Source organism: Plasmodium relictum, assembly GCF_900005765.1.
Source record: "Plasmodium relictum strain SGS1 genome assembly, chromosome: 11".
Lineage (NCBI taxonomy): Eukaryota > Apicomplexa > Aconoidasida > Haemosporida > Plasmodiidae > Plasmodium > Plasmodium relictum.
This window is the reverse complement of record NC_041689.1, coordinates 1008393-1236012: the sequence shown is the minus strand read 5'-3', so window position 1 is coordinate 1236012 and position 227620 is coordinate 1008393. Positions and strand designations below refer to the sequence as shown.

The 227620-nt window shown below is 18.0% G+C and overlaps 66 protein-coding genes and 3 non-coding genes across 69 annotated transcripts; 36 read left to right on the top strand and 33 right to left on the bottom strand.

Annotated features, from left to right (window-relative positions):
- Positions 1–970: 970 nt before the first annotated feature.
- Positions 971–5593, bottom strand: PRELSG_1132200 (conserved Plasmodium protein, unknown function; the record flags this gene model as incomplete). Its single annotated transcript, XM_028677603.1, has 1 exon — positions 971–5593. One exon carries the CDS (start codon positions 5591–5593, stop codon positions 971–973), a length of 4623 nt encoding a protein of 1540 aa, XP_028533975.1.
- Positions 5594–7281: 1688 nt separating this feature from the next.
- Positions 7282–8564, top strand: PDXK (pyridoxine kinase, putative; the record flags this gene model as incomplete). The annotated part of the gene is made up of 3 exons (XM_028677602.1): positions 7282–8100; positions 8309–8354; positions 8491–8564. 3 exons carry the CDS (start codon positions 7282–7284, stop codon positions 8562–8564), a joined length of 939 nt encoding a protein of 312 aa, XP_028533974.1.
- Positions 8565–8975: 411 nt separating this feature from the next.
- Positions 8976–9665, top strand: PRELSG_1132000 (conserved Plasmodium protein, unknown function; the record flags this gene model as incomplete). The annotated part of the gene is made up of 2 exons (XM_028677600.1): positions 8976–9173; positions 9426–9665. 2 exons carry the CDS (start codon positions 8976–8978, stop codon positions 9663–9665), a joined length of 438 nt encoding a protein of 145 aa, XP_028533973.1.
- A 1897-nt stretch (positions 9666–11562) lies between these two features.
- Positions 11563–14145, top strand: NDC80 (kinetochore protein NDC80, putative; the record flags this gene model as incomplete). The annotated part of the gene is made up of 5 exons (XM_028677599.1): positions 11563–13065; positions 13352–13381; positions 13584–13706; positions 13920–13972; positions 14079–14145. 5 exons carry the CDS (start codon positions 11563–11565, stop codon positions 14143–14145), a joined length of 1776 nt encoding a protein of 591 aa, XP_028533972.1.
- Positions 14146–14311: 166 nt separating this feature from the next.
- On the bottom strand, positions 14312–15094 carry PRELSG_1131800 (conserved Plasmodium protein, unknown function; the record flags this gene model as incomplete). The annotated part of the gene is made up of 1 exon (XM_028677598.1): positions 14312–15094. The coding sequence occupies one exon, from the start codon at positions 15092–15094 to the stop codon at positions 14312–14314; it is 783 nt and encodes a 260-aa protein (XP_028533971.1).
- Positions 15095–16101: 1007 nt separating this feature from the next.
- On the top strand, positions 16102–19800 carry PRELSG_1131700 (conserved Plasmodium protein, unknown function; the record flags this gene model as incomplete). The annotated part of the gene is made up of 1 exon (XM_028677597.1): positions 16102–19800. One exon carries the CDS (start codon positions 16102–16104, stop codon positions 19798–19800), a length of 3699 nt encoding a protein of 1232 aa, XP_028533970.1.
- A 1517-nt stretch (positions 19801–21317) lies between these two features.
- On the bottom strand, positions 21318–23331 carry PRELSG_1131600 (hypothetical protein; the record flags this gene model as incomplete). Its single annotated transcript, XM_028677596.1, has 4 exons — positions 21318–21431; positions 21519–21928; positions 22252–22350; positions 22500–23331. 4 exons carry the CDS (start codon positions 23329–23331, stop codon positions 21318–21320), a joined length of 1455 nt encoding a protein of 484 aa, XP_028533969.1.
- Positions 23332–25226: 1895 nt separating this feature from the next.
- On the top strand, positions 25227–28781 carry TLP (TRAP-like protein, putative; the record flags this gene model as incomplete). The annotated part of the gene is made up of 1 exon (XM_028677595.1): positions 25227–28781. One exon carries the CDS (start codon positions 25227–25229, stop codon positions 28779–28781), a length of 3555 nt encoding a protein of 1184 aa, XP_028533968.1.
- A 462-nt stretch (positions 28782–29243) lies between these two features.
- On the bottom strand, positions 29244–30905 carry PRELSG_1131400 (conserved Plasmodium protein, unknown function; the record flags this gene model as incomplete). The annotated part of the gene is made up of 1 exon (XM_028677594.1): positions 29244–30905. The coding sequence occupies one exon, from the start codon at positions 30903–30905 to the stop codon at positions 29244–29246; it is 1662 nt and encodes a 553-aa protein (XP_028533967.1).
- A 459-nt stretch (positions 30906–31364) lies between these two features.
- Positions 31365–32534, bottom strand: PRELSG_1131300 (ras GTPAse, putative; the record flags this gene model as incomplete). Its single annotated transcript, XM_028677593.1, has 1 exon — positions 31365–32534. The coding sequence occupies one exon, from the start codon at positions 32532–32534 to the stop codon at positions 31365–31367; it is 1170 nt and encodes a 389-aa protein (XP_028533966.1).
- Positions 32535–34563: 2029 nt separating this feature from the next.
- PRELSG_1131200 (malate:quinone oxidoreductase, putative) lies at positions 34564–36102 on the top strand (the record flags this gene model as incomplete). Its single annotated transcript, XM_028677592.1, has 1 exon — positions 34564–36102. The coding sequence occupies one exon, from the start codon at positions 34564–34566 to the stop codon at positions 36100–36102; it is 1539 nt and encodes a 512-aa protein (XP_028533965.1).
- Positions 36103–37393: 1291 nt separating this feature from the next.
- Positions 37394–41269, top strand: PRELSG_1131100 (conserved Plasmodium protein, unknown function; the record flags this gene model as incomplete). Its single annotated transcript, XM_028677591.1, has 1 exon — positions 37394–41269. The coding sequence occupies one exon, from the start codon at positions 37394–37396 to the stop codon at positions 41267–41269; it is 3876 nt and encodes a 1291-aa protein (XP_028533964.1).
- A 903-nt stretch (positions 41270–42172) lies between these two features.
- Positions 42173–43297, bottom strand: TOM40 (mitochondrial import receptor subunit TOM40, putative; the record flags this gene model as incomplete). Its single annotated transcript, XM_028677589.1, has 1 exon — positions 42173–43297. The coding sequence occupies one exon, from the start codon at positions 43295–43297 to the stop codon at positions 42173–42175; it is 1125 nt and encodes a 374-aa protein (XP_028533963.1).
- A 2737-nt stretch (positions 43298–46034) lies between these two features.
- On the top strand, positions 46035–50248 carry PRELSG_1130900 (AP-2 complex subunit alpha, putative; the record flags this gene model as incomplete). Its single annotated transcript, XM_028677588.1, has 7 exons — positions 46035–48376; positions 48581–49078; positions 49191–49359; positions 49541–49741; positions 49834–49875; positions 50017–50075; positions 50161–50248. The coding sequence occupies 7 exons, from the start codon at positions 46035–46037 to the stop codon at positions 50246–50248; spliced, it is 3399 nt and encodes a 1132-aa protein (XP_028533962.1).
- Positions 50249–52429: 2181 nt separating this feature from the next.
- Positions 52430–54258, top strand: PRELSG_1130800 (conserved Plasmodium protein, unknown function; the record flags this gene model as incomplete). The annotated part of the gene is made up of 4 exons (XM_028677587.1): positions 52430–52537; positions 52737–53139; positions 53250–54008; positions 54182–54258. 4 exons carry the CDS (start codon positions 52430–52432, stop codon positions 54256–54258), a joined length of 1347 nt encoding a protein of 448 aa, XP_028533961.1.
- Positions 54259–55545: 1287 nt separating this feature from the next.
- On the top strand, positions 55546–56505 carry PRELSG_1130700 (conserved Plasmodium protein, unknown function; the record flags this gene model as incomplete). Its single annotated transcript, XM_028677586.1, has 3 exons — positions 55546–55656; positions 55792–55971; positions 56377–56505. 3 exons carry the CDS (start codon positions 55546–55548, stop codon positions 56503–56505), a joined length of 420 nt encoding a protein of 139 aa, XP_028533960.1.
- Positions 56506–59428: 2923 nt separating this feature from the next.
- H2A (histone H2A, putative) lies at positions 59429–59830 on the bottom strand (the record flags this gene model as incomplete). Its single annotated transcript, XM_028677585.1, has 1 exon — positions 59429–59830. The coding sequence occupies one exon, from the start codon at positions 59828–59830 to the stop codon at positions 59429–59431; it is 402 nt and encodes a 133-aa protein (XP_028533959.1).
- A 3772-nt stretch (positions 59831–63602) lies between these two features.
- H3.3 (histone H3 variant, putative) lies at positions 63603–64013 on the top strand (the record flags this gene model as incomplete). The annotated part of the gene is made up of 1 exon (XM_028677584.1): positions 63603–64013. One exon carries the CDS (start codon positions 63603–63605, stop codon positions 64011–64013), a length of 411 nt encoding a protein of 136 aa, XP_028533958.1.
- A 3016-nt stretch (positions 64014–67029) lies between these two features.
- Positions 67030–69351, top strand: PRELSG_1130400 (conserved Plasmodium protein, unknown function; the record flags this gene model as incomplete). Its single annotated transcript, XM_028677583.1, has 1 exon — positions 67030–69351. One exon carries the CDS (start codon positions 67030–67032, stop codon positions 69349–69351), a length of 2322 nt encoding a protein of 773 aa, XP_028533957.1.
- Positions 69352–70202: 851 nt separating this feature from the next.
- Positions 70203–72095, top strand: PRELSG_1130300 (conserved Plasmodium protein, unknown function; the record flags this gene model as incomplete). Its single annotated transcript, XM_028677582.1, has 1 exon — positions 70203–72095. One exon carries the CDS (start codon positions 70203–70205, stop codon positions 72093–72095), a length of 1893 nt encoding a protein of 630 aa, XP_028533956.1.
- Positions 72096–72610: 515 nt separating this feature from the next.
- On the bottom strand, positions 72611–73361 carry PRELSG_1130200 (conserved Plasmodium protein, unknown function; the record flags this gene model as incomplete). The annotated part of the gene is made up of 2 exons (XM_028677581.1): positions 72611–73212; positions 73358–73361. The coding sequence occupies 2 exons, from the start codon at positions 73359–73361 to the stop codon at positions 72611–72613; spliced, it is 606 nt and encodes a 201-aa protein (XP_028533955.1).
- Positions 73362–76354: 2993 nt separating this feature from the next.
- On the top strand, positions 76355–76904 carry PRELSG_1130100 (60S ribosomal protein L27a, putative; the record flags this gene model as incomplete). The annotated part of the gene is made up of 2 exons (XM_028677580.1): positions 76355–76519; positions 76623–76904. The coding sequence occupies 2 exons, from the start codon at positions 76355–76357 to the stop codon at positions 76902–76904; spliced, it is 447 nt and encodes a 148-aa protein (XP_028533954.1).
- A 697-nt stretch (positions 76905–77601) lies between these two features.
- Positions 77602–79878, bottom strand: PRELSG_1130000 (conserved Plasmodium membrane protein, unknown function; the record flags this gene model as incomplete). Its single annotated transcript, XM_028677578.1, has 5 exons — positions 77602–77812; positions 77930–78009; positions 78196–78309; positions 78413–78520; positions 78712–79878. The coding sequence occupies 5 exons, from the start codon at positions 79876–79878 to the stop codon at positions 77602–77604; spliced, it is 1680 nt and encodes a 559-aa protein (XP_028533953.1).
- A 1945-nt stretch (positions 79879–81823) lies between these two features.
- Positions 81824–82765, top strand: MDH (malate dehydrogenase, putative; the record flags this gene model as incomplete). Its single annotated transcript, XM_028677577.1, has 1 exon — positions 81824–82765. One exon carries the CDS (start codon positions 81824–81826, stop codon positions 82763–82765), a length of 942 nt encoding a protein of 313 aa, XP_028533952.1.
- Positions 82766–83091: 326 nt separating this feature from the next.
- ROM10 (rhomboid protease ROM10, putative) lies at positions 83092–84628 on the bottom strand (the record flags this gene model as incomplete). Its single annotated transcript, XM_028677576.1, has 8 exons — positions 83092–83182; positions 83286–83364; positions 83477–83526; positions 83604–83716; positions 83821–83908; positions 84012–84058; positions 84148–84256; positions 84381–84628. The coding sequence occupies 8 exons, from the start codon at positions 84626–84628 to the stop codon at positions 83092–83094; spliced, it is 825 nt and encodes a 274-aa protein (XP_028533951.1).
- Positions 84629–85489: 861 nt separating this feature from the next.
- PRELSG_1129700 (trafficking protein particle complex subunit 6A, putative) lies at positions 85490–86283 on the top strand (the record flags this gene model as incomplete). The annotated part of the gene is made up of 2 exons (XM_028677575.1): positions 85490–86123; positions 86252–86283. The coding sequence occupies 2 exons, from the start codon at positions 85490–85492 to the stop codon at positions 86281–86283; spliced, it is 666 nt and encodes a 221-aa protein (XP_028533950.1).
- Positions 86284–86570: 287 nt separating this feature from the next.
- On the bottom strand, positions 86571–89593 carry PRELSG_1129600 (conserved Plasmodium protein, unknown function; the record flags this gene model as incomplete). Its single annotated transcript, XM_028677574.1, has 2 exons — positions 86571–87870; positions 88062–89593. 2 exons carry the CDS (start codon positions 89591–89593, stop codon positions 86571–86573), a joined length of 2832 nt encoding a protein of 943 aa, XP_028533949.1.
- A 730-nt stretch (positions 89594–90323) lies between these two features.
- Positions 90324–93509, top strand: GPI1 (phosphatidylinositol N-acetylglucosaminyltransferase subunit GPI1, putative; the record flags this gene model as incomplete). The annotated part of the gene is made up of 10 exons (XM_028677573.1): positions 90324–90473; positions 90815–92025; positions 92125–92226; positions 92304–92433; positions 92508–92587; positions 92704–92774; positions 92852–92941; positions 93010–93126; positions 93235–93245; positions 93384–93509. 10 exons carry the CDS (start codon positions 90324–90326, stop codon positions 93507–93509), a joined length of 2088 nt encoding a protein of 695 aa, XP_028533948.1.
- Positions 93510–94161: 652 nt separating this feature from the next.
- Positions 94162–99706, bottom strand: PRELSG_1129400 (conserved Plasmodium protein, unknown function; the record flags this gene model as incomplete). The annotated part of the gene is made up of 14 exons (XM_028677572.1): positions 94162–94239; positions 94348–94450; positions 94659–95038; positions 95147–95258; positions 95324–95385; positions 95505–95572; positions 95655–95745; positions 95816–95890; positions 96024–98563; positions 98669–98774; positions 98847–98995; positions 99135–99268; positions 99393–99518; positions 99618–99706. The coding sequence occupies 14 exons, from the start codon at positions 99704–99706 to the stop codon at positions 94162–94164; spliced, it is 4113 nt and encodes a 1370-aa protein (XP_028533947.1).
- Positions 99707–100403: 697 nt separating this feature from the next.
- Positions 100404–101633, top strand: PRELSG_1129300 (conserved Plasmodium protein, unknown function; the record flags this gene model as incomplete). The annotated part of the gene is made up of 3 exons (XM_028677571.1): positions 100404–100713; positions 100785–101007; positions 101204–101633. The coding sequence occupies 3 exons, from the start codon at positions 100404–100406 to the stop codon at positions 101631–101633; spliced, it is 963 nt and encodes a 320-aa protein (XP_028533946.1).
- Positions 101634–102245: 612 nt separating this feature from the next.
- PRELSG_1129200 (conserved Plasmodium protein, unknown function) lies at positions 102246–105239 on the top strand (the record flags this gene model as incomplete). Its single annotated transcript, XM_028677570.1, has 2 exons — positions 102246–102672; positions 102847–105239. 2 exons carry the CDS (start codon positions 102246–102248, stop codon positions 105237–105239), a joined length of 2820 nt encoding a protein of 939 aa, XP_028533945.1.
- Positions 105240–105681: 442 nt separating this feature from the next.
- On the bottom strand, positions 105682–115132 carry PRELSG_1129100 (conserved Plasmodium protein, unknown function; the record flags this gene model as incomplete). Its single annotated transcript, XM_028677569.1, has 3 exons — positions 105682–105909; positions 106062–106148; positions 106235–115132. 3 exons carry the CDS (start codon positions 115130–115132, stop codon positions 105682–105684), a joined length of 9213 nt encoding a protein of 3070 aa, XP_028533944.1.
- Positions 115133–117517: 2385 nt separating this feature from the next.
- On the bottom strand, positions 117518–120173 carry PRELSG_1129000 (cell division cycle protein 48 homologue, putative; the record flags this gene model as incomplete). The annotated part of the gene is made up of 2 exons (XM_028677567.1): positions 117518–119658; positions 119873–120173. 2 exons carry the CDS (start codon positions 120171–120173, stop codon positions 117518–117520), a joined length of 2442 nt encoding a protein of 813 aa, XP_028533943.1.
- Positions 120174–121898: 1725 nt separating this feature from the next.
- Positions 121899–125846, bottom strand: ACS12 (acyl-CoA synthetase, putative; the record flags this gene model as incomplete). Its single annotated transcript, XM_028677566.1, has 1 exon — positions 121899–125846. One exon carries the CDS (start codon positions 125844–125846, stop codon positions 121899–121901), a length of 3948 nt encoding a protein of 1315 aa, XP_028533942.1.
- Positions 125847–126594: 748 nt separating this feature from the next.
- PRELSG_1128800 (conserved Plasmodium protein, unknown function) lies at positions 126595–128763 on the top strand (the record flags this gene model as incomplete). The annotated part of the gene is made up of 1 exon (XM_028677565.1): positions 126595–128763. The coding sequence occupies one exon, from the start codon at positions 126595–126597 to the stop codon at positions 128761–128763; it is 2169 nt and encodes a 722-aa protein (XP_028533941.1).
- A 205-nt stretch (positions 128764–128968) lies between these two features.
- On the bottom strand, positions 128969–131002 carry PRELSG_1128700 (conserved Plasmodium protein, unknown function; the record flags this gene model as incomplete). The annotated part of the gene is made up of 3 exons (XM_028677564.1): positions 128969–129153; positions 129236–129725; positions 129842–131002. The coding sequence occupies 3 exons, from the start codon at positions 131000–131002 to the stop codon at positions 128969–128971; spliced, it is 1836 nt and encodes a 611-aa protein (XP_028533940.1).
- A 389-nt stretch (positions 131003–131391) lies between these two features.
- PRELSG_1128600 (conserved Plasmodium membrane protein, unknown function) lies at positions 131392–138111 on the bottom strand (the record flags this gene model as incomplete). Its single annotated transcript, XM_028677563.1, has 2 exons — positions 131392–137778; positions 137899–138111. The coding sequence occupies 2 exons, from the start codon at positions 138109–138111 to the stop codon at positions 131392–131394; spliced, it is 6600 nt and encodes a 2199-aa protein (XP_028533939.1).
- A 1031-nt stretch (positions 138112–139142) lies between these two features.
- Positions 139143–139838, top strand: SF3A2 (splicing factor 3A subunit 2, putative; the record flags this gene model as incomplete). The annotated part of the gene is made up of 1 exon (XM_028677562.1): positions 139143–139838. One exon carries the CDS (start codon positions 139143–139145, stop codon positions 139836–139838), a length of 696 nt encoding a protein of 231 aa, XP_028533938.1.
- Positions 139839–140203: 365 nt separating this feature from the next.
- PRELSG_1128400 (conserved Plasmodium protein, unknown function) lies at positions 140204–141472 on the bottom strand (the record flags this gene model as incomplete). Its single annotated transcript, XM_028677561.1, has 1 exon — positions 140204–141472. The coding sequence occupies one exon, from the start codon at positions 141470–141472 to the stop codon at positions 140204–140206; it is 1269 nt and encodes a 422-aa protein (XP_028533937.1).
- Positions 141473–143093: 1621 nt separating this feature from the next.
- On the top strand, positions 143094–143551 carry PRELSG_1128300 (conserved Plasmodium protein, unknown function; the record flags this gene model as incomplete). Its single annotated transcript, XM_028677560.1, has 2 exons — positions 143094–143172; positions 143247–143551. 2 exons carry the CDS (start codon positions 143094–143096, stop codon positions 143549–143551), a joined length of 384 nt encoding a protein of 127 aa, XP_028533936.1.
- Positions 143552–143816: 265 nt separating this feature from the next.
- Positions 143817–144626, bottom strand: PRELSG_1128200 (conserved Plasmodium protein, unknown function; the record flags this gene model as incomplete). The annotated part of the gene is made up of 1 exon (XM_028677559.1): positions 143817–144626. The coding sequence occupies one exon, from the start codon at positions 144624–144626 to the stop codon at positions 143817–143819; it is 810 nt and encodes a 269-aa protein (XP_028533935.1).
- Positions 144627–145838: 1212 nt separating this feature from the next.
- On the bottom strand, positions 145839–148097 carry PRELSG_1128100 (conserved Plasmodium protein, unknown function; the record flags this gene model as incomplete). Its single annotated transcript, XM_028677558.1, has 1 exon — positions 145839–148097. The coding sequence occupies one exon, from the start codon at positions 148095–148097 to the stop codon at positions 145839–145841; it is 2259 nt and encodes a 752-aa protein (XP_028533934.1).
- A 311-nt stretch (positions 148098–148408) lies between these two features.
- On the bottom strand, positions 148409–149487 carry MSP10 (merozoite surface protein 10, putative; the record flags this gene model as incomplete). Its single annotated transcript, XM_028677555.1, has 2 exons — positions 148409–149148; positions 149217–149487. The coding sequence occupies 2 exons, from the start codon at positions 149485–149487 to the stop codon at positions 148409–148411; spliced, it is 1011 nt and encodes a 336-aa protein (XP_028533933.1).
- Positions 149488–151569: 2082 nt separating this feature from the next.
- Positions 151570–153054, top strand: PRELSG_1127900 (cleavage stimulation factor subunit 1, putative; the record flags this gene model as incomplete). Its single annotated transcript, XM_028677554.1, has 1 exon — positions 151570–153054. One exon carries the CDS (start codon positions 151570–151572, stop codon positions 153052–153054), a length of 1485 nt encoding a protein of 494 aa, XP_028533932.1.
- Positions 153055–153751: 697 nt separating this feature from the next.
- PRELSG_1127800 (conserved Plasmodium protein, unknown function) lies at positions 153752–154633 on the top strand (the record flags this gene model as incomplete). Its single annotated transcript, XM_028677553.1, has 1 exon — positions 153752–154633. One exon carries the CDS (start codon positions 153752–153754, stop codon positions 154631–154633), a length of 882 nt encoding a protein of 293 aa, XP_028533931.1.
- Positions 154634–154901: 268 nt separating this feature from the next.
- On the bottom strand, positions 154902–155972 carry PRELSG_1127700 (DnaJ protein, putative; the record flags this gene model as incomplete). Its single annotated transcript, XM_028677552.1, has 1 exon — positions 154902–155972. One exon carries the CDS (start codon positions 155970–155972, stop codon positions 154902–154904), a length of 1071 nt encoding a protein of 356 aa, XP_028533930.1.
- Positions 155973–156750: 778 nt separating this feature from the next.
- PRELSG_1127600 lies at positions 156751–156822 on the top strand. Its single transcript has one exon. It is a non-coding gene; the product is annotated as a tRNA-Ala (tRNA).
- Positions 156823–159255: 2433 nt separating this feature from the next.
- Positions 159256–159336, bottom strand: PRELSG_1127500. The gene has a single exon. It is a non-coding gene; the product is annotated as a tRNA-Leu (tRNA).
- Positions 159337–160510: 1174 nt separating this feature from the next.
- Positions 160511–162946, top strand: PRELSG_1127400 (conserved Plasmodium protein, unknown function; the record flags this gene model as incomplete). Its single annotated transcript, XM_028677551.1, has 1 exon — positions 160511–162946. One exon carries the CDS (start codon positions 160511–160513, stop codon positions 162944–162946), a length of 2436 nt encoding a protein of 811 aa, XP_028533929.1.
- A 573-nt stretch (positions 162947–163519) lies between these two features.
- Positions 163520–167293, bottom strand: PRELSG_1127300 (conserved Plasmodium protein, unknown function; the record flags this gene model as incomplete). Its single annotated transcript, XM_028677550.1, has 1 exon — positions 163520–167293. The coding sequence occupies one exon, from the start codon at positions 167291–167293 to the stop codon at positions 163520–163522; it is 3774 nt and encodes a 1257-aa protein (XP_028533928.1).
- Positions 167294–168715: 1422 nt separating this feature from the next.
- PDX1 (pyridoxine biosynthesis protein PDX1, putative) lies at positions 168716–169642 on the bottom strand (the record flags this gene model as incomplete). Its single annotated transcript, XM_028677549.1, has 1 exon — positions 168716–169642. The coding sequence occupies one exon, from the start codon at positions 169640–169642 to the stop codon at positions 168716–168718; it is 927 nt and encodes a 308-aa protein (XP_028533927.1).
- A 923-nt stretch (positions 169643–170565) lies between these two features.
- PRELSG_1127100 (mRNA binding Pumilio-homology domain protein, putative) lies at positions 170566–172506 on the top strand (the record flags this gene model as incomplete). The annotated part of the gene is made up of 1 exon (XM_028677548.1): positions 170566–172506. The coding sequence occupies one exon, from the start codon at positions 170566–170568 to the stop codon at positions 172504–172506; it is 1941 nt and encodes a 646-aa protein (XP_028533926.1).
- Positions 172507–173738: 1232 nt separating this feature from the next.
- Positions 173739–174534, bottom strand: PRELSG_1127000 (protein SYS1, putative; the record flags this gene model as incomplete). The annotated part of the gene is made up of 3 exons (XM_028677547.1): positions 173739–173851; positions 174028–174143; positions 174272–174534. 3 exons carry the CDS (start codon positions 174532–174534, stop codon positions 173739–173741), a joined length of 492 nt encoding a protein of 163 aa, XP_028533925.1.
- Positions 174535–177260: 2726 nt separating this feature from the next.
- ALV7 (inner membrane complex protein 1j, putative) lies at positions 177261–178856 on the top strand (the record flags this gene model as incomplete). Its single annotated transcript, XM_028677546.1, has 1 exon — positions 177261–178856. The coding sequence occupies one exon, from the start codon at positions 177261–177263 to the stop codon at positions 178854–178856; it is 1596 nt and encodes a 531-aa protein (XP_028533924.1).
- A 1042-nt stretch (positions 178857–179898) lies between these two features.
- Positions 179899–180879, top strand: RPP1 (ribonuclease P/MRP protein subunit RPP1, putative; the record flags this gene model as incomplete). Its single annotated transcript, XM_028677544.1, has 1 exon — positions 179899–180879. One exon carries the CDS (start codon positions 179899–179901, stop codon positions 180877–180879), a length of 981 nt encoding a protein of 326 aa, XP_028533923.1.
- A 1166-nt stretch (positions 180880–182045) lies between these two features.
- PRELSG_1126700 lies at positions 182046–182127 on the bottom strand. Its single transcript has one exon. It is a non-coding gene; the product is annotated as a tRNA-Ser (tRNA).
- Positions 182128–182794: 667 nt separating this feature from the next.
- On the top strand, positions 182795–187649 carry PRELSG_1126600 (conserved Plasmodium protein, unknown function; the record flags this gene model as incomplete). The annotated part of the gene is made up of 4 exons (XM_028677543.1): positions 182795–187018; positions 187134–187235; positions 187317–187386; positions 187468–187649. The coding sequence occupies 4 exons, from the start codon at positions 182795–182797 to the stop codon at positions 187647–187649; spliced, it is 4578 nt and encodes a 1525-aa protein (XP_028533922.1).
- Positions 187650–188899: 1250 nt separating this feature from the next.
- PRELSG_1126500 (nascent polypeptide associated complex alpha chain, putative) lies at positions 188900–189694 on the top strand (the record flags this gene model as incomplete). Its single annotated transcript, XM_028677542.1, has 3 exons — positions 188900–189206; positions 189334–189441; positions 189558–189694. The coding sequence occupies 3 exons, from the start codon at positions 188900–188902 to the stop codon at positions 189692–189694; spliced, it is 552 nt and encodes a 183-aa protein (XP_028533921.1).
- Positions 189695–190137: 443 nt separating this feature from the next.
- Positions 190138–192165, bottom strand: SRP68 (signal recognition particle subunit SRP68, putative; the record flags this gene model as incomplete). Its single annotated transcript, XM_028677541.1, has 1 exon — positions 190138–192165. One exon carries the CDS (start codon positions 192163–192165, stop codon positions 190138–190140), a length of 2028 nt encoding a protein of 675 aa, XP_028533920.1.
- A 735-nt stretch (positions 192166–192900) lies between these two features.
- PRELSG_1126300 (conserved Plasmodium protein, unknown function) lies at positions 192901–193741 on the top strand (the record flags this gene model as incomplete). Its single annotated transcript, XM_028677540.1, has 3 exons — positions 192901–193108; positions 193227–193380; positions 193477–193741. 3 exons carry the CDS (start codon positions 192901–192903, stop codon positions 193739–193741), a joined length of 627 nt encoding a protein of 208 aa, XP_028533919.1.
- Positions 193742–194341: 600 nt separating this feature from the next.
- PRELSG_1126200 (conserved Plasmodium protein, unknown function) lies at positions 194342–198454 on the bottom strand (the record flags this gene model as incomplete). The annotated part of the gene is made up of 1 exon (XM_028677539.1): positions 194342–198454. One exon carries the CDS (start codon positions 198452–198454, stop codon positions 194342–194344), a length of 4113 nt encoding a protein of 1370 aa, XP_028533918.1.
- Positions 198455–200166: 1712 nt separating this feature from the next.
- PRELSG_1126100 (radical SAM protein, putative) lies at positions 200167–202326 on the bottom strand (the record flags this gene model as incomplete). Its single annotated transcript, XM_028677538.1, has 1 exon — positions 200167–202326. The coding sequence occupies one exon, from the start codon at positions 202324–202326 to the stop codon at positions 200167–200169; it is 2160 nt and encodes a 719-aa protein (XP_028533917.1).
- Positions 202327–203584: 1258 nt separating this feature from the next.
- Positions 203585–206468, top strand: PRELSG_1126000 (conserved Plasmodium protein, unknown function; the record flags this gene model as incomplete). The annotated part of the gene is made up of 4 exons (XM_028677537.1): positions 203585–203680; positions 203838–203886; positions 204061–205981; positions 206327–206468. The coding sequence occupies 4 exons, from the start codon at positions 203585–203587 to the stop codon at positions 206466–206468; spliced, it is 2208 nt and encodes a 735-aa protein (XP_028533916.1).
- A 404-nt stretch (positions 206469–206872) lies between these two features.
- PRELSG_1125900 (conserved Plasmodium protein, unknown function) lies at positions 206873–207247 on the top strand (the record flags this gene model as incomplete). The annotated part of the gene is made up of 1 exon (XM_028677536.1): positions 206873–207247. The coding sequence occupies one exon, from the start codon at positions 206873–206875 to the stop codon at positions 207245–207247; it is 375 nt and encodes a 124-aa protein (XP_028533915.1).
- Positions 207248–207649: 402 nt separating this feature from the next.
- PRELSG_1125800 (RNA methyltransferase, putative) lies at positions 207650–208918 on the bottom strand (the record flags this gene model as incomplete). Its single annotated transcript, XM_028677535.1, has 1 exon — positions 207650–208918. The coding sequence occupies one exon, from the start codon at positions 208916–208918 to the stop codon at positions 207650–207652; it is 1269 nt and encodes a 422-aa protein (XP_028533914.1).
- Positions 208919–209581: 663 nt separating this feature from the next.
- On the top strand, positions 209582–210131 carry PRELSG_1125700 (conserved Plasmodium protein, unknown function; the record flags this gene model as incomplete). Its single annotated transcript, XM_028677533.1, has 4 exons — position 209582; positions 209658–209775; positions 209874–209997; positions 210087–210131. Coding segments are annotated over 4 exons (288 nt in total).
- A 730-nt stretch (positions 210132–210861) lies between these two features.
- On the bottom strand, positions 210862–212273 carry PRELSG_1125600 (conserved Plasmodium membrane protein, unknown function; the record flags this gene model as incomplete). Its single annotated transcript, XM_028677532.1, has 2 exons — positions 210862–211845; positions 212166–212273. The coding sequence occupies 2 exons, from the start codon at positions 212271–212273 to the stop codon at positions 210862–210864; spliced, it is 1092 nt and encodes a 363-aa protein (XP_028533912.1).
- Positions 212274–213538: 1265 nt separating this feature from the next.
- PRELSG_1125500 (leucine--tRNA ligase, putative) lies at positions 213539–217393 on the top strand (the record flags this gene model as incomplete). The annotated part of the gene is made up of 1 exon (XM_028677531.1): positions 213539–217393. The coding sequence occupies one exon, from the start codon at positions 213539–213541 to the stop codon at positions 217391–217393; it is 3855 nt and encodes a 1284-aa protein (XP_028533911.1).
- A 1431-nt stretch (positions 217394–218824) lies between these two features.
- Positions 218825–225673, bottom strand: ApiAP2 (transcription factor with AP2 domain(s), putative; the record flags this gene model as incomplete). Its single annotated transcript, XM_028677530.1, has 1 exon — positions 218825–225673. The coding sequence occupies one exon, from the start codon at positions 225671–225673 to the stop codon at positions 218825–218827; it is 6849 nt and encodes a 2282-aa protein (XP_028533910.1).
- Between the last annotated feature and the right edge of the window lie 1947 nt (positions 225674–227620).

The following is a 227620-nucleotide window of genomic DNA, read 5'->3' as shown; positions in this document are numbered from 1 at the left end:
AATTTTTTTTTTTTTTTTTTTTTTTTTTTTTTTTTTTTTTGTATATTATATACTTATATATGAAAAATGCATTTAAAAAAAATACGATGTTTAAAAAAAAAAACTGAAGAAAAAAAAATTTTATGAAAATTTTATCTAAATTTTTACAAACTCTATAAGTTTTAAAAATAAAGAAACATTTTCCTTAAAATATAAGTTGATAAAAATTATAAAATAATAAAAATTTATAATGATACAAAAAAAAAAAAAAAAAAGTAAAAAGTAAAAAATAAAAAATAAAAAATAAAAAATTAAAAAAGGTAAATGGGAAAAAAAAAGCACAAAAAAAAAAAAAAAAATATAATGAAAAAAATAGTTATTTTTAAATAAAAAATCAACTGGAAAAGCGTTAAAGCATTAAAAAAAAATAAACTATTTTCTACTTAATAACAATATATTTAAAAATGAAAATAAAATTATAGGTGTAATAATAATTGCTAGGAATTATTATATTTTTGTAATCTTTAAAATACAAAATATTTGGAAAAAATTGAATTATTAAACAAAAAAAATGAATACACATATATATAATTTATGTATTCTAAAACACTATGTGTATTAAAAAAAGTAGCTCCTTTTTCTACCAACAGAATTATAAATTTTAATTTTTTTTTTTTTTTTTTTTTTAAATAAGCGGATAAGAAATAAAAAAACTAATAGATGTATAAAAATAATTAAACAAATATGAATAAATAAATATATATATATATATATTTATTTATTCATATTTGTTTAATTATTTTTAAAAGCATATCATAGCATATTTTATGATAAATAAAAATATGCACAAAAAGCTCATAATGTTATCAGGTTTACATAAATTTTATCATATATTAGGAATTAATAATATTTTTGTTTCTTTTGTTTTTTCCTCTTTGTAAAAAAAGAAAAAGGGAAAAATATGAGAAATAAAATTATATTTTTAAAAAGTTTAAAGTGGATAAAACAATGTAGGAAATAAAAAGATGCAAAAGCATGTGCTATCATCAAAATTTCCTTTAGTTATAGTACTTTTAACTATATCTTTTGCCAATTTAATAGATTCTTTTTTTGTTATCATGTATTTATGCAATAATAAATTTATATCATTCTTGGAGTTTAAATCAGGTGTAAAAGTATTATATATTTTGTAAATTTTTTGAATTTTTTTATAAATAGATTTATTTTTTATTAATATATTTAATATGAATTGAGGATTAATAAATTCAAATACTCCGTCAGAGGCAATAATTAGCAAATGAAAAAAATTTTTTTTATCAATTCTATATATGTAATTTTTATTTAAATTCGAGTTTTTAATATTTATATAAGGAACGAATTGTTCATTCAAATATAAATTTAATTTTTCTTTTTTATTTTGAGATCCTATAGTATTATCAGTGCTGACATTTTCTCTATGAACTTTGAAAAATTGTTGAATGGATTCTTTATTTTTATATTTTTCTGTATGGTTATCATTTCCTTTTAATTTTTTTGATGAATTCAGATTTTTATCAAAGGTTTTATAATTATGGGAATTCATATTATCATAAGAATTTGTTGAATTTAGTAAATGCCTCATATTAGAAATTTTTATTTTATTATTATGAAATTTTTTTTTCTTATTATTTAAAAGAACAATATTATTGATAGAGTTTATCTTACCATAGCTACTTAAAACATAATTTTTATTACATGTATTACAATTTATACTTTTGTAAATGTAATGAATATTATTAAAGTAATTAATATTATTCATATTATATTTGTATATATTAGGAACATTTGATAAAATATTTAATCCATTATATTTCTTTTTGACATCATAATCACCAATAACTCTTGAAGGATGTAAGCATCCATCTAATCTATTAAATTTTATTAGATCAGATGAAAAGTTTCCTATATTTATCTGTTTTTCTTCATTTAAAATAAAATTATTAATTTTTATTATTTTTTTGTTTAACTCTTTATCTAGTTTGATATACTTTTTTTCTTTTTTTTTTTTTATTCCTTTTTTGTTTTTTATATTATTATCATCACTACTTTCGCTTTGTTTGTTATCACTATCACCACTTTCATTTTTTTTGTTATTACCATTACCATTATTATATATTTCATTATTATTATTATAACTTCTTGTGTTTATGTGGCTACTATTATAATTGCGATCATGTTTAAAATTATTATAATAATATAATTTATACATTCTTAAATATTCTAAATAGTTATTGCAGTTATGTTCAGCATTTAATTCATTATATGATAATGAATTTAAATTAATTACATAAGAATCATAATATGATTTATTTTCTATTTCACTATTAGAATTATCTTTATTCGAACTATTTTTCTCATTAATTGTATTACATTTTTTTTTTTTTTTTTTCTTTATTGGATTCCTTTTATTTTCTTTGTATTCAAATTTATCTAAATCGAAGGTTAACAAAGCACATTTACTATCTCCAATATTACTTACGTAAATATAATTATTTTTTATAAGTATATTTATAATGCAAGAACCACAGCATTTATTTAAATTAAGTTCAACACAAGTTTTGTAATATAACAAGTCTAATAATGGATATAATAATTTAAAAGTAAAATGAATATTAAAAAAAGTATGAATTAAAAGAAAATAAAATATTTTGTGAACATTATGAATTAAAAAAAGAGACGTATGTGAATCACTATGGCCATCGCATATCGTAAATAAATGCATATCAAACTCATTATGTAAATGTTTGATATTTAAGTTTACATTTCTTGGATTGTTAACTTCTAAGTTTTTATTGTTTTCTAAATTTTTTCCATTTTTAGTTTTATTCAAATTTTCATAATACTCTTGAAAAAGTTGTCTTTTCGTATAAACTATATATTTTTTGATTATCGGTTTTATTTTCTCTCTTAAATAAATAAAATTATTTTCTCTCTTTAAATTTAAAAAAAAATTTTCTGTACATGATTTACTCCTATATTTAGTATTAACATATTTTTTCTTTTTTGTTTTTTTCTTTTCATCTTCTATATTTATTGTCTTTTTGTCATTTTCATAACTCTCCAAATCTGAATATGATAATAAGTAATTTTTTGAGGCATTTTCTTTACTTTTTACTCCTTTTTCATAGTTATTTATTTGCAGTTGATTTATAATATAACTTTTCAAATGTTCATTATTTTTTTCCTCATAATTATCGAAGATTTTATGTGCATTTTTTTTCGATAAATTAAGAAGAAATGGATATTTTAAATCATAATTATCCCTACAAAAATTAAATAAATAATCATTGGGTAAATTATCATATTTGTGAAGGTATCTACAAGTTTTACAGTTAATTAAATAATCATTTAAAGTAGATTTTTCTATTATTTTTTCACTTAAAAAAAAATTATTTTTTTTCTTGTTTTTTGTTTGATTTATATACTCGAAATAACTTCCTTTATCTTTATTTATGATTAAAGGATTAATATTATTATTCACACCATCATCATTATTATTAAATTTATTAATGCTACTATTATTATAATTAATATGATTATAACTTCTATTAATATTATTAATAGTACAGTGTTTTTCTTGATGATTTTTATATAAATATTTATTCGAATAATTTAAATAATTATACTCAGCTGAATCACTAGAGTTATTAGTATCATTTAAAAAGTAAAACATTTCATTAATTTTTTTTTTTTTTTTTATATTATCAGAAACATTAAATAAATAATTGAAATATGATATTTCAAATTTTTTTTCTTTATTTATACCTTGACTTTTTTTACACAATTTGCATATAAAATTGAAATCTTGCAATACCTTAATATTTTGATGAGTATAATAAACTTTTTCCTCATTGTTTTCCATTAAGTTGTTATCTTTCCTTATGTTATAATTTACATTATCTAATTCATATTGTATATTCATATCATTAGATTTTCTTTTATTTTCCTTATTTCTTTTATTATTATTATTGAAGTTTTTTTTTGCGAAATTATTATTCTTTTCAGGAAAGAAACAATTATAAATAATATGATAACTGCTTTTTGAATCTTCTTTTAAATTTTCATTTACAGAATATGAAGGTAACGAAAATTTTACATAAACTTTGGGAATTTCTTCATTATAATTATTAATTAAATCATGTTTTATGTTTTTCATATTATTTTCTTTATTCATATATGAATTCATTATATTATAATCACTTTTGTTTTTGTTGGCAAATGATGAGTTTAAGTTAAATATCTCATACAATTCTTCAAAAAAATTATATTTTTTTTTCTTACTCACATAATTAAAAAGATTTTTTATTTCATTTAAAATTTGATATGAACTAAATAATGCATGTGAAGCAGTCTCTTCATTTTCATGATATTTTCCTTTTTTACAATAAAAACCATATGTAAAAGTAAAAGAGTTATTAATGTATTCATTATTTTCTTTTTTGTTTTTTATAAGTTTCATGTATTTATCAATAAACATATATCTACTAGAATTATTAAAATGTTCTTTATTTTTTGAAATAAAACAATTATAGCATAATTTTTTTTCTACTACGTATTCATAATTTGTGTAATTTTTTATATCATTTATTAAAGAGTTCATTATTAAAGATTTATTCATATTTAAACAGCTATTATTATTATTTTTTATATTAATTTGTTGATTACTATTTAAAGATTCTTTATTTTGTATATAGTTATTATTGTTGTTTATTTTATTTGGTAGATAAGACAAAAAATAATGTTCTATATTTTTTTCATTACTCATAGAATACTTATTATCTAAATTTTTATTATATTCAAAATTAAGGAATATGTCAGTTCTCTTAATATTTTCAACATTTAGATTTTCATTGTTTCCTGATTTTTCTGTATTTTTTTTTTTTCTGTTTTCATAAAAAGATTCATATTTATATTCTTCAAAATTATTGTTTTTCATATTTTTATAGAAACTATTTCCAAGTTTTATTTCGTTTTTTATCGTATTTTTTCTATATTTATCAGTTTTATCATTTTTTAACTCTTGTTTACTATTTTCATATTTATCTTTTTGTATATTATTTTTGTTTTTTTTCTTTGTTTCATATTGATTTCTTTCATCCACTGTCTCTTTTTTAATTATTGTGTATTTATCTTTTTCTTTTCGTATGTTATATATAACATTCCCTTCCCATACATTTTGCGAAATATTTCTTGATTTATTTTTTGCTTTATTGAGGGAAGAATAATTTTTAGAAATATTATTTGTGCAATTTTTTATTTCTTCATTTTTAATGTTATTCTCTTTAAATTTTTTCGTTACAATGCCAATATTCTTATCATTTTTTTTTGATTGTCTTTGTATTGAACAGGAAGCATTTCCTTTATCATTTTTCTTTTCTTTTATTTTTACTGTTTCAAATTTTTTATTATCGAAATATTTATCATCCTTTAAAAAATGAATGTAGGAATTATCTTTATTTACTTTTGATGAAAAATCGACATTTTTTATATCATTTTTTTTTAACAAGATATCGAAGCAATTTTCGTATTCACTGTGCAAATCATTTTTCTTATTAGTTAACACTTTTGAAGTCATATCGTTTTTTTATATTTATCTTTTTTTTTTTTAACACATCGATTTTTATAATTTTTTTCTTTATATCTTTTTTTTTTTTATATACTCTTTCTTTATATAATATATACAAAAAAAAAAAAAAAAAAAAAAAGACATTAAATTCATAATTTAGCTTTATTAACCGTATAAATTTTTAATTTATTCTTATACAATTGAGAATATATATATATATATATATAAATTTTGTTAGCTAAAATAATTTAAGCTAAAATTAAAAAAAAAAAAGAAAAAATTTCATGATAGCAAAACACATATTAAAAAATTAATGCTATACTTTTTAAAATTTCATTACTTTTAATTAAATAAAAATGAAATAAAAGAGTAAATATATCAGAATAATTTAAAGTGTTATCGTTATATAAATTGAACTTGATTTTACATTGAAAATAAAAAAAATAAAAAAATTTAATTAAAAATTATATTATGATAATAATTACATGTACTGTAATCTTATATTTTGCTATATTATATATATATATATATATATATATTATATGTCAAAAATAAAATTTAAATGAATTATTTTTATGGAGAATATATAGTTGTAATTAATAATTAAATAAAAATTCAAAGTAAAAAGTTTCTTTTTTACTCAAAAAGTTCAATGCTTTTATTTAAATTAATAATAAAAATTATGTATATTTATAAAAGTAATAAATAAAAAAACTTATAAAAGAATATTTATTATATAAAAAACTATTCTCCATAAGAGTTTAGAAAAAAAAAATCTTAAGTTTTTATTTCATAATATATAAAGAAAACAATTACCACATAAACAAACTAAAAAATTCATATAAATATATAAGAATTAAGTTCACTTGAAAAAAAAAGAATATTAATTTATATAAATTATTATACTTGTAGATAAAGAAAAAAAACTTTTCAAAATTGAAAACTTAAATCATAATAAAACGTTAAAAATATTTCTAAAGAATTTTAACTAAAGACATATACTTTTTATTCTATGCAAAAAAAAGAAAAAAAAAAGAATAACATTCATTCTTTTATAATATTTTATATTATTATGAATTTAAAAATTAATTTTCAATGAAATAATATGTTACCTTTTAAATGCTATCTAATTAATAATAATTTACATGTGTATATATATATAATATAAATCTTGTTCTTAAAATAACTCTTTTTATAAATATATATTGAACTTTTATTTGTTTGATGTTGAATATGTGATTGCATAATTGCAGTTTTGTTTTTCTTTATATTGATAGTGATCAAAGTAATTCACGTACTCATTTCTAAATTAAAAAGTAAAATTAAGTTCAAGAAAAGAACATATATAATTTAATGTTAAATTATGATTTTTTTACTTTTTTTTTCGGTTAATATTAATTTTGTTTAATTCGTTTTATGAAAATTCTCGGGGTATTTATAAAGATTATAGGTATAAAATTTTAAAAATTATGAAAAACGAACAACGAAAAAAAAAAGGATTATAAAAATTTTATGAGTCTTTTTAACTCTTTTTCATTTTAAACAATTTATATCAATGTATTTTAAATAGATTTTTTTATATATTATAAAAAAAAATTTTCTCTGTCATAAATCTTATTTTTTATTTTATTTTGCTTTTTTTTTTTTTTTTATTATTTCCCTTTTTTCCTTCACTTTTTCTTAAAATTGTTACTCAGATGAATGAAGAAAATATTGTTTCAATTCAATCACAAGTATTTGATGGTTTTTGTGGAAATAACGTTGCTAGTTTTGTTCTAAGAAGAAGAGGGCATGTTCCTAAGATATTGAATACTGTTCAATATTATTCTAAATTTAGGCATATTGGTGTAGAAATAAGAAATGAAGAATTAAAAGCTATTTTAAATGAATATACTAAGAGTATAGGAAATTTAGATAATAATAATATATATTTTCTAACAGGATATATTAGGACAAAAGAATGTGCTGAAATAGTTATCAATAATATTTTAGAGTTGAAAAAAAAAAAAAATATATGTGTAAATGAAAAAGCAATAAAAAAGGATAACTATTTAATTGAAAACTTAATAGACTTAAATTTTTTTTGGCTCTGTGATCCTGTAATGGGAGACAATGGAAAATTATATGTTGATAATAATGTAGTTAATGCTTATAAAAGTTTTATTTCCTTTGCTGATATAATAACACCAAACCAATATGAGTTAGAATTATTATGCAATACGAAAATATCTGATGAAAATGATGTTATTAATTCTTTAAAATATTTGTTATATAAAGGAGTAAAAATAGTCATAGTAACTTCTATTAATTATGCTTTTGATAAAGATAATTTATATTTATATATTGGATTTTTAAATGATGAAAATAAACCAGTTTGCTTTAAATATAAGTTTTTAAGATTTGATTTTAATATATGTGGGACTGGTGATTTGTTTTCCTCTTTATTATTATCTTTTATAATCAGGCAAAAAGGAAATATTCTTTTAATTATTTCACAAGTTTTAAATATATTACACGTTAGAATAAAAAAAAAAAATCCAAATGATAAAAATTTATTTTTTATAAAAATAAATACATATATATATATATATATATATTTAATCGTCATCATAAATTAATATATGTCTTAATTTCTTCATAATTTCACTTTAATTAAATATATTACATATATAAAATGTGCTGATTTCTAATTTAACAATAAAATTTTCTTTTAATCTTTTATAGAAAGTTGTAAAAGGCAGTTTAAATTCGGTAGAATTACTTATAATAGGTATAAAAAAAAAATAAAATAAAATAATTTTTTTTTTTCTATGATTTTTGTTATATTTTTTTGTTGCACATTCAGTTGATATATCTTGATTTATTTTATTTTGTTTTATTCGTTTATTATTTTTTTCACTTTATAGAAAATCAAGATATAATAGCGAGTAATGGGCTAAATGGAACTGTAATTAAGGAAGAATGTGTTTTTATTCCTTAATTTTTTTTCTCATTTTTTTTTTTTTTTTTTTGTATAATTACATATATTAAAAATTATGATACAATAATAATAAAATGTGTATACATATTTACATATATAAAATTTAAAAAAAAATCTCAAAAATTATCAATTTTTTTTAATTTTTTAATTAAATTAGTTGAATTATTATATATGATCACATTCATTTTATAACATTTTTTTTTTATTGTAATATATAATTTTTTTTTTCTACTTTAAACGTTTAAATTAATGTATATGAATTATTTTTATAAAAAAAATGAAAAAGAATTTCATTTTATATTTTAAAAAAAAAATATATTTTGAATTTGAAGGCTCCATTAAATATTTTTTTAATATTTTTATTTATTTTTTTTTTTATAAAATACACAAAAAAAAATTATAAGCAAAAAAATGTCATATGGTTGGCTTACAGAAAGCACAATTTTCAAGAAAAAAGAAGAAATAATTGAATTAAGCAAAGATAAATTGTCTGATGAAAATAAAGATAACAAAAAAAATGAAAATAGTATTGATAAATTAAATAATATTGTTAATTCTTATCTTCAAAATATAAAAGAAAAAAAAAAAAATCCTATTGGAAAAAAAAAAGTATTAATAAAATGAATACAAAATAAAAATAATTTAAGATAATTCTATGCCAAATAATATATATATATTAATTTTAAGAGATCAAATACATAGATTAATAATGTATTCATATTTATATTTATATATATAATTATTAAATAAAATAAGTTGCTAATAAATAACAAAAAAAAAAAAAAAAGATATAATTACATATTATCATGTTATATATATATATGTTCCTATTAAATTAATATTTTTTTTTTTTTTGTATAGTTAAGCTATTATGAAAATTTGTATAATGCTAAAAATGATGGAATAGAAAAAAGAAACGAACGAGATAAGAATAATTTAGCCTTGAAAAAGAAAATAAATAAAAAAGAAAAGTACGAGCAACTTAAAAAAAAAGGCTTAAATAACGATAATTGCTTAGTAAACTTTGAATCAAAAAAAGAATTAGAACACGAGTTAGAAGAAATAAGGAAATTAAGAGAAAAAAAGATTAAAAATTTATAACTAATCAAAAAAAAAATTATTTTTTAAAATATATAAATATGTATATATTCAATTTTTCATAATATTATTATTGTTTAGAATATTTGAAAAGTAATAACACAAGTTACTAAAAGAGAATGAGAAAAATATTGAAAAAAATATAGATAATTTTTATGTTTTGTGTGAAATAGAAATATAGCGTTCAATAAAAAATTTTGATCAAGAAAGTAGGAAATAATTATAAAGGAAAATATTAGTAAAATTTTTCTAATGAGAATTATCGTAAAAACTTATTTTCTTAGTTTCCAGGAATCATTTAAAAATGATATAACTAATATTAAAAGAAAAACGAAAAAAATGAAAAAAAAGAAGGATTAATTAATACATATTTTTAGTCATTTTTATTTATATAATGCAAATATATATTTTTTTAAAAGATAAGAAATTTAAATTGTAAAAATATATTTTCTTTTTTAAATTTTCACGTGTACTTTTTTTTTCCTCCCCTCCCCAGTAAATAAGGAAAATTTATAGATGCCTTTAATATTTATTAGTATATATCCAAAGTATAACAAACATAAAAAAGCCATATTTAAAAGTATATGAAATACTAAAGAATATTTCACAAAGAAGTAATTTTTATGGTTGAAAATTATGATACATTTATTTTTTTTTGTAGATGGAGATATAATTAGATGTAATTAATGTACATATTTTTTTATTACTTAATGAGAAAATTAACACATTCTTTAATATTTTTAATTTTTTTTTTTTTTTTGATTCAAAAATTAGATAAGTATATCCGTAAAAGTAGAAAATAGAAGTTCTTAAATTTTCAAAAAAAAGAAGAAAAATAAATAATAAAATAAAATTTTACTCAAAGTCAAAAATTAAAATACTTATTTTTATTTAATTTTAAATGATTTGAATTAGAAAATACTATTTTTGAATGTTGAAAAAAAAAAAAAAAAAGTCTTTTTAATGATAATAATCTTATTACAGATCTCTTTGTTTTACATATATAGTAATAACACTTTCTTTTTTCTATTATTCATTAATTATTATTCTTTTTTTTTTCTTTTTACATTAAAAATTAAATTCAAAAAAAAAAAAAAATAATAATATAAAGGTGCTTTTTTGATTCTTTTAAAAAAAATTTATGTTAAATAAATTTTTTATTCAGTTTTTTTTTATTTAATAAAAAGACAAAAACATTCGTAATACACTATTCATACATTAGTTAAAACATACAAATATATTAAAATAATCAAAATTATAAGTGAACAAAATAAAATATTTAATAAAAATAAAAATCGATAAATAAATTATATAAAGTATTCAATAAAAGTAAATCTTATGTTGTTATTCTTTTTTTTTATAATTTACATACTAAAATGCAATACAAAAAAATTTTATTTAAAGTATTCCATTGAAAATTAAAAAAAATATTATAATAAGTATATTATTCATAATAATTATTTCAATTTTTCGATTTAGTAAATATAATTTTTATTTTCCAAAATATCATATAAATTTAAAAATATTTTATAAACTTAAAAATTAAGAAAAATAATTTTTAAACTCAATTTAAATATGCACATAAAATCAATAAAAAAAAAAGTTTATTCTGAACAGTTCATTTTTTTTTTTTTAAATTGGCTATATAAATATATTTTTTGTATTTTTTAATTAAAATAAAAAATATAATATATAATAAATACAACACTTTTTAAATTAAATTAGAAAACATATTTTTTTGTAATATATATATTTCAATTTTGAATTTGAATTTTTATTTTTAAATATTACTTTATTTTATTTTTTTTTAATAAAAATTAGAATAATATACATATCCGAATAAAGTGTTTAAAAATTTTTTTTTCTTTTTTTTTTCTTATGAAATTATTTTTTTTGCAGAATGAATAATCATTCTGTGTATAATAAGTTTAATTCAACACTTTCTGTGTTTAATAATAATAGTAATTTAAATAACAGTGTGTATGTTTCTGCTGAAAAAAAATCCAAGTCAAGAACATCTTTGAATGCTTTATCATTTTATAAATCCAATGCATCAGTATATATAAAAAAGTCTGATAAAAGTGATAAAAAAGAAAATGTAAAAACATTAATTCGATATCTGGGATGGAAAAATTATGGCGGTAGTATATCTCCAAATTTATTTAAAAACCCAAGTATGACCGATTTAATAAATATATGGAACTTTATATTTAAACATGTTGATCCTTTAATTGAAGTTAATAAGGATAATTATGGAGAAGTAGTATTAAGTTTTTATAAGGATATTGGCTATCCATACACCATATCTAAATCAACTTTAGTAGCACCAACCACTGGTCTTCAATACAACACTCATTTATCTGCTTTGGCGTGGCTGTGTCAATTACTAATATTTGAAGCAGAATGCTTTAATGATATAAATGAAGAAAAAGAAATGAACTTTTCTGATGATATGAATGATGACAGTGAAATAAAAATGGATGAGTTTATTTTACACAGTTATAAATCATATATTAATAGAGAAGAAAGAAATTTGAATGACATGATGAATTCTAAATTAGACAAAGAAATAAATAGACTGGAAAGCAGTATAAATAAAAAAAACGAAGATATTACAGAAAAGAAAAAAAAGATTGAAGAAATAAAAAATCATATGAAAGAAAACGAAGAATTAATTAAGAGAAATAAAGTTTTATGTGAAGAAAATAAAAAAATAAAGTTGTTATATACCAATAGCTTAGAAGAAACCAAAAAATTAGAAAAAGAAATTGAAATGTGTAAAAAATCATATCAAGAAGAAAAAATAAAAACAGAAAAGATATTAGAGGAAATAAATAAAGTTAAAGAAATACTACAAAAACAAACTCTAAATAAGGCTCAATTTTTGCAAATGAACGAAAATATAGATAAAAATAAAGAAAAAATAGAACATATAAAAAATGAAATAAAATGCCTAAATAATGAACATCCTAATTTAAGTGAAAAATTAAATAATAGAAATAATGATTTAAAGAAATTAGCGAAAAATATTAACGAAAAATTAATAGAAATAACGGAAAATATAAATTTATATAAAAATATTTCTATTTCTGAATGGAATAAAATAAATAATATTAACATAAATATCGATTCCTTTACAGTAGATAATATGTTAAATATGAATTGGAAAGATAGAAAAAGTGATATAAAAATATTTATTGAACAAGATGAACAAGAATTAAAAAATTCATTGGATTTAATTGAAGAACATGAAAAACAAATTAAAATTGTTGAAGAAGAAATAGAATATTTAAAAGAATATATTATAGAACAGGAAAATCTAGTAAAAAAATTAAATGAAGATACTAATAATTTTTTAAATGCATCAACAAATAAATATAATCAAATTGTATCTCAAAATCAAGTAATATAATTAACAAAAAAAAAAGAAAAAAAATTTTAAAATGTATATATATATTATAGATTTAATATATTTATTTGTACCTTTATTTTTATGTATTCAATTATTATTATTATCATTTTATATTTTCGATAAGATATAAATTATATAGCTGCTGAAGTTTTTATATTTTTGTACTTATCCCTATATATATATTATTTTATTTTATATATCATGAATTATATATATCACTTATTATAAAACTATAACTGTAATAAATATATGGTTCTAATTTTTATTTTATTTATAGAAAATGTTAGAAGAAGCAAAGGAGAAAAAAGTAAAGCAATATTTTAATATACTTACAATCATGAATTATTTTTTTATGTTATGACATTATAATAATATAGTGTCCTAATATATATATATATATTTTTAATAATAAATTTTTTTTTATATATATATGTATGCTAATTAATATTAATGTAAATTAATAATTATAGAAACATAGTTACATTATGTTCATTTCAATTTTTTATTAGAATGAGGCAAATGAAATACTTAAAGAAGTGTTGGCATCGAAAGAAGAAAAAGAAAATGAACTTAACAAAATCAAAATGGAAAATGAAAAAGTTTTTAAAGAAAAATTAATGATACTTCAAAAAGTAAAAAAATATATTTTTACCTTTTTTAATATTTTTCATTAATTTCAATTTTTCTTTTTATTAATGATTTTAATTATAATATATAATAATTTATTTAGTAGAATATTAAAATATTACAAATATTTATATACTATTATAAAAAAAAAAAAAAAAAAACCTATTAAAAAATATATATTTTTATGTTATTTATGTATTTTTTATTTTTTATAATAGGCATGTGCAATTTTGGTAGAATTAAAGAATTATAGCAAAGCATATATCACAATGTAATTTTAATAATTCTTATATATATATATATATATATGAAAGTTTGATAATTTTTATTTCTTATATATTTATTTAAAATTACGTTATATATTTTTTATTATGTAGTGTTTTAGATGAAAAAAAAAAAGAATTAGAATTATACAAAGATCTTCATAAAAGTATAACTGAATAGAATACAAATGGACAAAAAAAAAAAAAAAAAAAAGGAAAAATTGAATTCATATTAATACTACAAGGTGTTTTTTTTATTTATTACATTTTTTGTAAAAATCAAATTAGTAAAAATTTTATATCTTATTTTTTATTTTTTTATTTATTTATTTTTTTTTTTGATAAAATTATTTAATGTCTATTTGTAAATTTGTTGATATAATTTCATTAATTTGTTCAATAGTTTTAAGAACATTGTTATTATTAGAACTGATTGTGCTTTCTATATTTTTTATTTTTTTTTCAAAATTTTCAATTGAATATTTTTCTGCTTTTTGTTTTTTTTGAACTTTTCTAACATCATCTAACTTTTTAATTTCTATACTCAATTTTTCATACAATTCTTTTCTTTTCCTATCCTCCTTTACTTCTTCAAGCAAACCTTTATATATTATATTTTTTTTTTTAATATTTTTCAATTTTTTTACTTTTACTCTTGTTTGTTTACTTAAAAAAAGGAAGTCTTTTTTTATTGATGATAATTCGGTGTGTAATAAATTTATATTATGCCCAATTCTACTAAAGTAAGAGTAACCATTTAAAAGAGATACATTTTCTTCTAATATTTTATTAATGTTTTCTTCTATTGTGCATATATTATTATCATTATTTGTTTCCTCTCCATTATTACTATTTAATGCATCTTTATTATCAATATTTAATATGTTTTTATCATCATCTTTTGAAATGCTCTTATTTTCTTGATTTTTATTATCATTATTATTTTGTTCGTTTTTATTATTACTATTATTTAAGTTGTTTTCATTGCTATTATCTATTACATTTCTAGGATAATTCAAATTATTTAAATCTTTTAAAAACAATTTAATAGATTTATTTGTACAAATAGAAAAATCTACTTTTGGTTCAAAGAAACTTTGAACACATGATCCAGCATATGCTTCTTCCATCTTATTTTAAAAAAGTATATTTTTTTAATATATACATCAATTTATATATATAAATGAAGAAGTTAATATATTAACAATAAATAATTTAAAAAAATCAATACACAATAAAAAAAATTATTATTTAAATAATTAACATATATATTCTAATTTTTTTCTTTTTTTTTTTTTTGGCTTAAATTATAACTTCAGTAGCATCTAATTTTTACTCAAAATGTTTTATATATTTATAAAAAAGAAAAATGTAAGCACATTACATAAGGTCATTATAATATAATATTAATGGAATTTCTATAAAAAATAAAATAAAAATTTTTATAAATATAAATAAGTTTATTTCTTTTTTTCTTTTCCAATAATTTAAAAAAAAAAATTTTTTGATAATTACAATAAATTATTAAGTTTAAAAACAAAATAAATATTAATTTTAATATGAATATAAAATATATAACTTCACATTATTAAAAACGGAAAATGAAGCACTACTTTTAAATCTACTATTAAGAATCCCAAATGAAAAATTAAAAAAGAACGATATAAAAAAAATTAAAAAATTATATAGAGATCTTAAGAATCACATTTTGTTTTTTTTAAAAAGATTTATAAATCTTTTATTTAATAAAGTGTACATATTTTTATATTTTTTCTTTTTTTTTTTTTTCAATGGCAAAGAATAGATAAATTTAAAAAATATAAAAAGAAAAATTATGTAAATGAAATGAAACAAATGAACAGAAGATAAAATAAAATAAATAAATAAAATAAATAAATAAATAAATAAATAAATAAATAAATAAATAAATAAATAAATAAATAAATAAATAAATAAAATAAACATGTATTGTGCAAACAATAAACATAAATTCATATTTTAAAAAAGAGTTGAAATAATATGAAATACAAAATAGAATTTGTTCTTTAATAATGTAAAAATGAAAAAAAAAACAATGCAAAAAAATATAAAAATTAGAAAAATACAAAAAGAGGAATGAATTGACACATATATAGATATGTATTTTTATTTTTTTTACCTAGTACTTATATATAATGTAATCATTTATTATTTATGCCTAAAACATTGCAAGAAATTATATAAAAAAACACATTTATTTATAAACTATTCTTTAAATAAATATAAGAAACGAGAGGAATTTGTAAAGTATAAAAAATGTAAAGATTCAACATTTATAAGTTCATTAGAGTCTCCCATAGTTGGATTAAAAATTGACGAAAATATAAATAGAAAGATAATAGAAGAAAGGAAAATATCTTTTTTTCATTTCAATTTAAATAATAAAATAAAATTTACATTGAAAAGGGACCTTCTATATAAAAATAAAAATAAACTGAATAATTTTTTGTGTTTGTACTATCTACCTAATGTATCTAAAAGATATTTAAAAATCTTGTTAGAAAATTTTAGTTTAAATGATTTTTATATAAAAGAAAATATCTTATATCATCTAATTTTGAAATACCTATATATAAATTATAGTAAATGCAACGGAAAATTATTAAATCTAATTGATAATAGTAATTACAAATTTATTCTAAATCATGCAAGAAATTTAAAAAAAAATGTAAAAAAAAAAAAAAAAAAAGATAATATTTGCGACAACAAATTAATAGATATTTACTTAAAAACAAGAAAGAAACAAAACATAACATTTTTTGGCATAAACAATTGCAGAAATATAAATAAAGTATATACAAAAATTAAAAGAAATATTACCTATTATGATGTGTTTGATAGATTAATAATTTTAAATTATTTTTATCTCCATTCGCAATATAGATTAATATTACTGTTTTTCAAAAATTATATTTATAAAATTTTAAATAAAAACAATTTATTTATAATAAATTTTGTTAATAAATTAAATGAAAATAATTTCTTAAATAAATATATAATGTGCCAAAATTTAACACGCAATAATTTGTATAGTACTTCATTAAGTAGTAACAAAAAAAAATTCAAATTAAATTTTTTATCGGTTAATACATTTAATTTTATTGACAACTATATTACAGATAATATTTATTTCAATAACAAACATTTTATTAATAATAATATTACTAATAAAAATTATGATATAGATAAAAAGGAATATAATCAATCGAATACTAATTTTTTAGTATATTTAAATATTTTAGATACCTTATTAAAAAAAAGAAACTATTATTTCATAGAACAATTTCTTCAACAGTTTTATACGTATTATTCAAATAATGACATTTTTTACGATTATAAATGGTGTTATTTTTTTTTAACATTATCTCATGCATTGAAAATTTTTTATTTAAAAAAAAAGTATCATGTTGAAAATAACACAAATAAATCTACTAAAGAAAATTATTTTATTAATCACATTAATATATACAACGAAGATCTGTTTAGTAATAAAATTTGTTTTTTCAAATATTTAAAAGAATTAAATGATAAAATAATATCCTATGTAAAACAATTCATTATATGTAATATGCCATACAATGAGAAAGATACATTTAAATTATATTCTGTTTTAATATTATTGCAGTATGTTTTCTTACTTGATTTAAATTTAAGCAATGTTGATTTTATCAATAAGAAATCTATTAATTATTTTACAAATAATTTTTTTGAAAACAATGGGGAAAAGAACAACAATATCGATCTCAAAAAAAAAAAAAAAATAATAAATAAAATCAATGAAAAAAAAAACATATCAGGTGAAGAAGCAATGTTAATGGAAATGGGAAAAGAAACAAAAAATAAATTAACTATAAGCATAAAAAAAAATGATACATTAAATAACGAATTAGTTGATAATAATAGAATTGCTTTTTTAAAAAGGCTTTTAAAAAAAAAAAAATTATTTTCATTTATCATAAAAGGATATAAAGGATTATTAAGAAGATTTTTTGAAACAATTAATGAGACAGTTCTTATTTATAATAACACCTTTGACGAATTATATCTTTTTATATATAACTATATCACTGATTTAGTGGATGCATCATTTAAGGATGGTGAAATACTATTTCAGTTGATAATTAATAAAAGACAAATATTATCCTTATGTAAGATAAATATATGTTTTTTATTTATATTAATTTCAGCATTTGATATGTGTAATTATACTAAAATTGCTGTTGATATTATAGAAAAAAATCAAAAGATCTTAAAAAATGTACGATATAATATAATTAATCTATTATTAGAAAGATTAAAAAATAGAGAAATTTTGCAAAAAGATGAGCACTCCTTTTTATTTGAAAAAATATTATTAGAATATAATAGAATTTATACTATTTATAAACAAATAATTAATTGTTATAATAGAAAAAAAATAAAAATTTTAATTAATAAATTAATGGATAATAAGAAAAATGCAGGAACGTTAAACATTTTTAAAAAAAAAATATTAGTACTAAATTTAAAACAAATATTTTTTATTTTTTATTATTTAAATAATTTGAAATTACATAAAGAAATAATTATATTGTTTAAGCACATTATGAAATCTAAATATTTCAAGAAAAAATTTTTTAGAATATTGAAAAATGGCAAAAAAAATGCATTAAAAAGAAAAAAGGAAAATTATAATTTATCTAAAAAGATTCTTTTTATCTATTATAAATCCAACATGTGCTTAAATAACTTATTTTATTTTTCAGAAGAAACAAAATATATTAAAAATTATCTAAAGTATTTATTTTTTTATTATAATCCTTTATATATATATGATTATTTAATTAAAAAATATTCAAAAAAAAAAACATATAATAAAAATAAAAAGGATACTAACGATAGCATGAAATTTATTGAAATGGAATTAAAAAAAAAAGAAAATATAGAATTTTTTAATTTGAAAAACATTAGAAAAATTAAAAAAAGTAAAATTTTGAAACACTTTTTCATTGAAAAAATATATACTTTAATAAATAAAAAAGAATATACTTTAATTTTTAATGGACTTATGAAATATTTGTACAAAAAAAGAACGAAATTAAATTACAATATGACTAATAAAAATAGTAAAATATCTCAGAATAAAAAAAAATTTTTACATTTGCAATATATATATTTATATTTTTATCTTACTGTACTATGTTATTTAAAATCTTATAAATTGTCGAATATAAACTTTTTAATATTAATGAGAACATTTTTAATTATGAAAGATATTGACATGTTTCATAATTTCTTTATATTGAATAAAAAAAAAGTATGTAAAAGTTATATTTTTATTAATTCTATGTTAAATAATCATCTTTATAATTATAAAAACAGTTTGGATATTTTGGAAAATTTTTTAGGAGTACCTGTGGATGCATGTATTCTGCACAAAAGCGAAATTATTATTTTTAATTTTAATTATAATGAAGTTGTCAAATCATTTGATATGTTTGTTAAAAATAGAAATAATAAAACTAAAATAATTTTCTTTATTGATTATAGAAAAATTTCTTTTTGCTTAATAAATTTGCAATCTTTCTTTAATCTTAACTTTTTAAAAAATGACAAGTTATTAAATTTTTTAAATAAAAAAAAAATAATGTTAAATCGTGATAATATTTTTGAAATTTCTGAATTTGCCATATTTTATGGAAATTGTTTAAAAAAAAAAAAAAAAATTCATGACTTTTTTTCTGATAATTTTAAAATTTTTGAAGTAAACATAAACAAGAATATTAAAGATGCTTTAATTGTTTCTTTGAAAAATTAAAATATATTATATATATATATATATATGTTTGTATATAAAATATTCATTTAATAAATCTTGAAACTCGGAATTTTCCACAAGTTAATAAAATTCCAAAAAATATTATGATTTATATTTTGAATAATTTTTTTCATTTTTTTTTTTTTTTTTCATAAATTATTAGACATATATTAAAAAGGGAAATAATTTTTTATCCAATGTAGAAAATTATTATTTTTAAGAAATTTTTTGTAAAATTTATCTATATCTCTAAAGAAAAGAAAATAATAATATATAAAAATTTATATTTCATATAATATTATACATATAAATATATTTTTTGTAATTTTACTTTTCATATATATTGGAAAGATGTCGAAAATAATTGTAGGAAATATTCTTTTTAAAACTGCAAAATTCAATATTTCTAAAATTGTTATTACATTTAACTGATAAAATAATCGGTTTTAATATTTCATTCATAATTTCATCTAGGTATAATTCAATTTTTTTATTTCCTATATCTTCTAAATCACTTAAGTAATTTTTTATGTTATGGTATTCTTTTAATGAATTATTAAAATTTGGTATATAAGTGGAAAATTTTTCATTTTCATAATATCTTTTTTCTTCATTTTTTTCTATATTATCATTTGAAAAAAAAATATCTTCATTTAAACTTAACGTTTTGTTAAATGGTAAATAGGAAGCTGACTTCACAGAATGATCAAAGCTATAATCACTTAATTCATTTTCTATTATTTTATTAAATGATTTTATTCTTTCTCCATTTTTATGGTTATTAAAAAGCTTTTTTTTTTCATTTTTTTTTATTTCCTTAAAATATTCATATTCCTTACTATGAGGAAAAATATTTTTAACATCTATCAAATTTAATATAGGATTACTACATAAATATATAAAAGAAAAATTTTTCCTGTCTTTTCTTATAATCTTACATTTTTTAATTATATTTTTTGGTATTTCTTTTTTCTTTAATTTTATTCCTATAATATTCATATTTTTCTTTTTCATGTAAAAATAAAAAGAAAAATACTCTATTAAAACAATATTATTTATGTAATAAAAATTATTTTTTTTTCTATAATTTTATTTTGAATAATACCATATTATAAACTAAAAAAGAAGGATATAAACCTAAAATTATGTTTTTCACTTTTTTTTTTTTCTTTTTATTTAGTCTATATAAATATATAAAATCTTTTTCATGTATGCTAATATAAGGTCTAATAAAAAAAAAAAAAAAAGTAAAAATAAATATATGAATAAATATAAGAATAAATAATTAATTGATTTATTAATGATACGTAATAAATAAATATATATCTTTTCTTTAAACCTATAATCACCGTAATAATTTATTGGAGATATTAATGAAATTAAAGCTATAACGAAATTGCTAACTCTATAGAAAAAAAAATTTTAATAAAAAAAATTTAAATATATTATAAGGCTTAGATAAAAATATCTAATAAAAAAACATATAATTTTTTTTATTTCCTTATTTATTCAATATTTTAACTTTGAATATTCTTAGATAGTACACAAATAGGATACCCAAGTAAAATCATTTCAAAAAAAATTAATAAATACTCCTTAAAATAAAATAAATTTTTATAAATATTTGTATTCTATAAAAAAAAAGAAAAAACAATTAATATATATATATATATATATATATATATATATATATATATATATATATATATATTAATTACTTTGAAAGAATTAAAATTATGATCATAATAATTTTCTATATTTAATTTTGTATTTGTCCTTATTATGTTAATATATTTGTCTTTTTTTTCATTATTCAAAGATTTAATTTCAAAAATATTTTCTTGATATTTCTTATTTTTTGAATATATATTATGATTATAATTGGAATTAATAGATTTAATTTCAATGTTCTCATAAAAATTATGATTTTTATAATTTAATTTTATTTCTAATATTTCTTTTGTACTACTACATTTCTTCATGCTTTCATAAAAATTTATTAATATATTGAAGCCAATGTCAAAGTAAGCAGTGCTAAAAAATTTTATAACTTTTTTAAAAAATTCAATATTTAATAATTCGGTTGTTATAATTATACTTTCGTTTTTTAATTCTTTCGTATTTTTATCTATATATTTTCTGAGACAATAAATATACATATAAAAATAATTCATAAAAATATATGAAAAAAAAAAAATTTATAAATAATCTGCATTCTTCATATTTATTTTAATAAAGAACCTATTAAATACATGAACAAATTCGTAATAATATTTATTTACATTATTATACTTAGAAAGTTTATTAAATTGTCTTCTTAATCGAAATAATAATACACATTCTTTATCTTTAATATAAAAAAAAAAAAAATTAAGAAATAAATAAATTGAATTAAAGTAACCATTTAGTTTTTTTTTCTAAAATTGTGAAATTTTTTTTTTTTTTATATACCATTAAATTTAATTAACTTTTTCTTTTTTATATATGGAATAGAATACATCATAATTATTTTCATTTCGTATTTTGAATACTCATCCATCTTTATAAACTCTATTGAAATTTTTTAAAGTTCAAAATTTTTATTATAATTAGTCAAATATTTTAAAAAAAATTGGAAAATTCTGAACTTTGAAAATTTTCATGTTGACTATATATCTATTTTTTTTAATTTAAAAAAAATTTTTTTTTTTTTTTTGTACTATTACCATTAGAACGGGTATTCTCACCTGATAATAAATCAGCATAACCCTTGTTGAAAGTTTCACATTTTGATTTTTCTGAAAAACATAACGAATTTTTTGGCATACTACATTTATCCTCACTTAAATTCGAACTACAGTATATAATTTCTTTTTTATATTTTGTCGATTTTTTCAAATCAATGAATGTATTAGAACTTTGTTTTGCAAACTCATTTTCTTTTTTTTCAAAAATTTTTTCACTTGCATTTTTATTGCCAAATTTCTTCAAAGAATTATCTAAATAGTTATTTGTTAATTTTTTTTTATAAAAAGGGAAAATTTTGTAGCTCTTTTTTGTATAGATTTTATTTGAATCACTAGAAACTTTAGGATTATTTGAATTAAATGAACTTGTAATAATACTTGAATTTTTTAAATTATCTGTCTTGCTTGAATTCTTTGAGTTTGAAAAATTAAAATCTATATTTAGATTATTTTCATTATATAATAATTCACAATCACTTATTAAATTTTGTTTATTGCAAAAATCATAAATATTATCATTTATCTTATTTGATACTTTTTCTTTTTTTTTTTCATATATATCATAAGAGAATGATGAACTAAAATATTTCTTACATTTATTCTTTTTTCTTTTTTTCTTAACCTTATTCAAGTAAACTAGTCTAGTGATATTATAGTTTTTTAAACATTTGAAAGAAAAAAAATAATTTAAATTATGAAAATTTGGATAAATATTTTTCAGTGAATATCCATTAATATCATCAAAATTAACAATCATAATTTTTTTTATTATTCTTTTATTTATTTCATTTACATTTTTATTCATCATTTTTTTTTTATAATATACACTATTAATTTTTTTTTTAATCTCTTTAATATATAAGTAAAAACATTTTAAAAAATATATATATAGGAAAATTGGAAATTTTTATTATATGACAACAAAAAAAAAAAAAATAATAGAAAATGAAGTTTATTTTTAATTTATTATGTTTCCTTTATATTTATACTTAATGAAAAAAATAATTTTTTTTTATATTATTATTTTTATTATGTTGATACTATCTATGATTTTATTAAAAAAAAGAATTAAAATATAAAATTTTATAATACTAGACAAGGTGTTTTATTAACGCACTTTTTTTTTTTAATTCAAAAAAAAAAAAGGAAATAAGGGACATTAATTTTTTTTCCTTTATTTGAAATAATTTAAATTTTCTTTTAATTATTATATTGCATTTATTTTCTTTTATTTAAAAAATAGTTATTTTAAAATAAAAGACATTTTATAATTTAAGTAAAAATAAAAAATGAATAATTTATATCAATGAAAAAAAAGAAAAATTTTAGTGAGATATAGAAATGACACATGTAGATGCATGCATAATCACTAAAAGGAAATCAATTTTTAAATATAATGTATAAAATAAAAATAAAAGACTGATACATCTATTTTCTTTTTTTTTTTTTTGTATTTTGTTGCATGAAGTATGGGGGTATTTATTTGAATCTATGCATGTATTAAAAGAAAAAGATGTGTTGAAGACAATCAGCTAGTTTTAAAAGATTTGATAAATAAAACAAACATTTTTTGTAAAAAATAAAACGTAAAAAAAAAAAATTAAATAATTTAAATAATTTTTTTAAAAACATTTTTAATACTTCTTTTAAAAAAATATTCATTCAAATATTTTAATTATTTTGTAAAATATTAAAATTTTTATAAAAAAAATGTGAATATTTATTTTTTTGAAATCTTATAGTAAGGATTTTAATTTTTAATTTATGAGAAAGTTTTATCATGGAAATTTATAGGTTAGTTCTGTTTTAAATGATATTAAATTCTGATTATTCAAAATTATTAAAATAACTTTTTCTATAATTTTTTTTCCTTTATTTTTTTTGTAATTATTTTTCTTTTCTTTTTTTTTTTTTTAATTGTTTATACTCTCAAATTTTTATTATTTTAAAATTTTTTATTTTATTGTTCCAATTTCTTTTAAATTATGACCTTGGACAAATGTATAATTATGACTTGAAGTAGAGAATTGTATTTCCTCCTTTTTATATTAAACATATTATACTTGTATTTACCTACATATATTTAACTAAATAATGAAAAAAATAAAGAATAATTAGAACAAATATAGATCAATTAAATTTAATTATATTTTTGAATAATTATTATTTATTTTTTACGTACTCATAATTTAAGTATATATCTTTTTATATACTATTGATAGAATATTTAATTATACCATTATATATACATTTATGTTCTTTTCATTTTTTGATGACAATATAAAAAATATCTTAAACATTCATTTATTATTGACATATATTTTTATATAAGCATACATATATATATATATATATATATATATATATATATATATATATATACATATATTTTTTTTTTTTTCTTTTTTTTTTTTTTTAAACCATATAAATGAATTAATTAAAAAAAAAAAAAAATAAGACAATTTATTTAAATATATTCAAATAACTTAATTCAAAATTTCCTATCACTAATTAGTATATTTCATTGTTCATATATATTTTTATTTTTTTGTTCCCTAGTTTTTTGTAATTTTTTAGGACATTTTCTTTTAGATTTTTTGTTAATTTAGTATTTCTTATTATTTTTTCTTTGTTAATTTTTTTTTTGTTAATTTTTTTTTTTTAAATTTTTATTTATATTTTTGTTTTTAAAAGAACAAAATGAAAAATATAAAATTTTTTAATTTTTTATTTTTATTTTTAATTTTTTTTGTTAAAAGTGAAAACTTAATTAGAAAGATAACAAAAAGGGGAGATTTAGATCTAGTATTATTATATGATGTAGGAATAATGCCTAATAGTGAAATCAATCATAGTTTACTTGAAAACATTGTAGAATTAGGAAATAATATTTTAGTTAAAAATGAAAAAAAAATTCGTATTTCTTATGTAACTTACGATCATATTAATGTTAAAACAAGAATAACAACAGATAATAGTGATGCAAATGCTTCTGAAAAATTTAAAGAAGAAGTATTAAGTACGAAAGGGGAATATGCTGAAAGAGGATCTAAACATTTAAAAGCACTCAACTATATAGGCATAAAACATTTTTTTAATTCAAACGAAAATCTAACAAAAATGGTTATCATGTTTTTAAATTCAGATGGAGATATATTAAACGATGACACTGATTTAAATACGATTCATTATTTATTTGATAGAAAAAATATTATATTAAATATAATTACGAATGCCAAATTTAAAGATTATTGTAATTACATCCAAAAAAATGGATCAAATACAAATGAATTATTAAAATGTGTATATAAAAATTCATATTTTCATAATTTCATATTAATACATACATTTGAAAAATTTTATGATGATATTTCCTTAAATGCGGTATGTAGCGAGTGGTCTGAATGGTCTCAATGCTCCAGCTCTTGTAATGTTGGTTCCCATTTTATGAAAAGAAAATCCTTAAAAAATGAGAAAAATCCAGAAGAAGGATTATATAAAAGAAAGGGAAAGAGTTGTTTAGAACAAAGAAATTATATTTTTCAAGAATGTTTCAATGTTAGTTGTGATCATTCATTAGATAAATGTGATACAGAATTAGATCTTTCTATTTTATTAGATGATTCAACAAAAATTACTTTAGAAACTTGGAAAAAACATACTATTCCTTCTATAAGAAAAATGATATCACACTTAAATGTAAATGAAAAACTAGTTAATATTTCATTAACAACATTTTCTAATGAAGTATATAACTGGTTTGATTTTTCTAGTATACTATCGAAAGATAGAGATGAATTACTTATATTTTTAGGATACATGGGATATAATTTTGGTGGCAATTCAAAAGATATAAATAATGCATTGCAATTTGTTCATAACAATGTTTTAAATACTAATACTACAAGACCAGATGCAAAAAAAGTTTTATTAATAATTAATAGTGGCGATATAGAAGAAAACTCAATTAGAGAGGTAGGAGAATCTATTAAAAAAATTAAAGAAACCTACAATGCTGAAATTTATTCTGTTTGTATTAATAATAGTTATGAAGATCAATGCAAAAAATTAACTATTTCTTCAAATGAAAATCCAAATGATAGATTTTCTTATTCACTATTAAACCATTATGATTTGCACAATGAAATATTGGAAATACAGAAAAATATTTGTTCACATATTAATTATAATCCTTTCAATGATAAAAAGGAAGATGAAATAAGAATAGACCAAAACAATGATAATAAACAAAAAAATGAAGAAAAATCATCTTATTTAGATGAAGAAAATGATAACCATAATGAAATGTTAAACTTAGAATTTGATGTTAAAGAAAGAACAAATGATCCTTATACTTTAGTAGGAGAAAGTACAAGATCATACGAAGACGATTATTTAAATGATGATTTATCAAGAAAAAAAAAAATATATTTTAGAAGTGAATTAAATTTAAATCCATATAAAAACATAAATGATAAAAATTTAAATAAAAATATAATGGTATTTAGATCATCAAATAATTTGAATGAAGAATACGAAAATGAGAAAATTCCTAATTCATTAAATACATATAGTTCTGAATATAAAAAAAAAGGATATAAAAAACTATTAAATAAATTATTACTAAATATGTTTAAAAAAAAAAAAAAGTACAACATAAAAAATTTTGATGATGAAGCAAAAAACAAGCTTAAAATATTTATACAAAAAGTAGAAATTAGAGATGAAAAATTTGAAGATGAGGATGAAAAAGAAAAAGAGATAGAACAAGAATTTGATATTTTGTTAGATGATTTATTTAAAAATAAAACTGATTCTAGTGATAAGAACATTGATGATTACTCTTCTAATGAAAAAGAAGATTATGATAAATTGGAAGGAGTATTACAAGCTGATATGTCTTTTTCTGATATATATGAAATAAATAGAAAACTACTGCAAAAAGTAAAAGAAGCTCAAGACAAAATACCTGAATATAAATATGAAATACGTAGAAAAAAGATGAAAATTCCTGCAGATGAAAAAAATAGTGAAATGAACAAATATAAAAAATTAGAAGAAAAGCAAGATGATTACGTACCTGATGTGGAAGATTCAACAAACAATGAAAAATATATGCATAGAAACAAAAGATCTGTCAACTTTGAAAATGGTTTTGATAAAATAAACAATAGCAATAGTTACCCTAGTAATGAAGAAAACGGTTTTAATGATGGTGTTAATGTAGAAAAAGAAGTATTACGAGTTAATGAAGATAATAATAATTCGAACAAATTTGGAGATACAAATAATTCTTCAAGTAATATATTTAATGAGTCTAGTACAAATAATGAATTCACTAATATTTTAAATTCTAAGAAAAAACAGGAAGAAAATAAAAATGATAATTATTCAAATGATGCACGAGGTATACATTCATTTAATAAAAATAAAAGTAATTGCAAAAAAAGAATATTGACTAAAAATGATTATTTGCGTACTAAAATATGTGATATGAATAAAAGTGAATATCCGAAAACGTTAAATTCAAGAGAACTGAGACCTAATATTATGCAGGAACATATATTAGATGCATTGAAAGAGAAAGAATCAAATAATATTGAAGGGATTAAGCTGATAAATAATGAAAAAGAAAATGCAACAGGTACTAAAAAATTAATAAGATCCAATAATTCAGAATTAGACACAGTATATAGTAAGTTAAAAATATTAAATACTGACGAATCATATAATAGCAGTAATGAAAAATCTGATAATATCAGTACTGGAGAATCAAAGACACTAAATAATTTAGAATCATTGCAGACTAATATTGGAGAATCAAGACCAATTAATGCTGAAAAATCACAATCAATCAGCAATGAAAATCCCAAGTCAGTATCTATTCAAGAACCTAAAATAAGAAATTCTAAAAATACAAATTCAATTAACATTAAAGATATAGAGCAACTGGATACTGAAGATACTAAAAAAAATTATGACAATGAGAACATCAAACAAAATAATGAAGAGGGGGGAAAAGATAATCATAACCATGATCATAAATCATCTGCACATGTATATAAATATGCTGCTGCATTTGCAGTAGTAGCATTTGTATCAATAGGAGCTTCAATGTATTATTTATATTATAGAAAACATAAAGGGATAGTAAGATCTTTAGATTCTAACGAATTCTCAGTATCATCGGATATAAAAGAATTAAAATGCAAAGAACAAAATGTTAATTTAAATGAAGAGCACTCTTGGAATTAAAAAATCACGATTAAAAATTCATATGTAAACATAATTAAATATATATATATATTTTTTTTTTTAATTAAAAAATAAGAATAATGATATATTTTTAGTAATTCATTTAGTTATTTTATAAATTTAATTGAACCTTTATTTTGTTATTTATTATCTTTGATTATAAAAAGATTATAATAAAAAATTAAGAACAAAAACATGTGTTTGTGCTTAAAAATTTTTATTGAACGTTTTATTTTAAGAAACAAAAACGTCGGAGATAATTTTTCTTATTTTATTATATTCAAAAAATAGCTTATGGTATTTTTTTATATCACTCTTCACAAAAAAAAAAAAAAGAGGATATATAAATTCTTCATTTTTAAAGATTAGATGAAGACATCAAATTTTTTTAATCTTAAAATCTAAATTGTTCTTTAATTATTAAATAAATATTTTAATTAATAGATAATGTGGCTTGTTATTTTATAAGTGTAGTTGATTATATATTTTTTCTTTAGTTATGTAATCTGTTTCTTCAGCTTTAATAACTCTTACAAGGCTTCTTAGTGTAATTATTAAATATGGAAAGTTATCTATTGTGTCAAAAATTGTTACATTTCTTAATAATAGAGTACATCCAACATCAATATTTTTTTTATATTCACTTTCTACTTCTTTATGTAGAGAAGCTGGCATTTGGCCCGAGGGATCCATTACAAGTAAAAAGTATCCATGACTCCGACAAACAATTGTTTTTACTAAAACTATCATTCTTTCAATTCTATAATTGGAAAATTTTTTATTATTTAGAATGTTATGTATATTATATTTATATAAAAAAGATTCATTAGATGGATTATTATTTATATATTTATGACTATTTATACTTAAGTGAAAAGGATCTAGTGGTAAATTTAATATCTGTAATCCTTTGATCCATGACTTATATTTTATAAATGAAAAGCAATAAATTAATTGCTTACTTTTTTTATTGCTGTACTTTTTAATTTTATGTTGCAAACCAGCTGGTCCCATTAGAGAATTCGATTTAGTTGAGTTACTATTTAGGATTGTTATATTATTTTTATTTCCATCATTTGTGATGAATTCAATACTATTAAAAGAATTATATGATTTATTGTTTATAAGAGACATTTCATTTAAATTGAAATGAGAATTATATGTATTATCTTTTATTACTTTGTTATTTTTTATGGGATATTTGCTTTCATTATTAGTTTTAACTAAAACAGAAGTACGATCTGATAAATATGTATTATTACTTTCAAAACTTTCATAATAATTTTTTTTTATATTATTACTTAAATGCTTCTCTTTTAGTGTGTCAGTATCTCTTATTTCACCCATTTTAAAATGTTCTTTATATAAATTTGTTTCTGAGAAATTATTTCTTTCACAAATAATATTATCTATCATTTTTTCTTTATTTTTTTTTTCTAAGTAATTCTCTTCATTAAAAAAAGAACCCTTTTTCTTTTGAAAGTCCTGATATTTTTTTTTATATTCTGATTCATTATGACTTTTATTTAGTTTACAACTAGCATTTATTTTATCATTATGGAAATTATTTAATCTATTGGATAAGACACTGCCTTCATTTTGTGATTCATTTTCAAAGTTTTTTTTTTTTTTTTCATTTTGAGAAAAAGATGAGAAAGAATCATCAGGACATTTACTAATTTCATCATATATCACATTTTTATTATTTAGAGATTTGTCTGATGAATACGCTTTCAATTGTGCATGCTTCTCTTTTAACTCAGTATTCATAGTATTTTTTTCATTTTCATTTATATAATTTGTTTTCAAAATATCTGAATTATTTTCATCTTTTTGTTTTGTTGAATTATAGAATAGTGTATTATCATTTAAGTTACTATTTATTTTATCATTATTGCTCTGCTTTGAATTTTTATTTTCATTAGATTTTTTAAAGAAATTATCTAGATTTCCAAGATTACGAATATTAAAGTTCAATATAGAACTTGAAGAATTTTTATATTTCTCATTCCTTATATTTTTTTCAGTGGAATAATTCTCGTTATTTTTATATGTAGTATCATTTGCAATAGTAATTTCATCTTCACTTTCGTCCAACAAGCATGATAATTTTTCATCAAGCATAATTAGTAATAGTAAATAAAAGTAAAAAAAAAAAATTATTAAATTATTAATTTAGATTAAAAAGCATAACAAGTAAGTAGCTATTTTTTTTATCCATATTTCTTATGAAGAAAAATGAAAAAAAAAAAAAAAATATTAGTTTTGATATATTAAAAAATATGTATACTTAAAAAAAAATAAAAGAAAAAATATAATATAAAAAATTAAATACTGTAAGTGTACATAAATATAAACATTTTGTTTATATACACACAAAAAAAAAAAAAAAAATAAAATAAAAAAATTATATATATTTGAAAAGAAAAATTTATTTGTTCATATAAAAAAGAAAATATCTAAAATTAAATGAAATTAATAAAAAAAAAAAAAAAAGGATATAGCATAAATTATATATATATATATATATATATATATATATATATATATATATATATTGTGAAAAAAGTTATATAACAAAAACTAAAGTTTTGGAAACTTATACTTTTTATTATAAACTGTTTTTAAAAAATTTAAAAAATTATCAATGTCAACAACACAGTCGATAGAACTAGCTTTAATTTCTGTTGCTTCACTAATATGATGTTCTAATTTTTTTAAAATTTCTTTTTTAATTTTTAAATTATTTCTATTTTCATAAATAGATTCTTTAGAGAAAAAGTCAGAGAAAAACATATTGTAAAAATATGATTTTTTCGGTGTTTTAACAAATGCAGGTTTTTCTTTTGAGTTCTTCTTATCAATTTTTGTTGCAACACAAGCTATCGGTATTTCTCCTTTTAAAATTCCATCACTATTTTTATAGTAACCCTTTTCCATATCAGAATTTTCATCAGATAAAAAATCGTCATCGTTATATTTTATATTTTTGAATTCATTAGAATTATTTTTAGTATAATTGGCATCAATATTTTTTTTGTTGCAAGAAGTATCATTTGTTTTTTTTTTTTGAAAAAAATTCCATAAAGTATTTTCTTTTTTTTTTACTACACAGAAAATATCAGAAGGTGGTTTGGTATTTATATATAGTTCATAAAGCCACTTTACTAAGTTGTGATATGATTTATTATTAGATGAATCATAAACTAATAAAATACCATCATGTTTTTCATAAAAAATATTTCTAATGTAGGAATAAGTTTGTACTCCTCCAATTTCAAAAAATTCAATTAGTAATACTTTATTATCATTGGAATTTAATAAATTATTATTACTCAATCCTTCATCATTTTTTATCATATTCATAGGAATATTCTTTATAAATTTATTATTATATTCATTATTTCTATTCCATAAAAATGTGAAAATCTCGAAACCATAAGTATACTTATGCCTTTCTTCAAAAAAAAAACTTTTTGTATTCATTTTACTTTCAATAAATTCAAGGAAGTTTTTTTTAGCTTGAAAAAACATTGATTCAATAATTGTTTCCACATTTTTTTGTGAACAATTATTATTAGCTAAATCTTTTTCTCTCATAATTTGTTTATTTTCTTCTTTTTCATCAGTATAAATAAAATAGTCAAAGAAATTAATTGGGTATATTTCATAGAATTTTTCACTTATTAGTTTTAAAAAGGAACTTTTTCCCACACCAAGATCTCCTAGCACAAGTATTTTTAAAGTCTCCATTATATTATATGTCCTTTATTTTTATTTATTTATTTACTATTTTTTTTTTTTTAATTATTTTTTTTTTTATAACTTTCTTTTTGGTAATTAATAAATATTTATTTATTTATTACATATTTTTTGTGTGTAAAAATACAATAAGAGATTATAAATAAAAAGATTTTTGTTAAAGTTACAATTACATTATTTAAAAAAGAAAATGCTAATAAAAAGTGAAAAATTGAAATATGTTTCCTTTTTGTATTTTTTTTTTTTTAATAAGTATATATATGTACTTTGCTATCCTTTTTATTTATTCATATGTTTTTGTTTTTACATTCTCCTAAGTATAATATCTAGCTTTTGAAGACAATTATTCTCTTTTTATTTTATTTTTTTTCTTTACTATACATAGTTTCTTATGATTAACAAATATGCTACATAAATTAATAATTATACACAATTATGTTAAATATACATTTACAATAATATTATATATTCCAATTTATTAATAATAAACTCATTTATTCTTAGTATTTTTTTTTATAAGACTATTATATTTCAAAGGTTTTTCATTTTTACTGTACTTATAAAAAGCGTTAATTTTTCCTTTTTACATAATATCATATTAAATTTTAAATGTGTTATATTTTTTTAAAATTATATTACATATATATTAAAAAATATAAAAAAGAAATACTTTTTTCTAATTATTATTATTATAATAATTTAAATTATTAGTCATAATGAATTAATTGGACAAAATATATTTTTTATTTTTTTTTTTTATTTTCTATTTAATATATATTTATGTTTTTTTTTATTTTTTTTTTAATTATATATTTAAGAAAAAGAAATACAATATAAAATTTATAAATATATATATATATATATATTTTATGAAAAATAAGCTTGTAAGGTAAATAAAAGTAACATTGCTATGTTAATAAAATTTTTTAATTTAAAAAAAAAAAAAAAAACATGAAATTTCTAAATTTTTTTCCTAGCGAATTAAGTTAAAGTATTTCATTATAAATAAGTGAAAAAGGTTTTAGAAGGAATAAAAAGTGTTAATTATAGAAAAATAAATTGAAGCTTTCAAATAGTAACAAAAATTTCATATTTTTCTCCTTTTCATAAATTTCACATAAATGCTTAATGAATTATTCTTTTAATTAAAAAATAAAAATAAAAATGTGCGTAAAAATATTTTAATTTTTATTTAAAAAAAAATAAAATAAAATAAAATAAAAAATAAAATATATAATAAAGTTTATATTCGTTGAGGATCTTACAACTTATTGTTATTTAAAAAATAAAATAAAATAAAGATATGCAGCAAATTACATTTCAACATAACATTAAAAAATATATTTGAATATGAATGATTTTTCTTTTAAATATATATTTATTTGAATTTTTGATTTTGATATATTTAAGAGAATAGTATAAAACTAGTTCCTATTTTTTTTATATATACATGATTGCAAAATAGAACATATATAAGAAAGAAAGTAATTAAAAATACATATATATTTTTTCTTAAATTTTAAAATTTTTTTCCACTTTTTTTCATGAATCTTTTAGAAATTGTGCAATAATATTTTTACTAGATTAAATTTTTTAATAATGAAAAATTAAATGAAATTATATATTTTTTTTTTTTACATCTAAGAAGTTTTTATAATTTCTATTTACTTTTAATATTATCTATATAGAATGCATATATTATTATTTATCATAGTTATAAATAAAAAATGCTATTATTAACAATATTTATTAATTATTTTTTAATTTTACATACCATATAAATCATTAATAATTATAGAAATAGAAAAAACAGTAATTTTTTAATGAATCATTTATAAATTTTTTTTTTTTGATAATTTGGATATTTGTTTATACATATACATATAAATTATCTACCCCTTTTAAATATTTGTTTATACATTTATATACTATTTTATTCTTCTATTTATTTCCTTTTTTTTTAGTATACTTATTGTATTTAATAAAAAATTATATTCATGATAATTTATAATAATTTAAAATGCTAAGATTTAAAAACATTTTAAAAGTATATAAAACTAGCCCCTTTAAAGAGGCTAGTAATGGTAGTAATGTAGAGTTTCTAAGAGGAAGAAGAAAATTTAGTGGTACAGGAAATTCTGAATTTAATATAAAAGAAAAAGTTTCCATCAATATTAACAAGGAAAGAGAATTGCAAAATGATGAAATTTATGATACAGTAGTAATAGGAGGCGGAGTAACAGGGACCGCTTTATTATTTTTATTATCTAAATTTACTAATTTAAAAAAATTGGCAATAATTGAAAGAAGAGATAATTTTGCTTTAGTTGCATCTCATGGAAAAAATAATAGCCAGACAATACACTGTGGTGATATAGAAACAAATTATACTTATGAAAAAGCAAAATTTATAAAAAGGTATGCTGATATGTTAAGAAATTATTTAACAAAATTACCAAAAGAAAAGAGAGATGATATATCAAGTGTAACACAAAAAATGGTATTAGGTGTAGGTGAAAAGGAGTGTCAATTTTTACAAGAGAGATACCCAATTTTTAGTCAATTGTATAAATCAATGAAATTATATAATATAGAAGAAATACATGAAGTAGAACCACGAGTAGCGTTAAAAGATGCGTATACTCTAAGAGAAGAAAAGTTATCTGCTTTATATATGCCACCTGAATTAACTACATGTGATTATCAAAAATTGTCTCAAAGTTTTATAGAATTATCTCAAAATTCTGATAAAAAGATCTCTATAAATTTATTAACAGAAGTAATAAATATAGAAGAAATAAATGATTCTCTTTATAAAATTTATACAAATAAGGGAACAATAAAATCTCGTTTTGTCGTAGTATGTGCTTGTGGTCATTCATTAATGATAGCTCAAAAAATGAATTATGGATTAGAATACAGTTGTATGCCAGTAGCGGGAAGTTTTTATTTTACTGATTACATTTTAAATGGTAAAGTTTATACAATTCAAAATCCAGCTCTTCCTTTTGCTGCTGTACATGGTGATCCTGATATAATTGAAAAAGGAAGAACAAGATTCGGACCAACAGCATTACCCTTGCCTTTACTTGAAAGAGATAATATGAAAACAATAAAAGACTTTTTAAAAGTTTGGAATCCTGATCTAAGTTTGTTTCATGTGTATTATAATTTATTCAAAGATATGACTATGTTGAAATATGTGGCTCGTAACTTTTTATTTGAAATTCCTATTTTAAATAAATATTTATTTTTAAAAGATGTAAGAAAAATTATTCCTACGTTAACTATACAAGATTTGACTTATTGTGTTGGATATGGAGGAGTCAGACCACAACTTATAAATAAAAAAAACAAGAAACTATTATTAGGTGAAGGTAAAATAGATTCAGGAAAAAATATTATTTTTAACATTACTCCTTCTCCAGGTGCTACCACTTGTTTAGGTAATGGAGAATTTGATATGAACACAATTTGTGAAAGATTAAATGCTGAAGTTAAAAAAGATGAGGTACGAAAATTTTTATATCAAGGAGAGTACCCAGTAAACTATTTATAAAACAATATACTGCAACCAAAAAAATACTAGCGAAAAATTTTGGGGGAATATAAATTGTTAAATTAAAAAAAAAAAAAAAAAAATGAAGATTAAGAATTAAAAGTAAAAATATATTCAAAGAAAAGTTCTTTGTAAGTTTACAAAGAATTATTAGTGTTCAAAATAAAATGAAATGTAGAAAAAGTTATATAAAAAATATATTTTTAGAAAAGAAATATTTGTATTAATGTAGTACTTAAATTATTAAATTTTATATTAAATATTTTCTATTATTAATTTTTTTTTTTCTTCTTTAATTCATTAATTTTAAATTATATTTTTTCTTTTATTATACTATATATTTTTTTTTTTTTTCATTGGATTATAAAAATTTTATATTATTCAAAAATTAATTATGAATATAAAAAAAAAAAAATGTTTTTTCATTATTTTATTTTATAAAGATAAAAATTTCTATTTTTTGGAAAAGTAGAAATTTTTGCAAAAAAAAAAAAAAAAAAAGAAAAAAATACTTTTAAAAAGTATTAAAAATAAATCAGAAATATTTAAGGGAATGATTTTTTTTCTTATTTGTCTTAGAGAAAATTACATATTTAGATAAATCAAAAAAAAAAAAAAAGGTATACATATGTGAATTAACCTTATATATATCATGTTTTTTTTAAAAAAAATTTTTTTTTGTCTGTATTTTTCTTAAAGTTCTATTAATAAATAGCTTTGTATGTTTCTTACTAGTATTCGGTTTTTGGTATTTTTATTATTATTATTATTTCAATTTTAAATGAAAGAATAATACAAAAAAGAAATAAAAAGTGTGTAATTGTACAACTTTATTCGATTTAAATATAAATATTAAATATCTTTAAAAAAAAAATATAAAAAATGTATTCGTGTTGTAACAAATTATTTTTTAAAATATTTTTTTATGCAAAAATTATAAGCTAATTTTTTATTTATTTTTAAATTTTTGGAAAAATTGTTTTAAAAAAAAAGTATTTATATATATATACATATATATTTTTTTTTTATAATTAATATTAAAATGTAAAAAGCAAATGTATAAAAAAAAAAGGTATATATATTTATTAAATATTATGTAAAAAATCAAGATGAGAAAAAATTATAAAATGATATTGTTATTGATAAATAATAATGTTACTTAAATAACAAAAATATAATTTTTTTTATAAATTGTGTATTAATAACAAAAGAAATTAATATTTTTTACAAATGCATTTTATTATCTTATAATTTGTTTTATTCATATTATAAAAATATATAGCCTTTTAATATGTTTACAAAAAGAAAAATAATAAAAAAAAACATAAAAAAGAATTTAGAAGATAATTTTAATTGTGATAATAATAAAAATTCTGATTTAGGATGTAATGAAGAAGATGGAGAATCAGAAAATGTACGAGTAAACTATAAAGAAAAGTATGCGTTAAGCAAAAAGAACGACTTTGATTGTGAAGTTAATAACAATATAGGAATAGAGAAAAAAGAAAAAGTAAAAGAAAATGAAAAAAAGGAAGTACTTATTAATCATAACAAAACTATGATAGAGGAAGAATCATTTAATAAAAAGAATGAAAAAAATGTATCTAATTTTTTAGATAATAAGAATAACGAAAAAAAAGAAAAAAAAAAGTTAAGTAGTATAGAAAGAAAAAAAAAAGAAGAAATAAGTAGGGTAAATAAAATGAATACTAGCTTTCATATATACAGTGAAGATGATTCTGATAGCTACATAACGATTAAAAGGAAAAAAAAAATTAGAAATAGTATTCAAAATTCCCTAATTTCATTGAATAATACTGATGAAAAAAAAAACTTAATAGAACCCCATAAAAATTATTCAATAGGAAATAATGATTCAAGTAAATCATTCAATGAAGAAGGTGAATCGAGGTATGCATATGTAAGTAGAGAAAAACACTTATATAATAAAGATTATGTCAAACATAACAAGGAAATCAGTTCACACTCATATAAAAAATGTAATATGAAAAATAAAATAAGCATAAATAACGATAATTATATATATGAAATTGACAATAATAATAGCAGTAATAATAATATTTGTGCTAGTTATACTCTTGGTAACAATTTAAAATTGAATGATAATAGTAGCGATGATATTAATTATAAAAGAAATATTTTTGATTTGACTGATAATTATATTAACAATATTTATGCAAAAAATAGCAGTGATTCTTTAACATACGAGTTAATGGAAGATGATTCATATTTTAGTGAAATAAATAAAAATGATTTTAAGAAAGATACTGAATCAAATAGTTTAATTTATAATTTATCATATATGCCAAATTCAAAGAAAGAAGAAATGAATGATGATAATAGAATAGGGAATATATTTATGAATGAGGAAAATTTCAATTGCGAAAATGTAATGATAAATTTTGAAGATGAAAAAGATGATATGGAAAATGAAGAAGAAAGGAAATTAATTGAAGAAATAAAATTAAAAAAGAAAATATTAAGAAAAAAGCAAGAGATTAATGATAACGGTAATATATTTAATGATGATTACATTTCTAATTTCTCAAATAAAAAAAAAAATAATATTAATGTGAATGAAATAGGAAATATTTTATTAGAAGATGATCTAGAAGTGGAAGATATATATAATTATGAAACAGTGAATGAAATGAAAAACAGACTTTTAATAAAAAAGAATAAAAATGACGAAATAAAAAATTTATATGAAGAAATAAATACTGAAAAAGATTATAAATTTTTAACATTAAAAAAAGATGAAATCAAAATCAATGAGTCTTATGAAAATTATGATATATATGAAGAAGAAAGAATTAATAAAATTGTTGATAATAAATTTCTTACAGAATTAAAAAAAAATTCTGAATTTTCTTATGAATTACAAAAAAATGGGATTAGCACAGAGTTTAATTCATATAATTCATCAAATGTAAATTCTTTTCATATTTCTTCATATAAAAATGATAATTCCACTATTCAGAATAAAATATTAGATTATAAATATAATGGAAAAAACGATTTGAATATAAAAAACATGAAAAAAGAACCAAATGAAGATAGTATGTCTTTTTCTTGTGTTGAAGATAAGGAAGATTTTGTAAATAGTGATATATACAATAACCAAAATAAAATTTTATTTGAAAAAATTAAAAACGCATTTGAAGAAAAAGCGGTTTGTAATTTAGAAATTATTAAAATGAATGATTATATACGAGAACTATTTGATGAATATAAAAGCAAAACAGAAGAATATAATAGAATAAGAGATTTGGAAAATAGAAATAAAAGCGAATTCGACGTACTTAAAAGTATATGTAAAAAGAGAAAAAAAGAAATAATTATATGCACTATTTTTGGTGAATTTTTACAAATTATAATTAATCTTATTTTTGAAAAATCTAAATGTGTTGATTCTGCTTTAAACGCTTTATATAAATTAGAACAATGCTTTCACCTAGTTTATCATAATTTAAAATTGTACTTATATAAAGAATATTATGAAAAGTCTAAGCTAACATTTATAAATGAATATATCTTTAATTCAAAATATTATAGAAATAAAAAAGAAAAAACAAAATGCAATCAATTAAAGAATCTAATAGAAGGGAGAATGATTAAAAATTGTGTAAAATATAATAATATTTCATCTTTTGATGAATCTATAGTGGACAAAATAAACGATCATCAAAATTTTAATGACCTTTCAGTTCTTTATATGTTTGATGGATTTTCAAGTAATTATTCAACTGATTCTTCTTTGAGTGAATATGATGAAATAGAAAAAGTAAAAAAAGAGATAGAAGAAAACAATAATGAAAAAACTGAAGATATGAAAAAAATAGAAAGAGACAAATTAGAAAAACAAAAATATTTTCAAACTTTAAAAATGAGGCAATTAAAAGAAAAATTTTTAATAAAGATTAATAGCATATTCGAAAATGTGAACAATTTTTTTTTAAATTTTAAAAATGTTATAAAATATTTCTATTTATTAAAACTTTACAACTGTGAATTTTATAAAAATTACAATTGTTCGAATTGTTTTGATAGTATTTTTTTTTTTTTTGTAAAATGTGAATTATTGTATTGGGATCCACTTTATCAATTTTCATTGAAAAAAAAAAAAAAAATGAAAATCCTAAATTATTACGAAAAAGAAATAAAAGAAAATATATGTAAAAAAAGCAATATAAATAATTATGAAGGTAAAACTTACATAAATGAACATTTTGGAAATATATGTGACGAACAAAATGATTTCAATTTATATTCTACACATACTTCTGATAATAGTAATAGTAACAATAGTGGCATAAATGAAGGTGATAATGAAAATAGCAAGTCTCCAAATTCAGAAAGTGATTTTTCCTTAAGTAGTTCTATATATAGTAATGAAGAAGATTTTTGTGAAGAAAATAATCAGAAAGAAAAGAAGGAAAATAATATAAATGATAAAAAAATGTTTTCTTCCTTTTTTAAAAATGAGAAATTTCAAAGAACAAAATATAAACTTAAGAAAAAATTTTTTCATAATCCTAATGTAAAATCATTTGCTTGGTACAAACTCATAGATCAATTGATAATGATTTACGATAGTCTTAGTGAAAAAGAAATTATGGAAAAACTATATTACCATATTTATAATAAAAAGGTGTATGAACTGATAGAAGTATGGAATCCTTTTTCATTGAAACAAAGTTTTAATTTACACGTAATTATTAAGGATTTTATTTTATATAATTCTGATAGAAAAATATTGATTGATAAAATAAAAGATAAAATCAATATATATATAACTACATTTTTACAATGCTATAAAAATATATGTAATTTAAAAAAGAAAAATATTTTTTTAATGAGGTGTTTAAAAATTTTAAAGTCTATAAAAAATGTTGTTTCACTATTATGTGATAAAGAGTTATTTGATCTAGTTAAGAAAATATATTATGATTTTGTTTTACCCAATTATGAACATTCTAATAAATTTCATAATTTAATACTATCTACTATAGTTCATATAATACACTCTTTAAATAGTCTAACGGATGACCAATTTAATAATGAGATCTCTAATATTTTAGATAAGGATAGTAAAAGATTAAATTCAGGTTATTTTGATTATGAAAAATTAAATATGTATAATTAATGTGCAATGGAGGTAATATTTTAAGATAAGTATACATATATTTGTGTTTTTTTTTTTTTTTTTCTTATTTCCATAATAATTAATACTAGCTAAAAGGATCCACACACATATAAAAGATTAAAAACAATGTATTAATATCAATAAACAGTACCGCTTATGAATTAATTTATTTGAATTTTTTTTTTATTTTTTATAAGATTGATTAAATTAAAATTTCTATATATATATATATATATATATATTTTTTAGTGTTTTAAAAAAATTTATATATTTGTTAAAATTTTTCTATGAGAGCTTCAATACTCTATTTAGTTAAAAAGTAAACAAATATTATTAATGAAAAACATAAAAAAAATTAAAATTTTGTCTTCTTTTTACTTTTTCAAAAAATATATGTTTCCTTAAAATTAAGGATTTAAATAACTTTCATTTTCATAAAACTAATAGTATATATTATTTTTAAAAGTAATATTTCTTTTATGTAATAATATAATATTTTAATAACTTTATCTTCATCATTAATATATTTCTTAAATAGTAATTAAAAATAAATAAACTTGTCTGGAATTAAAGAGTCATCTCTTTTTTATATTATATGTCAAAGTATTTGCTGTTCATGTATAAAAAAAAAAAAAAAAATATTAAAAGCTTAAAATAAATAAAGTATTAAAAAGAACTAAATATATATATATATATATGTATATATTTTAAAAATTACAAATATATATATTTAGCATCAATGCATTATATAAAAAATTTATATATATATATCTATTTTTATATATTCAAATAAAATATTATAAATTATAAATACATATTTAATGATACATAACTTTAAAATTCTAAAAATTTATTTCTGTATGACTTTGTTCATAATTTTTTTTTTTTTTCCATTAAGTCTTTTTATGAAGGTTGTTGCTGAGGTTGCTCTTGTGAAGGTGAAATGTGCATCATAAATCCAAATTTGTATTCATTATTTAAATAATCAATATATCCACTAACCCCGAAACCAGAATAATCTTGAGTAAATACTGAAATTTTGCCACTTGTATCAATTGTACCTTGAACTTTTGCATGTCTAAAAGAATAATCCCAGCCAAGTCTCATAGCTGATTCTTTCGTCTGTGGTGTTAGTTCAAGCTCTGTTCCTAATGATAAACGATCTGATACTTTTTTAGCATACTGAATTTTATATAAATGGGTTTGATTTAACATAAATTCTGGTGATTTAAAATTTGGTTGTCTTATCATTTGAAATGTTATAACATTATTTTTATGATTATATCGCAATCCAAAAGATCCAATAGAAGCACAATTTGATGCTATATATGTTAAATCAACACCTGCTTGAAATTTTTTTGTTAATAACTGCGTATAAGATGCATTAAATATCCATGCTCCTTGCCATATTGTTTTGAAATTATATGTGTATACTGGTTTATTTACTTCTAATGACATTTCATACATATTTCTTGTATCATTTTTTGCATATGTATTAAAGTTTAATTTGCAATCTATATTAGAATTAATTTTTTTACAAAATCTACCATTTACGCTACCATCTATATTTATTCTACTTATCATTAATAAACTATTATCACTATTTGTAAAATTAGCTCCAAATTGATATAAATAACCAATATCTCTTAAACTAGTTCCCAAAAATAATGTATGTGTTGACTGCAAATATTTATTTACGTTTTTATCAACTTCAAAACGAAATCCATCAAAATTATCTTGTGTTGTTATAAATTTATATTCTTTATTTAAATTTTCAAATAGCAGTGCATTAGATGAATCAAAATTATTTGCGTAAGGTAGAAAATTCTGCTCTTTTAATTTTTCTTCTTCTGTTTTTTTTAATGAATCATTTTTTAGTTCGCTCAACGATTCTATGTTTGGAGTTTCTTCCGTTTTTTCTTTTAAAGTTTCTTCATTTTGCTTTTTAAATATACCAAATAAAGAATTACTCTCTGTATATGCTACATTTTGTCTTAGCAGTTTTTTAAAAATATTCGTTATCTCCATAATATTTTTTATAATTCTATTCTTATTACATACAGAAAAAGAAAATATAATTATATATATACATATACGTATGAATTTTTGAATATTCTTATAAATGAAAGAATATTTAAATGGCTTCTATTATGCCTATCAAATGATATATAATAAATTAATTAAAAAACGAAATTTCTCTTTATATGAAAGTATCTTTATATTTATTAAAAATTTAAATTACAATTAATAAAAATAGTATAAAAAAAAAAAAAAAAAGTTAAAGAATTTTAAAAGTGTTTAATTTTTTTTTTTTTTTTAAATTTATATTCATACATACTTATGAAAATAGAATTTTTATTTGATAATATATTTTATTATGAATTTATTTATTTTATATCATCATTCTGTTGTACAAAAATATGATGTGGGAATATTTTTTCATCAAAAAATATAAATTTAAAAACATATAAAATTGAAATGTATATCAAGAGTAAATAATTTTTAAAAATTTTAAATATTTAAAAAGTGCAAATAAATAAATATATATATGTATAATTTTTTTTTTTAAATTTATTTATAGAAATTAATATATTTTTTTGAAGTATGCTCAAATCAACGGCTATGAAAAAAAAATATATAAACTTACGTATACTAATATATGTATTTATATATATGAATATTCATATACTTTATTTTTCATTATTTTGTATATATTTTTCTAATTCTTCTCTTTTCTTTTTTTTTTTTTTTTTATATTCAAATTTGATTTATAGCATTTAAAATTACTAATAGTTTATTTATTTATTTTTTTCTTATATATTCAGAAAAAAAAATTTATTTTAAATATTTAAAAATTTACAGAATTGTAACTACGGAGTGTTATTCTATATCAAAATTTAATTATTCGTATACTTTATTCTAAAAATAATATAAAATTCTTTTTAAGGAAAGCTCATTTGATATAAACATTTATAATAGAGCACCTCTTATTTTTTAATTATATTCTTATTATATATATACAACCTATTTAGAAGATATATTTCTTTTTTTTGATTCCATTTGATTTCTTTTAAAGTAAATATATAAATGATTTACTTACTAATGTATGCGTCATTCATTTTTTTTAATAAATTATTAATACATTTTATTATTCTCATATAATTCTCAAAAACAAAAAAAGTAATTAAAAAGAGGAATGCTTTCCAAAAAGCAGGTTGCTGATGTTTTTTATTTTACACATATTTTCAATCACATTTTATAAATAATATATAATTTTTTTTTTTTGTTAATTAAAAAATAATGTATAATTAATTATTAAAATGCAAAATTTTTGTTCAGATAAATACAAGTTAGGCCATTCTTAATAAAAATAATATCAAACTAAAGACAAATAAAAAAATTAGTTCTAAATAATAAAAAAAAGAAATGTTTTTTTAATTATTAAATTTTTATGTTGTAAATATATAAATTTTTTATATTAATTTCTTCTTTTTTTAGTTTTTTTAATTTTTGTTTTTTAATATTATATTTTTAGTTATCTGTTTATAACATACATAAAATTTAGAGGATTCATTAAAAAATAAAAAATAGAATAATAAACAGGAAATTTAAGTTATTTTTTCTTTATTCTATTTTATTTTATTATATATATATTTTTACTTTTTTTTCTAAAAAAAAAATTATGTTGGTGCAAAATTCTCAGCTGTGTAAATGTACATTTTTTTTTTTCTCAATGAAATTAAATTTCATAAATTTTAATTTCATGTACAAAAAAATATAAATATATAACGCCTAGATATTACTAAAATAAGTAATTTAAATAAAGTGCATATAAATAAAATTATATAAAATATTTTGTATATATCTGTAAAAAATCTAAAAATAAAAAATTTTGCAATTTTTCATTTCTTTTTTCATATCTAATAGAATATTGTTTTAAATAATATTTATATATAAATATTTATATTTTCTTTATATCTAAGAACATTGAAATTTCTCCTTTTTCTTTTAATATAATTTAAAACTATTGGAAATATAGAATTAAACCAATTTATAAAAAAATTGAAATATTTTTGAATTTTTTTTAATACTCAAAATTTTTCCTTCAAGGAATTTTTTTTGTTTATAACTGTTATTGATAAATACAATATATATTGTTTATAATATATACGAATATTTTCCCTATATCTTTTATTCGTTTTATATCTATATTATTTTTTTAATTTCTATTTAATTTAGAAAAATTCAATAGTACATATAATTTTTGTGTGCATAAAATAAAATTGTGGTAAAATATAATAAGTATGCATATATGTTGATATAAGAGAAAAGAAAAAAAAAGATAACTCGTATAGAGATATGAAAATTTCATCCCATTTAAAAAAAAGAGCATGTATATATATACATGGAAACAAATGCTAAGTGTATTTTTATAATTTTGTTATATATATATATATATATATATATATATATATATATATATATATATTTAATTTTTAATTGTTGCATTGATGTTAAATTTAAAATAGTTTTATAAAAATAGTAAGAATAGTAATTAAAAAAAAAAAGAGTTGTATCTATAATCATATTTTACAGATATGTTTATATTAATATCCCAAATGAAATAATTTTTTTTTTAAGTTAAATAAATGATTTTTATATGTAACGAAAAAAAATTTTTTTTTTTGTCTATTATGCATATATATTTATAAAAATTAAATATACTTAATAATAATGCTTTAATAAAAAAAAAAAATTATCCAAAATGATTAAGCATAGTATAAAAGGTTTGTACTATTTTATTGATGAAGTAAGAAATTGTAAAAGCAAAGAAGATGAAGAAAGAAAAGTATTGCAAGAAATAGTGAAAATAAAAAAAAAATTTAATGAAAAGAATATAACTAATTATAAGAGAAAGAAGTATATATGGAAGTTGATTTATTGTCATATATTAGGATATGGTATTTCCTTATCATATTTAGATATAATAAAATTAATAAGTAGTAACAATTTTAGTGACAAATATTGTGGTTACACAGCTTTATCATTATTAATTGATGAAAATAATGAAATGCTTAATATGATGGTAAGCACAATCAAATCGGACATTAAAAATAGTGACGAAAAGATAAATTTTCTAGCCTTACATTTTATATGTCATAAAATTAATAGTCTTATTGTAGAAAATTTATATGAAGATATATTACATATAGTAACTTCTAATTATATTTATAAACCTCATATAAGAAGAAAAGCTTTTTTATGTTTAGCAAATATTTATAAAAAGAGACATGATTTGCTACTAAAAAAAAAAACTGATTTAGAGATTTTTAAGTTTCTTGATCAAAATTTAAATGAAGTAAATTTTTATAATGTGTATGCTTATTTAAATCTAATTTATGTTATTATATTAGTCTTTCAAAAATACGAATCGTTATATTATTATAAAAAGAAAGAAGAAGAAAAAAAAAGAAACAATATTGATGGAGATGATGATTTTTGTAAAAGAGAAGAATTCAAAATAGATAATCATTCAAGTAGCTTAAGTAAACGTATATCTTTAAATATAAAAAATGATCTGAAAAAAAAAAGCAAGTCAAATTCATATTTAAATGAACAAAATTTTTTTTATAATGATTTAAAAAAGGTTGATAAAATTTTAGAGATAGAATCAGAGTGTACATTTAATATTGAGGATATAGATTTTTATGAGATAAAAAAATATATAAATAAATATATTCACTTTATATTAAGTATAATATATTTAATTTTAGATGAAAATTTAAAAATAGATGAGGGTTTTTATTACAATAAAGTTAGATACCCTTTTTTATTAATAAAATGTTTGCAAATGTTACAATTATACGATGTTCAAAAATTATCACAAGCTACTATTAATAATATAAATGATATATTATATAAAATTATATCCAAACCATATAGAAAATTACAAGGAAAAATAAATAGTGAAAATGATGTTCTGAATAGTAGTAGTAAAAATATATTCAGAAAAGGATTTTCAAAAAATAATCCGTATGTAAATAATAAAAAAAGTAAAGAAGCTTTAAGAAATGAAAAAAGTACTTTGTATATTGAATATGGAGTAATATATGAGTGTTCTAACTTATTTAATTTTTTAGATGATAAAATAGAAGATAGAAATAAAGACATAATTATATGTTTAATAACATCTTTTGATACAAAAAAGTCCAATATCAATTATGTAATTTTAAATAGCTTATCAAAGTTAAAAATAAATTTAAAAATATATACTATGTTAGAAACTCATATAATGCATCTAATTAATTTATTAAATAGTGATGATATTACAATTAAATTACAAACATTTAATATCCTATTTAATATGTGTAACCATAATAATTGGAAATTATTAATTAATGTATTTCTAAAACATTTGCCTTTTATTGATCCATATATACAAAATGAAATAATTATAAAAATCTCTATATTAGCAGAAAGGTTTTCACCAGACCTATCATGGTATATTGATGTTATATTTAAAATTATTGAAATTACACATAAATCAATATTTCAAGAAGTATGGTTTAGATTAGTTCAAATTATAACTGGTTTTGTAGAAAATGAGAAGAATAGTAAGTTTCCTAAGAAAGAAAGTAATTTAGATAAAAATAAAGAAGAACAAAAAATTCAATCCTATGCAGCTATGAAATGTTATAAATATTTATCTGATAATATTACAAAAATAGAATTGCTTATTGACTTATGTTCGTATATCATCGGATCTTTTGGTTATTTAATTAAAGATAAAGTTCCAATTAAAGATCAACTAAAAATTTTAAAAAAATATTTCTCTTTCACATCACCAAATACAAAATGTGTTATTTTAATGGCTATCATGAAATTAGTTTTTTATGATAATAGACTTATGACAAGTGTTAAAAAAATTTTAAATAATTGTATTAATCATTCAGATTTGGAATTGCAAACTAGAGCTTGTGAATTTTTAAATTTATGTAATTTAAATAATTTAAATATGCTAAATTATTTATTGAAAAATATGCCTTTATATAATATTAAAAAAATTCATGAAAATTTTCTTATTAAACGATTACTGGAAACCAACAAGTAATATTCAATAAAAATTTTTTATTTATTCCAAATTATATTAATGGAATATACTTTTGATAAATAAAATATATATATATGTATTCCATTTTTAATTTCATATATGAAATATTATATAATTATTATATTATTTTATATAGTAATCTTTAACTGGTTAATAATATAATTTATGTTTTTATTTTTTTCCCTTTTTTTTTTTTGTAGACATGCAGTTATTGATTTTAATGAAAAAGACAATTTTCTTAAATTTGAAAAATACAATGATAAAAAACAATCAGGAAAATATGATAAAGTGTATAGTAATAGTAATAATGAAAGTTCTAGTGATCATTCAAATAGTAAACTAACATCTAATTCATCAGAGGAAAATTATGATAAAAAAAAAACTCGGAATTCTACAAATACGTCTTCAGAAAATACTAAAAAAACATCAAGTATATCAAGCTTATCAAGTTTGTCAAGTAATAAATCAGAAAATTCTAATAAAAGTGCAGATGATAACGAAAAATTATTTAAGATTTTATGTTTACAAAAGGCAACCAATGTAAATGACCTATGGTTTAACTCATGTTTATTAGAAAAATCCTTATTTTTTAAAAACAATACTATATCTATTTTGGTTAAACAAAAATATCAAGAAAATAAGGGAATAATTATTTTTTATATAAAAAACATTTCTAAAGATGTTATTAACTTGAGTAGGTATATCACTACACAGTATTGATATAAAGAAATTAAAAAAATTTTATCCATATAAAATGTTTATTTTGAAATAAATATATATATATATGTATTTTTTTTTTTTTTTTCTTAGTATTAATATAGAAAAATGTGAACAAATAAGTATAAGAGAACAAAAAGATGTAAATAATGAAAAAATAGATAGTGACGACATATATATTTATAAAATTATTATTACAATATCTAATATTTTTTACAATATTCCCAATATTTATTTTAATATTATTGTACCTAATTCACCGGTAAGAAAAAAATTATATGCATATATATATATATGTGTATGACGAAGAAAATTAAAATAATAGTAACAATAAAAGATTTGTAGTGATATAGGAAATTCCAATAGAAATAATAGATAAAAAAATATTTTAAATAATTATACATAAACAGTTAATTTTCTATATTTTATTTTATTTTTTATAGGCGTTAAGTTTTACTTCTAAGCTTCCCATTTTAATTACAAGGTTTATTAAGGAAAATAAAATGAATGAAGTTACTTTTAAAAATTATTGGAAAGCACTTACACAAGTTAATAATGAAGATATTATAACGGGCGTACCAAAATTCTCAAAAAAAATTTTTTTAAATTATTTAATTAATGCTTTTAATTTCTACATTTTAAAAGTAATGAAAAAAAAAGAAGAAAATGCACATAAAAAAGTTGTTTAAAAAAAAAAACCATATATATATAATATATATATATTTTTTTTTTATAGATTGGAATGCTTATGTGCGCATCAGGATACATACACTTTCCCGTAATTTTATAATAATAAAAATATACAAAAAAAAAAAAAAAAATACAAATAAAAACAAATCATTATACTTTCTTATGATTATAAATATTTTAAAATTTTATATTAAAAAAATATTTTTGCAAATATTTTTTTTTCAATTAGGGTGTTGAAAGAGAAAACAAAATCTTAATCTTAGTAAAGATACGATATGAAATAAAAGGGTAATTTTGTAAAATTTATTAATGTTCAAATTTTTTTTTTAGTATTTCCCTTAAAATTATAAATATATATATTAATTTTGTTCAGGTGCCAAATATCAGTTGTAACGAGTGTGAAGCATTTAAATAATTATCTTAACAAAATATTTGAAATTTATCTTATAAAAAATAAATAAAATTTTTTTGTTTCTTAGAAATTAAACTTTTAAGTTTTTTAAATTATTTTAAATTGATAATTAAAATTCTTATTTTATTATTATTGTTGGTTTACTTATTTTTTGTCATTCTTTTTAAGAATAATTTTTTAATGCAACTTTTAAATGCTATCTATTTTTATAAAAGTATAATAATATATATTTCTACTTTTTAGTTCTATTTTTATCAATCTTGAATATGTATCTACTTTTTTTTTTTATTTAAAAAAAAAAAGAAAAAACAATGCATAAAGAATATTATTTCTATTATATTTTGTTCGTCGTTATTTAATTTTTTTTCACCACCTACACAACAATGTTCCTTTTTTTTTTTAATTCATTTGTAATATTTTATTAAGAATTAAAAAAAAATTGTAATTTATAAAATTTTAATCTATTGTATTTTACACATGTAATATTTTGAATTATTAATATACTTAAAAAAAAAAATATTAAATAACGTAAATTGTGAATTAACAGAGTATTTTCATTAGTTTTTAAAGTAGAACAATATTACTTTTTAAAGTCTCTTATTATTTTAAATAATTCTTCCGTATTCTTATATAAGTTAAGGAATATTTAGCTAAATAGAACTTATAGAAAGTAAATTTATTTGCTTGCAAGTTTAAACTAAATAATTCAATAAATGATCATACATATATTTAAAAAAGAATATTTAAAATTACAATTTAATTTTCCTCTCAATATTTAAAAAAAAAAAAAATATAAACGTGCAATTAAAAATAAACATAAATGCACAAAAAATATTTTCGTACTAATACAAATTGATTTATAAATAGGAATTTTCTGATAAAATAAAGAAAAAATATATTTTATTAAAAAATGTAATTAGTAGTACCTATTTTTAAAATAAAAAATTATCAATGAAAAGTAGGACATACAAGTTCAGTAGTTAAAAAAAAAAAAAAATATACATAAATATAAATAAATATATGCACGATTATTATTTTTGTGTGAATTACATGTTACAGTTTTTTTTTTTTTTTTTTTTTTTTTCAGTTCAAAAGAGTTACTAATTTATATATTTTATTTTATTTTTTTTTTTTTTTATATTATTTTATCTCAATTTATCTTATATTTTAAATTATTGTATATCCATTTTTATTCTTATCTTTATTTTATTTTTATATTTTTTTTTCTTATTCCATATATATTCTTACAAATTATTTTTAATACATAAAATTTTTGAATTTTATAAAAATAAATTTTTTTTTTTCTTTAAAACTATAAATTAAAATATGATCGCAAAATACGTATATTTCTGCTTTCTATGAATTTTGTTTTATTGAGCACTTATTTATATAGTAAAATAAAAAAATATATAGAAAATTGTTTTTTATTGGCAATCATAAAAATATTTTTAATCGTTTTCATGTGATCTATATGTTTAATGTAGAATTTTTTGTTTTTCTTGTTAAATATCTTTTTTTTTTTTTTTTTTTTTGAAGGACTATAAATATTGCAATATAAAATAGTGAGGTTATTTTTTGAAGTATTTTGTGAAATGACAAAAACATGTTTATGTAATATTTTTTTTTTTCTAAATATTAATTTTTTATTTATATGTACATCTAATTATTTTATATTATTTTATTTTTTTTGTGTTATATTAAACAAATATAGAAAATAAATTTATATTTATATGTTTATGCTTATATAATATGTTTCTATATTCTTCTATTACATATTTCTTTTTTCTTAATATAATTTTTTATATTTTGTTAATTATAGTAAATTTTTTTTCATTAGTAAAAAGATTAAATGTAAAAATATCTATGAAATTAATTTAATATTATGTTACAAATAATAAAAGAAATATACATATATATTAATGCATATGCATGTATGCTTGTATTCATATAAATAACTACAAATATTTATTCATCATAAATTAAATAATTAATATTACAATTTGAAATTATAAAATATATTTATGTATTTTTTTTTTTTTCTTCTTAACAGATGAATTTTTTCATGAACAATATTAATATCTCTATATATTTTGCATTTAGTTCATGCTCATAACTTCTCATTAAAATTATCCATGCATTTCAGACATTTAGAATTATTTCAGTGAAATATCGACATTTTAGATAAAGAAGGTTTTTCTTATTATTTTTGAACTCTTATTTTTAATAGAAAATGACTGAAGCCGAAAAAATCAAAGAAGTAGAGAAGCCAGATTTTGATGCCTACAACGAAAAATTAGCGAGTATATCTGAATCAATTGATGAAATTAAAAAAAAAATTGTAAGATATAAAAAGAAAAAAAAAAATATAAAAGTATATATGCTATGTGAATATTAAGTATAGTTTTTGCATTTAAAGAAAAATAATTATTTTATAAATATTTCTTAACTATTCCCCATAAAAAAAAGTATAAGTAGTGATATTTATGTAAATTACATTCATTTTTATTATTTTTCTTCTTTTTTTTTTTTTTTTTTAGGACAATTTGCAGAAGGAAATTAAAGTAGCCAGTAAAGCAAAGGAGGAATTTAATAAAAAGAAAAAAGATATAATAACCAAAATTGATTCTTTCCAAAATGAAATAGACAAATTAGAAAATGAGCGTAGAAATATATTAGATGATATTGAAAAAAAGCAAAAACATAAAAAGGAGTTAAAATTTAATGCCCAGAATATAAAAAAACAAATAGGATTTGAAAATGAAGAAGATATAGAGAAAAAAATTAAGGAAATAGAAAATAAGTTAATGACTTCAACTATTTCAATTAAAGAAGAAAAATTATTAATTAATCAAATTCAAGCATTAAATAAAAACAAGCCTCTTTTATCATCATATAGTAAAATAGAAAGTGAAGCTAACAAATATGATGATGAAGCTATTTGTATGAAAATAAAAATGAAAATTATTGTTTTTTTTTTTTTTTTAATATATTTTAATTCATTATATTCAATGCTATTCAATTATATGCTTTTTATAATTTTTTTTTTTTAGTACCACTAAAGAGTAGGATGGATTCCATTAGAGAACAGATAAATAAATTAAGAAATGAAAAAAAGGTTGAAAGAAATAAATTAAAAGAATTACAAAACAGTTTTCAAGAAAAAAATAACAAATTAAACGAACTTAACAATTTACGAGATAACTATTCAAAAAAAATGAATCACTATTTTATGGAAAGGAGAAATATTACTGTAGAAATGGAGAAAAAAAGGCAACAGTATAGAAATTATAAGTTAAATTTGTTACAAGCTAAGCAACAAAAACTTAAAGAAGAAAGAGAAAGAAAAAACCTAGAATTAGAAAAACAATCATTAGAAAAGGAAATGGAAGATATTGATCTCTTACCATACAGAGAAGAATTAGCATTAATAGAAAATATGCTAGTATACTTAAAAAAAATTCAAGAAGAAGTGAAAATTGAAGAATCAAAAAAACAGAATAATTTATTAAAAAAAGTTAATGGAGAAATTGAATCAATAGATAATAAGGAAGAGAACAATATAAACACTAAGGGAAAAAATGAAAACAAAAAGACAAAAAACAAAAAGGATAAACAAAAATTATTTAAATTAGACATGAACATTTTATGTTACTTTGTAACTGCTGGAATAAATCCACCTGTCAGCTTTGAAGAGGTTGATTCATGCATTGAGAAATTAAATGAGAAAAAAGAAATGTATGAAAAAAAAAGAGATGAAAGTGTAAAAAATGTTGAATCTAGAAGAACAGATTTATCAAATAAAATAAAAGGTTAGTATTAATATCTACATAAACATATATATTTATAAAATATTTTTTATAAAAATAATTTATTTATTTTGAACTTAATATTTAATTTACCCATAAGTATATGTTGCATTTCATTAAAAAAAATTATTATATTTTTATTTTAATTTATAATTTTTTCTTTTTTTACCTTATAGAAATTGATGAAAAATTATCTTCATATAAGCCACAGGAGAATTCAAAAGGTAGCAAGGCAAATAAAATTAAGGCTTGAGTTTTATTTTGAAAATAAATTTTTTATTTATGAGAGTTATTTATAATTATATATATATTTTTTTTGTTTTTTAATATAAAATTTTCTCTTTTTTTTTTGAAAAAAATGTTTTGTTCATTAAGTGTTTAATAATAATTATTATAAAGCATTAAAAATAAAAGTTATTTATAATTCTATTTAACACATTCCATTTATATTTTAACATATCTCCAGTTATTTAAACAACAAATATTATGTTTATAAAAATATATCATTTTATAAATTATTCTTTTATTATTTTATTCTCCTTTTTCATTTTAAAAAATGTATTTTTCTTTTTTTTTATAAATAGATCAGTATTGTATATATATATATATATATATTTATACAAAAAAATTAATATGTACTCATAATTAAAAAATAGCATTTTTTTATTAGGATGTAACTTTAAAAATATTTATAATATGAAAAAAAATTAAGTAAAATATTATTTTAAATAGTATATATTTTTTTAAAAAATAATGTATTTTGACAATTTTTCTTATTTTTTAAAATGATAAATATACCTTAATCACAATTTTATAAAATTATGTAAATTGTAACTTGAAAAGACAACCTTTTTTATATGAAGACTTGTATATGGTGCATTTTATTTCTTCTTTATGTACAGAAAACTAAAAATTAAGTAACGTTTTATTAATAATAGTTTAATAAATATGTGCAATAATAATTTGTTCTACTATTTAAAACAGTTTTTTTTTCATAAGCAACGCAAAAAAAAAAAAAAAATAGAAAAAACAGAAAAATATAAATAGTCACATTCAGATAATTTTTAATATTTTTGTTCATAAAATCATCAATGTTTTATTTTTTAAAGATAATGCTTAAATGAGCTAAATTTATAAATTTTATGATTTTTAATTTTCAGTATAAGGGCAATTTTTTTTTAAATTTAAATAAAAAAGAAATTAAACTTAAATAAAAAAAGAATATTTATAATAGGATATTTTCTTTAATTATTATAAAAAGTATGAAAATTTTATTTAGAAACTTTTTATGTAAATGAAAAAAAAAATTTTTTTTTTGTGTGTGCTAAAGAAAAAAATATACATATACATAAAAAATTGTCAATATATTAAATTTTTTTTATTTTAATATTAATATGGAAATTTTCAGAAAAATTTCTAATGAAGGAACAAAATATAAAGAAAAAATACAAATCATAGAGAAGAAAAAATGAATCAATAAATCCTTCACTTTGACACAATTATTGGTATATTTTTTTTTTATAATTTTTTTTTATTTAAAATGGATCAATCTTATAGAAAATTAAGAACAGTTGAACTACAGAAAAGGAAAGTAACTCAATCGAAAAACGTATCTAATTTAACAGAAAGAAAATTAGGAAATGTTTATGCAGTATGTAAAAAAAAAAAATTAAATAAATATATATACACATAAGTACATTTGCATAAATTACTCAAATCTGTTTGAAAATATTTTTTTTTTTTAAATTTTTGTATGTTTATTTTATTAATCTTCCTTTTTTTAAAGCCAAAAGACTTTGATGAAGATTCGACAATAGTTGTTTGTAATTTTCCACAAAATACTACAATAAATGAATGTAAAAATTTTATGCAATGGATAGGTCCAGTAATAAAAGTTGAGAAAATATCCTCTTTTATGCAAGAAAATAATTATCTTGTTGTTTTTTGTAACCCTTATTATGCAAAAGTAATATGATTATGAAATGCTTCGATAAAGAAATCAATGAATTAACAATTATTTTTTTATGTTATTTAATATTTGGTCTTTTATCTTAAAAATATTTTAAGTTTTATCTCTTTTCATATATATATTATTCATTAAATTTTTTTTAAATTAATTTTTTTAAATTTTTATGTTATGTTTACAAAAATATGCACAAATTACTTCAGTACATATTTTTATATTTTTTTAATCAAAAAAAGCATTAATAACATATTTTTTTGACAAAATTGTAATTTTATTATCATTTCTATTAAATAATTTATTTATTATAATTATATGAAAGAATGTTTATTACATTTTTTATTATGAAGCACTAATTTTTGATCATAGTAACTGTTATTATCTCCTTATATCTTTTTTTTTTCCTAGGTTGCTTTAGAAATTCCACTATTATATGAAAATAAGGTAAAACTTTTTACAAGAGCAGTTGAAAAAAGAGAAACAATTTGGAAAAATATTAATGATATGATTTCAACAAATATAAATTTTTTTTCATAATAAATAAAAAATAAACATAACTTGCTTTTTAAAATTTCTTTGTAAAGAAAAAACATTTTTTCAAAAATACAATTATTCGGAATTCATATATATATATATATATTTTAACACTTCCTAATATATATATTTAAACATTTCTCCATATATATATATATATTTTATCACTTCCTAATTATATACATATTTTTTATTTTTTACTTAAAAATTTTGCAATATTTTTTTAAGTTAATGTCCTTTTTGTTTTTGTACACTTTAAATCTTATAATATATTTTTAATTGAGAATTAAATACATTCTCATATTAATTTAATCATTCTATATATAACAGAATAAAAGCCATATTTTTAATTTTTTCTTTTAGCCATTTTTCTTATAATTTTTTTTTATTTCCACTATTTTATATTATTTCTTTATTCTTTTATATATATGTTCTGTATTTTTTATTTTTTTTTTATTTTATGTAGTTTTAATAATAATGTTTTAACTTAAATGTTCCATTTAGGAAATTATTTGGAAGTGTTAGTTTAAAATTTTTTTTAATAACTGATAAAATTTTAAGGCTCAGTTAAAAAAAAATTACTGAATAAAGATTTCTAATAAAATAACTTTACAACTATGTAATTTTATCAATCTTCTATTTTTATTGTTATATAAAATTTTTTTACATTGACTTTTAACCTTTACTGTATTTGTATTTTGAATTTAGCCTTTTTCTAACGGATAATAAATTACAATATGGTTCTCATTTTATATTAGTGTGAATTTTTATTATACATATTAAATTACTTTTTAATAAATAGATATATAAATTACAAAAGTTAAAGAATAAGAAAAAAGAAAGATGCTAATTTATTTTTGTTATATATAATTAATATTCTTTCGTATAAATTAAAATAAAATAAAGATTAATTATTTACATTTAAGGATTTTATTATTCACTTAATTTAATCTTTTTATCTTTCTATATGAACTTAATATATTACAAAAACAAAGAAATTTTTTTGTGCTCCTTTACGTTTATACAATTAAACTCAAATTAGACAAAAAAAAAAAAAAATTAATATAGTAGTTATTTGTAAATATAACGAATTAAATCCATAAATATATCTTCTATTTTTAATTTTCTATTATATAATATTTAAAAAAAATAAGAAATAAGTAAATTAAAAGTAATTCGAATATTTTATATGGACAGTATCAAATGTGTTCTTAATATGTAAAAAAAAAAAAATTTTGAACTTCATAATGTATTTAGCTGTAGATATATATATATATAACTTTTTAGTGAATATATTTTATTAATTTTATGGTTAAAAGTTTATTTACAACAAGCAATGTAACTTGTTTTCTTTAATTCATTTATTTAGAAATTATGTTTCAATAATTTTAATCAGAAACATTTAACATTCCCATTTTATTATACAAATGTATGCTATTTATATTTTTATTAATGCTTTCATTTTGTGATTGTTTTTTTCGTAATATATTGTAAATATATAAAAAAAATGAACAAATATTTTGAAAAATAAAAAAATTAGGAACTTTTACAACATTAATTTATATGTTAAACACTAAAAATTTATAATATTACATTCATTTTTTATAAAATTACGAACTATTTACTCTCATTAAGTATAAATTTATTTACTTCATAGGCATTTTATAAATAAATGTATATTATCTTTTTTTTTAATTTATATTTTTTTGTTTGGATCACAGAAGGGGCTTAAGCAATTATGAAATGTTCATTAAATTTTGATAAGTTTTTGTTTTATTAATAAAAGATAAAGGAAAAGCCCACATAAATATATGATATAACGAATTTCTAAGTGACTTTATATGAAAAATATGAAATAGAAATTTTTTAATTGATACTTTATGTGATTCTTGGTTTATACGTAAAGGTGATTTATTAAATATTTAATTATTTTGGGTTAAAACTTTATAAAATCTTATGCTTTAAAAAAAATGAAAAATCTTATTATTTTTTCTTTTTTTATTAAAAAGTAACGAAAAATAATAAAAAATATTTTTTGCCAAAAAAAGCTGTCTGATTGCAGAATATTTTACTAATGTTTCATATTGAATAATAAATATACATAAATATTTGCTTCCATCTTAATTCATAAGAAAATAAAACACAATAGTATATATAGAGAGAAAAAGAAGATATGAATAGTTTCATTTTATATATTTAAATTACAGAAATTTTTTTTGTATTCCTTAATTTATGTATGCCATTGAGGATACTACCATTAATACTTTAATATTTCATATGTTAAGAATATATTAAGAGATGGTAATATTTTAATATAATAGAATACCTTATAACTATGAATATACGCTCATTGTTTCTACTTGGCATATTTAAAAATGAAATATGAATCACGTAAGTTATATATATTTATTTATAAGCAGATAAATTGATCAAAATGAAAAAATGACATTGTTTTAAGAAACATGTTTTTAAAAAAAAAAAATTGAAATAACTAAAAAGAAATCAATTTATTTTTAATGGCTTCTAGTGAAACCTTATGTATTTAGTTTACAGTTAATAAAAAATATGTAATTAATAAATTATTTCATATTTTCTATTTTTAATAATCTCATTTTCTTCTCATTTTGAGAAAAAAAAAAAAAGAAAAATAGAAAATAAAAAATAATTAAACATTAATAAAGCGAATAGGGAAAAAACTTATAAAAAAAATAAACAAAAAAAAATGATTTTTTTTAAATCCTTCATTTTTTTTTTTTTCTTATACTTTTCACATAAATAAAAATGATTATACATTTTTTTTTAATATGAAGTCATTTCATTTTTTTTTTGTCATCTTTTTTATATTTTTATATTTTTTTTTTTTTTATCTTATATATATATGTATAAATTTATATATATCAGCAAAATGCATTAAATATTATAAAATTTAATATTCTTGATTAGCTGTACCACCAGTTTTAACTTGTGTTTTCTTTGGTAATAAAACATTGTGAATATTTGGCAAAACACCTCCAGAAGCAAATGTAACACCTGCTAAAAATTTGTTCAATTCTTCATCATTTCTTACAGCCAATTGTATGTGCCTTGGTGTTATTCTTGACTTTTTATTATCTCTTGCTGCATTGCCTGCTAATTCTAAAATTTCTGCGCATAAGTATTCTAGAACTGCTGCTAAATAAACAGGCGCTCCTGCTCCTACTCTTTTTGCATATTTGCCCTTTTTAAGATATCTTCCAATTCTTCCAACTGGGAATTGAAGTCCTGCTTTAGCAGAATTTGAAGTTCCCTTTACAGCTTTTTTTCTACCAGTTTTTCCTTTTGCTGACATTTTTAAATATTAATTTTTAATTTAAATAAAAAATTGCTTTTTCAAAATGATATAAAATGAATTCGTTATTTTTATAAAATATATTTAAAATTTATTACAATTTTTTATAATGTTTAAAATATTTAAAAAAAAAAAAAAAATCGAAAAAATAATAATAATAAAAAAAAAAAAAAAAAAATTTTTTTAATCAATTTAAATGCTGCATGAAATAATTTTGTCTTCACAAAAAAAAAAAAAAAAATATATGTGCAACAAAATTACATTCATGTGAGCAAGAAAAAAAAAAAAAAAAAAAAATATTGCGAATTAGTATATATTTTTAGATTTTAAATAAATTTATATATAAAAATACATATTTTTACAAAAATCATGCAATTTTATTAAACATAAAAATGGTTGATTACCGTGTATTTTTCTTTTATATATTCCATTAATTGACTCAAAATTGATGTAATGCAAATATATATAAAAAGATGTGTGCATAATTTTTTTTAAAATACTACATAGTTTAATAAAAATAATTATTCACGTGTATATAAATATTTGCAATTATATATATAATTATATATTATTATACATATGTTCATATATAATACATTTTTAGTGCACAATTTACATAGAATTTACTCATTAAAAAAAAAAAAAGAGTTAAATATAAAATATTAGAAATACGATATATATTTATTTATATTTATTAAAATAATGGGTTATCACTCATATAAGAATATGCACTAAATATTTTTTATATAAAATAATTTGAAATACTAAAAATGCTTTATACATATATATATATATTATATATAATATATATATATATACTTATGAATTTTGCGTATTTGTATATTAAGAATTATAAGATTTTATGTGAATTTTTTAATTTAATTTTTTATTTTTTCTTCATTTTACTTTTTCATTGCCTTATTATATCTTATTATTCATTTATTAATATTATTTTTTATTTTTTTCAATGGATTTATTTTTTTTTTTCAATGTATTATTTTTTTATTATTATTTACAATTATGTAACTTATTTAAACATTGAATAACTTTTAATTTTTTTCTTTTTCTTAAAGTATGTTCTATATTTATCTATTGAATAGGTTTAGTATATGGAAAAAGCATTACTGTTTAAACATTTAAAATCTTTAATTTTATCTTTCCTTTTTTAATTTAAAACATTTTGTTATTACTATTAATAAATATAAACGCTTTAAAACTGATTTTTTTGTGATTAATATATTTTTTAATTCATATTTTATTTTGTATAATTAAGCATTAATTAATTTAGCACTCCTTTGTAGTTTCATTTACTCATAGTGATAAAATTTTTCATATATTGTTAATATAAAAAAAAGTTAAATATTGCAATTTTTATTCAAATATACTGAAATATTTAAGTTATAATAAACGTATAAAATTGAACAAATGAAGTTGTTAATATTTAAAAAAATACATGACAATTTAATTAGCTAACTTCGAACAAATTATTATTATATTTATAAATGTAATTAATTTGCATATGACAAAAAGAGATTTAAATTTAATAAGTTATTTTTTAATGCTTTTTTTTATTCAACTCGTTTTAATAACATTAAGTTATACTTATTTTATAAAATAAAATCAAGATTTAACTAAAATTTTCACTCTGCTACATTTCCACTATAAGAAAAAAAAAACATCTCATTTGAAGGAGATAATATATATACAGTCTCAGGATAACTGAAATAAAAACTTCTAAATAAAGAAAGTAAAAAATAAGGGTAAATGAATAAATGATTAATATTATTAATATTTTGTAGTGAAATATGAGAAAATTTGTAAAAAATATATATTATATTGCATTTTTATATTACTGTATATGTGTATTTACTATATAGAATCGTTCTTTTAAAAAACAAATAAATAAATAAGAATAACTTTTGAACTTCACAAAAAGAATAAGATATCTACTATAAGTAGTGTGAGCAAAATTGTATCAATTTTGTTTCTATGCCAGTTATAATCACTGATAACGAAATTAAAGTGCATTATATAGTTTATTTTTTTATCCTGTGCGATACTTAAAAAAAAAAGCATATTAAAAAAAAATAAACATTTAATGAATACATAGAAAATTTTTCACTGAAAGCATTAAAAAAAAAATTAAAATATGTTTTTTTTCCTATTTCTCCATTACATCAAGAGTAATGCATTGTAATATTCTTAATTTTAAAGTATTTTACGTAGGCAATATATAAATGAATTTCGCATATATTTTTCTGCAATATTTGTCTTTTTTTTTAAATATATAAAAGTGCAATTTAAAAGAAACATTAAAAATAATAAAATTTATATCACTATTTTTTAATAACTTATTATTCGATATATATAAATATTGACATAAAATTCAAATATAATAATTAAAAAATATATTAAAATAGAATTAAATTGAAATTATATATTATAGATAAATGATAAGATCCCAATTACAATATAACTTTCTATTAAACTCTTGTAATAAAAATGATATAAAATTTTCATTGTAAATTTATAGTTAATTATGCGAAAATATTAAAATAATAAGAAAACAATTTATGTGCAAATTATCTCTTAAAGAATACTATATAAAATATATAACATAAAATAAAAAAGTTTAAAATGAAACACTATTTTGTAATAAAATACTCGATCTGCATTTAAGTATAAAACTATAATAAAAATATATATGTGTCATTTTTTAATTTTATGCATAACAACAAATATCTTAATAAAATGAAAGAACAAAGCTTACAATTTTGCTATCTTTAACTTTTTTTTTCTTTTATGATTGATCATACTAATTATTGGTATCTTTTTGTTACTGGAATTATAAAATAATATTTATATTGCTGTGATTAGCGTCAATAACAAAAAAAAAGATAAATATAAAAAATTCATTTTTAACTAATAAAAATTAAACTTATTAAAAACAGAGATTAAAAATTATAAATTTGCAATATTTAAAAAAATATATATTTTTACTGACATTAATAGAAAACTTCCATTAATGTTATCTATAATGATAAATTTATTTAATTAAAAATGTAAAACAACTGAGCTGAGTTGATATTTTTTTTCAAAATGAGTTGAAACAAAAATTCAATAAGATAAATAAGTAGTGCTGATAGATAATATTTGTTTTAATCTCTATTGTAATAATGATTAATAATATGGTTTTAATAGTTACTCCATTAATATACATAAAAAAAAAAAAAATTAATTTCTCGCACATTTGTTGCTTTTAATCTGTAATTATATAAAGGAAAACAAAAAAAAAAAAAAATATACAAATGAATAAATAGGTATAAAAAAATTTTATACAAAATATTAGCATTTTTATAAATAAAAAATTTTACATGCTTTTATCCATAAAATACACTTGCTAACTTATTGTACATTTTCATAAAAAAATAAAAAAAAAAAATTGAAAAAAATAAATACATGCACTTGTAAAAAAAAAAAAATATATATATATAAATATATATTGAATATAAAATATTTATAATATATACATATGTACAAATTTGCATATGCGTATATAAAAAAATATCCTATGATTTATGTAAAATTAAATTTTTTTTTTTTTTATAAATTTTTTTTTATTTAGTACGACAAAAATATAAAAAAATTTAATTTAAAAAAAAAAGATTATATTATAATTTAACATAACTTTTCGAAAAATATACATTTTTATATTTTTTTTATCCCGCGCAAAACATTAAAATTTTTTTTTTTTTTTTGAAAAAAAACTAAAATGGCCAGAACTAAGCAAACAGCAAGAAAATCCACAGGAGGAAAGGCCCCAAGAAAACAATTAGCATCAAAGGCCGCAAGAAAATCAGCTCCAGTTTCAACAGGTATTAAAAAGCCCCATAGATATCGTCCAGGAACTGTTGCTTTGAGAGAAATAAGAAAATTCCAAAAATCTACTGATTTGTTAATAAGAAAGTTGCCTTTTCAAAGGTTAGTAAGAGAAATTGCACAGGAGTATAAAACAGATTTGAGATTTCAATCTCAAGCAGTATTAGCATTACAAGAAGCAGCTGAAGCTTATTTAGTTGGACTTTTTGAAGATACAAATTTGTGTGCAATCCATGCAAAAAGAGTTACAATTATGCCAAAAGATATTCAATTAGCCAGACGTATTCGTGGAGAAAGATCATAAACTGGGTATAATTATTGGTTAATGAGAAAAATTATTTAAAAAAAAAAATAAATAAAAAAATAAAAAAAAAAAAAAATAATAAATGACTAGAAACATAAGCTTATAAGTACAAACACAAATATAAACATGCTTCTTTTTTGTTATTTTATTATTTATGCTTTTATTGAATTACATGTTTAAAAGAAATAAGTAGTAGGATGATATATATAGCTTTCTAAGATAAAGAAGAAAAATTAAAATCATAAATTTAAAATGGTTTTATTTGTATAATAATTAGCTATCAAAGAACAAATAATATTAATTCCTGTATGTATATGTGTAAATTTGTATAATTTGTCTGAACAAATATACAAATATATTCAATGAAATACGCATTTAAAAGAGTAATAGTTAATTCATAAAAAAAAAAAAAATTTTAAAGTTAATTTTAAAAAATTTCAGAGCGTGGAATTCATTTCTTATTTTATATAAATAATTATTCTTCTCTTTATAATTATTAATTGTTAATTTTTTATATTATTATGTAAAAAAAAAAAAATAAAATAAAAATAAAAAAATATTAGTGAAGTTATTTCATGCTTTAACTTTAGATAAATACATATATATATACATATTTTCCTTTTTTTTTTAGGCTTCACTAGAAGCTATTAATTTTTGTAAATATTTTTCTTTTTTTTTTTGGGTGTGTGTTTTATCATAATATTAACATTTAGAAAAATTTAACATAAAATTATATTTTTTTATGTATTATACATGCAGGTGTATGTAATAAAATGTATTAAACTTTATAATCCCGAATAATACACGTTAATTTTTTACATTAAAGTTTATCTGTTAGCACAACATATAAATGGCTACTTTAACAAACATATTTTGTTATCTTTATATTTAATATAAAGAATAAGTTCTATAATATAAATTATTATAAAAGAATATATATATTCACACTCATTTCTAGTAGAAACCATTTTTATTATACTTATAAGTAAGATGATTAATAAAGTTATTCTTTCATATTTAAGAAGTATATTTACATAAGTAAAATCTATTAATAATATTAAGCAAAAATATTCTATTTACTTTAATATATACAGACATAGTATATTAATAAAAAAAGCTTATTTTTCTTTGGAGGAACCAAGTTTACACAAATAAAATGAATATTAAGTGAAGAGTGTTCAAATAATATAATTTATGCATAGAAAACGAATTAAAATTATTAAAAAATAAGTATACTTATATTTTTTATGCAAATTTTTTATATTGAATTTTATAGTTAAATATAGCATTAAATGTCTTACCAAAGAATGTTAATCCCTATCATTCACTATAAATTGAATTTTTCTTTTTAAAACTTTTTTCTTAATGTATTCATAAAAAAAAATTAGGTTAGTCTTGTTAGGATATTTAAAAAGAAGAAAAAAAATTATACTTTAATATTTCATAAAAACTATCTTTGAAATATTAATATAAAGAAATACATCATAAATAGAAATTATTCATTATGCTTTAAATTTAAAGGGATAAAAATATTGCACTTCCCTGAAAATTATACATGCACATATTAATAATATTTTATTGAAGATTAAGATACATAATTATTATTTATTCATTAAAAAAGTTATATTATTTACTATTTTTAAAAATAATAATAAAGTTTTTTAGTTGTAAATAAAAAAATCATTTAGAAGTATCCATACACTTTCATTAATAATCGTAATAGTTTTTTTCTTTTTTTTTTTTTTGCTTAGAGGTGCTAATAAAAAATGGCATGTATTATAAATAAATAAATAAATATATATATATATATATTTGCAACTAATGCAATATACATATATATGTTACAATTTTTATATGCAATTAATTTTATGTAACGTTTCCAAAAAATGTTACACACATTTGATCGGTTGTTTTAAAATTATTTTATGGTGTAAAAATAATATTAATGAAATAATTTTAAAAAATGAATTAACTTAATTTTTTTTTAAATCCATAATAAAAGGGAAAAAAATAGAAAAAAGGAATTAAAATTAATATTTCTATCAATGCTACTTATCATTTAATGTAATATCCTTTTAATAATAATACATTTAGTAAATACATGGAATTCTAATATTTTTGCACGCAAAAAAAATTTTTTATAATTTACATTCTTCATACATATTTAATTTAAAAATAAGAAAAATAATTGTACATATATATATACATACATATATTTAAAAAAAAAATTGTGAAATTTTATAGAATATTAAATTATAAACAACAAATAAAACATAAAATTCAAATTGTCTAAACATGAATTAAAAAAGAAAAAAAAAGGTGTAGTAAATGGTAATTCATTTTATTCTAAATTATTAGTAATTTTTTTTTTCAAATGCATAATAAACAAATGTTTCATTCATTGCAATTTTTTTGTAATTAGAATTTCATTTTTATAAAATCAGACAATATAACTTAAGGTGTTATATAAGACAAATTAAAACTTTTTTTATAAAGGCATAAAAAATTACAAATTCATTTTATATTATTTTATTTTTCATAAGAGTGTAACGGTGCACATATGCCTCCTATTTCTATAATTTCAGATTCATAGTAGATTTTTTCTTTTATATTATTATATATTTAATTTTATATTTATGTTATAAATTTTATTGATTTTCTTATATGTTATCTTTTTTATGTTTATTTTAATAAATATATTTATATATATTATTTTTTATCTTTTTATAGATTTGGAAAAAGCATCGTTTTATATAAAATAAAAAAAAAAAAATTTCACATTTCCCAATTTTATTCTTTTAATAAAATTAAAAATTAAACTTTTTAAATGTATGGATAATATGGAAATGTAATATAATATAAAAAGATAATAAAAACTTTATAATTTTTAAGTCTTTTATAAATAGAAATTTAAAAATTTCGTATATTTATCTTAGCCATATTTTGAAGTTGTAAATAATTATTGATTCTAATTTTTATTTTTTATAATTTTATTTGACATCATAATAAAATAAATATGGAAGCAGTGGTAAATTCCACAGATGTAGAAATACAAATGAATTATTTAAATATAGAAAAATCAGAAAAAAAAAAAATTGATTTAAATGATAGCAATCTTATTTCTTTTAATTATCACGGGAGTGCCTTTGACGAGTATTTGGAAAATAAGTCAAACTTAGACAATTATGAAAATATGGAAAAGGAACATATGAATAACTTAAGAATTAATTTATTTGAAAATAATAAAAAGGTAATTGAAAAAGATGACTCAAAGGATAACTGTACGAAAAATGAAATAAATAATAATGATAAAAAAATACTCGAAAATGAAAATGATTTATATACTATAAAGAAAGAGGAAGGAGTTAGTATATTGAAGGGTTCTGAGAATAAACTAAACATATTTAAGAATCAAGTTATATATTCTGAGAATGATAAAGAAAATGAAAAAATAAACAGCTTAGATAACAAGGACAAATTGGATTTATATTCTTCCGATACAATGGAACAAGAAAAAAAAAAAGAAAATGAAGCCTCTTATAGCAGTACCAATGATGTTGATAATTCAACTGATAAATTAAAAACATATGATGATAATATAGGAATGAAAAATAATAGTAAAAATGTAATTGAAGAAACAAATTATAGCAAGGAAAAGAACATATTTAAAAATGATATAAATAGCAATTATGATAATAATTATCATTTATCTCAAGAACAATCTGATAGTCTACAAAATGAAGAAAAAAAAGTTTGTAACGAAAATGGTATAAATGAATACTCTCAAAATAGTAACGAATTACATAAAATTTTAAATAAAGAGTTGGAAAAAGATAAGAAAAGTAAAAAAAAAAGTAGAAATAAAAATAAACTCTTTTCTTTATTTAAAAAAAAGGATGCTCTTAGTTCAAATTTTCAAGACAAAGAAATATGTACAGAAATAAATAGAAAGGCAGATACTTGTATGAATAATAATACCTTAAATAAATCTTATATGAATAATTCAAAAGAAAATGATGTTTTAGAAAAAGAAAAAATACCAATAGTAAATAATGAACATAACAAAAAATGTGGAAATTCTGAAGAAAACATCCTTTCTAATAATTCATCACATAGCAATGTTCATAATAGTTTTAATGTAGAGTTTCTTAATATTCGTAAAAATAAAAATTCTTATTTAATAAAAGAAAACAATGAATATGAGACAAACAGTAAATATGTACGAGATGATCACATATATTCAATTAAAACTGAAGATCATATAATATTAGATTTACAAGAAGAACATAAAGAAATTAATTTTAATGAAAATGGAAATGATAAAAAACTACAAAAAATAGAAAAAAAAATATATAGTTTTGAAAAAATAAAATCTTTTGTATCTAATAATACATATTTAAAAGATAAAAAGAGTTTGATTATAGAAAAAAAGTCAAAAATATCAAAGGAAGTGAAATACTTTTGTTTTAACTATAGTATATTATTATGCATCATCTTATATGTGTTATGTTTTTCATTTGTACTAACATCACTACTTTCTGATTCTTGGAAAATTCATGAGATCATATTAAGATCAAAGAATAATGAGAAATCAATATTAATTCATATTGGAGCGACCACCGTAAGAAGAATTCAAAAAATTACACAAATAAATGGTGATGTAAACCTTTCTATTGATAAAGAACAAACAATGGAATCATTAATAAATAATGAATTCTGTAAATTAATAAGTAAACAGTCTTTGGAAGATTTTTTAGTGAATTTGGCCTCTCAAAACATGTTACGATCAAATTATAATATAAAAGATAATGAAATAGAGCTAACTGATGAAGAATTAAATTCAGCACTAAAAAATCCTGGTGATGTTGGATTATTAAAAGATGAAAAACTTGTAATAACCCGAAAATATATTTTCGGTCCTACTATATATAATTTAGAGTGTAAATTTTTAGAAAAACTAAAAAAAGCTGGGAATTGTCATAGAATTCTTTTATATGCAATACTAACATTTTTATTTATATCAATATTTTTATTAATATATATTCTTCTTAAATATAAAAGCATAAAAAATATTCAAAAAATAAAATATTCTTCCTTTGTTTTTGTAAATTTAGCATTAATAACATTAATCTCATCAATTTTTTCTATAAATCGTGAATATAATATTCCTCTTTGTGTTCAAAATGATGGAAGTTCAGGAATTTGCCTAGATGGGAAATCAGTTTATTTGATACGCTCAACAATAATTTTAATTATTTTTTCAAATTTATTTTTTTCTAAATTTTTAAATAAGTCACATACTAAAAGCAATACAATAGAGGAATCTACTTTATCATAGTATTCTAAAGTGTTTGTATAAAACATACTAAATATATCATAATTTTTTTTTTATTAATATATTTCCTAAATTTTGTAAAAATTTAAACATATATTTAATTTTTTTTTCTATTTTATTAATTATTTAAAATTTTTATTTATTCTATTCTTTTATCTTTCATCTATATTTCCATTTATATATATATAATTTTTTTTATATACATACAGTAACCTCTTATTTTTTTATTGTATTTTTAATGCACATGATATTAATGAATTAATACATTATTATTATTATTACAAAAGCAGTTAAAGAAAAGAATTAAAACTATAACTAAAATAAGATTGAGAAGTCATAATATAAAACAGATGATATTTTCATTTAATTAAAATATTTTAATAATTTGTAGAAATATATACATGTATAGTTTTGTTCTTTTCATTATTTATGCATGTTTATATAAATTTTTTTTCTTGAGTTTTTATATTATAAATATATAAAAACACTATTTTTTATTTTTGAAAATAATAAATATCATATATATAAATCAACCATGCTTTTGTAAGAACAATATAATTCAACAAAAAAAAAAAAAAAAAAAAACGTAAAAATATAGAAAAATATTCACGTGTTTTCAATTCTTATTTCTTTTATTAAAAAATAAAGGAAAAACAAAAAAACGAACTTTCATTACAAAAAGTATAATATCATAATTATAACCACTTAAATCATTTTGTGTAAGCAAAAAAATGATAAACTTTTTTAAAAATAAAAATACAGATTTGCGATAACATCCCTTTTTTTTGTATTTTGACAAAAAGAATGGGTAAATATGATATTTAAAATAAAATAAAAAATGTAATAATATAAAAATGAACATTATATCAATTAAATATATAAATAGTTTTGTTAGAAGTAATATTTTTCTTGGATATTTAAAGATAAAAATAAGGAAATATGAAAGAACTCGTGAATTTCGTACATATTTAAAACATAGTAATATTTTAAGAGTTGATAAAAAATTTTATGATGCATTAAACTTTGAAAAAAGTTTAAATGAAACATTAAGCAATGTTCAAAAAATTCTGAATGAAAATAATTTCTATGTATATATAAAAAATAAGGAAGGTAATAAATATGACTTAAAACTTAAAAAAGCAGAAAATGAAGTAGATATTTTTAAATTATTAAACATATTAAATAAAATATTAGTTATAATAAAAAAAAATGATGATTTAAAGATAAAAATTTGGAAAAGTGAGGTATTTCTTGATTTCTTAACTTATCTTAAAATAAAAATTCCTATTTTTAATTTTCATGAATTATTTTTGTTTGTATTATGTTTTTCTAAAATACAATTTATGCCTCAAATTTTATTAAATGAAATCCTAGAAACTGCAAGGGATGAATTTTTTTTAAATAATTTCTTCAAAGATGATAGAAATAAATTTTTTCAATTTCTACTTCTTTTATCAAATATAAAAAATATAAAGAGTAGTCCAGTTAATTCTAATTTTTCAACTTTTATAAATAATTATATTAAAGTAATTTTAGACAATATTCAAAAGAAAGAAATATGTGTAAGTGAAGAAAAGTTACATGAAAAAGAAATAAAAGAAAGTAATCAAGAAATAAAAGATAATTATTTAACAATAGATTGTTATATGCTACTGTGCACTTCTCTATATAATTTTAATATAAGAGATTTTGCTTTATTTTACGAAGTAAGTAATCAAATAATAAAAATATTAGACAATACAAGTATAGTAATGGAAAAAGTTGAAGTGGGAAACAAATTAATTAATATATATTTATCTTTTTGCTCTCTAGGCTATGACAATTATTATTTTTATGATAAGTTAAATTCATTTTTATATAATGTAATTGATTTTCTCCCATTGTCTAGTTGTGTAACATTGTTACTGTGCATTTCAACATTAAAAGAGCAAATAAATTTCAATTTTCCCTTATGCATCTTATCATTATTAGAAAAAAATTTTATAAATAAATTTTATTCACTCGATGATAAAGACTTATTGTTGTTAATATACTTATTTACTTATTTAAAATTATACATTTCACATCATGAGTCATATATATGCATGATTGACTATTTATTTAATTTTAGAAATTTTAATTTATCAAATGAGGATGATAAATTAAAATTATTTCAAATTTATGTTTCATTAACACAAGGTAATAACAATTCTAATAATAATGAAATAATGAAAGAGAACATAAATGAATTAGAAGAAGATAACAAAGAATTACATTTAAATAAAAAAAAAAATCAAAATAATATAAATAAATTAATTTTCGAAAAATTAGAAAATATAGGTGCTATTAATAAAATCTTAAAGAATATACAATTAGATAATGAACATAATATTCCAGAATTAAATAATGATATAAATGAACATATAGATGACTTGTATTTATTACTAAACAACGAATTTAACAATAAAATATTTAAAGTTAAAAAAATCCGAAAAAATGAAATTCTCTTTAATTATTATTTGAATCATATTTATTTAGTTTTACATAAAATAGATAATTCAGAAAAGGAACATCAAGTTATTATTCATTTTGAGACTAGTCCATTTTATAATTTTAACAATACTATAGATATATATACAAATATGAAAAAGCAACATATACACAATTTAAATATTAATTACATTTTAATTAAGTTATGCCTATGGAAAAATTTCACTCTTGAAGAAAAAAAAAAATTCTTGGCACATGAAATTTTAAGTAAGTTATGAAATTTCATATGCCCTTCTTTACCCTTTATAATCTAATTTTCAACTTTAAAATCTTTTAGTTATTCGTTGCATCATTTGTAGAAAAGGAAACAATTATATTTTTTTAAAACCATTTATAAATTTATTACCAATATTATTTTTTTATTTAATTTTAATTCATTTTTAATAATAATAATAAAATACTAATTCTATAAATAATTTTAATAATATATATATATATATATTTAATAAAGTTAAAACTATTATCTCAAAAACATATATTTTTTTTTTATCATTATTATATTTTTATTTTGTTTCATCTCTTTTTTAATAATAATAATAAAATACTAATTTTATAAATTAATTTAACAATACATATATATATGTATATTTATTTAATAAAATTATAATTATAAATACAATGCAGCATTAATTTCATATTTTCTATATGCGTCTGTTAAATTATAGTTGATATATTTTGCACTTCTTTTTACTTAAAAAATTGAAAATTAATATGTATATAAATATATTTGCCATTAAAAATTTTCAAAGTATTTCTCTGCAACATCCTCGTCATAATCTTCTTCATCATATGATAAATCACCATATATCAAGTCAACTTCGTCTTCATAATTTTTAATAGAATTTTTAATTTCATTTGGTTTTTTTTTATTTATTAAAGCATATCTTTTTCCTTTTTCTCTATTATTAATAAACGATTCAATTTTTTTATTGATACTTTTTAATTCTGTATCTTTTAATTTATTTTCACATGCTTCTATAATAATTGATAAAAATCTTTCTAATGCTACACTTTTAGCTTTGCAGTTTTTTATTCTAGTAGCCAAAATTTCACCTAAGGTTTCACAATCTTTTACCGAATTTAAAGGTGTACTTTCTAAAGTTACAATTTTTTCAACCGTTTTTTTTTTACTTACTTTTTCATTTTCTGTATTTTTTATTTTTTTATTTTCACTTATGTCTAAAAAATCTGCAATATCATCTAAATTATTTTGTAATATATTTTTTTTAATTATATCATCTTCAGTTGAATTTAAATTTATATCTTCTCTTTTATCTTCTTTTTCATCTAGCCATTCCATCCAGTTATCAACTTCATTATTCGTTGTATCTTTTTCTTAAAAAAAAATAAAATAAAATAAAAAGTAATGATAGCACATTACGGTAATATATTTGTACATATATGATATAAAAAACTATAAGGCTATCTCTATATGTACATTATGTATAGTATTTAAAATCAAAATTTGCGATTGGCTTACCCATTGTTATATACTAAAAATGAATCAAAATTATTTGCTTAATTTGCATATAAAATAAAAGAAATATAGTAAAATATAATAAAAAACTGAATATTTTATAAAAATTCTTAAAAAATAAAGTGAGAATAAAACCGAACAACTTAAGATATGTTAAGATGAAAATATAATACCACAATAAAAAAAAAAAAAACAAATATAAAATTTCTTCTAATATGTATTGTGTAGATATATTTTTAAATAATTAAAAATTTTTTTTTTATTAAATTGTAAAGTACAAAAAATTGTTATAACCGTATAAAATAATTTTTGCATATCATCTTGCATTAAACATTTAACATTACTGTATTATGCTATTACTTTATTTTATATTTCATTTTTTCATTATTCATATTTTTCATATATATATTATTTTATTATTTGAAATATTTAATATTATTTACTTTTGGTTTTATATAGTTTTTTTTTAAATATACTTATTTAAAAAAAAAAAAAAAGATATATAATTTATTAATTTTTTCTCAAGATAATTTTATATATATATATTTTTAAACAAAGAGCAAAAATAATTTCTATTTGATACTTATTTTTCAAGATTACTTGTATAAAAAATCAAAATTCTAATTATTCTATTAAATATATAGAAATATTTTTGTTATTACTAGACTTTACACTTTTTGAAAAAATAGTAAATATATATAAAATCAAAAAACAATATATTTATTAATAAGATATAATAAATCATTAAATATTTTTTTTTTATTTTACTATTTTTATTTTAACAAAACTACATTTGTATTATATATTTTCTATTTATTTTGTATAATTACAATTTAATAAATTAAAAAAATAAGACATTTTATGTTTTTAATGTTAGAAATTATGATTTAAATAGAATTGTTTAAATAAAAGGAATGATATGTTTTATTAAGGTAGCAATTACTTAAACATAGTTATATATTCATATATGTTAAAATAAAATAATTATTTATAATAAATGTTATGACAAAATATATATATAAAATAAGAAAAAAATTATTTTTTATTTTAAAAAAGTTTAATATATTTTTTAAAATGAGAGATATACCGAAGTAACGTTATTTATATTTCTTGACCTTCTAAAGCAAAGGATAGATAAAAATATAATAATTAACTTTTTGCAAAATATCATTAACTTTATAAACATTTTAAATAAAATTTCTTTTATCCTGTTATATATATTTAAAAAAAAATTTCAATTTTAAATAAGATATTTATATTCTTCTACACATGAATCAATATATTTATACTACATTAAAAGAGATATTATTTAAAAAAAAATTTCAATTTTAAATAAGATATTTATATTCTTCTACACATGAATCAATATATTTATACTACATTAAAAGAGATATTATTTAAAAAAAAATGGTTTTAAAATGGAAAAAAAAAAAGAAAAAAAAAACTAATGATTCCCATATTTCCTATAATATATTTTATCTTCTTTTTTTCTTATATTAATAATAGGATTATTTTTTTGACAAAATTAGATACATTTGAAAGCATTTTCTTATAAAAAAAAAAAAAATTATAATTCTTTAAAAATATCTCATATCTTTCTTATATTATCTTTACTAATAAAATTAAACGAAATAGTATTCACATATTAAAAATTAAAAAAAAATACTTAGACAAAAAATTAAACTATAAGCGAATTATTAGTAATGTAATTTAAAAATATATTTAGTAAATTATTTAACACTATTTAAAGAATACATTTGTATATTTTAAAATTATTTTTATTTTCATAATAATTTTAAATATGAAAGTTTAAGTGAAATACAAGAAGGTAAACATTACATTGTGAAAATCGTATAATTAAGAGTTATATATTCCCTCATTATCCTATTATTATATTAGTTTTGTCAAAAGTTCAAAGTAACTGAAATGAACATACTTATTTTAAAAAAGATAATGTTTTGTTATTAATTAATAGAAGAATTAAATTTTTTCTTTTTAACATATATTTAACTTTATTTCACATGTAAGAAACTTTATCTTTATTACAAGATAAAATTATTTATTTTTATTTCCTTTATGAATTGGAATTTATCTTTTTTAAAGTAAAATAAATATTGAATAAGTTCTCTAAGTAATTATAATTTTGTTTTTATATTAAATTTTACCTTTTAAAACATAAGATTGATGTTTTTTTTAGATTTTAATAAACATAAAAACATGTTATAACTTTTTTTTTTTTATTTTCTCCTATTATGAAGAAAAATATACTAAATGTTATGTGATTAACTTCAGCACATCTCTCTTATGGTACGTAAGCAAAGAATGTTATAATGCTTCTTTATAAATTTTTATATTTTTGTAAAACGATAAAAAGAACAAAAATGTAAAATATTCATATAAAAAAATTTAAAAATAAGTATCTATAAAAAAAAAAAAAATTTATATATACTTCATAATAGAATAATAATTAAATTTTATAATTTTTTCTTATAATATTTTAATATTTAAAAATATGCATTAAAAACTTACCCCTTATAGCACCATTTTTTCTATTAAAAAACAACATATACATATATTTACAAAAAAAAAAAAAAAAAATATATACATACATATTTTTTAATTGGCATATGTATATAGTAAAAAAAAAAAAAAAAATAATAAAATAAAAAAAGATGAATCAAAATTATTTGAAATATATATCATATATAAGATAAACATATAAGGTATATATTATATATATAAAAATTTATTTAAAAATAAAAAAGAAAAACAATTAAGGAAGCAGGATAAGCATTTTAAAAAGTTAGTTTAAAAAAAAAAAAAATTAAATTTTAAAAAGTTAAAAAAAAAAAAAAAAATAATGAATACAAAATAATTTGATACTTTAATAAAATAAAGTAATAAAAAGAATTTAAAATTGAAAAAAAAAGAAACAAAAAGAAAAATCAAATATATATACATATATTGGATTTTTTTATTTATTTGAAATTTTTATTAAAGATGGCAACAAGATTTAAGAAAAATAGAAAGAAGAGAGGTCATGTATCAGCTGGTCATGGTCGTGTTGGAAAACATAGAAAACATCCAGGAGGAAGAGGAAAAGCTGGTGGTTTACACCATATGAGAATAAATTTTGATAAATATCATCCAGGATATTTTGGAAAAGTATAAATAATGAACTTATGAAAATTAATTAATAAAAAATATAGTTGAAATTATTATTTTTAAATTGTTTACTATTTTATATATTATGTACTTCTTCTTTTAGGTTGGTATGAGACATTTTAATTTGTTGAAAAATCGTAAATTTTGCCCAACTATAAATGTTGATAAATTATGGGGATTGTTACCAGAAGAAAAAAAAAAAGAATTTAGTGAGAATAAAAATATCGCTCCAGTAATAGATGTAACAAGAAGAGGTTACTTTAAAGTTTTAGGAAATGGTAAATTAAAGCACAATCAACCAATAGTAGTTAAAGCAAGATACTTTTCTTCCTTAGCAGAAAAAAAAATAAAAGCAGTTGGAGGACAATGCATACTGGTTGCTTGAATTTATTAAAAAAAAAGAATTAGAAGAATTTGCAGTATAGATATATATTAATAAATATAATTTAACTTTTTATATATAAGAATAAATTAATTTTTTTTTTTATATTAATATTTTTTTTAAAAATACTAAAATTTTAAGGTTATTAAATGGAAACTAATTTTTTTTCTTCTTTTTCTATTAAAAAAAAAAGAAAAAAAAAGAACGTCTATAAATTAGAATGGAATAAAAAAATATATAAATAAAATAAGAAAACTAAAGAATAATAAAGAATATTTTAATTAATTATTAAAATCAATGTTTTGTGTTATTATATTCTTACATGTAATCTTTTTGATTTTTTAAAAAAAACAATAGAAATATATTTTTATTTGAATAAAACAATAAAAAAAATCTATGCATATATATTTAATAGATGCTTATTTAATTTTTTTTTTTTTAAAAAAAAAATAAGAATAACTAATATTTAATAAAAAAAAATAGTAAAAAATATTCATAAGGATTCATTTATAAAAAAAAAAAAAAAAAAAACTTTAAAAAATACATAAAATAATAATTAAAAACAACTTCGTATAATGACGGAAATGAAGTATATAGAATATTATTTAAAATATCTATGCAAAAAAATTATATTATATCTTTTCATTTTTCTTAGAATTTTTTTTAATTAAAAAATAAGAAAAAAAAAATAATATTAATATTATTTAAAAATTTCAATATCTTTGAAATCATGCTTATTAAAATTTACTGATACATTACTTTCTAAGTCAGCATCTTTAGCTATATTAAAATATTTATATGAGATAGAACGAGAAGTAAAATCGCATTTTTTAGGAAGTAAAAATAGAATAAAAGTAAGTAAATTAATTATTAAAATTAAATATAAAAATATATCTTTTGAGTACAATAACCTAAAAAAATATATATATATATAAATAATTTTTATTTTGTAATTAAATGTTTAGAAAGCATTTTCTTATTTAAAAAGAATGCTTTTATATAATTTTTGAAAAATAATATTAACTTACCCAATGAAGTTTAGATTTTTTGAAGTTAGATCAAAAAAGGAATTTGCATAAGTGTAACTTGAATATCTATGAAATATTTTCTGTGAATAGAAATAATTATAAAAATTAAAATATAAAATTACATATTTATTAATAAAAATATGTGAAACAAAATAAAACATTCAAAAAATATTAAATAATAATATATTATCAAAAAGGATTATATTAATAAAATACATATTGAAAAAATAGCCATGTTTTAAAATTTTTTATTATTTTCTTTTTACTGTTGAGAATTTTACTGCTCCTGATGCAACAAAAAAAAAAAGACATATATTCAAAAGCAAAGAATTTAAATAAGTATCTTTTTTTTGTAAAGCAAAAATTAATCCTAAATTAAACTATTAAAAAATTAAAAAAATAAAATGAATTATACAAAATGTATTATTAGTATTTAAAATTATATTCCACATTATTATTTATATTTAATTTTTTTTTTTTTACTTTTGAACAAAAATAAATAAATCCAGATAATGCACAAATAAGTAAATAAGAATTGATCATCGTATAGAATATCAGTGAAAGCATAATTAAGTTATTTTTTACTAAAAGCTATATAAAAAAAATAATAAAAATTAATTAAATAATAATTTAAATTACATATACAAATAAAATAAAATTTTTTACATAATATACTAGAAATACACTAGTATAATACAAAAAAAAAATATAATAGTATATGCGCACCAAAAATAAAATAAAATAAAATAGTAATTTTCTCTTTTTCCTTATATTTAGATTACCACTAAAAAAGTATCCAAAATTGTTATATGACTAAAAACGTTATCGATTGTTTTTAGAGAATTTAATATAATATAAAAAATAATATGCATAATTATAGTTATGCTTAGGATTAAAAAGATTATTCCTAATAATAATGAAAAAAAGGATAATATTCTTTTATTAGGATTATAATAAGATTCTAATAAATCCTTGTAATCATTCTCTAATTTATGTACTATGTAATTGAGAACTTTTTTCTCTCTATTATGTTTCACATATTTAAAAAATGACTTTATATAACTCATTTTTTCAAGTTCTTCTTTTTCTGTTTGTAGCTTTTCAGTTATATATATTAACGCTTTTACTTTCCTATTAATTGATGATAATTCTCTTTTAAAATCTGCTTCTTTAATTTTTTTTTTTCTTTGTATATATGACTCAACTAGATTCAAAGGGAATGATATTAACCCAATCCCACAATAAAAAGAAAATAAAATATAACCAAGAAAAGAAATGAATATGATAATATAATTATTAAAATTCAATTCTATGCTCATTTTAATTTTTGTATTTTTTATTTTGTTACAATGTTCTATTTTTCTTATATTATACTTAGAAAAATTTTTTTTATATATATCATTTATATATGAATACCAGGATTTACAATCTTCTGCATTTAATCTTAAATTTATTTTTCTAAATGGTATATATGTTAAAACAATTAGGCAAAATGCTAATACAAAAAAAAGTAAAGAAAATGGCAATATTTTTATAAAAAAAATTTTGCATTTCTTTTTAATTTTATCATATTTCTTAAATTTTAAAATTTCCTTACTGTTATGATCACTATTGTAATTTATTTTATAAGATTCTATATAAATAAGTGTCAAAATAGGAGTCAAAATAAAAATGTATAATAAACATGACCAGTAAAATATTCTGTATAATACAAATATATTTAAATGTTTTTTCAGTTCTAATGATAAATTGTAATAAATATCAACTGGTAGTAATATTAATAATGCCCAACTTAGTACAAATCCAATAATAATAAAAAATTTTATTAAAAAAAAAAGGAAACGTTTTTTTTCTTCTTTATGACTATATATTACCAACAACCGTATCCCTATTACTCCTGATATAATTAAATATCCAATGAAAAAAATTAACAATATAAATTGATCCATTATTGTTACTTTAAGAAATAAAAAAAAAGCATAACTGAATAAAACAGAGTATAACCAAAGATTGTTTTATTTTTTTAAAATTTTTCATATGCCAGATATATTTTTTTTTTTTCAATTAAAAATTTTGCTTGCTTTTCATAATTTTAATAAGCCTTGAAAGTATAAAGAAAAAAAACAAAAATACATTTTATATAATAAGGAAAAAAAAAAATAGAAATATGAAAATGCATTTTATACAATAAAAAAAAAAAAATTAATTTATGACAATTAAATAGTATATCTCAACCTTCATTGAAATATTAATAAGATATTATAGAATTTTTCAATTTTTTTTTTTTTTTTTTTTTGTATATATATATATATATATCGCTACTTAATAATGAAAAAAAGACAAGCATGCTTTTATTATAATATACCCTTTTAAGATAAGTTAATCATATTATGAAAACATATCAAATTTAATTTTTAAATAAGAGAAAAAATTATATAAATGAAAAAAAAAATTTCTCTTTCTTTTTTGTCATGGCTTGTTCTAATAGAATATATTACTTGCCATATTCAGTTTTATTTAAATATATACGTAGTAAGATAATATATGTGGTATCTTATATAACGAGTAACAATTCTAACAACGAATAAAACATTTTTATATTTACAACTATAATAATGTTGCATTTTTCTTTTGTTATCATATATAAATTGTTTGTATATTGATATCCATTATATAATATATAAAATTTTGAATTGAAAAATAAGTATAACTTCAAATTTATTTCATAATTTTTTTTCCATATTTTATATATTTTCCTAGAAAAAAAAATAAATATAAAAGATTCTTGTTCTTTTAAGTACTTATTAAAAACAAAATTTATTCCATATTATAAATTAAAAATTCATATTTTAAAGAATTTATATTTTTTAAATTTTTATAAATAAAAATGGAAAATAAAAGTTTCAAATTTTTTATATTTTTATGAAAAATAAAATTAATGCAGAATATGAATAGATTCACATATATTTTTTTTTTAATAGATAGATATATTGGAGAGTACATATTTTTATGTAAAATATATTATACATATTTATGTATAATAAAATCATTTATTTATTTAGATAAGTTCTTGAAAAAGAATCAACTTTTTCTTTTTTTCTTATAATAATAATTAGTTAATTTCTATTATTTTGTTTTTTCTTTTAGAAAAATAAATCTTGAAAAAAAATATGAATTTCCTTTTATTTTTCTTTATTTTCTTTAAAGAGAAAATTTTTTTTTATATAAATCAGTTAAAAAATAAAAAATATTTGTAGCTTGAAAATAATATATCAAATAGAATTGGTGTATCTCTTTTTATTTTTTCTTATTTTTTCTTATAAATATATAAAACACTTTTTTTTTTTTTTTAATATTAAAATTCGATAAAGAATACAATTTTTTTTTTTTCTTAAACTTTCATTAATTCAGCACAATTTATATATTTTATAAAAAATATTATTCCTATTTTTTTTTTTTTTTAAAGCTTCAATTATATAAAGTTTTTGTCAGGTAATATAAAAAATTAATATTATAAAATAAATAAAAGAAATATCAAATATTTTTCTATTATTTATGTTAATTGAAATATTAAAAAGAATACACAAAAAAAAAAAAAATTTTTTTAATCTAATTCTTATCAGATTAACATAGAAAAACATTTTTAATAAAAATAAATTTTATGCAAATCTCGTAATTTTATCAAATTCCCATTTCTTAAAGTTTAATTTTTTAATTTTTTTTTTTTTTTTTTATTAATATAATTTTATTGCTATTTTTGTATTTTTTAATTTTTTATTTTTTTTATTTTTAGAATACTATTTGAAATTTAATTATTTTGTTATTTATTTTAGCATATTTATTAATTTATTTTATATATATATTAAACTCTTTTTTTAATTTTTTTTTTAAGAAATGACTAAGATATCATTGATAGGAAGTGGCCAAATAGGAGCATTGGTAGGAGAATTGTGTTTAATAGAAAATTTAGGGGATATAGTTTTATATGACGTAGTTCAAGGAATACCTCAAGGAAAATGTTTAGATTTAAAACATTTTAGTACAATATTAGGAGTAAATAGAAACATATTAGGATCAAATAACATTGAAGATATAAAAGACTCAGATGTAATTGTAATAACAGCAGGAATGCAAAGAAAAGAAGGAATGACTAGAGAAGATTTAATAGGGATAAATGGAAAAATAATGAAAAATGTAGCGGAATCTGTCAAATTATATAGTCCAAATGCCTTTGTAATATGTGTTAGTAACCCATTAGATATAATGGTAAATGTATTTAGTAAATATAGCAATATACCCCATGAGAAAGTATGCGGAATGGCTGGAATATTAGATACATCTAGATTTAGAACATTATTAGCTGAAAAATTAAATGTATCACCTGAAAATGTGAATGCTGTAATTTTAGGAGGGCATGGTGACCTAATGGTTCCTGTAGAAAGATATTGTTCTGTTTCAGGTATCCCATTGTCTGATTTTGTAAATAAAAATATTATAAGCCAAAAAGAAATAAATGAAATTGTTGAAAAAACTAGAGATGGCGGTGCTGAAATTATTAAATTAGCTAAAGCTTCAGCATGCTTTGCTCCAGCTGCTGCAATTACAAAAATGATAAAATCTTTTTTATTTAATCAAAATCAGTTATTCACATGTGCTGTCTATTTAAATGGAATTTACAATTGTAATGATTTGTATGTTGGATCAACTGCTACAATTAATAGTAAAGGCGCTTTCCCAGTAGAATTTCCTTTAACTAAACAAGAGCAAGAATTATATGATAAATCTATTGCGCACGTTAAGGAAAACACCCAAAAGGCATTTGATATGATTAAGTAATTCCTAAAAATTACTTGTTATTTTTTTTTTCCCCCAAAAATATAAATAATAGAATATGTAGCGAATCAGCACATTCATGTTTTCTTAATTTTTTTTTTTTTATTATAGAAGTGTATTTTTCTTTTTTTTTTCAACCTCAACATTTCGTTTAACTTATAATATTTTATTTATCATATATATATATTTTTAATGAATAACGCTATTGCGTTATATAGAGTTCATATCAGTAATTAAAAAAAAAAAGTTTATGCATAGTTTACTGTTTCCTTTAAATATTGTATTGAATTGATGAAACAAAAAAAAAAAAAACTTTTTTTTTTTTATTATTAACATTTAAAAATGATGATACTACTTATTGTAGCACTTACTAATAAAATAATTAAGATCATAAATGCTATTTTTAACTTTTTATCTGGGCTATAATATATAAAAATTAGAAAAAGATAAAATTTTAGTTTATATATCTGAAAAAAAAATTATATTTTAGTTATTTTTTATTTTATTATTTTTTTTTTCTTACTTATTAAAAGAATCATTTTTAAATATAAAAGGATAACTTATACCAGTAAATAATCCCCCAATATTTCCAAATATATTTCCTAAATAAAAAAAAAGGTGAATCCATTATATATAAATATAAATAATATAAATAAAATATTATTAAAAGAAAGAAAAAGTTATATAAAGTGATACATAAATTATTAAAGTTACCATTATAAGGAAATATTGTTATCATTAAATACAATGATAAAAATGCAAATCTGTGATGTTAAAAATAGAATAATATTTATAAAAGACAGTTATATAATTTTTTTTTTTTTTTTTTTTTTTTGTTTACATAAAATTTCCTATAACACTTAATTTGTCTTTTATTTTATTATAATGTATTATAATTTCTTGTAAAAATATACCAACAAAACCTGATAAAATTGGGCTAATTCCCATTTGAATCTAAAATTAATAAAATAAAATGCAAAAATAATATCAAATATATAAATATATATATTTGAGAAATATAGATTTATTAATAATATTTTTTTATGAAATATCATTACATCGTTGCATTTTGCAGTTGCACAAGTTAATAAATTACCACAGATAGCACAAAATAACATTAATAACATATATTTTAATTTACCATAACTGCATAAAAAATATTATAAAAAGAAATGTATTTTTTTTTTTCATTTTTTTTTTATTTAATAAGAAATTTTTTTTTTTTTTTTTTTATTAAACAAATTGTTACTTTTTTTCTATAATTATTCCTATATTCATTAAATAGTAAGTATTAATCTATAATAATATAAATTAAAATTAATAGATATTTGTACTAATATAAATATTTATAATTATATTTTATTTTTTTATTTTGTTAAATATACTATTAAATTCCATATATTTGAATGAAAAAGTGCAGCACTGATTATTTTATAATAATGATAATTATTTGAAATATAAAATTTATTAATTCCTATATTTCTTAATGTATCTCTATAAATTTGAAAGTTAAAATAAGAAAATACATATATGTAAGTATAAAAAAGCACATTAATAATACATTTTATATATCTGTATTTTTTTTTTTTCTTTTTTGCTGTTGTTCTTGTTTGTTTACTCATTGATATACAATGGTCTCTGTACATTGAAAAAATAAACATCCAGACATAAAAAAATTAAAATTAAAAATAATGAGAAATAAAAGGTAATACAAGATACATCAAATAAAGGAAATAAAATTTGAATAAATTTAATATCTTTCTTAAATGTGTTATTAAAGCTTATTGTATATTTTTGGATTAATAAATTAGAATCATATGGTAATTCGTAATTTAAATTATTACTTGTATTAGTTTGAAAACTCATTTTTAATTAATTATACATTTATATAAATATATATTATATATACCCAAAAAAAAAAAAAAAAATTGTTTATATAAAGTTATCTGAAAAAAAATAAATACATAAATTTATAATAATTTAAAAAAACCTAAAATTGTTTGATGTTCTTCTATTTAAAACAAATATTAATGTATATAATGTTAATTAAATAATCATTTTTTTAATTTTGATAGTTTAATAAATATTTTATATTTACATTTATGCATATAATATGTATTAAAATACTTTTTTTATTAACAAAATATCAATTTTTTTAACTTTATAAAAATTTTAAAACTTTAGTGTGCAAAAATTTTTTTTTTCATAAAATAAAAATAAAAATACATTTTATAAACACATAAAAATTTCGTGAGTTATCATTTTGGATATAACTATATGTAAATAATTCATATTTTTTATTTGATATTAAAAATAATTTTTAAGTTATATATGAATTTTTATTTTTAATTTAAAAAAGCATTAAAAAATGGGAATTTAAAAATGATTTCACTAAATACAGTACATTATTTTAAAAAAAAATAATATAAAGGGTTTTAAATGTGCATATTAGATATACACATAATATATATATATATATATATATATATATATATATATATATATATATATATATATATTAATTTATGTATTTAACTACATATATGGAATATTTTTTTATTTTATTCTTCTAAATATATATAAATTAAACAGTATTAATTTTTATTATTAAAAAAAAATAAATAAATAAAAAGTATAATTTAAATTTGATTATTAGTTAAAATATGTTATAGTCTTTTCTTTTTTCTTTATATTAAATTTATTAATAATATTTAGAAAAAACAAAAAATGTATGAAGGAAAAATATCAAAAACAAGCTTATTACTTTTAATTAATGAAATAATTAAGACAAATATAGAACTACTGAAAAATAATGAGATTGAATTAAGTAGTTTTAGTAGCAATAACGAAGATGATATAAATGAAAAAAGACTAACATATGAAGAAGAAGAAAAAGAAAAAAAAAAAAAAAAAAGTATATATGAAAAGATATGTGAAGGAAATGATAAAATGAATAATAGTAAATATTTAGAGAATGATGAAAAAAATTATCTAAATATAATATCTACTAAACTAAAAGATATGGGAAAGAATATAGGTATGAAGCTAGTAGAGAGGATGCTAATTCATAAAAATGAATTTAATGATGTTAAAGATATTTTGAAATTTATTGGAAGGGATATTTGGTATATTTTATTCAATAAAAATGCTGATAAATTGCAAACTTATAAAAAAGGTGTTTATATTGTTATTGATAACGATATAGGGATATATTTAAAACATTTATTAATTGATAATGGAACAAATCAGAAAAATAATTTCATTCATTACTTCTTAATTTTAATTATTGGAATTATAAAAGGAATACTTAAAAGATTTAAAATAAAAGGATATGTAACATATGATTTAAATTATCCTCATTGTATGCATTTCTAATAAGAAAAAAATAAGAATATTATTAAAAAAATGAATAAATAAAATAAAATAAAATATTTACAAAAGATATATATCAAATATGTTCATAAAAATTCACTTTTTCTTTTTTTTTAGGTTCTTTTCAAATAAATATCATTGATGATTAAATAGAATTAGACAAAAATTATTTAATTTTGTTAATAAATAAAAAATTGAAAAAAAATTTTAAATATGTTTTTAAATGACAAAGAATCAATAAATAATATATGATAAAATAAAAAAAAAAAATAAGTAATTAAAAAAAAATACAAATATATATAGCTTTTTAAGTAAGGAATATTAGTAGTTTTTTACAAAAACTAAAAAAAAAATTCGTAATTAAAATTTTAAATGGTTTAAAATTAAAAAAAAATATATATAAATAAATTTATATATATATATATATATATTTTAATTAAATAATTTTTTTGATTATTATTTTATTAGTTTTTTCATCATAATATTCATGCTTGCTTAATCCGTGGCATTTTTTTTCAAACAAAAATTTATTTTCATTATTAAATTGAAAATGAGAATTTTTCATATCCTTTTTTGGTAACTCAAAAAAGGAATTCTTTAATAAGCTAATTTTTCTTTCATTTAATAAAATATTATCATCACAATCAATATATATTTGTTGCTTTTTTATTAATGGTTCCTGAAAATTTACTTTGTTAATTATATTTTTACGAAATTTTTTTTCTATATTTTCAGTTTTTGCACAGGATGGGAATACATAAAAATCTTTATTTTTAATAGAATATTTATTATTCGAAGAATATTTTTTATCATAAAATTTTCTTTTTTTATTTATTTTTTCTATATAATTCTTTTGATTTTCATTAAATAAAATTAAATTTTTTATTTCACTTTTTTTTTGTTCCTTCATTTCATTTACGTAATTAAAATTCAATGAGCATTCATTTTTTAAAAAATTTTTAATAAAATTAACTTTTTTATCTAAACTGTCTAGTGATAAATAACAGCTTTTATTAAAGTAATAATATTTAATATTTAATAATTCCATATGCCTTTTTTTTAATTCTGTTAATCCATTTAAACTATTATAATTTTTAAGAAATTTTAATGATGATATTATATCAATATATACATTGGGATTATTTTTAATAAATATATCAAAAATATATGGTTCCTTTTTTTTTAATATTTCAAAATTTTCAATATTCAAATAATTTAGTATATTTATAATTTCATCATGTATATCACTAAAATTTTTATTTTGAATATAATTAATATTATTAGATATGGTAGTTTTAATTGATAAAGGAAAGTTTTTTACAAAATCTGGTTTTTCTAAAACTAAACTAAAGCATATTTTATTCAATATATTTTTTTTTTTTTGATTAAAGCTATTGTCTAATTTTATAAGTTGATTAAAAAACATTTCAAAAAATTCATAATCATACATATTATTTATTATCATTCCTTCAGCAAAAATTACTAATTGTTTCAAAGTAAAACTACATAATAATTCTTTCGCTTTTTTTAAACAGATATTATAAAATCTTTCATTTTTATAATTAATTTTTGATAAATTATGAACAATTAAACTTAAATTTATTGCTGATATATTATCAATTCTTCTAATTAATATATCACATAACTTATTGCATAATATATCATCTCTTATTTTTATCTTCCCTAAGGTATATATAATGTTTGTTATGTTTATATCATTTAATGATTCACTTTTTCTGAAAAAAAAAAAAATATATATATATATATATATAAAGGTATAATATGTAATAATAATGAAAACACCAATAATACTATTAATAATGAAAATAATTACAGTTTTAATCAAAGAAATATTAATATAAAATATATATAAATAATTAAAATATGAATTTTATAAAATGTTTTCTTATTTTCTTCTTATCTTTACAATTGAAATAAATTTATGCAACTTTTTACAAAATTCTCGTTGTAATACTGATTTTTAGAGAGTGTGTAAAAAGATAACGATAACGATAAAATGTTAAATTCTTTTATTTTCTCTTGAAAAACATTAGTTAAATATTTGTATATGAATTTATAATAGTTAATACTAAATTTAATACTACTTAAAATATATAAATATAAAGATATATATTTAATATCAATACTCTTAATATTTTTCTTTATTTTAAAGTGAAGTTTATAAAAAATTTGAATTGGTATTAAATTCATTTTAAAATAATAATATAAAATTAATATTAAAATATTTGAATTTTCAAAATACGTTTTTTTTTTGTTTATTATGTAAATAATAGTTCTTAGTATTTTCATATAAATATTTTTATATTCATTATATTTATTGTTATTATTCTTTAAATCCTTTATTTTATTAACTACTAATTTATTTTGATCATTTGACTTTGAATTATGCATTTCCTTATCTTCAACATTAAAGTTATTTTTATTATCATTATTATTCTCTAAATGACTATTATTTTTTTCTTTTAGCTTACTCAGTTCAATATCTTTATAATAAGCTATATCTGATTTTTTTATTTTTACATTTGTTCTATTTAAGAAATATAAAAGAGACAACATATCTAAATAATTAATATTACATACATTTAGCAAAATATATTTACATATATAAAGCAAATATGAATTAGAAATAGTAAACAACGAAGAGTAGGAATACAATATATAGCATAAAGCACTGTTGTTTAAATTGTTAGTATAGATATTTAACATATTAATTTTTTTTTTATTTTTTTTTTTTTTATTAAGTAATTCAATAGTGTATTCGTAGTCTTCTTTTTCATTTTCATTTTTTAGTAATTTATTTAGTTTATTACTTCTATAAACTTTTATATGATTACATACTTCACGTAAAATATTTTTAAAATATGTATATTTATTTAAATTTATATTTTTATAGCTTATTGATACTGATAGCAATAATGATGGTGATGCATCGCCTATGTTGTTGTTAATGTGTGTAAATAAATTATTTATAATTTCTATTTTTTTTAAAACGTTAAAAGAAATTTTAGATTTACTTAAATTTTGTAGTTCAAAAATAAAAACACTAATTTTTACATTTTCTTTTATTTTTTCATATTCATTCAACTTCTTAAGAGATAAAATTAATATTTGCTCACTTTCCTTACTTATATATGTCTTAGTATATAAGGAGAATACTTTATTACTATTTGATTTATTTGTTATTACTATTTTATCATTAAAAATGTTTATATCATTATCTATTTTCCCATTATTATTAGAAAGTATATTTTCATTTTTATGTCCTGATTTGCTTTTTATCGAATTATTCCATTTTTTATCTATAAGTTGAAAATTATTAAAATGTTTTTTTGTTAATGATTTTCTCAAAAATGAATAAAACTTATAAGAACAAAGGATACTCTTATAAGTATAATAATTGCTATTATTTGAAATTATCTTCAACCTATTTGTATGCATCTTTTTTTTTTTAAATTATATTAAAAATACAGATATATTTTGATACATTATATATTACAAATATTTCACTAAAAAAAAAAAATGAAATTCATTTTGAAATAACAAATTATTTAAAAAAAAATATTAAGTTCAAATATGATCAAAGTAAAGATTAAAACATTAATATAAAAAAATATAAAATTAAAAGAAAAATTTATAATATCTTTATGTTTAAAAAAATAAAAGTATATATATTATATTTAAATTGCCGCAATTCAGAAACGAAAATTTTATTTTAAAATATATATATAGATAAAAAAAAAATAAATATATCCATTAAATTTTAGTATAGTAGAAAATAAATTTTAAATATATAAATATAAAAAGAATTTACTAAACTTAATATTAGCACAAATTGTTAATTATTTGAATTAATCTTATTTTTATTTTTTTTTTTTAAATTTTATTATTTTTTTCTTCTTTTTTTTTGTAAAAATATTTTTTATTTTAATAAATTTAATAAATACTAACACAACTTGATATATATATGTATAAATATATGAAGCACATTGTATAGTTTAAAAACAAGAAAAGTGCTAAAAAAGAATATTATAATAACTTATATAAAAAACAATTTATTTTTTTTTAAAAGTTTTAGATGTGTCATTGTGAAATTTAATACGTTTTATATTTTCTTTTCATCAAGGTAAGCAAGAATTTTAATAATGCTAAAATACACAAGACAGCCAAAATGATTAATATGGAAAAATGGGAATCACAAAATAAATGTTTAAATATTTTTTTTCCTTTAAATGTAGAAATATCAAATAAACAATTATATTATTTATATGGTATTTCAAATGAAAATACATTTGTTGTTATCCATGTTTCCTATAAATATGTAATAAAAAATAAAGAGATAAAAAAAAAATACATTTTTTTATATTACTAACAATTTTTTTTTAATTCTTGAAATGTATTATTCTGAATATATTTATAGTTTAATCACTTTTTGAATATACCAAAATAATTAAACTTATTAATATAAAATTTTTTTTTTTTTTTTTATTTAAATATTCTATTTATTCAAAAGCTCGATTCAATTTTTAAAAAAAAATATTCCATTATTTTTATTAAAAATTATTTTTTTATACATAATGATATTTTTTTTCATTCCATATATTTTACAATAGTTTCATAGTTGTCTTAAATTTAAGTTATTATATTATATTTTATTTTTAGATAGACAAATTTAAAATAAAAAAGAACGATAAAAACAAAGATGATTGGAAATATTTTAGAATCATTGGAGAAATAAATTTAGTAAAAAACTTGGAAGAGTTGCAAAATAGCAAAATTACAAAATGCGTTGATAATAGTATAAATAATTATTTACTCCTTAGTTATTATAAAAATAAGCCAATATTTATAAAAAAACTGAGAAATGAAGAAAATAAAAATGCTTTATTTATGCTATATAATACAAATAAATATATATACAATCTTTCTCTTGATCATGTAAATAACTTGGTTTCGGAAGCATTTAGTAGAGGAGAAATATTTATAAAAGAAAACAAAAATTTAGAAGCACAAAGGAAGAATAAAAAAAACCTTAATTTATATAAGGAAGAAAAAAAAAATTGTGAAGAATACATATATGATAAAATTAATGAGATAAATAGACTTAATGTAGATAATGAAATTATTAATGAAAATTATGATAATGATAATATTAAAAAAAATAAAGAAGTGAATGAAAAAGATAATAAAAAGAAAAAATGTAAAAATATACAAGATAAAAAGATATCAAATTATTGCAAGGACTTTAATAAGGAAGAAAAATGTTCTGATAAGTTAGATTCAGGTTGCAATTTGGAATGTAATTTAAAAAGCGAAGAAGAATTAATTAGTTTTAATTTTGTTGAAGATAAGATAATGAAATCATTAGATTTAAAACAGATAATTTCATTTATTAATAAAAAGTGCATATATGCAAATAGCATAGAAAATTATAATAGTGCTAATAATTCAAATAGAAGAGATTTTTTTTTGAAAAAAGAAAAAAAATACATAATTTCTTTTGTATTTTATATATTAATATTTTTTATATATTTCATTTCTTTGATAAATAGATCTTTGTATTATATAATTTATAAACCTAATTTTTTTAATAAATTCATTTCTCCAAAAAGAAAAATAAATACTTTTCATTTGTTAAAAGAAAAGTTATTATTTCACTCGGAGTGGTATTATATAATTGATAATTTAATTAGAAATAAAAAAAATCCTTCAGAATATCATAAATATAAACAAATATTATTAATTCGATTCTTTAATCTAATAACAGATATGCTTCTGGGAGTAACTATATATTTTTTGTTGACATTTAATATAATTAATTTTTATTTTTTTTGTGATAAATTAAAAATTTTTTATGATTCTAGAACTTTAACGTAATACTTTCATTTCTTTCTTTATATAAATACATACACATATGTTGAATTTTTCAATAAATACAATAATTTTTTTTTTTTTTTACTTTTTTATAAAAGGTCTATATTAGGTACATTATTACAAAACCCTTTAGGTTTAAAATTAAATAATAATTTTACTTCTTTTATTGGTAGTGTTATAGTTTCTATTTTAGATAAATGGTAAAAGTATTTATATGAAAAATTATTTATTTTTATTTTTAGTTATATATGTATTTCATATATTTATAATTTAATAGGGATTATTTAAGAATTACAATTTCAATAAAAAAGCGTTATATTGTAGAATTTTTTAGATATTCCTCTTTATTAGGCCTATCTTTTTTTCTTTCACTTCTTATTGATTACTTAAGATTTATAACTGCTCATGTAAGTTTTTAATGAATAAGAAGCAAAAATATTACATTATTTTTTTACATAAAAAGATATATGTTTTATTATAGGTTAGTCTTATTTTTTTTTTTTTAAAAAAGATGTGTACATCTTTTAATAGTAATATATATTCTTTGTACTTACTATTCAAGTAATTTATATAATAATTATATATATATATAAAAGAAAAAAGTTATAAATATACTAAAAAAAATGCTTAATTTTCTTTTTCTTTTTTATCTTTGAATTTATAATTTGTTTATATAGTGGCAAAAAATGGAATATATTAAAATTAAGAGTAGACACGAATTATTATACAAATGAAGAAGTCATTTTTGGTAAATATTATTTAAGAAATAAAAATAACCAACTGAATAAACAAATATATACATTTTTATTTAAATTAACTTTATAGGAACCATATTATTTACTATGTTAATATTTTTATACCCAACTACTTTTGTACTGGTTGTAGTTTTTGGAATAATTTATTTTATAATCAATAGTAAATTAAAAAAGAATAACAAAAATAAAAACATAAAATATATTTAAAATATATTTTTTTTTTTATAGGGATAATATACTCTTTGTTTCTTTTAAAAGAAATAATACTATATTCTCCTTTTTATATTTTTTTTGTAACATCTAATTTTAATAAATATATTAGTACGGGAATAAAATTTACCAAATGTAAATAAAAAAAGATAACTACAAATTAAAAAGAACAACAAATTAATTATTTTATTTTATTTTGTTATTTATTTATTTGTTTATTTTTTTTTTTTTTTTGTTTTTTAGTTGAAAATCTGGTATAAATAAGAAAAATTCTAAATATCTTTTTTTTTTTTTCTCAAGCTTTTATTACATATTTCTTAAGAAATAAAACGTTTAATAAAAATGTAGAAAAAGAGTTTACTTCTTGAAACTTTTTTTTTTTTTATCTATAGGAATATGAAGAATTAAAAAATTTTCCCAAATCATATTACTTACTTTTAGAAAATAATAAATTTTTATTTTGTGATAAAATAAAGTTACTTATAAATATTTTTTTTAATTCTGATAAATATAAATAAATTTATATATGTGTTGTTATTTTTGCTTATTTTTATCTTTTTTTTTTTTTTTTTTTGGCTATGATTAATTTACCATTTCCTTTTGTTTATTTAAAAATTTCAAATAGAAGTTTTATGAAATTTAAATGTTTTTACCGTTTTTATAATAATATAATGAATTATAATTCATTAAAGGAAGACAATTAAAAACAAAATATTAAAAATGAAAATTCAAAAACTTTAATAATTATAAAAAAATGTAAAAACATAAATTTTTTATATTTTATTTTTTTTGAATATTCTTCAACCATAACTTTTTTTATAATATACAAAAAAAAAAAAAGAATTATATAAAATGAAATATTGTAATAATACAAAAAACAAAATAAGCAAAAAAAAAAAAAATAAAAATAAAAAATACAGTAAAATAATAAATAAAACAAGATATAGGTATAAACTTTGAAAAAATATTCTACAAAATAATATTTTATAATAATAGACAAGTATTTATACACATTTATAAGAAAATTATAAAATTAAAATATTTATAAATATTATAATTTTAAAAATGAGAAATTTTCCTTCACGAATAAAAAGAATGTAGAAAATAAATAAGAAAATAAAATAATTATGAAAATTAATAAAAAAAAAAATTTTTAAATAACAACATAAGTTAAAATGAACTAAGATATTCTTCTAACTTTTTTTTATTTTTGTCATTAATGTTTTGTATACCTGATTTTAATTCTTTCTGAAAGAAAAAAAAATTTTGAATAAAACAAAAATGTAACAATTCATAGAAAAGCAATTTTTTTAAGAAAAAATATAGATTAATTAAAAAAAAAAAGAAAAGACTTACGTATACAATAAGTGATCTAGTAGTATCATAAAAATTTAGTTTTAAAATATTTTTCATAAAATTTAATTCTTTATAGCACCATTCTTTTTTCATACTAGTTATTCTATAAAAAATAAAAACATAATATAAAAAATAGCGTAAAAAAAAAGAAAAAAGAATAATGTAGTTATAATATATATATATATATATATATATATATATATATATATATATATATATACATAGAGAGATATATAGGTAGATAAACATATACCCCATACATCATATTTTATTTTATTTATCTGTTTCTTATTATTATTTTTTTCTTTTACGTTTTATTTTTTTTATAAGTAGAACTATATGTATTTAAAACATAATCATTTTTATGAATTTTTATATGATCATCCGATATGTTATCATCATTATTTGAACTGTAATATCTCACAGTGCTATTATAATTATTATCGTTAGAATTACTGTTAAAAACTTTTTCTGAATTATTAAAATTCATAAAACTAGAATCACTTGTATTATTTTCTTCGTTATTATAACTATACACATGAGCAATTAATTTTTTATTATCATTTTTGTCTATATATAAATCAATTAACATTAAGGGGTGACTAAAAATAATTAACGCTTGGTTCACATGAGTATTTGAGGGTATGCATAACAAAAAATTATTTTTATCCTCAATATAATAACAGTTAAACTGAAAAATAATCATATATAAAAAAAATATATATAAATAGATAGATAGATAAATAAATAAATAATATAAAAAAAAAAAAATTGAAAGAGTTTTATAAGAATATATTACAATTTTATTATTATTTTTTAAGTAGCATTTAATTGTATTCTTATTTTTTATATCTATTAAGGCTTTTATATTATAATTGTTAAAATCAAATGGTATTAGATTTAATGGCTCACTAAGAAAAAAAAAAAACGTATTTTATGAAATAAATTTCTATTTTTTAATTTATTTTTATCTAACTTTTTAGTATTTGAGATTATTTTTTGCAATTTATTTGACACTCCATTTAAAACAAATAAAGCCTGATATATCAAAAAAAAAATTTATAATTTGCAAATATATATAAAGATTAAAAATAATATAAGATGAAAAAGGAAATTTTTGAATTTTTTTTTTTTTTTTTTTTTGTATGTCTTTATACATGAACATTTCGTCGGTATATTTCTATTTGGGAAACAGGGCAACACAAAAAATTATTTTCACCTGATTCTAAAAAGAATTTATTATATATATATTTTTTAAAAATAAAAAAAAAAGATATATAAATATATATATATTTTTTTTTTGTAACCATCTATTTCATTAACAATATTAATTAATATAGAATCACAAAATAAATTAATTTTTTCTTGATAGCAATTTTCATAAATTTTGTATTCCTCCTATACAAGAACAAATAAAAAATAAATTAAAGAAAAAGAGAAAGTAAAATTGAATAAAAATTGAAAATACCCAAAAAATTTGGCACACTTTATAGTCCATTTTGTTAATTATATTTTTAATTTTATTTGCTAACTTTTTCTTAATCTATTAATAATAATAATAAAAAAAAAAGGAAAAAGAAATATATTTTATAATAAATTATAATTTATATATAACAAAAAAGGAATTCTATATTTGGAATTATATATTTTTTTATTTTTATGATATTATTATGAACCTTTTTTATTAAATTTAAAAGAGGAATACAAAAATTTATGCATACATTTTTATCAGAAATCTTTTGAACATATAATAAGGTCAAATTAATTAATAACTTTAAAGTAATAATTCTTAAATTTAAATTATTTATATGAATATTTATAATATCCCAAAAAACATATATAAAATTATAATTAGATATTTTAAAAAAATTTATACTGATGCTATTTAAATCATCATTTGTATTTTTAATAAAATTATAAATAAATTGAATACTTAATAATAAATAAATATCTGAAATTTTATTTTTAATATTTTCCTTTTCACATTTTTTTATATTTTTTTCTTTTTGTATATTTGTAAGTAATAAGAAATTTAAAAATATTGGATTACTTAGTTCGTTATATTTCATTATTTTATTATCACTATCAATATCACTTTCACTTCTTAAAATATTATTATTCATTTCTTTTATTTCTCTTCTTATGGATATTTCATTTAATTTTAAATTTTCTTCTTCTTTTATTTCTTTTATTTTTAATTTTTCTTCATTTTTTTCATATGATTCTTCCTCCTTTTCGTATCTATCATTTTCATTTTCTTTTTTACTCTCTACTTTTTCCTTATTTTTATATTTTGTATTTTTTTCACTTGTCTGGTTATAATAATTGTTAATAAGATTCAAATATGCATTTTCTTCTTCTTTGTTATATTCAGGTAATAAGTAATCAATTGATGAGGAATAAATATACTCGAATTCAATATCATCGCTAATGGTTTTGTTAACATTAGTTTTTTTGTGTGTATCAAAAAAGTAATTATAAAAATATGGTTCATCTAATTCATTAGATAGTATTCTATGTAAAAAATAAGCATTAATATGCTCATCAAATATTAGTGAGTATATAATTTTGTTTATTTTATCATTTTTTAAAATGTTTAGAGATCGAATGAGAATAAATAAAGATAAAGATATATTCATGATATAATTATACAATAAAGAAAAATTTTTAAATGAGTTAACATAACATAACGGATGAAAATATAAACCTACTTTAAAAATGTTATAGAATATATTAGTTATACTTAATTTCCCATTGTAAAAATTTAGCATATTTAATGTAAAACAATTAAAATTAAATAAATAATTAAAAATATCATTATTTACATTTTCATCAAAAGTAATTTTTTTCTGCAAAGTAGGAATTTCCACATGGCATATATCATAAAGATTATTTTTCTTCATTTCATTTATAATGTTACTGTTATTTGTTAATTTTTTTATTTCAAACATATCTTCATCATGTTTAAAAAAGGAACAATTATTAGTGTTCTGGTTTTTTTTTTTTTTTTTTTTATGTAATATTCCATTTCTTGAATTTAATTGAATAAATATTTTTCTTGTTCTTTTTTTAAAATAATAATCTTCTAATTCATTTTCTTTTATAAAATTCATATCTTTATTATTCTTTTCCATTTTTTTCTTTAAATTTATATTTTCACTATTACTGGAATTTTTAGTTTCTTCAATATTATTTTTTTCTAAATTGTTTTCTTTTTTTTCATTAGATCTTCCTTTAAAATAAAGAAATTCGTAATTGTTATCACTTATTTTTTCCTTTTTTGTATTATAATAATTTTTTTCTGCTTTCTTATTTTCAGTATAGCTCAAGCTGGAGTTTATAGAAGATTCATTTGACGAAGGTAAACTTTTACAAAAATCAAAATTCTTACAACTTTTAAAGTTATCATTTACTAATGTTAAAAAAGGAACACTATCCCAATGTATATTCCTTAATTTATCTGAAGAAAGATCAAAAGCATATTCCTTTTTATCGTTTCTATCTTTCTGTTCTTCATCATTGCTTTTTTCATTTTCGTTATTTTTAAGTTTTATTTTTTTTTTTTCGTCTTCCTCATTTTCTACATTTTTACTAAGTTCACCATTATTATTAGTCTTATTTTTGTCTTTTTCTTTATTTTCGTTTCTTTCATCCTTATCACTTATTACTTTTTCTTCTTCTTTTTCATCTTTACTATTTATTTCTTCATGTTCGTTTTTTTCATCATTACTATCTTTGCTACTTATTTCTTTTTTTTCTTTTTGACCATTAATATTTTTCTGATTAGAGAAATATACATAATCAATACTACTATAATTCAAATTGTCATTAGTTGAAATGGAATTAGTTTTGTTAAATAAATTTTCTTCTGTTTGTCCAGAAGTATAAAAACTGTTATTACATTCAGAATTTACTCCATCGAAATATATTGAATTATTAAAAGATGAAATAATTGGGAAATAAAAATAAATTAAAAGTTTGACTATTAGCATATCATTAATTCTTTTTTTTTTACAGTTAAACATATCTTCGAAAAAATATAAAACATCATCAATTTCATCTAAATAGTTATTAAAAAGATTTTTTAGTTTTTTCGATTCTTTTATTTTTGTATATACTTTATTCATTTTTATCATATTATTTCTTAAGTAGCACACCAAAATAGTAAAAAAAGACGATCGCAATAAAATCAAATTTTCTATACCTTCATCTTCGACTAAAACATACATATATTTATAAAATATATAAAATAAAATGAAATTTTTAATAAAAAAGTAAGTATAAAAATATGAAATATGTAAAAAAAAAAAAAAAATGATACTTTTTAAAATATTCAGGATAATATTTTTGATGTATGTTCTTGTAATTATATCATTAAACTTATATAGCCTTAATGATTCCGTGTATAAAGGAAATTTCATACTCTTCTTTATAAAAAAAGAAAGAAAAGATTAAATTATAATTATATATATATATTAGAAAAAATTATAATTTTTTACTTCATTAAAAAAGAACTTTGATGTATGATAATTTAAAAAAAATGAGATAGATTTAATCATAGAAATATAATATGGTATTATTTCATCATCTTGATAAATAAAAGTTGTATAAATTAAATTATTTATCTTATTGTTACTAAATATATAATCTGTAAATAGAATAAACAATAGTAACATAAATAATATTTTGTTATGTTAAACTATATTAAATAATATATTTTATCTTATCATATATATATGTATTTTATTTTTATAAAATTTTATTATTTTTCTTTATGTTATTTTTACATAATGAAATATCTTTCTGTAAGTTTTGTATTAATAAGGTTAGTGATTGATATATTTGAATTCTAATATTTTTATTTATCTTCTGTTTAAGTAAATAAATAAAGTGATTAAAAATATTATCTTCACAAAAATATCTATAAAAAAAAAAAAAAAAGGGGAGGTATGTTTAATAAAATTAATTTTTTATTTCAAATAAACAAATTATATTTTCAAAAATCTTTATCTATTGTTTTATCTTTTATTTATATATGTCCCTACTGAAAAATTTGATCATCATGTTTATCTCCCCATATTGTTATTTGTGTAATTTTCCTTAAGAGTTCAATGAAATTATTTACATTAACATTACTTAGATTTATTTTTACTAATTTTTCAAAGTAGTATCTTCATAAAAAAAAAAAAGACATATTAAAACAATATAAAAGAAGTAAAAATATATTTTTATAAATAAGATATACTAAGAATAAAACTTCTTTATCATACCTTAAATCTTCATGAGTGTAAATTTCTTTTTCATTTTTATAATTTTTTATTCTATCATCAAAATTGTTAAAATTAAAAAAATTCCACATAATTACATAAAGAAAAAAAAAATTTTGTAAATTTTTAGTAAGTTTTTATACATGTATTTTCCTTTATATCTTATATTTTTCGTTTTGTTTCATTTTCTTTATTTTTATTTTAGCTTTTATTTATTTTTATTTTTATTTTTTTTTTTTTTCGGAACAAATTAAAAAAATGTATTTAGATAATTTTTATTTAACAAAAAATTGTTTTCTTATTTTTATAAAAATATTTATTTTTCTGTTGTATGAATAATTTTTATAAAAAAATAAATATAAAAAAAATAAAAAAAAAGAAGAAAAAAAGAAACAAAATATTATCTATGCCTATGTATAAAATAAAAAGAGATGAAAAATAATCAAAATAAAAAAGAGGAAATTTGTCATGTAACTCAAAAAAATGAACCAAGTAAGAAAGAGGAAATAAAAAATTGTATGTTTAAAAAAAATATGTTTTTTTTTTTTTCTTTTTTTTTTTGTGTAGAAGAAAAAATAACTATTAACCCAAAAAAGAGAAATTATGAAGATTTAAAAGAAAATAAGAGTAAAGAAAGGATATTAAATTAGAAATAAAATGAAGAATTATTATATGCATATACAATTACTGAAATATATGTTTTTTTTTATTTTAATAGATATAAAAAGTGTTTTATCATTTATTCCTAGAATTGTTCAATTAAATGAAAAGAAAGATGGATAAGAAAAAATGCAAAGAATTCAATATTTTACTTTGTTTTTTTTAATTTTCCACAAAATAACAATATTATGTGAAACAAGTTATTTAATGATAAATAACAGAAATATTAACTTTATATTTGATTTTAAGAATATTTCTAAAAATAGAACAAGGAAAAATAACAGCAAAATTTATAGTAACATAATAAATTATAATATTTATCTACCTAACCATATGAGTTTTTCTGATATAAATCTAAATAACTATTCAATGAAAATAAATAATTTTCCTTTAAATAATTTTAATATTATATCTATTGATTATGGTTATACTTTTATGGGTAAAAAAATAAACTCATTACATATATATATGTATATTTGTATATATCTTTTTTTTTTTTTTTTGTAACAGGTTTATGTATTCTATGCAAAAATAAATTTATATATGAAAAAATAATATCAAGACATAAAAAGTTCATATACCACAAAAATTTTGATTTACCTATAAAAGATAATATTGTTTTATATTATGCTGTTAATTTTAAAAATTATATTTTTAATTTTTTTAATTTTTTTCAATTTCTCTTTGAATTTATATTTAATTATAATATTCTTGTAATCATTGGATATAGCGGGTTATCAATATGAAAAAAAAAAAAAAAGATAACAAATAAAAGAAAAATAAATATATAAACTATAAACAAATAAAATATACATAAAATAAGAATTTCATTATGAAATAAGTAATTAAAAAATTTGAAAATATTGAAATATATATCATTTAATATTATGCAATTTTTTTATACAAACTTTATCTTTTTAATTTTATAGAGAATATATGAATAAGTTAGCTAGTGATATGGGAAGACATATTTGCTATTTTATAAATAAAATAGAAAAAAACAAAAAAGCAAACCAAGTTTTTTTTGATGTAAATGATGAATTAATTACATTAAAAAATGATGATATTTATAAAAATAAACAAAGTTATATTGAAAATTATAATTTTTGTTCTAATGCAGAAATTAAAACAGGAAAAGAGAATTTTTTAAATTTTCTATTAAAAAATATGGTTACAAAAATAAAAGACAAAAATAACACTTTATTTTCAAAATTTTATAACAAAAATTGTAATAGCAGAAAAGATAGTTTATCTGCTTGTTATTTATTATATTATTACTTGAAATACCATAACAATAATAATAATTCATTTATGTTGCCATCAAAAAATGTTAATTATATATATCATATAAAAAAATAAAAATTTATAACAATATATATATATATATAAATATTATTGGTTTTAATGTTTTTTTTTTATCTTTAATATTCCTATTTTCGTTTTTTATCATAAATTTAAAACATATGAATTTTACTTAATTATTATAATTATTTCTTTTGGTATTTTCAAGTTCTATTTTAGTTTTTTTAGCTATTTAAATTAAAATTTCCATTTAATATATCTTTATTGTAGTTTTAATTTTTTTTTTTTTTTGTTAAACTAAAAAATAATTTTTGGATTAACATTATTTTATTTTTATTCCTTTTTGTTTTTAATTTTTTACTTAATTTTTTTTTTTTTTTTTATAAAGGATAAAACTTTTAAATCATATAAGTACTTTTTTGATATGCATATATATAATCTCTTATTTCTTAAGAAAAAAAATAATTTTATAAACTTTTTTTTTTTCTTTTTTTAAATTTAATTTATTTTTATGCTTATAAAAAAGTAAATAAGAATCTCCTTTGGATGTAAATAATAAATTCATTACACCAATTGAATCATATGTACATATAAATATATATATGAATGTATATATTTTAAATGAACGAAATGGAAAAGGAAGTTTCTTTTAAATAAAAAAAAAAAAAAATGGTTGAAATTAATGAAATTGAGTCTATAGAAGAATCAGAATACTTTAAATTTCAACATGGATCTTTCTTTTGTATGCTAGATGAAGAGAGAAAAAAAAAAAAAATAGGAAATTTAGAAAATAAAATTTCCAATAATAATTTTATTATTAGTAATGTAAAACAAAAAGGTTTTTATATATATAATAAAAATTTAAATATTTTTTCTTTATCTGATTTTTTATATAAAATTGACAATGATAATAATAATATAAATATTAAATCCTTACCTTTTGAAGAAAACCCCTTATTAATAGAAAATAATAAAAATGACGATTTATCATTTATATACACTGATAAATCTAATATTTATATATTTGATTATAATAATGATGAAATAATGCTATATTGTAATATTTACCTTAAAATAAAACAACTAAAATATATAGGTACTATATATATAAAAAAAAAAAATAATAAAATAAATAGTAATTGAAAATAAATCCATATAATGAAAGAAAATGATTACTGATATAATTTGAACAATTAAAGTTTTTTTTAATTTCATTTTATTTTTATGATACATTCTTCATTTTATATAAATGCATATTTTTTTTTTTTAGATAATTTCGAGTTTTTAATATTAAGTGAAGATGAAAAAATATTTCTTTTAAAGGATAAAATAATATATGAATCTTCTGATTTTATAAATTCTATTAATAATATTGATGAAAAGAATGGAATATTTTTGTTTTCATATTCAAATGAGGAAACATTTATTTTAAAAGATGAAAATAAGACATGTTCTTATGATTTAAGCATCATTAGTAAAGAAATAGATATGAAATATGAATGTTGTAATATAATTTGTGCAAAAATATTAGAATCTGATAAAAAAAAGAAAAAATTATTTATAGTAGTTTTATATAATGAATCAAATGATTTAACAAGTATTACATATGATATAAATATAGAAGAGGATGAAATGAAAAGAGTTAATTATTCTATAAATGATTTTTTTTTTGAAAATTTTGATAGAAAAAATTTTATTAAAACTACCTATATAACTGAATGGAAAATTTTGGTTTCACTCTCATCAGAATCATGTGAAGTAATCACTTATACACATAATGAAAATTTTGGTGAACATAACAACTTAAATGATTTAAAAATTTTATGTATAAAAGAAGGCTATAAAATTAATACAAGAGAATCTGATACCTTTTTTTTCTCTTTATTTATTTATTCTAAATATGTAGATAAAATATATCGTAAAAGTAAATTAGGAAATGTTCCTTTTTTAAAAAACCCAATTGTTTTTTTTTTATTACAAGAAAATCTCAAAATTGTTGTAGAATATTTAGATCAATTTAAATTAGAGGATAATTCAGATTATTCATTTAATGATATGAAAAATGTAAATGAAAATGAAATTAAAGAAATAAGTTTACTACCATCATTAAATAGTGATATAATTGAAACATATGAATTAACAAACAAGAATACATCATGCATTTTTACATTAAAAGAGTTAAAAGGTAAAGAAGAAAATGCCCAGGTAGAAAATGAAACATTAAAATTAAAAAGTGAAAATGTTTCTGAAATTTATCAAAGTGATAGCAAATCTAATGAAAAAAATATCTTTTTCGATAATGATGACAATATAAAAAATTCTAATGGAAATGTAAATATATCGGAAGAAGAAAGTACTATTAATAAAACCTTTGAGGAAAATAATATTAAAAAAAATGAAATAAATGAGGAATCTAGTGATGATTACGAAAATTTGAAGGATTTTTTATATGAAGATGATAATGTTATTGTAAATAAACTATCATTTAAATATAATAAATTAATAAAGAATGGTATGTTTTTATGTGAAGACTTTTTACATAACGAAAATGTAAGCTCAATTCAAAAACTAAAAATTTCAAAGTTTATCAAAAGAAAAGAAAGTTATTATGGAAAAGAGAACACCAAAGTAAATTTTTTAGATAATTATGGGAAAAAAAAAAAATTAGAATTTCAAAAAATGTTTAATTCTCCAAATATTGAAATAGGTAAACATGAAAAGTTGTCTGATGAATATTGTGAAAGAATAATAAAAAAGATAGAAAAAAAACAAAAATTTATATTTGATATTAAAAAAATATTTTTAAATGATGAAATAGGAAAAAATAAAAAAAATAATAGCAGCGAAAATGAAGGTATCTATAAAGAGAAAAAGCAAAATAAAAATGAAGAAAAATGTGATAATGAAATTCAAATATATATATCAAAAGAAGAAATGAAAAATTTTTATTATGATTTGGACTCGTATTTTCTAAAAAGGAAGTTGCTAGAAGTAAATAAAGAAGTTCTTGATAATTTAAAAAATATTAATGCCAATAAATGCATTTTCCTAATAATATTTTATAATATTTTTTTAAAGAAAGGATTTAAATATTGTGAATTTTTTTTATATTTTATTTTAAAAAATTATAATTCAGAATGCTTTTCTAATTCCTTACCTTTATTGGAGCATTATTTTAGTTATATACTAAAGAGATATTTAGAAATAAATAAAGAAAATAATAGTATAGACAATGAATCTGGTAGTCTATTTGATTTAAAAAAAAATTTATTAGATGAAAATACTACTAATATAATTAAAAAAGGTTATATACATAAGGATATAAATAATTCCAATAAAGAATCTGAAGTTACTTCTTATGAAGACGATTCAAATAATAAAATGTATAATGAAGATAATATAAAACAAGATAATAAATATGTTTCTAAAATAATTTCCTTATTTTACGAAGAAAATGATAAAGAAGAAGAATTAAGTTTATTTAAAATAATGCATTCTAGTATTTATTTTTTAAATAATTGTTTATATAATTTTTTTTCTCAAAAATTGTTGGCAATTATAATGGAAAAAGATATAAATAAAATAGATAATGATATAAACTCAAATAAAATTCACTTGTTAAATATCATGCTAAATAAAAACGATATTAAAAAAATTGGATAAGGAATAATCTTAAATAAAAAAATAAAAAAAATTTCGCAAAACTTAAAATTTTTAGTAATTACAGAATAATGATATATTAATTTTATTATTATTAAAGTAGTTTTTTTTAAATTAAGGAATTAATAATTAATAATATTGTATTTTTTTTTTTATTTTATATATATATTTTTGTAGGAAACTAAACATTTTTTTATATTATTTACACACATATATATACATATATTTTCAATATTTTTAAAATATTTTTAAAATAATTAAAATTTTTTTTTAAAAAATATACTTAATAAAAAATTTTAGAACACATTTATAAGAATTAAAATTTAAAATAAATACAAAAAAAAAAAAAAAAAAAACGGAAAAAGTGTAACATTTATATAAAAATTTTATTTTTAATTTTTAATCATATATATTTTTTTAATTTGTAAATAAAATAATTTTATTTTTAATTAAAAAAATAATCACAAACTTTATATAAAATATCTTTTGAATTATTTATATCTTTTTTTTTATTCAAAAATATTTCTTTATATTTTTCATTTAATTTAAAATAATTTTTATATTTCTTCAAATTTTTTCTATTTTTGTAACTTTTTAAAGATTCTGTAGCAAAATAAACTAACTGCGGATTTTCTGAGCATAACTTCAAAATTCTGTCAATTCGTTTTATATTCTAAGAAAAAAAAAAAAAAAAGGAACAAATATACAGTGAATAATATATATAAGATATTACATATATATAACAACACACATATAATTTTTATGACAAAAATAATAATTATCCTCTATTAAAATAATTTATTTCCTAATTTTTTTTTATTTTACTGTTAAAATATTTTTATTCTTAAACATATTTGCTTGAAGCGCTAAAATCACACATAATAGTTCTGGTAAATACATTTTAAATAATTTCTGAAAAATTAAAATTAAAAAAAAAAAAAAAAAAATGAATTCTCAGATGTTTCATATTTAAAAAAAAAAAGAAAAAGAAAGAAAACCTGTGCTATCCATATTAGTTGAGATGCAGAGTTCTTACTTAACCATGTTGAAATTTTTATTAAAATATGAAAATTGTTATTTATATTTATGTCATTTTTTTTTTTTATTTTTAATTTATTGAAATGGTTATTTTTCTTTTCTTTCTTTAAAGTATATTGCTTATAATTTCTATAGTTATCTAAAATAGAATCACTTAAAGGAGATTTATCAATCAATTCTTGATAGTTATTTTTTGTTGAAGTAATAATATCTGAATTATAATTTCTGTTATTTTCTTTATTTAAAATGCTATTAAAATCATTTAAGGAAATATTAGTAAATTTCGTTAACTTCTTATTTTTTTGTGATAAGGCAATATCATTATTATACATTTTGCTTGTATTATTTCTTGTTTCGTTAAATATGAAATTATTATTCAGATTTTTTTCTGGGTAAGTAATATCTAAATTATCATTATTAATACCATTATCTAAATTATTACTGTTATTCTTTTTTTTTTTCTTTTTTTTTCTTTTCATTTTTTCTTTCTTTCCATTAATATCATGAATGTTCATAATTCTATAATGTTTACAGAGAATTTTATAATTAAATATGGAAGAAATAAAAGTCAATTTTTTGTAATTATCCTTTTGTATGTTTCTATTTCTTTTTTTGATTTTTTTTAATCTCTTCAGTTTTCTTGAAAAATTAAATAAATCTGAACAAATAATGATTGAAATAGATAAGGTGTATTGTATCTGTATACTAAGGATAAGAGCATGAAGATAAAATAAATCATTATTTTCATTATTATTTATTTTATCCTCTATATTTAATTTTATACATTCTTTATTATATTCAAAGAAATAATTATTATTTTCTTCATTATTTAAAGAAGAAATATTTAATAAATTTAAATTATCATTAAAAACACCATCTAGACTTAATAAATTTTGAGATTCAATAAAAGAATTAGAATCATTTATCGAATTTTTTTTTTTTACATATTTGCTATTTTGAAAAGATAAAGGAAAGTAATTCATTATTATTTCTTTTTTTTTTATAACTATGTTTAAATATTTCGATGCAGCTAAAATTTGTTGTGAAGTATTATAATGAAGAATAGATGAATGGTAATAATAACTTTTATATAATTTTATACATAGATAATATATTGATAATAGTATATCTTGTAATTTTGCCATTTTAATGCTTACATGTCTTATTAATTTCTTTTCTTTTTTCCTTTTCATAAGAACGTTTAAATTTTTATTATTAAATAGAATTAATTTAACAATATTTTTCTTTTTTAATAAATAAATAATAAGATTATTATATTTTTTCATTTTGAAATTAATCCATTTATCATATAAATAACATTTATTTAAAATGTGTGAATGTAATTCTTTTTTCTCATAATTTGAAAAGCTTCTTCTAGTATATCCGTTGTTAAGTTCATTCGTAATATTATTATTAAAACATTTTTTTATATTGATAGTTGTATTTTCTATAAAATCATCCTTTGCATCCACTATTTTATTATATATTCTATTATTATTATCATCATTTATTAAAATTATTTTCGATTCTTTTTTTAAATAGTTGCAGTTAAAATAATCATGTGATATATGCTTTATTATTTTTTGAGCATATTTATATTTATTTGTAAATATTAATATATGTAAAATATATGATACACAACGAAATTTAAAAAAATCAAAAAATTTTTCTCCGTCTTTTTCAAAAATTTTTATCCACTTTAACATTTCTATTAATATACTTTTTAGTTCTAACTTAAAATAAAGAATAGAAAAATAAAAATTCGCAATCTCCCAAGCCATTAATAAAATATTTTCACTAATCATGTTTTCATTTTCATATGTACAGTTATTTTCATCTTCAATATAAATTTTCTTTTCCTTTTCTTCTACGTATCCATCATGAATTTTTTTTTCATCTACTTTGTTCTCTATCATATGAATCACAAGCTCATAATTTTTTTTTATAAATAAATAAATTTCATGATAAGAAGATCCTAAAAAAAATTTACAATTAATTGTTATTTGAATATATTGTAAATAAACTTGGCTTTTGTTTAACCATATAGATGATATATTATATTTCATAATTTTCCTAAACAATTTTTTTTGTTTAAATTTTTTTTTCATCATTTTCATACATATTAATAAATCTAAATATTTTTTCTCATATTGTTCATGCCACTGTATATCGTAAATTTTTAACTTTTTCTTTATTTGTTTTAATAAAAATTCAATCTTTTCTCTTTCATTTTGTTTGTAACATTTATTATTATCATAATCTTTGCATGTAGGTATACTTTTATTAGAGTCATTATTTTTTAATGATATATTAAATACTTGTAAAGTATCTTCATTTTTATTAATTATATCATTTGTGAGATATTTCTTATTTTGTAAGTGTAGAAAAGATGGAATTTCTTCAATTGAAAGAAATACTTTATAAATGCATTCTATCCATGATAAAAAATATAAAGTAAGAGTATCATATAATAAATCTTTTTTTTCTAATTTAAAGAAAATATTATTTTTCAAAATATTCTCATTATGTAAAAAAATATTTGGAAAATAACTATGAGGAAGCAGAGAATTTGAAGCTAAACATTCATTACTAATTTTTTCTTTTAATCCAAAAATTATCCAATAATTTTTTAAAATAAGACAATTATGTTTTTGTAAAGAAGAAAATCTTTTAATATTTTGACTAATCAATTCTATTTTTTCATAATTAATATTTATTTCATTATTTTCCGCATTATTTTTTTTAGAACAACATAAGTTATATAGCATATTATTTATTTCATAAAAATTTTCAGAAAATATTCTTTCGATCCATGCCCAAATATTATTATAATTATCATAAATATGATTAGGTAGTGGTATGATATTATTTAATTTTTTATCATCATTTACTTTTTCACCATTCGCATTTTTATAGTTTTTTTTATCATAATTTTCGTTTTCGTTTTTTTTATAATCTTCTGAATCCTTTTTTTTTATGCTTTCATCATTCTCATCTTTATAATTTTTTTTTAAATGTAAATCTATAGATAAGGAGATAAATTTTTTTTGAGTAATATTCAGAAACACTCGGAAAAATTTTCTTATAATTAAAATGTTTTCAATTGAATATTCTCTACTATCGTATATTAAATTAAAAATTTCTATTATTATTAAACATAACAATTTCTCGAAATTTGTTTTTGTCTGGTATTTTACAATAGTATCAATGTTATTATTCTTAAATAAAACAAAATTGTTTACATAGTTGCTAACTCGAGAATTTTTTCTTTTTGATATTTTATCTCCTTTTTCATTATTATTAGTTAATTCATTTTCTATATCATCATTTGTTACTTCAGAATTCTCATTGATAATTTTATCTTCTTTATTTGTATATATTTTTTTTAAATGAGTATTTTTTTGATTGTTCTCTCTCTTATTTATACATTTTGTTGTTCTTAGTATACTCAGCCTTTTTCTCAAATTTCTTTCGAAATAAGTTTTCCTTCTTTCTTTTTTGTCATGATTATATTTCTTTGATTTATTTTTATGTAAATCTTCTGAAAATCTGTGTTTAATATTCTTAGTATAGATAGAGTTCCATTTATTCGTAGGAGATTTACTTTTTTTTGTTTTCTTTTTTTTTTTGTTTTCTTCATCTCTTATTTCTTTTTTTTTATCAAAATTTTTATGAAATAAATTTAAATAACATATAATATTATTTTTTTCTATATATTCATTTAAATTATGACTAATAGTAATGTAATATGCTAAAGCTAAAAAAATTATATCTAAGATAGTTTTTTCTTTAACTAGATAATCATTTTTTAAATAATTTGAGTGATATTTTATAATATTTTTAGAGGGTTTATAATTTTTAGGTATAATAATTTTATAGAAAAATTCATGTTCAAACATTAAAATTGTATTATTATTTTTTTTAAAATTAATTATTGATGAATTTAATAAAATACCAACACAATGCTTTTCAAAAACTCGGCAACTTTCACAGAAAAAATTCCATTTATTGAAACTAAAAATAAAGCAAACTATCTGTGAAACAATGATTAGAATACCTATATCTAACAAGGGCCATTCCTCTGGGCAATTGTCTACGATTTGCTGCATAAAATCAGATAATTTTCTATTTTTTTTATTTATATTTTTATTAATATTATTTTTGTCTGTACTATTTTCATTTATATCATTAATGTTAACACAATTTTCATTATAATCACTATTATTTTTTTCTTTTGACTTTTTTTTATTATCTACGAACCATTTGTATAGCTCTTCCTCTTTTTCAAAAATTAAAGTCATTAACCTTTCTGCTAAATAAAATTTATCATCATTTATAACTTGGAAAATTATACTTATCCATTCATGCTCATAAAAAAATATATTTTTATTTTTCTCTAAATATTTTTCCAACTGTTCACATTCTTCTATTATTTTTACTTTTTTTTTTTTTTCATATTTTTGGTATTCAATATTAACTATATTATTTTTCTTTTCCTTGTAATCTTGAGTTTCATTATTAAATATATTATCATTTTTCAATAATTTTTTTTTTTTTCTCTCTCTTGTTTTGTAATTTTTGAGATAGTTCATTTTAATATCTCCTTCAATACCATATCCCAAAGGATAATTTAATTTTTTTTTTTTTTTTTTTTTTAAATAATTCGAAGTAATATTTAAAGAATTTTCAATTTTTTTTTTTTTAACTTTTTTTTTTTCTTCATGTTTTTTGGAAAAATTTATATCAATAACTTGAAAATTATTATCTATATTGTTTTCTTTGTCTTTTAAATGAAATATATTTTCATATATTTTATTTAGTTTTCTTTTCTTCAAAATTTTCTTGTTTAGATTATTTAAGCTGAGGTTATAATTCTTTTTAAATTTTAAATAGAAATTGTATTTTGCATTTTGTTGCTTTTCGTTATTCATGAATTTATTTAAGAGAAATTTTTTAGATATTTTATTTGAATTCAGATATCTATCATTTTTTATGTGATTTTCATTTTCTAAAATAATATTTTCTTTATGCTCTTCTTCTTTATTCTGGCTGGTTTCTAATTTATTGTTATTTTCTATTTGATTAATTTTTTTTTTCTCTTCATTTTTTTCAACTGAACGATCATATTCATATTTTTTCCTTTTTTTATAATTATCACTTTTCATCAAACTTTTACTTTTTTTTATTAATCTATCTTGTTTAACTTTTTTTATACCATTGTTATTTTTATTTAATCTCTTAAATCTTAAATACTTATTTTTTTTTTCTTTTAAACTCCTCCAATTTTCATAATTTAATTTTCTTAGCACTTTTCTTTTATTTAAACAATTTTCATTTTTTTTAATATACTCACTTTCATTAAACATATGTGATTTTTCTTTTTTATGATATATAACATTAGAGTATTCTATATAACTATCTGAAAGAATTAAATTATTTAAAGATACGCTATTCAAAGATAGTATATTATCTTCATCGTGTTTATTTTTTTTATTTCTGCTATTTATTAAGATTTGTTGCTCCTCCATTTCTTGTGCAATATCACATGTTTTATTTGAATTATTTTGTAATTTGATTTTGTCGTTATATATATTTTTCGATATATATCCTTTTATGTCTATATCTTCTTTTATTTTTTCTCTATTTTCTTTGATTAATTTATGTTCATCTTTTTTTTCATCATTATCTATATATGAAATTAAATCATTTCTATTTTTTGAATTATTATTTTTATAGCATAATATTTCTTTATTATCATTTTCAACATTTTCATTTTTATGAAAAATTTCATCAGCTTTTTGTTCAATCACTACATTGTGGTTATATTTACTTATTTTATTATTTTTTAATTCAACATTTTTTTTTAAAATCAAATCAATCTTATCATTTGTTTTTTCTTTTAATTTATCATTATGTAAAATTTTATTATTTATACTTAATTTAAAAGAATTTTTTCTAATATTCACTTGCTTATATATTTTCTCTTTGCTATATGTAAATATATTCTCTACTTTTTCATTATATTCAGAATTTTCATTCATTCTTTTATCATCTAGTATATTTATAATTTTTTTATTTGGTGATATTTTTTCATCTTTAAATTGAATATTTACTTTTTCTTTTACATTATTGTTATTGCATTCTTTATTATTCCATGAAGCTTCATCAAAATTTAGTTGTTTAATAAATTTTTTTTTTTTTTCTTTTAGTAAGAAATTGTTTTCATCATTGAAGTTATCTTCAGAGTTATTTCTATTATCATCAAGTATAAATTTCTTTCCAATTTTTTTTTTTTTACTATTATCATTAGATTCTTTTATTCCTATAAAAGATAAATGTTTTGTTTTTTTATAAGATGAGACATCTGAAAAATAATTCATATTTGAATTACAATCATTAAAATTTAAATTAGATAGTTTTTCAGATTTATTATTTAAACTAGGTATACTTTTAATATTATCGTTAGCCTTACTTAAAGTATTTTTTAATAGTAGTTTAGAATTATCTTGAATCTCTTCTTTTCTTGATAATTTATCCTCATAAAAACATGTTTTAAGGAAATTATCTTGACTTGAATTAATTTTTGGAGAATAGTAATCTTTATTTTCATTATGTTTTTTATTTTCTTTCTCCAGTGTTTGATCATTAATTTTTAGATAATTTTCATCAATAATATTTCCATTTAACTTAAGATTATCACGTAATTTTAAATTTTCATTATTACTATTACTTTGTATATATGTGTCATTTTTTAATGTATCGTTTTTTTCATTAATTAAGGAATTATTCGATATACTCAAATTATTTTTTATTACAACTCTATGATCTAATATATCATTTTTTTTTAGATTTTCATTCGTTTCTTTATTTAGTTTAATATTAATATTTTTTTTTGATTGATTGAAATTTTTATATGCATTCGTTTTTAAATCTCTGTTCAAAAATGTGCACTCTTTATTTATGTTTGAAACATTTATTTTTTTAATTGGTAAATTTAAAGTATTTAATTTTTTTAATGTGCTTGAAAATACCTCATTTTTTTTTTCCACATCTTTTGATTTATTTATTTTATTTTCTTTGTTAATACTTTCTAATGTGATATTTCTTTTGTTTAATAATGTGAGCTGTTTAACTTTAACGGGCTCACTCTTTCTTAATATATTTTTCTTTTCTTCTATATTATTAATTTGTTTATATAATATATTAGATTTATAATTATTTTTATTATTTATATTACTTGGAAAATTCTTGTAATTATAAATTTCTATTTTTTTTAATTGTATACTTTTTTCGCATTCTAACTTATTTTTATCATAAGTTAATTTATATTTATCATGAATTAATTTATTTTCGTTATTTGCTAGATTATTTTTTTCATTTCCCCAAATGCTAAATCTTTTAGTTAAATTATTTTTTTTAAAAGTAAAACGTTGGCTATCAACTATTGTAGAAAATCTTCTAATTAACTTTTGTTTTACATCAGAATTATTTGTATTTTTTGTTAATGGTATTTTTTCTTTTATATTAATAGAATTTTTTGATAAATCGCTTTTAATGGCATTTTTAAGATTTTCTTTATAACATAAGATACTTTTATTTAAAGAAGCATCTGCTTTTTTAATAGTGTCATATGAATTTTTTGGAAAAAGTTGATCTGATATATTTTTTTCTTTTTGAGGATTTATAATTGTATTAATTAAAATTTTTTTTAAATTTTGATGAAATTTTTCATTAGACAGAGAATTAGTTGTTTTTTTTTGAATTGAAGACTTATATTTAGAGAGATATTTAGGAGAGAACCCATTGAATTTATTGATATTTTTTTCATTTTTATTAATACAAAGCAAAGAAGGCTTATTTATTTCTTTTACTTTCATATTTAAGATATTCTTTTTTGTATCATCAATTGCTGAATTAATATTTTCATCTCTTTTATTTTTTAAAATATTATCAGAAATATTATTTTGTTTAATCTCAGTACATATTTGATTTATCTTACTATTTTTAATAAGGGATATTCGTGAAATTGTTTTCCTATTTTCATAATATGCTGTTTCGTTTTTCGTTTTATTTTTTTCGATTAATATACTATCTTTTTTATTTGTATTTGAAATATTTTCATTTATAGGTTCTTTTTTGTCTTTTTTATCAGTAAGCGTTTTTGATATAGATATAGATTTAAATTTTGATTCTTTATCATTATTTTTTAATTTAGACAATACTTTTTTAATACGTGGAAAATTTTCAATATGATCACTAATAGTACTCTTTAGGTTTTCTATTTTCTTTGAATTTGATGCCAATGATTTTAATTCAATAAATTTATTATTTGAATTAATACATTTTAAGTTTATATTTTTTTCTAAGTTGATATGTTCTACATTATTATTTTCATTAATTTTCTTCTTATTATTTTCGATATATTTTCTTTTTATGTTATTATTTAGTATGTTTCCCTTTTTCTCTTCAAATATTGATTTTCTTTTATTTGTATTAGTTATATTTTTATTAGTATTATTTTTTAATATAATCATATAATTTTTACTTTTTAAATTATTTAAATCATTTTTGCTCTCTAAATCATATATATCATTCTTTTTATCTGAATTGTCTATATAATTTTTACTGTTTGTATTTTTTAAACTATTTATATCTTTAGTATTATTTAAATTGTGTGAATGTTTACTACTACCTAAATTAGGTGTATCTTTATATTTAGAATAATATACATTTTCGTGTAATGAGGAATTTTCATTTTTTTCATTTTTCAATTGAGAGATATTGAAGCTCCTTTTTGAAATAGATTCATCATTAAAAGAATTTTTATAATTTGTAAATTTTTTAACATAAGGTTTCATTTCTTTGAAATATGATAATTTTCTTTTTACATTCAATTCATTCATCTTATAAAATTTTACTTATATTTATTTTTGAAGTATTTCTTATTTAAAGAACTATTTACTGTTTTTGTTCACATAAGTATTTATATACTTTTTTTCTTTTTTTTTATTAATATCTTTTACATTATTGTAATAATTTATCTTATTATATTTATGTAATATTAATTTAAAATGATAAATCATGCTGTTTAATAAAGAAAAAAAAAGTTCTGCTCTAATAAATTTATTTTTATTAAAGATATATAAAAATTAAATTGATTAAAAAATATTCCTTTTATATGAGAAGTAAAAAATTGTGCATATACGTATTTTAAATAATAAATTTAATCTTTTATTTTATTATTTATAGGAAATGTGTTTTTTCTTCATATACTGAATATTATAAATATTTTTTATTAAATTAAAATAAAATTAAACTATTATTTGTATAAGATTTATGGAAAATAATTATTAGAAGACTCTAAAAAATAAGACATTATATATTTTATAAGATTTCAGAATGATTTTATAAAAAAAAAAAAAAAAAGAATATTTATAAATAATATTGTAGTATCTTAAAAAATTCCCAAAAATAGACATTTAAAAAATGCTTTTGTAAAATGTAAAAACATGTAAGAGTCATTTTCATTTATATTTAAAGAATTTTAATTACAATAAAATAACTAAATATAATATTTTTGATAATTGTTAAAGTAATTAAACACAAAATTTAATAAAAAAGGTTCATTTACTTTTTGTTTTTATTTTTTATATCTCATAAGGATTAACAAATAATTATTAGATACTTTTTATTCTTTCATTTTTTTATATTCTGGAAGTTTAATTATTTTAGTATTTTTTTTTTTTTTTATAAAAATTTTGATATTTATAGAAAATTTTTTAGTTAAAGCATACGTATATTTATATTATACAAAATAAAATGATATATAAAAATATAAAAATTTTTTTTCTTCATGATACAATGATGATTTATTACTTTTCTGTATTATAAAAATATATATATATATACATCAAATAATTAAGATAATTTTTCTTTTTTTTTTTTTAAATAGTTATGAAATTGGATAATAATGTAAAACGATATTAAATAAATATATATTATTATTTTTTTTTTAGTCTTTAAATTTCATTTAAAAATTCAGGATATAAGGATGATATAAAATTAAAAGTATTCAAGTAGGTTGCAATGATAGTAAATATAATGTTTTTGAATGAATTATATTTTATTAAAGATGTTTGTAAATTATTTCTTATAAAAAAAATTACAGTTTCTTATAATTTGTTTAAATAAAACACACATTTATCTGTTTCTTTTCTAGTTTTCATAATTTTAGTTTAGAATTATACAATTTCTAGAATGTTCTAATATTTTTTTTTAACTAATAGAAGTATATAGATAATTTTTCTGATTTTACAAGGCATATATATATAAAAAGGGATTCTTCTCTTTCAAAAATGTTTAATATATAAATTATATTCACAATATTTATTTTTATAATAGGGGCCTTTTTTTTTTATTTTTTTTACTTTCAGCACTTATTATTGCCTTTTGGTTGTACAATTTTATATTTTATTAACTTTTAAAAAATAATCACATACTAATACATTTCTGTGTATATATTTAGAGCATAAATGTTTATATCTATTTATAATTTAGCATATATATATTCATATTTTAAGGTGTTTACTTTTTTTTTTTTTTTCTTCTTTTATGTTTCGTTTCACAGATAATTTTATTATTTGCTGTATTTTATTTCATCATGAATATTAAAAATTTCTTTTTTTTCATTTCTAAATACAGCATTTTAACAATATTTTAAATAAATATAATGATTATATATCATATAAAGTTTGTATTTTTGATACACTATTTTTTTATTTATAATAGTCCCATAAAAAAATAAAAATAATGTTATTACAAACGTATTATTTAATAATTCTGTTTTATATACATTAGTATCAATAATTTTTCTTTTTTTCTTTTCTTAAATAATTACTACAAAAAAAAAAAATACATTATTTTAAAAATATTAAAATTATATTAATTTTATTACAAAAAGCAAATATAAATATAAATATATATATATATATATGTATTTTGTTTTTATTATGATAAAATATTACAGAAAACACACGATCAATTTAAATCTAATAAAATTATAGAGTTTTCCTTTTTTTCTTTTCTTTTTTTTTTTTTTTTTATAAAAAGAAAACTACTATTTTTTCTTTTTTCTTTTTAAATAAAAAAAAATTATAGTAACTAGAATAGTAAAAAAAAAAATTAAATTTATATATATATATAAAGATTCTTATGTAAAGTGAATAGAAGATAAATATATTAAATTAAGAATATAAGTCATCATCAACATTATAATCTTGAGGTTCTTCATTATTATCATCATCTGGCCAATCAATTATAAAATCTTCATTTGCTCCACCAGTCTTTGTTTTATATAAGGGATCAAATTTTAAACGGAAATTATCATATTTAATTAAATCTGCTTGTGAAACACTTCTTCTTGCTCCAGCTAATCCCTCTTTAAAATGATGTCTAGTAATTTCATATTTTATTGTATTTTCATCATTATTTTGGTTTTGGTTTTCATTATTTTGATTCTCATTAGGATTTAATTGTAATTTTGACTTTTTATTCATTTCTTCTGCATCAATGGCATCTCTAATAGCAGCTCTTGCTGCTCTTTGACACAATTCAGCCAAATCAGCACCACTAAATCCTGCAGTTTTTTGTGCTAAGAAATCAATAGGAACATTATCTGCAACAGGACATTTTCTTAATATAGCATTTAATATAGAAATTCTTGCAGCTAAGTCAGGTAATGGAATATAAATTAATTGATCTAATCTTCCTGGTCTAAGTAAAGCCTCATCTAATAATTCAGGTCTGTTAGTTGCACCAATAAAAAAAAGGTTTTTTTTTGGACCTACTCCATCTATTTCTGTTAATAACTGATTCATAACACGATCTCCCGCACCACTGCCATCTCCTAAAGTTGTTCCTCTTTGTGTTCCTATAGAATCTAATTCATCAAAAAACAGAACGCAAGGCGCAGCTGCTCTTGCCTTATCAAAGACTTCTCTAACATTAGCTTCAGACTCTCCAAACCACATTGTTAATAATTCAGGGCCTTTAATTGAGACAAAATTAGCTGAACATTCAGAGGCTACTGCTTTAGCTAGCAATGTTTTTCCACAGCCTGGAGGTCCATAAAACAAAACACCCCTAGATGGGGACATACCAAATTTTTCAAATTTATCAGGGTGATCAATTGGATATAATATCATTTCCCTTAAAGTATTTTTCACTTCATCTAAACCACCAATATCATCCCATTTAACATTAGGAACTTCTACAACTGTTTCTCTTAATGAAGAGGGGTTGCACGTTCCTAATGCCATATTAAAGTGATCTTGTGTTACACACATACTCTCCAAAACTTCTTTATCAATAATCTCATCTTCTAAATCAATTACATCCATTTTTTCACGTATGCACGTTAATGCAGCTTCAGTACATAACTGAGCTAAATCAGCACCAACAAAACCATGCGTATTGCTAGCTAATTCTTCTAATTTCACATCAGGGGATAATTTCATATTTTTTGTGTGTATTCTTAATATTTCAAATCTCCCATTATCATCTGGTACTCCAATATCAATTTCTCTATCAAATCTTCCGAATCTTCTTAAGGCAGGATCAATTGAATTTTGTCTATTTGTTGCTGCAATAACAACTACTTGCCCTCTACTTTTTATACCATCCATTAACGTTAATAATTGAGAAACCACTCTTCTTTCTACTTCTCCATTTGTTTTTTCTCTTTTTGGTGCAATTGAATCAATTTCATCAATAAATATAATGGCAGGTGAATTTTTTTCCGCTTCTTCAAAGGCTCTTCTTAAATTGGCTTCAGCTTCTCCAGCCATTTTACTCATAACTTCTGGACCGTTTATCAAAAAAAAAAAGGCTCCTGTTTCATTTGCTACAGCTCTGGCTATGCAGGTTTTCCCGCTACCTGGAGGCCCATATAGCAATACACCTCTTGGAGGCTTAACTCCTAATGTTTTAAATAAGCCTGGATGTCTTAGTGGCAATTCAATCATTTCTCTAATTTGAGCTAGTTGCTTTTTACAACCTCCTATGTCATCATAACCAATTTCATCTAATTTTTCTTCATCATCTCTTTTTATGGGATCTCCTTCATAATATATGACTGTGTCAGGTGAAACAATACAATAATCATCAGGATCCACTTCAACAACTTTAAATTCAACAGACATAAATCCTCCTCTTACTAAAAACAAATCTCCTTTTTTAACAGGCCTATATGATTCATTAAAATAAGGTTTTAAAAATATTTCAAATAAAGTATCTTTTGCCAATCCTTCTATTGTGTCATCTATTGGTAATACTTGAATTTTCTTTCCATATGGAATTTCCGGACAAGATTTCACATAAACAACATCTAAATAATGAAATAAAAGTTAAAATACATGTGTATAAATAATATATCAAAAAATACACAAAGGAATATATATATATATATTCATGAAAATATAATATACACAATTAAATGTTATGTTTTCAAGACAATGCATACACAAAAAATTAATAAAGATAACAGTAACATAAAATTTATACTTGTATACATATAATTTTAATTTTTTTTTTTTATATACCCCCTAAGCATACTCTCAAGTTTTTTCTTGCAACTTTATTTATTCTTATCTTTCCCTCATCTAAATCATTATCATTTAAAATGATACAAATAGTTGAATGCCTTTTTTTTCCTTTAATTAAAATTGTATCTCCTCTAAAAAATTTTAATTCTTCCATTCTTTTTGTATTTAAAGCAACTACTGAGTTATCATCATTTGTTGCCTCTTCTACTATAAGCCTACTTAAATTTTTTTTTTTTACTACTTTATGTTCACCATTATTCTCATCAGGTAAAGCTTTCAAATCAGCATTATTTTCCATTATGACTCATCAGAAATATATATATGTATATATATATTTTAAATGAGTATATAAATATTATATGTATAAAAAAAAATATATATATATATAAATGGGGAAGTAGAACTGTATTTATTTAAATTGAATATTATTTAAAAGGAAAAAAAAAAAAGAAAGATGAATTGATAATAACATAAATATATAATTTTATTTTTTTAATAACACTTTAGTATTATTGATTATTTAATACTATTTTGTATTATCAAATTTTAATATTTTAATGTGTTTCAATTATAAAAAAAAAAAATTTTTTTTTGATTTTTAAATACTATTATTCAAAAAAAAAAAAAAATTAAATATATCAAAGAATATATGAACGAAAAAAAAATATATACATGATAAATTTATAAATAAATGAACCATTAAAAAAAAATATCTCCATAAAAAAATCAATTGATATGCTATAAAAATACTAATAGAAATTTTTTAAATATTCATAGAAAAATTACATTTCGTGAAATTACATTTTTATTATATTGCTTTTTGTTATACTACATTTCAAAAAAAAAAAAAAACTATAAATTTTCATGCACAAAAAATTAGAGTAAAAAAAAAAATATAAGTATCTAAATTATGAATTTCCAATTATAAAAATAATAAATATATTTTCAAGATAATCTTATACTTCTAAAAATAAGAAATATAATATCCTCTCATATAAGTGTTCTGTTAGAATATTTTTAAATATCAAAATTTTTTATATTTTTAAGAGGGGAATTTAAAGGAACATATATATAGAAGTATTCATACAATGATTATTATTAATCTTTTCTTTTCTTTTCTTTTTTTCTGTTTTCTATTGCTATATTTTAATTGTGTTTTCATTTTATATATTTTATAATATTTTTTTTTATTTCGCTTTAATTTCTTTTAATAATAAAACAAAGACATTTTATAAAAAAAAAACTTTATAAAAGAATTATTTCTAATATATTATTACAAAGCAATAAAATATTATATAAATATATATTTTTTCTAAAAAATTTATGCTGTATTTTAAGGTTTATCTAATATAAAAAGCAAATGATCACTCATGATATTGTTAAACCTGAAAGATATCTATTTATTTATATTTTTTATAATGTATATTAATAAAAGTAAATACTTTTTTATTTACGTGTAGAAATAATTAAAAAAAATGAACATTATAATTACTAATAAATAAAAATTATATAATCCTATAATAGTGCATAAATAAATATTAATAATAACAGCACAAAAAACATCAAGATATTTTAATAATTTTATTATTAAATAAAAAAAGTAAAAATTGTCTGTAGAATAACAAAACTATAATGATAATGAAGTAAATAAAAAATTATAATATATGAAAAGTTTTTAAAAAAGTAAAAATAAAATAAAATAAAAACTACATATATAAAAAGTATATTATTAAATAGTAAAGTAAAAAATATATAAATAATAGTAAAAATCATTTTAATAATTATATACGAATATTTTTATTATTATTAAATTACTATTTTTAAAAATATTTATATCTAAAGAATACATTCAAGAAAAAAGATTTTCATGAAAATTGACTATTTTAATATTGTATCTATAAGGAAGAAATTCTTATTTGAGAAAAGTTCTGTATGGTTATTTATATGACACTTTGTTCGAAAATTAAATAAGCTTTAATTTAAATATACTTACAAATCATATATCTTCACAAAAAAAATATATTTATTGTATATATTTATCTATTTGGAAATTTACGAAGCCAGTATCCTCAGTAATTACATTTAGTAAAACTGGAAAATTGTTAAAATCTTTACTTGTTATATGTTTCATTTGTTTAATAAATTCCTTTTTATTATCAACATAACAACCATATCCACCATGTGAAGTAATATAATTTTCATATTTACTAAAAAAGTATAAGGAAGAGGGATTTTGCAAATAAAAATCAACATCATGAATGTTTGTTTTTTTTGCTTGGTATTCTCTGTTACCATATATACCATTATTATTAAAAATAATTAAAACAATCTTTAACTTTAATCTACATATTGTTTCAATTTCATTTGAAGTAAATCCAAAAGAAGAATCTCCCAAAATAGAAAAGGTTATATTATTAGGATCATTTAAGGAAGAGGAAATAGAAGCATTCATTGATATTCCCATCATTCCATTTATTTGAGGTATAACATAATTAAACGGACCAAATTTTGGTAAATATAATATCCCTAATATTAAAGTTATTGATCCTTCATTAGTAATTATCAATCTATTTTTTATATCTTTATTTAAAAATTTAGAATTTTTTTTTTTTTTTTCATAATTTTCTTCGTCCAAACTGCTGTCACTTAAATCACAATCATTTTCAGGTATTTCATCATCTATTTCTGATGAATTTATATTATTATCTTTACTTTTGTTATCAAAAACTTTATTCTCTTCCATTTCTCCATCTATCGAATTAACAAAATCTTCCACTTTTTTACTATCAACATATTTTAAATAATTAATAAAATATTTTTTATATATGGGAGAAATGTCATTTATAAAAAAAAAATAATTGATCAATATATGTCTGATAATAAGCAACGCTTGCTCCATTGTAAATTTTTCATTGTTTAAATATTGTACTGCTGAAAGAGAAATTTTTTTTATGTTCTTTTTTTTTGCTTCATTTAAATTGATAATCCATTTTTCTCGTAAATTAGTATCTACAGTAACAACATTTTTTATAGTAAAATATAATTTTTTTAAAACAAAATATAAATCAGAAAAAAAATAATGAGAGATTAATATTTTATTCTCTTCATATTCATCATTATTTATATCAATACATAACATATTTTCCTTTTTACAATGTTGAAAATTTCCAAAATTAAAATAAAAATTAAAAACAGAACCAATAGCAAAACAAAAATCGATATTTTCGAAAAGATATGATTTACACTGATTAACATTATATATATAATTTTCTTTAATAAAAGATTTTGCTATAGTATTTGCATATATAGGCAATTTTAAAAGTTCCGATATTTTCAAAATATATTTTGTTCCATGATTACAATTAATACCTAAAAAAATTACTCCTTTTTTATTAGAGTTATATATTCTACAAAAGCTATCAACTAATTTCTTAAATAATATGTTTTTTTCATTAGATAATAGTATATTTGATTTATAATCAAAGTAAGTTAATGTATAACTATCATTTAATTTTAATATTTCAATGGCTTTATCAACTAGTATCCTCTTTCCTATTAACTTGTAATCAATATTTAAATATACAGGGGACTTTCTTTTAATAGAAGTACTTATACAATTATAAAATTGGGTAACGAATGATTCTAATGAATCTACATTATAGCATTCATTACATATCTCTTTTGCCTTTTTTAAAAAATTTAGTTGAGGGAAATATTGAAAATTATAATATTTTTCAAATAAGCATAATTTTTCATCAATAAAATTTTCGAAGCATATTAATATCATTGGAAAATTATTAATTTTTGCGTTATATAAACCACTTAAAGTATTTATGAATGCTGGCCCTGAGCACGTTAATAGAATTCCAATTTTTTTTTTTCCTTTATTTAAATCAAAAAAATTTACATAATTACAGCTTAAAGAAGCATTTATTTCATTTCTAAAACTTATAAAGTAAATATTGTTTTTAATAAAACTATAAATTATTTTATTTATTGGTAATCCATATAAGCCATATATATATTCTATTTCATATTTTTTAAAAATTAATGAAATTATATCAAAAATGTTTATTTCTATATTTTTTAATTTTTCTATGCTTTCGGAAACATTTTTTCGAGAAACTTTTCCTGTACTCGTTTTTTGAAAATTATTAACAAAATATATATTCTGGGGAATTTTAAAATCTGCCAAATAATTTTTCATATAATTTTTTAATATCTCTCCATACTTGTAATAATTTAAATTCAAGTTCACTGATACATTCATATCATATTCATTATCCAAATTATCTTTTTCATTATCACTACTTTTTATTCTTCCACTTTTAATATATCCATTTAAAGAAATATATTGTCTATTTCCAATATCACTTGAAATATCACAATTATCATAAATAATATTATTCTCGTTTAAAATAACAGCTGTATTAATAATTTCTCCATATATATTATCTTGGGAAGAAAAAGTTAAACAATCACTTACTAAATGATTATTTTTTAAAACATCATCTATATCATTAGGAAGTATTTTTTCTCCTCCTCTATTTATTATATCTTTAATTCTACCACATATAAAAAGAAAATTTTCTTCGTCTATATAACCAATATCTCCCGTTTTAAAAAAAGAAACACTTTTTGAAATTTCTAAGAATTTGTTATTTATCATATAATCTTTTTTTTCTTGTAAGGTATTTACATATATAAATATATTTTCATTATCTCCTTGTTCTTTATAACTATGCATAATATTTTTTCCACTGATACATATTTCTCCTAATTCATTATAGTTACATATTCTTTTTTTTTCTTCATTATATATTATAACACCTACATTTGCAATTCCAACACTTTTATATTTTTTATGAATTTCTTTCTTACCTAAATGATTTAAAAATATGTTTGAGCTCACTTGATGACAAGCTTCAGTCATTCCATATGCTTGCAAAACAGTTGTTTCAAATTTCTCTTCAATTTCTTTTTCTACTTTTTCTTCTAAATAAGAACTAGAAGTTCTAATAAATCTCAAATTGTGTTTTACTTTATTACCATTGTTACTATATTTTGTTATATAATCGTTATTATATCGTATTAATAATATTTTTAGCATTGTTGGTATTGCTGAAAAATAAGTTATATTATATTCTATTATGTTCAACCAAAATTCTGATGCACTAAATGAATGGCCTTTTTGAAATAAGATATTTCCTTTAGAAAATAAAATAGGTAATAATACACCAATTAATCCATGTACATGATATAATGGCATTATTACTATTGTATTGTCATCTTTATTTATATTATAAGAATTCAAAATATTGTTTATAGTTGTTTTAATATTATTATTTGTTAATTGAACTATTTTTACTTTACTTGTAGTACCTGATGTATGTAAATGTAGACAAATATCTTTTTTTTCATAATTCATTTTTTCAAGATTCCCCTTTTTAGAATACTCATTACTGTTTTTTCTTTTTTCTTCATTTGATATATATGAATATGTAAAGTACGGATTATCTTTATTTTTTTTTATTTTTATTAAACCAATATGGTATTCTTCAGCTATCTCTTTTATATATTCACAAACATTTTTGAAATAACTATGCTTTTTTTTAATATTATAATAATTTTCATCATTTTCCTCATAATCATGTATAATTATATACTTGCAATTATTCACAATAAATTTTTTATATTCCTCTTTTTTCAAATTTGTATTTAAAGGTAAGCATATGTTGTTATTAAAGTTTAAGCTTAAAAATGTTAAAACAAATTCTATGCTATTAAATAAAATAATGGAAACCTCTTCTCCATAGCCTATGCCTATTTTTTCAAAAAAATTTAGTAATTTTTCTATCTCCAAGTATAACTCATTGTAAGAAAATTGCTTCTTATTTATGTTTAAATCAATGATGAATCTATCATTTATTTCTTTTAACTGAAAAATTTTTTTTAATGTTTCCTCACTCATTGTTTCTTTTTTAATAAAAAAGCATTTCTTCTTTTATAAATCAATCACATATACGTATTATTACTTGTATATACTAAATCCCTTTACTTATATGAAATAAATAAAAAACTTAATTGTATTTTATGCTTTTTTTTTTAATTTATTTTGTCACTTTTTTTTTTTATTTTCTTTTTCCTTTTTCCTTTTTCCTTTTTCTTTTTCTTTTTCTTTTTCATTTTTGTTTTTGTTTTTGTTTTCGTTTTCGCTTTCGTTTTCGTTTTCGTTTTCATTTTCTTTTTTCATTTTTTTTTATAATAACTAAATTTTATATCAGCGCTTTTTAAATAGATATGTATTGTTATCTATATTTTTTTTTTACACTTTATGAATATTTTCATTATATATACCCCCTTTTCCCCTTTTTAATATATTTATTAATATTTAATTCATCAATCCACATAATTTGTATTTTCTATTTAAAATATTAGTAAGAATTAACAAAAGCAGGATTAAAAAAAAAAAATACTTTAATTATTTAATTTTCTTTTTTAGTGTTAATAAGGAAAACCGTTTCCTCCACCAATGGTATAGTTTTAAGTTCATTTCACTTATTTATTGCTTTTTATTCAGACACATAGAATTTTCACAAATTACTTAGTTTTAGTATTATTTTTTTTTTTTTTTTTTAAAAAAATGATATTTTATTAAAGCTAGAGGAATAATAATGTACATATATATATTTTTTTTTTTTTAAAGGGAATTATTAAACATGAAGAAAAAACTCTTTTTAAAAAGATTTTTAAATATAGAAAAAAGGTTTTTTTTCAATACCCATAAAAAAGAACAGGTTAATAAAATTATATTTGAATATTTTTATATAGAGCAAAAAATACATAAGATTATTGATGAAAATGAAATAAGAAGTTTATTAATATTGGATAAAAGTAATTATAATATAAATGGAGACATTTCTATAAATAAACAAAAATTAAATGAAAATTTTATAAATGAACAAAAACTGGAAGACAATATAAATAATGAAACATTTAATGAAAATTTAAAGCATATTATAAGTAAGCATATTAGTAATTATATAAATAGTAGTAAGTATTTTACTCATCTATGTGTTTTTTACATATATAATAATGAAAAAAAAAAGTTTTTCGAGCTAATGAAGAATTTCAACAATTATTGTTTTGGTTATGAGGATTTATTTATACTGTTTTATTTAATTTGTAAAATAAATTATAAAGATATGTATGTTATTAGAAATATATTAAATGTTTTTGAAATTTATTATTATAAAATTAATAACTCCTTTTCATATTCCATTTCTAATTTATTTTTTTATCCATATAATAATTTATACACAGCTGTTAACAATTTGCCATTATTTTATAAAATAAAATTAATTAATGTTAATAAACACTACAAAAAAAATAGTATTTTGCAATCACATATAAGCAAAAGCATTTTAGAAAAAAAAAAGGAAAATGATTCAATTAATGAATTTGAAAAAGAAAGGGATACCAAAAGAAAAAGCATTAACAATGAAAATAATATAAGTATAGAGGAAAAGGAAAATGGTGAAAATTTTGAGAATATTCCTAACCAAAATGAAAATGTAAAGATTGAAGAAAAAAGAGATTTTTTGAGAAAAGTAGATGAAACTGAATCTGAAAATGTATTAGAAAATTTGCAAGATGTAGATATGGAAAAGTATGAAAAAATTATATCAAAAAATAGCGTTAAATTTATCAATCTAAATATTAAAAATGAAAAAAAGAATATTCAGAACAAAGAAAGGAAATATGAAGGCTTAAAATTAAAAAGTTTATTATTGTTACAGATAAAAAATGAAGTAGAAAAAAAGAGAATAGATGAAAACTTTTTGGAATTAAAAGAAGTACTAACTATATTTATTTATGATAAAGAATTAGCTGGAAAAAATTATTATATAAAAGATTTTGTTAATTTTATAATAAATTATTTTATAACACATAGTAATATGTTGTCAACTAACGTTTTAACTCTTCTTGTATTTATGCAGAAAACAAACTATTATTATAATAAAAAACTAAACAGTAGTATTGAAAATATATTAACTAATTACATAAAAAGTATGAATTTATCTGAACAAGATATATATAATTTTATAAATAAGAAAATTAAATCATTACAGGATAATATAAAAATGGAGAATAAAGAAAATGAAAAAAATTTTAATATATTAGATTTCCTGTTTGATCAACAATATACTTATAATTTTATATTGTTTGAAGATAATATATTTTATGAAAACAAATTTCAATATGTAACCAATAAATTATTAAAAAATTATTTTTTCCTAATAAGTTATATCCTAAGATTACCGTTCTTAAAGCTGTATATTTTAAAGTCATACCTAAATTCTTTTAATATGTTTATAAACATATTTATAAATAATAAAAATATTTTTTCATATTTTGATATTAGGGAAATTTCATTTATTTGCACGTGTTTTTTAAAAAGAAAAATTATTGAAGTAGAAATAATTAATAAGTTATTTATTTTATTAGATTACAAAATTAATAATTTCAAAAAATTGCTTCAGAAAAGTGATAATTCAGATATAAAGCATAACAAATGCGAAGAAGCTAATGAAAATGTCCCTTTTCATATTAATGATATTCTTATTTTCCTTCATTTTTTATACTACTATAATTTAAAATTTGAAGACTTGTATAAAAATATTATTATGATGTGCTTCAACAATTTTCACTTTTTAAATAATACACAAAAACTGATATTTTTTAATAGTGTAGAAGGGATGAAAAAAAGGAATAATATGAATGAACAACTTGTATTAGATTACTTTATGTATGATCGGAATTTACAACTTTTTTTAAATCAAAATAAAAATATTCAAAAAGACTCTTTAGGTTTTTTGTTTTATTAATTAAATATGTATTCAGACAAATATTTAAAGATTAAACAAAAATAAAAAAATAAAGTAAAATATAAACAAAAAAAAATGCATTAAAAAGATAATAAAAAAAAATAAAATAAAATAAAAACATGAAATAAGATAATATTAGAATTAAAAATAAAACAAAAAGAAAAAGTCTTAAGAAAAAAAACAAAGTATTATAAAGTATATAAGTTTAAATATTATTTCCTCCTTTAATTAAATAAAAAACAACATAATCACCAACTCTTAAATAAAATTTATGATAAATATAATCATGTTGCAAACCTTCTCTTTTTAAAAAGGTAAAAACAGGATCATTTTTGTCTTCTATTATAAAATAGTTACCCCATAAATTATAACTCTTTTTACCTAGTTTTCCTAGTGTAAAAAAAAAAAAAAAAAAAAAAAAAATTAATAATGGTATAAATAGAAATAATGAAATTAATAAATATATTAATACCAGGTTGAATAGCTTTATATGTAGATTTCATAACAGTTACATCTATTCCAGAATAAATTGTGTTGATATGTTTTAAGTGTGGTAGTAAAGATTCAAAAGTAATTAATCTGTTTTCTTTTATTAAAATTTGATATTCCTCTTTATTATACCACATCTGATCATCTAACTGATTATTATAAATTATATATTTACTTAATTTATTTGAAATAAATTTAATAGAATTAAAATCAACATTTCCAATAAAATTATATAAATTTATTGGTATGCATATATAATCGTTTGAACAGACATAATTATTTATTATATGAGAAACATTTATATCATCCCCATTATTATATGAAATATCCTTATGTATTTCAATAATTCTTGATGAATTTTTCTTGAGTACATTAAAATTAAAATAAGCATAGTAACTACTTTTCCTTTTATCATATATATAATTGTATTTATACCCAAATCTATTATTGTAGCCTATACATCCTTTTTTTATCTATAAATAATAAGTTATTAAAAAAAAAAAATGTGAAAAAAAAGCAATAAATAATTTTTTTTATTTTTCATTAATATATATATATTTTATTTTTATTTTATTTTGTTTTTATTAACTTTTGAAATTAATATGCAATCTAGCCTAAAAGATGGTTTGTCAGTGTAAAGATATTCATATTTATAAAAAAAATTAAATGGTGTAAAATAAAAATCATATATTCTTTTAAAATTAGAATAGATATTTAAACATATATAATCTAAAAAATCACTGACATATATATAAATAATAGAACAAGTTTTCTGAAATGATAATAAGTCTCTACAGTTTAAAAATGATAATATATTTTGCAAAATTTTTTTCTCCTTAAGTAAATTTAAAAATTTATTTAAAATTTTATTATTCTTTAAATTTTCATTAATTTCATTTTTATTTTCTTTTATCTTTATATTATTACTATAGTTTATCTCCGCAATGTTACTTTTAATATTCCCTGTGTATGAATCATCATCAGGTAATAATTTTAATTCAATGCACTTAAAAGTTGACTTAAACAATTCTTTATTATCCATATGTGAATTTTTAGTTAGAATTGTATTATTATTTTCATCATTAAAAAAAGTACTTTCATCATCACTATAATTTAATTCCTTACTTATGATATTCTTGTTCAAACTAATTTTTTTTAATAGAACATTTTCAGTTTTCTCTGTATTTTTTAATTTTTGACTCTTTTCATTTTTTACTTCTATATGTTTTAATAATTTTTCTTTTTTTAATAATTTATTATTATTATTATTTTTACATATATTATTTTTTTCTTCTATATTATAAAACGATCCATAATCTAGTTCAAAATTTTTCTTATGATTTTCGTTAGTTTTTTTTGTTTGTTCATCTATTTCTTTTACATTTTTCCCTTCATCATCCCGTTTTTCTTTATTTTTTCTATTTGTTTTTTTTTCTGAATAATCATTCTGTTTTTTATGAATATTTGCATTCTTTTTTTTCTCTTTCTCATTTTTAAATTTTATTTCTATGTTTATATTTTTATTTTCCTCATTTTCTTTATTTTCATTATCTTTTTTTTCAGTATTTTCTTCATGTGTATTATATAATTCAAAAATTTCATTATTTAAGTTAAATAAATCTTTTTCATTTGATTCACAAATATATATGTTATTTTTAACATCAATATCATTTCTTTGTTTTATTATATTTTTTATATTTTTATATAAAATATTTTGTCTATGTTTACATTCAGATATTTTATTACCCATTTTAAAAAAAAAAATATAAATATATATATAATTAAAGTATATAAAAAAATTATTTTTATGATAATTTTTTTTTTTTACTCATAATGTATCCATAAATTAAAATTATTTATTTTTTTTTTTCTATTTTTTTTTAATAAATAAAAAATATATGTAAATGTGTATTATATCATGCAAACATAAAAAAATTAAAAAATTCTCAAAAAAAAAATAAAACAAAAAAATTAAAAATATTTTAGAAAAAAAAAAAAAGAAGCTAAAAAAAAAAAAAAAAAATAAAAATATTATTAATTAGTAAAGATAATAAAAGTAATAAATTTTAAAAAATGGTAAAAGCAAATTTTCTTAGCATGTACTTTTAAAAGGAAATATATATATGCATAAATGTCTTTTCATTTAACTGATTTAATATTTTTAGGTAAGTTTTTCATTATGGTTTTGTATATTTTATGAATATTTTTGGATGACATAGATTTTTTGTTGTTTTGCTTTAAATAAAAAACATTATAGTTTACTATGAAATAATTAATTATAAAAAGAAATTTTGTTTTTATATTTTTTCTTATATACTTAAAATAATTAATAAAGTGAGCAATGCAAAGTACACAGCATAATATGTTTAATGATTTTTCTCTTTTTATTATTTTCCTTTTTATTTTGAAATTATTATTAGTATTTATATTACTTTTATAAAATAATAGCATATTTTTCTTATTTCCTTTTTGACTTGTTACATTAAAAAATAGCACAAAAATTATGATTAATAGATATTTTTTATATTGCTTTTTTTTATTTATAAAAACTATTCTTTTTTTTTTGAAACACATTTTAATAGAAAGCAAAGAATGATATATACTAAAAAATAAATTAATTATTTCTAAAAATATATGAATTTTATTTTTTTTATCGTAAGTATTTAAATTACTTTTATTTGCAATATTAGTATTGTTATATATATTATCTTTATTATTTTTATTATATATTAATATGCAATTCCCATAAAAAGTATTTATAAATTCATTAATTTTAATATATAAATCAGTATTTCTATTATTAGGTAATATAAATAGCTCAATTTTTTTATTATACAACTTTAAATTTATTTCACATAAAAGTTTTAGTAATAATTCATAAAAAAAATTAATTAAATAATTAATACTAATAAGTATATTTTCATCCTGAAAATCAATTTTTTTATTTTTGTCTTCAACAAAATTCAAGTTGTAACCTACATATAAATTGATTTTTTCTTTATTTAAAATGTAATTATATATTAGTATGTTACTATTATTTTTATCCATGGAAGAATTAATTTTTTTTGTTTGTAAAAAATGGGTATCCAACTTTTTATTCATAATATTATAGTAATAATTTCCTGTATTTTTTTGTTCATATTTTTTTAAATATAAATAATTATGATTGTTATTTATATAATTTGAGTTTTTTTCAAATTGATGAGATGCTATTTTATTTTTGTGATTTATCTGTTCTTCATTTTGGTTATTTATTAATTGTAATTTATAAGAGATTGAAGAAAATGCTTCGTTAAAAAATTGCAGAAAATATTTGAAATCAGCAAAATATCCTATATAAAAGGAAGATATTAACATAAAAAAGAAGAAATGGAAATGTAAAAAATTAAAGCAATTAATATTAAAAAAGTATAATAATTTTATAAAATGAAAATAAATAGAATTATTTAATACAATTAAATAATTAGACTCTTCGAAATTTAATAATTTGTAACATGATTTTAAAATAGATTTAATAAAATATTGATCTGAAAAAAAAAAACTTGCATTAGAATGAAAAGATTTAAAAAAATTAATTGGAAAAATATATTTCCTTAAAAAAATACTCTTCTTAAAAAAAAATAAATTTAACAAAAAATAATTATCAAGCATTTTTTTTTTCGATTTTAGTATACTTTTAAAAAAAAAGGATTTTTCTAAAAAAAAAAAAAATATAATTAACAACATTATAAATGAGAAATTATAGCTATTATTATTAACTTGTAATAAAAATGGAAAAATTATATTTTGAAATTTCAATTTATTTTTTAATATATAGATATATTTATCATAAAAGAGAGTGATACTTTTTTCAGAAAGTGTAAAACTGATATAATTTTGTTTAAAAGGAAGCTTTATTAAAAGTAACAAAAAAAAAATAATTTCATGACTTTTTTTTCTAAATATATGTAAAAGTAAAAATAATGCCTTCTTCCATTTTAATAGAATTAATACATAAAATATTTGATATAAAATAATTAAACTTTTTTTTCTTATGAATTTATAATAGATATTTTTTTTTAGATAAATCAAAAATTGAATACACAATTCACTACTCCATTCACTATTAATAATTTTCAAAAATTTTTTTTTTTGTATTCTAATTCGTTTTGAGCACAAGCTAAATTTATTATTAATATATTTATACTTTGCATATTCCTTAAAAAAAATTAATCTTTTTTTATATAAATTATAAAAATACTCGTAATTCAAAATATTCAATTTATTTTTCATCTGAGAGTAAGTGCTCATTTTAACTAATTTATCTTTATTCCTTAAAGAATTCTTATTCATTGGAATTATCTGAATATTATTATTACTATCATAATTCATTTTATTTACTTTTCTTCTTCTTTCTAATTTTTTTTTTAAATATAAATAATAATTATATTTTGCTTTGCATAAAAAATAAAAAATTTTAAGATAATTATATATGTCTATATTTTTAAAAAATATAGTTACAAAATCATCTTTTTTATTTTTTAAATTGTATTTATTATTTAATAAAATATATTCATTTAATTTTGTCTTTATATATTGAATATAAATTTTTTTTTCTGTTTTACACAATATATATTTGGATTGATTATTTCCTTTAGAACAATCAAACTTATTTTTCTTTATATACTTCTTTTTTGATTTTAGATATTTATTTCTCTGATTTTTTTCTGATTTTATTATATTTAAATTATTTCTTATAGAATTAATATCGCTTATATAATCATAATTGGTGAAACAGTTATTATTATTTAAATTATAATGCATATAATAATTTCCGTATTTTATATAATTCTCATTTTGACAACAGTATAAAAAATTGCTATCTTTTCTTAAAATAATATTGTTTTTATATTCTCTCATTTCTTCTTGTTTAATATAATCTATGTATTCATTTAAATAAGTGAATGTAAAAAATTTTTTAGCTGAAAATTTTAAATGATTATTTGAAGTAACGTATATATTATTAAAAGTAGTTAATAAGATATCTAATAATAATACATTATTATTTATAACTTCTTTGTTTAATTTTTCAAAATATTCCATTTCTTTATTTGTCATAATATTTATATGGCTTATGTTATTTTTGTCCATATTTTGGTAATGATTAAAAAATAATGATTTCATCAAATCATTTGTTGTGTTATTTATTTTATAATCTTTAGATAAAATAACTAAAATTACATCTAAATTAAAAATTTTAAAAAAAGTTTCATATAGCAAAAAATAATCATAAATTTGTATATAGTTACTTAAATTTATAATGTATACTCCTTCTAAAACTTTTTTGTAAAAATATAATTTTCTTGTACAATTTAAAAACTCGTGAATACTGATTTTTTCCTTTTCTTTTTTATAATAATTATATATATTTTTAATGTACTTGGTTAAATAAAACATATTTGAAAATTTCTGCATATTTTCATAATCGTGTTGACGATTTTCATAGTTATAAGCACGTTTTTCCTTTTCTTCTTCCATTTCGTTATTAATACTATAAACATATTTTTTTTTTAAAAACATTATTTTCTTTAAATGATTATCACTGAAGAATATTTCTTTTTTTTTATTTTTATTTATTTGTGTATATTTAATGGGTTTTTCCTTTTCTTTAACACATTTTAAGAATTTTAATTTTTCAAAAAATTTATAGTAACTATATTCCCTATTTATTTTGGAAGTATATAAAACAAAAATAAATATCAAAAAAAAATTATAAATTTCCAAGGTTGTAATATTTCTATTCAGTTCAAGAAATAAATATTTTTTCCTAAAATGTTGAAATAATTTATAAAAAATTATACTTTTTTTCAGATTTTTTTTTTTTTTTACTTTTAAATTCAGTGAATACGCACTTGCATTTCTGAGGTAATTGTATGCTCCCAACAAATATAATTCATATAATTGATTATTTTTTATAAAAATATTGTTTAATAAAATTCTTTTCTTTTTATTGCATCTTTTTATATAATTTTTTTGGGGATTTTTGTGTGAATTTATAATATTTCTGTAGCTTAACTTTTTATTTATATTTTCATAGTCATCATTATTTTCATCATCATTGTTATTGTTTTTCATTTTTGTATTCTCTCTATTTTCTTCACAATATTTTTTCTTCTTATATATTACTTTATTTTTATGTATTTTTTCATATATGCAAGCTAATTGATTTTTTTCTTTTATTATTTCTCTCTTGTTTTCAAAGCACAAAGGAAAATTAGTTAGACATATATTATTTCTATATGTATAATTGGTAATAATAATTTCTAAATATAAAAATATATAAAAATAATATAAAATATTATATAGTAAATAACTATTATTTTCAATAAAACTAATGAATTTATAAATGTATGTATCTTCTTTGCTTTTATTAGTATCAGAAACTTGCTCACTATTATTATGAAACCTAGAAAATATGATAAAGTTGATAATTTTATTAAAAAGATATTTATATTTTATAATTATTATTTTCATCATGTTATATAATTTTTTTATTTTTTTAATGTCAAAATGATAATAATGAAAATCAATAATAAAAAGTTTATCATCATAAAAATCATTTCTATAAATATAATTTTTGTCTATTAATAAACTATTAATTTCTTTATCTGAAAAAGAAAATAAGCTTCTGATATTTGTTTTCATAATTTCCACATTTCTTAATAATATATCTTCGACATTTTCTATGTAGCAATTCTGATTAATTGTAATTAAATTTTTTTCGATAAAGAAAAAAAAATTTATATCAAATAATTTTTTTCTATCATTTAAATAACAATGAAAAATATTGACAAAAAAATAAAAAATATAAAAATAAGAATTTTTTAATTTTTTTAATTTTTCTATTTGAAATCTTAAATATTTCAACAATTGGAAATTTTCTTCTAAATAAATTTCGCAGAAATAAAAATTAAATTTATTGTTACAATTGTATCTATTTATAAAATTAAAGGATGTAAAAATGTTATCATTCATATTTAATGTAAAATAAAAATCTTCAATTAAGTTGTTATTATAATATAATAAATATACCTTATTTTTTGATAAAAAAGAATCAATAATTCTATCCTTTTTAAAATAATGTTCATACATATATTCTTTAATAGAAGTTCTATATATTTTATCAAAATTATTAATTGTATTTACCTTAGTGTTATTTACATAAATCTCATTATTATTATTTAAATTAACATTACCTTTATTGCTTGTATTAATTCTATCTTCATTTATTTTATATAAATTTACTTCAATATTTCTCTCACTGTTACAATTTTCTGAAATATTATTTTCATGCTTGTAATAGGTATGAATATCATTTATTTTATTTAAAATTTCATCTTTTTCATTTAAAATACTATATTTTTTTTTGTTATCAATATAATTACTAGTTTTATATAAAGAATAAGAATATTTCACATCAATATCTAAAATTTCTTCAATTTGAATACTTTTAATATTAATTAAGAGGATTTTTTTACTTTTTATTTTATTTAATATTTCTTCTGTATCATTTAAATTATTTATTATAAAGGATAAGCATTTTCTATTTTCAATATTATCTTCATCTAATAATTTTTTTTTTAAAAATCCTTTAATACTATTAATGTCATTTGATAAATTGAGCTTTTTCATATTTTCTTTTTCTTCATTTTTTTCAATTTGATTTGAATTATTGTTAATATTACATAAATTTTTAAGAAAAAAAAATGGATTAGTTTGTTCAAATAAAATAAAAAAAGTATTATTAATTTTATAACAAGCATTTAAATTCGGCTTTAAAGGAATATTAAAATTAGGAAATTTTGTTAAAATTATTTCTAACAAATTAATAAAATATTTGTTATTCAGAAAATAATTTTTGTAATAATTAAAAGAAAAACTATTATTTTTAGAATTAAAAAAAAATAAATAAAAAAAATAAAAAAAAGAATAATAATAGACTAAGGTATTTATAACCCTTTCTTCATTACTTAACCATATTCTACCATTTTTTCTTAAACTTAAAATCATAGCTTTTTTTTTTTTAGTATTCCAAAATACTGATTTATAATTATTATTTTCTTTTTTCCCTATATTTTTAAAATTTATCTTTTTTTTCAAAATAACTTCATCAATATTTACAATAGCATTAAATTTTTCACATGTTACTAAAATTATTTTTTGTGAAATTTCTATATGGCTAATACCTCCATTAACTTTATCAATAAGTAATAATGCCGTTTCATTTACTATTTTATTTTTATTTTTTTTTAAAATAAAACATGATAATACACCATCTATATCTCCAATAAATATATATAAAGAATCATCTTTTATTAAATACTTGATGCTTGTTATAGCATTTTTATGAAAACTATTATTTAATTTAATTATATTTTTTTTATTTCCTTCTTCCTTTCCTTTTATTAATCTCCTATTTTTTATAAGAAATATATTTCCATCATCTGTTCCATTTATTAAAAGACTAAATTTATCAATTATGCATATCTATTTAAAAGGAAAAAAAAATATATGATATTAAGATAATATATATATATATATATATATATATATATATATATATATATATATATATATATATATATATGTTTTTTTTTTTTTATTTACCGCTGTTATAATTTTATTTGTGGAAATTTTTATTACATTTACATAAATAATCTGATCAAATAAACATCTTTTTTTTTTTAAAATAAATATCCTTCCGTTTGTAGATCCAATATAAATATATGTTTTGTTAATGTGTAAAGAAAAAAGAAAATTTTCACTTTGATCATTTTTTTCATTTATATTTAATTTATATAAAAAGGCAAAAGTTTTCATTTTTATTTATTATACATTTTATTGTATTTTATGTAAATATATAATGTAATAATTTCAATTATTTTAGTTCGAACATTAATATATAACTATATTCTCCCCTTTTTTTTTTAATTATATATAAATATATTTATATATATTTTTATTATTTAATGTATTTTTTTGAAACTTCATTATACTTTATTAATCCTTCCTTTATTTTAAATACTGAAATTGTTTTATGAGAATCATCTTCATTAAAAATTTTACATTTAGTATATCATTTAAAAAAAAATTTTATATACTAAAATTTGAAATTATTTCTTCTCTATTATTTTATACTTTTTTTTTGAAATACAAAAATTTACGTTGGGATGATATATATTATAACAAATTTTTTTATTTATATATATATAAATTTGTGTTAATATCATCTTTATTTTTTTTTTTTTTTATTTGTAAAGAAATTTTAATTAAGTATTCAATTTTTTAATTTTATTACATAGGTATATAACTTTACAGAAGATTATATTTTTTATAAGAGAAAATTTCTTCTTTATATAATTATGATAATTCCAAAAAAAAAAGAAGTTTTAAAATATATAAATAATTTTTCGAAAACAATTTAAGTAAAAATGCCTTATAACAAAATATGAGCTAATCATATATATATAATGGTAACTGATTTCTTAAAATACCTCTTTCTAATATTTTCATAGAGTATTTTTTTGGAGAAAAGTTTTAGTATTTAATAAACCAATATTATTAGAAAAGGAGAAAATGCAAGAATTCTTAAAATATAATATATACTTAAATATTTAAATGTAATGAAATGAAATAAATGAAAAATGAAAAATTATTCTAAGAAAAATAATACACAAATTAATTAGAAAAAATAATTACATTATATTTTTATAATCTACGAAGATAAACAGCATTTCATAATATTTATCATTTTCACTTTTTTTTTTTCTTTTTTTGCATTAATAATACAAAAAAATTTAAAAAAAAATATATTTTTTTAAAATTGCTCTTTAATTCTGTATGTGATTAAAATGGATTTTCAAAATCGTGTAGGACATAAAACAGGTAGTGGTATGCCACTAACTAAAGAAGATATTAATTTAGAAAGAAGAGAAAGATTAAAGCAGTTGGCTTTAGAAAATATTGATATTACGAAGGATCCTTATATTTTGAAAAATAATGTTGGTATGTATGAATGTAAATTATGCTTAACTTTGCATAATAATGAAAGTTCATATTTATGTCATACTCAAGGAAAAAAACATCAGATGAATTTAGGTCAACGATTGCTTAAAGAAAAAAATGAAATAGTTAGTAATAAATTAAACAAAGTATTAGTTGAACCTAAAAAAATTATAAAAATTGGAAAACCAAGATACGATGTTACTAAAGTTAAAAATAAAAAAAATCAACTTGGAATTTTATTTGAGCTATCTTTTCCAAATATAAAGGAAAACACAAAACCAAAATTTCGTTTCATGTCATCATTTGAACAAAAAATTGAAATACCTGATAAAAAATATCAATATTTATTATTTGCTGCAGAGCCTTATGAAACTATAGCCTTTAAAATACCAAATTTAGATATAGATGAAACTGATGATTTTTACTATAAATGGTTTGAAAAAAAAAAGATTTTTGTAATGCAAATTCATTTTCAAAATAGCCTTGAACATTTACATTTACGTGAACAGGCTAATTTTTTGCCCTCCACTATTAGATGGTAATATTATTTTAATTTTTTTTTTTTTTTTTTATAATAAAATATTGTTTTATTTTAATAATAACTTTTATTAATAAGAAAGTTTTGAATTTAATTTTTTTTTTTTTAAAATTTATATTAATAAGAGTGCATTAATAGTTAATTTTATAACTATTTATGCTTCTTATTTTTTAAAAATTATATAATAAAAAACTATTTTATAAAACTTTACGTAGTAAAAATTAAAATGAGATATATTTTAATTAATATTCACATACTTTTTTTTTTTTTTATGATACAATCCTAGTATATATTTATGTAAATGAAAACAAATATTTAAAAAAAAATAATACTTTATATACAACTTTAAAACTTAAAATTTATAAAAAATTATAAACACATATATATGATAATTACCATTAAAGTAAAAAGAGATATTACATTAGAAAATCCGGAGGAATAATTTTTTATTGCATTAAAAGACAATTTGCACTTTGCCATATTTTTAGTAACTAAGCTATCTTTAAGATCTTTCATTAAGTCATCTATGGATTTTGTTTGCTTAGTTTTTTCATTACTTTTAGATTTAGTCTCAGTTTCATTGGTACCTTTTTTAAAGCATTTGTCCATAAAATCTTGTAATTTCGAGACAGATAATTTATTATTGATTTCATTTAATGTAAAAAAGTTTTCCTTAAGATTAATATTACTTTCAGATATAGCTTCGCATGCCTTATTAGGGATAGCAAGATCTGGAGGTAAATATGTTCTATTATGTTCATCTTCCTGATTTAACTCATCATCTACGGATTCAATATAACCTTGAGATCCTGGAAGAGAATTAGGAGAAGCAGTTCTAGTTCTATTATTTGATATAATTTTTTTTAAATCTAATTCTGTTTTAATGTGTATTCCTAATCTTGCACCACCATCGGTATTACCTTTATTTATATATCCAAAAGCATTTACATTTAAATCAGAAAAATTCATATCTTCTCCATGTCTTCTAAAATGGAAGTTTACTGATACAGATACACTATGATAATTATTATCTTCTATATTAACATATGAATTATATATAGAAAAAAAATGTTCGATAAATGAATCATAAAAGTGGTATTCTTTGGATAATTTATTCGACATTTGCAAAAATTTATCATAATAATGATATGACATGTCATCTTGATTGGGAACCGTTGAAGAATATACTTTGGGGGTTTCACAAAAAGTAGTAGAATATTTAGAGCATTTTTTATATTTTTCTTCTGTTTCATCCACTTTTACATTATTTATTTGTCTCTTTATTATTCCACCCATTTGTTCTCTTTTCGATTCAATACTTGGTCTTAAGATTACTTCATCTTTTATATTTGTGTATCTATCTAGTTCATCAATTAATTCTTGATCTATGATAAAACTTGTTTGTTTTCTTTCTTCATCATTGGTAGTTTTTTTATTTGGAACTGATACATGTCCATCTTCTGATGTTGATCGTTTAAATATAGGAGTTTTTGATACATTAATCGGTTTACTCTGATTGTGAACATTGTTAGTATTCAAATAATTTTCTGTTTGCTGGTGATCAGAATTTTCAGAAAGAACTAAATTTAAAAAGAAATAAGAAAGAAAAAGTAACGAGAGATAGTGCATTTTTCTCATTATGTTTTAATAATGATATTTTCTTTGAAATAAAAAATTGTAGAATAAATAAAAAATTTTATTTTAAAAAGAGATTTTTTAAAAAATATATTTAAAAACGTATACTTCAAAAAAATAGGAAAATTTTATTAATAGCATAGAAAACTTATTTTAAGCAAAAACAAATTCTTTTAAAGTTTAAATAGTTTATTTAAAATTTATTAAAAAATAAAAAAAAAATTTTAATTTTTAAAATAAAATAAATTTTTTTTTTTTATATATTTTTTCTTTGGTTGCAAAATGGTTTTCTCTTTTTTTACTCACCATTTGGCTATAATTGGCTATTATTTCTATAATTTTTTTTTTTTTTTTAATATAGCTATTTCATTGTTTTATTTTACCTACTTTTTTTTTTATACAACCGCCTGGCTACTTGCTTTTTCAATATCTTTTTCTCTAGTATCTCAGTAAATTTCATACAATTTACGTCATTTTTACTTATTTTGATAAATATTTTTTTCAATACTTAAATATACATAAATATATGTGCATTTTTTAACTCACCGAAATAATATACTTTTAATGAATATATATATATGCACGTATTCCTTCTTTTTTAGGTTTTTTTTTTTTTTTTAACAATTATATGATCATCAGGATCATACATTAATCCTATAAGGCATTTTTTGAGCTTAATTTTCTTTTCATTCTAAAGCACCTATTATTTTAACTTAAAAAAAAAAAGAAATTAAGTGCTATTATTTATTTTTCTTCATTTATAAAAATTACTGAAGTTTTTGTTTTTTATTATTTTTTTAAATATGAAAATTAAATAATGTGTTATATATATATATAACAGAAAAATTCTTAGGATATTTTCTTACATTTATTCTTTTTCTTTTCTTTCTTTTCTTACTTTTTACTTTTTAATTTATTTATACTTTTCTAAATTAATTGATATATTGTAGAAAAACTATATAAAGTAAAAAATTATATTTTAATGTTTTTGTACTTTACAAAAGAAATGTTGAAAGTAGCTAGTAATAGGTTTACTTTACGAAATAATATTATATATATATATATATATATATTTTTTGTATTTAATACGATTATTAAAAAACTTCATTATTACAATAATGTATTTTAAGAACATCAAGTTAAAAATGGAAACTTTAAAGTTAGAATTTTAAAAGTTCTATTATTTTTTTAGCCAATTGATTTATATCCTTTTTTTTTTAATATGTGCATTAAAAAAAAAAATTTTTTTTTATTACATGATGATAGGAATTTTTTTTTTTTAAATTAATCGTATTAATAATAATTAAATTGAAATTATTGTTTAAACATATAAATTTGTAAATTAAATAGATGAAAAATGGCAAAACAATATGTAATTTTTTTTTAATTTTAATTCATTAGATATAAATATTAATTATTAAAATAATTTTCATATGTACTTGCAATTTCAAGGAAAAAAAGAAATAATTTTTTTTTTTAAATAGAAATGCTTACACAATATATAATCTTTTTTTTATATTGAAGATACTTTGATTATATAAGAAATACAAATAGTATTTTTCTTTTTATATATTTATATACATACTTTTTTATTATTTTTTTTTTTTTTATATTTTTTTATTAAATGTTAAATCTTATACCAAAAAAAATTGTTTCAAAAACCTTGCTCTTTGGAAAAAAACCAATCCAAAGAATTCGAGTTGGTAAGATGAAAAATGTCAAAAAATATTTGTATATATTCAAATATAAGTAATTTCATTTTACTTTTTTTTTTAAGGGAAAAACAAGAATGTTTTAGAATTAAGTTTAAGTGATGTCAATTCTATTTATGATGATATTGATAAAAATATAGATTTACATAATAAAGATTTTAATCCGTTGAAATATAAGAGATATATAAAATATAAAACTTCTGCTTTAAATTTAATTGAAGCTTATAAAAATGAAGAAAATAAGAAAACTGCTTTAACAAATATCAAGTGGTATACAAAAATTAGGGATTATTTTTTTATAAATTTCTATAAAAATCAAATACAATTAAAAGAAAAAATTGTCCCTAAATTTTTTTATCCAATAAAATAATATTTTTTCTTTTTTTTTTACACATTTAGTACAAGTATATTATATAATTATTAACGCATATTCATGTTTATTTTATTTTTTGTTTTCAAATAATTATATATTTTTCATTACTCATGAATATAAAAAAAAAATATTTGAATATACTGCATAACATTTTTAAATAATAAAATAAATTAACTCATCCAATTTTAATTTTATATATATATAAATTTGATGTTTATTTTAAATATTTCAACTCATTTTCAATATTATTATCTTTAAAAATTTAATTTGGTGAATCTGTTGTTGGATCGTTAAATTCATAATACAAATATTTATCCCATTTCTTATTATCATAATAATCAAATTGCATTTCTTTAACATAGGGGATTTCATTAATATTAAGAGTAATAACATTTTTTAATTGCTTATTATTTATGTTGTCATTATCATTATTATATTTTTTTTTTTTATCAATAAATAAAGTATCATCATTTTTGGATTCCCATTTATTTTCTAATAATTTTTTATGATAATAATATTTAGAATTAGCAACATCGCGAAGCTCTTCAAACATTATATATTTTTTATATGAATTTATTAAGTTACTTTTTTCTTCTAAAAAAATATTTAGTAATGTGATTTCTGTTAAATCTTGAAAAAATTTTATTTGTTTTATTGGTACATGTAAATCTATCATTTTTCTTAATGTTTTCTCGTTTGAAAGAATATTTAAGGCATTTTTTATAAATTCAGATCTATCATTATAATAAATAAAATTATCTTTAAATTCTTCTAACATATTCTTATGTTTTTTAATGATATGCTTATAAATATCATCATTTTCATATATATAAGTCTTAACTCTTAAATATTTAAAAAAATTATTAATCCATATCCAATATAATTTTAGGGTGTAATCATCCATGAATTCTACATCTTCTAGTGAACATTTGTCAACCTCATTTACAATTTTTTTAATTTTTTCATACATTAAATTTTCTGAACAATTTACTAAAAAAAGGAGAAGATATAATATATATAATTTCATTGTTCCTTTTTTTTTTTTTTTTAAGTGTATTGTAATAAAACACATTCAATTAAAATTAATGCAAAATTTCATTTACATTCTAGAATTTAAAAAAAAAAAAAATAGGACAAATATATGTTACTGCAAAAAAAGGTCTTAATTTTAATTTTTTAATAAATATATATATAATTATAAAAAAAAATTTCTAGTTAAATATATTATTTAATAGATGAAATGAAAAATTAATGATTTATATATCTATGTGTAAATCCAAATCCTTATAAATATGAATCAATTATAAATAAATTCTATTTATTGGTATATTTATAAATGCACAAGCTAATTATATAATTTGTATTTTATTTAGTTATATTTTTAAAATTTGTTGTTTTTTATAAAATATTAAAATAAAAAATAATCATTTTTGAAATTCTTTTTTACTCCTTCCAAAAAAAACTTTAAAAAAAAATATCAGGTCCAGTTTAATTTTTTTTTTTTTTTTAACTATCTCTAATAAAAAAAGACAAAAGTGCTGATTTTACTAAATGAATACAACACAATATACATATATATATATTTTTTTTTATTATAGATTAAATCTATACATGAAAAGAATTTCTAAAAAATTTATAGAGGGAAAAAAATGAAAAAAAAATAGAAATCTTGAATATTTATAGAACTGATTTGGTGAAATGTAGTGTACATTAAACGTAGTTTATTTATTTATTTTTTTTTTTTTTTTCTTAATTTATATTTAAAGAGAAAATAAAATAATATAGAAATTTAAGATCATAAATTCATTAATATTTAAAAAAAATTAAAAAAAAATTCTTCCGATAAATGCATTTTTTCTTTATTTAATACATAAGAAACAAAAAGTGTTTTTTTACCTTTGAAAGGGAAAATGAGCTAAATGTCTAAATGGAATTATGTTTTTTTTTTTTTAAATTTTTAAAAAAAATTATATGGATGATATAAAAAATGTGTTGTTAAAGTATAATACTAAAAATTTATTAAGCTCAGTTAAAAAAAAAAAAGTGTATCAAGCAATTTTAATGAAACAAAAAAAATTAAAAAACACGTTTTTTAAAGATAATTAAATAAAATTATCTAGACACAATAGAGATGCATATTTCTCTTTCTTTTTTTTTTTTTTTTTTATTATTTTGAAAAGATTTGCTATAACAAATAAATAAAAAAACAAATATTTTATATATTTATTTTGAAAAATATTTAATAAAATTATTATAAAAAATAAAATATAGAGAGTTCTATATTTTAAGAGCATTCATTATGGCCATTAATCATAAATATAAAACTTAAAATATTTATGTAATTTTTATTATTACTATTATTAAAAAGAGTAATTTCATAATTTTTATATATACTATTTTTAAAAGAGCATAAAACATTTGAAAACAATTGTAAAGTTGTACTATTAATTATATTTCGTGTTCTCAAAATTTTAACTAGAGGAAATAACAAATTCAAATAATAACATATTTTGTTCAAAACTTTTAATTTATTAACATCGTTTAAATTAGGATGTAAAAAATAAAAAAATTTATCTTCATGTAAAGTAATTTTTTTGAAACACATATCTTCTAAAAATTTTAGCATATAAATAAATAAGGAATTTAAATAAGGGTTTATTTTTTTTTTTAAGGAAAAATCATTACTTTCATAAATTTTAATATTTATTGTAAATGCTTTAAGTATATCATAAATATCAATTATATTCATAAATAAATTACAATTGTTAGTTCTGTTTTGAACAATTAGAAAATTTAAAAAATTATTAAACTTATTTATATAACATAAATAAAATAATGCACTAATTTTTTTGTCTGATAAAAAATTTGAAATATTAGCAAAAATTACTACATTTTCCCTAATAAACTTATTTTTATTACTTTTTTTATTTAGAATCACTTTATATATGGAAATAATACTATCGTTAAAATAATTATTTAATTCTTTTTTTATTCTCATTATACTTATACAGAATATGGCAAAAGTTTTTATATCAGTTTCTTTTAAAATTAAATTTTTCATTTTATTAAAAATAGTTAATTGTTTATCATAATTTTTAGCGTCGTATATAAATAAATCAAATATATTGCATATATCAATTAAATTTATATAATTTATATAATTTAATAATAAATGATTCGCCAGTATATATATAAATTTATTTTTAAGCTTGCTTTTAATGCTTATAAAAATTATGACAGAAATGCTGTGAAGAATATTTTCTTTAATATTTAATTTTTCCTTTTCTCTTATTGAAGGAAAAATAATACTCCCCTTTTTGCTTAGATATGTACAGTAATTAATTATCTCACCTTTTATTACTTTACTATTTTCTATTTCATATATTTTATCCTCTTTTACTACTTTATCTATTTTTTTATCAAACAATTTTTTATCTGTTTGTTCATTTATGGTCTCTTTTTTGGATTCATTGCATGATTTTCTTTGAGAAAAAACAAAATTTCCATTTCTTTCATAACTTAAAAAATTTTGTTCTAAATGTTCCTGAAAATGGTTTGGCATATCAAAATAACGGGATGATAAAAATAAATGTGATAAAAATGCATAAAATGACAAAAATTTTAAATTATGATTTTTTAATAAAGACATGAATGATGATACATCATGTAAATTAAAAAAGTTATTTACGTGTTTTGATAATTTATTTTTGAAATAATTTATTTTGACTTTTTTATCATAATTATTTAAATTATATATTACATCATAAAAGTAATTTATGTTAGAATCAGTGTTTATAGTATTTATATTTAAGGAAAAAAATTTTTGTAAATGTTCCTTAAAATTATCATTTAAAATAGAAAAAAAGATAGAATAGAATACTTGATCTTTTTTATATAAAACATCTATACTTAAGTAATAGATAAATTTATAAATACAAAAATGAATAATATTATTCATGTTCATGTGATTTTCTTCTAATAAACATTTCAATATGATAGTTAATTCTTTTAAACTAAAAAGATTAATATTATAGAGAAATATTTTATTAAATTCATTGTATGTCTTTATTTTGTATTCTTTTGTAAAATTATTTTTTAATTTATGAAAATTATGCAAGATGCATGAAAAGTGAACATAATTTCTTTTACATTCTTCATATATATAAGGCAAAAGAAAATTAATCTTTTTTTCCATATTTTTCTCCTTATAGATAAAATTTTTATTTTTTAAAGATTTTAAAATTTTTATAATTTCTTCAAAACAAATTTCTGTTTTTTTTCTTTCTATTAGATTTTCTCTAACATTTGAACACAATTTATTTGTATTAAAAAAAGGAATTTTACTCTCATCTTTTTTATGAAAAATTGAATTGTAACAAATGACAACTTTTGCGCAATTATAATAAACTTCTTTCTTTGTTATATTTGCAAATCCCTTTTTTATGGAAAGCATAACAAATTTATCACTGTATTCTATAAGTACTTTATTTGCTTTATAATTTTTACTGAAAAAAAGGAAATCAGTAATTCCATTTTTAATCATATTTTCTTTTTATTTATTATTTGTGAATTACTTTAAAAAATAATGATAGTTTAAAATATCACATAATTTCCACGTATTTTTGTTGACAAAAAAAAAAAAAAGTAAATAAAAATAAATAATGTATATTTAAATGGAGAAAAGTAAATAGAGATAAAATCTTATGAAAAAAACCTTAAAGAAATAAAAAAAAAAAAATTTAATAATAAAAAAAAAGTAAATATTATTAAAGAGAAATAATTTAAAAAAAAAAATTTTAATATAAAAAAAAATTTATTATTTTATTTTATTTTATTTATTTTTGTTTTTTTGTATTATACAAAATATTTTTGAAACAAACATATTAAAAATATTATAAATATGCATAGAGATTGCTTCATTTGATAGTTTTTAACACAAAAAATGCCATCACCAAAAAAAGAATCCTCACATTGACATTTAATTATATTATCAGTAATAGAGCACTCTGCATTTTTATCACAGTATCCATTATTAACAGAACAACTTTTTTCATTCATAGGTATACATGTAAAGAGATCAGTATTGGTATCTTGAATATAGTTGGCTCTGCATCTGCATTCTTCTTTATTTTTTTCAACAATATAACAACGAGCATTTTCACCACATTTAGAATAATTGCATACATAGTTACTTTTAAATTTTATAAAATTGTTTATAACTTCTGTATAAAATCTCACTTTCATAATTATTTGTTCGAGCTTATATATACCTTCATCTATATAGTTAACTGCTTCTTTCACTTCATTATTTTTTTTTTTTAGATTATTTCGTATTGTTTCTGAATTATCTCTGTCTGTCATGAATAAATCTTTTCCTTTTTGAAAAAAACTATTAGCAGAAGATGCTATAATGAGTATGTCTTCAGGATTGTCTAAAATATCTTTCATTGTTTTTTGTTGTTCATTTTCTCTTGTTTTCATCATATTTTTAATTAAATCTTCAGTAAAAGCAACTTCATTTTCTTTAGTGGTTTTTACTTCATTTGAATTATCAGTTTCACCGCCACTTATATTATCATTTCCTTCTTCATTTACTAAAAAAAAATATAATTTTCAACTTTGCTATTATTTATTAAAACATTTTAATCTTTTATATTTGTACCTGTTTCACTATTTTCATTACCGGGTAAATGCTTAGTGGGATTTTCTTCAGAGGAAATATCAATTTCATTTGCCTCATCTTCCTTCTTACTTGTATATTCTTCCTCACTTGCTTTTATAAATGTTGCCTCTTCATGGGAATGATCTTCATTCACAATATTCTTACTTGTCTCTTCCTTCATAATAATTTTATATGCATAGACAATATTATTTAAATATAAAAGGAACAATAGTACTAAAGTAAATGATTTGATGAATTTTAAAAATATCATTTTTTATTATATGAGTTTACTTGAAAACTTATATCAGTTTTCTAAATATATGTTTATTTAATATATAGATACATATGCATAAAGTGGAAAGTTATATCTAAAAAACATTAAATTTATGTCCATTAAATAAAATTGAAAAGTTGTTATAGTAAAAAAAAAAAGTAAATAAATAAAACAAAATAAAATAAAATAAAATAAAAAGGTTAATTAGAATTAAAAATAGGAAAAAACAAAAATAAAAAATAGTCAATAAAAAAAAAATTGCGTGCTCTACAGTTATGGTAATGCACTTTCACTTAATTCCATTCTATTATTTTATTGTAAATTTTTTTTTTCTTCTTCTTTATCAAATACTGGAAAATATTATTATTTAGTAAATTTTTATAATTTTGAATGTAGTTTTAATAAAAACAGTAATAAAAAAATTTAAATTAATACTAAAAAACAAAATGGTGAATTATAAACTAATTTTAATCTGATTGTTGATGTGCAACACAACAAAGCACAACAAAAAAAATTGAAAAAAAAAATGAAATAAAAAAAATTATGAAAATTAACATAAAAATTCATATGAGATAATTATATGTGCTTTTTTTCTCTATATCTTAAAAATTATAATAAACAAAAAATTTTAATTATTGGAGCAAAAAAAAAAAAAGTAAAAAAGGAAAAAAGAACCAAATAATAAAATAAATGGATTTTACTTATACAATCCATATGATTTTCTTTTCTTTCCTTTTTTTTTTCTTTTTTCATGTAAATTTTTAGTTAAAAAAGGAATGAAACTTCATAAGAATAAATGCAAGACATACTCATTTTTTATTATATTGTCTTTCTAAAAGTTTCGTATTATATAATAGTAATATTTTGAGAAATTTTCATAAAAATGTGAATATAAAATGAAAAATATATTTATATCATAATTAAAAATTTTTTTTAATTTGAAATAAGTTAGAAATATTTAATAAGCACCTAATGCCATAACCTTAAAATATGAGTAAAATTCAGCAAAAAGATAGATACTTCTTCTCTTTAACAGTAAATTGTTATTAGAATATTATTATTTCATTTAAGATAAATCAAAGTTAGGTTAATTAAAAAGAGATAAATTATATAACGTATAGACGTACATAATTAATCTTAAATTTAACTTGAAATGCATTGTGTGGAGAAAATATTTTTTTCCTTATTTTGTTATATATTTAAAAGTAATTAATAAACCATTTCACTTAAATTATTTGCTTTTATATAAAAAATAAAAGAATACAAAATTAAGAAGATGTAAACCTTATAAAAAAAATATAATTATCTAATACATTGTAAAATATCATTTCCTTTTATTTTCTTTTATATCTAAGTATAATTATTTTGCACAATTGTAAAACTTATCAAGATTTGCTCATTAATTAAAATACTATTACTTCAATTACCAAAAATATAGTAGTCTCAGTGAATTATAGCTTACTATTTTAAAATGAAAAAAAAAATATCAATATCTTTATAAATATTTTTAGATAAAAATTAATTTTATTAATTTCATAGTGGAAAAAAATGAAAATTCATAAAAAATTGAGTAAAAATATTATTTATGATATACAAAATTTACATGAAAAAATTGTGTTTAAAATCGAAAGAATAAATTTTCATAATTCTTAAAATATATATAAATTAAAACTTCTTATTAGTTTTACCTTTTTTTTGTTGAGTAAAAATTTTTTTTTAAATATTTTTTTATATTAATTAAAAAAATAATAATTAAAATTATGCAAAAGAAAAAAAAAATTTTTGTTTTTAAATTTATGAATAGGTAAATGAATAAAAAAAAAATTTATGTAAACATAAAAATTTTATATTTTTAAAATTAATTTTTTTTTTATTTGAAATAAAACATCCATATTTATGTACCGCTACTTTAAGGAATTTTATCCGAATGAATGTTTATTCTCAATTTTTGTTTAAATTTATTAAAAAGGTAAAGATGATACATTTACATTTAAATTTGACGTATAATTAGAAAATATATTTAATATTGAAAGTTATAACACTCTATGTATTATTGCAAAAGAAATTAATATCACATTAATGAAAGAATATAACGTTAGTAATTCTTTTTCTTCAAATAATGTTATCAACAAAAACGATAATATTATAACAAATAATGACAACTATTCTAAATTTGTAGAAAATGAACAAGAAAGAAGTCGTAAAAAAAATATAGATGATAATGGATTAAGTAACCTCGAAGAGAAAAAAAGTATGTGTATTGATAAAATAGGATTTTATGAAATAGTTTTGAAACAACTTATAGATGATAATTTAATTGATTCTTATAAGGTTTTGAAAAAAGAGTTAAATTTGCAAGAAAATAAAAATGTTGAAAATGATTACCTTTTTAATACATATACAAAAAATATATGCAAGCCTTCTGAATTTAACAATGAACAAGATATAAAGAGTTTAGTTAATGTTGAATCATTAAATAAAAAAATATACACATTTAATGATTCAGTGTTAAATTATGATATAAAAAGTGAAAATATGAAAAGATTATATAGTTATGAAATTAATGATCGTATTGAATTAATTCACAGAAATAAATGTATTTGTTGTGATACCAATTACTCATATAATATTTTATGTTCAGGTGGTTTAGATAATGTTGTAAAAATAGCTAAAATATATGATATAAAAAAAAAAAAAATTTATAATATAGATAGACATACAGGAAAAGTTAACTGCGTAAAGTTTCATCCTTTTAAAAATATTTTATTTTCTGCCAGTGATGACTGCACAATTCAAATCCTTGATGTTAACAAATTAATTAAAAAAAAAAAACAAGCAAATAAATTTAGCTTAAATGAAAGTATAAACAAAGCACATAAGAATATTTTAATACAAGATAAAAATCCATTTATATGCTTGTATGTTCATCCATGTGGTGATTTTTTGTATACAAGTAATAAAAATGAAAATATATTAAAAATGTATGAGCTTGAAACTTTAACATGCTATATTTCTTTTGATAAAAAAAATTTTCATACATCATCAATTAATAGCATTAGTGGAACATCAGATGGAAACATTTATTCATCAGTTTCTGATGATGGTCATATAAAGTTTTGGGATGGTCATAATTCCAAATTAATACACACACAAGCTAATGCGCATAATGGTTATTCTGTTCAATCAATTAAATTTAATAAGTCTAATTTTTATATCTTAACATCTGGACTTGATGGGCAAACAAAAATTTGGGATTTAAGAAATTTTAAATCATTATTTACATTTGGTAATGGATTATCATGTTCTTTTAATAAAAGTATTTTTATGAATAATGAATCATTTATAGCTAATATAGTTCATACAAGTGATAATTTCTCATCATCTCATTTTTATATATATAATTCATATTTTGGAAATATGGAATACAACATACAAAATATACATAATGACCAAATTTCTGATATTGTTAATGCAAAAGACTCGTTGAATGTTCACACAGCTAGCTATGATTGTGTATGCAAAACAATTAAAATTGAACAGAAATATTTGCATGCTTATAACTAACAGAAAAAAGTATTTTTTAATTCTAGAAAGATGATATAGTTTTTTTTTTTTTTTTTTTGGCTTGCATTTATTAACTTATATTTTATACACTATTTTAATTTTTTTAAACTTTTTGAAAAATTCTCAAAAGTATAAAGAATTATTTTTTTTTTAATAGTGTCTTATTTTTTAATAATTCATTTTATGTTTTTAGTATTTTTATTTCATCATTTTTATTGTGTCTCCTGTACTTAATTGAAAAAGTTTAAGGTAAAATTAAGTATAAAGAAAAAAAAGACTACAATTTTAGATTTTAAAAAAAAAAAGGATTTATAGAGGCTCAAATATTAGAATTTACTATTTTTTTTTTTTTTTTTTTATTTAGGAGATTTAAAAATTTTAAGCAAAACCAAAATTAATATATTGAAATATCCATATTTCGGATATATTTAAGATCAATAAAAAATATTTTATCTTTTAATCGTTTAAATAGTTTTATCTTAAAAATATCATTATAAAATAGAGATAAAATACAATTATATTTTAGTTATTGGTTTATTTAAAAAAAAAAAGGAAATTTTCCATATATATGCTAATATTAAAAAATTTATATAAATACATGAATCGATAAAAATAATAACTTTATTAGGATGTAGAAGAATTTAATGATATAATTGTAAATTTATAAAAGTGCATAAGAAATTCTGAAAAAAATAAAATGAATAGCAAAGCATATGATGATTTATTTGCAAATTTTTTAAACATTTCTAGTAATGGTAGTGGTAGTATAGATAGTTCAAGTGAAGAATGCTTTTCTGAAATAAGTGTGTCAAATGTAGCTGCAGAGTATTTATTCGATAATGAAAATATGGAATCAGGTAAAAGAGGTGATAAAAGACAATATATTAGAGAATATGATAAAGAGAAAGAAAAATATATATCAAATTCAGATGTAGAATATAAAATTACTTCAAAGTATGTAAAATCAATACTAAAAAATAAAGAAAAACAAAAATTTTATGACTTTAGAAAATATTTATCAGATACTGATGTTTTTTTTACATTTGTACAAATATTTTTACATTTAATAAAAAATAAAGAAAAAATAGAAAATCCGTATGATTACATTATAAATTACTTTGAGTTAAAAAAAGAAGACTATGATAATGAAAAAAAAGTTTTAATAAAAGAAAATAAATTTTATAAAAAAGAAAATGAAGAGTTAAATAATAAAATAAATTTATTAGAAGTTGAAATAAATGATATACGAAAAAAAAATTGCTGTAGCATTATTACTAAATTTTTTTTTAAAGATGATGATGAGCAATTTAATGCTTTTGATATTTTTAATAAAATTATTAAAAATAACAAAAAATCGAAAATTGAAACATCTTTTATATTTACAAAAGATATATTTTTTCTTTTTTTAAATTTTTTAAATGATCCCACCAGAACTATGTTATATGATATATTAATGAAAAAGACAAGTGAAGAAAATTATTCCTTTTTTTGTGATAAATTATTAAAAAAGTTAACAAAGTTTATAAATTATTACTTATCTTTTGATAAGTTTGCCATGAATGAACATCTAGAACCATAAAAAGAAAAAAGCATTTTATACAATAAAAAATTATTTTTTTTATATGTGTAAATATTAAAAATTTTAAAAGATATAAAGAAAATTACAAACAAAAAAAGAAAAAAAATATAATATATATAATTCTACTAAAAAATAAGAAAATTTAGAAAAAAAACTAAAATTGCTATTAAAAAAAATAACTTTTTTTTTTTTTTTTGCTCCCTTCTTTTCATCATTTATTTTCTTTTCAGTAGTTTCAAATTATGCAATTTATTATAATGTTTTATGATTATATAGATTTAATAGATTGTGCACATAGTATAATTGTTGTAAATAAAGTAATATAAACCTTATTTTTGGAAAAAAATTTAAAAATGTTATCCATAAATGAATTAGATAACTGTTTCAATTTTATTACATTAACAGGAGAAAAAGGACCACAAATATAATTTCCAAAAACTCTATGCGCACTTTGAGGTAAAGTAAAAGTTGATCTATCTACTACAATTAATTCATGATAAACATTTAAGAATTTATATTTGATATATAGATGCATTTCTGTATCTTCTAATATATTTATATAGGATTTCTTATTTTTACTTGATATTTTAATTAATGGTTTAGGAATTCCCAAAAAATAAGCAAATGAAGCATCATCATTGAACAATAATGAACTATTTTCAATTCTACATTGCAAAAGCACTGTTAAATCTAAAAAAGGGCCTTGTATATGATCTTCAGTAATGGGATTTATGCTTAAACAATTATTTATATATTCATCTTTTAGAGCTAAATTTCCAAATAATGCCTTTTCTATTATTAACCCATTTTTTTTTTCTTCTTCTTTTAATTTTTCATTATATTCATCTTTTAATTCATCAATTTTATTTGCATATATGAGATCAGCTTCTTTTTCTAATATTCCTCTTTGCACTTCTATCATAGACTCATCAATATAATTATTTAAAACATCATAATAAAATTTTTCAAATTTATCAGTTAATATTTTATAAGATTTTTGTATTAAATAATAACATTCTTCATATTCACTTGATAACTTTTTATTAACACTTAATAATTTTGACAGTAATAAATAACTTTTCCTTATTGTTTTAGCGTCTGAGTTTATATTTACATTTAATATTTCATAATATCTTAGTTTAGAATGATTTTCATTCATGTATTTTATTTTTGCTATATAATTATTTAAAAAAATTTTTTTATTTTCAGTACTCATTGAATTAATCTGCAAAATTACATTGGTGTCTATTTCATCGATCATTTCATTAATATTCTTATTTTTTTCATTCCTTACAGAAGTTTCGTTACATTTATCCTTTTTAGTACTATTATTATTCATTTTAAAAGTTTAATAAGAAAATGAAAAAAAAAAAGAAAAAAAAAGGTAGTATTTATATTAATGTATCTATATATAAATTAGTAATCAACTTTTTTATTAATTTTAAATTTGTTAAAATTTTTGATTTTTCTATAAAAACGGAGATAATTATTACAGATATGTTAAAATTGAAAAAATTACTTTACTCATTTTGTATAAATGAATGTTAAATACTTTTCTTATCTATTCTAGTTTTAATATTCTGAAATAACATATTTTTATGTTGTTTAGTAATTCAAATTCATTATAAAATATCATATTTCTTAAATAATATTAAAATCTCTGAAGTACTTAAATCTGTTTTATTGAATTTTTTAATGTTTTAAAATTTAATGGAAAAATATGTTTTTTGAAGATTCATTTAAGTTAAAAAAAAATTGGAATAATTTTTATTTTCACAATTTTTTTCTTTTTTAGTTTTTTTATTCTCTTTATTTATTTATTTATTATTTTTTTGGGGTTTTCTAAAATTTTCAAATGAAGTTTCCAAAAATAAAATTTTATTAATACTGGAAAATTTTTTTTTGTGTAAAAAGTATTAATAATGAACTATTATTATTAAAAATACAATTGTACAATCGAAGAAAAATAAAAGTAATATGGCAAATTAAAATAAATTGTAATTTACAATAAAACAAAAAAAAAAAAAAAAGTTAATATTTATAAATATATAATATTCGTTTATTTTTTAAGGAAAATACTTCATATTTTTAATAAATTTATTTATTATATAATTACTGGGCTTGTGGTGTAGTGGTATCACGTTCGCTTCGCATGCGATTACTCCCGGGTTCGATTCCCGGCTGGTCCATTATATTTTATTAATTATATATAAAATATCATAATTATTCAAAAGTGTAGTAAACAAATATTGTAAAAATAGTTCTTAAAAAGAAATAATATATTAATAAAATCTTTACTGTTATTAGGAATTAAAGATTTATTAAAGATATGATTAATACGCCAAGTATAAATATTAAGTTTTATTAATATGATTTTTTTGTGTTTTATATTAAAAATGTAAGATTATATATTTTGCTTTGTTTTAAAGTTTAATAGATATATGTTAAATCCTTCGATCAGTTATTTTTTTGAAATGAGCTTTGCTGATTTATCAATTGATTATTCAATCACTTTACTGGAGTGTTGAACAAGTAAATTAATAATATTGAGATTTTTATACTAATTTTAATTATTGTAAAGATATATTCATATTATTAATACGTAAACTTTACACATATAATTTACATAATCGAGAAAATTATAATTTCATAGGTATTTATTTACCACAATAAAAGTATTTTTTACTAAAAGTTTAAATCCTTATTAAAAGCATTGATTATATAAAATAACAAAAAAAAAAAAAATAAATTAAATGATAGTTATTAATTATGTTTCAAAAGTATGTAAAAATTAAATGTTAATAAAAGCAAAAGGCCTTTTGTTTTTCTTTTAAACTTTGTATTCAATTTTTTATGGTTCAAAAATTAATTGGAATTGATAAAATTTTACATACCACAAACAATTTAACCAAGAAAAAAAAAATAATAAAATAAAACAATACAATTATTTTTAACAAAAAAACTTACAAAAATAAAATAAATCTAATAATTTTTTTTTTTTTATATTACTAACAAATTTTTTATATCTTAAAATTAAAATGCTATAAATACAAACTTTTCTTTTTTTTATATGTTATTAATTTAAATAAAATACATAATATATTATTAAATGTATATTCAGATTTACCTATTTCAAAGAGTTTTTTTGTTTTCAGTTAATTTTTTTAGTAATATCTTAAAATTAAGATTGCAAGTTGTTTCCCAAAAAAATTAATTACATTATGACACAAGTTCTAGGGAACCATTTGAATTAATAGTTACAAAAATTTGATGATTTATAAAATTTGTTCCTTAAAAGGATAAAATTTTGTTTTATTTCTTTTGTGTATGCTATTTTTAGTGAAATTATTTAACATTTATAAAATTCATAATAATATTAAGCAAAATTGTTAAAAATAAGTTTAGAATAATGCTATACTATGAAAATTTTCTTATTACTTTATCTAGATAATTATATATAATTAAATTTTATGAAAAAATAATACTTATTATTTTTTCAATTTTTAAAATTTAATATTTTAATTAAAGGATGAAATATTTTTATTATTTTAATTTGTTTTTGGCTTTAGAATATATTGATATATATTTGGTTTATTTGAATTATCAGTAAATACAAAAGTTAAATATTTTTATTTACTTAAGAATAAATCATACGTAGATATAGATGAATTAATTTTCATTACATTAAAAGAAGTTTTAATATCTTGACTTTATTTGTAATTTTTTTCTTTATGTTTTATAAGAATATAACTTCATAAAAAGGTTTTATACATATTTCACGTAAAATAAATTAATAAAATTACTGTAGCTTTTAATATATCTAAGTTTCAAGTTAGAATTAAAAAATTGAAAATTAAGACAATCTTTCTTTTTTATAAGTAGATATTTTAATAATATAATGCTGTAATATCTACTTTTAATAATTGTAAATTACATATATAGTAACCTTCAATAATAATATGAAGTAATAATTTAAAATTTTACATATTTTTTTAATATTTATGGTTTTTCACAATTTATAAAAACTATAACTATATAATAAAAGATATTAATTTATTATAAATAATTCTATAATAAGAACCAAATAAAAAGTTATATATACCTCACAATATTTAAGAGAATATCTTAAATAACTAATTAAAAGCATTGCTGTAAATCTATATGCATAAAAAAAAAAAAAAAATTTTGTCAGACTTTTTTTTGAAAAACTTTTTAATAATTTTTAAGGAAAATAACTGCTAAAAGATTCTTTAATATATAATTAAAGTTTTTTACATATAGAATGTTTAAATTTAATAAAAGTAATTATTATTAAACTTTTTAAATGTCTTATTAGTGTGCTAAGAATATATAAAATACTAAGCATGTTTTATTCAAAAATTATTGTCATAAAAGTTATTTATTTCATGTACTCTATTTGATTAATAATAAAATAAGAGTTCCACCATTTATTATTTGAATTGTACTTATGTACAAATAACATGATAAACTATCCTATATATTTTTTTTTCATATCGTAAATAACATTATAAATTATTCCATATGCTTTATTAACTATTTTTCCTATTTCCTCATTCAATATTATATACCATTTCTTGTCCAAAATAGATAATAATTTTAAATGACAGAAGCGGGATTCGAACCCACGCCTTATACAGACTACTCTCTGAAAGTAGCGCCTTAGACCACTCGGCCATTCTGTCAACCTACTTCTTTTCTTCTTCTTATTGATTTTTCAAATTTACATTTTTTCTTATTCCTCATGCAAACTTTTCAGATATAAAATATTTAAATATTAAATGTATTAATTATTTATTATAAATTAAAAATTGATTTTAAATTTTATATAATAACTAAAATTAATTTATGAAATTTTTATATCTGAAACGAATAAAAAAAAAAAATATCTTTTAAACATAATGCTACCTATTTAAAATTATATTATTTTGACAGTAAAAAAAAAAAAATTTTATATAATTTTAAATTTTATAGAAACCTTTTAATTATACTTTTTTAATATATATTTATGGATATATATAATAAAAAATTAGTTTTTTTATATATTTAAATTAATTTATATTTATAAAAAATATACTAACATTTCTTTTTAAAAAATATTCCTCAATGCTTTTTTTTTAATGATACCTAAATTATTAGAATAATAAATTTAAAGTTTTTTTTTTTATTTTCATTTTATTCGATGTTAAAAGAATTATTATAAAGATACAGATGACATAAATGTATGAAAAAAAAAAAATTTACTTAAAAATTATAAAAAAAGAAGTAAAATATTATATAATTCCTATATTTAATATGTTTTTCTTTAATAAAAAATAAGGAGATATAAACATAATAATTTTTTAATTTGTAAAACAACTTATTTATATTAATTTAATTAAATATTTAATCATATTTTATTTCAAGTGGAATTATAAAATATTTTCATTCAATGAAATAAAAAGAAAGTTTTAAGACAGTATATTAGAAGCTAATAGTTAAGTTATATACACGGTAGTCCTTATATAAAAATTAATTATAGTTAATAATTAGAATTTATAAATAAAATTATTTGAAATACATATATATATAATTTAATTTGATACATTAGTTATGAGAGAAAAAAAATAAATAATTCATATTAATTAAAAAAAAGAATTATTATAAATTTATAATAAAAAAAAAAAAATAAATAAAAAATATAATTTGAAAAAATAATAAAATAATATGAAGAGTAAAACTAAAAAGAAAATATTTTATTAAATTCATTTTTTTTAAGAATTATTTATAAGACAGTTTCATTAAGCAGATTTTAAAAATAAAGAATAATATTTACGCATATATTAATTGTAACATATACCATGAAAACTATTTAATGGAATGATTAGTATAAAATTAAATTTTTTATGTTCTTTAATAATTCTGAAAATTATTAATAATTTTAATACAAGAAAAAATAAAAAATATTTCTTTTTTCTGTTGTATTCATTTATTATATTTTTTTATTATGAAAAATTAACGTTCATACAATCTTACCAAATAAGAAAAGTAATAGTATATAATAATGATTTTGTCAATCTTATAAGAAATGGAAGAAAAAACAAGAAAAACTTCTTTAAATATAAAAACATTTTTGAACTCATAAGAAAGGGAAAAGAGTTATATATGAAAGAAGATAGTTCTAATGATATAATAAATGTAGAAAATAATGAAGTAAGAAAAAAAAGAAAAAATAACATCAATAGCTATTTCAATTCTTTACGTTATAATGATGTGTTAATTAAATATATAGATGAAAATGTAAATTTTAATGATGGAATAATAAATTATTTTGTATTAAATTCTAATCCAAATATAAACTTTTTAATGAGTAATACAAAAGAAGAAAAAAAATATAATGTAAATGAAAAAAAGTTAAATGATAACAAAGATAATAAAGAAAGAGTATTGAATGAAAAAAATAAATACAGTGATAGTATTGAGAATAATAGTATTCATAATAATACGGGAAAAAAAAAAATACGATTAAGGCTTAAAAGGGGATATATGAATGATATCTATGATAGAGAAAAAAGGAAGTTAAAGGACGTATTACTCTCTTTAGAGGATAAAAGCATATTTAAAAAAAATAGCAATAAAATAAAAGAAAATATATTATTATTAAATGGGCAAACCGTAAAAACAGAAGTAATAAAGCAGTATTTATTTCATAAGTTAAGATTAGAATATTATGAAAGCATAAGAGACCAAAAAAAAATTTTAACTTTAGACATGTGGTCAAAAGAAATTAATGTATCTGTTGATAATTTAAAAAAGTTAATTATATACATTTACAAAATGAAAAATTTAGTACAAAAAGAAGATGAAGATTTATTAATTAAAACATATTTTTATAATAAAACTAATATGTTTACACTTTTTAGAAACAATAATACTCATAATAATATAACATTTGATTTTAACATAACAGAAGAAAATATAAATAAAGATAATAAGGAAAATGAAAAGAAAAAAGAAGGGGAAAAAAAAAAAAAGGTAGAAAATGAAATTTATGATAAAAATAAGGAATTAAATTCAAAGAAGTATTGTAGTAATGCGGAATCTCATTCAGGATATGATAATAACAAGGGAAATATGATCTACAAGAATTATAAACAAATTAAAGATGCAGAAATAGAACGAATAAATGAAGAAAAAGAAGTATTACAAGATAAAGATAAAAAAAAAACATATAACCTTTTTGATGACAATTTTGAAGATACAGATGCACTTATTTATAATGATTGTGAAAATTTAATAAATGCACAAGTTCAGAAATTTATTGAATGTATTAAAGATATTGTATTTTTTGAAAATTCTATTTATATACTTGAAAAATTAGAAAATAGACCACCATTAATGGAAGAATTAATATATGCATATAATTACGATAAGGAAAAATTTTCAAAAGACCTAGAAAATAAAATAAAATTATCTGAAAAATTACTTATATATTTTATGCCTCTAATAAAGAACATTATAAGAAAAGCAGAAGCAAATTTTAGTAGTAATTTAAGTGAAGATGATTTCTTATTAGTTAGTTTAGATTCAGTAAAAAATGGATTCAAAAAATATGATGTAGAAAAATTAGGAATAAAAAATTTAACTAAATATGTTTATATATGGGCAAAAAATAGTACATACAATTATTACCAAAAGCACAAATCGTTTGTATCTATTTCACCTCATACATATAATGATTACAATAAAATAAAAAAATTTGAAGAATCATTTTTAGAAAGAAATGATAGAAATCCAAGTATAAAAGAAATAAGTGAAGGATTAAATATGCGTATAGAAAAAATAGAAAAAGTGCTATCATCACAAGTCAATATTATAGATGCTGAAAAGCCTATTACTTATCATAATAACAATTCATCAAATCAGGAAAAAAATACATATAAAGATTTAATAGTTAATTCAGATGATATTCATAGTTTTAATGAAATTATGTACAATGACATTGTAATAAAAGGATTAAGAAATTTTATTTGTAAATCACTAAAAAAAAAAATTAATAAATTAATTATATTTATGAAATTTGGTCTTTTCTTAAATAAAAAAATTTATTCAGATGATGAAATATGCAAAACTCTTAGAATTAGCAAAAAAAAATTTCAGAAGCACTTTGAAGATTCAATGAATGAAATTAAAAACTTTATAAAAAAATTAAAAAAAAATAAATCTCAGTTGGACTCTAAGTTTGATTTCGCTTCTTACATAAACTTTTCTCAATATGATTTTTTAGGAAATGAATTTTCGCAACTAACTATATAGCTGATAAAAATATTATTTTTTTTTAATTAAAAATATTTTATTTAATTTATTTAAAGCTTTTAATTTTAGTACAACTATGTTTTAATAAGAATTTTGAAAAAAAATAAAATATGTTTTCTTTCACAAATCTTTCATGTGTATTATGCTTATGTTTTAATAGAAAGTCTTTTTTTTTAGTGAAATTATGATTAATTTATAATTTTTTTTTTTTTTTTTATCATCACTAATATTTATGTTAACATGTAATTATACAAAATGTGTTGTTTAAAATATAAAAATTATATATATATATATAATTAATTATTTATCGATACAAAAAAAAATATATCGAAAAAAAACTTATTTTATAAAAAATAATATATATATTTAATAAAAAAAATAATATATAATATACTTCATATTACTAATTACTTTTCATTTCAATATGAAAAGAACTAAATATTTTTAATTTATTATTTTAATAATATAATGGGATATATTTAATATTTGTGTCACCAAAAAAAAAAACGAATTTATGATGAAAAAAAATGCAACAATAGATTATTATATATATATATTTAATATACTTTTATTTCATTTAGAATTATATTTAAAATAAACCATTGATCCGTCTTTTTTGTGAGACAGATTTATTCCTTCAATAATTCTTGAGTAAAAACAATTATTATTAACTGTTATATCAACAAAATTTTCATCTAAATTGATATTTTCGCATATTTCTTTACTAGTAGAATAAAATCTTTTACCAGGAAGATCTTTTAGTATTTCTAAATTTCTATCAAATAGTACTTTCTTGCTATTATTGTCAGATAAAACATTATTTGAGTCAGTAGAATTATTTAATTGCTCCTCTATTTTTTTATTATTATCATTATCATCACTAGAAGAAAATTCTAAGATATCAATATCTGAATCAATAGATTCATTAGAATCTTTAAAGGGACATTTTAAATCATATTCGCTGAAATGCTTAATATTGTTATTTTTGCCATTTGTTTTTATTAAATATTGGTTTATGAATACATCATTAGAATTTTGACTAGCTGATATTCTTCCTGATTTATCAAATATTTTATCATTATTAATATTAAAAACTTGAATGGACCAATTGGATAATGTTTTTTTTAGACACAAAGAACCATTCAATCCAACAATATTAATTTTTGTTATAAATTCATCATTTTTATTATTCATTAATAAATAATTTCCATATACATTAAAACATTCTGATAATTTTTTGTATTGTGAAAACATCAGCATCCCTGTAAGACATACATAACATCCAATAAAATTATTAGCTTCATTATATATTGTTTTTTGATTATCATCATTTATATTTAAACAACTACTTGTTAATATTTCTATATTACCTTCTTCTTCTATTTGTTTAGCAGACTCTTTTTTTTCTGAATTTTGTTTTTTTAAGAAATTAGCAGTTAAGCCTGTTAAATTAAAGTTTAAAATAATTTGCAGAGAATTCAAAATACTGCATAAGTCATTTATAAAAATTTCTTTACAATTAATGCTTTCATTTTGATTAGTATATACATTAGTGCTGTAGTGTGTAACTGTTATAGAGATAACATTTTTTATATAATGTAAAGACTCCCTTGCTTCATATAAACATTCATCATGAATATAATTGTTATTTACCCAGCTTATATGTTCAGCTACTTTTTTATATTTTGAAATTACATTTAGAGAGCGCTTAGAGGAGTCTGATAATGCACCATATGTAATAAGATGTTTCGATTTTTCTAAAATTAATTCTACAATATCTGATTTAATAATCCAAGGAGCATCAATAACACAAAATTGAAAATGAAATTTATCCAAGCAATCTATTAAATTGTTTTTCAAGTATTCTACATTATCATAAGATGTTTTTTTTTCTTCTATATTATTTAACTTCACCACTTCATCATTTTCATTTTTTTCTTTTTCTAATTCATATAAATCTTCTAAAGAGAGAACTTTATTTTCATCATAAACTTTTATGATTTTTATTTCACTTAAATTAAAGTTTTTTGATGCTTTATCGTAAGAAGAATGTTGATATTTTATTTTCATGTACTTTAAAACTTTTTCCTCCTCTTTAGAAAGTAAAAAAATATATTTCAATTTAATTCTATTTTCGAAGGATAAGTAATATAGGCCATCATTTTGTGCATAGTAATTTATACCTATCATAGCATAAGTGATCGGATTAGAGCAAAATTGGATATTATATAATAAATCGTAAGAATGGGAATTGTTATTTAAAGGAATATTTTTGTTTTTATTTTCTTTATTTGCTAATTTGATAGCTGATCTGATAAATTTAAGGGATTTATTATAATTACGTAAAATTTTATAACAAGAAGCAATATTAATATATGTTGATGAATGCCTAGAATGCTTAAATTTACGTAAGCTTTCTTTTAAATAGAAAATAGATTTTTCAAACTCCCCAAATTTCATACATACATGCCCACATATATCTGCTATATCTTCATCATTTTTAAAGGAATAATAATTGTTATAGCATTCTTTGATATCTAGTAATATATCCTTTTCTGTTCTACCATTAATATTAGGATAACAAGCTAAATTTATAAAAGAGTTTCTAATATTAAAAAAAACATCTGAATCATAATTAGAATATCTCAATAAAGATATTAACTCTTTTATATTTACATTAGCTGTATTATGGCCAATATTGTGAATTACTGATTTCTGCCAACTGATTAAAAGATCTGGTGGAAACTGTTCTATGTTATCATAAAAAGAAGCAATGGTTCCTCCAAATTTTATAGTCATATTATTTAAATTTTTTAAATTAATTTTTTTAATTTTTTTATAAACATTTTGTGCGTTTATAGAATTTTTTGAATATATTTTTGAATTACAATTAATTTCTTTTGTATCTGTGGAATAATTTGAAGTACTTGTATTTTGATCGTGAATATTTTTTATATTTTTTTTAAAAAAATCTATTATATAAAATTTTTTTTTATTGCATAATTTTTCATTTAATACATTATTATTAGTAGTGGAAGTCTTACTTTCTTTTCCATTTTTAGCTTTATCATTTTTTGGATGCATTAATAGAGTGACTATCTGAAAATTATCTGAGTAAGGAGTATATATATAATATCCACCTAAGGAGAGAAAAAAAAGACAAATTGCATTTAAGTTAACCATAAAAGATAAGCTACCATGGACTACTATATGAGGATCTCTGTAACCTCTAAACTCTTCATATGATTGATATCCTTTATCCCCTATTAAACACAGCAATTTATTATTACTCAATTTTAGCATTCTTTTAAATAATATGAAAGCTCCTACAGGAAATACAAATGATAAACATTGATTAAAATATGAATACAATTTTAAAACTGTATAAATATCTTCATATTTTCTTAAATAGTCAGATGCTTTATTTGTTTCTTTTTTTTTAATTTCTTCCTCAATATCAACTTTTTCCCAATCCCATGTAACAGACATTCTTAACATTATATCAGAATTTGTTTTATCTTTTTCTTCATTTGGTGAATATACTGACAACAAAGCCCTTTTAAAATCGTTTTCACCATTTACTATCCATGCATCTGTTAATAAAGAATCCAAAACATAATTACATATTAGAACTATTGGTGTATCAGATGGAATATATTTTTTTGATATCTCCAAATAAATTTTGTCAGTAGTTTCATTTCCATCAAAAAAAGCAAAATCCAGCATAGAAAAATTAGAGTTATGTCTACTTTTTTCTTCTGCATAATTTGTTTCACCGCATGAAGAACAGCAAGAATCATTTGTTGAAGAATCACAACTTATATCGTGCCTTTCATATTCTGAATCTTCATATGAGTTATTTTTACTTGTATATGTTTGTTCACTGCTATTTCCACTATTAATATATTTTTTTAACCTTTCATTATTCATACAGTAAGTAATATTATCTTTAGCTACATCAGTAAAAACATATATAAATGGTCTTTCAGGTAAATTCATACTTTTAAAAAATTTTTTGTATTTTGACAATGCTCTTAAAATTAAATAAGTAAATTTTCCGTGACCTGCACCAATTTCTAAAATATAAATAGGAGCATTACGATCACACTCATTACTATTGAACCAATCTTTCATATAATTTATTATTACTCGTGCATAATCTTTAGCTAGTTTACTATTGCTAGTTACGAAAGAAGGTACTACATTTTCTTTCCATGCATTTATAGCTGCTTTTTTATAATAATTCTGTAGCATATTCCATATTATACTATCACATAATGGTTCCTTTTTTGATATGCAATATTTTTTTGATGGATTTTTTTCTATTATTACTTCTCCTCCTATCATTGTTTTTCCTTATCTGAATTTATAAATATATATATATTTTTAACAAAATGTTATGTCACTAGCACTTATATGTTGCAATACCTACAAACATGAATAAATGCATATGTATACATGTATATATATAAATAAATTCGAAAATTAGAAATACTACATTCTATTAGTTAATTAAAGAACTTTTTTTTTTTTTTTAAATTATTTTAACTATCTTAATTCAAAAATGTAAATTCTCCAAAAAGTTATGTAAAAAAAAGAATATTATATAAATATCTGTCTAAATTTTATTATTTCATTTAATAAAAACGTTCAATTTTTAATAAAAAAAAAAAAATCCCACAGGATTACACACTCGATCTTTATTCATTAAAAAATAAAATATTAAAAATTTACAAAAAAATAAAATTTAATATGTAATTAAATTAGTAACAACAAAAAAAAAAAAAAAAAAAAGAAATTTGATAAAAAAAGTAAACATTGTATGTTAACAATTTTTTTTTTGTTCTAAATCATAAAGTATTAAAAAAAAAAAAAAAGTAAATAAAATATCTGTATGCATGTGTACATACTATTCAGTTTTTTATTTCTTTTAAAAAATTTTATATTCCTTTTTTTTCCTTCTATGCTTCAATGTGCAAATAATTATATTAGTATTCCTTCTAATTTAGAATTTTTTTTGTAGTTACAGAAGTACATAAATATAGAAAAAACAAAAATACTATTAAAATTAATATTTCATAAAAATTATATAAGCTCCCAAAATTATAAAGAATAGTAGTTTAATATATTACAAATAATCATTAAATATTCTAAGTGGAATTTTTACTTTTCTAAAAAAAATAGCTTCATTTAAAAATTACACTTTTTTTTCAATTAAAATGATTTAACAAATAATTTTAACAAAAAAAAAAAAAATTAGAATAATAAAAATGTATGTTCATTATAATAATGTAGAAAAATATTTTTTCTTTAAAAGACTTTTCTATATATTTATTTATATTAATTTATTAAGTATTAAAATATAATTACTTTAATTATTAAAAAAATATAATTAAAAAATAAATAATGTATAAAATATACATTTCTAGATTACATTATATATGAAAAAGCTCAATTGTGACTTATTAAAGCAATAAAATAATAAAAATAGACAAAGATTATTAAAGAAAAAAAATTCTTTACATCTATGTATATTAGAGATAATAAAATTATAAGGATTAATGTATCAACCATAAATAGAATATTAAATCAAATAATTTCATTAAATATTAAAAAAAAAAAAAAGAAAAAAAAAATTAAAATCAATTTTAGATTATAGTATTTTTTTTTTGAAATTTTATGAAGTCGTATCATATGTATATAATAAATAATTACGAAAAAGTAAACCAGAAAATTTTAAATAAAATTTAAAATATGTCTAAAAAGGGATTACATAAAAGTAGACATTTGTGTTAACAAATTATTATGTTCTTCATTCTTTTTTTTATTTTTCCATTTTTCTGAAATTCTTGTGCTTCCATTCATAGCCTTTCCTAAATTATAACTAACATCTAATAGAACTTTAGGATTATTAAAATAGCTAACTGCATAAACAATGGAAGTAGCCATTTTCCTTGGGTTTTCACTTTCAAAGATTCCTGAACCAACAAAAACTCCATCCATTCCTAGCTGCATACACATAGCAGCATCAGCAGGAGTAGCAATACCACCAGCTGCAAAATTAACAACTGGCAATTTTTTTAATTTTCTCGTAAGCAATAAAAGATCTATAGGTGTATTAATTTTTTTCGAATAATTGTAAATTTCATTTTCACTTAAAGCACATAAAAATTTAATATCATTATTTAAAGTTCTTATATGCTTAATAGCTTCAGTGACATTTCCTGTTCCAGCTTCTCCTTTTGTTCTTATCATAGAAGCTCCTTCAGAAATTCTTCGTAAAGCCTCTCCTAAATTAGTGCACCCACATACGAAAGGAGTTTTGAATTTATGTTTATTTATATGATTGTTTTCATCAGCTATTGTTAAAACTTCACTTTCATCAATCATATCAATTTTAAGTTCTTCTAAAATTTGGGATTCTACAAAATGTCCTATGCGTACTTTAGCTAATACATTTATTGATACTGCTTTCTTTATCTCTTCAATTTTTATTGGATCCACACTTCTAGCTACTTCTTCTCTATTCCGGAGTTCTGATGGAATATTTTCTAAAACCATTACTCCCACAGCACCACATTCTTCAGCTATTTTTGCTTGTTCAACATTTTTTACATCCATTATTACTCCTCCTTTTAGCATTTCACAAAATCCGTGTTTTAATAAAATACCATCACTGTCCCTATGATCTTCCATTTTTTAATACTACTGCATAATAATTTATTTTTGATTGCCCTCTTTTTAACTTATTATACACTTTTTTAAAATTATATTACATATATTCTTTTAATAATATATATATATACGTATTTTTTTAAAGTTTACAAGCTTTTTAAACAATTTACATTTATATATTTTTTTTTTTTACTTATACTAAATTTATATTTAAATTTATTTTTATTTCAAAATGTATTTCTAAATTTTTTTAATTTTTTCTTCATATGTTTACTTTTTTTTTATTTTTCACAAAAAATACTCTTAATACCTTAATCATCAACATTATTCTCTATGTGACTTAAATGATTTAAAAAAAAAAAAATATTTTATGTAAACAGATTAACAATGGTAACTATAATTTACATATATATATATATAAAGATAAATCCTTAAATTTTAAAAATAAGTAGAATATGTTTTTTTTTTTTTTTTATTATAATTTTTTTTCTCTCTTTTTTAACAAAGAAATAATTTTTAGATTACCATTTCTTATTAAATATATAAAAAAAAATAATAAAAGAATAATATATTTTTATATTATTATTTATTTATCTATATTTATAAAAAAAAAATTTTGAAAAAAAAATTCAGAAATATTAACTGTATTTTAAGTATTATTTCTACTATTAATTGTAATACTTTAAACGTTAATGATTTTTTAAATGATGATAACTATATATAAAATATATCTTAATACAGAAGTATAATTTACTACACTTCTTAAATAAAAAAAAAATTTCAAATATATTTAACATAAGTATATATATATATATTTTTTTTTCCTCAAATATCAAACTAAAAGAGAAAAAAAAAGAAATAAAATTGTAAGAACAAAAGAATCAAAAAGGATAAAATAAAAAGAATAAAGGATTAAAATCTATTTATAAAAATAACTGATAAAAATGAAGAAACACTTTGCAAAACGGAAAAATAAAAAAATGGAGAAAATTTTTGATAAAAATGATGTAATAAATATTAAAAAAAAAGAGAAAATAAAAAAAGAGAAGAATAAAAGGGATAATAGCATTCCAGATCATAAAAAAAATTATAAAAAAATTATGAAAAATAAATTTAATGGAGATATTTCCAAGGAATCAAAAAGTAAAAACAACTCAAAAATAAAAGATGATTATTTAAATGAAAAATGTAGGAAAATTATGAACGATGAAAACTTATCTAAATCAAAAAAAAAAAAAATGATAAAGGAACTTAAAAAAAAAACAGTAAAAGAAAATTATGATTATTATAAAAAACTGAGAATATATTTGAACGATTTATTAAAGACTAAAAATAAAACAGAAAAAAAGAAACAAGTGGGTATTATTTATAATGAATTAAGAAAAGTTGAATTAATAAAATTTTCTCGTACTAACTTAGGTTATCATATTATCTCTGCTTTAATTATAAATGGAGAAAATGAAATTCAAAATAAATTATGGGAAAGTTTTTATGAACATTTTAATGATATCTGTACATTTAATTTTGTTTCCTTAATATTTCAGTGTTTTTATAAACATGGGAATGAAAAGATAAAAAATGATATTTATTCATGTTTAATAAAAAATACTAAAACTTTTTTAACAAAATTTGCCTCAAGATTATGGCATACAGTTTTTAAAAAGTTAAAAGCGTCTAAAAGAATAAGAATGATTAATTATTTGATAGTCCCCAACATTAATGAATTAAAAAACATTTCTTCTGAATTTTTAAAAAAATCTTCGAAAGAGATGCTTACTAATTTTAGCGAAGAAAATAAAAATTCAATAAAAAAATATTTAATCGAAATTATTGAAAATATTGTGGAAAAAGAATTGTTATATAACATTGTTTCTCATAATATTATTTTAGTTGCATGTGAGATTTTAAGCGATGAAGAATTAACTAATTTAATGGAAATAATACATGAGGGATGCGAATATTTAATATCAACAAATATTGGTAATAAAGCATTAATTTTTTTATTAGGATATAGCACAAATAAACATAAAAAAAATTTAATAAAAATATTAAAAAATGATATAATAGAATTATGCAAAAACAGTGTAAACTTTTTATTAATAACTAGATTACTAAAAATAACAGACGATACGAAACTTTTGAATAACTTTATCGTCAAAAAAATTGTAAGTGATTTTGAAAATATATTTAATGATTATTATGGATTTTATGTTATTTTAGAGTTTTTTTATGATTTAAATGAATACAATGAAGATAAATATTTTTTTGTTGAATGGAAAAATATGATATATTCTAAAGCTCCGAAAAGTGTGAAAAATGGAAATAAAAGAAAAAGTGAAATTATAACACCAATCATTGAGCAATTACTGAAAATTTTTCAAGATAAGAAAAAATTAAACGAATATTTAAAGAATAAAAGATACATCATTATTATATATGAATTTTTAGCTTATACTGAAAACGAAGAAGTTTTAAAAAATTTATTATATTTTATAGAACAGATAATTTATTCATGTAAAAATAAAGAGAACATTAATGATACCTTCAATGTTAAAAATATAAATGATATATTTTTGAAACTTTTTAGTTGTACAAGAAATAAAAACATTTTATGCAAAGTTATAGATAATAATATGTTTTATGAAAAGTTATGTAATATTTTTCTTTTGAATATAGAAACTATCTTAAGAACAGAATTAATCAAAATTTCTAACAGCCTAATAACTTTTGTGAAAGAAAAAGACAATAAAATTTATGAACAAATTTTGTCATATACTCAAAAGGTTAATAATAAAGATATATACCATGAACTAAAAGGAATAATTCCGAATCTAACTCATTTTGATAGATATCTTGAACTAATTAATATTCATATTAACGAATAGAAAAAAAGTAATTAACAAAATTATAATATATTTGTTTGATGTAATGCTTTTATTTTTTATAAAAATTATAAAAAAAATTTTTTGCTTTAAAATTGAAAATAAAAAAAAATAAAAAATTATAATAATAATAGTAAATTATTTTACTTTTTTTTTTAATTAAGTTGTGTGTCAAAATTTTAATTAAGAATTTTTAATAATTAAATATTAATAAATATTTTATAAATTTTTGTTTACATGAAATTTAAAAAAAAAAAAAAACTTTTGTATAATTCAAAAAATTAGCAATAATTTAATAATATTAAAATATAATTTTTAAAAATAAGTTTTTTTGCTATAAAAAACAAAAAAAAAATTCACAGAATAACATTTCTCCTTATGTATTGTATAATAATTGAATATTTTTTATTCAATTTACATAAATTGTATGAAAAAAAAAAGAAAAAGAAATCAAAGCTTGTGTATAAGTTTTTTTATTATATTTTTTTAATTTGATTATATGCATTATTTTAAAATGAAATAATATTATACAAGATATAATATTTACTAATATTAAAAGAAATTTATAAAAATAATCATTTAAATTTTATTATATGTTATACTTATATCAAAAGTATATGTTTTAATAACATAATTCCTATTTATCATAAAACTAGGAAAGAAGAAATTATTTTAATGTGGGATCAAAACTATATTTTCTATGGTTATTTTATTATATATATAAATTAATAATATGTTGATGCCAAAACTTGTAATTTGTTGTTTTAATTGTTTATACCATACTTTATTATATTTAAAAAAATTTTTTAATGAATAAATGAATAAAAATAGTATAATCGTAAAAAAAAATTTATTTTAATTTTCTTAACCCTAATACTAAAAATATATATTTTTTCATTTTTTTCAAAGAAATATTTTATAGTTTCTACAATATACGATACATCTTTATATTTTTGTATTTAATTTCATATTCAGTCCTTTAAATTCCATATTTTCATTATTTTATTTCCTCAATGAATTTTTTGAGATTTTATTTCTTTATCATATAGATATATTTATATATTTTAATTTTTCTCCATGTTTAATTATATATTATTTTAATATTCATATAATATTATAGCAATAGAAAAATGAGTTCTTTATATATATCTATAATTATGTAATAATAATCAAGTATTACGTTATTTTAGTATTTATTTAACATAATATTATAAAAATAACAATCCCAATAATTATTATATTTTAATATTATTTATTTTAATTTCTTTCATTTCCTCCTTGTAACATATATATTCACTAATAAGCACAGTTAAAGTAATATTAAAGAAAAAATTAATATACCACATACCTAAAAAATGAGAATTTTTTGATCAAATAAAAAAGTAGAACATATTTAAAAAGTTAAAAAAAAACAAAAAAACTAATTATTTATAAATATAAATTTATTTTATCATTGAAGTATGTTAAAAAAAAATAAATGTTTTATAATAAAAAATATGAATTATATATATTTTTTTTCTTTACATGATAAAGGAAACCCTGACACTAAAACAGATAAAATAAAGTGTATTATATTATATGTTAAAACATAGTCTAAGCATTTTTTTGCTCTTTTTACAATGAGTTTTATAGGATATGACCTAAATTTAAAAAAAAGGAAATTTATAAGTATTTTTTGTTTTAATTATAACTTTTAAATATTTTTATAATTTTTAGACATTTAAAAATTCATTAGAAAGCAAAAATTTGTTCTTTTTTTATTTTTTACATTATAACGGAATTTAATATATTTATAAAAAACATGTAAAATAAAGCATCATCTCCATTAAAATAAGATTTTGTGCTAAAAATATAAGATATATTTCTAGAAAAATTAATAAAAGTAAAAAAAATAAAAACTATTGCACTAGAAATGGTATAATATAATGATTGCAAGCATAATATTTGCCATATAATAAATTGAACATTATTTTTTTGATTATTTAAAATAAATCTTCCGCTGTCTTGTCTAAAATAAGTTAATATTTTCATTTTTAAGATCCCATAAAAAGAAATTAAAGAATAAAATAAGAAGATGACAACAAAAATAAATAAAATTTGTAAAAAATAAATTATTATATGTTACTTTTCTCTGAACAAAATATATTAATTCTGTAAATTTTTAATATTAAATGCTTTTAATTGGTATTTCATAAAAAATTTTACATAACAGTATAGAAATTATAATATTAACTGTCATAATAAAAAATAATTGTTTTTAAATATTTATACATTATTATTTTTTTATATAATTCTTTTTTTTTGATTTTATATATTGCATTTTTTTTTTTTTTAATATATCTATTTTTTTATTAATTTTTCATTTTTTTTTTTTGTTTTTATTTTTTTTTTATTATCAGCATAAATTTTTTATTAATAAAATAAATTGTGAACACCCTTAAGAGTAAAACAATAAATTTATAAAGGATAAAATATGAGAAAAAATACAAAGTATTATATATTAAAATTATGTAATTTATTTTTTTTTCTTTTTTTCTTATGTTGGAATTTTATAATATATAATTTAATATTTTTCAAATTTTATATATATATATATATAAAATTACACGCTTGACAAAGGACATATTAAAGCTTCAACATTTAAAAAAAATAGATAAGTGGAATTAAAATTATTAATCTTTCCTTTTTTCAAATAAAAATTAATCATTATCAAGAATTATATATTCTATATATTACCAAAAAAAAAGAAAAAAAAATTTTTTTTTATATACTTTTTTATAATCACAATCTTATTGTGACTTTTTTTTTTTAAATGGAGAATGAAAAAATATATGAATTAATCATGATTATTTCCTTATAATAGTAATAAATGTTTATCTTATTAATATGTTTGTCTTTAAATTTGAAAATAGAGTATCCATTTTTAGTAATTCCTTTTTTTTTTTCTTTTAAAATAAAACTAAATATTATATGAAGTATATGACAACATTTCTACAATAAATGTAACAAAATAAAAATAAGACTTTATTATATTTATATTTTTAATTTAAATTTTTTTTTTTTTTTATATGTAGTTTTCTATATATTTCATTTCATAATAACTCTTACAATAATATCTATAGAATAATAATTTTTTTTTATTCTCATATTTTTTGAAAAAAAAAAAAATTTAAGATAATAATTTCTTAATATTTTTAAAGCTTAGAATTACATAAAAAAAAGAAGTTACGATTATTTCATGGTATCACTCTATTAAACCTTCTCATATTATATTAAATGCCAAAAGAAAAAATTTTTTCTGAAGGCTCTAAAATGAATAGAAATAATAAGTCTTAAATATTTTCCTATTTTTTTTTTCTTAATTCTTATAATTTACTAATTTATAATTATATGCAACCAAACATTGAAATATATACACACACCTAAGAATATTATTCTACAAAATTGTCTGCTTTATGTATATACTGTGCATAAAAGCGCACAACCGATCTAAATAATTCTCAAGTAAACTTCTTTTTTGATATATGTTTGTATATCAATGAGTTGTTTTAAGAATTTATTTAAAGTATATCATTTTATATGTAAATAAAAAGTATGTAATTAATGAATCATATCCTTATTAAAAATAGTCATATTTTATATCATTTATATATATTATTACATAAAAGAAAGGGTTTAAAATATTAAAAAATTTATTAATTTTATATATATATTATATGAACACGACATATTTTCAAAAGTAAAATTATATTAAGTTTATGTAGAATTAATAGAAAGGAGTAAAGATTATAAACTTTTATTCTTTGATAATATTTTTTTCTATATATATAAAAATAAAAGTTTTTGGAACTCAATATATGTTATTTTTATAATAAAGAAAATGTTTTAATTGTAAATACACATTGTAAATGTGATTTATTTCAAAATTTTTTTCATTTTTATTAATTCTTCTTTTTTTTTTTTTTCTGTACATCAAAACTTTAGTTTAATGCACACATGACACCTTTAAAATGGAGTTTACATAAAAAAAAAAAATAATAAAATAAATATAATACATTGTGTAATTTTTTTCACTTGTGTTTATGTATTATAACATTTTAAATTAATTCCCTTAATGCTTCTATATATATATATGCCTTTATTTTTCTTCCTTTCTGTCTATATATTTTTTTTTTCTTATTTTGATTTTTCTCTTTAATTTTTTGAAGAAAGACTAATATTATTTTTTTTTATGAATAAAGCAATAATAATAAATATTTGTATATTTTAGCATAAAATTATGTAATTTCAATAAGACAATTATTGTAATTTATAATTTGTAATTTTGTCAAATATCCTTTTTTGGATATGTAAAAGGATTAAATTAGAAGAAAAAAATTTATAAGTAGGTAGAAAAAATCTTATAAATTGAATAACAACAAAAAAAAAAAAAAAAAAAAAAATAAAATAAATAAATAAATAATTATTTAATTTTCTAAGAGAATAAAAGTACATACATATATGAATACTTTTAATTCTCCTTAATAAAAAACATGTATTTCTATATAATATTTTTGTGAAGATAAATAATTAAATTTTATGAATTATTTTATTTTATTTTTTTTTTTTTTAAAAAACTGTTATACATATAATTTATTTTAAAATATATTAAATCATTAGAGTAATTTCAGATATATTTTATGTAATCATAAATAAAATAAAAGAAATTTATAATATAAAATAGATATTAAAAAAAAGAACTATAGCAAAATTACATAATGGAAAACAGACAATGTAAATTACTTTTCAGCGACTGCTGCAAGGGAGAAAATTATGCAACTGCTAATAGTAATCTTTTAAATGAGAAAGAATATGAACATGAATATTACAACGAAGAAAATTATATAAGTGAAAATAATGAAATACCAATAATAAATGTTCAAGGGGATCAACCTGTATTTAATATTCCTGTTTATCAAGATAAGTATCTTCGTGATAAAATAATCGAGCTACCGAAATATGAAGTTCAAGATGTAGTACAGCCAAAATTTTATTGTCAAGAAACAAAACATGATGTACCTACTGTTGAACTATTATACAAAGAAAGAACAGTAAATATTCCCCAGCAAAAAGTAATTGAAACACCTGTAGAAGTAGATGTACCAATTGGATATACTCCAATTTTTTCTCCTACATGGGATATCAGAGAAGTACCAAGACCAGTACCAAAATATGAAGGAGAACAACAAATAATAGAAGTAGAAGTACCTCAAATTAAATATATAGATAAATATGTTGAAAAAGAGATAGTAGTTGATATAAAAGAAAAGATTATACCTAAAATTACAGAAGTAGAAAAACAAGTTGATGTAGTAAAATATCAATGGAAAGAACAATATCAAGATGTACCTGTATGCAAATATGTACCAAAAATAGACGTCGAATTAGACTGTCCACCACCTTTAATTGTTCCCTATCCTGAAGTTCATTTTGAAAATTCAGCCCAAATTGTCAATCCCAATCAAAGAGTAGCAGATATTTCTCCAGAGTTACTTTTAAAGAATACCAATATTTATAATATGTCCAATATGCATGTAGATGAATCAGTAAAAAAATCTTTATTAGAAATAGCAAGATTAACTCCTCCAAAAAAGATGCAAACAGATAAAAAAAAAAAGTGGTCTTTCTGTTCTTTTAAGCAATGTAATGAAAAACAAAAACTTGAAGGTGAAGACATTGATCCACAAACAGGATATCCTAAATCAATGCCTAAAGATTTTGCAGCATTTTTCAAAAAAGATTTAGATTCAGTTAAAAAACAAATGGGCCATCCAATAGATGCAAAATCTACTATTTCTAGTGATCATTTAGAAAAAAGTCCTGTTAATCCTACTATTGAATATTTAGGAAAAATTGATAAACCACCAATTGATGGAGGAAAATTAGATTCTATATCATTTAAATTACATGCTATTGAAGTGCATCAATTCATTCCAGTACCAAATCTTCCTAAACCTCAATTTCTTAATCTTGTACCTCCAGAAAAACTTGAACAAAATGATGTTTCATGCCTTCAAAATGTATTTGGTTCAGTTCCTGAGGGGTGGGTAGATCCTAACATTACCGGATTTATTGCTCCAATGATGAATGATGTGCTACATGGGAATATACAACCACAGAGCCCTTTGTTTAATAAAATAAGTATTGGAACTAATAAAAAAACTAAATCTTATATATCTATACCAGATGATTATAAAAAAAATGAAGATTCTATACAAGATAATTACAGTTCTAAAAATAGTATGAATTATAATCCCAATTCTTCATTGAATAATATTAATGAAAATGAAGAATTATGTGATGTCATTAATTAAATTTTTATTAAAAAAATATTTTTATAAATTATATTTTATTTTCCTATTTTTTTTTTTTTTTTTGTGTACTTAATTTATCAAATCAAATTGGTTTTTGTCTTTTTTACTCTTTTTTTTTTTTTTTTTTTCAAAATTATGCTAAAATTATATTTATTTTTTTTAAAAAAAAAAAAAAAAGATACTGAAATTTGTTTTTAATTATTATACTTTAAATGAAAATAAATAATTTATTATTTATAACATATGTTTTAATTTAGGTTTTTATATATATTTTGAAATAATTCTATATATATGTATATATCCATACTTATTAACCATATTAATTACATGATCCTTTATGATACATATATTTTAATATGTAGCATTCTCGCTTATTTTATCCATAATAAGGAAAATGGAACCTTTTTAATATTAACACTTCTTTTACTTTTTTGTATGATTTTTTTTTTTGTTTTTAGTTAGTATTAATACTTGTTTTTCTTTTATTATTATTATAATTTCTTTTTATTTATATATGTACCATGTTTTATCATATAGTTTAATACATTATTTATAAATTAAATTTATTTTAGAAAATGATCTTTATTTTATTTTTATTTTATTTTTTTTTTTTATATGTATTAATTTGGTTTCTATAGTTAATATTGTTTAGTTTAGTTTTTTTTTTTTTTTAATAAAATATTCCTTTAACAATGTTTTTCAAATAATATAATTCAAAAGAAATGTTAATTGTTTCATAAATATTTTGTATATATATTAATTTTTAATAGATAAGTTATTAAAATAAAATTTATAAACCTTTCATATAATTAATTATAGAGAGAAAAAACATAAAATACAAATTATATAAAATAATTTAAAATTTTCATTAAAAAATCATTTGAACTTAAAATGACCCTTTTTTTAATTCTCTTTATATATTAAAAAAAGATGATAATACAAAGGAAAATTATATAAGAAATGTAAAATATAAAAATAATGATAGAATTTTTTTTTTTTTTCAAGAATGAAAAATAATTAATACAAATATAATTGAATAATAATGTATGTAGATTTAAACTTAAAATTTTCTTCAAAGAAGAATGCAAAAGCTTTAATATTTAAAGCTCTTAATATAGGATATAATATAGTTGCTATTAGTATAAATTATGATATAAATTCTAATTTTAATTTTGATGAAAAATGGAAAATTGTAAACTGTTTTAAATATAATGATATATTACATAAATCATACAACAATGAATCAGGCAATTATTTTATTGATAATATTAATGATGTAGATGTAATGAATGACTACTTATTAAATATAAATAATAATATAGAAGAAAATTTCATTTTAATAAATAGAAGTAATACATTATGTATAAAAGATATATGTGATGATTTTATATTAAATAAAAAAAATGAAATTACAGAAGAAGAATTAAAAAAGTTATATAATTTTTTACCAAGTACACAATTTTTTTTATCAAATAACAATAGTACATATATATTAAAAAGATTAAATATAAAATATCAAGATGCTTTAAAAATAGAAAACTATTATAAATTTATTAGAGAAAATAACTTTGATTTAATAGCAATAGAAGTTACATCAGCAGAAGAAATTAATTTGGCAGCATCTAAATTTGATTGCGATATAATTTTTTATGATTTAAAGAAAAGTTTTATTTCGTTAAGAAAATCTGATATACAATCTGCATTGGATAAGGGTATTTTTTTTGAAATTTCTTCCTTGAACACAATAAGTGAAGATTACCAGTATGTTATTTCCGCTTTAAATATAAATAATTTGTTTTCTATTGTTCCTCTAAATAGACTTATATTTAGTTCAGGAAGCTTAAAAGAAAGTGAAATAATAGAACCATTGCATTTTTTGAGAATATTTTTTAATTTCAATACATTATCATATAAAGATATTATTGGATGTATCACAAACGTGCCTATTTTCTGCATTCAAAGGGCTTCTGTAAGGAAATCATTAAATACTGCAGTCTTCTTTAAATCAGTTGAGACTAAGTGAATAGTCCCACTTTATTTATTCTAAATTGAAAAAAAAAAAAAAATTATTTTCAAGATAATTGTTTAATGTACCATTTTTTGTTAATTTTATTTTTTTTAATAATAGTAATACCTTTTTCTTTTTTTTTCTAAAACATATTATAACTTTATTTTTTATAACAAATTATTTTTCATATATATTTATTATTTAAACTCCAAGTTAATATTTCTTGAATTTGTTTTTGTATTTTAAAATAATAATTTGTTTTTCATAATTCTTTCTTATACCTATTCTTTATTTAGGTTTCCAAAATTAAATAAACTAGACAATCCTAGAAAATGCATATATATTATTATTTTTATTTTTATAACTAAAAGATATTTCACATAAATATAAATTATTAAACAAAATGTTCAATATAATAATGAGTTCATAATAATGTTCTAGAAAGAATTGTTTATAATTGAAGAAATATAATTTTTTTACAATAATGAAAGTAACTTATTAAATTTTCACATATATAACACATAGATTTTTACTTATAAAAGTATATATTTGTATATATAATTATAAATTTATATTAAAAGAAAAAGAAAAAAAGGAAAAGGAAATATTGTAATGATAGGTTAAAAATAGGTATGGTAAATTATGACTCTGTTCTTAGGGCAATATGTTATTGGAAATTTATGAGATATCTTTCTACAAAAAAAAAAATGGAAATATGCTTGGGAGTTTTATACATTCTAATTATTTATTTTGGAAAGTTAAATAGTTGTATTAGTTTTTAAAGAATATTAAAAAATTATTATTTTTTTTTTTTTAATTTTTATAATAGACCAATTATTTAATTTGATATTTCATAATTAATTTTTTTTTGCATTAACTATAATTTATATATTATACAATTAAAAATATCATTTTTGTTCTTAAAATGGTTATACTTAAAATTGATTACATATTATGGGTTACCAGAACTCTCGCTTTTAATAAAGAAATAATATAATGAGAATAATATTTTTTTTTCTATTATTAAAATACTTTTTAAAAGAATACCTTAAATATTAATTATTAAACTTTTTATAAAAGAACAATAAATATCTAATATAAAAATATTTTCTATAAATTTTAATTTAAAAAATGATTGCTTAAAAAAGATATTAAAAACCAAAAAAAAGGTTTAAAAAAACCGACAGCTGCAGGATTCGAACCTGCGCGGGCAGAGCCCACTGGATTTCAAGTCCAACCCCTTAACCACTCGGGCAAACTGTCATTACCAATTAGATTTTATCCTTTAATACTTAAATTACACAATCTTATATATATATAAGCACATTTATATTTATATATGTCTCATAATTTGGTAATAGCATATAAATACTAATCATACATTAAAATTTCCTTTATTTTTTCCATCATTAACTAATATATAAATATATATATATATTTTATATCCCTTAAATTCATTAATAAAAATTTTCATTATTTTTTTTTTTATATAAGTTTGATCTTTTAACTATTTAACACATAAAACATATAATTGAAAAAGAATCAATAGAAGAGTATAAAAAGTAAATCACAACTAATAAAAAGTATGATAGAAGCCGATTGTGAATCTTATTTTGGAAAAATTTTTTACTTTTTATTACATTTAAAAATATAAAATAAAAAAAATAAAAACAGAAATAAAAACAATAATAAAAAATATATTTGAAAAAGAAATCATATGATTTTAATTAAAAATATAAGATAATAAAAATAATAAAAAAAATATGTTATTAAGATTGCTAAAAAATTTTTTTAAATAAAGATGCAAATGATGAAAAATATAGCAATGAAGCACTATAAAAAAAAAAAAAAAAATGTTCAAAATAATATATAAAATTTAGAAAATATCTTATAAAAAAAAAGAGTAGATTATAGGAACACTTATTAAAGAATGAAATTTTTTTTTATAGGAAACTTCAATAGATTGAATTCTTATTATATTGCAGGAATAGAAGCTCCTTGCATTAATTCAATTTGTAATCAATTAAAAAATAAAGTATTTTTAAGAAATTTCTGTTTTATAAACAAGGAAGATAAATGCATTGATGATTTAAGTAAGGAAAAGAAAGAAAAGGATGTTGTAAATGATATATATATTCAAAAACAAAAAGATTTTTTAAATAAATTTGAAGAGGAAAACTACAACGAAGAAGAGTATAGCACAGTTAAAATAATAAATAAAAATGACGTAAGTAATGATTTTTTATTAAACAATGAAAGATATTTAAACTTTATAAAGAAATATAACAATCAAAAAATAAAAAACAATTCCTCATCTGAAAAAAAAAATAATAGATTCAGCCAAAACATACCATTAGAAGATGGTGAAAAAAGTTTATGGGAAATTTTAAAAGAAAAAGAAGATTATCTAAGAAACAAAAAAAAACTGAAAGCATATCAAAAAGAAATTGATCACAAAATGAATAAAGAGAGTGAAAAAATAAAAAAAGAAGAAAAATTTATTGAATTAGATCAAAATGAAAAAAAAAAGAGAGAGCAATTAAATGATTATACTAAAGGTAAATATAAAAAAAAAAATAATTTAGAAGATATACATGATGACATTGATATGTTTTTAAAAAATGATAAGACATATGTTAATGATATAAAATCTTATGATGAAATTTATGAAGATTCGTCAAAAAGGATTAATGAAAATGATAAAGACCAGAAGCTAGAAGAAGAAAATTGCTTAAATGATAAAGGAAATAATAAAGAGGATGATCTTAATATAATTCAAGAAGATTTTAAGTATCGTACTATTTATGATGAAATAAATAAATTCAATAATGAATACAAAAAATTAACTAGTGATATTTTAATTAATGATTTAAATTCTCCAGAGAATAAATATTCTTCTATGACAAAGAATAATATGCTTTTTGTTGAAGAAACAGATCATATTACGGCAAAAAAATGCATTCATGATTTATCAACAGAGAATAAATTGAGAGAAAAGGATGATATTAATAAAAATAGTGAATTTTATAAAATTGATGAAATAAAAAAAAGTGACACAATAAAAGAAAATAGCAAAATTAAAGAAAAAAACATTATCGAAGTTAAACCTTCTGAAATAATAAAAAGATTAAGTGGGGAGTCCATAAGCACCATTGTTGATGGAAATATAGATAATTTAATTATACAAAGAGAAATAAATAAAGAAAAAACTGTAAATGGGATAATAAATGTAGTGTATAATAATTTGCATAATTGTGATCCTATTAATTTAAGTAGTGCACTTCTTAAAATATCTAAGTTAATAGACTCCTATCAAAAACAAAGCATCATAAAAAATTATATGTTTTTATGCATTTTAAAAAAAATTGAAGAAAGTTTAAATTTGTTTGAAACTTCTAATTTAGTTCAAATTTTTTATGCATTCGTTAAAATTGATCATTTGCCTTTTTTTTTTAATGACATCATTAATCTTATTAATAATAAAATAAGTAAGCTAGAAGCAAAACATATATGTAGCATTTTATATACATTAAGTAATATAATTATTGAAACAAATGAAAGTAGGAACTTAAAAAATAAAATTATTGATTTAATTAGAACAAATATTTCTATGTTTGTTTGTTTAAGTGATGTTATATGCTTACTTACCTCATTATCTAAATTAAAATATAAAGATGTAAATACTTACTATCAGCTGTCAAAAAAAATAGAAGAAAATTTAGATCAATTAAGTATGAAAAATATAAGCAACATACTGTGGTCTTTTAGTAATATTAATTATACGTGTAAATTAGTGAAAAAAGTTAAAAAAATCATAGAAAAAAATATTCATGATTCTAATTATTTAGATGTTATTAATATAATATATTCTTTAACAAAATTGAATGAATATGATGATTATCTTTATAATGATGTATTTTATAATGCTGTTAATATTTATATACATAATATGAGTATAAAAAATTTATGCATTATTTTGTGGTCATATACTTTTGCAAATGTTGATAAACCAGATTTGTATATTAATATTTTAACAAAAATAAATGAAAATATGAAGTACATTACTAGTAAAGATGTTGTTTCTATATTAACATGCTTAAGTAGAATTAAGTATAATTATAGATACAAGCACTTATTTAACCATTTAAAAAATAAAGTAATAAAAAATCTATATGCATTTACTCCATTACAACTAACTAATGTTATATATCATTCTTCCTTTTTGGATATATATGACCACAAATACTATTATTTATTAGTTCAGCAACTTTATCAAATAAGAAAATTGTTATATTTAGAAAATTTAACATTAATATTATATTCTTTAAAAAACATATATTATTTAAATGTACAAAATCTTGATATTTTTAAATTAATTTCTTATATTTTAGAACAAATAAAAAAGAAGTATAAATTATTGTATGGAGAAGACTGTATAAATATAATGCTAATAATAAATGATTTAATGAAATATACCAATCAAGGTTATTTAAACTTTTCATATATTTCTGAAAATAAAGATAAGAGAGATTATTTAAATATTTCAAATAATGAAAATATATCATGCACAAATAATTACTTAGATATATTTGATGATGGTGTAAACATAAGTCATTTAAATATTGATAACGAAGAAGAAGTATATTTACCATATATAAGTGATCTATTATATGAACAGATAAAAATTAGATTAAATAATTTCTGGCAATTAAGTATTAAGGATGTTAATAATTTATTAATTATTATGAAAAATGTTAATATGTATGATGATACAATAATAAATATGATAATGAGACAAATTGTTCCAATATTGTTAAAATCCTCAAATATAGAATTTTTAATTTTCTTAAGTAATATTACATCGAATAAGAATTTGAAATTTATAGCATTGACACATTTGTCTCGTAGACCTAAATTAATTAGTGTATTTAAAAAAAAAATTAATTCAATAACTCAGAATATATTGAATAATTATGAAGAGGATGAAAATGATTTGTCTGTTCATTGTCATAAACATTCAAATAATAGTTCAGGTAAAGAATGTGATATAGATATCAATGAAAAAAATAAAGAAGAAAAAGCAAACATAATAAATAGCAAAGAATTAAAAAATAACATTGATACATATAAAGATGATGAAGAGGATTCTAAGGAAAGTATAAATAGCTTTTTAAATATTAAATATTGTAATAATGAATATGTATCAAATAATAGTGCTGTTGAATTAAATTATGATATTAAAAAGAAAAACAAAATAGACATAAATAGTTGCATAGCACTTGCTTATGCTTGTTTTAATATTCATTATGAGGATGACAACATTTTGAAATTATATGATATCATTGAACATATGATTATAGAAGAAAAGAAGCCTATAAATTCCTATATGCTAATAAATTTTTTATACATTTTAACTTTAACAAATAATAAAATGGATTTATCTAGAAAATTATCAGAAGAATACATGCATCATAGATATAGTTATAATATAGAAACAAATAATATGAATCTGTGCAATGAACATGGAAATAATGTAGGAAATGCAGAAAATGAAATAAGGGATAGGAAGTCAACTTTAAGCTTTAATTTATTTTATGAATCAAATGATAAATTATCTTCATATATCCAAAAAGGAGATGAATATACCTCTCTAATATTATTAAAATTATTATATGTAAACATTTTGCTAAATAAATATAATTATTTATATCATATATTAAGTGAAATATGCAAATATTATGATGATACATATAATTATGAATTTATTATGTTATCAAAACAAGTATGCTATCATATTTATAATTTTTCCAATTTTTTTTGTAAAAATAAAGATATGCATCATATATGGAATAGAGTATCAGAAAATATATATATTAACGAAGAATATATATATCTAGATTTAAATTATGAAATAACAAATGTTAATCTTATTAATGAAAAAGATAATCAAACAATTAATTCTTCATTAAATAATAAAAAAATATGTAAATCATTAGATAATAATATGAACATTGCAAAATTTTTTTATTTTGTTTTGAATTACAATATAGACGATATCAATAGCAAAAACACTAATTATTTGGCATCCAAAAAAGAAAAAAAAAAAATAAAAATGTTTCATTTTGATCATATTATTAGTGATATTTTAAATTTCGTAAGTTATAAAAAAGAAAAGAAAAAGACAATTTATTATTTAAAAAAAAAAAAAAAAAATGAATTATTTTCATATATATTATCTACATATACATATATATTTTTTTTTTTCTTAGTTGAATATTCAATATAAAGGATCTTATATTCATGAAAATATTTACAAAATTTCTTGCTCATTTCCTTATGAAAGGCATTTAATAGATTTAATATCATATGAGGTAAAAAAATAAAATTACAAAAATAGATATTTATTATGTGAAATATAAAAATATTATTTAATTTTTTTTTTTTTTTTGAAGGATGTCTTATTTCCATCTAATAGACCATTATTATCCTCAGAACTAAGACAAAAACAACTTGCTTTAAAAGGTATTAATTAATACTCTATTTTTTAGTTTTATCGACATATAAATATATATATAAATGTTTTTCATATTTTTTATTTTATAGGATGGACAGTTCATTCTATAAATTTTAGAGATATTTATAATAGCATAAAAGACAAAAACATTATTTTATATATTTTTAATATTTGCAAAAAAATAAAAAAAGATTTAAATAGTTTACCAAATAATGAAAAAATAATGGAAGAAAAAAAATTTTGGGAAAATATCAAATATGCAAATATATAAAAAAAAAAAAAAAAATACATTTTATCTTTTTTATAATTTATATATATAAAAGAATGAGTTATTGATTTTAAAATATTTAAAAACTTTTTTTTTTATGTATTTATAAAAATTTTCTTTTAAAATATTATAAAATTTTCTATTTAAAATATATTTAAAACTATATATTTCAACAATGAATTTATAATTTCTTTGTACTTTTTAATGTTAAGATAGAATTCAAAAATTTTTTTTAATAAGAATCTAAAAAAATCTCAAATGAAATCTTTTTTTATCAGTATGAAATTATTTAAAATAACAATGACAGAAAAAATTAATTACAAAAAAAGAGAAAAATCATAAAAAAGGAAAATATTTCTGAAATTTCAAATATTTCTTATTTGTTTTTACTTTATTCACAAAAATACTTTAATATTTCGAGTATATAAACAGTAAAAAAGAAAAATATGATAAAATTATTTCACATTTTTTTCAGGTGAAGTATAAATGTATTTCATAATATTTATTTTTCTAATATAGAAGAAAAAAAGAGTACTTAAAAATAAAATAAGGTCTATATGTATAATTGAAAAAAAAGAAAAAAATATCATATTTCATATAGATATTTAATAATAATCTATAATATTTATTTTTAGTAAAAAATAAATTTTGTAACATGTTTATTTAAGGCATTTATACATTATCACCCAAAAAAAGAAATTATAAAAAAATAATAAAATAGTTATTAGCATTTATGGATATTTTTTTTTCATTATTATTTCACTTTTATATTATCTCTTTACTAAGGACTTCTATTATTCTACTGCTTTATTTTTAGTAAATTAAGAGCTTTTTAAATTTTTTTTTTTTTTTTTTTTTTTTTTATTAAACATCAAATTTATGCATATGTAGATTAAATAAGCATAATATTATACATATTCGTGCATTTATTCATTAATTTTATTTTAAATTAAATAAACATGTAAATTACAAATCAGTAAAAACAAAATTTTATATATAACGTATTCATAAATATCAAAAAAAAAAAAGGAAAGAGAAAGAAGCAATAAATATATATTTGAAAAATAAAACTATAAATTTTTTTATAACGTATACTGTTTTTTCAAAAAAATATTTTTATTCTATATCCAAAAAAATACTTTTTTTTAAAATACTTTTTTTTGAAAAAAAAAATTTCTTTTCTTTTCTTTTTTTTTAATTTTAATTTTTTTTATCTTTCTATATCTTTTCTTTTAAGTATTTAAATACAAAAAATGCAGGATAAAATAAATTCAAAAGAGGATATATCTTCGAGTTCTTCCTGTGAAGAGAATGATGAAAATAAAAATATATTAAATCCTCCCAATAGAACAAAAATGAGTAAGGGAGAAAGAAGAGCTCGAAAAATGCTTGTAAAACTTGGTTTAAAGGCAGTACCAAATGCTCATAAAGTTATCATAAAGAAATCTCAAAAGATGGTTTTCGCTGTTTCTAATGTTGAAGTTTATAAAATTGAAGGAACTGACTCTTATGTAATATTTGGAGATGCAAAAACTGATGACTTAACGAATTCAATTAACAGTAATTTTATACTAAATGATTTTTTTTTTTTTTTTTTAATGGGATTATTTTTATTAATTTCCATATCAATATTTGTGCTAGTATTTGTATATATAAATATCTTATATTTTACTTTTTTTTTTTGCAGACTTTATGCCAGAAAACCTACCAAAAGAACCTGAGATTCCTGTTGAATCCGAAGTAAATTTTGAATCAACCGAAAAAAAAGAAGAAAAAGTCAAAGATTTAGATGAAGGTATATATACGTATATTTCATTTTTTTTTTTTTTTTTTTTCAAAATAAAGTTCTATATTTGAAATAACATCTTAATAAATATTTTATTTTATTTATTTTTTTTTTTAATATTACAGAAAAATTTGATGATGTTTCAATGGATGATGTAGAGTTAATTATGTCACAAACAAAATGTAGCAGAGATAGTGCAATTAAAGCTTTAAGAAAAAACAACAATGATCTAGTTCAGTCAATAATGGAATTGAGTGGTTAAAGAAATAATAACTTTTAGCATCAACATTTCTATTTATCCCTATTTTAATTTTTTTTTATATATATAAAAATTTTTATTTTATAAACTTGTTTCTTTTTTAAAAATAATAATAATAAAAAAAAAAAAATATTTGTGAAAAAAATACGAAATTTAAGTGAAAATGAGTATTTACATTTATAATTAAAAGAATCATTTCAAACATTTTTAAAAATAAAATTTTAGATTATCAATAAAAAAGAATTATGTTTTATTTTTTATTTTTATTTTTACTTCTTTTTTTGTTTTATATTCTAAAAAAATTCACAATAAAAAAGGCTGAGAAAAAATATATATATATGCATATGTATTAGCATAAACATAAGTATAAATGTAATCCAAAAAGATAAAATGTCTATTAATAATAAAATTTTCTAAATAAAAATATTTTTTTATTTTTTTTTTTTTTATTTTTTCCAAAATGATCTGAGTAATCCTCTAAATCCTGATGATTTTTCCTTTTGATTTATTGACAATGAATCACGACACATATCTACTATATCAATATGTAGAGGACTTAAACAAATATGATTCATATTAGGTTGAAATAAAGAATTATCTACATAAAATAAATTTTTATTTATTATTGATTTATTTTTAACTTGTAAAGCATAGATAGATAAATGTCTGAAGTAATATTTTTCATTCATTAAGGAAACAAGATCCTGTAACCTATTAAATAATATTGCTACACGCAATAAAGACTTATTATGTATTTCTGCATTATTAATTTTTATATATACATAATTTCTTGTTTTTATTAAATCAAATAATACATGAGCTTCAGCATTTTTATTTGTTAATGCATAATAGAATGCTAAACATAAAGACTTAACGTTTTTTATTATTTGTAAAATATTAATAAAAATATTATTATCTTCTAGACTTTTTAATTCATCAGTATTTTGTTTAAGTATATCTGCATATCTTATTCCTTCATGCAGTAATGGCATTGCTTCTATAAGATCACCAAACATTTTTTTGTTGTGAAAACTGAAATTCCTTGAATCATCAGAGTTATAAACATGAAGTAAATTTTTCATTAATACTAAGAGTGTTCTTTCTATATCAATATAAATTTTTTCAGAAAGAAAATAATTTTCTAAAGTATTCCATATCTTATCCATTAACTTATCATTTGATAACTTATTATTTTCATTAGTTGATTTAATTAATTCTTCATGAACTATTGATAAGCAATCAAAATATTTGGAAAGTATATTTCCATAATTATTTATAATGAAATTCACATCGTAATCATTTAAAAAACTGAACACAGATTCTACATTATTAGATATATCTCTTAAATTATAATCTACATTTAAACCTATAATTACTTCATCTTCAATAACAGACTTTATATCATCAATAATGCTTTTTATTTTTAATATATTATTATTATTCTCTTGTAATTTAAACTGTACATTTTTTACATTAATTATTATTATATCATCTGATAGCTCTATATCTAATCGGTTATATGTTATACTACTATTGTGTTCTGATATGGTATTTAAATTTTCCATGAAATCATCTTCCTGCAATTTTTCATTTGAATTACCTATGTTGACTTTTTTAATATTATAAGTACAAATACGTTCATATGAATTTATAACCGACAAAAAGTAGTCATACATTTCGTCAATTCTTTTTTCTTCATCTAACAACATATCACTCTTTTTTACTAACGTCTTTTCTATATTATTATTTTCATTACTTAAATATTTTTCATCATCTTCTTTTGTAATATATTCACTTTTTTGGTTATCGATAAGGGAATTGATAGTAATCCTTTTTATAAGTTTTATAAGTTTAGTAAATTCATCTATTTTCTCTAAGCATTTTTCATATTCTTTTTTTTCTAGGAGGTATGATGATTCAATATATGTGTTATAGCACCTTACTTGTAATTCTGTATTTTTATCAACACAATTATTTATAATATTATTTAAAAAATTTATTTTATCTAATGATTTTTTTAAGCGTCTTATGTAAGAAAACTTTGCTCTATATGGAATTTTCAAATTATTCATGTCAGTTTTAATTTGTATATATCTACATCTACATAATTCTACATCTAATACTAATAATTCTAAATACTTTTCATCGATTATATCAGTATGATATGTTCTATACATATACTTACCTACTTTTTTAATTTTGAAGAGAACTTTATTTTTTAGTTTTCCTCTTCTTTTTTTTACGTATGATAAAAACCTAGATATTTCTTCGTCATATGAACCATGCTTTTTATATATTTTATTTAAATATGAAAATATATCAAAACTTATTTTTCCCTTTATTTCTTCATTTTTTACATTTTCAAGATTTTCTTCGTCACCTTTTTTTACATATTCTAACTTTCCTTCCTCATTTTTTTCTCTATTTACTGTACCTTCATGTTCTCTATCTATTTCGTTTTTAAGTTCTTCCATATTATAACGATAAAAAAAAAAGAAAGTAAAAAATAAAATTTATAATTTTTGTATAAAATAAATATATTTAATATCTTAAATTTTTTTTTATATATAATAAAAAGTACAAAATAAAAAAAAAAAAAATATATATACATATATAAACATATATGTTATCAATTAAATTTAAAAAGTTAAGGATAACATTTTTTTTATTATTTTGCTTAATTATCAATCTTTTGATAATATTTATATATACATATATATAAATTTTTATAAATTGTAAATTATAGCTATAAGGAATTTTTTTTTTTATTTTTATTAAGAATTTATGTTTTAAGTTTTCAATTATAAATATAACTTTATTAAAGAAATTTTTTTTCTTTAGTGCATTCAAGTATAAAAATTAAAAACGCGTTATAGTGTATGCTAATTTATTTTATAATTAGATATATAATATGAAAAATAAAGTAGCAGTATGTTATAATTTAATAAATAAAAATAAAAGAAAAAGAAAAATGAAAAATAATGAAGTATATATATAAAATTAAAATCCCTAACTTTTTTTTATTGTATCTTTAACATAAAATTACACAATATTTGTGTTTTGTCTAAATATTATTATAGGAATTTTTTTATTTTTTATACTTTAAGAGTTATATAATTTAAATAGTTCTTTTTATATAAAAATATATATTTTTTTTTTTTTTAAATTAATGATTATTTAACATTCATATGCTAATAAGAACATGAACAATGCTTTTGTTTTTTTATCTAAGTATTAGCCATTTATTTATAGCTACTTTATGCTATCAAATGATTTATGTAGATTCTTTAGGGGATAATAAGGAATTAGAAAATATCTCATGTTCTTGGCGATACTTTTGTGATGAAAATTTTAATTTTTGTGAATATGGTTGCAGCTCAAAAAAAAAATTAAAAAAAGGATATAACTTACTAAATAGTAAAAAAAAATAAATAAATAAATAAAAATAAAGAGAAATAACAAATAAAATAAAAAAAATTATAAAAATAAAAAATTTAAGAAATGCAGTAGAGGCAATTTTTTTTATATTTTATAGCAAGTACATTAAGTGAAAAATGTTTTGTTAACATCGAGTGTGACAATTACGATATGTATTTTGATTCAGAGAATCTTATATATTTTATTTATTTTTCTAAATTTTTTTTTCTTATTAATCCAGATTTCACACTATATATAAATTTACTGAAAAGGTGATATAAAAAAGTAAAAATATAACTTTTAAGTTAAAAAAATATATATTTTTTAGAATAAGTATATTCATTATAATAAATATATTTCTTTCATAGAACGAATATAAAAGGAGATAAAGATAGCGCATCAAGAAATGAGCATAATAATTCTAATGAAAAAAATAGACATAACAAAAATAAGAAAACTCTTAATATTTTTCAAAAATTAAATTATTACAGAAATTTAATAACAAAAAAGTTTAAAAAAAATTTGATAAAGTTATTAATTTTTTTTATTTTAATTCATATGATTTTTTTTTATCTTTATATTTACACTTATTTAAGTCTAAAAAAATATGATAAAATGAAGCAAAATATTTAATTAGGTCATAATATATATAATAAATATAACAGACATATTTTAGTATTAATTCATTAAATTTGTTTTTTGCATTCAACTGTTTATATCAAAATAAAAAAATAAAATAAAAAGAAAAAGAAATTAAGTAAAAATATTTAAAAAAAAAATAAATCAATAATATTCAAATATTATAATTAAACACAAAAAGATAATCATATATATAATAAAAGAGAGAAAAAAAAATTTTAATTTAGCGTATTTATAAATAAAAATTACATAGTTATTACATAATTATATATCTTCTTTTTTTTTTTTTTTATCATATTGATAACATTATTCTATATTCTTACTAGTATTGCATGAATTATTATTATATTTTAATATTTAATTTATATCATAATATAATTTTACAATATACTTTAACAAATAATATATTTTATTACAAAATATAGTTTTATATACTGTATATATGTATATTTATATGTTAAGGTTTGATTCATATTTTATTTTTTGTATCTTTTTCATTTTATATTTCATCATTTAATTAAAAGAGATCCTATATATGATTTACAAAATAAGTATAATTATTAAATTTTTTTTTTTTATAGTATTAGGATTTCTTTAAACATTTTTTTCATTCCTTTGAACTAATTTGCACTTTTTTGTAGCGTCATTAATATTTTCATTATGTATTTTTAAATTTTCAAAATTTAGTATTTTAACTATTTTTTCACTATTTTCATCATGATATATACTTTTTTCTATACATAATTTATTATTTATTATGTTATTGGTAAATATATCATTAGAATTATTTTCATCTTCATCAGAAAAACTACCCAAAATTATGCCATTTTCGCTAAAATTAATAACATTGCTTCTCATACTTTCATATTCTTCTTCTGTTTTATTTTTATTGACAAAATATTCCTTGTCACTTCTATTAAGATAGTCATATGATTTTAAAAATAAATTTTCTGAAGAAAGATCAAAATTATTACTTGTTTTCTGTCTAAAGAATTTCTGGTAAGAAGAATCATTTTTATACATATACTGTTCCTTTTTTTGCCCATATACATTATCTAAAATATCGTTAGAATAATGATTTTGTTTTATTTTATCTTCTTTTTCATTTTGACTTGTATTAAATTGATCTAGATATATATTTTGAGGATTATTTTTATCTATATTCAATGTATTATTTTTTTCTTCTTTCATAGTTCTATTATCACCACATAGACGATAATTATTATTTTCTTTAGAATTAAAAAATCCATTGTTTTCATGACCAATATATGTTTTATTATTTATATTTTGTCTATGCTTAATTTCATTATTTTTTTCATTGTTTGTTATTTTAAATTTTAAATCAAAATTGTTATATTCTTCTATTTTTCCCTGTTCGGCAAATGTTTTATTGCTTTTATGCTCTATATCATTTAGATAATATTTTTTAACAAAATTATTACAATAATTAAACTCTTTCTTATTTAGATTATTTGGTCTTTCACGATTTTCCTTATTTGTATTATTTATTTTTGCTTCCTCTTTTAATATAATACTATTATTATTAATAGTTGGAAAATTATCTGAGGAGTAAATATTTTCTGGTATTTTCATATAGTTATTATGATTTATCTTATCATGATTATTTTTTTCTAAAACAATATTCTGTCTTAAATTATTTTTCATTCTTTCTGTTTCTTTTATTTTTATTTCTCTTATTCCATCCTGACAGTTATATATATTTTCTTTGTTGTATATATCTTCTTCAACTAATTTATTATATTTATATAAAATGTTAATATAATAATCTTGAAATCGTTTTTTATTATAATCAGTTGTATAAAAAATATGCTTTTTTTCATCATAACACCTTGCTATATTTTTTATATCTTCATAATTTTTTATTATATTATATAAAAATAATGATTGTTTTCTTCCGTATTCGTAAATGAAAAGGTCATTTTCGTTTAATTCATCTAATAAATTATCTTTCTCTTCCTTTTTTTCATTTTCGTATTCTTTTTGAAATTGAAAAATAAACGGCTTAACATAATTAAAGGAATAATTTGTTGCTTTACTTTTTTCATCATATGACGTGTATAAAAAAGTAAAATAATTTGTTTTATTATTTTCATCATCTATTTGAACTGCTTTAATATGTTTATGAAACAATGAATTCGACTTTGTATTTATATTCATAAATGAGCATAAATTTGTGCATATATTCTCTACTATTGCTAGAAAATGCAACATAAATTTTAATTTTATGTATTCGTTTTTCTCTATAAAATCAAGATAATCCAAATCTTCAAGTGATGGAAAAATATAAAATGGGAATAAATCTATACAACTCTTTACGATTATAAAATTATTAGACATTAAATTAAATAAATTACTAGCATTTTCAATGTTACTTTGATTTTTTTCCATTTTATTATTTATATTATTATTGCAAACTAAAACATTTTCTTTATTAAAAAAAAAATGGAAATAATTATTATTAATCATATAATATCCTTTTTCTGGAAGTTTATCTATTTTTATTCTATTAATTAAATTATTTTCATTTATCAGATTTCCTATTTCTCTATCTATTTCATCATTGTATAAACTAACGTAAACTGGTTTAAATGTACTATCGCTTCCTTTTGTATTTAAAATATTATTTTTATTTAAATTATTCAATCTATTTTCATTCACCCTAGGATAAAAATGAATTCCACTAACACATTTTCTAATAGAAATGTACAAATGTTTTTCTTTCATCGAATCAATATTTTTTGATTGTATCAAATACATTGTATCCGGTAATAATTTTTCTTTTTCGAATATTTTTTTATATTTTGAAGTTATTAGAATTAATTGTTTATTTATTATTTCTTCTGTTATATTATTCAATGGTATAAATACATAATAATACTTTATTGTAGAGGAGATTTCTTCTTTTAGTTGATATTTTATTGTATTTTTATCATATTCTTTTGTTATGTTTTTTTTTATTTTATCATTTCTTTCTTGTTTTATTTCACCTATTTGATCTCCATCTTCATTTAGTGTTTTTATTTGTATTGTTAGTAAATCATTAGAATATTTGTAAGGCAATATTATGTTTTCAATTCTCATTCCGGGGATTTTTAATTGTATATCATTGATATTTATATTAATTTCAATTACTTTTTCAATATTTTTAATTTTGTTTATAGTTAATATTATGTTTGATCTGTATTTATATTTTTGCGTTAGAGGAGATATATCAAAAACATTTTTATCATTAATTTGAACATCAATAATTTTACTCTTCTTTTTTTGTTGCGCATAATCAATATTATTAGTAACATTTTTTTTTTTTATATTATACTCATTTTTATTGTCACATTTGTTTTTGGTGGCATATTTATTCTTAGCATCCTCTTTATTATATAAATAGTGTGAAATTATATCTGAATATTCAAATTTATTTGTGTCTGAGTAATATATATCATCATAATTCATATTCTTATTTATTTCATTTGATAATTTTTTTTTATAATTTATTGCATTTTCATTAATTAATTTACAATTATTTAATTTATTATTTGTCTTATGTTTTTTGACTTCAAATGCTTTACTTTCATATATTGAATTCATTTCATTCATATTATTATTATCATCACTGTTTGCACTTATTTTAATTTCGTTAGTGAAATTATTTTTTATATTATTTGGGATATTATAACTTTTATTATTTTCCTTTTCATCATAGATATACGCCTTATTAATTTGCTTATCTTTTTGATTGCTATCGTCATTCTTCATATTTTTTTTTGTTCTTATGCTCATGTTACTTATTAACTTTTTGTTTTCTATTTTACTTGTTTCATTATTTAGTATTAATTCGCTATTTTCACTTATACCTTTTCTTGTTATTTTATAAGTCATATTATAGGAATCATAAATTTTATCATACAATGATTCAATGCTATCATCACCTTTTTCTAGATATACATATTTAAAATCATTTAAGGTTCCTCTAAATGCATGATAAATGTTTTTTAGAACAGTTGAATTATTATTCTTTATCTTATCTTCTATTTTTTTCATCATACTTAGGTTTTTGTTTGTATTATTTGTTACATTTTCTGCATTTTTACATTCATAAATATATTTTTTTTTTATATCATTTGAACAATCAACATAAATATCAGTATTTTTATCATTAATTAAATCATTTATATTTTTGCATAAAAATAACTTATCTACTTTCAATGAATTATAAGTATCTATTGTTTTATTTACAAATTTAGATATTTTATTTTTAAGACCTTCTTCAGTAAAATTCTCAATTTTATTTGATACCACATTTTTATGATATTCTTCATTTTCTTCAATGTCTTCTTTTGAATTTCCTTCAACTTCATTTTTTAAAAGATTTTCATTTTCTTTATCATCTTTTTTTCCTAAATTATTGCTGTATTCGTTGTTATCATGTTTACCTAGTCCTATATTTTTATCACTTTTGCTAACTAAAGAATTTTTAATATAATTAAGTTTTTTTTCTATTTCATTTGAATTATTTTGAATTGATTCAAAATTGTCTAAACAATTTATATTTGTTTCATTTTTAATTATTTCAAGAATATTATCGTTTTTTGTGTTTGACGCTTTTACATTTTCACAATTTATTTTTAAATCTTTTTCCAGGTAGGAACTCTTTACCCTTTTAAAATCAATTTTATTAATTCCCTTCATTTTTTATTTTATTTATTTATTTTATTTTTTTAAATAATGAGTTAAATATAATAATGTAAAACAAAATTATTCAACCTTATAAAATAAAGCATTATTAGAAAAAGTATAAATATTTAATAAAAAAATAAAAACATTTGTTCTAATAAATAATGCATGAAAAAGATAAAAAAGATAAAAAAGAGAAGTAAAAATTAATACATAATATATATATATATATTTTGTTTTAATTTTTATATTAAAAAAAATTATCTAAATATAAATACAAAAAATTATATATATGAAATTATTTTATTTATATGAATTGATAATTTAACGAAAATGAAAATGTAAAAAAAAATTTAGGGAAAATAGGAAATAAACAAAATACGAATGATTATAATGTATAAATAAATTAATTATCAATAAAATTTTATTTTTATTTAAAAATGTTCAGAAAAAAAAAAAAAAAATAAGGAATACAACTTTGGCCTAATTATAAGCGATGTTTAATTTTTTAATAATTTACATATATAAATGTGTATTTAAATTGCTTATACTTGAAATATATTTTTTTACTGTATTTTTTATTATTTTATATTTTTTAATATTTCTGAGCTCATACACCTAAATTTTAACATTAGGTAAATAATGGATAATATTTCTATTTTTTTGAAAAGGAAAAGAGGAAATTAAGAGAGAATACTTAATATTTTTTACATTAATTAAAAAGAAAAATGCTATCTTTTTTTTTTTTTTTTTTAAATGTATAAAAAAAATTAATATAAAGAATTATAACAAATATATATTTATTATGAATAGTTAATATTTTTTGGAGTACTTTCTAATTTTCCTTAACATTATCATTTTAAAAAAGTGCACCAAATTACAGAAAAAAGAAAAATTTGAATAAAAAATGCAAGCCTTTTATAGAAGTTGAAATTAATTTTGAATGCAATTTGCATAATTATATATATTTATAGATAGGTTTCTATATTTTTATTCTTTTTTATTTCCATTTCTTCATGTTATACAACTATACACATTGCGTAAAACAAAAGAAAAAATACATATATATCATTTCACGTAAATATTATTTAAAAATTTAAAAAAAATTAAATGATTAAAGTTATAAAAGTTTTGTGTTTAATTTTTTTACTTCTCAATCTTTTAAAAATGTGATATATCAAAGATTCAGTATATTTATTTTTTTTAATACACAATGATTAATCACCAAATAAAAAATATTTTAATTAACAATAAGAGATTTAAAATATATTCCAATAAAAAATATAAAATGAAGTATTAAAACAAAAAACAAAAAAAAAAATACAAATTAAAATAACATGAAATTAAATAAAATAAAAATATAAATTGTATGAACAAATGATAACTATTATATTTGAAGGAAAAAAAATGAACACTATATTAAAAAACAATAATAGTAGTTAAACACTTAAGAAAAAAAAATAAAAAAATACATAAACTAAAATAGATGAGTTCTTGGTATATGGGGAGAAGAAATATTAAAAAAATTAAAGATAGTGTTGTAAAATTACAAAAGGATAATAAATAAAAAACATTTTTTCAAAGAAAAAAAAAGATATATATAAAGATTACGTGTTGATATAAAATATATATTTAAGAATAAATGTATAAAAAAAAAAAAAAAAAAGTTTAATGCAAATATATATTATAAAAAAAAAAAGCAAAATGATAAAAATAAGAATATATTTTTAGGGTTGTAACTCAGCTACAACATGCCATTTATGTATTGATGTTATTTTGCAAAAAGTAAAATGACCTAATAAATGTATATTTTCATTGCGTTTATTTTGCAAAAGTACTTTAACATATTGTTTTGTATGACCTATTATATGTTCACTTTTAGAAGATAATTCAGTAAATAAAACTTTTTGTATAGTTCCTTTTAAGTAATTATAATTACTATTATAGGATAGGAAAGCATTGGTTACTTCTCTAGATCTCTTTTTAACAATTTTCGTATCAATTTTTTTCATATTAAATGCTACAGTGCCACTTCTAGGATAAAATTGGGAAATGTTTAAAATAGGAAATTTATACTTTTTAATTAAATTAATTGTTTCATTATGGTCTTTTTCAGTTTCATATGGAAATCCACATATAATATCGGTGGATATAGTTATATTCGGTACATATTTTCTTAAATTATCTACTAAATATATAAAATCTTCAATTTTATATTCTCTGTTCATATTTTTTAATACGTTGTTACTACCACTTTGAACAGGTATATGAATAAATTCATACATATTTTTATGTTTTAATAAATTACATATATCTTTAATATGCTGTAAAATATATGGAGGATTAGTCATACCTAGCCTTATCATAACATCTCCATCTTCAATGTTATCTAATATTTGTTTTAATAATTTCACTATGTCAGTATTTAAATCAATACCGTAGGAACCCGTATCTTCTGATGTTAACCAAACTTCTTTTATATTCTCTTCATCACAAACATATTTTATTCTATTAATAATGTCATTTATATTATAACTCATCAAATCACCTCTTGCAAATTTTGTTTTACAGTATGTGCAATTTCCTAAGCATCCATTATTAATATTTATAATTTCAATATATTTATTCTTTCTTATCTTTGGAAGGTTTAGAGAAGTCATTTTTTTATTCATTCTTAAATATTTTACATTATATCCATTTATTACATTTTCGACAACATCAATTATTTTATCAATATTATTAACTCCAACTAAAGAAATATTTTCAAAAATTTGCATATCTTTTTCTGCTTGAGGAACACAACCACAAACAATAATTTTGATATATTTTTTATTATTTTTTATTACTTTTTTTTTTTTTTTAATGCCTATTAATTCATTACTTTTTTTATTATTTGTATTTTTGAAAGCTACATCTTTTTTATCATTTATTTCATCATAATCTTCTGTATTACAAGCACATTCTTTTTTATTATTTTCACATGCATTATTATAAGAAATACTACTATAATTATTTGTTCTTTTTTTTTCACAGCTATAGTCTTCAAATTCAGAAAATCCAGAAGATGAAGTAGATAAATATTCTAAATTTTGGGTTTTTTTTTTTTTACTATTGCTATCATTATTAGAATTATTTAACTTTTTTACATAATTAATTATTGTTTTCATACTTTCCTCACTTGGATTTTTTACTGTACAACTATTAATAATACAAATATCACAATCTTCAACATTTTTAACAAATTTAAAACCGTAATTACTTAATAAACCCATCATAAATTCTGAATCCGAACTATTATGTGCACAGCCAAATGACTTAAAATATATTTTATAGTTTTCTGGTATTATTATATTATTTTCTTTAAAATTATAATTATCTTTTTTTTCTTCTTCCTCTACTTTTGGACTTTCCCTTATATTATTTTTTTTATTATTTTTTTTTTTTATTTGAACAACTTTATAATTTGTCCTATCATTAATATTATTTATATCTTCTACATCCGTTATTATATTTTCATCTTCTGATGAATATTTCATTTTCTTTGAACTTAAATCATTTTCCTCTGTATCCTGAAGCTCCATATCTTCATATAAATTATTTATTTCAATAAAATTTGATTTACTTTCTATAGTTTTATTTGGTACATTATTATTCAAGATATCTGCCTTACTAAAACTTGATTTACTTTCATTATTTACACTAGATGAATTTTCACTCAAATTACCTTCTTTTAAACTATCATTCATATTTTTCTTGTTTTCTTTCTTTTTATTAAAAAGTATAAATTGTAATAGATGTTTTAGTTCATTTTTTTTATATTTGTAAATATAGTATGCTCCACTGGCAGCTAACCAAAAAACACTAAGAATTTTGATTTTACTATACATTTTATTAATAACTAAATATAATTATATATAAAAAAAAGCAAAAACATAAAAAAAAAAAAATATATTTTAGAAGTTTATTAATTTATTTTAGTAATATAATAATAAGAATACACTTAGATAATTAATCTCTTAAAGTTATAAACCTTTTTATTTATATATATGATCGTCATTAGTATAACTTTTTTTTTTTAATCTTTTGATATTAAAAGTATAATACTTCTTAAAATAAATCAAAATTTTTACATTACTTTTTTTACAAATGTCTTCTGAATGCTAATAAATCTCTATTTTCAATATTTAAAATAAATTTTTTTTTTTTAAAATAATATTGCTATTTCTTTTAATAACTATACTTTTTTTTTTTTTCTTTTTTTTTTGTTATTCAGGATATTTTGATTTAATTACGTCATTTACATATATATGAAAAATAAAATTATTTTTATTTTATTAAATTATACCAAACTTTAAGTAATATTTAAAACAGAAAAAAGAAAAATTATGTTAAAATATATAAGAACACTTTGAAACATTAACATTTTTTTAACATTATATCATACTTAATAATCTATAAAAAAAAGTTCGTCACTTAAAATTTTTTTTTAAAAGCGCATACATAAGTAGGTGAAAAAAAAAAAAAAAAAGATTAAAACAATTCTACATTTTTATTAGAAAAAAAATTTGTTAATGGGAACATTTCAGTACTTTTTAATTCTTTAAATTTAAAATTTTTAAAAAGGAATCCAAAAAAATTGAAGAAAAAAATGCAAGTTACTGTTACTGTATTTAGAACAAAAATTATAAACAATAATGAAAAAAAAATAATAAATTATAATAAAGGAACTTAAATAATAATATGTATCTTTAAAATATACTATTAAATCATTTTTTTATCTTACAAACTAATTTTTTTAAGATAATTTTTTTTTTTTTTAACTTTTTTAGTATAACATAATTATTTTGGAAAATTTAAAAAAAAAAAAAAAAGATGTAATGAGTAATATACACATTAATGTGAGCTATAAAATATATAAAAGTTATTAAAAAAAAAAAAAAAATTCATTAAGAAAATTTTTTTATTATTATTGTTATATAAAAATAAAATTAATAATGTCGTAAAATCTATATTAAAGTAAAATGATTTTTTTCTACTAGATTATAATATAGATTAAAATACATATATATTTAAAAAAAAAAAAGAACAAAAGGAAAAAACTATATATATATATATAAAGAAAAATTTTTTTGGAAAAATTAAAAAATGGATGATATACCAAGTCATTATAGAAAATATTATGTGTCATATAAAAAAATAAAACGAACCATATTAAGGATGGGTAGAAAATATAAAAAAAAGGTATAAAGAAAATATTAATTTTATTTAATATTTAATTTAAAAAAAAAAAGAGTATGACTTCAAAATTTTGCTTTTTTTTTTTTTCTTTCTTTTTTCTTTGATTTTTACTCTTTTAAGTTGCCCTATTTATTTATTTTATTTTTTTTTTTTATTGAAGTTAGAAAAAGACTTAATACAAAATGCTGCTAAAAAGGTTGATAAGCAAGGTTAAAATATAGTTATGTTATATGATTAAACTTAATTAGACCTTTTATCTTTTTTTTTTCTTTTTTCTTTTTTCTATAATATTTTAATATATGTAAAAAAATGTAAATGAATATTTATCATTATTGCACATTGTTTTATTTTATTTTATTTTTTTCATTCATGTTAATTTTTAGGAATAAAAATGCTACCTCCATTTTTATTTAATGATATTATAAGCCAGGAGATAAAGAAGATAAATAAATTTGCAGAAAATAAATATAATGATATAATTTATAACTTAATTAATATATACAAATTATTAAAATCATTGGAGTATAATAAGAGTGGGATTGAAAAGGATGATATAGAAAAACAGTTAGACTTGATAGGATGTGATATAATTCATTTTGATTTTTATATCCATAAAAATAGTAAAATAATAATGAAATTGGGTTTTTTTTTTGATAAAGTAATGAGTATATCTATTAATCAGTGGTTATTATTAAGTTTAATAAAAGAAAAATTTTGCAACATTAATATAGACAATTTAATTGTTTATTTGTCCTTTTTATATACCTTACTTCGTTCATTAAATGAAAATACAGAAAATCAGAATAAAAGTAATAAATGGAAACCACCAGATACATTTGAGAGAACTTCTACAAAGTTTTTAATAAAGTATGATGATATTGTATACACAAAAGTAAAAATTGTAAAACATTTGCCATATTTAATATTTGATTTTAGTAATGAAGATTTAGAAAACCATTTTAAATATTTTATCAAAAATGAAAAATATAAGTCTTTTAATGTGAAGAAAAATATTAACGATAAGGAAAATAATTTTAAACCATTTAATGAGTCACAGCAAATAACGTCTGTTTATTTTGATAATAAACAGGCTAGTTGTTATACTAAAAGAATTCTCAGATATGAAAATGCTCAATTAATAAGATTTCGTTGGTATAACGATAATGAAGGTGATCCTAACAAAACTATTTTTATTGAAAGAAAAATTCATCATGAAGAATGGACGGGAGAATCTTCAACAAAAGAACGATTTGAACTAGACCAAAAATACGTATTAAAATTTATGAATGGAGAATTAAATATAAGAGATTTCTTTCTCAAAAGGTTAAGTAAAAAAAAAAAAGAATTATTAAAAAAGAATTATAATAGTAAAGAAGATAATTCTATTCTTGAAGAAAAAATAAAAAAAAGTATTAAATTAGGTAATGAAATACAAAAAAAGATTTTAAGAAACAAATTAGAGCCAATAATAAGAACATCTTATTTACGATCAGCGTTTCAATTAACCAATGATAATGCAGTAAGAATATCTATAGATACAAATGTATCTATGTTAAATGAATATGTTGAAAAGAGAGAACACTGGTGCAGATTAGCTGAAGAGGCTTTAGGAAAAAATGAAATTATTAGATTAAATTATGGTATTATAGAAGTAAAATTAAAAGTTGAAAATATGCCTGAATGGATAAATGATATATTAAATTCCAATAAATCTATTAATGCATATAAATATTCTAAATATCAAACTGCAATGGCCTTATTACATTCAGAAAAAATTAAATATATACCAATTTGGATATATAAAAATATTCACGAAAATTTTAAGTCATCAAATAAGTTAACTAATTCTATATTAAAAAATTCGCGTAATTATCAAAAAGAGAAAAAAGATTTAAATTCAATAAATACTAATGAATTATCCTATAATAAAAATTATAAAAATAACATGTCATCAACTGACTATTTGAACCAATTTAATTTGTCCAGATATAACACTTTACAGAAATGGAACTTATTAGATAAAACTTTTTTTTGGATAAATAATAAATATAATGAAAAAATCAATAAATGTGAAAATATCAATTTATTAAAAATTGATCCCAAAATCAACTTTGCTGCAGAAAGAACATTTCTTCATTATTCTCTTATGTCTGTTTATATTAACTTATTAGCTCTTTTTTTAGAAAAATATAAAAATAAAAATAGAAATTTAGATTTCATTATTATTTTATTATTTTCAGCTTCGTTCATTTCTTTAATATCATCTTATGCCACTTATTTAAAAAGAATTGATATCATCCAAAAGTAAGATTTATTAAAACATTAATTATTATAAAAAAAAAACAATTACACATATTTTATTCATATGCAAAGATAATGAAAAAAAAAATGTATATAATTTATTTATAATTTATTCATTTATTGCTTTTCCAAATAATTTATATTATAGTGAAATTACTTTAAATTATTTTGATCTATTATTAAATTAATTCCATGAACATGCTTAAAATTATTTTTATATGATCATTATTTCATTAGGAACTATTTTTATAAATATATTTTTTTATATAAAATATCAAGTTATCTTTTTTAAATATAAATTTACTCTTATACAACTTTTTATTTTATCTTTATTTTTTATTTTTTTAGGAGAAAAACAAAAGAACCTTTGAAGGGTCGTCTAAGATTTGATAGCTTTTTTGGTCCATTAATATTCTTATTGTTTCTTTTTTTTTCCATTATTTTGTCATTCTACTTTAATTTTAAATTTAAAACAAAAAAAATACCATGAAAATATAATTTTTTATTTTTTCAATTATTTTCTACATCAGTAATTTTTAATAAACGTATTTATTTAATTTTTTTTTTTGTGCACATTAAAAAATAAAAAAAGTTAAAGCAAAATTTTGAATTGGTCCTATTACTATTATAAAAAAGGAATAAGTAAAAAAATTTTTTTCCTTTTATTTTGTTTCTTTAAAATAAAATAAATGTAAAAATGTATTTGCTTTCTTAAGAAATATAAAAATTATAATACAAACAAATAGCATAAAAAAAAAAAAAACCTAAATAGAATAATAAAAAATTTAAGTATGAAAAGAAAAAAATACAATAAAAAGATTAATATTAAAAGAGTAAATAAATAAAATAATAAAATATGATTAACAAAATCAAAAAAAAAAAATTGAAAAAAAAATGAGGAAATTATTTCATAACTGGTATAACAGAAAAAATAAAACTTTTTTTAAAACTTACAATTTCTGTACAGTTCAGAAAAACGAAAATTTAGATTTTGAAAACTTCATTAACGACTTAAAAACAGACGAAAGTAAAAGTTGGGAGTACTATATTAAAGGAATAAATCCAGATTACGAACCTAGGAAAGAAATGTATAACTTTTTAAAAAGCAAAAATATAAATGTTCATAGAATGACTGTATATGAAATTGAATGTTTTACAAAATGGATATTAATGAGAAAAATATATGGTAATAAATTTCCAAGGTTTCCATATGAAATAACATTTGAAGATAAAATTGATGAATTAAAAGAAAAGTATCCTTTAAAATAAAATACATTATTTTCAAAAGTACAAAATTAACAAAAAAAAAAAAATAAAATTAATATATTTGAAAGTCTTTTTTTTTTACATAAATATAATAGTTAAAAATTTATTTAATTTATGTAATTTTATTTGAATAGAAACATAATAAATATATGAGAAGTAAAAAGTAATATATTTAAAGTCACGATATAGTATATATAAAATATATAAATTTGTAATTTATAAAAAAAAAAAAAAAAAACAGAAAAAACATACATATATTTTGGTGTACGTAAATATATATATTTAAAATATTAAAAAGAAATTCAAAAGAATAAAAAAAAATAAAATAATAATTATAGTAATGATAATAATATGTAACAAAAATATTATAAAATTTTTGAATTTAAATTTTAAGATAAATGCAAATCATTTAACAAATTTTTTTTTTGTTATGTATCTTTGTGTTTTATATATAAATACATCATCATCATCATTATTTTTTAAATCATTGTATGATAAACAAAAACGATTTTTATATTTTATTTTCTTCAGTAGCAAACTTAAATATATATTTTGAAAATTATTTCCGTCATTTGTATTAAAAGAGTGTACATTTTTTAAAAGATCACTAATAATATTTGTCTTCTGCTTTAGTATATTATCTTCATTATTATTAGTAATGTTTTCAGCTTCTTCCATATTATCACATTCCTTTATAAAATTATTTACATAGATTGTTAGCTGTTCAGAAGAATAAGTTTCATTCTTTAATATATTTTTTATTTCATTAATGATTTCTGTCTTATTTTGAAAGTAGTAACTATTTTCTGTAATTTCCTCTTTAATTTTATTTTTAATTATATTTTTTTCTATAGAATCATTTCTATTTTTTGAACATCTTCTCATTTTTTTACCACTAGGTCGTAAACACGTATTTTCAGTTAATAAAAGTAGCTGACCGATAATTATTAAAAAGGCTGTTTCACATTTTAAAATTCTTTCTGTTAAATAAAAAAAACTAAATCCTAATTTTTTTAACAAATAAATTTCAAGGTCTGAGAAACCTCTTTCACAACCAAGCATTAAAAGAATTTTTCCTTCTTCTTTATTTAAAATAGATAATTCGTTTGAAGCAGTATTTTCTTTAGCATCTGTATGTGCGCACAATTTTATTGTATTATCATCAGCATATTTTTCAATATTCATAAAAAAGGAGCTAAATGAGTAATGTATATAAATTTTTGGAAATTGTGTACACATAGCTTGTTCTAATCCTAATTGAAGTGCATGTTTTATTTCTTCATTTCTAAAAATTTTACTTGACTCATATGATTTATTTGAATACTCTGAAAATACGATAATTATTTTTTTAACTCCAACAGAAGACAATTGTTGTAGTAACTTACTTAAAACTTTGGGTCTTGGTATACACAAAACGACATCTATTGGAAGAAATCTAGATTCTGATTTTTCTAAATGAATAGGTGATAACAACTTTATAATGTAATAATTCTTATTTTCCTCTATTATGGTTCCTTCTCCCTTTCCTTTATTAATTACTCCAACTTTAATTTGTTGATTTAACTGTACTTTTAGTATATTTTTTAAATGATTTGTTTGCCTATTATCTGTTTTGAAAAAAAATTCATTATTAACTTCATAAATACATTTTGAACTAATTAATATTAAATTCATTATTTTTTTTATTTTTTATAATTCATAAAATGCCCCCAAATAATATATATATATTAATTATAATAACAAGTACTTAGAATAATAATTCAAAATACCTAAAATAGGTGAATTACTCCAAAATTGTGTTTTTTATGCATAATGAAAAATAATGCAAGTGCAAATAAAGATAATAAATTAGTACTATCTATAAAATTTATGAACTTATAATGAAGTTACAAAAAATATATATATATATATAATAAATATTTAAAAGAACAAATAAAGATATAAATATATAAACAAATTAATAAATAATTCGTTTAAAAAGTAAAATTAAATCTTAAATAATATAAATTATTACTTAAAAAAGTTGGAATGACTCAAATATTCCAGAAAATTACTACGTGCACTTCATTTAAAATGCATATAAGTAAAAATTTTATTTTTTTATTTAAAAATTGAAATAAAAAATATTATAAAAATAAATTATAAAGGAATTCAATGCAGAAAAGAATTATGTAAACATAAATATATATTCTTTTATAAATATTTTTTTTATTTTGAAGAAGAAATATAGGCATTTTAAAAGAATTCATCTTTTTTTTTATCTAAAGCTAAAACATTTTGTTTAAAAACGTTAAGTGGAAACATAACATTATATGATTTTAATTTGAAATTTTTAAAAGTAAATATTATTAAAATAATTAAAAAATAAAAAAGAATAAAATTTTAACGAATATTCAAATTTTTTATTTTTCAGTGGTTTTTGGAAGTCCATTTAGTGATACTTATCCATCCTTTATATGGAAATCTCTAAAGAAGAGTAGAAAAGATAAAGATATTTTTAATCCCTTTTTTCAAGCTTTAAATAAAACAAAGTATATAAATATATATATATTTTAATTAAAATATTTCTTAACTGTTCATATAATAATTATATACATATAAATATATATATTTTTTTTTTTTTCATAAGAATATACGATCACATATTGAAATATAATACTCGTTATTGGTTGTTTGTTGTTACTGGAGGTTGTGTTACATCTTATTTTTGGGGTATTTGGTTCAATAATAAATGGAAACAAATAAATAAAGGAGTATGAATATAAACATAATTTTATATAATTCTAATAATATGATTATTTTGACTTAAATATTTATTTTTTTAATGTTTCCTTTTTTATAGAAATTATATATTGACTGTCCATATACATATCCAGAAGATGAATAAAAATATAAGATTTTTAATTTATGGGTAGGATAACATTTTAAATTGATTCTTCAAGATGCTTTTAAAATGAATTGAAAAAATACGACCCTTGAAAAATATTAAATATGTTCCTTTTACTTTTTTTTTCATTGCATTATTTTTATTTTAATTTATTAATATTTTTTTTTTTTTTTTTTGTAAAATGCTTTTTTGATACATTTTCGCTTTGCATAAATATAATGGTTAATCACAAAAAAATGAAATAATGAACAATAGAATATAACATTTTAACAAAGTTAATGAAATATATAAAAATATACTTTTATGAACATATTTATTATAGAATTTTAATAACTAATAATAGTATTACAGGGAGTAATATTTCATTTAGTGTAGATTATCATAACTTTGTTATTTTTAAAACAATTTAGGAAAGTATACTTTATCTAAAGATTTTATAAAAAATTATCTTCAATTTAATAAATATGTTTTGGAAAATTTTAAGAAGTTTATAACTTTAGAATAAGTCAAGATTTACGCCTAGAGTTAAAATAATTTAAGGACTGTTGTAAATTTTTTTCATTATTAAAAAAAAAATTTCAAAACAAAAAAGAAGTAAATTAAAAAATATAGGAGACTTATATAAAGAAATAAAATATGAAGTTATAAAAGAAAAATGCAGGCATGCACACTCATTATGATTTATTATTAATTTATGACATATGTGTTTTTTTTTCATATACCTATTTATCTAAATTAATAAATATTCTAGTTCTTTGTAAGAAAAAAATAAATGTAGAGAAGATAAAAATATATAAAAAAATAGTTTTTGTTTTATATATTTCGTTGCACGGGAAAGAAAAAGGATTGTTGATAAATCTACTAAGGAAAAAAGTAAATCTGTTATAACACTAATTTCTCCTATATAAAATGTTTTTCTTTTTACATTTAAATTATTTCTTAAAATATTATTATTGTTATTCTCTTCTTTTTTTTTTGCGTAAAATTTGTTTATTACTTTATATTTGTCTTTTTTTAATGCATTAATTTCCATCAATTTTTCATTAACATTTATATTTTCATTATTTATATTTTCATTATTTATATTTTCATTATTTATATTTTCATTATTTATATTTTCATTATTTATATTTTCACCGCTTATATTTTCACCTCCATTTTTGTCTGTAAGTTTTATAGTTCCCATACTTTCTTTGTTAATTTTTTGGTTTGAATAAGATAACATTTGAGATACATGAAAATTAATACTTGATCTGATAGATGTATATGTTAGTATACTCAAATTTTTTAATATAGATGATAAGGAATATAAAAAATAGTAAAAGTAAAAATTTTTTGAAATATCATATGTAGATAATATATCCAAATATATACTAATAATATAAAATATAGTAGACAAATATCTACATAATTTTATGTTTTTATCTATAAAATGACTTAATTTATATAACCAACATATTTTTAAGATTTTTATAAAAATTTCATTATTCATTAATAGTTGAGTTAATAATAAATTATTCATATTCTTTCTATATAAATATACTTTTGCATTTAAAGAAAATGCACTACTTAAGGAAACGCATATACGTGATAATGATCGAAAAAAAAAGTAATTCTTAAAATTAACATTTTCTAATGGTTCTACTATTCTTTTTAAAAAGCGTGGGTATAAATAAATCTTTAAAGATCTTATATTTTTTCTATGCACATGATTCTATTTAAAAAATAAGAAAAAAAAAAAAAAGAGGAAATATTTTTTAAAATTATAAAAAAATATATATTAGTTAATAAATAAAAATATTTAAATATATCAAAACTTCTATATTAAATATGCAAGTAATTTAGGACAAAAAAAAAAAAAAAAAAGAAAAAAAAACGTCACGCATATGTGTAAAATATAAAAGCAAAAAAAAAAAATTATTATATAAAAATTAATAAATGTATAAATGTGTATTCAAAATACAATAAAATAATTAAAAAAAAAATTAATATATTACATGAATTAAATTTTTTTTATTTTTTTTCAGGAATTACATAATTAATAGAAGTTAATTTTAATGCTTTTATATTTGCTTTCATTACAAAGGAAAAAGACGTATAAGGCAATAACATGAATAAGAGGAATAACAGCAATATTTTCATTTTAAAAATTTAAGAAATGAAAAAGAAAAAATTTCTAAATACATCTTTACAATTTTTTTTATATAATATCTACAAAGTAATAAATCATTGAATAATAAAAAAAAAGAAGAATGAAAAATAAACAATTTTATGGTAGAATTTTAAATTCTACAAATACGAGGAAATATAAAAGTAGCAAATAAAACTATTTTAAAGTCTATTAAAAAAAAGGATAATTATATTAATTTAATCTCACCGAATATTTTCTTTGCCTACTTATTAAATACATAAAAAATTCTAATGGATAAAGCCTAAGTAAACATATATGAAAATTAAAGTTTATAATGAAAAAAAAAAAAAATATAAAATTATAAATTGCATATATACCACACTAAAAAAAAATATTTCTCCCTAACTTTAAAAAAAGTTATAAGAGAAAGAAATCAATATGTAAGTTAAAAAAAGAAAAAAGAATGTACTAAAAAACAAGTATATGTAAGAATACAAAAATATAATTTAAAAGAGTATATATCTTTATATGTATTTATATGTCATGCAGAAAAAACATAGAGTACGTAGAATAAAAAAAAAAAAAATTTTAAAAAGAAAAAGAATACAATTAAGAAAAAAAAAAAAAAGGTAAAAGTTAGGGGGGAAAAAAAAAAAATAAGAACTTTAAAAAAAAGTAGAAAAAATGAACTACTAAATAAGAATGAGAAGAAAATAAAGTAAAATATAAATTAACAATCTTTTATATAATATAAAATTAATAAATAAATTTTTATAAAAAAATTTTATAATTTTTTGAAACTAGCATTTATGAAACATTAGCCTTTATATATTACACTTTTTTTTTTTTGTTCATGCCTTTTTATTAAATTTTATTTTTTAAATTAATTTTTACAAAAATAATTTTTTTTTTTTTATACATATATTATTCTAATATAAAAGGGTATTTTTAAAGAAAATTTTGTATTATAATTTTATAGGATTTTATTTATATATTTATGTAAATATATTTTGAAGATATTTCGTGTTTTCTTTATATTATTTGTTTTGTTTTTTGTTATAATTAATATATATATATATATTTATTTATTTATTTAAAATTAAGTTTTAAATTTAATAATTACTTGAGAATAATATTTCTGCTGTTTTGTCACATTTTGTTATTTTATATGTATGTATATATATAATATATATATATATATATATATATATATATATATATATATATATATATATATATATATATATATATATATATGTAAATTTTTAATTTAAATATGGCACGTCGTATGAATTTATTAAATATAGAAAAAAATATTCAGAATTTATGGAAAGAGCATAATATATATGAAAAAGATTTTGTTGATAACAATGAACAAAAATTTACAGGGAATTTTCCTTATCCTTATATGAATGGATTATTACACATAGGTCATGCTTTTACTTTAAGTAAATTAGATTTTTTAGTTAGATATAAAAATATGATATGTGATAATGTGTTACTACCTTTCTCATTTCATTGTACTGGTACACCAATTGTTGTATGTGCTGATAAAATAAAGAATGAGACAAGAAATATGATAAAAAATGAAATAGAAAAAAATGAAATAACAAGTAATGAAGAAAAAAAAAAAGATGATGGAGAAAATAATAAAAAGAATGTAGATGTGACTGTGTTTCGATCAAATAAAAGTAAAGCTCAATCAAAAGATTCGAAGCAGACTACTCAATGTGAAATTATGAAACAAATGGATATAAAGGATGAAGAAATCCATTTATTTCAAAACCCAGAACATTGGTGTTATTACTTTTCTTCTAAAGCTAAAGAACACTTAAATTCGTTTGGCCTCTGTTGCGATTGGAGAAGATCATTTATTACTACTAATATTAATCCTTATTATGATAAGTTTGTTAATTGGCAATTTAATAGATTATATAAAAAAAATCTTATATATTATGGTAGTAGAATTACTATATTTAGTAGAGTTAACAACCAAGCTTGTGCTGATCACGAAAGATCAGAAGGAGAGGGAGTAAAATGCCAGGAGTATACATTAATTAAAATATATGTTCATGATAATAAAGAATTTTTTGACATTTTTATGAAGAATTTAAATTTTACTACTACATTTGATGAAAAAGAAGAATATTTAAAAAATCAAATTTTTGATGAAAAATTTTTTGAAAAAAAAAAGATTATTTTATTAGGAAGCACTCTAAAACCAGAAACAGCTTATGGTCAGAATTACACTTTTATAAACCCAAATGAATATTATTATGTAACTTTTGGATTTGACAAACAAATGCTACATTATGGAAACAAAAATTACGTAAATAATATATTAAGCAAGGAAGGAATAATAAAAAGATGTGAAAATATTTATATTTGTTCGGAGAATAGTTTATATAATTTGGCCTATCAAGGAATAATTCCATTATTGTTAAATGAGAGCAAATGTACAAACGAAAATAACAACAATAATAATAAGTTTGATAAATTGAATAATTTTAGTGATATTTTTATTTTAAACAAATTAAAAGGAGAACATCTTGTTGGTTTAAGAACATACACTAATTTATCCAAAATAAAAAATTTATATATTTTGCCAATGACTACTATTAAAATGAATATATCTACTGCTATTGTTCCATGCGTGTCAAGTGATAGTACAGATGATTATGCATGCTTAGAAGATATAAAAAAAAAAAAAAATTATTATTGTGAAAAATACAACTTAAAAGAAGAATATTTAAACAATGAAAGTTTTTCGTGTGTAGAATTACCAGATATTGGAACGAATAGTGGAAAATACTTTTATGAATTAGAAAAAATTTCTTCTTATAAGGATGCAAAATTACAAAAAATCAAAGAAGTTTTATATAAAAAGCAGTATTTTGAAGGAATAATGAAAGTGGAACCTTACTATGGTATGAAAACATTCAACTGTAGAAAATTAGCAAAGCAACATATTATTAAAAACAATGAAGGGTTTTTATATAACGAACCTGAAGTTTTAGTAATAGATAGAAATAATGTTAAATGTATTGCAGCACTATGTAATCAATGGTATATTAATTATGGAAATTTGGAATTTAAAAAAGACGTTTTAATACAATTAAAAAAGAGTAATTTTCAAACATATAATGATGTTTTATATAAGCAATTACAACATGTTATTTTTTGGCTAGATGATTGGTCATGTAGTAGATCATACGGATTAGGTACATATATGCCTGATTTTAATAATTCCAAAAAAAATTATGCAAATGATGAATCTCTCGAAAAAAAAAAAAATAGTGAAGAAATAGAAGTTGAAAAGATAAATCAAAACATTAGGGAAAATAATGTAAATGAAATGAAACATACTTCAAATATCCCAAATGAAGAAAATACAAAAGAAAAAGAATTAATTGAAAGTTTGTCTGACTCAACTATATATATGGCTTACTACACTATAAGTCATTTTTTACAAGGAAGTGTAGACGGAAAAACTAGGGGTTCATTGGATATTGATGTAAGTGATATAAATGATGAATTTTTCGATTACGTTTTTGATATTAGTGATGATACAAGTAAAATAAGTAAAAATATAAGCAAAGAAAAATTACTTAAAATGAGAAGAGAATTTCAATATTGGTATCCATTTGATATAAGAATATCAGGAAAGGATTTGATTTTCAATCATTTAACTATGGCTTTATTCAATCATGTAGCTGTATGGGGGAAAAAAGTATATAATACAAATAAAGAATATTTAGAAGAAAAAAGTATATTAGATAGACAAAATGAAATATTAAATGAAATAGAACAATTGAATTTAGATAATTATGAAACTATCAAATATTTTCCTAAATCATTTTTTTGCAATGGGCATGTTTTAATTAATAAAGAAAAAATGTCTAAAAGTAAAGGAAATTTTATAACAATTGAAAAAAGTATATCTTTATATACAAGTGATGGTACGCGAATTGCTTTAGCTGATGCAGGTGATTCAATAGAAGATTCTAATTTTAACACAGATACGGCAAATAGCGCTATCATGAAATTATATAATTTAATAAATTTTTGTATAGAAACAAAAAATAATGTATATATATTTAGATGTGGGGAAAAAACATTTAATGATTTAATATTTGAAAATGAAATAAATTACTTGACCAATAAATGTAAAGAATCATATGAAAAATTATTATTTAGGGATGTATTAAAATATGGATTCTATGATATGCTTTTAAAAAGAGATACGTACAGAATTATGTGTGATAAAATTCATATGCATAAAGAAACTGTTAATTTTTTTATTGAAAGAATATGTATCATTATTAACCCAATTATACCACATGTAACTGAACATATATGGACATATATCTTAAAAAAAGAAAAGTTCTTGATAAAACAAAAATGGCCATCTAATGATAATACAAATTTTTCTATTGTTATGCACAAACAATATAATAATTTATTAAATGTTGTAGAAAACTTTCGAAAATCTTATGATAAAGTTATCAATAAAAGTAATAAGCAAAAAAAAAATAATCAGAATGATTCCAATGAAAAAAATAATATTAAAAATAAAATGAATGAAATAAAATGTAATAATTTAAATGACATAGAAAAGAATAAAAACACAAAAAGAAATGATGTTGAAAATGATATGATTGAAAACAATGAAGAAAATTATAAAGAAGATGAAGAAGAAGGTTTGAAATTCAAAGCAATAGTTTATGTTGCAAGAGAATATAATGATACACAAAAAAAAATTATTGAAATTTTAAATAATATTATAAACAGTAGTGAAGACAAAAAATTACCAGCAAATTATATAAATTTACTTGTACAAAATGAATATGTCAATAATCTACCAAAAAATGAAAAGAAGGATATTTTAAGTTTTGCTACATTTTTGGTTAAAGACAATGTCACATTAAATAATAATCAATATGAATTAACTCTTCCATATGATGAAATTCAATTAATAAAAAAGAACGTAGATTTTATTAAAAGAAGTTTACATTTAGGAGATATTCAAGTTTTAGAAAACACCAAAAAGTGTGAAATTGATAGTACAGATATTCATAAATTAGCAAACCCTGGAAATCCATCTATTTTTATACATAAAATCGAAACATAAAAAAGAATTAAAATAAAATAAATGAAATAATTATGAAGTAAAAATGTATAATAAAAAAAAAAATTAAATTTAATATTAGAAGCAATAAGAAAAAAAAAATTGTGTAGAATATATTATTAGCAATAATATTTAATAATCATAAAAATTTATTAGTAGTCCTATACTTATTTAAAATAAATTTAACATATTAATTATATAATATGAATATTTATTGATGTAAAAAAGAAATATATATATATATATATATATATATATATTTTTAAAAACGAAAAAATCAAATGATTTTTTTTAAAGTTACATATTTATGTATATTTTCTTTCTAATACAAAATTATATTATATATACTTTGTTTATATTTTCTTTTTATATATTTATATTAAATATAAGAATATAATATATTAATACATTTTTTTTTTTTTTATTTTATTTCATGATATAGCATTACATGATATTTATTTTAATTCAAGAGGGTAAAATAAAAAAAATAAAAAATTGAAATGTTTAAAATATGTTAATGTACTTTTTAATTTTTAATGAATTCAATAATACCCTAATTTTTACTAAGAATTAAAAAAAAAAAAATTTTCTTAGAATAATTCTTAATGAAACTAAATTTTTTCATAATAAAACATCAATTAATTTCTTTATAAAAAAAATATGATAATATATTTACCAAAAGACATTTTAGAAGTATTTTTTTTCTTTTTTTTTTTTCGTTTTCAATGCTATAGAAACACAATATATTTTTATGTCAATATATGAACAAATTTATAAATTTACTTTATCACCGTAAAATAGGAAAATTCAAGCTTTTTCCATATTTAAGGTTAGTATTTCTTTTCAAGTTTTAATCTTAATAATTATAAAAAAAAAAAAATAAATAAATAAACAGGATAAAATAATATAAATTGAGTATAAAGAATAAAAGAAAGCGGCATTGTATAATAAATGGTTTTTAACAGTAAATTTTAAGATCAATTATTAATATATATATATATATAATAAGTTTTATTAAAATTAACATAATCAGTAGACAAATTTATCGTAAAAAAAAACAAATTTTTTTTTAAAAAGTTACCCATTTTTTAAAATTAACGAAACTTTTTTGAGTATTTTAAAAAAAAAGTGCAAATAAATATTTTTTTATTTTGATATTTAAAAAAAACATAAAAAATTTTACATCAGTCTATAAAATAAATAAACTGTATCATATTTAACATAAAAAATTATAATATTTCCCATGCTAAACAAAAATAAATAAAAAATATATATACATATATATATATATATTATTTTTAAACATTATAATAGAATTAAAAAAAATACTATGAATATATATTAATAATAATATACATATATAGTATTTTTATTTTATTATTATTTTTTTTTTATATTTGTTTAGGTATTTTTTATGGGCATATTTCCATATATTTAATTTTCAAAAATATGTTGCTTACAGCAAACATCTTTTTTATTACATGAATCAAAAATGTTATTTTTAAATTGGTAAAATGATTTAATATAATCATTTATATTATTTTCTTTTAAAAAATTAAGATTATCAATTACACATGAAGAATTTTCAGTTTTTAAATGATTTTTATTTTTATATCTATCTTGGTTTTCGTTTAAATTGTTGTTACCACTTTGTATTATATTTTCTTGGCATTTCATTTTTTTATTTAAAGATATGGGTAATTTTTTTATTCTATTATCTTCAATGTTGCCACATTTATTATTTGTAGAATTATTAATTAATAAATTATTAAATTTATTTCCGTTTTTTGAATTATTGAAATTTGATTTTAATGATCCATTATAACATAAAATGTTATTTTCATTATTATTATTTCTATGATTATTTTCATTATCACTATTATTATTATTATCTCTGCTATTAATGTATTTTTTTTCTTTAACTTCCTTAATAAAATTTTTTATTAACTCGAAACTTTTTTCGTTAATAATTAAATTTGATTTATTATAAGCTTCAAGTTTATTTTTGTAGTTATTTTCAACTCCTTTAATATCTTTTTTCAAAAAATTATTATATGCATTATTGTAATACATGCTTTGATATTCTTCATTTAAATTGTTTTTTTTATATTGACAATTTCTGATTATATTATTCTTTTCTTGTTCTTTTTCTTTTACATTTTCAGATATAACACTGTGATTTTCTTTATTAATGTTATTATTTTTTTTAGAGTCAAATAAATCATGAAAAAAAATATTCATTATTCTCCTTTTCTTATTATTAATATTATTTTTAATAAATTTTTCTATGCTATTTTCAATATCGTTATTCATACTACATTTTATCTCATCATCTCCTCTGCTTATTTTATAATCCTTTCCTTCAAAATTATATATATCCTTTATTTTCATTTCATTATCGATATATACTTTATTAATATCATTACCAGTAACACAATTATTCTCATTATTATAATTAGCATCTTCGTCCCCATTATCATTAATGTAAATCTTGAATTTTTCTTTACTTTCAGCAATATCTTTTTTGCTATATTTTAAGGTAGTTTCGTTGCCATTCGTTTCATAGTTTTTTATTTCATTATTCATTTTATTTTCATTATTTCCTTCATTTAACAATTTCTCTTCATTTAAAATAAAAATTTTATTATAAAAATTGCAATATTCACAGCAATAATTATTTTTATTTTCTTTTACGACATCCATCTTATTATTCTGAAAAAACGGAACACTGTCTCCCTCTATACATTTATCCGTTGTGCATACATTTTTGTTTTCCTTTTTAAATTCATCATTTATATTGTCAATATAAGAACAGTAAAAACAATTTGAATCATCTTTTCTCTCAGGTAATACAATCTTAATGATATTATTAAAAGTATCACATTTTATTTGATTTAATTTTTTACTTTCTTGAAAGATTTCATTAAAGTTATTTATTTTCTCATTAGAAAAGGTTTTGTTTTTTGTACTAAAAATATAATTTTTATTTTCCTTTTTATTATTTTTAATATCATTTTTAGGAGACAAAGAATCATTAGATGAGATAAAATTGTTATTACAATTTTTATAATCACATTCACTGTTAACTTTATTATCATTTTTAAAAATGATTTTATTCATATAATCATATGATAAATTATCCGGAAAAAAGTTATTATTATTATTTTCTCTATAAATTACATTATTATCCTCTTTTTCATAAAATAAATTTTTTTCTGAAGAATTTAACTTTGAAGACTTGTCTGAGAACGAATGAAATAATTCACATGTTTCTATTAAATTTAATTGATTTTTTTTTAATTGATCTTTTAAATAATTTTCTTCGTTAATAACTTCCTTATTGCATTTATTTTTTTTATTAGATAGAGAACAACATATACAACAATTTTCATCTGGTAAAATCGAACATAACGAAGAACTGTTTTTACATAAACTTGGGCATGTTGAAACGTTACTTAATCTTTTTGTATTATTACTGTTATTACTGTTGTAAAACATATTTTTCTGATTTTTGTAATAATAAGAGTCATTTAAAATTTCTGAGTTATCTTTAACATCATAAGAAATGTTTTTGCTTATATTATATTTATTTGCACAGTAAATAGCATATAAATAAGCATTACCTCCATTAGAATTTTTATGACATGTTTTATTATTCAATTTAAAACTATTTAAAACAGATTCTTTATTTAATAATTCTATAAATTTGTCATTAATACTAGAATACTTTATTTTATCTAAATTGTTAATTTTGTTTTTTATATATATTGATTTCTTTAGTTCTATTAGTGAGTTATTAAATTCATTGATTTCATTTTTACTGGATAATTTCTCTAAATTTAAAGAAGGCTGATTTAAATTATTAAGAGATGAATTTTTAAAAGGATCAGAATTGTCTGTAATACTTTTATTTTCATTAATAATACTATTATTTTTAATGACATCATTTTTGTTATCGTAATCATTATATTTGTTACTATTATTACTACAATTACTTTGAAAACTATCAAAATTAGTTATACTACTTTTCTGTGTTTTAGTTTTATTATTTATACAATTTTTATTTCTTTCATTATTTAATTCTTTACTGTCACAATCAGATATATGGAAATTATTTAGTATATCCTTATTATATGATTTGTTTCCTTTTGTTTTTATTACATCTTTTAATATTTGCTTACTACATGTTTTTTTTATTGCATTTATATTTTCTTTATTTATATTATTATTGATACCTTTTAAAGGATGTTCTTTTCTAGATGGATTGAAAAAAATGACTTTTTCATTATTATTGTTATTATTGTTATTATTATTATTATTAATATTATCAATATTATTATTATAGATAACATTATTATTATTATCATTATAACGATTACAAGTATTAATATTATTAACACCATTATTATCGTTATTACTTTTACTACCAATGCTATTAATACTGTTATTTTTATTATCCTTATCATTATTATTATTAGTAATAATAGTTTTAATATTATTATTATAATTAGTATCAGCATCAGTACTAATATTAGTTTTGGTATTAATATTGGTATAAGCATTAATATTTGTATTGCTATTAGTATTATTACTATTATTAATATTAAAATTTTTATTATTATTACTATTATTACCATTATCATTATTATTATTATTACTACTATTATTATTATTATTATTATTACTATTATAATTATGATTATGATTATGATTATTATTATTATGATTATTATTATTATTATTATTATTAATATTATTATTAATATTATTGTTATTATTATTACGATAATTATTATTATTATTATTATTAATATTATTAATATTATTATTCATATCTTTATTATTATTATTGTTGTTGTTGATATTATTATTATTATTATTATTATTATTATTATTATTATTATTATTATTATTATTATTATTATTATTATTATTATTATAATCTCCATTATCATTATTATTATCAGTATAATTATTATTATGAATATTATTATCATTATTATTATAATGCTCTATTTTTTTTTCATTCTTTAAATATTTTAAAGATGTTTCTTCTTTAATTGTAAAAAGATTATCTAAAAAGCACTCGTTCAACTTGTCTAATAAATCCTCCTTGTTTTGTTTGCTATCGTAATTGTTTATGATATTTTTTATTTTATTAAGAAAATTCTCATCCTTATAGTTATTTAAAAGAAAATTATTAATTTTATTTATATCTTTATAAAATTCTTTTGTATTTTTTTCTTTACTTTCTTCATTTATTTCTTCCTCATTTTCGTGGGACATTTTTTTTTTTTTTTTTTTTGTTAAAAGCTCTTGTAATTTATTTTCATTTATATCACTAATACTTAGTCTTGATCTTTTGGTCTTTTCTGCAATGTACTTTCCACATAATATCCATCTGAATAAAAATAAAATGGATATTTTTTTACTAATTAAATAACCAAAATATTTACAAGAAATTGTTTTTAGCCTCATACTTCCTTTATATCTATATCTAACTCGAAATTCTTGATTATGAGGATGAAAATGGGGTTGCCACATAGTATCAACAGCATCGTAATTTATTTTTCTATTTTTTTGTTGTCTTACTTTTTTTTTATTTATTGGAAGTTCATTGTTTTTTTTGAATTCCAATTCTCTGTCTTTCTTTGAATTTTTTTCTGAGAGAATTTCTTCTTCGCTTGATTCACCAAAGCAAAACAATAAATCACTATTTTTAAAATCTTCGTGTTTTAATATATATTGATTTAGAAAAAATGTTATTTTAAAATGATTCCTCTTAGCCTTTATATTTATTTTAGAAATATCAATATCATCATTTTCCATTATATAGTTAATATACTTTTGGATTTCCTCGTTAATAATCCCATCCTCATTTCCGTTATTATGTTCATCAATACTATAAGGTGTTTCTTTTTTATCTAAATCATTATCTCTTTTATTTTTGTTCTTTAAATTATTTTTTTCAATTACTATATCATCATTTCTCTTTAATTTTTCCATTTTTTCTTTATTAAAATTTTTTTTATTTTGTTCGTTTAATTTTTCATTATAATCTATCTTTTCTAAATTTGCTATAATTTCTATTTCTGATGATATATGATTTTTAAATATTTTATTTTCTTGTCTTATTGTGTATCTTTCATCGTTTTCAAAATTTTTTTCATTTTTATTTTCCTCATTAATTTCACCTTTTTTATCATAATCATTTATTTCTTTTTTAAAACTATTAAATTCGTCTTTTTTATTCTCTTTTTCCTTATTTTTTTCAATATAATTATCAATATTCTCTTTTGTTTCATTAATCTTTCCTCTTTCTTTGACTAATTCATTAACTTTGAAGTAAATTTTACTATTTTTTTCTTTATTTTCTTTTTCTTCTTTCTCTTCTGTTTTCTCTTTTTCTTTTATTATTTTATTAATGTATGCATTTGCTTGTTTTTCTTTTATATTATTATAATGAATATCTTCTTTTCCTTCATTTGTCTTTGAAATAATTTCATTTATATTCTCTGCAGCACTTTCATTGTTCTGTTTACTGAATTCTGTAAATAAATTTTTTTTTTTTTGATAGTTTTTTTCCATTTCATTTTTACTTCCTTTATCCTTTTCATTCTCCTGATTATTCTTGTTCTCATTTTCTTCTGATTCTACTTTGATGTTTTTTAATAAAATAGGGCTATTGTTTGAGATATATTTCTTTTTACAATAATTGTTTTCATATAGTGGCGTGTAATTCATTTCTTTCTTTTTGCTTTTGTTATCTATTATAGAAATTGAAGAATTTTCCTGATTTTTTAATGAATTTTGAATAATATGATGATGCATTTTATCTAATCCATTTTTTTTCTTATCTGATAAATCGTCTTTGTTTTCTTTTATGTAGAAGTTTATTTTGCTATCCTTTTTATTCCAACATGTTTCTTCTTGTTGTACTTCATTTTTAACTATATTTAAAGTATTTTTATAAGTACCAGAATTAAATGTTATATCTACCTGATTGTCAAATATTCTTCTGCTTTTTTCTTTTGAAAATTTTTTTTTTTCTAATTTTCCATTTTGATTATTCCTTTTAAAATATTCTAACTGTTTTTCTCGATTATTAATGATTTCGTTTATATTTTTATTAGGAAGATTTTTTTGATCTAAATTTATTTTTTCTTTATTTTTTTTTTTTTTTGCATGCTCATACTGTTTCTCATCATTGTCAGTATACACATCAACATTCTTATTTTCATTCAACATATTAAACATATTAATTTTTTCTTTTTCTTTATCACTAGAGATAATCATTGTGGAACTTAATTTTTTACTGTTTCTTCTTTTTATTTTATTTTTTTTTTTTTTTACTTTTTTTTTATTAAAAAGTTCGACATATATTTGTTCTTTTTTTAAATGAAGAGGAAAATTATCACTTGTATAATCGTGTTTATGAAATGATGAATTAAAATTATTATTTTTTTCTTCCCAATTAATACATTTGGAAGAGCTTAGTTTGAGTAAATTGTTAGTATCATCTATAGTTAAATTTTCTTTTTTATCTTTTTTAGTATTTTCAGTTTTTAGATAATTAAAAGTATTTTTTTTTATTTTTGAATTTATATTTTTTTTTCTATCTATATTTTTTAAATAATCGTCATCTAAAAGTTTATTATTTTCTACTTCGTTGCAGTAAAAATCGAAATTTGTATTCTCATTAAATTGTTCAGAATCATTTTTGCCTTTGATAAAATTATCTTTGAAATTACTATAATTGTTGTTCTCTTTTATATTATTATCAATTGTATACTTTTTTAGAAATTTTTTTTTTTTTTTAATATTTTTACTCTTAAAGTTCATTTTTTTATACAAACGATACTTATTCATAAAACCATTACAAATCATATTTTTTCTATTTTTACGCATATCGAGTAAATGCAATGTATTATTTTTTTTATTTCTTTGCTTACATGCGCGAAAATAACTCGTAACTTGATCTTTAACTTTTTTTGAATAACTGTTATTCTTTATAGTGTTGAAATTACAATATTTATTAATTTCACTTGTAATATTTTTTTTTTCGATATTTTTGTTCAAGTCGCTTTTTTTATCATAATATTCATTATTCATAATATTTTTATTCTCATCACATTTCACTTCATTTTTAAAAGTTTCACTTGTTTCTTTATTTGTTAAAAACCAATTACTATTTGATAGAATATTATTTTTATATGCATTATTATTATTATTGTTGAAATCTTCTGGAATTAAGTTAACCGATTTAATATTTTTTTTTTTCATCGAATACTCATTTTCAGAATTAGAGCATATATTGTTTGATGTTACATTTTTGGATACATTGTGCTTTTTATCAAAATTTTCATCATAAAACAAATTGTTATTTTTCTGTAAGATTGAAAAATCTTCAATACAACTCTTGATACTACCTGGTGAAGTTTTTTTATCTTCAATTTTCAAATTTTTCCTTTTGTGATCCAAGTTCTATAGAAAAAAAAAAGATAAAAAGATATAAAATGAAATAAAAAAAACATATTTTGTTATTAAAATTTTTATATTTCAATGCATGTAAAAAGCGGTAATATATTATAAAATGTCTATTAATTGCATGAAAAAAAAGGAATATAGGTATGTGGACATATATATATATGCATAAAATATCCTATTTTTTCATAAATATTTATTTTTATTTATTTTTATTTATACTAAAACAAAAGATGAATTAAGAAAATTTTCCATTTTTATAAGATAATTAAAAAAAAAAAATGATAAATAAATTAAGAAGAAACGTATAGAAAAGTGTTTTTTCACAAAAATTTCTTTTCATCAATTTTTTATAATTATCATTGATTAATTAAAAAAAACTTTTTACATATCAAAAAAGGTTTAAGATAAAAAACAATCTTTTTAAATTCTATAAAAGGAATAAACTGTAGCAGAAAAATTGTTTTGAAAAATCTTATATTTCAAGTGTTTTAAAACAATAATATATTGCATCTATGCATACACAATTATGTCTTCGTATATACATATGTTTCTTTTATAATTTATAAAAAGATTATACTTTTTTTTATATTAAAAATTTTTTGTTTGTGCTTTATTTGCTTGCATCATTTTTTTTAAGTATATGAATATATAAATTTACATGTAGTTTCGAATATATAGACATATATTTATTTATATGCATATGTAATATTTTTAAATAAATCATAAAGTTACTTAGCATAAAAGTTTAAAATTCTTTAATAATTTTTTGTTTCTTTTTAAATAAGTATAAATAAAATAAACAAAATAATTTTAAAGTGTATGTTTTCAACACTTGCAAAAGAAATATATACATATATATAAAACAACACAATATATATATTAAAATATAAAGTATGCAGTTAATGTAATAACATTATAGAAAAATAATATCTTAAACATTTAAAAGATTGTTTAAACAAAATTTCATTTAGAAACAAAAAAAAAAATAAAATAAAACAAAACGAGTAAAATTACTTTAAAGCTATTTTATATAAGTGGTATCTTTTATTTTCATTTAAATTTAGTTATAAAAAATAAACTTAAAAATATATATATATTTAGTATATGCATATAATATATATATATATATATATATATATATATATATATATATATATATATATATATATATATATATATATATATATATATATATATTTATAAAGTTAACAACATCTAAAATTTGAAATTTCATTAAAATATATGCACATATTATCTGTAAAGTGTACATTAAAAAGTATAAAAAATAAAAAATTTCTGCTAATATATTGTATAAATGTATTTATTTGACATAAACAAAGATTATTAATTAAAAAAATATAGTGTTAATAGTTTTTTCATATATATTTAAAACGAGTTATATTTTTTTAATTTACATATTATGTCTTTATAATAAAAATAAAAAATTCTATAATTATTAAAACAAGTACTTTATATAATTTAAAAAAAAAAAAAAATAAAAGTGAAAAATTAATAGAATAAAATTAAATTAATTCATTTCTAATTTTTATAAATGATAATTCTTATAATTTTAAATATGAAGGTATTAATATTTTTGAATGTACATAAGACCTTTAATAAAAAGAAATATTTTATTCTTTATAATAAAAAATTTTTAGCATAAAATAAAAAAGAATGTAATTTCATTTACTTTTTCTTTGAAATAATTAAATGGTATTTAACAAAAAAAAAAAAAAAAAAAAA